At 40.5% G+C, this 213533-nt stretch overlaps 5 protein-coding genes, 2 long non-coding RNA genes and 2 other non-coding genes across 15 annotated transcripts; 4 read left to right on the forward strand and 5 right to left on the reverse strand.

The window, feature by feature from the left end:
* The first annotated feature begins 8214 nt into the window (after positions 1 to 8214).
* On the forward strand, positions 8215 to 38291 carry GPRIN2 (G protein regulated inducer of neurite outgrowth 2). Of its 3 annotated transcripts, none has more exons than XM_072995078.2 (2): positions 8215 to 9587; positions 34895 to 38291. In XM_072995078.2, exon 2 carries the CDS (start codon positions 34909 to 34911, stop codon positions 36664 to 36666), a length of 1758 nt encoding a protein of 585 aa, XP_072851179.2. In that variant the 5' UTR covers positions 8215 to 9587; positions 34895 to 34908; the 3' UTR covers positions 36667 to 38291. The 3 variants fall into 3 exon arrangements, with proteins under 3 accessions (XP_072851179.2, XP_078247142.1, XP_072851178.2); XM_078391016.1 differs by lacking the exon at positions 8215 to 9587 and adding an exon at positions 9808 to 10116; XM_072995077.2 differs by lacking the exon at positions 8215 to 9587 and adding an exon at positions 10123 to 15334.
* Positions 38292 to 39141: 850 nt separating this feature from the next.
* On the forward strand, positions 39142 to 55424 carry LOC110080727 (chymotrypsin-like elastase family member 1). The gene is made up of 6 exons (XM_020796855.3): positions 39142 to 45493; positions 47245 to 47354; positions 50967 to 51061; positions 51934 to 52214; positions 52832 to 52995; positions 55193 to 55424. The coding sequence occupies exons 1-6, from the start codon at positions 45397 to 45399 to the stop codon at positions 55367 to 55369; spliced, it is 924 nt and encodes a 307-aa protein (XP_020652514.3). The 5' UTR covers positions 39142 to 45396; the 3' UTR covers positions 55370 to 55424.
* A 3121-nt stretch (positions 55425 to 58545) lies between these two features.
* Positions 58546 to 75897, forward strand: NCOA4 (nuclear receptor coactivator 4). Of its 5 annotated transcripts, none has more exons than XM_020796852.3 (10): positions 58546 to 58687; positions 68279 to 68430; positions 69461 to 69601; positions 69777 to 69865; positions 70483 to 70591; positions 70991 to 71068; positions 71619 to 71762; positions 71910 to 72896; positions 73102 to 73191; positions 74571 to 75897. In XM_020796852.3, exons 2-10 carry the CDS (start codon positions 68290 to 68292, stop codon positions 74574 to 74576), a joined length of 1785 nt encoding a protein of 594 aa, XP_020652511.2. In that variant the 5' UTR covers positions 58546 to 58687; positions 68279 to 68289; the 3' UTR covers positions 74577 to 75897. The 5 variants fall into 5 exon arrangements, with proteins under 5 accessions (XP_020652511.2, XP_078247141.1, XP_078247140.1 ...); XM_078391015.1 differs by having other exon boundaries at positions 70994 to 71068; XM_078391014.1 differs by lacking the exon at positions 58546 to 58687 and adding an exon at positions 66423 to 66572 and having other exon boundaries at positions 68275 to 68430.
* A 1466-nt stretch (positions 75898 to 77363) lies between these two features.
* LOC110080722 (mitochondrial import inner membrane translocase subunit Tim23) lies at positions 77364 to 100173 on the reverse strand. Its single transcript, XM_020796854.3, has 7 exons — positions 99936 to 100173; positions 98680 to 98738; positions 93140 to 93233; positions 92236 to 92320; positions 85454 to 85512; positions 82182 to 82292; positions 77364 to 78427 (listed from the first exon to the last, which is right to left on the reverse strand). Exons 1-7 carry the CDS (start codon positions 100033 to 100035, stop codon positions 78312 to 78314), a joined length of 624 nt encoding a protein of 207 aa, XP_020652513.1. The 5' UTR covers positions 100036 to 100173; the 3' UTR covers positions 77364 to 78311.
* On the reverse strand, positions 86593 to 86797 carry LOC140706256 (small nucleolar RNA SNORA74). The gene has a single exon (XR_012085896.1). It is a non-coding gene; the product is annotated as a small nucleolar RNA SNORA74 (small nucleolar RNA).
* On the reverse strand, positions 93751 to 93954 carry LOC140706255 (small nucleolar RNA SNORA74). Its single transcript, XR_012085895.2, has one exon. It is a non-coding gene; the product is annotated as a small nucleolar RNA SNORA74 (small nucleolar RNA).
* Positions 100174 to 100271: 98 nt separating the features above from the next.
* PARG (poly(ADP-ribose) glycohydrolase) lies at positions 100272 to 205569 on the forward strand. Its single transcript, XM_020796850.3, has 18 exons — positions 100272 to 100969; positions 106170 to 106236; positions 108379 to 109377; positions 112495 to 112678; positions 113694 to 113816; positions 121169 to 121252; positions 123482 to 123556; positions 148950 to 149042; positions 153006 to 153163; positions 163390 to 163469; positions 165365 to 165425; positions 171356 to 171431; positions 175111 to 175258; positions 191404 to 191482; positions 192949 to 193057; positions 194781 to 194886; positions 197813 to 197941; positions 203563 to 205569. Exons 1-18 carry the CDS (start codon positions 100708 to 100710, stop codon positions 203718 to 203720), a joined length of 2991 nt encoding a protein of 996 aa, XP_020652509.3. The 5' UTR covers positions 100272 to 100707; the 3' UTR covers positions 203721 to 205569.
* On the reverse strand, positions 182127 to 183680 carry LOC144588338 (uncharacterized). The gene is made up of 2 exons (XR_013543851.1): positions 182733 to 183680; positions 182127 to 182264 (listed from the first exon to the last, which is right to left on the reverse strand). It is a non-coding gene; the product is annotated as an uncharacterized LOC144588338 (long non-coding RNA).
* Positions 188315 to 194135, reverse strand: LOC144588339 (uncharacterized). The gene is made up of 2 exons (XR_013543852.1): positions 193986 to 194135; positions 188315 to 192484 (listed from the first exon to the last, which is right to left on the reverse strand). It is a non-coding gene; the product is annotated as an uncharacterized LOC144588339 (long non-coding RNA).
* Positions 205570 to 213533: the final 7964 nt, after the last annotated feature.

Consider the following 213533-nt stretch of genomic DNA (forward strand, 5'->3'; position numbering starts at 1 on the left):
AGACTTTTAAAAAAACCCAGAGGGATAGTTGTATTAAACAATTTCATTGTTCTAAAAATTATATATGGCTATTTTGATCCCCCCTTTTTTACTGAGAGTGGGACATGTCACAGAAGTTTTTAAGTCAATTAAAGCAAACATATGCAATCTGTTGTGTATGTTTTTATTATGTTATTCCCGTTCTGGAATGTTATTGAATTATATGATTGGTTTTAATTGTTGTTAGCTGCCTTGACTGGTGTATACCTACAAGAAGTATAGATTCCAAGTCTGCCCCTGCACTATAATTGGAAGGAAGGAAGGAAGGAAGGAAGGAAGGAAGGAAGGAAGGAAGGAAGGAAGGAAGGAAGGAAGGAAGGAAGGAAGGAAGGAAGGAAGGAAGGAAGGAAGGAAGGAAGGAAGGAAGGAAGGCTGGCTGGCTGGCTGGCTGGCTGGCTGGCTGGCTGGTTGGTTGGTTGGTTGGTTGGTTGGTTGGTTGGTTAACAGGCTCACCCTGTCCACGCCTTTTCCCCATAGGTGGCACTGAAGAAGAAGTGTATGTTGATGCCATCCCAATAAGTGATTCATCCCACGGGTCTTCATTATTACTGTTCACATCCTTATTATAACTGAATTACAAATTTTAAAGTAAAATGAGGGTGCAATCCTAAACATACTACTTGAAAATTAGTGCCATCATCATTAATGTCTTTCCAATAAAAAGAACATCCATGTAGAAGTCTTAATTGAGACATATACAGATTTTCATTTAGAACTCTAACATGAGCAAAGTTCTCCTTAACTTCACTAACAAGACATTAATTTTTCTTCATCCACACAAGGTTTTATCTCCCCTGGTGCCACCACTGCTTTTCACAAACTCCCCTCCTTCTAAAGCTGTCAGGGAGGGAGGCAGCTACAATGCAAGACAAAAATCCATCCTCTGTGTTTTTGTGACTACTGTACATTTATTTCATGCAAAAGGGGTGAAATTTTCAAATATGAAGTGGGAAGCCTTTTTTTTAAAGTTTTCAGAAGGAGAGTTTTACCTCATAGTTTGTTCATATGTGCCATCAAGTTGGAACAGAATTATAGTGACCCTAACTGGACTTTCAAGAGAAGTGAGATCTTTAAGGAGTGGTCATACCAGTTCGACTGCCCCAGTCAGCTTCCATGGCTGAGCAGAGATTTGAACCCAGGCCTCCTGAGACCTAATCCGTCACCCTATCCACTGCACCACACTAGATAGGTATCCAGCTCATAGTTACAAGCTTGGAAAGCCTTTTGAAGGACACCTTCCCAAATCCCTCCCGTAGCCAGCACAGTCAGGGGATTATGGGAGTTGCAGTCCAAAGAAGCAACCTTTACAGTGGGGTCTTGACTTGAGAACTTAATCTGTATTGGAAGGTGGTTCTCAAGTCAAAAAGTCTGTAAGTCAAGTCTCCATTGACCTACAGTGCATTGAAAATCGATTAATCCCGTAACAAGCTGTTTTTGTTACATTTTGGTTTTTTTCTGGTCTGTAAGTCAATTCTCAGGCTGCAAGTCAAACCTAAATTTTGCGGCCAGAGAAGTCTGTAACTCAAAAAGTCTGTAAGTCAAGCCGTCTGTAAGTCAAGGGTCCACTGTACAAGCTCTGGGTGAGACTTATATTAACCTGCCTTTGAACTTATATAAAAAAGGGTGTTGTGGCTGCATCTGGCAGCGTTTTTCTTGGCAAGTGGCCCAAAGGGAACGATGCTACAGCACATGGTCACATCCACCCAAGAGACGTTCTCAGTTTGAACAAAACACTTCAAATCAATACTGAGATCCGCAGGTCCCTCCGCATGTCTCTGGGCTGACTGCAGCTGGGGGGGGGGGGGTGTCAGGGAATGAGAGGAAAGCCTTAACATCTTCCTCTGAAACCTACCGCCCTGAAATATTTCACGAGAGGCTGAGGCTGTGACTACACATGGAGAGAAATGCAAAATAACTCCTTGCAAAGTCGCACCGTTCACTTGCGCAATCAAAGTCCAGATTGCGCAAGTGGGAGAGGAAGAAATTGGCCGGGCAGCCCGCGGGTGTAGCTTTTCTGTAGCCCAGCAGGGGGCGCAGCTGCAAAAGAACTCCATCTCCCCATCTCGTTTCTTTTCCCACGCTGCATTTACACCCCCCCCGCCGCGCCCACCGCTGTGTAGGTGCCCCGTTTCCACAACTGGGGGGGGGGGACGGGGGCGGAGGGGAGGCAAACATCATGAATGGGACAAGCTGACTGTGTACTTCTCGGAAGGATCCGCCTGACAAACTGTGGGGGATTGAGAGGGGGGTGCCACGCTTTCCTGGGAGTGAGCAGCATTGCGTTTTACTTTTGAGTGATCCCTACAAAGAGGAGCAGCAAGAGACCGATCTCGTGCTTTGGTCTCTCTTAAAACAAATCTCTCCTACAGTATTAGGGCAAACTTCTTCTTTTTTCTTTTTTCCTTTGCGGCTCACCTAGATCAATTCTGAAAGGGAAGCATCGGTTCAAGCAATCACACTGCCTGAAATAATGCAAATCGATCTAATGTAATTTTAAAAAAGTAGAAGGCTCTAGATGAAGCTGAGGCAGAAAATGCAGATTGGGAGGTGGGGAGAACTCTGGGCTGACTCCGTTTTCCTTTTATCTCATGTGATCAACGGGGGGGGGGGGAATGAACCAGCCAGTCCCAATCCCCGAGCATATCCCACATTTTTTGCTGATGTGGTCTCAGCTTGAGAAACAAGCGTGTGCTGGAAAGAGATGCTTGAGCGGAGATATGGTAAGATGCCACCTAATGCTGTCAAGTGAGGACTTTAGTCAGGAAAAGTGAGGAGATTTTAGGTCTATATACAAGACGAGGCTGAATTCTGAAACGCTAGCCTGGGCTATTTTGTGTGGTTCCATGGTGGCCACTGGCTGAAGCAAGGAGCACAGGAATGCTCACAGGGAGGGGAGTGACAGACAAATCAGCACCAAAACAGCTTCCTGAAAAGAGGTGGCCTCAGACCCACCCATTTGAGTTTCTCTTCAGTTGCTTGGTTTCAGATGATATGCCAATAGCACCTCCTCCTGCCCTCCTGGAATATCACACAGCATTTTTTCCATCCTTCACATGGAAAGGCTGGCCTCAGCCCACAAACCCTGAGCAGGAGCCATGAAATGCCAGAGAATGTTACAAACACACTGAGCCGGGAGAATGTTGCTTCCCGTAGGACCACAGAGGCGGGCGATCTGTAGCCCCACTGGTGTTGCTGCACTGAAGACTCCATCACTTCTCAACATTGGACATGCCAGCTGGGGCTAATGGCATTTGCAGCTCAACTCTACCTATAGAGCCACCATTTGCCCATTCCTGCCCTAAATGTTCAAAGCCATCTAGGGCTGGTGGGATCTGCAATTCAATTCACATCTGGAGGATCACATAAAAGACCTCCTAAAAGGCCACCAGCCAGCCTGGGTAGTCCATGTAAGGCCATGTTTCTTTGTGTGGAGAGTCCAAGAAGTATCATCCTCCTCTAACACAAAGGCATACCCGTTTTAGCCCCTGTCCCCAAATGATTTTTAACTTCTGGGTTTTCCCTGAAGAAGGAAAAGATCCATGAGGAGGCACATGGGGGGGCAGCTTGGGTATCTGAGATTGTCCACTCCTGCCTTAATGCCACAGATTACTCCCTGGACTACTAGAGGAGAAACAGTAGGACTTTGGCCTTCGTAAGGTCTTTGCACTTGCAGAAGCAGCAACTCCCTTTTCATGAGGGCTGACTCTCCCCACTGTTCTCCCACAATCCTCTATCCCAGACCTGGGCAAAGTGCGACCCTCCAGATGTTGCTGAACTGCAAATCCCAACTCTCCTCACTACTGGCTGTGTGGGCTAGGAATTATGGGGGTTGCAGTTCAACAACATCTGGAGGGCCACATTTTGCCCACCCCTGAAGGGCTGGTAAACTCTGCTTGTTTCTGCTGCACATGGTCCTGCCTACCCTGACCTGCTCTTACTGGACTGAGGCTTGTCTGGCTTTTGAAGGCTTCCAGCGAGTAGGTGTTATTGTTCCCATCTACTTCTCTCGCAAGTTCAGAGCACCTGCCTTCTTCTAATTCATTTCCACCCTAAGGGCTTTAGCGTTGCCAAGCCCTTGCTTTGGTCTGTGGTCAGTTAGACATAGAATTGAAACAGGGGTTCCAGAAATCATTTTGCAGCAACTGCCATGCGCCCATCAGAGGCCTCCTCTAGTGAGGATCAGGCAGAGGAGCGTCTGTCTTCTCCTGGGATTCCACCTACTGTGGGGAGCGAAAGAATCCTGTCTCTGCAGCTCCACTTATCAGCAGGACCAGTCACCCTTATTAGTGCATATGAACCAACACTGTCGTCTATAGCAGAAGTCAAAAGACAAATTCTGTGATGATCTGGCAGCTACAATCAAGAAAATCCCCGAGAAAGAGCCTCTGTTCATTCTCAGAGACTTTAATGTTAGAGTTGGTGCTGACAGAAGGATGCCTACTAAGGCAGTGTGAGAAATGTAGAACCCATCATTTGTAGTGATCATGTACCAGCTGCGATGATACTGCATCTCGACTAGGCCAGCTTCCCAAATGCCATTCAAATGTAAGGGCTGGAGTAGCTTCATTATAAAGTTTGCACTTGTGTTTTGGAGAAAGATGTCCTGGCATGCTTTGCTGGTGAGTGTGATGTTTTGGGGGAGTCAAGTTCAGGGGGGGTCAGGTTTGGGGGGTCAAGTTCAGGGGGTGTCAAGTTCAGGGGGCCAGGTTTGAGCGGGTCATGTTTGGAGAATCAAGTTCAGGGGTCAAGTTCAGGGGGGGTCAAATTCGGGGGAGTGGTAATCAATCATTTTTGACAGGTGCTATGCTACCTTGCTACTTCTATGACCTTATATGCCCCTGATGCACCTGGACTGATTTCACTCTGATCGCCTTTTGACATAGCTTTTGGATTTTAGGTAGGAATGAAACTCCCAACCTTTGCCACCCTGCATCTTGGTAATGATCGCAGCAGACCAGAGGTGGATTTAATGCAAATTCTCCTGTGATGTGATCCCAATCAAAATCACTGTTCCCGTGATTTTTCTGTCAGTGTTATCCTTTTTGAGGGAAGGTAGTTGTTTCTCTTGGACTACTGACCAGACATGAAAGCTTTCTCTGCTCTTTCTTGCTCACAATGCCCCAATCCTAAGGGACCTACACATGGCATGGAAGGTGCAGCTCAGTCCTTTGTCAAAATGAAATCCTATCGCTGTGTTTCTCTCTGTTGGGGCTTGCTGGTGGGTACCTTTTGCTGTACTATGCCCTGCATGTCCACTAAGCGGCAATGTTGTTCTAATAGACTCCAGAGGGATGCTCTTGAAGATATCAAGATACAGTATATAGCATTTTAATACACCAGTGTGCTTTTCAGTTTTAATCAGCCTCATCTTCACATTTGGAAGTACTGAGTTTCGATAACATTTTATACATGAAAAATTGGCACTGAATGGCACTGGATTGGTGCAACATTGGAAAAACATTCAAACCTGCCTTGACTTCATGCAGTGCAAAGGCAGCAGCATTCAGATTTGCAATAACAGGACAGCACAGTTGCTGTCCTCTAAAGATGCCGGCCACAGAGACTGGCGAAATGTTAGGAAAAACCACCTTCAGAACACGGCCAAGAAGCCCGAAAAACTCACAACAACCATTAGATCCTGGCCGTGAAAGCCTTCGCGAATACAATAACAGGACCCTTTGAGTTACATTTAGGTCGTATTTATTCCGGTGGCAGTTTTTTCTAAGCCTTATTTTGTGCCATACAGTAGTGCTAATATGGATGAAGTTTATGGGGTAGGCATTACCAAAAGGTACCTCCAAGATTCCCCCTCCTTTTTCAGTCTAATATTGAATCACGGGAGGAAGGACTGTTCTCATTTGTTCTCTGCTGCCTCACTTTGGCCTTTCTGCCCCTACAGCTGAAGGGAAAGATATGTGATGGGCAGGCAGGACAAGTCTCCTTTTCTTCTGCATTAGTGCTGGGTGTATCGATTCTTTCTTGAGAAACTTTCCAAACTAGGAGTGTAGAACATACAGATAAGCAAAAGTCTACTACGAGCATACATTAGGATACAACTTGAGCCAAAGCCCTCATCGTGACTGTCTTACAAAATATTTTTCTCTAGGTTATTGCATTTCTGTATATTTGGGTATGTATTCAGGGAAATGTTACAAAATATAACAGTGTTGAATTCAAAGATACTGTACCAGGGAGCCTCTTGGTCACAATATGAGGTGATGTTACAGATATTAACTTGAGCAGAATTTCTTGGCAATGACCACTGGTTTCGACTGCAGCCATTTGGACCCAGACTGTCAAATGGGTTTTCCATTTCAAAGCTGAAATGCAAAAGGTTCCCGTGTGTACTGTAGGCCTCAGTTGTCTGATTCGCTGTAGTACATGCATGAAGAAACATTTGAAGTAATGTTAATTTGTATTGAGATGTCCCAGGCTGTGCCAAATACAACACAACCACAATATAACCTTTTAATAATATTAAGACGACCTCCCTTCTTCAATATTGGACCAGTGAGCTTGATTCAAATTCATTCTGGCATAGGGAATTCAAGCAAATGAGCAATGTTGCCCTCAAAATAGCATCTTTTTTCCCTTAAGGCTTCCATTATTTTCATCTCTCGTTGCAGCTTTATGTTATTTTTTCTCTTTTGACCAACTCTGCCTTAAGGCTAACCATTAATGGTAGAGGTGCTCTTCCACTAGCTTAAATGGGGCCAGGTTTGGACACTCGTGCGAAGAGCAGGAGCTTTCCAACACTCTTCAGAATGCACCGCCTGAAGTCATGGTGAGCCAGCACGCAACTCGGCAGGAACCCATGTGACCTTCCTCAGTGATGACTGGATAGTAAACTTTCTCGTTGTGAGGCAAGAAGGTGGAGGATGAAGGCCATTCGGTTCAGTATTCAATAGGGCAGATGAGGTTCTCTTTCCAAGTCAGGCCAAGATGTGGAAGCAATCAGGGGGGGCCTGGGGGAGAAGCCTCACACGTGTCTCTGTCCATGAGGAAAAACTATATGCACACAAAAACAGGTTGGGAAGTAAGATTTCTGGTTTTATATGTATGAGGGTGGTGGTTTGATATGCATAAGGATGTAATGGTAAGTCTTTGCACTGGATTTTTAAAATTATGTGTAGGCAACTGTTGCACAATGGGCAGAAAACTGGGCAACTTTATGCTGGTGTGACATGGACTGGGCACTGAAAACGTTTACTTTAAACTCATGGAAGATTTTCTGTCCCACTCCCCACCCACCCCAGTCTAGATGCTGAGGCTCCCTTTTGCCCTGGGGAAGGCTCTGGGGACCTCAGGATGTAGGAGGAGGGGGAGCCTTACATAGTAAAAATATTGCCGCTGCCAGAATCAGGAGCACCAGCATTGACCTGACAGTGACTTTTTACTATTAAAAGATTTCCACGGATCCCAAGGTTCCCAAAGCTTTCCCCAGGGCAAAAGGGAGCCTTGAAACCTAGAGGGGGGGGGGAGGAAACTTTCCATTAGTTTAAATCAAATGTTTCTGGCTCCCAGTCTGCATTACATCAGGGTAAAGTTACACAACTGGATCTTATGTGTAAGGAAGGCTTTTGTACTCAGACTGTTTGTACTCAGGAGAGCAGTTGATGGTGAGACCCTTGCTGGCAAATCTTATTCAGGAACGCAATCAGCACTTTATTAAGGAACAGCCATTTGCCTGCAAGACTTCCACTATTTCCTTTGCAGAAAGGTAAAATGGTTAATAAAATTCTGGTTAATAATACATAGATTATATTAAAAAGCGGCAGAAACAGGAACATTTAAATCTGAGGGTATGTTAAAAAGTCTTTGCACTTATATTTAAATAAGTGCAAAGACTTTTTAACATACCCTCAGATTTAAATGTTCCTGTTTCTGCTGCTTTCCCCCCCCTGTATGTACCAGTATTTGATCCCCTGCTTGCGTTTTGAGGTGACAGACTCTTGCAGGGGATCTGCTGACAAAGTACTTCAGTTTTAAAAAGAACTATCATGTTATAAGAGTAGCTTCATTATTTTTGTGACTGAATTCTTTGTGCCTGTAATCATGCAGTCCTTTGTTATACTGTTTACCGTTCCTGCTCATTCTATTTTTCCCCCATGAAAGAAAAAAAATTAATTGATATGGAGGGAAGACTATTTAACTCTTTAGTGTTAAACGCACATATAGCCCTAATACCCCTTTTGTGGAATGCACTTAACAACAACCTCAAACTCTGTCCAACAGGGCTGTAACTGGGTACAATGTAAAGCATCATTTATAATTTTCATCCCACTTCTCCGACAGGCTATACCATTAAGTCAATAGGCCTGTCCTCAGGAAAATGTACTATAAGATAATAAACTGAAATGTTCTCTTTCAGTTCAATCCTGCTGTCCACAACCCTAACCCTAACTCTAACCATAAGTTTTAGGCTCAAAATTTTTACTTTGTTCATTTATTTGCTATAAAACTCTCTATGATGGAATACCTTTTTTGTCTGTGAACACTCCTGTAGACATGGCACATTTTCATACTAAGCAATACAGCAAAATTCCAGTGGTCAGGGAATATTCCCAGAAGTCACTTAATTTTATATATTTTTAAAATTATCTCCATGCAGGTAAAATGAAAAGGCAGAATTGTCTAATAACCATTACTGCACTGCTGAAATATCATTTAAATGGGTAACCTTTGAATCCTCCAGAAATTTCATGAGACTCAGCACAAGAGAAACTAGAATGAGGGTCTAGAGAAAAGTTCAGAAATCATCCCGGCTGTTTCAGCCACTTTAACTGTAATCATTTAATCCGAAAATAGTGTGAGTTTGAGGAGTTAGCTTGGGGTGTGCATGAAAGTAAATAACTAACAATGTGTTGCCTTTTCATGACTCCCCCAAATCAGGGGAGCTGACTGTGCTCCCCTGATTTTGGGGGAGCCTGAGCTGACTGTGTAACAGCAGGGCCAGCCTGGGCTGCTCTGTCTCCCCCACCCCAAATTTCTTTCTTTCTTTCTTTCTTTCTTTCTTTCTTTCTTTCTTTCTTTCTTTCTTTCTTTCTTTCTTTCTTTCTTTCTTTCTTTCTTTCTTTCTTTCTTTCTTTCTTTCTTTCTTTCTTTCTTTCTTTCTTTCTTTCTTTCTTTCTTTCTTTCTTTCTCCTCCCCTTGTTTCCCTTGGCTCTGCACAGGCCCAGTTTCTCTAATCAGATGAAGCAGCAGGATTATCTCTGCCCCTGACAGCCAGGCTCCATTTTGATTCCTCTCGGTCTGTCGGGGCAGAGGGAGGAGGCACTCCAGCGGTGAGCGAGAGCGTGTGGGCTCACCTGTAAATGTAAAGGCAAACACCACAGGCTGTTCTGTACCTTTCCTTGCTTTGATGCTGCTTTGGCTTTCTCCCTCAGCCTCTTTCTCTGGTGAGGGCTCCCAGAGGGAGCCTTGAGGGAATTCTCTCATGGCTTTTGGATTTTTCCCTCTTTGATTTCTGAGCATCTTTTGGAAATCCCCTCACGGCACCCCTGGCCTGTGGCAACTTTGGATGTGACATCTCAGTGTGTGGAGGGAAGGTAAGGACTGCAGGGGTTCAACTACTGCTTTTGTTTTTCTTTCCTTTTAACCAGCAATTGATAGGAGAATCTTGTTTTCAGAAGTGTGTCTTTGGGAAATAACAAAGCTGGTCATGTAGCGATTAGAACAGTCACAGAGGCAAACTCGTGAGAGAAAACCCAGTAGCGAAAACTGAATAGTGACTCTGTATGCTTTTTCTCTGAATAAAGAAAGAAAGCAATGCTTTGAAATCCTAGAATATACCGTACATGAGGTTCAGTTCTGATGGAAGATGTCCTGCCAAACATATGTGAGATTTTACAAACGATTTCCCTGTTCCCATCCCCTGTGGAGAATTTTGAAGAGTTTAATCAGTCTTGCATTCGTTTCAACTCTCTTGTCCTAAACTGTGGCCCTCCTGTTTCAACCCAGCAAAGGTGAAATCACATGAGGGAGATTTGGAGGGAAGTCATTTTGTAGGTAATCAGAATCACCGTCTCTTACAATGTTGCACCTAAAAGAAGCATTATCTTCCGTAAAGGAAAAAAAGTAAGCATAAAATATGGGGGTTTGTTTATATCTGGGGACTCTACAGATGATGTTCAGTCCATGTTCTTCCCGGGGCATAGCTGTTATTGTTCAAATTTTAGAGATGCTCTGTTAGGTGTGGTGATGGAATGGCCATCATCTGTTTCTGTCTTGCTCTTACATGGCAAAAGGGAAGAAAGAGCACTGCCTTTCACTTTATTCCATAAGAATGATCTATTAGCTGATTATAAATCATCCCACTGACTGTAATCAATCATGTGCTGTTGCGAACATGTAGGTGCTGTCAATTTTGTTATGTGGTCTTCTTAAAGAACAGTGGTTATGTATATTGTTTTCATCCTTAGCTAGAGTGTGCTGAAGTTTCTGACTCCTGCCTGCCTCAGAAGACAGGCTCCTTCCTGCTTGGTTGATGCCTCCGTCCAGGCATGGATGTTGGTTCTTTTGTTGTTGATAAAATGTAGATTTCAGTGGCAACTCAGGTGAGCTGCTAGAAATATATTTTTAAAGTGATAAATTAAAACAGACTTGTCCATCTATGTAGCTGTATATACGGACAGGTCTGTTTTCATTTATCACTTAAAAAAATCCCAGTTCTGCTCAACAGTGGCACTGCAAAAATATTGGAAGAAGGACTCGAAAAGGGCAGAGGGCATTATGGAGTGGTGAGCATAATGAGGGAGGAAAAAAATTATTTTTTCAAGTAACCACTAGGACCTCTCTGTTGGAGTGGGAGGTTGAGGTACCTCCTGAGGGGTGTGTTTGCTGCCCCTTTGGGACTCCTGTGACACCACTGGCTGGTTGGGGGAATCTGGGAGCTGTTCTTTTATATTTTTGTAAAGGAAGGTTTCCACACTGGGCTATTAACAGCAACCTGCCTTCCAGAGCAGTTTTTCTCAATGTAGAGGTAATACATGAGAGAAAGCTATTCTGGGTTTGTTTTGTTTTGTTTTTGGCATGGAAGACTCCTACTAAAATCACAGGGACACAGCCCATAAAAATGTTGACAAACAGATATATATCTCCTCCCGCTCCCCCACCCTGTAGCTGAGGAATATAAACAACAATAACATTCTGCAATATGTGCTGTAAATTCAAACAATTTTCTTTTTTTTTTAAAAAAAGAAAAGAATGTGATAAATTACGGGGAAACTATTTTGCTAAATGTAGTAATGTTGTGCCTCAGGTAAATGCATGGGACAGTTTCTAGAGAAGGCTGTTAAGATATGCCTGTAGTTAGATATGTACAGAAAGATGGAAGAAAGATAATTTTGTAGTTCAATCATATGGAGGTTCAGAGTTTGCCTCAAATATTTGCCTTCTGAGAAGATGAAGAGGTTTTCTTCTCATTCCGGATCAGGAAAACAATGGAACTGACAGCTGAAACTTCAGCTATGGCAAAAGGGTACCATCCCTCCCTGCCACACACTCAGCAAAGAGAAGCAGGCTAGCTTTACAGGGAACATGCACATCTGTCTTCGAAAATTTTATTTTTACTCTGGCATCCACTACTTGAGACCTATTGCTTATTCAAATGGCAGTATTTGGGAACCCTGGCAAATCAAGGTTCCCATCTACATGGGCAGCTTCCATGAAGAATAATAAAAGCTCTCCTGTTGAGACCCTTTGATCTCCACACATTCACATTGATGGGAAGGACAAGTTAGGGGAGGATATTAGAGCACTCCTTCAGAATACATGGTGAGTAAAATATTGACACCTGAAGTTTTGTCATAAGTTTTTGAGAGGTCAGTGTTCATGACCTGGTTTTTGATCTCCTGAATTATAAGTATTATCTGGATTTTGTTGCATGGTTTTAAAGTTGTTTTCTTGATTGCACTTTGTCTTGAGATTTTCAGATTTAGAGAAGTATAAAAATGGATTAATATATAAACAGCAGTAGGAACAATCCTATGTGCCTTTACTCCATCCCACTGAGATTAACAGGACATACATACAAGCAGTTTTATATAGAACTGCAGCTTTAGTTATTAATGTTCTGAGATCACATACTGAAACAATAGCACAGGTTCCACCTCCTCCACTACACTCTTATTTTTGCATCTCAAAGAACTAAGAACTGTTAAATGCACAGTATATGGGCTCTGTGGGCTGATTAATTTGCATCTGCCCTGGTGTTTCTGCGCTTGCAGTTACAGGAGCCAGATATTGTCCTGTTGAATACCATAGGGCTTTCAACTTGTACAAGGGCTTAGTGAATTCCTTGTTGTGTAGTCTGAACAAAAAAGACACCAGCACATGCAAAAGGCTTTGGCATGCAAGGAAAAAAAATGAACAGGATACTGGCCAATCATATTAACAAATTATCTCCTGAGTTTTTCCCCCCCTTGTTTTCTGGCAGCTCGTTTTATACTGGCCGTGGTAATCAGCATTCAAGTAAGAATTAAGGAAGCCTGGTGCAAAATGGAGGGAGCATTTGAACCTTTAATAATAATAATAATTGCATGCTGAGAAGTCAGTTATAACTTATAGAGGCCCTTTTCATAGCTGTGCAGGACTTCTGCTGCCATAACTTTAATACATGCAGAAGTGAAGTGAGGAAAGCTGTGCTACTGAAATTCCCACTCCCTGCACAACTATTACAGATACAGAAAGCTTTGCATCTGCTCATTATCCTGAGAACTGGAGCTATCACATGGCTTCCCAGGTCTTCCGGCAACAGCTTAGAAATGGAAAGTTCACATTATACTCCATTGCCAGGACTTTGTTGTTAAAGGAACGGACTTAGGTATTTTTTGCGGGTGCTTTTATTTACTCATAAGCAAATCCAGCAATTTCCAATGGTGCTTGTTTGCAAGTTAGTGATCTCTGGTTCAGAGGATCAGGGCCTTCATTTATTCAGAAAGCAACAGCAATCTTCTGAGAATTTATAAAAATTCCATTTGGGAATCTGGCAAGAAGGTGGAGTCTTTATTATAGAGGAATTTGTCCTTTTTTAAAAAACAACTGCACAGACAAGATCAGGAATATTTTTGGGCTGATCCTCATTTTATTAACCTGGTGTGGGGGAAGTCCCTTTTAGAAATTATATTGACTGGGTGTTCAGGGCCACTGGTGACTTTCCAAAAGGGGAGTTGGTTCAGACCTTTTTGAGCTCTCTTTTGTCTGCTTGGGAAGACACTGTGCTCCGTAATTCTAAGGGAATGGCAGTAGAATTGCCGCCTCTCAAGGATCTGGATGAAAGGGAATGGCTATTTGACTCCAGGAGTCCAGAGATGAAAATCTCTTGCAAGAGGGGCTAGAAAAAGAGATTGTTTGATTTTTGGATGTGAGGTGGGTTAAAACCTGGACATCTATCCCAACCCATCCCTAGTTAACTCAGCATGAAGGTGTGTATGTGCACCAAAAAAATCAGCAGCAAGAGGAGGTTAGGGTGTGAATACGTACATGTACTAAGAAATGTGGGGACATTGGGAGTAAGTGCAAAGAGTGCCGTATTTGCCTTGTTGCATAGGCCTGGCAGTAGCAACACAGGGTCTGAGAAAGAAGCTCTCCGGTGGCTGGCTGTGAACTTTTTATGAGCCGTAGCACCAGTGTAGGGTAGAGGTGGCCTATATGTGGCTCTTCTGATACTGTGAGAATTCACCTCCTATAATCCCTCACCATTGATTGCACTTGCTAGAGATGATAGAAGTTGCAGTCCAAATACATCTGGAAAACAGTACATTTCCCACCTGTTTTTCAGAGGAGCTGAAAAAAGTCTCCATGCGCCAAATGTGCTGTGGCAGTAGCCCCTGCAGTTGCTGGGGAGAATTCTGCTGCCTGCCCAAACCACTGAGAATCATCCTTCTCCCCACCACCGTATCAGCCTGGGGCGAGCCTCTTTGCAGCCTCTTCGCTGACCAACGGTTAACTGAAAGCATTTCAAATTCCCCGCCTTCCTCCCCTCCCCCCAAGTCGTATCTCAAAGCACCCATCGCAAGTCAAAGCAAAAATTTGTGACTGGAGCTGGTCGTAACTCAAATTGGTCGCAAGTCAGGACATTCGTAAGTTGAGGCACCACTACTCTTCTCCCCCCCTGAGTTTTTCACCATTGTCTTGTGTATAGCTTGACAATAACACACACACATACCCAAATTCTGGCCTCAGCACAACTAACTCCTTCCTGAGACCATTAGTTACTAAATAAATGGTTTGCTACGGTCACTGTTTAGCTTTTGCATATGATTTCAATATACACATGAAGCAAGAAAAGGCCAAAAATCCTCTACAATGATTTCCAAAAACAATGTTTTAGGAGAAGGAACTAAATATTACTTGTTACGCACCAAAATAACGGTTACTGTAACCATTACATCATTTCCTACAAACTACAATGTTGATAATGTTATTACCTCAAAAGTGATATATTGCATGTAACCATTGGTGCCATGTGGTCCAAGCAAGGAGAGCACTGCAACCCATCCCTGCTTGGAGCACACGCTGCCGCTACAAATAGCATTACGTGCAGCATGTTACTCCTCAGTTTTTTCCTGGGCTACAGTGACAAGTAATATTACCCTACTCAGAGGTAGGGATATTTTCTCCTAGGCACCAGCACCGGGAGAACAGCATCCAGTTGTAATTGCAAGATGCAACAGGAGAACGTAGGTACTCCCGTTCATATATATGTACTCCATTGCTTTTAATCATGTGGAAGAAGAACAACAGACATTTATACATTCAGCAAATTAGACATATATTTCAGCTATTGAAATAGTTGGGGTAATGGAGGATTGAATGGAATTGGTTGCAAGTGGGAAAAGGTATTCATTTCTTTTCATAAGGCACTATTGCTAGTGAATATTGAAGCACCCCATTGAAAGACACATCACTTGGAAAGGAAAAGCACATTTAAAAAGACTGTCTGCATTTATTAATAGGAGCCTTTATTAAATCAGAATTGCACTTTGAAGAATAAAGAGTTGCTAAAGAGAGGTATTCAAAAACTAAATAAATAAATAAAGGAAAACAAAACACCTGTTCATCAAACTGTAATCTCTTTTTGCAGTCTTGTCCGAGTAATCCTTTGTGCAATTAGGAAACTGGAACAGGAACAGGCTGGGTGTAAATTAGATTGACGCTGGCTGCTGTCCAAAGATATTAAGTGGTGCTCCTTAAATACAAGGGAGGCAGCCTTTTAGCAAAGTGATTGTGGCTGCATCTGAACAAAGCTCTCTTCTCACATTCTTGAAGTAGATTAACAATGGTACCTGTCACGGTAGGGTACAATTCAATTAACTTGTTCCTATAGTATTGCTGCATTTTATTATTTGTCTCAAAGAAGCATGTATTTGTGCAAATAGACCAAACCATTTTGTTGAGGTTAAAAGCTGGTTTAAGAGGTGCTGGACTTTGGAGAATTTCAGTTCAATTGACTTGTAAGAACAGGCGCCACTAATTAAGAAATTGGATGGAAATGATCATGGGTTGAGGCTTAAAGAGGAAGACAGCTATGCTACAGGCTTAATCTGCTTTACTAACCATCCTTCTTTCCAGGGAATCTTAGTTCTGGAGAGAGAAGTTAAGTATTCGCAAAAGCTTTCACGGCCGGGATCTAATGGTTGTTGTGGGTTTTTCGGGCTCTTTGGCCATGTTCTGAAGGTTGTTCTTCCTAACGTTTCGCCAATCTCTGTGGCGAAACGTCAGGAAGAACAACCTTCAGAACACGGCCAAAGAGCCCGAAAAACCCACAACTACCAAGAGAAGTTAAGCATTGCTAACAGATGATCATCAGGTATGATTCCTAGTATTCTTGGAGAGGGACGGTGTGTCATGACACTTACAGTTGTATAAAACCCATATGAATATATCCAAAGTGTCTTTATCCTGAAGATCCTGTGTCTGACAGAGACACTGATGGAATGATGAATCCATTGCGATGTTCCTTATACTCTTCTTCACTTCTAATGTTTATTTATAGGAGGGATCAGCAACAATTGCCACCCAGATATTTTTATACTGCAACTCCCAGCAGCGCCAGACAACTTAGGCAATGATGAAGGAACATGGACACTGTAGTCCAATAGAAAGTAGCAGGTGACAGCTACGGTCCACTGATTCAAATGGAATAAGTCATTTCTGAGAAGTGTTCATACCTGAAATGTAAACATTAACTGGTTTAAAGTTTTAAAGAACTAAAGATTAGATATCTATCCAACTAAAGGATGCAGCTTTATTGGCATAGAAAGCAGCAAGACATAATCATAATTCTTTGTTAAGAACCCATATTTACAGAATCCCAAAAGCAAAAATGCAGAAAACATTCAATGGGGAGCAGAACATCACCTCCTAACAATTTATTTAAAAAACTCTGCAACCATACAAAGTATGTTGCTTCAATTTTATTAAAGCTGGAGGGGAAATCTGATCTGGACAAAGTTCGTTTTATGTTACCAGTGGAGGTGATTGATATGAAAAGAGTTGCAAATAAATAATAATCAAGTTTGTGTCAATTCTTGTGGAAAATCTATGATTCACAGAACATTGACATGTTTCTCTGCATTTTTTTCCAACAACTTGCAAATCTTGCAATTTTATATGCAAATTTTTATCTTGTTACAGGCAACATTATCTGAAACTGACAATTAACAAGTTCAGCTTATATAGTGTAGCATAAGAAGCAGTTGATAGTAATTATTATGTGCCATCATGTTGATTCTGCCTTCTGGTGACCATTTCCAGGGATTTCTAGTTATAGACCACTCGTAAGCAGTTTACCATACTCTTCTTCTTGGGATGCTGTTGGATTGTCCAAGGCTGCACAGGCTGGTTCTTCTCCTTGGAGGCAAAGATGTGGAATTGAACTCCCCACCTCCGACTCTGCAGCCAGGTGCCCAATTCACTGAGCTGTCTAGAAATAACTACCTCGGTCTTTTATATTTACAGTATTTTGTATTTACTGGGGGTGGGTTTTTAAAATTAGATATATATACCACATCTTTCTCTCAAAATGGGTACTTAAGACAGCTGACAGTGATGGAACGAATGAAGGCTCATGTTCCCAGGCCCAGAGATTTTCTCTCAGCTTCTGTGTCTTTGTTGCCATATCTTCCAGGAAACAAGCCTTGGAAGCTACCATATTAGGGAGCCCATGGGTCAACGTAAAATAGGAGGGCTTTTCTGGATTTCATGCAGAATTCTTCCTTATCCCTACCTGGAGATCCTCAGTATTTGCTAGTGGTTTGATATCTAAGTACTAAGCAGACCCAACCCTGATTAGCTTCCAGAATCAAATGAGGTAAATATTTTCATGGTGATAATTTAGTATTGAAATACCCATTGCCTCGTTCAAGCAACCTCCATTCAAGGAGACCAATGTTGTGCCTTGTGCTTTGTTGTGGGTGTTCAGACAATGAAGAGGTGTGTTTGTTTTGTACCATGGGCTAGCAAGTTGTAACATTCAGATTTTTAAGTACATTTAATTTTGATTTTAGAAGTACAGTACAGATTTTTTTTTTAAAAAAAAGAATTATTTATTTCTTGGGAACAGGAAATTAAAGAATTAACTTTTTAATAAAAACAGCAATGGTAAAGATAACTGACAACTTTGGAAAAGTTGGGAAAGATAATTGACATTAATTAATTTTTAAAAGTAACCTTGTCAGACTCTGGCTGGATTTTCCAATAGATTCTGAACAGCTGGGAAGTGCAGCTTTTCTTTTCCCCTCTCAAACAAGTAAAAGCAAAATGAAGGACCATTGATCCCAACACCTTCCCTTTGATGGTAGTCATCTCACAACTCCAGGATGTCCTTTTCTGCAAATCACGTGCCAAGACATTTAAAGTTTAACATTTCCTGCTTTCTTGAACATCAACTAACTGTATTGTGGAGGACAGGTTCCAAAGTGACTTCATCCATTTAAATATAGTTTTTAAAATACACGTTTTGATAAGCTGTTGTCTCAAACTGACTTTATGGGCAGAATGAGAATTATATGGTTTACATAACACAAAATAATACTTTTTGTGGAAATATACTGTTTAAATTCTGTGATGTGAGAAAATAAAAATTAAGTGTAATTTTAAAACAAAAAAGCCAGGACACACACACACACACACACACACACACACACACACACACACACACACACACACAGAGAGAGAGAGAGAGAGAGAGAGAGAGAGAGAGAGAGAGAGAGAGAGAGAGAGAGAGAGAGAGAGAAGAGGGGATTATATTCCTCATTCTCATAGATAGAGCTATGTAAACACTTACAATAAGAATAAATAGCCTCCGGTCAACATTTGTGTTCTAAAGCTTCAAGCATAATCTGCCAGGATTAATACTATTGAAATCTGCCATGAAATCAACAAGTGCTGAATAAAGCCATCTTAGTACAGTATATTTAATAGTAATATAAGTGAGAATAGCTGGCTGGATAGTTTGGTGAATAGAACCAGAGGCTGGGAGTTTGACTCCCCCCAATGCCTCTCAGGATGAGACCCGGCCTATGCAGCCTTGGGCAAGTTGCACAGTTCCAGCACACCAAGAGAAGAAGGGAATGGTGAACCTTTTCTGAGTAGTGTATACCTAGAAAACCTTGGAAAGGGTCGCCATAAGTCACAACTGACTTGATAGCACATTAAGAGAACAAAACAAAACCAGGAACATAAGATTGGTTGATCATACATTTCCCACATTTATTCTTCTCAAATAGTAATTTTTAAAAGAATTTTTTTTTTAAATTGTACATAGTACATTATATAAAGAGAAACAGAAAGGGCAGCAGAAAATGAGGCAACAGTTCCTTCTGAACTAATTAGACTTTACCCAAACATCAGATTTATTCAGTAAATTTTTGAAAGAATATAAGCCAAACTCACTAATATGTAGTTATCAGATTACTCTTGTTTTTTCACCTTAAAAAATGTTGTAGACGGAGTGAGGCTTGGGTTTTTTTTGCAGCTCAAGAGGACAGGACCAAAACCACGTATTTAAATTAGAAGAAAGGAAAATTCAACTAAACATTAGGAAGAACTTTCTAAAAGTGAAGGCCTTTCAACAATGGAATCAACTGCTTCAGAGTTTGGTGAACTCTCTTTCACTGGAGATTTTGGATGGCCACCTCTCAGGAATGCTTTAGGTGTGGAATTCCTACACTGGCAGGGAACTGGATTTGATTATCTTTGGGGTCTTTTCCAGCTCTATAATTCTGTAATTCTAATATTCCCCCTTTTTTTAATTGTTGGGGAAGTTTAGAACTCTTTGAAATGTAGGAACACATCAGTGTCAGTATTGGGGAAAGAATATTTGCTTTTGTCCTTGGAGAAACTTGCTGCTAGTAAACCTAATGTAGTAGAGATACAAAATCTGTGCAGCAAAAATATGAAGGAATTTTAATTTAGAAGTTGCAAGCTAAGTTTTGGACCCTCTGTAGAACGTTGCAGATAATGTAGTCTGCCAGGAAGACAAGTAACTTATCAAGCCTGAAATCTCAGTAGAAGCTGAAATAATTAAATTGAGACTATCATACTTTGTGCATATCATGAGAAGATAAGGGCTCAATCATATGTGCGAAAAGAACCTCAGTTATAGTGATTCTTTTCATCTCTCTTGTACCGATATATTTTTCCAGTGACCATGTGGTACATATATTTGCGGAAGCATTCACATTGTTTCGAACTGCATCACTACATTTCTTTTTATTTGAATCATTATAGCAGGCTTCACTGCTCTTTAATTTTGTATCGATTCATTTTCTCTACTCTTTCTTGGGACAATCAGGCCTCCTTTCTCCTTTTTTTTAAACTTGCAAAAGTGATATATCAATAAAGTGGTATGAGCCTTCTCTCCTCCTCCCCTTTTCCCTTCTCTATTTTACTCATTCATCCCTGTTTCCTTATTTCTCTGTAGAGCTCTTCCTCTAAGTTCTTGGCTTTCATTTTTCTTTTGCCTTTTGAACAACATTGGGAGGAGGAAGCAGGTTTTAAAAGACTTGCAAAGTACAGTGGTGCCCCGCATAGCGACGATAATCCGGGCAGCCAAAATTGTTGCTATACGGATTCGTCGCTATGCGAAATAAAAAATCCCATAGGAATTCATTAAAACCCGTTTAATGCGTTCTTATGGGCAAAAAACTCACCTTAATGTGAAAATCCTCCATATGGCCGCCATTTTCGCTGCCCAGTAAGCGAGGAATGGGCGCGAAAACACAGTGGGTGGCCATTTTTTTTACCCATCTGCCATTTTGGAACCGCCGATCAGCTGTTGGGAAAACATCATTATGTGAAAATCGGTAAGCGAAACAAATATTTTGCGAAATGGGATATTTTCCCATTAGAAACATCGTTATGCGATCGCAAAAACAATCGCAAAAAATCGGTCGCTATGCGGATTCGTTATTAAACGAGGCGCCCGTTAAGTGAGGCACCACTGTATTGTGAATAAGAGGGCTTTCTTTTAAAAGAGAGGAGACATGAATTCAGTGCCCCTTTCTTTACAATTCAAAGCAGGAAACATCCCTCTCTGCTCAAGCCCTCTTTCACCCTCAAGGGAGGGAGGGATGATTGTCTGCTTCTGGGAAATGTATTAAAATTGTTTTTGTGATGGCGGCGGCTGCTACTAGCATTTTATAAATATCCATTTAAAATTAAAAAAATTAAAAAGGTACAAGCACAGTGACCATGAAATTATCACAGTGCCCCAAAACCCAACCCCTTTGCAAAGGAAATAAATGAATAGCAATGTTCAAAACACTGAAACAATAAGGAATTAAGCAATACATGATCAGTACATTTTAAAATAACCCTTCCAGCATGAAGGAAATAAACCAGTTGCTGGCAAATGAATCGATGTTAGCTGTGCATCATGTGAATGAAACATTCTGAAACAATCCAAATAACGGCAAAGATGGTATAACAGAAGTTCTTTTGGCAAGTGTGATCTAGGCCTAAGAGTAATTGGAAAATATAATAATACTAAGAAAAGTGGATGGCAGCAGGACAAATGGAAGATCAAACATGACCAGATAAATCCCTAAGGAAACCCACACACTAAGGAGTTGCCATTTAACTTTCTCTAAGAGACACTTGCTGTATACTAAATGGTGCCACTCATAACTCACCCCCTCTATGAACAAGTGTACTGCTCAAAGTTTTTCTGTGAGAAATATATCCCAGGATTAGATGTCTTCCCCCAAAAGCATGTCCTCCCCAAGGGGATTAGGCCACCAGAAAATTCTGCCTCATAATTGTTAAGTGCCGTCAAGTTGGAACTAACTTATAGTGATCCTAACAGGGCTTTCAAAGTAAGTGAGATGTTTAAGGGATGGTTTTAGAAATGGGAGTTCCACACCCCCAGTGAATTTCCATGGTGAGCGGGGATTTGAACCCAATAATTGCCATTCTGCAATTGTTCGCACGGGTAAAAGGCACAAGTGGAAATGCTTTCAGAGCATAGCAGGACTGAGGGTCAGAATTGCAGCATCAGTGAATAGCAGCAACAATAAAGAAACTGCCTAAAACAAACAAAAGCACAATTTTCTACTACCCCCCCCCCCCATTTTTGGAGGCAAGATAACATGGAAATCTGTCATAAACCATAATCATAGAAGCACCATACAAATATTGCTGAGGATGTGGGTGGATTGTGGTCCAGATAGTATGCAATATGTCAACCTTGTGAAACAGCATAGTGTTGTACACAATGGGTAAACTTTGTGTTTCTCCAGTGACTATTACCAGGTTTCAATTCACCTCTTCAGCCGCCACGCACTTTCTGGTTTGCATTTGTTGCCATCAGAATCTTTACAGCTACCTAGTTCTCGGTAGTGCTAGCCTGTTATCAGCATTACTAGGATATAAGGTTTCTATAAGTTAAAAATGTCTTGCATATAGCAATAACAAGTATATTGTGGGACCTTTAACTGTTCAGCTCCATACATTTATGTCTTATGGTTGTGATTTACTGGTAGGTGTGAGCTAGCAAAGGAAGGAAAGAGTTATCTCATTACTAAATGACTTGCAGTGTTGTATAAATTATAAATGGTACTTCACTATCTTCCACACACAAATGATTGGTGAAAGATTATACAAGATAAAAATATTTAACTTTAAATAGATCTACTAAATACCTCTGTCTTTTCTGATATACTCACTCGCAAACACAGACTCTCTCAGCTATCTTTTCCTAACCCTCCTCTTTGACTGCTAAACCCTATTCGTCTCTTTTACCTTCACTCACATGGCACCATTCCAAACCATATTTTCCCTGCTCATTCTCTTTATCATCTGTGACCCTAAACCAAATAGCTGCTCAGACATTCAGACAGACACCATGCTTACTCATAGGGCATATACCACAATTTGTTGAAACATTTGTTGGTTAAAAGAAAGAAAAAGAGTATTCCCTTTTGTACTGCTGCTGCAGATTCAGTGTATGTATATGAGGGCCAGCAGGTGCATACGTACATCTTATAAAGCATTTTGAAAAACACCCAGACAAACAAGGTGATGTGTTTCATTACACAAACCTCACAAATTCCTGTTTTTCACCATTTTGTAATTATTTCATGACCCATCCCAAGGTTTGCTATGTTACTTGGTATTTTGTAACATTATACAGTATATGAAACATATAATTGGTTTTATTTTAAATTGGTTTGTTTCTAATAATATTTTTTCATTATTTCCGTGGAATTTTAAATAGGATGTGATTTGATTGTATTTTACTCTTGTCCTTGCCATGTGTTTACAACCTTATTGGTTTCAACAGTGTAGAAAGAAAGTAGCGATACGAGAACTGGGTGTGTAGGAAACAATAATATTATGGTTTGGCTACCATCTGTGACACCAAGATCATTGCTGAATTTGAAGTTATTTTTTTCCTTCTCATTTGCTTCCAATGAGGGTTGTTTTGATCTGTAGCCTCACAGCTTTGTATGGTGCAGAGGATGCCTTTTGGACTGGCCTTTACCTGCACCGTAGAGCTGGTGCAGTTGTTGCCAGCATTTCATGGTGACTGAATGGTAACTAAAGCAATGGCTGTGGAGATGAGGCTAGCAGAAGGAGGACAGCCTCTGAAGAGTTTGGGAGGGGGGATGCAGCCTCCGTATCCAACAAGGTTATGAAATCATGTGTTAAAGTCACCTCCAAAATACGAGGTAGGGTCATAGAAACATAGAAAAGTGAAGTTGGAAGGGGCCTACAAGGCCATCAAGTCCAACCCCCTGCTCACTGCAGGAATACAATCAAAGCATATCTGCCAGGTGATTATCTTTTCTTGACTGCCTCCAGTGTTGGAGCACTCACCAACTCCCGAGGTAACTGGTTCCACCGTCGTACTGCTCTAACATTAGGAAGCTTTTCCTGATACTCAACCGAAATCTGGCTTCCTTTAACGTGAGCCCATTGTTGGGTGTCCTGCTCTCTGGGATGATGGAGAACAGATCTTGCCCCTCCTCTGTATGACAGCCTTTCAAGTATTTGAAAAGTGCTATCATATCACCCCTCAGTCTTCTTTTCTCAAGGATAAACATGCCCAATTCTTTCAGCCTTTCCTCATAAGGCTTGGTTTCCAGCCCCCTGATCATCCTTGTCACCCTCCTCTGAACTTCTTCCAATTTGTTAGCATCCTTCTTGAAATGTGGCGTCCAGAACTAGACACAATACTCAAGGTGAGGCCCAACTAGTGTTGAATAGAGGGGGCTAGCACCTCATGGGATTTCGAAACTATACTTCTATTAATATAGCCTAAAATAGCATTTGACTTTTTTGTAGCCACATCACACTGTCGGCTCATATTTAGCTTGTGATTCCAGATCCTCCTCACTCGTATTTTTGCTAAGCTAGGTATCCCCCATCTTGTAACTGTGCAATTGGTTTCTTTTTCCAAGGTGCAATACTTTGCACTTATCCCTGTTGAATTTCATTCTTTTGCCTTCAGCCCAGTGCTCCATCCTATCAAGGTCATTTTGAATGTTGCTTCTGTCTTCTAGCTATTCTGCCCAATTTGGTATTATCTGCAAATTTGACAAGCATTCTCTGCACTCCCACATCCAGGTCATTAATAAAAATATTGAAGAGCACTGGGCCCAGGACTGAGCCTTTGGGGTACCCCACCGGTGACCTCCTCCCAGTTACAGAAGGACCCATTAATCATCACCCTCTGAGTATGATTCTGTAGCCAATTGTGTATCCACCTGACACTTGATCTATCCAGCCCACACCTAGTTAGCTTGCTAATCAGGTTATCATGGGGCACTTGGTTAAAAGCTTTGCTGAAGTCAATATATACTACATCTACAGTATTCCCTCTGTCTATCTGGGAGGTGACCTGATCAAAAAACGAGATGAAATTAGTTTGGCAGGATTTGTTCTTGACAAATCCGTGTTGGCTTCTACTTATTACTGCATTGCTTTTTAGGTCCTTGCACAATGACCACTTTAAGGTGTGTTCCAGAATTTTTCCTGAGATTGATGTCAGCCTGACTGGCCTGTAGTTCCCAAGTTCCTCTTTTTTGCCCTTTTTGAAGATAGGGACAACATTGGCCCTCCTCCAATCCTCACCCCGTTTCCCATGGTTTCAAGAAAATGATAGCGATTCTGAGATTTTAACTTGTTCAGTGTGGTAAGGTATTCCTTGACTATTGTTTCCAGCTGCAGTCCTGCCCCCCCCTTGCACTTCCAATTTGTTTGGAAGTTCATAGTCTGTCATATGGGAAAAGACTGAGCTCAAATAGGAATTGAGGACCTCTGCCTTTTCTTTGTCCTCTCTTATCATTTTTCCATCTGCTGAGCCTAGTTCAGGAAAGCATAAAGGTGTGGTGTAGACGTGTTTGGTGAATTTGGTGAGTTTTTCCTGGAGATAGTCAGATGTGACCAAAGCTTTTGTGCTTCTTCAGGTGCTAGGCTATGGCTTTAAAGCCATATGAGCCTCGTGGCGCAGTGGTTAAATCGCTGTACTGCAGCTAAAACTGTGCTCACAACCTGGGGTTCAAATCCCAGGTAGCCGGCTCAAGGTTGACTCAGCCTTCCATCCTTCCGAGGTCGGTAAAATGAGTACCTAGCTTGCTGGGGGGGCAATGTGTAGCCTGTATAATTAAAAATTGTAAACCGCCCGGAGAGTGCTTGTAGTGCTATGGGGCGGTATATAAGTCCAATAAATAAATAAATAAATAAATAAATAAATAAATAAATAAATAAATAAATAAATAAATAAAGCAAGGTATGAGGAAATATGCTTCCTGACCTACATTAAATACTCACAATCTTTAGTTTATTTGCTTGAACAAGATTATTCTGCATGCAGCTAAAGGGAAAAGGAAGGTCAGCCGGAGCATTAAGTAAAACCTGCTGCAGTGATTTGATTAGCTGCAATTTACCATCTGGAAGGAAGGACATTTTAAAGACAATTACTTAAAAAGATACTAGTGATTTAAAGGGGTTGGGAAGGAGAAAATTACCTGTAACAAAAAAGATGTTGACACTTTGGTAATCCATTGAGCTGTACATGTGAAATTCCTGGAATTAGCCACCCAGCCTGACACTTTAGGGAGGAGAAAGGAGAATGTGGTCTGGTTTCCTTCCTTTATGATGTTTGCAATAATATTGATATAACAAACAAAACTCCAAATGGTGTTTTTGTGTGAACTATATTGCCCAAATCTCATTATGAACATGGACAGATTGAATTAGCTTTGTGTCAGCAGCAGGAAGAGAATTTACACATGTTTCCTTTTCTGGTACCTAGCACACCCCAAAGAAGATAGCAGCAGGTTTTTTTTTCTCTGTGTTGCAGTTACGCAAAGAGTCACCAGTCTGTGAAAGAACGTTCGGAGTCAAACAGAAAACAAGGGGCTCAAACCTTTCTTTCTTTCTTTCTTTCTTTCTTTCTTTCTTTCTTTCTTTCTTTCTTTCTTTCTTTCTTTCTTTCTTTCTTTCTTTCTTTCTTTCTTTCTTTCTTTCTTTCTTTCTTTCTTTCTTTCTTTCTTTCTTCTAAGATTAAAATATGGGCTTTTTTCCTAATGTAATCATGCTCTAAGTTTTAACCCAGTGGAGCAGCAGTTAGCTTAAACAAAACAAAATAAGCACTTCCAGTCTTTTCCTTACAGCCATACCATGACGGTATGAATCTTGAAGCACGTGCGTTGTACAGAAATCACTTCAGTAGGCTAGTGACTTTTTTTAAAAATGAGATTGTTAAGACACTCACCTGACAAAGAACTATTTGCTCAAAATGTGTTGAAATTTACACTCTTAGGGCTGATAATTCTGCCTTCTGCACTCACTGAACACTTTATACTTTTGCACAGTTTTGCTCCCACATTCCTGCTTTATAGAACTTCCTTTTCTCTATATATCTTATAGGTTGAAACCAAGTCTTGAAACAGTACATGAGAAGCCATCATTTCTGATCAGTGGTGAAACCGCTGTTAAATCATCAAGCACCATGCTAGAATGTCAGAGGAGTCCTATATGCACAGTTTCCCAGCAGCCTATAGCTTAGTTTAAACCTCAGAGAGCTTTACTCACCGTATTAAAATAAATGCGTAAGAAGGTTCACGAGTTAGAGATTGGCTCATGGATTTGTAGTCTTTCAAAGAGACCTTAGTGAAGTTTATTTGTTTAGCTCTATGCTACATAAATTGTTACAGAATTTTGTAATGTTGCGGTTAATTTTCCTCAGCTGTGCAGCAAAAGTGCAGGGACTCACAGAGCATAATAGCTACTGGTTCCTCAGATAATCCATTCACTTTCTCATTAATTGGAATTTACAGTCTCAATGACTTACTCCGAGACATTAGTAGTATAAAAAATAAAAATGTTCCATTTACTTACACATGTGAATATATCAACAGCAAACTAACAAAGTGACTGTTTTTAACAACTCTGCTTCAGTGTACTTTGACAGACATTTTCTACCAGCTACCATCAATGGACATTAACAGTCTCTGAGAAAAAAAGAACTTTCAGCAGAGAGGCAGGGGGTCTCTTTGAACACAGGAGAAAATATTAGTTAAATCTGGACAGATTGACAGCTACGCTCAGCCTAGAAAGGTCCCTCCGAGTCAAAGAAGTTGGAAGGCAGCATGCAAGGTTATAAAAAATAAAATAAAATCCAATACCATTTGTAGATGAAGTTAAAGGCATTTCCAGAACAGACTTCAAATATAATCTGAAAATCTGGAAGTTCATATGTTGTAGTGTATACAACATGTCATATTATTGCCTTTTTTTCTTTTGTATTTTATGATGCAGACGGCTTTGAACCTTAATGTATGGTAAGGCTATGAAGCCCCCCCCCTTGCCAAACAGCCCCACTTTGGAGTTATTTGGAATGTATACAAATACAAGTTACCTCCCATCCAAAAGGATGCAGGCTGCTCCTCAGTATTTGAACCTACAGGAGCATTTGTGGTTTTATCCGAGCTGGGGGGGAGGAGGTACATCACAAGATTGGCAGATTATTTGCATAATATGCAAATGATGTGGTCCAGATTTGGAGAACTCAAATATGGAATCCTACAAAAGGTCAAAAATATAAATGTGAAAGCTCAAGCCACAAGATTGCAGAAATTTTACTGTTACGAATTATCAATCAACATGAGAAGTAAAAAATTAACCCTGGTTCCCATATAATTTCTTTGACTCTCATTTGTGCTGTCCAAACCAGAACCAGGTATGACTTAGAATATGTGGTGTCACCAGAACACTAATTTCGATTAAGGATTCTGCCTCCATTTTCCTTCCTCTCTGCCTGCCTGAGGGGTAATACAAAAGAATCAGGAACGTGGTTTAATTTTCTGTTCTGGTCCCAGAGATAGGAAATGGCTATGCTTTCATGTCCATCTCTGCAGTGCTTCCTCACCACTTTTCCTGCAAAGATATGAGAAAAAGCCACAGCACCATAAGAAAAGGATATGTATAGAATTCTGAGGTAGTGGGGAAGAGAGAGTTCAGGGTTTCTTGTTGAAATGACCAATCTTGGGAGGTATATCTGCCTGAAAAAAAAAGTTCTTTGCTTCTTGATTCCCTACTTATGATAATTCAGGAGCTGAAAACATGGATTTTCAAATATTTTTCCTTTCTACTCTTCACTAGAGGAAGGCCGGAGAACTTGTAGCCCCGAAGGATTCTATTTAGAATTGTGTTTTTAATATAGTTGTATTTAGTTTTTTTAAAAGCTGTTTTATTATGTACAGTTGTTGTGAGCTGCCTTGGGTCCCCTATGGGGAGAAAGGTAGCATATAAATAAAATAAAATAAAATAATGATGATGATGAGCTTCAACTGCAACTGTCTCTAGTCACCATGATGGGACTTGCTGTCTACTACCTCATGATGGGTCATGGGTTCCCCATCCCTGTGTTGGAGGGCCAATGACTCTCTAAAGAGAACTTTAGGGTAGTTGATTTAGTTAATTAGTAGACTCAAGTGATTCGTGTTTGAACATTCAAGATGCAGATTATAGCACCCCAAGCTAAAAAGGCTGGGAAAGACAAGGCCTAGAAGAGGTGATGGTAGTCGTTGTACACAGCATCATTCTAGCCTAGTCTACTCCAGCGTGAGGTTCTGCCGATGTGTGAGCCACGGGGCTGGAAAAGCTCTGGGTGGATTTTTATGTGTATGTCATAGTTATGTGTCAGTGTAGTCACAGCCTGAAACTATGGTGAAGAAGACCATTTCAAGGGAGCTGGGTATTCCAAGCATTTGCCTTGACTGCATTCCCATTTTCCCAACTGACCTTTGTCCATCGAACAGAGATATTGATAAAAAGGTAGAAATTGCTTGAAGTGGGCAGATGTCGTTAAGGACAGATACAGTGTGTGAAATGGAGCAGCTTTCCTGCCCTCGGTTAGCCAGGGTTCCAGGGAGGCGTCCTGAGCTTGCAACCCACCAGTCTGAAAACTGCTGACTCCCAGAATTGTGAGCTGGATTGGGGAATTGCAAAAACCAGAAACATTTTGCAGTATATGGTGAACCATTATGGACTGTTAATGATCACACTCAGCTGGGAGGGTGGTCCTGGAGATGCTCTGCTAGAGTAAACCTCTAGCTATACTAGCAAGGAAGGTTGTAAGGATGGTGGACAGTGGCTGGCTTTCACGTAAGCTCAGTTTTCTGAGTTATGAGGCTGGAAGCAACCCATCGGCCAACAGAATGACGTTGACTCACTCCCATTGTTGTAATCCATGGGAAGCGGTAACATCTGGAAGTTTTTCAAGCTCCTTGTGGGCTGCCGTTTGTGGCTGCCAGGGATCTTGTACAGCATGGCAATCCCAGGTCAAGTGCCCTTTTGCTGTCTTTAGCCCCAGAGGATCAGGCCTACCTGTTCCCCAACATTTCTAAATCAATATGTTCTCAGCAGAGTGAATGGTAGGGATAGAGGAGGACTGAAAGATATATTGCACTAGAACAAAGTAGGTGGATACCATGTGGTCCACAGATGTTGCTGAGTTACACCTGTCATCACCCCTCACTAGGCTGGGGCTAGTGGGAGTTTCAGCATCCCAACAACACCTGGAAGATTATAGTTTCCCTGCCCCTTCCCCATGATATTAGTTTGTTCTATACAACCATTGGACCTCACCTAGTTAGTTTCAATCCCCAAACCCCTCCAGAGAAAAACAGCAAGAAAGAAATACTTTTGACTTGTAGAGGGAAGGGAACGAAGGTTCTACTCACTTGCTCATCCTGGCCCAGTTGGCAGCTACTGAGCTGCTTCTCTCAGATCAGTGGTTCCCAAGCTTGTTTCCATAGATGTTCTTGGACTACGACTCCTAGAAATCCTGTCCAGCACGGCTGGTGGTGAAGGCTTCTGGAAGTTTTAGTGCAAGAACATCTGGGGACCCAACGTTGGGAACCACTGCCTTAGATCTAGTTTTGACCCAAAATTTCTTGGCCCAGACAAGTGAATTTCTAAGCTTTCATTCTTGGATGCTTCCAAACAAGCCCAGCCCTATTAAGCAGAGTGAGGCAGATCCCTCAGGTAGCAAATTCTGTTTGTGATGAAACGCATATCTTTTTTTATTTTTTAAATTTACAAATCCAAGAGAGGTGCATCTGTATTATTATTTTTTTTGCCTTATGTTCCAACATAGACAGCTGGCTGGATAGTTCAGTGGTTTAGGAATCTGGCTGCAGGAGCCAGAAATTATTAGTTCAATTCTCCACTGTGCCTCTTGTGAGTAGAGACAGCCAGTGTGGCCTTGAGCAAGCTGCAGAGTCCCAGGATGCCCTCAGAAGAAGGGAATGGTAAAACACTTCTGGGTACTCTCTATCTTGAATACTCTGGAAAGGGTTGCCATGAGTCAGAATTGACTTGACAGCACAGGATGATGATGATGATGAATAGTTTGGCTTGCTTCGGGACCTATGCATCATGTGTCTGTGTGTGGTAGGGAGCTATTTGTAGTTCTATCACAGGAACCAAAATATCTTGGATCAGCTGTGATTGGGAGTGAGCTTGGCTGTGAAAAAAAATAGTTGAAGAACCGGACTTCATGGGTTGAGAGATTTTCATCATTACTGTACACATCCTTTTTGTCATTTGTATTTTAGTCCTGCATGACACACAAATAGGGTAGAAACTGACCTGAGCAGAAAGATATGGTTTGCCAATATTTTGCACGCCTGGAGTCTATGAGCTAGGTGCAGAGTCATTTGGCATCCTCACATGGTTTCAGCAAACAACAAATGAGAGGCTTTTCCGAAGCAGTATTTCCGGGAAGTTAACTAGTTGTAATCATGGTATCTGTAATTAGCTTATGAGGAGATAAGAGCCTAGATATAGAAGCCTTCTATTGGAGTCAATCTTATAAGTAAATTAAAATAAACTGCCCTTCTTGGTATGAAACATATATATGCAGACCTCAGTGTATTAAAGTGGAGCTCCTTGCCCTCAACCCCCAGTTGGCTGTACATAGGCCTATATCTCAGGAAAATGTTCCTAATCTACCTAATGGCTCTGGCTGAAAGGATGGCCAAGGAAGGAATTTTCTACGAGTGCTCAGCAAAAGTTGCTGACCTTGAACGGATGTTCCCTGCTTTTGTTTACATCCTCAGACTGGTAAAAATATTTGATTATTTAGTGCACGGGAATAAATGGCCTGAGGATTTTGGCAGTCAGCTCACACGCTGGAGGAACAGGTGGCTAGCAACCTCCAATTACAGTATTTGAAATTCTGAGGATTCCTTTCTTCCCCACCTCTCTTCAGGATAACGTACTCTGTGCTCTCAGGATCCATTAGACGGGAGTCCGGGCATTCAAGAGGGTTGCATGCTATTTACAAAATACTCGTATAATTATTTGAAGACTGACAAGGAAGCAGTGGTAGATGGACCATTTCTGGATCTAAATTGACTTCTATTATAGAAGATGATGTGGTTGTCATAAGTACCAAAGTTTCCATAGGGAAATGATGGACAAGTCCCACAGTGCCATTACCCCAATCTTCAAGACAACTGCATGAGGCTGCTAATCTTCATCCCTACCCCATGATGCAGATTAGCAGCCTCATGCAGTTGTCTTGAAGATCAACACAGAACAACACAGTATTTTTGACTGGATCGCATGAATCAGCTTGCTTGGCTCTAACTTAACAACACAAGAAGAGCCCTACTGGATCAGACCAAAGGGCTACATAGCTCAGGATATAGCTTAATGATGTCTGTGGAAACTCTGCAAGCAGGACATGAACCCAACACCTTCACTGCTGTTTCCCAGTGACTGATTTACAGAGGCATACATGCCCTGATAGTGGAGCCATTCTGACTCACAGCCACTAATATCCTCATCACCCCATCCTTCATTCATGCCTCTCCTTTCCCTTTAAATCCTTCCAAGATGGTTGCCATCACAATATATTGTGGCAGTGAATCCCACAGTTTAATGGGGGCAATATATGAAGAAGTCCTGATGTCTGCCATAACAAAGGCCATCTCTCTCCAAAAGCCAGCCCTGGGCTTGTTCATGAAACATAACAGTGGCAGGTTGGAGAAGCTACAACAGCAAGTAGGATGAGTATGAAACTGAGAGATGGAGAGGAGGTGGAGAGGGGCCACTTGAACTGTGGAGTGGCCGATGCAAGGCAGAAGTATAGAAGGTGACAATGACGAAAAGGCAGTGAGAGGCACAGAAGGGGTAGAATCCCTCTGTCCTCCATATTCACCAGCAATACCCACACTTATACCCACACCCTTTCTTCAAGAAGGTCATAGCAGCATACAGAGACTTCCTCCTCCTTATAATAACCCTTTGAGGGAGGTTAGGTTGAAAAGGAGTGACCCGTTGAAGACCACCCAGCTATAGAGGCTTCCCTGTATTCTGTCTGTCTGAGGGATTTTTGCACAATTGTCCGGGAGTTTAAAATTTAAATTGACATATGTCAAGTTTGTGAGGTAGGCAAGCTGGGTCTTTATTTATAGTTTAAAGTCATAGTTTCATCCTTTAAAGATAAATTTGGCCATCGTTGCTCATATACCAGAGATTTCTACTGGCCTTCCTCATTCTATAAGTTTTGAAAACCATCTCACAGTTCTTTGTGACTTTTATTTGAATTTCCTCTGTGTTCTCTCCCTCTCCATACACTTAAAACTGCAAAGGTGATTGCCAGTTCCATTAATCTCCTTTCACATCCACAAGGACTCTCAAAACATAACATCCATTATTGTTCAGGTGCTAAATTTTCTACTGTGTTAAGTAGGTCACTGCTTTAATCATAACTCAGGGAAAACACACATACATACTTGTTGGTTTCAAGCAAAGCAGTTCAGCGGAATTAGCAAAAGCATCCCAGATCCCCTTCTGAAGCTAAGCCAGAAATAGTGGATGTTAATTCCATTTCTATCCTAATCCTTCCTCTGCTTGTCTAACTGTTTTGTACTCATAAGTCATAACATATCCACTTCCAATGTCATGTTTTCTTGTTTGCTGTGCCCGAATGCACAATCGGCTATAGACTTCGAAATGCAAACACAGTTTAAGAAACAACGTTAACGTTAATGCTAATCTTACCAAATGCTGGTAAACACTGGAACTTAACTGTAGCCCCTCCCTGCCCTGTATTGCATTGCATGGAGGGGTCGATGAGGCTTGGAGAGTGAGTAGGAGCCAACAGAAAGAGAAATGTGAGATCACGGGAAGTTTTACCGTAATTGACAAGAATTAAGAATAAAGGGTAGAGAAATCTCTGGAAGAGGGGATAAAAATAATTTGGGACATTTGTTCTTGAATACATTCTGGGTTACATTATTCTCTTCTTGCAAGCAACAGGATTTATTATAAGATCATTTGACTGAATTGGTACACAAACTTCATATGTTTTCATACTGTAACACATGGGTGGACAAAGTTTAGCCTGAGGGATGTATGCAGTCCCCCAGGGGCCCAAATGAAGGCCTCATTTTAAAAAGAAATCTTAAAAATGCCCCCAAAATGTTTGGCCCCATGAGTAAAAGTAAGTAATAAATATTGTCATTGTAAAGAAAAACAGAAGGCAAGAGGAGAAGGGGACGACAGAGGATGAGATGGTTGGACAGTGTCATTGAAGTTACCAACATGAATTTGACACAACTCCGGGAGGCAGTGGAAGACAGGAGGGCCTGGCGTGCTCTGGTCCATGGGGTCACGAAGAGTCGGACACAACTAAGCGACTAAACAATGACGATGAAAGAAAAACAACAACAGTATTACCAGTCATCATATCACTTTCAATAGGAATGTTTTTCATTCCTTGTTATGTGAAAGCATTACCTCCAAACACTCCATTTCCCCATTTTTCTGTATTGATTAAATCTTGAAAATGATCTCAAACTCTGCATAGATGTTGTTAATAAATCTGTTAACGTAGCAGAGTTAGGTCTATTTCCCTAGCAAACCTTTACAAAAAGAGGTTTACAGCACCTTTCTTTTCCAGTGCCGAAAGAAGAGGAAATGGAGGATGGGGTATAAGGAGTCAATGTATAATTAAACCACAGTACCAGGATACAGCATGCCCCTATAGAGCAGGAAGTTCCTACAAAGAAAACAGCAGCACAATTGGTGAAGGGCAAGGTTAGGATTTATCTCACAGTGGTACCACCTTCTCAGTTTCCAAGGAGTGCCTTGAAAATCTGCCTCGTGTGGTTGCTGAGTAGGCAAGCTATCTTCCACATGTTTTGGAGTGTTTTTCTTATAGACTGGCCATTTAAATTATTTTGTTAACTGATTATTGCAATGATTTGAATAGTTATGTTAATTTATTTATTTTTAGTCAGGTTTATTTGCAATGCTGAGTGCTTGGCTTTTTAAACAAAAAGACAGGATTAAAGTAGAATCACTCAATCTCTGTCAACTTCAGCATGGCCAGTGGTCATGTGTAGTGGGCAATGTAGTCAAAACATCTGGAAGGCACCAAGTAGTTTTCCTCAATTTTGGCCCTGAATTCTGACATCTTGACATACCTGTCAAATTTACATTGTCTTTCCGACAAATTACTGTTTAAAAGTACAGTTTAACCCCCCCCCCATGATAACTTTATTAGAAAACAAAGTCAACCGCAGTAACAGAAGGCAGTGGAGTAAAACCAGCAAAAAACACATTTGAGAAGAAGATTTTTAAAAAACCACCAGACTATAATCTGAAATACTCAATGCATTAAGAAAAAGAAATGAAGGACCTCACTTAGCACCTAAATGCTAGATCCTCTTGCAGAGTAGCAGTCTTTTCTAGATAAAATGGCCTAAGACCATTTTAGATAAAACTGGCCTAGGACATAATGCAATCATGAGTACTGATTTCACAATCATAACCCAGCTTTGAAACATTTGAACTGTTGTTAATTGCCTGTCATTTTCTCCCACAGGACTCTTGCTTGCCATGGAAACTAACAGTCACCAGTTCCATGCCCATTCTCATCAGGAAACCTTAAACTCAGTCTCTCGCAATACTCTGGGTTTAAATTACCAGCCTCTCTCTAAGAGCTCCTCCAGTCTGGCAAGCATTGGTCGAATGGGCTCTCGGGAAGAACAGAACAGCAAATATGAACTCCGGAAAAGCCTCAGTAGTTCTGCCTGTAAAGCCCAGGCAAGGGAGAGTGATGTTGGAAGCACCCCTAGTTTTGGATCGTCTTCAACTCATTCAGAAATTGCCTCTACAATCCGAACTGTGAGCAGCTTGTCACCAACACAGAGTACTTCCAAAAGCACTAACCACTTCCTGTACATGGACCAGTCCCCGGCAGAAGGGACGGGCGCTAGAACGCCTGTCAAGAGCAGCACCACTGAGAATGTGTCTTCAGCCTTTGGGGCTGATCTGAAACATGGGAGCACAAGAGAAGAACTGGAAGCCGCAGTTCAGAGAAGCCTTTCTGATCTGACATGTAGCTGTAAGCAACACAGTTCTGCTTCTCATTTGGAGACAAGTGCCACATACTCTCCTATGAGTTCCAACAGTGGTTATGGCACTTCTACAGGCAATATAATTTTTCCAAGAATGAGATATGGATCAGACTCCTGTGAAAATGACCTGGATTTTCCAAGCCATGTGAGTCAAATCCCAAGTTCACCTAGAGACCCAAATGTGCCCACTAATGTTTTTAATGATGGTACTTTAGCACACAATGTTACCGTTTTTACAGATCCTGGGGTATATCAGCCAACTGTTCTTGCATCCCATATGCCTGGGAATAATTTCTCACATAGGGCTATGTATGCTCAAGGTGGAATTGTGTACAGTAACATGTCACATGCCATGTATCCATCTGGCATTATGGCTGTTCATAACAATACTGCCTTCCCTTACAACATGAGGCACCAGTCTCCTATGAAGGCAGAAGGCACCATTCCAGCTTACTGCCATTCCTTGCCAATACCTTCTGTCCAGTTCATCCCAAGGTTGCTGTGCTCAGTTAGTGAATCAGGGAAAGTACAAGTCCATCCTGAGTATTGTCCATCTTTGCCTTCTACAGAAACAGTAGCCCTTCCAAAGCTGGTGTCTTCTGTGAGTGAGTCAGGTCTGGATGCAAAACACATAATGAGATGCTGCAATGTACGTGGTGGACACATGTTGCATGCTCACCCATATGTACAAACAAGAAGGGCTGAAGATGAAATGAAGACCACATACCCGGTCATGAATAGGCACCAAGATGGCATTCATACTGTCATGAAGACTAAGGACACATGGACTATGACCTCCATGAATGACATCACTCAGGGACTGCCGCCTCTGTTTGAGTGCAAAGACGCAGAGGTACAAACCCTTCCAACAAAAGAGTATAAGTCTGCAGCCACAAGCCCTTTTGTTGTGGCAGAAGGCCACCCTCATGTCTTTCCAGAGGTTAATCTGGAACCAGAAGCAGAAGGTGAAAAGTCTCCAATACGGGAGGTGAGGTGGGATGATGAAGGCATGACATGGGAAGTCTATGGTGCCGCTGTTGATCCTGAGGTTCTTGGGATGGCCATTCAGAAGCATCTTGAGATCCAGATAGAACAGTTCCAGGCGGAACCAGGAGAGACCGCCAGAAAAAGTCCAGATGAACTGTCAGCTAAACAGGGAAGGAAAACATATTTTAGAACAATGATGCACTGTCTACATCCAAGCTGTTGTGCCCGTTCTAGCACAGCAATGGAATAAACTGTCCCAGGAGACGCCAGGGCCCACTGGAAAAAACATAAACAAACTCCCAAAGAGCTGCATATAAACACTACACCTTAGAGGTGGTACAGGAGATGGAGTCCCTTTGGGACTTAATTGGAGATTTTGAGCAGGTCTAAAACAGAGCTCTACATGGTACGGACTCTAGGGAGGACCTTGATACCTATCTCAGAGCTGACCTACATACTGCTGAGAATTAGGTGGTCAAATTCTGGATCATTTCACTTCACATGCTGGATGGGATGGGGACCTTTCTCTATCTTTAATAATATAATGGCTATCCACATACAGATCTCCCCACATGAAATAAAGTAGCACATGACAGGAAGACTGGTGCTAAGCTTTCTATTTAACATGGAAAATCACTACATTTAGGAAGCGTGTGTATTTTTAGTGTTGTTAGTGGGAGGGAATTCATTATACATCACCTTCCTCTAGGGATGAAATGATTGTTTCCCTACCTACCAGCATAGTTAGTTGGCCTTCAGGAAGTGTTATAAGGTACACCTGTTCCATCTGGCTTTTAGATCGTCTGGTTGATTTTTGTAGGATTCTTTTTGGTTCTGCTAGACTGCTATTCATATTGTCAGTATTTTACTGTACGAATTTTAATTATTATATACATAATTTTGAACTGTGGGAAGGCAGCTAACTAATAAACAAAATGTATTTGTTATAACCAACAAAATAAACAGACAGAATACTATTCTGCCCAAATAAATAGTTCAGAATTGTATAAATTCTCCACTTAGCCTCGCCTGGAGCAGTCTAAAATTGCACCACTACCTCAGTTTGAGTAACATGTAGACTTGATCTCAGAAAGCAAGGATGATAACTTAAAAACTAAACTAAATTAAAGCACGGTAGTATTCTAACCTTGTTGTCTAGCTTTGAATAATAAATACTTCCAGAAAAGTTTTATTTTATTTTATTTTTTAAACCAAGGGCTTGGGGCATATCATTGCCCTCTATATGTTTATAGATTATAAAAAACCCTGTTATTAAAAATAGAAAAATGGATTAATTTATCTTCTCGTGTTAAGTTTTGGTCCAAGATTTTGTTCCACTCTTAGGTTCCTTATGTAGTTTTAAATATTAGAGTCTAATTGCATATTATACTTTCACACAGAAACAAATGTGATTTATGAAAAAAGCATAATATGAAAATACATTCCTTATTACTAGATAATTTGTTGAATTATCCTGCTGTGTACTATAAATCTCTCTTTCCTCTAGACCAGATGCATTGCAAATCATTATGTGCTTTTATGAACATGGCATTTTTGGCAAAATATTGCCAGCAGGTTTTTTTTTCCGCCATGAGGAATTACATTCAGAATTCTCTGAGGGAGTTGTTTATGCTGTTGCCAAGACACAAATATATAGTGTTACTGGAGATGCTTACATGAGCCATGAATGCCTGTTTTTGACTATGAATGTTTAATCTTGGGCTAGTTTACCATTCTGCTATACAGCAATTACTGGGGACATTTGTTTTTTGAACTAATGTGAACTACACAAAAATAAGCAAAAATGGTGAGGAGTGGCATTAAGACAAGTTCAGTGTCTTTCTAAGAACAATAAAAACAGATTGCTTTTGGAAATGGATTAAAGCTTAGTGAATTTTAAGATGGGAGTCCTTCAATGCATATTGGCTGGTTTTGCATGGAATGCTAAACTGGGGTGGGCAGATGAGGGGATGGGGCCTGCTGCCCTTTTGATATTGTCAGATTCTAACCCCCATTAGCTCTAGGTGGCATGGGCAGTGGTTTGAGCCCAGCAAAATCTGGATATTTGGTCTCGTAAAGATGTGAGGGAAATATCTGGGAACTTTTTTTATAAAAACACATACACTTTTGACAAACAAAATGGTGTTTACTATTAATTATGGTTTACTCAAAACAATCCACTTTAAATAATGAGTTATTAAACTAATTTGTTTTAGCTAATCATAATAATAACGAATCATGGTTTATAACCCAGACATGATGCTAAACAGTGGTTAATCAAAACTGAGCTGGAACAGGAAGCTGGGGGAGAGGAGCCCAAAGCTCAGACAGGATCAACCAGCTTGCCGCATATGAGGCAATGCAGTGATTAACCAAACTAACATATGCTGGCTTTAAAACAACCGTGAGCCTGGAAGTAAAGGGGAAAGACTGTTTCTTTGGTATTTAAAAATGCTAACGATGGCCTTTAAAAAGGGAATTAGAAAAGATCCTCAAGTGCAAGGACATGACACTAGAAAGCAAGGCAAAGATAATCCGACATTAGTTTACTTGCAATCACTGTGTGTGGATGTGAAAGCTGGATAGTGAAGAAAGCGGGCGGGGGGGCGGCGGGAGAATTCATTTGAAATGTAGCATTGTAGGAGAGCTTTGCAGATACCGTGGGCCGCCAGAAAGACAAATAAGTGGGTGCTTGATCAAATCCAGACTAAACTTTCTGTAGAAAGAAAAAAAAACATTTAAACTGAGGCTATCATACTTTGGGCACATCATGAGAAGACAAGATGGAAAAAAAAAAACCAATAATGCTGGGAAAAGTTGAAGGTAGCAGGAACAGAGGAGGACCAAAAGTGGGATTGATTCAATAAAGAAGCCATGACCTTGAGTTTGCAAGGCCTGAGTGAATGACAGGATCTTTTCAAGGTCACTAATTCATAGGGTCACCATAAATTGCAAGCAACCTGAAGGCATGCAGCAACAACACAGGGTATTCTCCGAGGCAGAGTCTTCCATGTATAATTTTATACATCTCTACCCCTCTTGTCTGCCTTTCTCCTAAGCTAAAAAGAACCAACCACTGCCATGTTTCCTCAGAAGGAAATATATTAAGTCCCTGTGAGCATTTTGTCCTAGAGTACAGTTGATGCATCAATAGGTAAGTGCCACTACCAGTGTTGGATTCCAACTAGATGGATAGCATGGAGGCCGATGGGTAAGTAGTGAGGTGAAGAGCAAGATGGAGTAGAAATGTATTCGCGAAGGCTTTCGCGGCCGAGTTCTAATGGTTGTTGTGGGTTTTTCGGGCTCTTTGGCCAGAGTGCTGTCCTCTGAAGATGCCGGCCACAGAAACGTTAGGAAGAACAACCTTCAGAACACGGCCAAAGAGCCCAGAAAACCCACAACAACCAATGGAGTAGGACGTTATGGGATTAGTGGCAGAAACTGGTGTAACGAGGGCTATTAGGTTGGCAGCTTTCCACTCCCTGAGATTTTAGGAAACAAAACAACTGGGACCAAGGGTAGACCCTTGTTATGTCACACAAGGTGTCACTTTTATAACAACTGCAAAATAGTAGATGGGATCCTGTTTAGTATAGTAAGTCACAACTAGAGTAGGCCCATTGAATTGGCAACTTACAGAGGAACTGATTCACTCAATCGCCACTCATTGAAAGGGCTTATTCAATTTATTTCAATTTATTACAATTTGCAATAGGATTTCAGCCAGTGTTTCAGTGTGAGAGACAATCAGTGTGGATTTCCTGTTGTACACAGAAACGGACACGTTCACATTCAGCCAGTGAGCCTAGATATGAGTAGGAATGAGATGGGAACCCAGCCATTAAAGCCACTGCAAAAATTAAAGTCGGATTTTCTCCTCCTTCAGCACTATTCATCTGAGGTTTAACAAAATTAAAGGGGGAAAAGCGGGGATGCAAAAGGCAGTTTTGTGGCACTTTAACAGATTTGTTTCAATGTGAGCTTTAATGGATCAGAAGGCCTAAGGGGTGCAAAGATGATGTCCTTTTACATGTATACATATTCTCATGGCTCCTTAACACAAAAATGGGACTATCGAAATGTTAATTGCTTGGGACTACAGCTCCTCGCAAGGTGATAAAGTGTCTGCCAGGCAGATCTGGTTGCCACAGAAATGCTAACTGTTGTTTTTGGAACAGAGGTCAGAGTCTGTCAAGGGACACAACTATTTGGTACCTCTATTACAGAAAGCTTGGTTATTTATATATGAAGTTAAGTAAGAAGCCTTGACCTCTACACAAACCCTTAGAAATGAATGGAACTTATTTATGTAACCAGGTTTTGCCGGCTCCCTCTTGATTCTCCTTTGTGATTCTGTTTTTCTATAACAGCCACTTGGAAATACTGAACTGAATGTCCTAGGAGGTTGATGTGTTCTGAAATGGGCTTCTCTGTGTTGCTATTCCTGTTCAACAGATTTGTGCCTATTTGTTGTTTGTGGTAGAGCTTGTCTTGTTTAGCCTATGTAGAAAGGAGAGGTGCACAGCGGGCAGAAAATGGCACAAATCACTTTAGAGGCTGAACAGGTAAATGAGCCCCCGATGGTATGGCTGACATTTATAGGACCCTTGATGGTGCTGCCAGTGTAGATATTGGGGTGTAACTGGCATTTATGTTTGAGTATGAATAAATGGTTTTTCATCCATGAAAACCAACACTATAATCAACTGGTGCCACAAAATTTTGCCTTCATTCTCTTTTCTTTCCTTTTCCACCTTTAGAGTTGCCAACATGCTGAAATGGTCTAACTCAGGTACTTCTTTGGAAATAACCTAAGATTGTCTCCTTACCTAAAGTCCCAGGGAAACGCTACTCTTCCTTAAGATTTTATGCAGCTAGTTCCTTCACAGCTAACTGGATAGCTTTGTGCTTTAGGTTTGTATCTGGCTGTGGAGCTGGAGGTTTGGAGTTCAATTCCTCATGGTGTCTCCAAGGAGCAGAGCCAGCTTGTGTGGCCTTGGGCAAGTTGCACAGTCCCAGGGCACCACCCCCGCCCCCCAGAAGAAGGGGATGATAAATCAATTCCGAGTATTCTCAACCTGGAAAACCCTGAAAAGGTTTGCCAAAAGTCAGAATTGACTTGCTGTCATATGATTATAAGACATATCAATCTGGGATGTGGCAGCTTCCTTACCTGCTAGGATTGATCCTGGACCCTAAGTACTATTTCAGCAGATGCTGACTCTTCTAAATCATTATGGTGGGGGGTTTTTTGGTTTTTTTTTTTTCCAGAGGCAGGGAAGTATTACCATCAAGCATCGGATTTCTTCATAGTCCGCCAGCCAGACACAATTTATACAGATGGGTTGCCCTGCAGGCTAGGGGATTCTGGAAGCTGTAATCCAAAAGTAACTCCTCCAAGCAGTATCAACCCTCATCTGTGTTTTATCTGACTTCCTCGGTGGGAAGGGCAGCATACAAATATGAGAGCTGGCTAATGTGATAACTAGCTATTAGGATACATGTGTACTGTTACTTGGGTGAATATGTGTGTGCAGGCAAAGCACTGACTACAGAGGATATGAGGATTTGTACATCGAGATATGCTGTGTGCTGTGGTGGTTGATTCTAAACCTTCTGGCATCAGGGAAGGATTTCCTCCCATTGCAACATTGCACCTACCATTGTTCCCTACAGGACTGAATGCTAATATGTGTGTTCCAGTGTATTTATAAAGGGCAGCTTATATCCATTGCAGCTGTGCTCCAGCTTATACTACAGAACCTTTTCAAAACTGTCTGAGCATACCCTACTCCTTCCTCTGCAAATCCCAGCCGATTTCTTGGTTGTGACAGCATATGACTAAGAATGTTCACTTTTATCAAAGGTTATCAAGTAAAGTGAAAGCTTTGATACACAGATCATTGAATAAATCTGATATGGCAGAGAAACCACACAATCCTTTCCACAACATGCCTCCATCTGCTGCACTGGTCGAGTATGAGGGGGCAAGAGATGACTCTTGCCAGATATGTGATTAGCTATGAATGATTTTTGAAACGGGGTGGTAGTCAGGTACAGAACTAGAACTCCAGGTGGACTCCTCAACTCCATGATAAAGAGAGAGACTTTCTATTATACTATCTAGATACTTTGGTTCTATTTCTCAAAATCCACGTAGAGAAGGATCAGTGCAATGAAGCATTACAATCCTGAGCTGCAGCTTGTGAGTCTTCAGATGTATTAATCCTGTCTAATATGTGACCTAACCAGATGTCACCTTTGTGCTTATCGGGCTCCCGGCAGATGACACCGTATACTTCACCTTAAAGCATCCCGGAAGAAAATCTGACACTCAAGGGTAGAAATGAGGAAACCATTCCAGTGGATTTGATCACAGACAATTCCACAGGAATGAAAGAAAAAGATGGCCCTGTGACCAACTTAGGTTTACTTGGGTGGCAGCCTGTTCAGAGGCATCATGAAGCTGACATGTGCTCCACACACACCTCCAAAACAGTGTAATTTAATGAATCTGGGTCAAGAGCAGTCAGCGAATTAAACTGCCTTTGCTACTTTTTTTCCATGGAGAAGCTACTTCATGCCACCTAGTGTTTGCCGGGCGAATGGTTCAACATGAATATTCCCTAATCCACCAAAGCAGGTGTTAGTATTGTTCTATTAGAGCAAAATCCATGAGAAAAACAAGTAACACATTCTTTAAGACCAATCAGTCTTCACAATGCAATGTACAGCTTTTTAAGTTAAACTAAAATTCTCTCCTAGGCTGCATGGTAAAACAAGTCCATTAAGATCATAAGAGAAAATGCTCTATTAGTCTAAAACCTGTGGAACAGGACCAGGGATTATGCAGAACCTTACACAGACATTCTCCCAATTTGAAGAGACCCTTGTCCAGCAGGCCGAGGCAAAGAGGAAGTCATAAAAGCAGCAAAATCAGGGAGCTGGACAGGGGACAGATTGGATTTGTCTTCAGTGTGGAAGGGATTGTCACTCTCGAGTCGGCCTCCTCAGCCACATTGGACGCTGTTCCAGGTCCTCCATACAGAGTACATTACCATAGTCTTTCGAGACTGAAGGATGCGTAATGAACGCAGACATATGCTTGAATTGGTGAGCACATGAATGGCATCACTGTGAAAATACAAAAAATTGTACTTAGGTGGGTTTTCTAGGAGCCTCGTGGCACAGTGGTTAAACCACTGTACTGCAGCCAAAACTGTGCTCACGACCTGGGGTTCAGTCCCAGGTAGCTGGCTCAAGGTTGACTCGGCCTTCTATCCTTCCGAGGTCGGTGAAATGAGTACCCAGCTCGTTGGGGGGGGGCAGTGTGTAGCCTGCATAATTAACTTGTGAACCGCCCAGAGAGTGCTTGAAGCATTATGGGGCGGTATATAAGCAGCACACTTTGCTTTTTCATCTCGCTGAAAACTGAAATACTAGAGGAAAACATGGCAGTCATACCTGAACAGCTACTTATAATGTCTTTTAAAATTTTTGAAAATCTGCCTGAGACAGAGATGACAGAAATCAAAAAGGCAGGCATTACTTCCTGTAGCTGGAATTCTCGCTTTTCCCCCCTCCATACATCACCGTTAATCTTGGCCAGTTAGGCTTATGTAACCGTAATATCATTTATCAAATGCATTTTCATGCCACTTTTCATTCTCTTCAGAATTTCACATCAGAAATTTCACAACGTTTTGCTTTCTTATTCTGTGCAATACTTTTGGAAAGCACCACTGAGGAAGTATAGACTAGTTATTTTGCATGAAGTAAAATAAAGACATTGGCAGAAATCCTGTTGGGCATTACGCAAAAGATGTACCTTTTGGAAGCAAATTGCCACAAGTTAAGAAATTTATAGAGGTATATTTTTGTTGTACACTGAGTTGCAAAACTCTGCATGTTACAGATTGTGGCTATGAAGATTTCTTAATTTATGGCAATTCACTTCCAAAGTTATGCCTTTGGCATATATGTTTAAAAGAATTTCAGATATTGTTTTTAAAATAGAAAAATTCCTGTCTGCATGTAGGGTTAGAAATACTGCATTTTGCAAGATCCTGTGTATGTGCAACCAGTGGGTATATAGGCTCTGCTCTGCCTTGCACAGGTGTTCTGGGCACACAGTTAACTTCCTGCCCTTTTTCAAGGTAGGAAAAAGGCCATTTCCCTTACTTTAAGTGGTGGAACGTGCTGATACTGTATTTACAATAATCATCCCCCTGTGCCTTTTACCTGTGGACATTTTAAAGGTTTTTTTAAAGGCTGTGGAGAAGCCCTGTCTATCTAGAGTTACTTTTAACTCTGCTCCCACAACAACCCAATTTGTAGATATAAACAATATAACTTTCCCTTTTTTCCCCTTTTTCTTTCCTTTTCAGGCTACTTATAGAAGCAAGCCTGTAAGAGAAAGGCTACAGAAGAAAGTAGCAAACTCACTTTCATTTGTGGGAACCAAAGTTGGGACTGGACAGGGTTTTTTTATTGGTCCATTGGCAACATTTCTTTGATATGCCCCGGACATACAACCAGAGCCTGGGGACTTTCCTTTCCTTTTTTTAAAACACTACAACTTCCCAAATCCCCTAGCCAGCATGCGTGTGCTCGCTGGGACTTCTGGGTGTTGTAGTATGAAAAAAGCAACTTTGATAAGCTGTGTGTGCAACCATGTCTTGCTGCAGCATCTCCATGACTCATTTGGGGGGTTTCCATGTAAAATTGCTGATTAGAACAGTCCTCCTGCAGCCAATCAAAAAGAAAAGGAGTGCTCATCACCGGCAGAAGCATCTAGGCCTGGCTGTTTTGATCCTCTGTGCTTTGTGCTTTCTAAACAGTGAAATAAAAAACAAGCTAGAGCTATGGTCTCTTCCTCTCTAGTGGATTTAGCAGTGACGTTCAAGGTCAACACAAAACTTCAGTTTCCCTTTGCACATTCACTGGATCAATTCCGCCCCCCCAACGGTAGTGGGGGGCAATGATTTTGGATCGCTTATTTGTTTTGTTTTTGGCGCTCCTTTTCACAAAGGTCTCCTTGCCTCGAGTGGTATTCCCTCCTAGAGCTCTGGATTTAGGTAAGTGGTGATCAAAATCTCTTTGTGGTGGTGTGGCTTGATGTATGGGCATTAAGATTACGATGGCCGTTCCTCCCCTTTTCCCTCCCTCCCTCCCCCCATGCTGTTCCTGTGCCAGGAGCACTATCTCACATCCATAAATGAAACAAAGGCCAGAATCCTGTGGGAGTCACCAAGCACAGAAGGCCATTCACAGAAATGGTGTGCTGTGTCTTGTGGGCTGTTCATCCTGCACTCACTTGTGTCCTGGTTGCACAATGAGGTAAGAATGGCAATCCTCTGTGATGGAACTGAGGTGACCGAAGTTCAAATCCCCATTAAGCCATGAGGTTTGCTTCCATAACCTGAGAACATTCACTTCCTGGCAGCCTAACCTACCTACAGGGTTGGTGAGAGGAGCAGAGGGTAAGGCAAGAGCGATGTGCCCTGCCTTGAGCTTCTTGGAAAAATGACAGAATGAACATGTTGGAGAAGAAGTAAATTCAGTGTGACGTATTGCCAATACATGTGCACTCTAATACAGTACATGATTGTGTTGGAAGATGCTTATCAAGCCGATGTGCATTAAATATGTTGCTTTAGTGTTTAATTTGTCGGGTAGTCCCAGCTTCAGGGCATAAACAAGCATCTATGTTTTTCACCAACAGTGTGGTTCTTAACCTTTGTTACTCGGATGTTTTTGAACTGCAACTCCCAGAAACCCCAGCCAGCACAGTTGGTGGTGAAGGCTTCTGGGAGTTGCAGTCCAAAACTGCTGAGTAACCCAAGGTTAAGAACCAGTGGACATTGCCACTTTACAGGTGGGTAAAGAAAAGAGAGAGGGAATTCCCAGTGCTGACTCTAGCACGTGTTGCTCTGTATGTCCTTCACTGCAGTGGCTCTCTCAGGTCTAACGTTCCTTTTTTAGGGTGCAGAAAAATCATCATTATAGCACTACACTTCTTTGTGATGATGACTTTCATTGTATCATTTGTCAGCACCAAACCTGGAAGATTTTCCAAATGCACCTTCAGAGTTTAAAATGAACCATTTATTCAGAGATGATTCTCTCAAAAGCAAGGTACAGCCAATAGCCACAGAACTAGAGTCTTGGAAGGCTCGCTCTTCCCATTGAATATATTCGAGAGTAATTCCTTGTATTTATATCTTTGGCCTGCTTAGTTGAGCATTTAAGGAAAACTGTACAACCAGAACACTACTCAGTATTTCAATAACCTGTAAAACTGCTCTTGGCTTCTAGGACTCAGGCTAATCAGAGTAACTAAAAAAACTGGCAGGCTCTTGCCATTTTATTTTTCATTGTTTCACATTCTAATTTTATTTTATTGAACTGTAAATATATCAACGTTAAGTGCAATGGGTTATCCTTTTTGCTTTTGGCTCCTTGTTGATGTAGGACCACTCCTGTAACCCCTAGTTCTCTAGGACTATACTGTAAATCTGCTGTTTATAGATGTTGATGTTATCAAAGCCTGTGCTTCATCCCAGTTCTTCCACTCTCTGAAATGATATACTATATGGTGGGGTGTTAATGGGATTATGCTGTAGTATTCACTTTGGTGGAAGTTAAGGTGCAAGAGGAATGCATCAATGTGCCCATATTTGAGTGAGCACAAGGCACTTTGATCTGCATGTTTTGTACTACAACATTTTGCTTTAAATTAAAAGTCCCCCCCCCTTCGAAGAATACATTACTAGTTCAAAATTTACTTACATTTCCAATGCTTTTTATTTTCTCCTTTTCCTTTTAGACTGGCCTCAAAACTGTGGCGTTGCATATTTCCAACCAAGCATATATGCAAAAGTTGTTGCAGGCACTGAAGCAAGGCCTCATTCTTGGCCCTGGCAAGTTTCTTTACAGGTATGAAGGTTTCGAGCAGAGATTGGCAAACTAGGCATGTACAAAGTTCTGTGGAAGCGGGATTCAGAGACAGATGTCTCAAAAACATCTGCAGACAATTAACTTCCTCTTCTGAGGTTCAGCTCAGCCCATTTTATTACTTCCCTACTCAGTCCAGAACACAGATTACTGATTAAATGTATATTATTTAGGCAGCTTTTGTTCCTAGGGTGGAGACCTAGAGATAATTAATTTACTGAAAAGGAATTCTCTCTCTCTCTCTCTCTCTCTCACACACACACACACACACAGAGAGAGAGAGAGAGAGAGAGAGAGAGAGAACTTTTTTATTTTCATCATAGTAAAATAGTACTATTTCATTATGATGAAAATGCAAAATATATAAAGAAACTGGTCATTTAAATTAAAACACACATTTGCAACACTCCTTCACTAAAACAGGAATGCTATTGTTATCCCCCAAGATCTCAGCAGGATTATGTTGCAATCACTGATGCCTGAGACATAGGCTTATTATGAGTTGTGATGGTGGACACTGGGCATGAAGGTGTAATCATGTTACTTTCCATGCATTTAAGTGTATGTACAGAACACTTTTGTGTGGATTCATAATAATAATACAAAAACATAGCTTGGGAAAAGTAACTTTTCCAAACTTGGGGGGAAAAGGAGAGGTCAGAGAGGATGTGAATTCAGAGCAAAAGGTTGGTATGGAAATGCCAAGGAGGGTCGGAACATCCACAGCTGATAGCGAGGCCAGAATTTTTGCATGGCAATTGGCAATAATAACGCACCAGTGCTGCACTTTATTTTTATGTTTTGGAGCAAATGGTTGCCATTTACTGGTACAGAACCATGTTAGTGTTGGCACCCAATCCTCGGAGGCCCTTAGAACAAGAAGATTCCCTCAGAAGTCACATTTCTTCCTCCTCAGTGGTGCAGCTGCCAGCTAGGTTGCTCTCCCCTCTGGGTCCAAAATTCCAAACGAACCCTCAGGGAAAGATGAAAAAGTAAGGAGAGGCACAGCTCACTGACCAAGATGTGGGAAATACAACAAGAGCATGAGGAAAGAGGAGGATCAGGAAGGCTGGGTTGGTTCTTGCTGTTGGTGGTTGCCATTAGGCCCTGCCAGGCAGCTCGTCCTTAGGTGCGATATGATTTTATAAGGACAATTCAGCCTTAGCAACATCAAAGAAGGGCTTCTGTCAGACCTGGCAAAACTGATGAAATCTGAAAATGTCCTCCCCTAGCAGTGGAGAACTGTTTTTAAAAAAAATAAAGGAAAATCTTGAATAATCTCTTACTCCTAAACTGGGCCTGTTCCCATCATAGGCCTTGATTCCTTAATACTGTAGTCACAGTAACATTGGTAGTTTTGCCTTTTCATTTTGCTTCTTCTTACCACACAGCTGCTATAGCTTGTTGTTCTCGTTGTTATGTTTTAATCTTTCCTCAACCACATATCTTGCAGAAAGAAAAGGGGCTGCTGAGGGCCTGATAAGGGGAATAGGATACAAAATTCAAACTCCTGCTTGTTCTTGCTTATAAGCTGCTGTTAGGCAGTGCATGTTTATAGTGAGCATGTGCATACCTTATTGTTGCCAGCATGGCCTACAATGAGATGAAAAGCTGCATTTTAAATGAAAACTAGAAACATGTCCCACGAGTACTGGGACAAAGATAAATGGTAGTCGTAGTTAAGGGTTTGACATTGCTTAATGTTCACATACACACGTTTCCCAAAGGACACATCAACTGAAATCCAGAAGTCACAACTAGTGTAAGCTCATGGAATCAGTGGGGATTTGGTGAGTTAATACTTATGTAAGTAAAGGGTACCTGGACCAATTCCTAGTATTTATTGCCTGTCTCTAACACATTAATCAATCAGCCAGAGACAGAGAGATCCAATAAGTATTTGTTTTTTTTTCAGCTGAAAGAAAGCAAATAAGGCAAACCCCACTCACAAGAAAAGCATGAGAGAAGGCGCCCCACATACCAAAGTACAGTGGTGCCTTGCAAGACAAATGCCTCGCAGGACAAAAAACTCGCAAGACAAATGGTTTCGGCAATGGGGGTTGATGACTCGCAAGACAAATGTTCCTATGGCCGTGCTTCGCAAAAAGAATGTTTTCCATTTTTTGTTCCTGCCTCATGTTTGCTGATTTTTAAATGTTTTTCTATGATGTTAAAAAAGTTATTTTTTTTATTTAAATTTTTGAAATCATCTGCACAATATGTATGGCTTTAAAGAGCACTTAATAAACCATTTGTAAACCAAATTTGACTTTCTTCTGACTTTTTTTTTTGCCCATAGGAGCACATTAATTAGATTTCAATGCATTCCTATGGGAAAACACGTTTCGCAAGACGAATTTTTCGCAAGACAACATTAACCGCGGAACGAATTAAATTCATCTTGCGAGGCACCACTGTATACATTTTTATAAGTTCAACATGAAAGGAAGGAGGCAAAGAGGTGTGGAGGAGGAGGGAAAGGAAGGCTACAAGTGCCTAGGCAATGGGCCATAACTCATCCTTCCTGGGTCCCGTACCAGACACCCATCTCTTATCAGTCCAAGGACAAACTCTTCATTAGACCAGTTACTTACAAGCAATGGAATGCAGGTGGCCATTCTCATTTACGTTTCTGTCTAGTAAGCAGAAACTTAATCATGCAGCATAGCAGTTACAGAAAGCAAAAATGGTTACGGTTAGGCTAAGCTATATTTTATATGTATTAACTGGACCCCTTCATCAGTTCCACTGATTCAGTGGGTCTACTCCAGTTGTGACTTATTTATTACTGGATTTCTGCCACTACAAAGCTGGGCCAACACAGCTTTTAGCCCCAACAATTCTTCTAGGGGGGGAAACCCCTGACAATAACCGTTGAAGTGCTGGAAGTCGCCAGATTTTAAAATGCTGTAATTACAATGTTTCTTAACCTTTCTAATTTCAAAACATGAAAGATAATACTCAAGTCCACCATCTTACATAGCCAGCCAGCAGAGCTGTCCAGCAACTTGTCTCTTGTCATTATCTCATTATTAACACAAATCTCTAAATGTGGCCATATAATTATAGTTGACTTACCTCTCCAAGGGCTGGTCCTCATGTAGACAAAGCAACACTATCCATGTACAAGAGGAAGGTGTCAGCAAGTTTTGAGGAACCTTAAGATTGGTAGTAATTTTTAAAAAGGCCTAAATCCAGTTATTAGTCCTAACTGGAGAGAGAGATGGAGTGTGTGGGTGTGCCGTCAAATCAGAACTGACCCTAAAAGGAATTTCAAGGCAAGTGAGATATTTAAGGAGTTTTATCAGTTCCACACCCTCAGTGAATTTTCATGGCCGAACAGAAAACAGCAGGAAAGGAAATAGAATACGTATAAGGTACTGTATTTCGTCCAGAATCACTATCTGTCTATACTGCAATGTTCTATTGCAGATCTCAGCTGTATATATGTAACAGAAAAAATAATGCATTTTAAAAAATACAACAACCTTGAGCCTTCTGATTACCGCATTGTTATAGAGCTTACTTTTTACCTTATATCTTTTTCTTTTTCAATGACCTGTATGCATTTTTGTTTTTGTTTTTCCTTCCAAGGTACGCTCTACATCAGGTGATAAGTTTGTTCACGTCTGTGGTGGCACCCTCATTCACAAACGTTGGGTTCTCACAGCTGCCCACTGCTTCCAGAAGTAAGCTCTGCACTAGATGGGGATTGGTAGAGTCAGACAAGTGGAGAATAGTTACCTATCATGGACCACTCCAGCACAATCTTAGAACATTCTCCTTCTTAGTATATTGGAGGAGAAGGATGGAGAAGGAGCGTGGGTCCACCCTTTCACCACACTTCCTTTTGCCAGGATATAGTCTCCCTTCTGGTCATAAAATCTGACTAGAGGAAAAGAAGCTGAAGGAGGAGAGCTTAGGAGAGTAAGATGCAGGGGAAAGGCTAAGCACCTCCTTCTTTCTTCTCTTCAAATGGCCTCCCCAACATTTGGCACAAACAAAGAGGGAGACCTGCCTGTTGCCAGTATAATTTGTCAGGTGTAAATTGGAAATAGGAAATAGATGATTTGTATTAACCTGCCCCTGAGGAAGAGCTCCAGTTGAATTATATGGGGAAACTTTTGGGTGAATAACTGTTTCAGAGTACCTGTGGCTTTGCTAGTCTGTGGTCAGTGATTTTATGATGAAAAATTATGGTCAAGCTAGACTTTGAGAGAAATGTTTATTTCCTCTAATTAACTTGTTTTGGCTCTGACAAGGGAATTGCTTCAGAAATGTGTTTTTAGCAACCAGATTAGCAATTAGACTTGCAAATTAAGCTCATATTTGCTTACCAATGACCAATAACAAAGCAAAGACGCTACGTATATGCAAGATACAAAAGTGAGGAAAAGTATTTACTATAACAAACAGATTTCTTCACTATTTGAAGATCACCTCTTCTAAATATACAAATGTATTTTCTAGTTTTATCCTCAGATATAGGAAAGGAAGAGAAAAAAGTATACTGGATATCGCATTGTACTACACACCTCGTCCTACGTTATTTCATTTTCAGGGGACAGGCAGAAGATGTCACAAACTGGAGAATTATTTTGGGCAAGCATAATCTGAATCATCTTGAGCCTGCACAGAGAAGCTACCAAGTGAAGCGCATCTATCAGCACGAACATTTCAATTACCCTCAGATAAATGACTTGGAGTATGACATTGCTTTGGTGAAGCCTGTGGGAGACATTATGGCCAACAGGTTTATCCATTATGCATGCCTGCCAAAGAGAGACAGCTTTCTTCATCCAGGATACTCCTGCTGGGTGACTGGCTGGGGGGGCACAAGAGGTATTTCATGGTACCTCTGCCTACACTGTTTCAGTGAAGCCATAGACAAACACATTACCATTAGTATGGCAATACATTTCTATCCCATTGCTTCGAGAATCCTTTTGTCTTTTTAATGATGTAAGCTGCCTTGGGGCCTTTTTAAAGGAGAAAGACAGGGTAAAAAAACCTCTCATTCACTCACTCAATCACTACATTGGTATCTCTCCTCATTTTATCTTTGAAACAATCTTTTGTGTCATGTTAAAATACACCCAAAAAAAAAAAAAAAAGCCAAAATGCCTCCCCAACCTTTACTGGGCACAAAATGACATTTCTCAACCATCTTTAAACACTTTTTAGGGGTGCACTTGAAAGCTGTAGGTCCCCATGGGTGCTGTGGTGGTTGAAATGGCATGAAGGGGAATATCTAGTCTGTGGGTTGTGTGTAGCCTGCACTAAATATAGAGGATGGAGAATTACAAGTATTCCAGACCTCCACTGTAGGTCTGTTTCTGTTTTGTTTGCTGCACTTAAAAAAAAGGAAAAGAAAAATGAAATGTTTTCATTTAAATGTAATAACTCAGGTAGAAATGTTCTTTAAAATGTTTTTTGTTCTTGTATTTTACATATTGAAGGTGGGAAAGAAAACTTTACTCTGTCTGAGGTTCTGAACCAGGCCAACTTACCAGTCATAGATTTCAACACGTGCCATCTTAAGAAATTCTGGGGAAACAAAGTTCAGTCTTCAATGCTCTGTGCAGGATATGAAGATACTGCATATTCTCCTGCTGCCTGCCAGGTACAGATATCAGCTGTTATTCAGAGACTTTTTATGTTATCTGTTGTAGGTGCAATCAGTGGACAACTACCCTTCAGAACTATCCTTCATAAGTGTGTTCACAATAGACATTTAATGTGAAATTAGTATTGTCATACGTCATTCATGCACATTTCCCAAGGTAGCCAGTCTATAACATCACCAAGTCACTGTCATCCTTTATTTCCCCCTGGCTCTTCCATCATTTCTTGGGCCCCAGAATATTGAAGATTTTAAAATAAAACAAAAGAGTAGCTCAGTCTTCACAGGTCTACATCCCCATAGCATTATTGCAGTGGTTCCCAACCTTGGGTAACTCAGCTTTTTTTGCAGTACAATTCCCAGAAGCCAGGGTTTCTGGGAGTTGTAGTCGAAGAACATCTGGGTTACCCGAGGTTGGGTACCTTGTGTTACTGTGTCTTTTTGAAAGGGAGGATTTTGACATAAACAATATTGTCATACTAACAGGCTAAATGGAACATAGCGTTATGAACAAGCAAAAAAAAGCACTCTCAGTAGTATGGAAAAGCAGATACATTTCTACTTCAAAGTTGCAGAAGAAGAGGAATGATTATTAGAGCTATGAGTCACCCCTCCATCTGGAAGCGTCCCACATCACAGTAGGCTGGAAATGGCAGCTTAAATTTCCCACTTGTATGCTTGTACGTACTATGCAACCCTTAAGATAATTTGGTTTGACTCTGAATTAGATGGTGCAGTACAAAAAGTTATAAACATGGGGATGGAAAATCACTGACTAGCAATCCTCTACCATTAACAGTCCTCTGCCATTCTATCTTTGGCATTCATCCTTCTCTTTAAAAAAAAGAGACACCAAGAAGAAATACAGGAGGACTCTTATCCACTGGGAAGTAGTTCCACGTCCCTTATAGATACTGAAATCTGTGGATAATAGTGAATGCTGGTGTGTGTGTGTGTGTGTGTGTGTGTGTGTGTGTGTGTGTGTGTGTATGTGGAGAGCGTGTGTATGTGTGATATATATATATATATATATATATAGAGAGAGAGAGAGAGAGAGCATGATAAAAGGGCAAAACACTGAAAAAAAATATTTTCGCATGCATTACCACAAGTGGCCACTAGAGGGCGATAGAGACCATGTAAAGTATTCTACACCAGTGGTTCTTAACCTTTGTTATTCAGGTGTTTTTGAACTGCAACTCCCAGAAACCCCAGCCAGCAGAGCTGATGATGAAGGCTTCTGGGAGTTGCAGTCCAAAAACATCTGAGTAACAAAGGTTAAGAACCAGTGTACACTAACAAGTATTCATAGTATGGTCTCTGGCTCCTTCTAGTGGCCAGTTCTGATAATATCTGTGAAAATATATATATTTTAATGTTTTTCTTTTAGAAATATTTTTTCTTTAATATTTTCAGACCATGAATAAGTGAATCAGTGGATAATGATCATGGATAAGGGGTCCTATTGTACAAAACACACACACACACACACACCAAAAATCAGTACCTCTGAGCAAACGTTTCCTGCTGCATAGTAAGCAACTACAAGCGGTACCTATGCACTTAAAACCTCTTCGTGGGACAGACAGCTGTGTTCATTTATGGGTTTAACTGCTGCCATTTCCTTCTTCAGAAACTAATATCTTCTATCCTCCAAAAACATCAGAAGTACATCACCCACTTTTTTTGAATGGGTTGAATTACAAGATTAATTGTGCTACTATTGCTAAGCTCTATGCTTGTACTTTATACATTAATGTGCTTTCTAAGAATCAGCAGGATATGATCCAAATGTAAATTCTCTCACTATTGCTTGGGGGAATGTCGTTGTCAGTGGCATAGCATGGGGGGGGGCGATGGGGCAGTCATCCTGGGCAGAAAATTTTAAGGGGCCACCCTTTCGTGCCCCTCATGCTCTGTCTTGGCCCAGGGCTGACCCAGGTGCCCCCATCCATCCATCATCTCTTCTTACACTTTCTTCTTCCCTCCCTCTGTGTGTGTGTGTGTGTGTGTGTGTGTGTGTGTGTGTGTGTGTGTGTGTGTGTGTGTGTGTGTGTGTGTGTGTGTGTGAGAGAGAGAGAGAGAGAGAGAGAGAGAGAGAGAGAGAGAGAGAGAAACATACTATTCACTAACTCATCATACCTAGGCCGATACTGTCTTCTATATTTCAACACTTGAACATTTTCCCTTCTTTCAGGGAGATTCAGGTGGCCCACTTCTTTGCCAAGTTCGAAGAGATATATGGGAAGTCCATGGGGTTGTTAGCTTTGGACCAGTTGGATGCCAAGTACAGAACAAACCAACAGTTTTTACTAGGACATCTGCATATATTCCCTGGATTGAAGCAATCAGGATTCGGGACTTTTTTTTGTAAAGACGGAAGAGACAAGGAGAGTGCAGAAACACCAATAAAATGCTTTGTAAAAGGAGGAGTATGTGCTTATTTTCATAATAATTAAATTTGGGAAAGGGAGGTTTGAGCCCAGATGTTTGGATCCAATCCTCACAATCCCAGCGGTAAAGTACAGTACAGTGCTTGTTTGGCTATCCAAACTCATTGCAGAGAATTCTGGCCTGTTTGTTGTGCGTGGGTCAGGTAGCTACTGCATGCCAACTGATTAGAGTGAGTGGCTAAGTAACAAACCATGGATATTTGTCCATAATTTATCATTTTGTGTGAAATAAAACTATTTATGCTTTCCTAAGGGAAGACATTGGAGAAGCTTGGGGCTTAATAAGGTTGGATGTCATACTAGACAAAGCGCAAATAGAAGGTCTGTGGGTTGTTTGGCTACTTCTGATCATGAGAAATGCAATGAGACAACACACAAAAAAACCCAAATCATCCTTGCTTACTGTGATGTCTAGCCTGAGTCCTTATCTAAAGACAAGATAAACAAGGATGCATCCCTATAAACAGGCCCTTTGAAACAAGCTCCATGAAAAACATCTATGGAGAATACAAAGCAAATGGCATGAAAGAAAACTTTGAAGCTGTGTAACAAAAAGCTTGGCTTTGATTTTTAAAACATACTTGAGATTTGTTTTAAGGTTGCAGGGTGGTAAAACCAACATTCTGGATGTTAGGTGATTAAACTCTCCTTTCCACACAATTAAAGACTATCAAGTTTTCATCCATGTCTGCTTATGTGGAGATGAATGTTTCAGTTTTAGCTTACATGTCTTGAGCATGGACAGAGATGGCACTATGGTAAAACAAAAACAATGAATTGCATTGTAGTTTAAGGACAAATAGATTTATCATGGCATTCGGTCTCATGCACTTGAGTCCATTTTATCAGGTACATGAAGCTTTATTCTCAGCTGGCAGTTACATATACATGTAGGTGTAGCAGAAGGATGTAAGCAGTGAAATTGGAGAGAAATTAAATAAGAAAAATACAGACTTCCACAATTATGTCAGAGCTCTTTCACTGATCAAAAAGCCTACAGTTTTCACACAGGATGGAGACAGTTCTGAGTTTATAATTAATAATTATGTGCTTTCACATTGATTCGGACTTATAGTGACTCTTTCCAGGGTTCCCTAGAAATGAAATATTGGTTTACCATTCCATTCTTCTGGTTGTACTTTAGAACTCTTCTCCCAAGAGGAATGAGACTCCTGATGCCTGGTTCCACAGCCAAGGACCTAACTCGCTACATTATAGCTGGATTTTGTGTTTTAAAAGAGAAGGATCAAACTTCCCTGTGTTCCTTGGTCCCAATATGTCAAAGGCCTGCTCCACTTGAAAAGGAAATCCTCATACCATTTGACTTGAGTTTAATTAGAATGTTTGTAAGCCCTTCCATAAAATGTAGAAGCACCACACCCACAACATGATTTCCATATCAAGTCATCCTGAAAAGATCTGGAGATCTTAAATGCTTGCAGACATTTTGTGTCCCTTTGGCTATCTTACTAGGGATATTGCCCTAATATAGGTTATACCTCAAAGTGCATAAATTAAGCAAGGCAATGCCTCCGTGATGTTCTTTTTCATTTCAGTCAGAATGCATTGGTACTTCTGGAGTGGAAGCACTTCCCATGTCTTCCACCTGTCTTGTGTTGATGGAAAGACTAATATTTTGAGAACAACATTCGGGGGCTAGCAGTGTTAATTTGTCGCACCAAGAGCAACAAAGACTCTCTTTGTTGTTCTCATGCGTCACTTTCAACTTACAGCCACCCTATGGATGAGCGATCTCCAAAATGTCCGCTCCTCAACAGCCCTGCTCAGCACCTGCAGACTCAAGCCTGTGGTTCCTTTAGTGAGTCAGTCCATCTCACGTTTGGTCTTCTTTTTTTCCTGCTATCTTCAACCTTCCCCAGCATTATCTTTTCCTGAGAATGCTGACTAATAAAATTTCTATCCCAATAACAAACTGAACTTCCAAGGAATTCAAGGAGACCTAGATGGCTGTATTTTCTATTTCTCTGCACAACAACCCAGGGTTGAAAGTGTAGTTACCTAAAGTTACCCAGTGAGTTACATGGCCATAGGGTAACTTTGAATCCAGGTGTGCCAAGCCCCAATACACCATTATGTCACACGTTTTCTAAAGCTCAAGACTTGCAAATTTTACACATCGCAGGCTTCATAAACTGCAGCCTGTTCCATCAGATGGCGAAGGACTGCACTGCACTAACATGTAAACAAAATAAAATTAAACAAAGGTATCATCCTACTCCTCGTCGTCATTGTTGTTTAGTCGTTTAGTCGTGTCCGACTCTTCGTGACCCCATGGACCAGAGCACGCCAGGCCCTCCTGTCTTCCACTGCCTCCCGGAGTTGGGTTATATTCATTTTGGTCGCTTCACTGTCCAACCATCTCGTCCTCTGACATCCCCTTCTCCTCTTGCCTTCAATCTTTCCCAACATCAGGGTCTTTTCCAGGGAGTCTTCTCTTCTCATGAGATGGCCAAAGTATTGGAGCCTCAGCTTCAGGATCTGTCCTTCCAGTGAGCACTCGGGGTTGACTTCCTTCAGAATGGATAGGTTTGTTCTCCTTGCAGTCCAGGGGACTCTCTAGAGCCTCCTCCAGCACCACAATTCAAAAGCATCAATTCTTCGGCGGTCAGCTTTCTTAATGGTCCAGCTCTCACTTCCATACATCACGACAGGGAAAACCATAGCTTTGACTGTGCAGACTTTTGTTGGCAAGGAGATGTCTCTGTTGGCAAGGTGATCCTACTCCTGCATCTGGGCAAATAAAACGGGTTAATCTTTAAGTTGCCACATGACTCTTCGTTGATTTGTCTCGGCAGGGGTAAATAAAGCCAGTTTTATAATGGCATTCTCTGACCCGTACAACGCACGTCGACCGCCTTGAAGTAAACACCTGTCTCGCTTTTGGAAACCTCCTGAAAGCAGCCCCAACCAATGAGAGAAGGGCGAAGCCACAAGCACGGCCTCCCCTGGCCCGGTAGATGTCTAGGGGAGCGTCTGCGCATGCCTGTCGCTTCCGCTTCCGCAGCCTTAACATGGTTAAGGCGATGCCACTACTCCACCAGAGGGGGCAGCCGAGGGCTGTCCCCCTGACATTCTCGGGGGGGGGCGGGCTTTGCAGTCTCGCGAGAAGGCGCGTCCGCTCTTCCCTTTTCCGGTCTCGGGCTCCGGAGGCGGTCCTTCTCGTTGCCTTTGCAACCGGGGGAACTTCGGTGTTTTTTTTTTTGCCCGCGGATCCACCGGTGAGTCAGAACAGGGGCCCGGCGGAGGCGGGGGAGGCCGAAGCCGGGGAGGCCGGACGGGCGGGCGGTCCGTCCTCTCCGGCTTCGTGAGGGGGCTCGCTGGGTTGGAACGAGCCCGGCTCGCCTTGACGTGTCCCTTCGGGTCGCCGCCGGCTGTCAGGCTTGCTCGCCTGCGGGAGTCTGAGAGTCCGTTGCTGGTTATGTAATGGCATGTCTGAAGAGGCGACACGCGTCGACCTCACGGGGAGTCGCTTCCTCGTTAAGGCCCTGCGTGTGCCTCCCTCCTTCCCTCCCTCTCCCTGTATATTTTTACGCCCTTATATAAGAGTTGCAAATGGAAACCTTGGACATTGGCGTGGGAGTGTGGCTCTCTTTCGCTCTCCTGGAGGGCCTGCGCCCTAAACGGCTAAGGAAAGCTCGTTTTCGGGCGCTGCTTAATTGACAGGAAACACCGCTCCCCCCCCCCCCCCCAAATGTCCCCATCACCGTCCAGTCACCAGTACCCAAGTTTTAAATAAATTCCAAAACTTTTTTTCCTGAGGCTAGATTGCCACCAAATGGGAATGATAGTGGGGTGTTTTGTTCTGTTTTTTTGGTTATATGGGATTAAAAGGAAGGGCAGGTACATGTCTTTGGACTTGAATGCATAAATATGAACACAAAGTATGATCAAGCCGAAAGAAAGTATTTTTAAATTTTATTGATTGGGCTTGGGAGAAAGGTAAATGTCTATTTAATGCTATGCTTTAATTTAAATCAATGGCAAGTAGAAGTTTGGATGGATTATTGTCGCTTTGTTTTATTTGGGATAATTTTAAAGAAAAACTTTCAATTATGGAATTCAGTGGAAATATAGTGACTTCAGTTTCCCAGTGTTTTTTTAAATCTGAACTATATGTCATTTTAATATATTTAGCTCTTTGCACACTGATTAAGATCCAGTAAAGATGATTTATTGCACCTATGTGAATCCTTCTGTAGCTTTGTGGTGTGTGTTCAACTTGTGCCACCAAACTGACAACATCTGGAAGACCACACATTCCCTGTGCCTTTTCTACATGTGTGTACACAGACACATATATAACACCCTTTGGTGCAGGAGGTAGTCTAGGTGTCATGGTATAGTGGTTATATTAAGGTTGGAGAAGATCAGGTTCTTGATCCACAGCGTTTCCAGCTAACCCTGGGCCAGTTGCTATTGCTTTGCCTAAAAGGTCTTGCTGGTTGTAAGGGGAAAGTGGTGGGTGGGCACTATAGATGCTCATTTGAAAGGGGGAATAAAATGTAACTGAGATTACTTTTTCAGAAGCATGGTTTGTAGTTTTAGTGTCTCTTTGTACAGGTGCTTAGAGACAGCTACCTTGCCAATATGGTCAAGTTGCCTTAGAATGGATTAGGTGGAGTTTTCTGCCCAAAAGCAACTTAACTGGCAGGTACATTCACACATTTTAGTTCCTTCTGTGATCTGATTGTGGTACATATCTCTGTGGATTGAATTTTTTACCTAAGTGTTGAGGTTTCATTGACTGGTGTGATTGTATCTTTTTTGTTTGTTTGTTTTTTGTAAACTGCTCTTTCAACATTCTCCAAAATTGTCAGTGATTGTTTACAACTGGGATTGTGAGGTTGGAGAAAACGTCCTGTCCCTCCTTAGGAGATAGGCTGCTGGAACACAACAGCATGGAAGCAAAGGGCCTTTAATTTGAGAAAGCTGTTAGTAAAAGTACTAATGAAAGGTAGTGAAAAGATGGGGTACCATAAAATAATAGTTCGGTCTTTGCATAGGGAGAAAAAAATGTGTGTTTATCCTGACATTATATTGTCTTACTTAAGTTCCTCTGATACTAGAATCAAATTAGAGGAGCTTAAGTAAGACAATTGATGAAATCTTACTTCCATAGAATAAGGATGTAAAATAAAATCTGGACCACAGGAGATTACGGATTTCATGTAGTAAAATTGAGCTTTTTATATCCCCAAGATTGTCCAGAGAGGTCCAAATGCACCACAGACTTCGAGAATACTTCCTTTTGGCTTCATCCTTTTGTGATATCTGATGTCCTCTGAAGCCTGCAGTTGAAAGCAGTCTGCATCTCATTGTATGAAGCTATGCTTCAGAAAATGAAAAAAACTCTGGAATGATTATTAATACATGTTAAATGCACCTAAGGTCATTAGATAATGGTCATAATGTTCTGTCCAGGTATATCAGAGGAGATGTCATAAAATAAATGCCCCAGCAGACTTTGTTTCCATTATGAAAGGGAAATATCTCTATTATTTTTGTGTCTATTGTACTTCCTCTTTCTCAGATTCTACTTAGACACCAAAGGGAGAAACTAAGCACAGGGATAAATGTTTACTGCATATGGTGTTGTGTTTTGAAATATTGGCAAATGTGACTTTTGCTGAAGCCTTGGGGTTCTTAGATTTAATTCCTGGGACTCTGTATGGCATGTTTAATGTGCTTATTTTGATATTTCTGATTAAGAATAAACAAAACAAAGTTGTTGTTTTTTCCTTGATCTCTTAGCGGAAACACACAGATAATGGAAAATTGGTAGTGGTAAAGTAGGTGGCCTTACGTTGCTTGGCAGATCTAATCTTATGTTTCTGAGTGTACAAAGAATGTGGTAAAGATGACACTTAAGCACCACATGTTTTGAAGGTGTTGTGGGATTTGCAGTGTCTCTAAAAATATTTAAAGACTCATGCAGAGGATTAGACTTCTTTTAAAATAAGCCTTTACCAAAAACAAGATATGATATTCTTCTTTTAGAAAACACCTTTGCATAACATACTCAGTATAGGAGAGCTTATTACACCCCCTCATCCCCAACTTTGCTGTTCACCATATTAGTGAGGAACTGTTTATGCTTTAATTAATGCAGTGGCCCTCTCCCCTCCAGTGTGCTAATGAAAGGGCAATAATTGCTTGCTTCCTTAGACTGTTCTAGTGAGGTGTGCTGATTGTGACACTCTAGAGTCTAGACCAGGGTGGGCAACGTGTGGCTCTCCACCTGTTACTGAACTACTGCTCCCATGATTGCTCACCATTATCTTTGTTTCCTAGGATTCCTTAGAGTTGCAGTCTGATAATAGGTGGAGGGTTGTGAGTTGCCTACCCTCACTCTAGAAAGGGTTACCTGCCATAATGTATGACAAGTAGAAGGGAATGTTTCTAACATAGCATAAATGAAAGACAAAGCATTATTAAATTGTACATATTCTCACTGCTATGTGAATTGCTACTGTAGGACATTGATCAGAATGACATTCCTTGGAACTTTTGTCATAAAATACATGGAGTAGACCATGTTAAATGGTGTATAGAAGAGATAAATAGGCCTGGTTTTAGTATACTGGTATTCCTAAAATGTATATGATGGAATTCCACCTGCTCCCCGTATGTGCAAAAGCAGTTCATCAGTGTGTGAGTTGACTTGGATTGTAGATCTGACAAAAGCTTTGGAAATTTCTTTGAAGCCAATTGCTTATATATTTTCTGTCAGGCTGCTATAATTTTCTGAAAAGTATATACAGAAGAGTAATATGAGAAAAAGTACTTGGGTCTAGTCTAATGAAATACTGTAGATTAGACTTTATTCAGGAAACTGTGTCACTGCTGTTATGTGATATGGAACTACTTCAGCTACTTGGATAAAAGGAGAGTTAGGGATACAGCTGTATCCTGTGTTCACATCACACAGTTCCAAAACAGGAGAAAATACAGAATATTGCTTTTTCACCTTTTAAAGTACATTTCTTGAGAAATAGGAATATGATGTTGCAAGTGTTTCATTTCCTCTTGTGCAGCCATGAACTTCAGATATATAATGCCATCTGGAAAACAGTTGTCTGTAGAAAGAATGTTTAAAAATACTTACAGCTGACTTTGTATTCTAGAATCTCTGACTCACATTTAAAATGCATAGTTTAAAAGGAAAACAAACCAACAACATAAAAAGCATTTTCTGTATTACTGTATATTAATGCATGTTGCTACTGGTGTCTTAATCCATACGGCCTGCAAAGGTAATTAATTGCTTTTTGCAGTGCCTAGTCCTGGCCCGTCCCTTTATACTTTTGCTGGTGTTTAATGTAGCTTTTAGGGAATTATTTACATATTGGTTACTTTAATTAGCAAGATACACTCCTAGGTGCTTTGGAAAAAGTACTTGCTTTACTCCAAGACCAAGCTCTTAGGGCAATTCATGCACTTCCCCCTGTTTGCTTAAGGAGTAACAGACAATCATTTACTTAGGCGTAACCTTCCTGATTGATGTTGAATTTATTAGGACGAAGGACATTGGGAAGAAATGGAATAAGTCTTAGTTAGAATATATTCCATTGCACAGTAAGGGAGTGCCATGTGCTTTATGGTGAAATTTATTTATTTATTTGATTTATATCCCGCCCATCTGGTCTGGTCTGGTCGACCACTCTGGGACTAGTATCTTCCTGAGCATCTGTAGAGCAGGAAATCCTGCCAGCACTGTAACATGTGACTGCATTCCTTGCATAAGGCTTGCCATTGGCAAATAAGGATACCCATAAAGAGAACCCAAGTTCAAAGAGGCAGAACTTGTGCAGTGGCACCATTACATGCTACTACATTGGTGGCACTTTCCACTTATCAGAAGCTCAGTAGGATATGGGCCCATAAGTGGGAAGCATCTTGGAAGGGAGAAAACTGGGGACAGCTAACTGGGAATGAGATGTCCACTTTCTTATCTCATTAACTTTTCTGCCATTGAAAAATGCATGTCTGTAATTTCAACATTCACTTGTATGTGAGCCACTGGAGGTCTGGCACCACAGTTCTTCCATATTTCTTTACATATTCCAAACAAAGTATTTTTCAGTACTCAGTTCATACACTCAGGTGCCAGAATGTATTCAAGTGATACATATGCATATGTGAAGCAGCCTAGGGCCTCTTCTCTGAGCCATGCTGCTCCATTACGCCTGCAGTTCTATGTCAGCATCAGAGGAAACCCCACTGCACACTTAACATTGGATGAAGTATTTATATAGGTGTCTGAACATATTTTTAATCAACATATTTAAGAAGAAACAAATTTCATATTCAAAGTGATCACATCAAAAAAGATGTCCAGAATTTAGTTAGAAAGCCAAAAACAAACAAACAAACAAACAAAAACAGCCTATGGAATCAATCAAATGCAACCTTGTAATAGATCTTTCCCAGGGCTGCTTGACATATGCATACATATCACTTGCTTACACTTCTATTTAAAATTCGGAAGTACTGTAGTGCTAGGCCTCTAATGGCTCACATACAAATAGACATCAGAGTTGAAGAGGAAATGTATAGCTTGATATGAGGCGGCTGCAAAGATTTGGGGCGATATCTGAGAAGACCAATGACTTAGTGATCTTGCAGAGTGCGGGCGGCATACAAGCCAAATAAATAAATAAATAAATAATGATGGGGTACTCTGGCAGGACCCCAAGGTAGATCTTAAAGTAGAGATAGAATTAGATTATGCATGAGTGATTTAATTTAAAAAAACACCACACAACAGGTATCTCTATGGTAAACATTTTACATTGGAACATCTAATATCCAAAATGTCACAAAAACATATGTGCCTCTTGTTTTTCGAGTAGTATGAAATGAGCAGAAAATATTTGGGTAGTTTGAATTAAGCAAGGTGATTGTATGAGATCTGGTGGGATGTATTGCAACATCTTGTGGTCTTAAACTGGTAGATGGGTGTGAGCATGATTCTTTGGGCAAAACAAACTAAACTTGGAATGCACCAACTGAACACCTGCATTAAGTGGGAGGCTTGCCATCTTGTCAGCATTTTCTAGGCATTGCTGGTTAATATGGGCTTTGCCATGTGCTTTATAATAATCTACATAGTGCAAAAGGTAAATAGTTTCTAAGTTTGATTAAAAAGATATAGTGGATATAGCACAATGGTTTAGTTTTCTGGCTGCAGAGTCAGAGATTAAGAGTTCAATTCCCCACTGTGCCTCCTTGGCAGGGACTGATGATCCATTTGGTCCCTTCCATATCTGCAGTTCTAAGGTTATTATTATTGATTCCTAGTGTGGTGTAATAGATAGAGTAATGGACTAGGACTCTGCAAAACAGGGTTTCAATCTCTGCTCAGCCATGGAAACTCACTAGAGGAGTGGAACCCTCAAAACTACGTATTTCACATACCTTGAAAGCCCTATTAGGGTCGCTGTAAGTCAGTTCCGACTTGACGGTTGAGAACACAAACATAGCATAATAATTTTCAAGTTGAGAAGCTTGTTTAATTTTATCATTCAGGAATATAATTAATGGAAGATTATCTTGTTTAAATTGTTGCACCAGAAGGAAAAAAAAAGGTAAGAGCAAGAGATACACTGTGCTTAGCATGGATATGACCAGGACTGACTGGTTACATGCAAACTGTGTTTTGTGTGTACAAATTGTATTTATTGAGAGAAATAGGATGGAGAAGTGCTCTGGCCGGCATCCCTGTGGTGAGGGTTCGATATCTCTGCAGTTTTCAGCATCCGCGGCAGGAGGGGCCTTGGACCCAATCCCCTTGGACCCAATCACTGCACTGATCACTTTAAGAACAAGTCAGCCCATACTGTATACTGGCAGGAGAGCTTGATGAGGTTACCCATGTTCACATGTGTACTCAACAAGAAAGCTTACTGTGTAGTTGTGTGCCATTTATGCGCCTCACCAAATTTACCTCATAGGGTTGTTGTGAGGAGCAATCACTGGCAAGGTAGGCAGATATGTTGCCTTCATTCAGTTCTTTGAAGTACTGTAGAAGTTGGGCATCCATGGGCTTTATTGTAACAAAGTAATGCAGTGTCTTTAATGTTGGCAGATTTGTAGCATCACATTTCTTCCACATAAAGTCCACTTATGAGCATGACGAAATCTTATGCTATAATAAATGTGTGCCACTTGACTCTAGTTTTAGTGTTTGCAGACAAACTTTATTGCATGTTTTCTGAGAACATTGGACCTTCCTTGTACTAGTTTGGATGATAGGTTGCCTGGTTAGTCCTAGCTGCTCTGACAGCAGCTCTCCAGATTCCCAGGCAGAAATACTTCCCCTCCTCTCTATCTGAGATTCCTTCAACAGGAAATATCAAGGGCTGAACCCTTGCAAACATCTGGTCTGCCAAAGAACTGTAAGGAAGCGACTTTCAGGAACTGTCTGAAACCCAATAATGTCAGTTAGAGTACTCCCATTTGAATCAGTAGAACTTACATAGGTGTTGACACCCCCAATCTCTAGTGATTCAATGGGCCTACTCTAGTTGCAACCTACTGCTGGATTTCAGTCACTGATTTGCACGAACATCTCAAATTACATAGGCGGCCTGGTGTCTGTATTTTAGCATAAACGTTATTATCAGAAATGGCTATAAGAGGATCGCCTGTATTTGCATTTGTCTTTTATTTTGTATTGACCACATGGCTTAACTATCAGACAGAGAGAGAGAGAGAGGCATGCGCATAAGGGCAGTTGGTGATATCTCCGCTGAATCCCCCCCCCAGCTGATCAAGGTTAAGGGCCCATCTTGAACCAGCCTCCTCGCCTGCCTTGAGTTCCGCCTCCCCCCTCCCCGGGCTGAGCGATCGCAGAGCGCCGCCTCCCTCTCCCGGGCGTTGCTGGGCAGTTTTCCGCCTCCTCCTCCTCCTCCTCGTCCGGGCGACGTGCGAGACCGTGTCCCGGCTGTGGCGGCTCCCTCCTGGCCACGTGGGCTGCGGGGAGGCGGGGCCCGGGCCGAGTCCCAGCAGGCCAGCCCGTTTAAAGCAGCCTGGCCTTGGCTGATAAACCTGTCTCGGTCGGGGAGCGGAATTGGCGGTCGGTCCTCCTGCGAAGGCAGCCAGCCAGTCAGGTATGTAGGACAAGGGAGTAACGCCGGGAGGTGGAAAGAGGCTCTTCCCCCCCCCCCCCGGTTACTTTCGCCCGACGTTCCAGTCCCACGTAGGGTTGGAACACTCCGTCGAACTCGGTGCCATTGACTCCTTCAAGTGCTTCGATCTGAAAACTGAAACCCTGTGCATAGGATTGCAGGTTATCCTGGTCTCGATTGGGTTTGCCTGGAATAAAGCGGATTATCCCCAGCTGCTGCTTAGTTCCATTCTGCTGTGGTAGAAACACTTTGCTGTTTTTCCGCTCGAAGCCTCTTTTGAAATTTTGAAACTCCACCAGAGAGTAAGAGGTGTGCATGGCCCGAAAATCTGGTTTCTTTACAGGCATTGGATGTACAATTCAGCATGTTGGAAACCAAGGTGCAAATTTCTGGGAAAAGAATAGGGTAGGGTCTGGGTCGTTTAAAGGACAAAAGCAAGGCTGAAGTGGTTGTCACAGAGATGGAACAATACATTACTGTATGAGGGAGGCATGCAACATATCTTGCTGTGTGTGTAAAAAAATAAGAACTGAACAATATCAAGTTTGTTATTCAAGTCCAGCTCCGGGCAATATCGTTTTTTTATTAAAGCTATAGGAAACCTGGCTTTGGATTCTAGCCATTGAACTTCTGGATCCTGGCTTCTGCCAGTGAGTTGGCCCCTTCCTTTTGTTTTGTTTTTTTCTCTTTTACTTTTGACTTTTTATTTCCTATAACTAAACCTAGTAGTAAATTATGGACAGCAGCATTTCCAGATACTATAGATACATATTACAGTGTATTAGAACACCTATCTAGGGTACATATGAGTAGAGCCTTTCTTTGCAACATGCTAGTCTAAAATACAGAAGAAGTTGCTTTAGTATAAAGAAAATCCTCAATGCTTTATATACAGTATTTTCCAGGGCTACCATCTGAGAAGGTACAGTCATTACAAACATACATTAATCTGCTGATCATGTAGTTTGGAAGGTTCAAGATATATGAAAGAATTAATGTAGGAAATTGTAGGTTTTATTTTTTCATTTGTAGGGGAACATCAATTTGATCCATGTAAGGATGTGTATTTAGAGCATAACTGTGGGCCTCAAACACATGCTTGCAAAGATTACTTAAATGTTGTAGGCAAGACAGGAGTGCACAGAGATGATAAAGGTCAGAATGCTTGTAACTTTAGCAGGAATCTAATGTGATTTCTGGCATGTGGCTGTTTATTAGTAAGCATTGTACATTACTTGGGGCAAAGTTGACTAGTCTCTGCTTAGCTTATCTGTGCTGCTGCTTTGCTGTTCTTACCAAGTGAACACAGAATTTGTAGGATCCTTGTAACCTTTGGCACTAGCTATACGGTGTCAAAGTGTTTCTCCAAACCTACTGCAATCCAGGTCTTCTGAGCCTTTGTGCTTGGCCTCAAAATCTGTCTTCCGTGCTAAGAGCACCTCTATTGGGGTGTCCAGAGGTAATGCTGGAAGTGATGATGGCTGGTCCAGTAGATAGAGGTTGGTCCATAATAAAAAAGAAAAAGAGGTGTTGCTGGCACATTGAAGGCAGGCTTGGGTTAGCAGTGTAGTGGAGCCTGAAAATAGTTGGTGTATAATAGTAGAAAGACCACTATTTATTGCCAGTTCTCTTTATGTTTTTCAGGGTATATGACAGACTTTGTTTTCTTTGTCCTTTCAGAATTGTGAAGGATGAGCCTGGTTCAGGAGAGAAGTGGGAGCTCTGGCAGCAAAGAGCCACTTGACAAATGTCTTCAAGCCAAGAAGGACCTGGAGACAGCAATCAGTGGAATAGTCAAGGCTGAACAACAAGTGAAAGACAATTGGAGAGAGGTATGAGGCAGTAGGTTGAAAAACATAGCAGTGCTTAAAATGTTATAGAAGCTGTTTTGATGCTTTCCCATTTGTAGTGGACCTTATCACAGGGCTAATTGTGTCTTGCAGGTCCTGAATATTTTATCCTTTTAAATCATTTCATGTAGAATAAAGTGGATATCAAGAAAGTCTGCTAATTTTCCTAAAATACATTGTGTGGCAGAATGCTTTTACATTAGTCTAGGAAGATTTTTTTTAAGCTTGAGGAGTCAGTGTTGTCAAAACCTGTGGTTATAAAAATAAAATATGTCAGTTAAAATTGCAAGATAAATGCTACCATTGTGTAGTATCACATGTGGAAGTCTGAGGATTGGTGAGGACTGTTTTCAGTTCATTTGTATTACAACTTTGTTTACTGCATCTTAGTTGCCATATGCAGCTGTCTTTTTGGTTTAATTACTGGGGAATAGATGATACCTATATAGTGTGGATCTAGTGCTCTGCGGTGTGTTGGATTATATGGTAATTTTTAATGTAGATATCTGAGGAAGTGGATTATAATCTGTGAAAGATGACACCGAGATGAACCTTTTAATTCTAAAAATGCCACAATATTCTTGCTACATGTGAATTCAGTTGAGCTTCATCCCATTCTCAATTTCTAAGCACATGATGCCTAATCACACATTGGAATTAAAAGGATATTTCAGACCCTTGAACGCATATTTTTCTGAACTCAACCCCTTCCCACATCCCATTGATATAAGGCAATAAATGCATATTTGGTCCCAAATTCCAGCCTGGATCACTGAGGCTCCTGCCAGTGAAGATTCACTGCATCCATGTCTTGGGTGATGGCGTTTGTTTCAGGATACTGTTTCATCCTGGATCTTTACCCTGTTGTGGTGGAGGCTCACCCTTGCATTATTTGCTGAAAGGTGGTAATATTTCTAAAGAAGAGGCTTCAGTGAATTGCTATAAGACATATATCAGTTAAGCTCCCAGCCTGGCTGACAGCCAGTGATTGGATGTGGCATCTGTCTTGCAGGTAAAAGCTCAGATTCACAGCTGCATCAGCCGCCACCTAGAATGCTTGCGCAGTCGTGAAGTCTGGCTGCTTGAACAGGTGGATCTCATTCAGCAGTTGAAGGAGGAGGCCTTACAGCAACAAGCACAGCAACTCTGTTGGGTAAGCTTATACAAGTCCCACTTACAGGTTCCGAACCAGAGTAGCATAGCTTTGAGCTTGTGTTGCTTGTCCTTGACATAAGAACATCATTCCATTTATCTAAGCCTTACTGATGCTAGCTCATGCTGTTCTCCATAAAATAACATAATTGTCACTCCCTCCCCCCATCCTACAGTTGCTGGGACAATTCAATTGCCTTATCCATCAACTGGAGCAGCCTCACAGTGATGACCTTGCGAATCAGATTTCCCTCTGCTTGGATAGGTAAGCAATTTTAGAGAGTTTTGCACAATTATTCAGCTTAATGTTGGATTTAGAATTACTTCAGTGGCAAACACTGTCCATTTCATTGTGCATTATGAAGTATCACATGGCACACTATATGTCTTTCTAAAAGGGAATTGGATCTAATGGCTTTCACTTTTTGAATTAAACTTTAGCTCAGAATACTGTGATACTTGGTGCCACCCCCCATCTCTTTGTCAAAACCAGAAGTGGACTTTTGATCACTACCTTTCTCATCTTCCATGTGTTTTTCACACCTTTTGTGGCCTTTCTTGCCCTGAATGATATGGAATGCATGTATGTTGAAATCTGCTTCTAGACCCACAAAAATTGCTTGCCCTGATGTAAAAATTATAAGCCTCTTCGACAGTGCTTTACCACCAAGATATACCTGTTTGTGGATTAAAATATGGAGATTACAGTATTTGTGTTTTTTTAAAAACTGAGAGATGCCCAGTAGCCCTTGGTACAGATCAGTACAGTGAGTCATAAAGTTCTGGACGTTGGCTCTTTGCAGCTTGGTCACTTCATTATGAACAAGAGCTCTATGAGGTGTATCATTTGAATTGGCATTCCCTCCTTTTTTGCCCGTGCAGACTCGGCAATTTAACTCTCCAGCCAGAAGAAACATCCATCTTGAACTTTGAGGCTGATGTCCCATACCTTCGCCAGGCTATTACAACATTTGGCTCAATCAAGACAATGGTGAGTTGGAGTTTTTTTGTGTGGGTGACATTGGAAAGCCTGTAATTAGTAGGGATTTTTTGACTGGTAGCTAGCACTTCACCTTGACTGCTGTTTCCCCCTTTGTTTCAAGACCACCTTGCAGTGTGATGTGACCAAATTTTAAGGGGTGGGGGGGACAATGGAAATTGGTCTTTAGTTCATAGAACTAATTGCAGGCTTCTGATGCTTAGTCAATGACCTTTTCTGTGTATTATTTTAAAAACCACCACCCAACCTATTATTGTTTGATATAACACTTGATAGTACTTGTTTGAATTAACTTAAAATTTGAAAGCACAGCAGTTAGCTTACACTGTTATTTTAAACCTTCATTGAGCAATATTTAATAGACTATAAAATTCTGTGGGTTTTTTTCAGCAGCAAACCGCTGACAAAGAAGACTGTGGCCCTTGGATTTACGTACAGAACTGTCCTGTGACAGCCAAACAGGAGCAGGTAGTTTAAGATTTATCTACTGCAAATCTGATTGGGTAATGACAACCAGATATTTGTTTCTTGAGGTCTTTTAATTTCAGAGTAATATTTGTGAGGGGGAAAAAAATCAGGATCTGACACACTGTAAAAGGGTAAGAAAGGATAATAAATAGAGGTGAAGGGGGATTGTGGGTGAGTGTAAGACAGAGGGAGTGGTGGGCCTCTATAAGACACAGGGAGGAGTACCAGCAGGTTTCAGGCATGTGTACTTGTCACTGTGTGGCTTTCTGTCACATTTGGCTCTTGTGGGCAAAAAAGTTTGCCTACCCCTGTTCTAGATTCACCATGCTGGGCACTGCTGAAAATTCAGTAAAGACAGAATAGTACTTCACATTCCAAATATATTTCTTTGTACAAATGATAGAATTCTATTTATAAATAAGCTGTTATATCCTTCAGAAAAATATGAATTCCCCACATCATGGACTAATGACCAGATAGGCGGGATATAAAATAAATAAATAAATAAATAAATGGGATGTAAATGTGCTGACAAATTTTTATTTTGCAGAAACCTGTACTTGGTACCCTGGGCTGCCCACTCTCTGACTGGCTTCTTGGAAGCAAACCTGATAGTGCCTGTTATACTCCTTATGTTCCCAGCAACAACTGCAAGGACTGGCTTTTAAACCCACATGCACAGGAGACCAACCAGGTACTGTATACTTGGGAAGTTGTTTTAGAATTTTCAGTACTGATGGGGTGGAAGTATTTCACTGTTTATTATGAAGGAGCATAATCTTGTAACTTTTGGGAAGTTTTCTTAATGATGTTAAATTATTCGTGGTGCTTTCCTTGTTAGGATGTAAAATCTTCCGACGTGTGTTACTTGGAACAAGCTTGGGGAAATCTGAAAAATTTGGAGAACTGGCTCCTGCAGAACCAACAACCAGATGTTCCTGAAAAAGTTGATTTCTACCGACGTAAGAGTTCCACCTCCACCATTGACTCCACCTTTTCCATTGAGAAAATAGATGAACTGGAGGTCACAGGACAAGAAGAGATTAATATTTCTGACTGGCTACTTACTCCACCTATATCAGACAAGAATAATTTGGAAGAAAAGTGGAAACATGTATTTAAGCCATTCAGGGAAGAATACAGTATCAGTGATTGGCTTCCCAAATCTGATGCCTGCAATAATTGTTGTGGCAGTCAGGCGAAGGGTATAGAGATAGAAAATCTTGGAAACCTTAAGTGCCTCAGTGAGCACCTTGAAGGAAAGAAGTTGCCCACCACTGATTCCTGGTTACAGCCACCCCCTTTGAAAGTAGAAGATGTTTGTAGAGCAAATGAACCATGTTCCAGTTTTTCAGAGTGTATGTGTGATGAAAACTGTGAGAAGGAAGCTCTATGCAAGTGGCTCCTTAGGAAAGAAGGCAAGGATAAAAATGGCATGCCAGTAGGGCAGACCCCTAGCTCAACCACTCCGCTTGAGATACCCAAACCTGCTTTGAATATCTGGCTTCATCCTTCCCAACAGTCAGTGGAAGAACAGGCGTTACTTACAACAGAACAACAAAGCCCTGATGTAGTAGAACCACTGAAGGCATTGCTTGATACTCCTTTATCAGCCTGGCTAGTCAAATCAGAAGTCAAAGCATCAAACACAGAAGAGAAGGCAAGCACAGAGAAGGCAGAGATGAGTTGTAAGAGTTCACTTCTGGATTTTTTGGAACCATTTCACCTCCCCCTTAATGTCAACAGTTGGGTGTTGTCTTCAAAGAACATAGAAGCATCCAGCCAGCTTCCAATAGAAGATAAATGGCTTCTACGCAAACAGGCACATGTATGTATCACAACTAATAGACAAAAAACATTGAAGATGATAGCACTGCATGTTTGTCTAATATTTAGATGTTTGTCTAATATTTAGTATTTCTTCAAAAATGTTTGTGATTTCTAGTGTATCTGTTAACTGTTCAGAGATACAGGCTACAAAATAGCAATTCTTCTAGATTGACTTGAATAGTAAGAAAATCTGTTTCTTTTAGGATTGCGGTCTTCCTACAGTTTGTGATCTCTTTGCTTGTATGAAACTGAATGGAGATAGAGAAAAGTGGCTCTATCGGACTCCTTTACAGGTAATCATAAATGGTCTCCTATTTTCTATTCTAGATTTGAGATGGAAATTTAATGTGTTTGCTCAGCTGCAAACACGGAAACCTACCTTGTTTTAAAAGTGCAACCTATATGCCACTGCCATGTTTTGTCAGTAAGTACTGCAGAGCACTGGGTTGCATGATGTTTACTCTTTGTTTGCCGAGTGCATAATTAAGGATGACAGCTGTTCTGTGAACTGGCTCTAGGCCAAAATAATAGGACATTTCAGGAATAAAATGGGTATTTCTCATAAGCACTGGGAGGGATTTGTTGGTTTCAGCTGTCCTTACAGTGGTGCCCCACTTGACAATTCCCCATTAGATGACGAAATCGCTTGATATAGCGATCGCAAAACAATGTTTGTATGGTATTTTTTCGCTTCACAACAATCGGTTCCCTGCTTCAGGAACCGATTTTTCACTTAAAGACGATTTAAAACAGCTGATCGGCGGCTCTCAAAATGGCTCCCTGCTGTTTTGCTGACCTCATTTCGCAAGATAGGGAGCAGAAAATGGCCGCCCTATGGAGGATCTTCGCTGCACGATCAGGTATTTCGCTCATTGGAACGCATTGATTGGTTTTCAATGCATTTCAATGGGGTTTTTTTTCGCTTGATGATGATTTTGCTTAACAGTGATTTTGCTGCAACACATTATCATCGTCAAGCGGGGCACTACTGTATATAGGAATAGGCATGACACTTGGGCATTTTTAGGAGTTCCCCAGTCCTGGGATTTGCCCAGCCGCACTGTCCCAAGGATCTCTGCGACTTGCAAAAGTGCATGTGTGATAGCCTCCGGTGGAACTATCTCTATACAGTCCACTGGGGCTCCCCCTCTTATGCACCTTTGTGAGTTGTAGAGATTCTTAGCACTCTCGCAGTTCAGCATACAGTTTTCTTGCTGTTTGACAGAGCAGAGCGTGGGAGGTAGGAGGAGCTGGTCTAACCATTCTGGTTTGAAGGCTTTCACTTCCATAATTCTGCCTGGGGGTAGAGTGGTGGTTCTGGGAAAATTCTGGAAGTCCTAAAAATGCAAAAGTCCCATATAGACTTTGCTACATTCTTCAGACTCAAAAAGGAGTTTGTCAAAAGTGAAGCCATAATGTTGTCTTGGAGACTGCCTTTGAACATTTTGGCTAAGCAGGGTTTTTGTTTCTCTAGTGAAGATTAAGAGCAGTGAGTTTCCTAAAGACCTAGGATCTTATGCCAATGCCTTTGATCATTCAGAACACCACACACATGGCTGCACAATCTGAGCAGTACTTAAAATATTCCCAGTAGCTGAATCAAATGTTTTTCCAGAATTTACCATCTCCTGCTTTGTCTTCTGTTCACTGTGTTAATTCTTTCTTTTTCCAGATGTGAAAAACCCGAACCATTTCAAACACGCCATCTTTCTGCTGATCACCGCACATTTGTACTGAGTGCTGCTTTTAAACTTTGTGTCCGACATCTGCCTCTTCTAAACTTTAAAAGCTACATCTAGCTGAATTGTTGCCGCAAAGTTGATTTATACAACATGTAAGCAACAGTGTCTTTGTATGTATCCTACGGGCTAAGATGCCAAGATCTTTTTTAGACATGTCATCTCGAGACTTTGCAGTTGTTGAAGTCAGCTTTGAAATATTTTCCTGATTTGGGGACTATACCCATTGTACATTGGCTCTTGCTTCCTGATCACTGAGAATATGGGAGTGTGTGATAACAGGATTCAGAAATCATTTCAAATACTGGGGAGGGAAAACCGGTTTAGCAGAAATTTTTAGTGAAGAGCAGCTCTTGATCTCTCTTTCCATCAGTTCTTGTTGTAAATATATTTAATTGTTACTTAAGGCCATGTCTGATGACATGGCTCTTACACAACAATTAGGTGCTCCAGACCTGTATGAACTATGTGGCTGAAATGTTCTATATATTTTTTTAAATTGATTTTAAGAAACACATCTTAAAAAAGACTTTATGCAAAGCAGATGAATAAGGGCTCCCAGTTACTTTGATGTCATCTTAATTAAGGTAACAAGTATGAGGAGTAGATGAAAGTTGCATTGTTTAAAGCACATTGCTGAATTCAGAGCATTTTTGTATTGAATAGCAAGGTTATCTAACCCCAGTTTATGTTAACTTTATAAAAAATGATAGCATCTTGACATGTTTTAAGATGAAAGCAACTTTATGCATTCAGAGCAAAGAAAATGTTGATTTAAAAATGAACTTTATAAGACATGTTTTGAGGCAGAGCATACAGAAGTAGTTCTGATAGACTCTGGTGTTCAGTTAATCCTGCTTCAGTCTAAAAGCTATCCAGGCTTAGGCTATCAACAGCACAGAGTGTTACTGGTTGAAATCAGTAATAAATTACAAATAGAGTAAGCCTGTTCAATCAGTAGAACTTACAAAGGAGTGGACGCATCAAATCCCCACTAATTCAGTGGGCCTACTCTAGTTGAGACTTACTGCTGGGTGTTAGCCACTCTCGCTGCCCATCTCTCCTTAGCCAGTTATATTTTGAGCCATTTACTAAAATGTATTCTAAATGTTTGTACTGCTCAGGTTAGTAGGATGGAATCACTAATGAAAATGGAAGAACCCTGGTATGTGGAAAATAAGTCCTTTCTGTCTTTCCCATTAACTCAGTATTTGTTGATACAAATAAAGTCCTTCCATTAAACCACTGCTGTGAATAAAAGTGCCTCGTCTTGCAAGATTTGTATTATTCATATGGTTAATATTCCATGCTATAATTACCACAACAACTTGATAGTAATATCTTGCTTCCTTTTACAGTTTGTGTGCTCATCCTGGATATATGTGAGACTATATTCAGCGGTGCACCTAGCTCTAGAGCCAAAGCTATTTTCTCCTTTAGATTGAATTTCTTTGGGGGAAAAAATCTAATTTTCTGAGCCCTTGGTACTAATTTCTGCAGTAAAGCTGATTCATGGTACTACATATAAATTAGGAATTTTCACTGTTTACTGAGGCACCTGTTAATGGACTGGTATTTTCTAAACCTGCTAGGAACATAATAGGATAGCTCTTACATTCTATTATGAACAGAATACTTGAGTAGGCAAAAGGTATAGTGGCTAGGGGCTAAATCAGCAGTATCCTCACTAACATCTAATGAGTTCTCATTGCTCACAGTTCAGAGATGAACATGGTGAATTTAAGGGACTTGCTGCTTACACTTGGCTTATGTCTAAAGTTGAAAGCCCTCATAGACATATAACGCATCTACTCACATGACCTGTCAAAAACTACTGAAACACAGACCTTTTAGAAAATGCATATATCAAGTGAATTGTAAGAAAAGCTGCTGCAGCTTGCAGGTACTAAATTGAAACAAAGACCACTTGCCCTGCTATAGTGGATCTCACTTCATGGAATCTATCTTAAAAAACACAACACCTTAGAATAATACAAACCACTCAAAAGAATTTAAGCACCGCAACTTGTGTGCTACAGAACAGTCTCAAGTCCTTTTAGTAATGGATCTACACCAGGTTTCCTTCAGTTTAACAGCAAATTGCTGCTATCAAACAACTGCAAGTCTGAAATCTTTGCTATTTCAACAGAGGGCTGTGGCTTCTGCCTTTTTCTTACCTTCTGGCTTCCTTTTGCATTTGACACTTCTCATCCTCAAGACAATGGCAAACATAAAAAGTCAGAAGACTGAATGTTATTTAGTATTAAGAACTGAGGTCACACAATTTACTGTTCTGTATTTGTAGTTTTACTTAAAAATTCCCACCAGATGTACTACATTTTTAGCAGCTTCCACAAATATATTTGGAGCTAGATACCCATTTAAAGCTAGCGGTCTGAAGAGCTGAGCACTGCTTGTCTGCTGCAGCAAGAAAAGTAAAGCCTTGCAAAAACTCCAAGCATGTGCTCTTTATGTAGTTTCTCCAGATTCAGCGTTCACAATATTCAGGTAGGACTCTGCCTAAAACTGAAGAGCTGCTACCAGTCAGTAGCAGTAATCCTGGTCTGAGACAGTACAGGGCTCTTAACACATTTATCATGGAGCAGTCTTTTGTGAATTACAATGTCCTTCAACTCATGCACAAAATATCCTGTAACTTGTAGGTGTTATAAGATGGAGGTGAGAACTGTAAACAGTAATGTCAGAGACAAAACTCAAAGTACAGCTGGTGATAACTGCCTTAGCAGTGGTTTATTCACAAAACTGCAGAGTAGTAACAGACATAAACTTAATAGCAGTAATGTCAAAATTAAAAACTAGGGGAGGAACTTAGCCATCTAGGACACAGGGAAAACCCTTCTTACATATTTCAAGATGGAATATCTTTAATGGATTCACTATATGTGACTTAAACAGGAAGGCTTATTTTACTTTACTGTGGGTGAACTTCAGCCTATGATTTGTTACTCACCAATGCATAATATTTTGTGAATTGCTACTGTTAAGTGGTTTTCTGCATTTCAGTTCTCAGGTGTCAAGTTTAAAAACTCCTTCCCAATTATGTATTTATGCCTCTGTGACAGGGCAGTACTTCATGTATCTGATGATATAAAGGGTAATTATGAAAGCTGATGCCATCCTAAATGTCTTAGCTTCTCAAAACACCATAAGACTGTTTTTAAAGCATGTGCTTGTTTTTTCCATTTTCAATATATTTTCTACCACCTCACCTTAATGTACCTTTGAGTTATTGGTCCATTGGTGGCTCACCATGGCCATAGGTACCTTTACCACCAGCTATTACTGAGTTAGGGCCCATCTTTTAAGAGAAAGGAATTGGAATAGGGACTTAAACTTTATTACAATGAAATCAAGCAATGGTACTAGTACACAAACCTGGCTACACAGATGATTATATAACCCAAGTTAAAATACAGTAATTCTGGCCTGAGCAAAAGTGAACAGAACATGCTGTGGAGGTAAGATCTTCACCCTTGCAGAAAAAGTAGCACATCTCACCACCTGTCCGTTGAAAGGATGGGGCACTCTTCATAACAATGTCATCACAATGAGATTCTCTAGTCTATTATACTCCATTCAGTTCTGTGCTGCGTTGAAGGGATTCAAGTCTGATTGCATTACTTAAGTATATACTCAGTTCTCTACAGTCATGCTCAAAGTGACTGCCTTTGCAATGAGCCCTTCATATGTTCCCAATTGTTATAGAGAGCATAGAGGCTGGTAAGCATCAGTCCTGTAATGCCTCCTCTGGCTATCCCACGCAGTCCACCTGCAGGAGGGCAAAAAAGGAAGAAATTCCAGGTTAAAAATCAGCTCAACAAGTATATCAAAGGTTTGGTTATGTGGACTTCAAAATATTAAAGTTCATATAAAAAACAAACAGCAGCGGATATAGTATATCATATAGCAGTGCTACTTTGTTGAAACATACATAGTAAGAATGCTGATCAACTTAAGAGTAGCAAGAAAAGAGATTTTCAACATCTGCCTCAAGCAACTGGTTCAGCATATCCTTCCCTATGTCCTTATCCTGTTTCAGGTAATAACAGGGAAGCTAGTTTTGAAGAGGATCCCTTGCATAATACAGCATCAAGACAAAGGTCCATATGTAACTTAAAATACAGACCCTCCAAAAATAAAATACTCAGGTGTGTGAGAACACACCTGTATATACTGAACTGAAATGGGCAATATAACAGGCCATTTTTTCAAAACAGAATATAGGAGACTTACACAAGGAGGGCATTACCCAATCAATGCTCAGCTCTTTTAAAAGTCATTTTCAACCAGTATGGGAGGAACATAATATAATCGGGGCTTAATGGCACACACAAGATGTTTGTCCAGGTGGAATGAATCATCTCTATAAAAGATTGGAAATGGTTTTCTAATACACTGCTCAGAAAAATGCAGATACACCTCCAATGAGAGACTGTAATAAATTATTTAGTAAGTCACTGTTAAGTAAGTTAGCATCCCTCATTTATCTTTTAAAAAAACTGGGCAGCATCAGATTTCTTGGTTGCAATGCAGTGTGTTGCCCAATTTACAAAGACTTGAAAGGAAGAATGAAGGACCAAATTTTGCAATTCAGTACAGGGCCTTATACTTCATTTGCCATACACTTAGTACTGCTGCCTGAATCAGTTACTAGAGATGTGCCATTCGTTTTTGTTTTAACTCCAACTCCCAAATTCTGTGAGTTCCAGCCCACAGATCCATACCTACATTTCTCTCATGTGGATCACGGCCTATCTAGAGTCTTGCTTCCTGTTGGTAATGAACAAAAATTAGAAGCTGCTGCTGTGATTCTAGTGAAGCACAGTCTTGCTGCCCTTCCATCTCCCAAAGAACTACATCCGCAAGAAGCACTGAAACAACTTCCTTTTTTCATACATGACCAACAGAAAGCACACCTGAGTTAATACTCGGGCTGGAATTTCCAGAATTCTACCTGGAAAATTCTGATAGCTGGAGTCAACCACACAAACAGAAAAAACTCAACAACAACCATAAATTGTGTATACCTAGAAGACATTTGAATATAAAATTGAAAACAAGTAACATTTGGCAAAACAAACCTGAGTTGCTGGGTATGAAAGTTTCATGTATGCCTAACTCAACAACCTACTCCTTCCACTTCTGCTCACTTAGTGATAGGCAGAAACGTTTCTCCTCCCCTGCAATCACAATTCTGCTACTCTCAGATAGCAGTCTGACTTCAACAAGGCTCGGAAATGAGCATCTGTCATTATCTGTCACACGTATACAATATATGAAAGTGGCCTATATTAGCTTGTTGCAGTGTTAAAAAGCAGTCCTTTAGAAAGCTTGCCAACATCACATGAGTAAGCATTACTGGATACCAGTTCTATACGTTGCTCGACACTTAACAGAGGAATTGGGTATAGGTTACGACCCTCAAAGAAAAAACAGGCTGAGTGCCCCATAACATTTTACTTTCTGATGTTAGGTCAGTGATAACATATAGCTACTAGTAAACACAGCCTGCATTCTCCAAACATCAGTAAGTTCCTGCCTGCCACTCAATTCTCCTTCACTAAATTAGTGAACTACTGAAAGACAGCATGAAGTTGAACACGGCTTCATTTCTCAGGACTTCAGCCAGCATGTTGAAAAGTAAATCCCATTGGTTTTACTAAGGCATACACTTTACGTTCTATCCTTTTCATTGTGTAAGGGGAGTCACTTAACACAGTAACTTAACACTATTACCTGCACAGTGCATCAATGTGGTCTATTGACCCATTCACTTACGTTAGCTGCCCTCAAATTTAAAGCATTTCTCCAATTGATAGAAAACTAAACTTTATACCTACAGTCGCTACATAGACATTAGACACAGCACAACTCGACACACAAAACCATTCTATCTAAAATGGAGAATAATCATTAGCATTCGCTTTCCCTATGGCATGCCTCATTCTAATCAGTGAAAAACTATACAGTTCAATGTCCTGGGCTCAAACCTAATACAAACTCAAATTGTGCAAAAAGAACATTTTGCTATAAAAAGCACATTTATACAAATCCAGAAGTCTTATCATAATCAAGATGCTGAATGAATGTTACATATAATCTTAGCATTAAAGTAAAGCATTGATTTAGATTTGAATATCTTTCATTCTTTATAAAAACTGCTAACCTTTGGCATTCAAGAGGTTACAGGATATTGTCCTATGTCTGGTGCATCAGTTTACTAATTTATCACTGATTCCAATTAGTTTTCAGATGCTACAGCAATATTTAAACTAAGAGTATGTCTCTAGTACAATAATACCAGTATTGCAATGGCATATGTTATTGTGAGGCCAAGTTAAACACACCTATAATTTAAAATCAATTAAGAGGAGGGGGGCAGGTCAACTAATCTTCAAACAAGTAGAACAAATTGTTTTACTGCTTTTGACAATGCCTGACTAGGCTAAATCTGGAGAGTGGCCTATTGCAGTTATACTAGGTAGAAAAATTAAGGAAAAAATACTTGACTGTACAAGATGGCCAGACTTAAATAATCAAGATGGACAGACTTTTATAATCGCTTCCTACTTACTGCCTTCCAAGTGTTATAATCTGCAGTGAAAACAAGCTCTGGATTCTTCTGCTCCTTTACTGTTACTGCTTTCATTTACTCAGTGTTTAGAGCTGAACTGCTTGATTATCTCACCAGTTTTTTCTCTAAACACAAAGTCCTCTCATCAATTTTTGATTCTATTTGACTTAAGGACAAATCTTTGTGTTGGGTTCTGAGGCTTAAAACCTGCATGTGTGTAATACTTCCTGGATTTCTGCTGGAGACTTTTTTTTCTTAAGACATCATTACTAACGATGCTCTCCAGTTATAACCATAGCCAACTATATTATAACACTTCAAAATTAAAGTTTAATTTGCTCTATATATATGCATTTGATTTATTGCTACTGCAGTATCTAAGGAACGAACTGCAGATACATTTTGGATTTTCATTATAAGTGCACATGCTTGTCCAGGCTGTAGTATAGCATAACTTTATTACTCTGGTATCTTGCAGCTACAACAGGATACCTGAAGATAAGGAAATCAGTATTTTCAATATTTTTCTCATTTCAATTTTTCTTTCTTTTGGTATTTCCTGAAGAAAAAATAGCACATGTCACTAACCTAATCAATCAACAGCAAAGTGCCTGTGAATCTCATGATATGTATCAGATAAATATGATGCTTTATGTCCCATTTTTATTCTAGGAAATGTTCTCCTTGCAGTTACCGACTTTTACACTTGTCTATATTTATTTCACCATTAATCAAAAGATACAAACTGCTTAGAAAAATTGAAAAATACTCAGTATGTATAGTTGCTACAGTACAACAGCATACCATCATATAAGTGAATATATAAAGAACCACAGAAAGCACTGAGTAGGAATAAAGCTCTCTATAGTCAATACTTCCAACCAGGTACTACTTTTCATCCATGTTCTATTCAAGGCCAAGATAAATAAAGGTTATTTTGACAACATACCTGTACTTTTATACAACATGCCTGTCATAGTTCCAGCAGCAATTGTATTCAGATCATCTTCTGCACCACGTGTTTTTTCTATAACAACTCCAAATGCACTATACAGCAATGCTGGAATGGAATTCAAAGTTACAGTCAAACAAATGCAACCCAACCAAACAGATTATCCAACACTGGACCAGTAACACCCCCTCTTCAAATTCTAATTACAATATCCTTTTCTCTCCTCTGACTATATCAGTCTTAGAGAAGAAAAGCTACTGATGGAACTGAATAGCTCAGTGGCTTAAACTCAAACTCCCAACCCTACTGAGGTTGGGAGTTAGAGTCCCCACTGCGCCTTGAGAGGGGCTGCACTCAATGAGCCATAAAGTCCCTTCCAGCTATGCAGTTCTAAGGTTATTACCATGTTTCCCTGAAAATAAGATAGGAACTTATATTATTTTTTGCTCCAAAAATGCATTAGGGCTTATTTTCAGGGGATGTTTTATTTTTTTAATGTACAACAATCTACGTTTATTCAAATACAGTCATGTCATCTTCTGGTGGCTGCACAATGATGGAGGGTGGGTTTTCACTTAACTAGGGCTTATTTTCGGGTTAGGTCTTAATTTTGGGGAAACAGGGTATTATTATTTCATTGCCTATAGAGAATAACAATTTCATCCAAATGTTCTACTTCAAGTAATAAAGATGCATAACACTTTCTTTGCTTCTTACAGGCCAATGACTGACATGGCTATCAAGGCAGGCAGGCTAATAGCTTTTTTGAATTATTTTGCAAGGCTGAATGAGGTTAGCAAGTTGGTCAGATTTCAGCCATATGTGTCTTCTGGCACAGGTTAAATACTGAAAGTAGGGACAAGTTTACCTAGAATGCTAGGCATCACAATTGCGCCCCCGCCCCAATTTTTAAAACTACAGCAGCAGTTCAACGCTAGTACTTATAAGGCAAAGACAGAGCACTGCACATCCCACACTATATCTGCAAACCTATTGTCTAACAATGTTTATTTAAAACAACCATTATCTAATAAAAGGCACAAATATTTTAGTTCTAGGTACAGGAATGTGCAGAACTCTCTCCAGTGTTTACTTTCACAAAAACTCCAGCAGGCTTTTAAATGAAAGACTTCTACATTCCTAACTGCAAATAGTTCTTCCATAACTGCTACTAACTGTAAAAGAGCCAAATTTAACAGCTGACAACTCGGGTGTTGTGCAACAGTATGAAACATCAATGGTTAGCCTGAGAACTTTGATTCCAAAGTGATGTAACTAAAAGAAATCTATGTATGCTTCCTAAATTCATTCTACCCTTGGAGCTGTTGGGTTCCACTCAGGTTGCTCAGAAGCCCAATCCCTGGCATCTGGAAATTCTGGAGGTTATTGGGGTGGTGGTGGTGGAAGGGGCAAGAGGAAAAGAAACTTCCTTTCTACAAATTTCTTTCGATTAACTTATCTTGCGGTATGGATAATGCAATTGCTAGGAATTTAGATTGTTATAATAAAACAATTACGTAGGCCAAATTTGGGTAACCCAGGTGTTCTGGGGCTGTAATTCTCAGAAGCCTTCACCACCAACTCTGCTCTCTGGAGTTTCTGGGTGCTGCAGTCCCAAAACACTTGGGTTACTCAAGTTTGGGAACCACTGACTTAGGACATCACAAACAGGATAGTTGAAGGTGGGATAGAGGAATTCAAGTTTTTTTAAAAAAGAAACCTCATGCTGATGTGCAGGTCTGACAGCACCAGTGCGCCTTCTGATATGGACTGAGGCACTTCCTCAATAGCAGAGGAAACAGCAACACTTCTTTCTCCTGCAAATCCTTCTAACCTTCCACTTTACAATTTAATTAATGGAACAACACTTGGCTGTCTTTAGAGAAAGCACCTAACGATAGTTTGAGAAACTCTATTTGGCCTTGGTGGCAGTCTGGTTTCAGAGCCATGGGTATCAAATCTAGCCCAATGTTTTGACTATTTGTCTTGAACTCCTCTCCACCCCATTTTATACCTCTTTGCCTAATGAAGAGTTATGGAGAATTTGAAAATTTGTGACTTTACAATAAACTAACACTTATACAGACATGAAAAAGAGCTTTAAATTTTCAAAAAGGAGGCAAAACTCCTTTAGAGGACGTAAATGAATGTTGTTCAAAAGAACTTAGAAATGTCTTTTTTATTTTTACCAACATTTGCTTGTTCTGTCTGCAGAAAAGGGAAAATGTAGTTTTCTAGTTTTAAGATGTTACCTCATGAGTGGGGGACTAATGAGTAACATGCAGTAACCCATGAGCTTCCTACTTTATCTGGACCTAATTTGAATTTCAGGAAGCTAAAATGAGAAGTCAATCCTTTAACGAAAGCCGTTGACTTATTTGAATGGAATGTGTTGTGCTGTTCTTAAGGTATAGATATCATACAATTTTACACTAAGAATTCTTAAGAGAAAAATATTAATATCAAGCCACCTCCCTGACAGACCTCAAATTCCATGGCATATACAAAAATAATGGTTGCATAAATGGGAGAAGATAGCCTTAAGTTTATGGATAAGCAGCAGTAATATTGCTGAATTGTTCAAGATCACAATACTAAACTGCTGACAATACTGAACAGAAGAGGAACAGATGTTGAAATAGCTAGCTTGGTCAGATGCCTGTTTCCTATAACCTGCCTAACTGTTTTTGAAGCAATACTTGAGAAGGAAATGGCTTAAATATCCTATAAAACCATTTCTTATTTTCATGCTGTAAAGAAAGAGCGGCAATTTAGTTCAACGGGCCTCTCAGAGACTGGACACTCTCCACCACCACACTGTTTTCCTGCATAATCCTTGCTGGTAAAAAGAAACTCTTCAAAGAACTGAAATCAATATTTGCAGACGTGCTGCTAAAGACAGGTCAGGAAAGTGGACCCGGCAAAAGAACTATTACTCAAGAAAACAAACACAGCTGTAAAGCATCTGTTAATGTATCACTCGCAGTGCTGGAATCTCGAACTTAGTCACCTTGGAGTCCAAGTGGCAATTTTCCATTAATATAATCTATGGTGTCTTTGCTGACAGCAGAAAAATCCTGAACAGGTTTGAGGGCTTAGTGATAAAAAAAAGCAATCTTTTAAGCTACCAGATCTCCACCCTGCATGCTGTAATGCAGTGCAGTGGACTTCAAAAATGAAATGGCTTGGCTCTTGGATGAGCCTATATACAATCAAATACAAGGTTAAACTACATTCTTCATGTGGATTTTATTGACAAATTTACTCACCTACAGATCCAAGAGTATTGGCCCATAATGCTCCTTGCTTTGTCACCATATTTAAAATCCTGTAAGTAATGAGATAGATAAGCTGAAGTATACTACTACTACTAAAACAATCTGCAGGACTAAAAGGCACTGTAAATCAAGTTTCAAGTTACTGCACATTCTTCCCTTTTACTTGAATCTTGAGATCCACAATGCAGGGGCGGGTGCAAAAGGTACAGAACTGTATCAGAATTTAACTGCACCAAGTCCTACAGTATAGGAAATATCCTGCTAGACATAATGGTGGAACCTAACAAGGCCTATTCTTCAATCAACTAATTAATTTGCTGATAATTTTTTAAAAGTAAATATTTCGGGTAGCTCTCACATTTTCCTTAGCTAGCCACTGTATCAGCTTCATGAAGAATATTCCTGTTATCTTTGATCTAAGATCAGAAGACATGGACATCCATTCTCATGTTTGCTGTAAGACTTTAATTAGACATGTGAGATTAGTCTTCGTCTCCCAATCTCACTGGCATAGGCAGCCTGCCCAATAAACACCAACCACCGTAACCTGCTGGTCCCACTTAACCTCATGGCCCGCACAGCCAGCATCATTGACAGCGTGCCAATCGCAGCAGTAGCCCAGCTGGTGCTGCCCCACCACCCTGCTTTGATGGCCACTCCGGCAAGGGACAGGATGATAAGTCTCCCCACTTGGCCACTGAGTGGCTATCTGAGCAGGGAGGCAGGGCAGCACCAGCTGTGCTACTGCTGCAATTGGCACACTGTCAATGCTGGCTGTGCGGGCCACGAAGTTAAATGAACAAGAAGTTAACAAGAAGAGTACAGTAATGCTCACCTTATACAATTCTAGCCAGCTGGGTAGCTCAATGAACAGAGCACCTAGTTATAGTCAGAGGCTGGGAGCTCAATTCCCCACCATGCCTCCTGGCAAGAACCTACCTGTAGACACAGTCCCAGAGTACCCCCAGCAGAGAAATAGTAAACCACTTGAGCTTTTTATGCTTCAAATAAAAAAAGTGTCCCTAAATCAGAACTGATTTGACAGTAGGCAATTATTACAAACTGCGACCTGACAAACTTGTTCCTTAAAAGTCACTTTAATACAGAAATTTTACTGCATACTGAGTAAGCATGTATGCTTCCAGACTAGCACTCAGCAGGATTTTATCTGCTCAGCACACTCTCAAGAGAAGCACAGCACTGCCTCACACTGTTGCCAGCTGCCTCCAAAACACAGACAGTGACAAGCAGCTAAAGTAGACAGTACTTTTATCTTCCAGCAGTGTAACACTGTCACAAACATGGTATTGTCAAGAACAGCTGACTACTGCTGGAAATTAGGAAGAAATAAAAAGGTAGACCTGTTTAGCACATGGAAGGTGTCCTCTAGTTAGAGTTGTTTGAAATTAATTCTTTACTGCTTTGACACACACACAAACACACACACACACACACAAAATTAAGTCCAGTGATTGTGCAATCTTTTTAATAGACAAAAGCAAATAAATGCTAGGGAATTCTAGCAAAGCAATGCAGTATTTTATTAGCTAATGTTGCAATTTCTGAACTTTTCAGTATGAAAACTGTTTTGATTTTGAGAAACCCTTTATCTCCTCCATTACCCTTTACTATCATCCAACATCCTTTCAAAAAAAATATCTCTTTTAAAATAAAAATACATAAAATTATTTCATAGTAAAAATAATAATCATGTACCATCAGTTAATTCGGACTTACAGCAGGTTTTCTAAGTAAAAAAAAAATACTCAGAAGTGGTTTACCATTTCCTTCTTCTGGGGGCATTCTGGGACTGTGTAGCTTGCCCAGAGTCACACAGGTTAGCTCTATTCGCAGGAGGCATAGCAGGGAATTAAACTCTCAACCTCTGGCTCCACAGCTAGATATCTAAACCACTGAGTAATCTAGTCAGCAAAATAAAAATACTGGCATCTACTTCAGAAATGTGTTTAAGTCCACACCCCACTTAAATTTTTTTTGTGCCTCATATTTGGGTACCAAAGGCCAAGATGTACATGCAAACATTTGATGAACAGCATTGCAGTAGTTCTTTCTTACACTTCTTTCAGGCCAACTCAGCATAAACAGAATAATGGGCAACCATGCTAACATTTCATCCTAATTTGTAAATTCCATGTATTCATTATACCTCAAATATTCCTGGGCTGAAAGCATAAAAAACATCAAGTAAAATATACATTTATCTTTGGTGGAAGATAAATGTCTATAGGGAAGACAGCAGCAGTGCCATCCCTGCCTCCCACTGTTCCAGGGGAATGCGCTCTCCATCCCTTTGGAGTGGATTTTCAAAAGGCACAAGTAGCTGCAGGAGAAATTAGAAGCAGTTGCTTCCTTTGTTTGTGCTGCAGGAAGTATTCCCCCTGCACAGAACTCAAGCTACAAGCACTCTCCTGCCAGGAGGAACAGAGTCGGAATTTGCATTGTTTTATCCCAGTGCAATATATGGTGAAATCTGGTTAAATGGTAAAAAGAAATTCTAACACCTATCTCACAAAATTATTTAATGTACCTCTTTAATGTACCATATCAAATACTGTTAAGATTTCACCTTTAGGCAGCTTACAATTAAATCATATTATAAGTCACATTTTGTATTCCATTTTTTGTTTTCTACTCCCAAGTGATTTCTTTTGCAAACTATTACGGAATGAAGTGATTTGAAGACCCAGCATTTTCTTGAAGACCTAATATGACACATAGATTAACCTAAATCTTGCTGCCACCTACTGGTAACATGACAAATTGTTCATATGAAGTGATATTTTAAGTGAAACACCAGTGGCTTCCCTTGTATCACTATCATATTCAAATCCAGATGTTTTATTTCTTCCAGCCTATTCTAGAGAAAATAGAAGCTTAAAGTGTTTATTGCTAATAAATATGCTGCTAGCATCTACCCTTTGATGTCCAACTATAACAACACTTTATGCCTTTGCCAGAAGGATCATGTGACTCTTTTATACACCTAAAATCTTTGACAGGAAATTGTTGCCCCACTATCCTCCTTGAATAGACTAGAATGTGGAATGCTGACAATGTCTTTCCAGGTTACCACATTTTTTATTCAGAAATAGATAGGGTGGCCAGGGCTAGCTTTACCTATTTGGCCCTTTTACAGAATTCTGATATACGGAAATCAATAAATATATTTTTACATGGTACAAAGTAATACCACTGGCTCACAACATGTCAATGTTATATTGAAACAGCAGGAACCAGTGAATTTAAGTCCCACGATGGTTTAGGCAAAGTTGATCTTTCTGCTTTTCAAGTCCTTCATCTATAAATTTGTCTTATTTCTCTTGATATGTGATCCAAGCTTAGAACCCCTGGCTTGCTCTATTTCGCAAAACTGTGATACATATCTGATTCTGTAGAACTTGCTATTTTACTCAGTCTCTTAGAATACTCTTAGAACCACAAACATGGGATTCTAAAATGATATATTACGGTTTATTTCTGAAACTCAGCCCTCTATTCAAGCAATGAAGACAACCAATACTTTGAGATATTTGTCTAGCTATCTACAAATTTATCGAAGACAGAACTGATACCAAAAGGGGCTAAAATATCACAGTCTAGATCTGCTGACTCAGAAGGCTCAGACTGATATCAGTAGAATTTAGATATTCCCTTTCTGCTGCTCAGGCACCAATTCACATCAGGCAGTGTGGAGGAAAGATGCTATGTTGCTTTCAGGCTAGCCACTGCATTCTGGATTTTCCCCCTTTTGAATTTTAATCTGCCCATATCTTTGCATTAAGGCTGTGTGTGTCAGAGTGAAGGTAGATGAATGAATAGGCTTGTTCTTCTGCTACTTTGTCTGGGTAGGTCACAATAGTGCTGGGGCATATTCCCTTCCCTTCCTTATGGGTGCTTTGCAAATAAATGCTGATTTCTGCCGTTCTTATAATGTGCTGCCAGAAGTATGTCTCAATTCAAACCAGCCTTTTCATTCATGTTAGACCTTTGGTGCATTTGGCCATTACCAGGAATGAAATCCGTGTGACAGGTTGCCTGGATTTATTTCTGAAAGCCAGGGTACTGACTGGGAGAATTAACGACATAGCACAGCTGTCACTGGATTTAGCATTTAGAGCGGCCTGACAGGTCATTTATTTCCTGGTGTCTGGGGTGATGATCTCCATTCCTGAACAAAATCCACACCTATCTGAAAGGAGAGCAAACCATATCTTTAAGATACACCACATTCCCAAAACTGAGAACACTGCATAGTGCCACTCTATTCTAGATCATAATCCCTTGTTTTTCCCATTCAGTTAAAAAAAACTTTAAATGAACATTATATCTTTGGTAAAATATGTCTTTCAGAGACCTTCTTTCTATCTACTTAGCAAACATTTAAATAAAATCAGTATTCCCCCCCCCAAGAAATGTATATAATTATCTTGGAACTATAGAGGAGGAAGGGGCCATATGGATCTTTGACTCCAGCCTCTGTCAGAAATGAACTCCCAACCTCTGATTCCACAGTCAGATACCTAAACCACTGTAGGGTGTCTAAGGACCATAAATTTATTTGACAAAAACTCCATTTGATGAGGGGATTTGACTTACTCATAGTCCATACCAGTGGTTCTCAATCCTGGGTAACTCAGGTATTCTTGGATTGCAATTCCCAGAAGTTTTCACCACCAGCTATGCTGGCTGGGGTTTCTGAGAGTTGCAGGTCAAGAACATCAAGGTTACCAAAATTTGGCAACCACTGAGCTATACAAATAACCCTTCTTGTTGGCATCTGTTAACTGAAGGGATATTTCTGCTTTGTTGAATTCTGTCCTAGATCACTTTGGAATCTGCCAACCTATGGCCCATTTCCAAGTAGACAGTATTGGATCTAAACATGTCAGAGCAGGTTTTAGTCCTCTTGTGCTGCTCATAGTGAGGGATCTTTGGTGTATAATAACAATCAAAATTTGAATACTAGGAAACTTTCAATTCACTTAAATTAAGTACAGTGGTGCCCCGCATAGCGACGTTAATCCGTTTCAGGATTAACGTCGCTATACGAAAACATCGCTAAACGGAAAGAAAATCCCCATAGGAACAAATTAAACCGTTTAATTCGTTCCTAGGGGCAAAAACTCACCGTTCAGCGAGGATCCTCCATAGGGGCGGCCATTTTCCCTGCCTCGGTAAGTGAGGAATCCGTCCAGAAAACAGGGGGCGCCATTTTGGAACCGCCGATCAGCTGGCATTTCCCCCCCCAGGAAAAGGAGGAAGAGGAGGAGGTGAAGCGGGAGACGGGGAGTCAGGCGCCCGGCCCTTTCCCTTCCCCTGCCGCCGCCGCCCTGGGAGGAACAAGCCGGCCGGGTGCCGGCTTGAAGAAGAAGAGGAGGTGAAGGGTGAGGCGGACCCAGGCACCCGGCCGGCTTGTGGCTTGTTCCTTCCCGGGGCCGTGCAGGGGGAAGAGGGAAGCCTCTTCCCCCTGCACACCCCCGGGAAGGAACAAGCCACAAGCCGGCCGGGTGCCAGCTTGAAGAAAAAGAGGAGGAGGTGAAGGGGGAGGCGGAGCCAGGCACCCAGCCCAGGGCTCTTTCTCTTCCCTCTTCCCCCTGCACGGCCCGGGAGGAGCGAGCCAGCCGAAGCGCCGCTCGCCGCCGGCTTTCGGATGAGCGGCCGCCACCGCCTCCTCAGAGGAAGAGGGCTCCCCCGCGGTCTATCTCAAGCTCCCACCTGCATTTTCCCCCAGCTGACCGGCGAGCTTGAGAAGGACCGTGGGAGAGCCCTCCCCGCCGGTCCTTCCGATGCCCCCGCCGGTCAGCTGGGGGAATATGGGGCCTATGGGGAAAAATCGCAAAGCGATTTTTCCCCATAGGCAACATCGCAATGCGATCGCAAAATCCGCATCGGTATGCGGATTTGTCGTTAAACAGGGCACCCGTTAAGCGAGGCACCACTGTATTATGTGTGCCAGATAATGACATCATCTGACTGGTACTATGCAACATTATGCAAGACAATTTTGCTCATTATGTGCTGACGGTACTGTCAAGTAATGTGACTTAATAATAATGATAATTTATTGTCATTGTAAGTATATACACAGTATACCCATACAACGAAATTCACTTAGGTTATGGGGATGGCAATAAGGATAAAAAGGAGACCTCTTAGTCCTTTTAACTTAGAACACATTTTCTTCTCTAATTTTCTTTCTTATGTGTGATTATTTCTTCCTTCCACTTTTATACCACCTGATTAGTGCACACTCACATCATAAGCTCAAATTCAAGACTTCTTACAGCAAAGAGTAAGAGAATCTAACTTTGTACCTTAACCCATTTCACTGTACAGTACAGACCAATACAGTATCCCATTGCTCAGTGTAATAAGTTGCACTAAAACAGGCCCACCAAATCAGTGGGAATTTGGTGTGTCAACTCCTTCATAAATCCCACTGATTCAAATAGGCCTACTCTAGAGTACTATTTGAATCAAAGGAACCTACAGAGGAGGAAACCTACTACAGAAAGCAACAGGATTTCATTCACCAAACCCTTCTCTTGGAGATCATCCAAAAATGTTTTAGTTTCACACCAGCTACAATGTGGGCTAAGTTCAGTTGGTATGTCCAGCAAATCAAACCACAAGGAAAAGAACTGGCAGCAAATTATCTCACAAAGGATGAACTTAGATAGTTATAAAGTCCTTGGAAAATAGGACAGAAAGAATCAATTAGACAGCTGAAATATATGGAATTAAGAACTTACTGTACGTTTCTAGGTTTAGACCAAGCCATGCTTTGTGTCTCCTTCAAGCCCAGTCTCAGGCCATTCAGTGCACCAAATGCAGCTCCTATTAGAGAAGGACATCGGGATTCATTAGCTTCAACAAATAAGAACTTAATGCAGAGTGTAGAAACAAAAATGCAGTTTACAGAAAAAGATTCTACTAGCTTGCACGTTTCTACTGAACATATAAGAAATTCACTTTATTGCTAGTTTACTATTACAGTGGTGCCTCGCAAGACGAATGCCTCGCGGGACAAAAACCCGCAAGACAATTGGTTTTTGCGATCGCTATGGTGCCTCGCAAGACAGTCTCTTCTATGGCCATGCTTCGCAAGACTTTTTTTAGACCGATGCCTTGCAAGACGAATAAATTCAATGTAATTCTGTAAGCCATGGTACCAAAGTCAGAAGCTGACTAACACTGGGAGTTAAGGACAAAATATAGATTCAATGCTCCTTCCCAAAGTATCAAGCAGATTCTTCCTTTTTTGCTCATAGGAATAAGATTCTTGTGTTCATTATAGTACAGAAGTTATTCCAGAACATCCTTCAAAGCGTGTTGTGGATATCACTCCACAACTGTAGCATAAGCTCTTGTGGTCCCTCTAGCACCATAGCACTCTGTTTTTTTAATTTGGCAACAGAGTACTGTAATATGCAACTTTCTAGCATCTGCCAGCATACTGCATGCAGATTCACATAGTTTTCATAACAGAAGTTATCTTCTCCCACAAACCGGTTACTTTGTCTGTTATAAATGAAGTATAAAAATAACTCTTTGGCAAACAAAGATATAAATTTTATTTGTATGATGTTCAGATGCACATAGATTTATGTATTTCAAATATTTAACAAAATGATACGATTGAAAGTGATCCCATACCTGTTATGCAACATCCTCCAATTGTAAAGAAGGCCAGCTCAAATCTACCCCTAGTTTTACTAGCTCCAGTGGGTAAGATGAATTCATCTGTGTCCTGAAACAGACATATATGTCTCCATTAATATCTACTATCTTTTAGTTCAGTGGTTCTTAACCTTAGGTTACTCAGGTGTTTTTGGACTGCAACTCCCAGAAGCCTTCACCACCAACTGTGCTGGCTGGGGTTTCGGGGAATTGCAGTTCAAAAACACCTGAGTAACCCAAGGTTAAGAACCACTGTTTTAGTTCATCCCCTGATAAGATGATTAACTGAAAAAAGATTAGTTAGTAAGACTGGAAAGGAAACAATTACAAGGAACCTAAATAACACATTCCAAATCAAATGAGAATCTAGAGCAGCTAAAAACAATTTTAACACAGCATTACAATAAGCCATAAACAAGTTGAGATGTGTGTATACAGTTCTTATAGTTGTAAAATGCAGTACTCTGCTGACAACACTTCAGTTGCCAAATGTTCTTAAAATAAAACAAATCACAGTGATGTATTTTGAATGCTTTTTGGAGACTAATACTCTATTACATATAATAAAAATAATGCATAATGAACATTATGTATGCTTCCAGACTAGTGCTGAACAGGCTATTAACTGCACAGCACACTCTCAGAGAAGCATAGTATTGTCCCATGTTGGTGTCAGCTGCTTCCAGAACGGAGACAATGACACACAACAAAAATAGACAGTACCTTTATCTCCCAATGGTGTAACACTGTCACAGACATGGTAGTGGCACAGACAGCTGACCACCACTGGATTTTAACAAAAACATCCTCAGAATCACCAGTTGCCATATAAGGACTAGTTCATAGTTAATTTCATAAGAAAGCATCCTGTCTGCCTGTGCTAGCCTATGGAAGAGAGTGCTAGAGGCTGTTGGGATTGTGTATGAGTGCATATCATGACATGCTAACATAAATCAGAAACATTCCAAGATAGAAACTTTTTTTTACAAACTTGTATAGCTGGGTGGGCGACTGAGCTACATGTGGTGGTGTCTCATTATGAGGCTAACCTATGAATGGTTGTTGTGGGTTTTTCGGGCTCTTTGGCCGTGTTCTGCAGGTTGTTCTTCCTAACGTTTCGCCAGTCTCTGTGGCCGGCATCTTCAGAGGACAGCACTCTGAACTTCCCCTGTGTTTCACTAAGTTACAGTAAACAGTTAATTCAGTACAGCCAGGATACCCTTTGAAATCTGCTTAACTGGTAGAGAAATCTTTCAAATGTTAACAGCTATCTAAAGAATAGAAAGGGACACACCTTTAAGGACGACTCAGGATTTCCTTTGCATACAAGATAAACTCATGAGGAGTGCAAACATACTAATCCCACTCTTTCTGTTCTTACTTATATTAAGTCTCTCATGCTTGAAGGGCAAGGAATCTGAAGGGGAGGGACTCTTGTGAGGCCCACATAAATCAGAACTTTGAAAAATCAGAGTTCTAATTAATGTTGAAAGACCGGCAGATACCTAACACTCTCCTCATCCCCAGGAGACAACAGAACTGGGGATAGAGCTACGTTCGTTCGTTCGTTTAGTAGTGTCCGACTCTTCGTGACCCCATGAACCAGAGCACGCCAGGCCCTCCTATCTTCCACTGCCTCCCGGAGTTGTGTCAGATTCATGTTGGTTGCTTCGGTGACACTGTCCAACCATCTCATCCTCTGTCGTCCTCTTCTCCTCTTGCCTTCACACTTTCCCAACATTAAGGTCTTTTCCAGGGAGTCCTCTCTTCTCATGAGATGGCCAAAGTATTGGAGCCTCAGCTTCAGGATCTGTCCTTCCAGTGAGCACTCAGGGTTGATTTCCTTTAGAATTGATAGGTGTGTTCTCCTTGCAGTCCAGGGGACTCTCAAGAGCCTCCTCCAGCACCACAATTCAAAGGCATCAATTCTTCGGCGGTCTGCTTTCTTTATGGTCCAGCTCTCACTTCCATACATCACGACAGGAAAAACCATAGCTTTGACTATTCGGACTTTTGTTGGCAAGGTGATATCTCTGCTTTTTAAGATGCTGTCAAGATTTGTCATCGCTTTCCTCCCAAGAAGCAGGCGTCTTTTAATTTTGTGACTGCTGTCTCCATCTGCAGTGATTATGGAGCCCAAGAAGGTAAAATCTGTCACTGCCTCCATATCTTCCCCTTCTATTTGCCAGGATGAGATGGGACCAGTGGCCATGATCTTAGTTTTTTTGATGTTGAGTTTAAGACCGTTTTTTGCACTCTCCTCTTTCAACCTCATTACAAGGTTCTTTAGTTCCTCCTCGCTTTCTGCCATCAGAGTGGTATCATCTGCATATTGGAGGTTGTTGATATTTCTTCCGGCAATCTTAATTCCGGCTTGGGATTCCTCCAGTCCAGCCTTCCGCATGATGTATTCTGCATATAAGTTAAATAAGCAGGGAGACAATATACAGCCTTGTCATACTCGTTTCCCAATTTTGAACCAATCAGTTGTTCCATATCCAGTTCTAACTGTTGCTTCCTGTCCCACCTATAGGTTTCTCAGGAGATAGATAAGGTGCTCAGGCACGCCCATTTCTTTAAGGACTTGCCATAGTTTGCTGTGGTCCACACAGTCAAAGGCTTTTGCATAGTCAATGAAGCAGAAGTAGATGTTTTTCTGGAACTCTCTGGCTTTCTCCATAATCCAGCGCATGTTGGCAATTTGGTCTCGAGTTCCTCTGCCCCTTCGGAATCCCGCTTGTACATCTGGGAGTTATCGGTCCACATATTGCTGAAGCCTACCTTGTAGTATTTTGAGCATAACCTTGCTAGCGTGTGAAATGAGTGCAATTGTGCGGTAGTTGGAGCATTCTTTGGCACTTCCCTTCTTTGGTATTGGGATGTAGACTGATCTTTTCCAGTCCTCTGGCCACTGTTGACTTTTCCAAACTTGCTGGCATATTGAATGTAGCACCTTAACAGCATCATCTTTTAAGATTTTAAATAGTTCAGCTGGAATGCCATCACCTCCACTGGCCTTGTTGTTAGCCAGGCTTTCTAAGGCCCACTTGACTTCACTCTCCAAGATGTCTGGCTCTAGGTCAGCAACTACATTGCCTGGGTTGTCTGGGATATCCAAATCTTTCTGATATAATTCCTCTGTGTATTCTTGCCACCTCTTCTTGATGTCTTCTGCTTCTGTGAGGTCCCTTCCATTTTTGTCCTTTATCATGTCCATCCTTGCACCAAAGGTTCCTCTGATATCTCCAATTTTCCTGAACAGATCTCTGGTTTTTCCTTTTCTGTTATTTTCCTCTATTTCTTTGCATTGTTCATTTAAGAAGGCTCTCTTGTCTCTCCTTGCTATTCTTTGGAAGTCTGCATTCAATTTTCTGTAACTTTCCGTATCTCCCCTGCATTTTGTTTCCTTTCTCCTCTCTGCTATTTGTAAGGCTTCCTTGGACAGCCACTTTGCTTTCTTGCATTTCCTTTTTTTTGGGATGGTTTTTGTTGCTGCCTCCTGTACAATGTTACGAGCCTCTGTCCAAAGTTTTTCAGGCACTCTGTCCACCAAATCGAGTTCCTTAAATTTGTTCTTCACTTCCACTGTGTATTCATGAGGGATTTGATTTAGATTATACCTGAGTAGCCCAGTGGTTTTTCCTACTTTCTTCAGTTTAAGCTTGAATTTTGCTATGAGAAGCTGATGATCAGAGCCACAATCAGCTCCAGGTCTTGTTTTTGCTGACTGTATAGAGCTTCTCCATCTTTGGCTGCAGAGAATATAATCAATCTGATTTCGATATTGCCCATCTGGTGATTTCCATGTGTAGAGTCGCCTCTTGTGTTGTTGGAAAAGAGTGTTTGTGATGACCAGCTTGTTCTCTTGGCAAAACTCTATTAGCCTTTGCCCTGCTTCATTTTGAACTCCAAGGCCAAACTTCCCTGTTGTTCCTTTTATCTCTTGACTCCCTACTTTGGCATTCCAGTCCCCCAGAATGAGCAGAACATCCTTCTTCGGTGTCAGTTCTAGAAGGTGTTGTAAATCTTCATAAAATTGTTCAGTTTCAGTCTCCTCAGCAATGGAGGTTGGTGCATAAACTTGGATTATTGTGATGTTGAAAGGTCTGCCTTGGATACGTATTGACATCATTCTATCATTTTTGAGATTATATCCCATTACGGCTTTTCCCACCCTTTTGTTGACTATGAGGGCTACTCCATTCTTTCTATGGGATTCGTGCCCACAATAGTAGACATGATAATCATCTGAGTTGAATTCACCCATTCCTGTCCATTTTAGTTCACTGACAGTGATCCTTATTCTTCTCATATTTAATCCACACAGTTCTACTGTCTAATAGGGCCTTGAAAGAAACAGTATACAGTGGTCCCTTGCTTTACGACTGCCCCGTTTAATGACGAAACCACATTACGATGAACTTTTTGCGATTGCAAAATGATGTTTCCTATAGGGGAATTTCGCTTTGCAATGATCGGTTCCCTGCTTCGGGAAACCGATTCTTCGCAAAACAACAATTTTCCAACAGCTGATTGGCAGTTTCAAAATGGCCACCGGGTAAGCAAAATGCCCCCCCGCTGTTTTCTGGGACGGATTCCTCGCTGCACAGGCAGCGAAAATAGCCGCCCTATGGAGGATCTTCGCTGGACAGTGAGTTTACAGCCCTCTGGAACGCATTAAACGGGTTTTAATGTGTTTCAATTGGTTTTTTCTTTTCGCATTACGAAGTTTTCATTCTACAGTGATTTCGCTGGAATGAATTAACATCGTAATGCGAGGCACCACTGTAGCTTGAAATCAATGTATCGTAACTGCGTGACAAATGCATTTTATGTGATTTGCTTAACTTCCAGAAGATGGCCCCATTCATCCTTGCCCTTTTCCCCATTCGTAGATAATCTCATTTTTTTACATTTTATAGCTCTAATTATGCATGGTTCTACTGTATTCTCCTTTTAACAAATAGTTTATTCATAGCTTATACTCCAAGACATTAACTAATTTATCTAATAATCAGAACAAGGCTCCTCTGATCCAACATCCTTCTATCTGTTTCGAGCAGCAAGTCACAAGTTTACCAGAAGCTTACAAGCAGAGTTCTAACCAGAAGAGATTGACTGAAATCATCAGGATTTATATTAGCGCTGATTAATAAGCCCCATTTATTGTAACTAGTATTAAAATCAAATTTAGCCCATAATATTTACATACAAGCTGAAATCCTGTTCATAGCAGAAACCCAAGTGTAACTATCCATCTATTCCTCCCTGGCAAACAAACCACTGCTGCTGCAATTCTCCGGGGGGGGGGGGGAGATGCACCTGCTGCCCCCACTCTGAGAATCATTGCAATAGCAGCTTGCTTATCAAGAAGGAAACGACAGAAAGTTATACTTAGTCTTACACTACGAACAGTATTTCAGCCACATATTCACAAGTGTTACAAAATTTTCGAGCAACTTAGTCATCAAGTACAAGTGTACATCAAACGATTAGAATAATGTTGGAAATCTCACCTGTATAAGATATTTAGGGTCCACATTTAAATATGGAGACAAAGGGTTCATTCCAGTCACTACAACGAGAAAGAGTTTTAAGACAAAAATAAATTTCTCCATCTAGGCCTGGAGACATGAAAGTCAACAACAGTTCAATACCGAGAAGAATGTAAACAAACAGGAAGTTAAACAAAATGTATCTTAACTTTGTGATGGGAATAGCTTAGTTTTTCTGTAGCAAAAAAGGAAACTTATTTTCCAAAACAGGCATATGGGTGATGGGAGGGATACACTTAGGGACTACCTCCTCTATTAGTAGGTGAGTGGAATATTCCAAACATGTGGTACCCAGGGAAGCACTCTAACCTCACCTCAAGAACTATGCCTGGCAGACTTTTCTGTCATGAAATTTTGGGACATTCACTTGTAATTCTACCACACTCTCCACAAGACTTTGATGCATGCCTTAAGAAGTGCTTTTTTAAAAAAACCACAAAAGCTAGTGCTGATTGTTCGATTTTAATAGATTAATAACGTTTTTAAAAAGTTACCTTACATATGAATATAATACATCTGTCAAGCAATACCTACTTAAGAGTGATATACACCATTTGAACCATGTAATTTGGAACAAATTTGGCCAATATTAAAGAAAATTCCCATATTATAGGCACTTCAATCTAGACTGACCCAAGCCCAGATTTTTTAAAAAATATACTTTTACATTTGCTGTTTAAATGCTCTATATTTTTTTTAAGAAAAAGTTTTACACAATTATAATTTTAATTTAGAAAGAACTGTAACCCAAACAACTCATTACAGAACATGGATTCCAAATTTGGTTTCTATGTAATGAGATAATGCAATCGCATGACCTACAGTATTTACAAAATTTTTTCTAAATAAGGTCTAATCATCCCGAGAGTGGGGCCTCTATAGTTTTCTGTATCGACTATTACGGCTTATCTTTCTTCCCAAAGAATTCTTTTTTTAAAATTAACGATTCTCAAATGGAGTTCTCAAATACACTTTTTATTAGCAGCCACTAGAGACCGCGTGACGAGGGTTTTTTTCCACTAAGCTCCCAACCAGCCATGACCTTGGAAATCCTCCTGGAAAAAGAGTCGGGCCATCCCAACAGGAGTCTCTCACGACGGCCAGCCGTTTGTTTTACCTGCCAACTTGGAAGAGGAAAAGGGGGAAAGAGAAGCACACGAGTGAAGAAGGCCTGAAAGAGAGAGAGACACCGAGAGCTCCCGGCGCCTCGTACTCACAAGGGACGCCCGCGAGGTCTGCGTGGGAATATCCCGGCCCTCCGGCGCCGAAGAGGCCTCCCAGGCCGGAGCTCTTCGTGTTCCCGGCGCCCCCCTCCATAGAGGCCAACCTCTAAGGGGGGGAGGCTTCTCCCCCTCAGCCGCACGAGCTGTCCTTGCCTCGCTCTCGCCTACCTCGAGGCCAGAACGGAAAAGGCGCAACCGACGACCTCTTGCCGTAAAGCAACGGCCCTCCCACCACGCGGGGCCTCTAGGAAGCGGCACGTCGGCCTCTTTCCCCTCCTCCTCCTCCTCCCCGCCCCTCTTGTTCCGCTTTACGACGGAAGCCGCCGCCGGTTCGCCACCGCCTCGCTTTCCGGCCTGGCAGGGAAACGAGGATGAGGGAGAAGGGGGCGGGGGTGGTGGCAAAGTCTGGCCCGGGCGGTTTGTTCGGGAGGTTGCGGGGTTGAGGGAGAGGCTGTGTCGCGTCACCGGCGGCGGCTGCTCCCTCTACGCGGGCGGGTCTCGGCCCCGTCGCCACACCTTCTCCGGAGCGGTCGCGTTTCCCCCGTAGGGTGAAGGCGCAGGGCCAGGGCCGTTCTCTTCCGCAGGAGGATGTGGAAGGGAAGGTTTCCCGCCCCCTTTTCTTCTTGGGGAGCCCTTTCGGGTCGTGTTTTCCCCGGGTGGTGACCCGGGCCTACGCTACCTGCTTCGCTCACCCAAGGCAGCGGAGGGTGGTTGGGTGAGGCAAGGACGAAGCGGGAGGGAGGGCCTGGCGGGGTTTCTCACCAGCATGAATGCGGGGTCTGAGTGTGAAACCTCCAGGAAAAGAATTAGGCTGGACAGTTTCTTCCCTCCCTCCTCAAAGATTGAGACAGTCAACAATAGTAGTAGTAGTAGTAGCAGCTCTGAGGAAGGACAGGCCCCTTCCTGGAAGAGAAAAGTGACGCTGCAAGAACAGCCGCCCCCTCTTTCTGCTCCCCACGACAGGGAGCAAGAGTCCAGAAGCAGCAGCAGCAGCAAAGGCAGCCCTCCTGTCACGGTGGGGAACAAAGGTGCGTGCCCACACCCTTCTCCCTTCAGCTTTCTCTGAAACATGAATAATGTCCTTCCTTGGCTTGGGTTTTTTGGGTGTTTTCTACTTCTGCCTTCTTTGTTACTGGGAGGATGTCACCTTGCCCTTATGCTTCATCAAAATCATGAGTATTAAATTTTTTTGTTCCTGCATGCTGTTAGAGAGTATTGTGATTCACTCACTGTGGGTATTTGGTCAGTTTTTAACATTTGCAGGCGGTGGCTTCTATAGAAGTTCGAATAAGAAATTTTCGAGTAAAGAGGGAGGGGTAGGATTGGGTTGTGGAATGGACAGCGCCAGGATGACTGCTGTTATTGGTGTGCTGTAAATGTAACCATTTGTTGAAACTGGAACATTTTGTGGTGAGATAATAAAGTTTGAATCTTTTTATCATGCTGCCTTGATAGAAATTGGAGAACAATTTATCTGTCTTTGCAAAATTATTGTTTTTATGATAGGGGGATTCTGTGTAGGGGGAAATGGTGACAGAAACTGCCAGTTCTTCATTGCAAGACATCATGATATGCCTAAAGGGAAAGTCAAGGCATGCAGGAAAATTGTTGTTGTTGTTTAGTCGTTAAGTCGTGTCTGACTCTTCGTGACCCCATGGACCAGAGCACACCAGGCCCTCCTGACTTCCACTGCCTCCCGGAATTTGGTCAAAGGAATATTTTTGGTGTCATGTATATTTGACAACATCTACCTGGAGACCAATTGATAATGTTGGATCAGTCACTTGATTAATGCTACATTTTGGGTACTGACTATAGTTTACAGGACTTAATACTGTGTTAATGGATTTACTTTGACCAGAACCTGAAATCCAGTTCTGAAGATATAAATATGTATATGCAAATGCTATCTGTTTTGATTCATTCTTAATTTGTTACAAATCACACTCATTTGCTTCAAGCCATTTTATAGTCTGTCCAATTCAATTAGTACTTGGATATTGTGAATTATTTATATGTATGTATATTTGTTCAAATAATGAAAATCGGGAAAGTAAAAGTCTCTCACCTGGGATGTGGATCCAACACTCATTGCTATCAACTATTGCTTGACCTCCAGTGTAGAAGCAAAGCTACTACTAGTTTCCTTTTTTCCTCCCTCTGTCCTGCCTTCCTTCCTCTCCCTTCCCTGCCAATTAGATTTTCTTAATTTACTTAACAAAAACATTTGCTGGAGAGAGAAGGAATGCTCCTCTCCTGTAACTGCTGTTCCATTGAGGAAAGTACCAGATCACTGCCTTGTGTGTCATATTTGCATTCACCCTGTTTGGAACATAGGCAGTGTGGCGTTGACCCTCCTGCCCCTTGCTTGACCGTTATGCCTCACAGTACACGAAAGCAAACCATCCCCTCTTTTCACTGCTGCCACCAGGTGATTATTAAATCACCATTACCACAGAAAGATTCAGGTCCACACTTCAAGGTCTTTTAAATTGAACTTAGGTTTATTGATTATAGAGATTGATTTATGAATGTCTTCAGTAGCTAATCACACCTCAGAAAAATTCCCCAAACTCCACCCTCTATCTACTTCTCCCTCTTCTCATTGTTCACTCTCTGCTACTCTCACTCTTACTAACTCTATCTGACTCTTGCTCTCTTATAGCATCTCTCTCGGCTCGGCCTCTCAGCAACATAAATATGCATGAACCATTACCTTACATAACAAACATGAACCATTACATAAATATGAACCATAGACCTAATAAATGGGGAATGCTACAGGCAGGTACAGAAAAAGGAAAAGACAAGAGTGCTGCTAAAGTAAAAGCAAGTAGCTGGAATTTTAAAAAGTGAACAAAATGGTGGCCGTAGATAGCTTAGGTTCTGTTTCTTTTGCTACTGTGACCTCCCCCTCTCAAAGCACGCACAAGAAACCCAAGACAACCATGGGACATTCACACACACAGGTACTTGGTTGATTGGATTCTAAAGTGTATTGCAGAACAAGATCTGCAGGTACTTAAAAGAAAGGATAACAATTCTTCAATGCAGATCTATTCTACTGAAAATAAAAATGAAATATATAATAGTCTCTAGCAGACTAACACCTTTTCTTTGTAACTATGGTATGGGGACAGGGGGATTTATCCGGTTGAACTGAGCCCTTTCAGGGGGGCTGTGATTTTCATTTCCAGGGGACCTTGGACTTTTCATAAATGCTTGAATGAAATTTCTGCTTTAGGTTTCCTGGTTCTGTTAAAATACTGCTTTTATTTTAGAAATGAGATTGGCTGGCGCCAAAGTTTTTGAAGAAAAATATTTAGTTTTTTAAACCTCCAAAGCACTGGAGCAATATTCAGTGCTTTGGAGAGCCAGGATTCAATTTGAGATCTGCTTCAGGCTTCCTTAATTTGCTTCCAATGGGTTAAAAAATGGACAAGTATCTCCATGTTCTTTGTTCTCCATATAAATTTGGAAGCCAAAGCACATCCCTAGTAATTATGTAAATGCTGGGTAGACTAAAATTTGTTAAAAGATAATTGTTTGATCAATTACTGATGAAAAGACCAGTTAAATAATACCATATTAATTAAAATTATAAATGCATATTTTCAGTGTAAGAGCAGAGGCAAAAGCAACATTTTGCTTACAAAATAAGATAAAGTCTGTTTTGCAGCACAAGGTAAAGTCTGTTTTATAGCAGAAGGGGAAGAATGCTCACTGAGAAATAAACTGTCCTGATTTCACTAGGGCATAGATCAGGGAACAGGGGTAAATTACCCCAAATGGGGTAAAAGTGAAAATCCTGGGGGTAATGAGCAGGGTGCTACCCTCCTCCCTCCCACCCACCCTCACCCTCTGCAGCCAAACCTCATATTGTAAGCCACCTCTCCCTGTTATCTTCCTTGGTTGCAACAGGGCACTTGTAAATCCTCCATTAGTTCAGAGATCGGAGATAAGCCTGCTTGATTGGTTACAGCTGTGGATTAGCCCCAGGCAATCAATCAATCAATCCGGGTCGTCTGAATGACTGCTTCCTCTGGAAATGACTGTAAAGAAGCAGGAGGAGGGAAAGAATCAAGGAGCAAGCAAGGGAAGGAGGGAAGAAAGGTGTGAGAAACCGAGGACTTCATCAAGCTTATTTAAATGTATATAGAAAAATGGAGGGAGGGAGGAAATGGAGGGAGGGTGGGTGGATGTATGTGTGTGTATGTGAGGGAGTGAGAGAGAGAGAGTGAGAGAGAGAGAGAGACTGACTCAAAACTATGAAAAAGAACAGGCAAGAAAAAAACCTTTAATTAAGGTGGGGGGGGGAAGGGTGGCTTTTTAAGGTGCTGTCTAGGTTTATCATTGCTTCCCTCCCAAGAAGCAGGCATCTTTGAATTTCATGGCTGCTGTCACCCTCTGCAGTGATCATGGAGCCCAAGAAAGTAAAATCTGTCACTGCCTCCATATCTGCCCCTTCTATTTGCCAGGAGGTGATGACACCAGTGGCCGTGATCTTAGTTTTTTTGATGTTGAGCTTCAGACCATTTTTTGCATTCTCCTCTTTCACCCTCATTAAGAGGTTCTTTAATTCCTCCTCACTTTCTGCCATGCTTTTGCATAGTCAATGAAGCAGAAGTAGATGTTTTTCTGGAACTCTCTGGCTTTCTCCATAATCCAGTGCATGTTAGCAATTTGGTCTCTAGTTCCTCTGCCCCTTTGAATTCAAATACTGTATCATTTCCTTCCTTTCAATTCAAGGGGGTAATGTTGGCTTATATAAATTTTTTATGGGGTAAAAGGTAAAAAAGTTCCCTGACCCCTGCACTAGGATGACTCCTGGATGGTTATCCGTTGGATAACAGCCTTGAAATTTTTATTACTTTAGAATTGTATTAATTTGCTTGATGTGTGCCCTATATATTATGGTTCCCAGTGTGGTGAAGTGGATAGAGTGATGGGCTAGGACTCTGGAGAACAGGGATCAAATCCCCATGTAGCCATGGAAACTGACTGGGGGACTGGAACTAGTAAAACCACTCCTTAAATATTTAATGTACCTTGAAAACACCGTTAGGGTCAGTGTAAATTGGTTCCAAACTGACAGCACATAACAATTCTAGTACAACAGTTTCTTAAGGGACATTGTTATAAATTTCTATTTTTTATTTGAAATCTTTCTATTAGCTAATTTTCTTGCTGATAAATTTAGTGTAGACAATTTCCTTTTATGGCATTATAGGTAACATTTGTTTCATAGTACAGTGGTGCCTCGCACAACGGGTGCCTCACACAATGATACATTCACACAACAATGCCTTTTTCTGTTAAATTTGCGGCTTCACACAGCGATGTTTCCTATGGGGGATTTTCACACAACGATGTCTCTTTTTCGTTCCTGTAAAAGTGTCTTACAATGTTTGGAAGCCGTTTTAAATGCTTGCAATGGTTAGCCCACCTCCTGAAACCGATGCAAACATTGTAAGACACTTTTACAGGAGCGAAAAAGGACTTCGCAAAGCCATTGAAATGTATTGAGTCGGCTTCAATACATTCCAATGGAGCAAACATTGTTTCACACAGCGATGTTTCCTATGGGGATTTTCGCTCAAGGACGGCAATCCGTTCCAATTGGAACGGATTAACCGGTTTTCAGTGCATTCCTATGGGAAATGGTGTTTCACAGAACAATGTTTCACACAACGTTGATTTTTTTGGAATCAATTAACATCGTTGTGTGAGGCACCACTGTAGTTTGTAAGTTGTATCAAAATCCTGAATTTGTGTTCTTTTCATGAATGATTGTCTTAGATTGGAGAGGTGATGGCCTAAGAAATAACATTTTAAATGATGTCTATGTTCCATTGAGTAATTTTGATGGTATTGGTAATTTCAGGTATCTGATATGTGAGAATACACTTGTCAGGAAGCTGGCATTGGTGGCAGCTTTACTTTGAACATGCCTCTGGTAAACCTGGGTTTACGTTTGCATAATATGTCAAATGATCTTTAGTTAGAATACCCCTACAGTGATTTTTCAAGTTTGTAGAGAGTTCAGCTGCCCAAACTGTTCAGTATGGTGTATGATAGGTGGTTCAGACATATTCATGCTTAGAGTAGACCCACAGAAATTCATTAATGTCTGTAGCTAAATTTCAAATCACCTTTACATTTCTTATGATTTTTAACTTGTCAGAGTTTCTTATTGTAATAAAATCCACTGTGATTTTTCCCCTTCAGTTTACCGACAAAGGAGGATTACCTCTTGGATGGAGAATAAAGGACCCAGAACACTGGAGTCAGCAAGGTAAACAAGACAGCACACTAAAATTGATCATTTTATTATGAGGGATGCTGATAAGTATTGAGCCTTTCCCAAAAAAATTGAGCTAGGAAGCTATAAATTTCAGGGTGTGTTTGCCAATTGGCCTATATTCAATGGTGGAAAAATCAACTACCTATGATTTTTTCATGTTCAGTTCCAAATTGAACATGGCAGCACCTCCAGAAAAGTTCAGTGTGGAAGAGCATATGACCATAATCAAGTTCCTGTTTCTCCAAGGGAAAGGTACAAAACAGATCCATGATGAAATGTCACAAACTATGGGTGACAGTGGCCCTTCATATGCAACAGTTAAACGTTGGGTTGTCAATTTTAAAACTGTCCATTTCGGTGTTGAAAGTGAGAAACCCAATGGAAGTCCTGTTTCTGTCTCTGTGCCTGCAGATGTGAATGCCATCCATGACATGGTCATGGAGAATGGCCGAATATCAGCCAAAAGTATTGCTATATATCTGATAATATCACCTTAGAGACTTGGTGCCATTATCCACAACGACTTGGAAATGAGAAAGCTGACAGCAAAGTGGATCCCCAAACATTTGACAACCGAACAAAAGAAGAAACGTGTGGAGTCATCGGTGGTTGTTTTGGAACATTTTGCAAGAAATGAGTCAGATTTCCTGGGCAAACTGGTAACTGGTGATGAGACATGGATCTATTGTTATGATCCTGAGACAAAGGAACAGCCTAAGGAATGGAGGCGCAGTGGTTCCCCCAGGCCAAAGAAGTTCCAAGTGCAAAGGTCAGTGCAGAAGCAAATGGCAACAGTTTTTTGGGATAAGAAGGGAGTTCTGCTGGTGGACTACCTCCAACAGGGTTCAACCATCAATGCAAAATATTACTGTGCTTCATTGACAAAGTTGAGGCAAAATATCAAGGAAAAACATAGAGGAAAGCTCTCCAAAGGTGTCATCCTATTGCATGACAATGCCTCGTCACACACTACAGGTGAAACAATGGCAAAACTGACGTCCTTAGGCTTTCAAGTGATGCACCATCCACCGTATTCTCCCAGCCTGGCTCCTTCTGACTATTATCTGTTCCCCAGAGTCAAAAAACGCCTAAGGGGACAACGATTTGGGAGTGTTCTAGAGACAACTAATGCTGCAAATGAGTGGTTACACCAGAAGTGGGAAGATTTTTATTTGCAGGGACTTAAGAAGCTGCAGGACAGATGTCACAAGTGCATTGACTTTCTGGGGGAATATGTAGAATAGTGTGGCAGTTACAGCTTCCTAGCTCAATTTTTTTCCTGGGAAAGGCTCAATACTTATCAGCACCCCCTCATATTTCTAACAACAAGGTACATATGATGGAAACTGACTATGAATGAATAAGTTTATTGAGGTATAAAACCGTAGGAATACAACTAGCATAGTTACAGGATAATACCCTGATAACATACGTGAATATCTACAGAGAATTCAAAATTCAAAGTTTAAAATTTAATTTAGAATTTGAACCTTCTAATTAACTATAATCATAGCCGATTTACAGTCCTATTTATGCCTTGTTTCAGAGTGGAATTGTACCTCATAAGGAATTGAACTTCCACCCTCTGGCTCTTAAGCTCAAACTCACTGAGCTATCCAGCCAGCTCCCTCTTGGAGTTGTATCAATGATCATTTGAAATCAGTGGGACTTGCTAAGTAACATTTTTGGAACCAAACTGTAATAATATTAACATTTTTGAAAACAAATATTTGCAGTTTTACGATATTCTTTTATGCCCTAATCGTACATAATCAGTGTGCTATATTTAATTGCATCTCATCTGACAATTTTAAGCACAGCTCTGGAGTAATTTAAAATTCAGAAGAATTCCAATTGATTAACAAGAAAAACCGTGATCGTAATTTAGAAATGTTTTTAAATGAATTTGATTTAAAAAAACATTGATTTTTATCCATCCTGTTTTAAATAGATAATTTGGGAATAGGGTCTAGCGGTGCCTAGTGTGGAAGATAAAAAGGAAAATTATGTTGCAAGTTGAGTTTTTGCATCTTCTAAATTTAATTTATAAAAAATATGCACATCATTTTCAGCCCTTAAGTTTATGAAACAAATTTCATTTATAGTAGTTTTCCTTTTATTTTTCTTTCACAGTTTACAAAATAAAACAAGTACCACAGAACTGGGGCCGAAAATGGCATTTGTTAAGAAAGATAATATTGTTCAACATGATGTGAAAAAAATTGACGATGTTCTTGAGCAGTGCTGCTCAAAATTATCTGTGGAAATGAGCACCAAACATGTGGCCTTGTCTCAGACTGATACCCTTCATGGGGATATGTGTAAAGATCAGTTTTCAGAAGCAGAGTCAGTAAAAGGAACTCAGACTGGAGACCAGTTTAAAAATGAGAATGTTACTCAGGTGCACAAAATTGGGAGTCAGGCTTATCAGGGTTGCAATGAATATCAAGAAAAATGTTCTCATAAGAAGCTTTCATCAGCCAGCCCTGTGAAAATATCAGATGTAAAACATCCTTTGAAGGACTTCAGCATAGAAAAGCAAGTGTCTGTGCGAAATCAACAACCATTTAAGAACCACAAATCTGAGCATGCATCCTGTGTAAATGCTGTGCCGGACGAGCTGGATGTAGTGCCTGAGAGCCCACTTTCAGATGCAGGCTGTGATGCCTGTTCATTTGATTTGTATAGCTCCCAGAAGAGAGGTCAAGAAGGGTGTGTGGGAGAGTCTCCCTCTTTTGAGAAAGAGAGTGAGCCAGAATCACCAATGGATGTAGATACTTCTAAAAATAGCTGTCAGGGCTCAGAGGCTGATGAAGAAACCAGTCCACTTCTTGAGGACCAAGAGGATATTGATATGTCTAAAACACCAAGTAAATCTTCACGGTTTCGAAGGGCAGATACTCAGTTGGAATCAAGAAAGTTGCCATCAGCTTCTCAGAGAGGTGAAGCTGCTCAGTTTAGCTTCCACTTGGAACGGGTGGATAATCCCCTGATAGGGGATGAAACACACAATGAGCCATCTTGGATCTCACCTGTTGCGTCTTCGGAATGCAGAGGCACCAAACATTGTGGGAAGAAGGATTCTAAAATTACTGCCCACTTCATGAGGGTTCCCAGGACAGAGGAGAAAAGGTAATCTTGCACTTTTTGTTAATTCTTTTCTTACTATTATATTCAAAAGGTATTGTAATTAGTATTTTGATTCTGCCTGTGGTGCAAGTAAGCAAGCCTAAATGTTGTGACAGCAAACATTTTATGTAAAGAAGTATCATTCCGCATGATCTTCCGCTTTCAAGTAAGCTGTATGGCCTGGTGTGTAGTGGAACTTCTTCCAGAAGAGGGACAGAGACAATTCAGCCCTCCTGATTTTCCTGGAACTTTCAAAAGGCTTTTAGTGTTATCAGCTGCTTTATCTTTCTGGGTTGGAGTTCCCATTTTATATTTCTTCATGTATAATGATTTCTGGAAGGGCAGTGTTGAGAGACGTCTGCTCAATCCTAATATTGTGTTAATGAAGCTTGCAGAATTCCATCTTGTCCCACATGTTGTTCAGCATATATGGTGGGATAGGCAGTTGAGGAGCATTTGTTGGCCACAGCTGTCCTCTTATCTACGACTGGTTTATTGTTAGTTTTATTTTATTTCTTGGCTTCCTTTCTCTCCCAGTGATGGAAAAAAATATTTCCATCTCCTAAGTTTGACTTAAAGTTATTTTTTGCCCCAAGAGGTGTGAATATGTGTGAAAGAATAAGCATAAAATGGAGAATAGCAGCTGTTGTACACTTGTGGCGATTCTTCATTTTTAGGCTGAAACCCTTTTAGTAGTGGTGACCTGGAGGTTGGACTGGGGCTGCATATTGTCTATAGGACATACAATTCTGATCCTACATGGAACTGTTCAAGCAGATTATCTAGAGATCTGCAATGAAATTGCTATCAATATACTGACGGTACCATCAGTATATTGTGCACATGCATGCACACAGATCTATCTGTCTGTGTAAACACACACACATACACACCTTAATTCAGATAGGTCATTGGAAGTGCTGTATCAGTGTTTGTGATCAGCTGTGAATAGACTGAGCAGCAATAAGTTGAAACAAAAATCTGCAAGTTGCATGTGTTGTGAGGATTTATCTTACCAAAGAAGTAGTGTTCAGCCTATTCTCAATGGGATTGTGCATCAGATTTTCACATCAGCTTTGGAGTTTAAAGGTGCTTATTGAACCAGTTTTTCATTGGAGACCCAAGTAGTTTCCCTGGCATGTAGTGCCTTCTCTCAGTTAAGGCTGATGCCACCTGTGACCCCAGCCAGCCAGAAATAGCTTTCCTCTAGTAACATGAACAGCACCTTGAAGAACTGAGAACCTCCACATGTATGTTGGACTCTTTTCTTTCCTGGCATATAAAAGCAGCCAGGTGGGACTGGTCAGATGGGTAGGAAGAATGCCAAATATCTTCTTGCAACAGGGCAGGATCCTAGCATGTTTAAAGGAGCCTGCCTTGGTTTTAATATAATTGGGGTGGCCTTTCTCTTGATCTCACCATCACCATAGGTGTGTTTGGTGAGGACACAAGAAGGGCTCTTCTCTGTTACTATTCCTTCCTACAGAAGGCCAGGTGGGCCCCCTCTTTGCTGTCCTATAAGCAAGCTAACTCTTCATGCAGACGTCCACTCGGTAGATGGCTGCTTGAGAGACATCCAAAAAATGGGTCTGCTGCTTTAAAAAAAACAGTATTGTTTGGTTTAATACTGTAAGCTGCCTTGTATCCTCTTGAGAAGAAAAGAGGATATTAATATTTTGGATAAATAAATAAATAGCATGCAAGTTAAGCTGCCATGAAGCATTTCACATGGAATGCTTTCATAATCAGAAAATGTAGACTTTTGTGAGGTGCTACTTGGGGCCAATTTCAAGTCTCATGTTCCCCAGTTTTTAAAATCTTCTGGCTTGTGATCCATTTTGTAGCACAAATCATACGATTGTTGCTTCACTTTAATGAACTATCCTTTTAATAAAGAAATATCCTTTGCTTCCTGCTGTAACATACATTATAACTGAGAATGCTCACGAATGTATTAGAAATGCACCATTTTAGAACAACAAACATGTAAGAACTCTATTCTGTTACCCACTGCTTCACAGTAAGTTCTTTCCAATAACAACTGAAGGTCTGAATTTGTCTTTTCCAGAGTAGAACACTTTGTAGTTTTCTGACTGAAAATACCCTATTTCAGACAACTTTAGTTCACTAACGTCAAGCACTGCAGTGTTGATACATTCCATTTCATGCTTTGCAGTTTCCAATTTACCTTGAGTCAAATTTTTTACATTCCATGTTCCAGTTGTTTGTGATGTGCAGCATCTGAAATCCCTTTCACTTCTGTGCACATCAGCCAGTAGACTTCATTTCAGCTTTAATCTAATTGCATCATTAGTGACAGTGTTATTCATACTTGTCCCTTGCTCTTCCCCAGTAGCTGATTGAGTGCTTACTTATCTGGAAGTCTCCTCTTCCAGCACTATCTCTTGTTTCTCTTCAGACTATCTCATCATAGGGGGTTCATGGTAAGGAAAGTTCAGCAGAGGTTTACCATTGCCACCTTCTGTGCTGTACTAGCAAAAGTTAACTTGAATGTCACCACCATTGCCTCCTCTGCCAGTGTCACCTTCAGCTACTGCTGCTGCCCAGTAGCTGTGTTAAAGAGGGTGGATACATCTTACTCTGCACTGATACTCCTTTATCCTCAGCAGGGACTCCTCCACCTTCTCTTCTTCTGGGGCTGCCCGGCTCCTTCATGGGGCTTGGTTCACAGTTTCAGCTGAGCAAGGAGGGCTCCTCCCAGGCCATCTTGCTGCTTGCTGCCTTCTGCTCACTACATCTCTGGCTCTGGTTGCTGCTGCTCAAGCCAGCTGACCGAGGGTGGGTGGGGGGACTTTTCTCACTTTTCCAGAAAGTATGAGGATTTTCATAAGGGTGGCAGGTACTCCTGAAGTGCTTCTGAAATAATATGTTCAGTCTCCCTGTCTTGTTGTGCTCCATAACATTTGGTGGAAATGAATTGGTTTGTGATAGATAACTGAACAAACCACTTTTCTTTATATTATGTTAATAGAATACTGTTTTTTTGAATGTTATCAAAAAGGAACCTAGAAAAAAAGACACCTCTTCATAATTGAAAAGCTTTAGTCAATCAGAAAAAAGTGCTTAAAATATTAATTCTGTTTTTATTTTTATCTGTAGGAGCGAACCATGTGAATTAAAGACAAATCGGCCAAGAAGAAGGATTCCTAAATATACTCCTCCTCCACTTCCAACTAATAAAAAGTGGTTTGGAACACCTATTGAAGAGATGAGAAGAATGCCAATGTGTGGGACTCGACTTCCTCACTTGAGATCTTCTGCCAATCATACAGTGACAATCAGAGTATGAAAGTTGACTGACCAACAAAACTTTCGCTTGTAAATTGACACTGGACAGATATTATTATTTCCCTCTTGATTTAAATTTTGGAGGTTCATTTGGGTGTGAAGATCTTTTAGTTGGCCCTAGAATTTAAAAGAGTAACAATTGAGTAACATATTGCACGCAGATTTAAATGGAGCCCTAAAGTTGTTTCTGTTACCCACCCAACCCATTTCCACATGTGTTACTCAAGCACTTGTTTTTATTCTCTCTTTTGTCTACCTTTTGTCTCCTCCAAAATCTCTGCCCCTTATAATTTTATCCACACTCAGAGTTTCATATGTGTGTGTTCTTCTGTTTTTAAAATCTAATTGTAGGGATGGGGAGAGTCACTGGGAGGATAGTTGGAGCAGTAAAATGACATATGAGGAAATGGTTGAGATTCCCCTCTTCTCTGATATGAGTTGAACCCCTCATGTCTCATGTTATTGACTCACTTCCCAGTGGCTTAGTCTGATCTTGTACAAGTGTTCTTACAAGTGTTCAGAATTCAGTTGGGATTTTACTCTGAAGTAAACAAAATCATGTAAACTGTACTGCTAAATTATAGCTAATTAGCAAGGTGCCAGTTGCCTGCCTGGTCATATGATTGATACACAACCAAACATGCAGCTAACACCTTGTTAATTAGGTATAACTTGCCTCTTCAGCTTACACAATTTCACTTACCCCAGAATAAAATCTCAATAGGATTCTGAACACTTAGTTCCTCTGAGTCCAGTCAGATGAATTTTTAGGTATAGCTGCAGTGCAGCATTAGCTGAGATGAACCTATTTAGCATTGTATTGTACAATGCTTGTTTCAGTGTGACATAAATCCCCACAGACTATTGACTGGAGTGTTATCATTCTATGCTTTTTGTATATATTTGGAGAGATTTTAAAACTATTGCATTTCAAGATATAGTTCTTAAATAATCTCCATCTCTTTGTATAAAGTTTTGTAATAATTGCTTACCTATTATCTTTGTTGCAGGTAGATCTTTTGAAAGAAGGAGAGGCGCCTAAACCTTTCCCAACCCATTATAAAGATACATGGGACAATAAGCATGTTAAAATGCCTTGTTCAGAACAAAATTTATACCCTGTTGAAGATGAGGTAAGGCAAATAATTAAGTACTTGAAGTATACTATTTTGTCTCACTCAGACTAACCTTGTATTAGATTCACCAAGATGGTTCAGTGTGCACTTAATTTGCATTTGTAATTGTTTTTAGTTAATTATTGCAATAGGTGTATTACATTGGCTTCTGAAACCAATTTAGTGAATGAATCTAGAGAAATGCTTATTTTTCTGCCTGTCCTCTAAATCAAACACATAGTTAAGCCTGCTACATCTACTGGAAGCTTTAAAAAGCTTTCTGCTTTTGTTGTGTCAGTCAAAGGTTTCATACTACCATATCTTAGCAGGGCAACAAATGAACACACATTGAGACATGTAATTAAATTTTAATTTGAGAATGATAGACATGCTAGAACAGTTATTTGAGGTGGGATTATTAGTTGGCATAACTTGAACTTATTTTTGTAGTTTTGTTTCAATGTATAATTGTACTTATGTTCAGGGCACTTTATTGTGCTATATGGTTTAAGAAGAATTTTCGGAGCTGCACAGTTAAGTTAGGAACTGTTCTGTGAATGATTCTGAAAGCGCATAAAGATTGCTTTCTGGGTTGAATTAAAGCCTGTGTACTTAGGCTAATATTCTTTTTATGCTAGTAATCAGCCAGTTGTCTTTGAGAAGCTCATAGCAGGATATGAAAATTTGACTTTTCCATTTTTGTCTCTGGCTTCTAATATTTACATAAGTGATAGTTGTTTATGAACCTATACTCCAGCTAATCTTTTTCTAGTTATGCTCGCAAATCTTTGTAGTTGGTGGTGATCATCACATTTTTATTGAGCACCAGATTTCTGTTATATATCACGTGAAAAAGTATTTCGTTTGTTATTTCTGATTCTACTACACCCTAGCGTCTCTAGGTGTTATTTGTATTCATGCTTCATAATGCCGATTTCAGGTAGTATGAACTAAATAAACTAAAGAGTGAAGTTGTTCAATCACGCTTATGGTCCATATGGTAAAACATTAGGATGGTTTATAGTCTGCTAACATCTTCGGTGAAATGTTAGCATGGCTTATTTTCCTATAGTCCAAAATAGTGTCTATAAAGAAATAGTAACTTTAGTAAACCAGTAAATACTGAGCTGTCTATTTGGTGTCCACTTCACATAAAAAGTCACCCTATCCTATTTTGTACACCTTTCAGAATAACTAACAAAGAAGTAGCTGTCTTAGTCTGTGTCACCAGAAACAGAACAGGAGACCTGTGGAACATTAAATTGAATACATTTATTGTACCATAAATTTTATGGCCTGCAGCACTGCTGGGAGAAATTATCCAGAGGCCTGTGTTGAGTTACACACTTCCTGTATCTTATTTTCTCACTCACAGATCCCAAGGAGTTTGTGGAATGTTTTGACAGGTGCCTGGGAGGAGTATTGAAATATATCAAGAGGAGCAAATTGAAATTTAGTTTAGGTGGTCTGCTAGTCTACATCGAATTCTTAATTTTGTCCTGGATGTGGTGGCACTCCCTCTGAAAGATCAGATATGCAGCCTAAGGATGCTATTGAGCTTGTCCTGCTTTGGGGAACCACTGGTAACAGCAGTGGCTAGCACTGTTGTTTGTTTCTCTGTATTAGTTATAGGCCACCTTTCTCTCAATAAGGGGACCGAAGGCAGCTCATTATATTAAAAAGATAGAATTAAAAACATAGTAAGTTAAACAATTAAACGATATGCTAATTAAAATAAAATTGAATAATTAAAAGCAAATAAACATTAAAAACTATCTTAACTCTAAGAAGACATTCAGGAATTCAATCATAATTTTTAAAATCCTGCCTGAAAAGATGGGTCTTGAGCTGTCAGCAGAAGGATAGAAAGGGAAGGGGGCCAGCCTAATCTTCTAAGGCAGAGCATTCCATAAAATGGGAACTGCCAGAAAGAAGGCCCTCTCTCATCTCTCCATCGGCCATGCCTGCTCTGGCATTGAGACTGAGAGGAGGGCCTCTTTGGACTATCTTAAAAGCAAAGAAGGCTCATATGGGGAGATATGGTCCTTCAGGTAGCCTGGATCAAAGCTGCATAGGGCTTTATACGTAATGACCAGCACTTGGAACTGGACCTAGAAACAGATTGGTAGCCAATGCAGTTGATGTAACAGAACATTATATGCTCCCTATAACTGGCCCCAGTTAGTAGTCTGGCCTGCTGCATTTTGCATGAGCTGAAGTTTCTGAACTGTCTTCAAAATTAGCTCCACGTAGAGTGTGTTATAATAATCCAAGCAGGATTTAACTAAGACATATGTCATTATAGCGAAATTATAAATCTCAAGGAATGGGTGCAGCTGGTGCACCAGTTTTAACTGTGCAAAAGCATTCTTGGTCATTGCTGAAGTCTGAGCATCCCGATTCAAAGATGAATCCAGGAGTACACCTAGGCTGCACACCTGAGTTTTCAGGGGGAGTGTAGCACCATCCAGAAGGTTGTATCTCTATTTCTTGATCTGCTTTCTTATTGACCAGGAGCACCTCTTTCTTGTCTGGATTAAGTTTGTTTGCCCTCAACCAGCCTTTACTGATGCCGGGCACTGGTTTAGAACCAAGAAAGCTTCCTTGGATTTAGATGGGAAGGAGAGATAGAGTTGGATGTCATCTGTGTACTGGTGACACCAAAACCCAGAGCTCTGGAAAACCTCTCCCAGTGGTTTCATGTAGATGTTAAAAAGCATAAAGGACAAAGCAGAATCCTGAGAGACACCACAAACCTACTAGTTTAGTAGAGTTGGGTCTCTCTGGAGAGCACCTGACCTTAGTTGTTCACACACTAATTGTCTACTGATTGGATTAATATAATGCATTATACATGGAGTTGCATCTAAAAATGGTTCAGAAACTTAAATTGATGGAAAATTAGCTTTCTCTGGTGCACATGTACATCAGAAAGTCTGAATACAAACTCCTAGCTTTCTGCTATTTGTGCTGGTATAAGTATACAGTATATCACAGAGGTGAGTACACCCCTCACATTTCATAAATATATTAGTATATATTTTCATGTAACAACACGGAAGAAATGACACTTGGCTACAGTGTAAAGCAGTGAGTATACAGCTTGTATAACAGTGTAAATGTGCTGTCCCCTCAAAATAATGCAACACACAGCCATTAATGTCTAAACTGTTGGCAACAAAAGTGAGTACATCCCTAAGTGACAATATCCACATTGGGCACAAAGTGTCAATATTTTGTGTGGCCACCATTATTTTCCAGCACTGTATTAACCTTCTTGAGCGTAGAGTTCACCGGAGCTTCACAGGTTGCCACTGGAGTCCTCTTCCACTCCTCCATGATGACATCACAGAGCTGGTGGATGTTAGAGACTTTGTGCACCTACACCTTTCATTTCAGGATGCACCACAGATGCTCAGTAGGGTTTAGATCTGGAGACATGCTTGGCCAGTCCATCACCTTTACCCTCAGCTTCTTTGGCAAGGCAGTAGTTGTTTTGGAGGTGTGTTCGGGGTCATTATCATGTTGGAATACTGCCCTGTGGCCCAGTCTCCAAAGGGAAGGGATCATGCTCTGCTTCAGTATGTCACAGTACATGTTGGCATTCATGGTTCCCTCAATGAACTGTAGCTCCTCAGTGCTGGCAGCACTCACGCAGCCCGAGACCATGACACTTCCATCACCATGCTTGACTGTAGGCATGACACACTTGTCTTTGGACTCCTCACCAGGTTGCCGCCACACACACTTGATAACATCTGAACCAAATAAGTTTATCTTGGTCTCACTGGACCACAGGACATGGTTCCAGAAATCCATGTCCTTAGTCTGCTTGTCTGTAGCAAACCATATGCGGGCTTTCTTGTGCTTCGTCTTTAGAACAGGCTTCCTTCTGAGATGACAGCCCTGGAGACCAATTTGATGCAGTATGTGGCATATGGTCTGAGCACTGACAGGCTGACCCCACCACCACCACCACTTCAACCTCTGCAGCAATGCTGGCAGCACTCATACGTCTATTTCCCAAAGCCAACCTCTGGATATGACGTTGAGCACAGGCACTCAGCTTCTTTGATCGACCATGGCGAGGCCCGTTCTGAGTGGAACCTGTCCTGTTAAACTGCTGTATGGACTTGGCCACTGTGCTGCAGCTCAGTTTCAGGGTTTTGGCAATCTTCTTATAGCCTAGGCCATCTTTATGTAGAGCAACAATTTTTTTTCAGATCCTTAGATAGTTCATTATCATGAGGTGTGATGTGGAGCTTCTAGTGACCAGTCTGGAGAGGGTGAGAGTGAGAACACCTGCTCCCCCTTCACACCTGAGACTTGTGACACTAACGGGTTTCATGACGCCAGGGAGGGAATATGGCTACTTGGGCCCAGTGTGGACATTGTCACTTAGGGGTGTACTCACTTTTGTTGCCAGTGGTTTAGACATTGATGACTGTGTTACATTATTTTGAGGGGATAGCACATTTATACTGCTATACAAGCTGTATACTCACTGCTTTACATTGTAGCCAAGTGTCATTTCTTCAGTGTCATCACATGAAAAGATATACTAAAATATTTAGGAAATGTGAGGGGGTGTACTCACTTCTGTGATACAATAGTACCTCAGTTTACGAAATTAATGCATTCTCCGGGACATTAACTAAAGCAAAAAATTCATAAACCGAAATGTGGATTGCCATAGAAATGGGGGCAATGCTACAAACCTCTAGGCACAATGCATCCTGTGGAAACTTTCTTTGTACTCCGAAAAAACCCAGAAAAAACACGTAAACTGAGGCATTATTTTCAACGGATTTCTGTTCGTAAACTGAAAATTACATTAACCAAGGTGTTCATAAACCAAGTTACCACTGTATACTGTGTATCCAGCTGCAATTCGGAGTACAGTGATGCCTCACAAGACTTTAATTCGTTCCATGGTTAATGTTGTCTTGCGAAAAATTCATCTTGCGAAACGCATTTTCCCATAGGAATGCATTGAAATCTAATTAATGCGTTCCTGTGGGCAAAAAAAGTCAGAACAAAGTCAAATTTAGTTTACAAAGGGTTTATTAAGTGCTCTTTAAAGCCATATGTATTGTGCAGATGATTTCAAAATTTTCAGTCAAAAAACTTTAACTTTTTAAACATTATAGGAAAGCATTCAAAAACATGAGGCAGGAACATCTGCCTTCACTGAAACTGAACAGAAACAGTCACTAACAGTCCTTGGATTGTGCAAAACTCTTCAGAAAGTGCATTTTCAAGGCATGTAAACATACAGAAACCAACAGTACAGAAACTTTAGATTTCACATTTTAAAGTGAACAAGTGAGGCTGAAGTCTTCTAACAGAAAACATTCGTCTTGCAAAGCACGGCTATAGGTATATTCGTCTTGCTAGTCATCAACCCCATCACCAAAACCATTCGTCTTGCGAGTTTTTCATCCCCGAGGCATTCGTCTTGCGAGGCACCACTGTATTGGTTTTTAGTGTAAATGTCTTAAATTACAGATGGGAAAATTGTGGTTCTCTGTCTATTAAGTATTCTGCCTTGGCTGGTGGAAGTTACAGTCCTGCTTTATCTGATGCACCACAGATTCCTCATCTCTGTCCTCAGTTATTTAGGACTGAATTACATGGAGGATCATATTATCATTGCTTCTGATTTGTCCCAATGATCTAAGATGTCCATTGAATGCCCTATTTGTGTGCCTGTAGGTAAACTTGGTTAGACAGGTAGGCACAAGAGCAAGGACTACCTTGGGGATGGTACCAGTGTTGTAGAACTTCCTCCTAGTTAAGATCTGCTTGGTTCCTTCAGAACAGGCCTTTAAGAGGACCTGAACTCGTACAATTTTATTACAGCATTTCCTCAGAAGAATTGATGGCAGTATGATCTGAAGCAGTTTTCTTACACATTGATTTCCTCTCTCTGATCTGCTTAATAGCCAAAATCCTGTTGCTTAGCATGGCATAATAAATCACACTAGAGTAGGCCTACTGAATCCATAGAATTTCATAAGTTCCATTGATTCAAATGGGCCTACTGTGGCTCACTTTAGCATTGTAAGTTGCATTTAGAGCAGGCCCATTTGAATCACTGAAACTTACTAAAGAGTTCCATTGAATCAAGTGCCTGTTGATTTAATGGATCTATTCTAGTGTGATGATGATAATCATAATAATTAAATTTTTATACCACCCATCTAACCGAATGGTTACTCTGGAGGTTAACATCAATTATAAGAGCATTAAAAAAACATAATCTGTGACAACATAAAATAAAAATTTAATTAAATAATAAAACAATTAAGACATTTATAATATGATGATGATGACAATAATGTTGATGATGATGGTAATAATGATGATGATGTATTATTATTGCAGTGTTAACAGGATTTTGGGTAGTGTCTCATTGATAATTTTATATACAGTATATCCTCTTGTGAAGGCCTATCCTTTAAAAAAACTGCTTATAGAGTATGGATTAAATAAGTAAACCTAACATTGAATTTCTTGGGAAGTGAGTCTGTGTTCTCTGATTAGGTGTAGTACACTAGAAAGAACTGTACTTAATTTCTGGGTTAGGAATCATGCAAGAATGTTTTAATTCTGAGTGGGGGAAAATAAAGTAAGTAGTGTACAGTGGTGCCTCGCTTAACGGGCGCCCCGTTTAACGACGAAATCGCATAGGGATTAACTTTTTGCGATCGCTTTGCGATGGTCTGAATGGGCTTTTTTTGCTTTGCGATGATCAGTTCCCTGTTTCGCTTACCGATCATTGCAAAGTGATGATTTTCCCCCAGCTGATTGGCGGTTCCAAAATGGCTACTGGGTAAAAAAAATGGCTGCCCGCTGTGTTTAGGGACGGATTCCTCGCTTACCGGGCAGCGAAAATGGCCGCCGTATGGAGGATTTTCACCTAAAGATAAGTTTTTAGCCCATAGGAATGCATTGAAGGGGTTTCAATGTATTCCTATGGGCTTTTTAAAATCGCATGGCAATGAAATCGCTTAGCAGCGATTTTTGCTGCACCAATTATCATCGCTATGCGAGGCACCACTGTATACCAGAGTGGTGTAGTAGATAAAGTGACAGACATGGATTCAGTATGCCTGGGTTTGAATTTGCTCAGCCATGGAAGCTCACTGGGGGAGTGAAACTGATAAAACCACTCCATGAATAGCTTACTTACCTTGAAAACCCTGTTGGAGGCATTATTAGTTGGTTTTGACTTGATGGCACATAACATAGCACGTATAATTTATATTTTCATTTTAAATTGCTGTATTATTGGTAGTGAGGCTGAAAATAGTTTGATTATCTGAATTCATTTTGTCATAAGTATAGATATTTGTTTATATTTAAAGAATGGTGAAAGGACTGCTGGCAGCCGGTGGGAATTAATTCAGACTTCACTGCTTAAGAAATTCACCAGCTCCCGTGATTTGAAGGTAAGGCAATTAAGCTGAAGACTGTAGTCTTCTATCATTAACATTTCTTTCCATATATAGCTTTTGCAGAGGTGTGTGACAGAGTGATGCACTGAATGTCATTATTAATTTATACAAGGTGTTACTAAAATGCATGAGACATTACCATGAAAATTAGCGTATTTTTTGCTCCATAAGACACACTTTTTTCCCTCCAAAATGTGGGGAGGAATGTCCGTGCGTCTTATGGACCGAAGGCAGTAATTTCGTCGCCGCTGGCCCCGTGGGGGGGAGCATCGCAAGGGTCCGGGTGAGCCTTCCAGGACCCTTGCGAGGCTCCCCCATCCCCCCATGGGGCCAGCGCTGGCGAAATCGCCAGCTTCCAGGTGGGGGGAATGTCGCAAGGGTCCTGGAAGCTCACTCAGACCCTTGTGACACTCCTCCCACCCCCGCACGAGCCAGCACTGGCAAAATCGCCAGTTTCTGGGGAGTGTTTTGAGGCTTCCCAAGCCTCAAAACACTCCCAGAAGCTGGCGATTTTACCCCCTGGCCCCATGTGGGGGTGGGGGGAGCGTCGCAAGGGTCCGAGGGAGCTTCCCAGGACCCTTGCCACGCTCCCCCCACCCCCCCACGGGGCCAGCCCTGGCGAAATCGCCAGGTTCTGGGAGTGTTTGGAAGCTTGATAAGCCTCTAAACACTCTCAGAAGCTGGCGATTCTACCCCCCTGGCCCCGTGGGGGGGGTGGGGGGAGCATGGCAAGGGTCCAAGGGAGCCTCACAGGACCCTTGCCACGCTCCCCCCACCCCCCCACGGGGCCAGCCCTGGCGAAATCGCCTGGTTCTGGGAGTGTTTGGAAGCTTGGGAAGCCTCTGAAGAGTGCCAGAAGGTGGCGATTTTGCCCCCTCTGACCCCCGAGGGGGGCAGGGTGATTCTCTAAAGCATCCTGAAACACACCCTAGGACCCTTTGGAGGCTCACCCTGCCCCCTCCCGCTGGGCCAGAGGGGGGGAAATCACCAGCTTCTGGGACTCTTCTGAAGCTTCCCAAGCCTCAAGTCCCAGAAGCTGGCGATTTCGCCCCCTCTGACCCCCGGGGGGAGCAGGGCGAGCCTCCAAAGGGTCCTAGGATGTGTTCCATAAGATGGACCTCTCCATAAGGCTCACCAATTTTTAGGAGGAAAAAAAATTATTTTTTTCCTGTTTTCTTCTAAAAATTTGGTGCGTCTTGTGGAAAGGTGCGTCTTACGGAGCGAAAAATACGGTATATTAGTAATTTGCAAAAATCCTTATGCTTTGAGGAATGTGGTACAAGACTCGTTTGCAAGAGTGAGATATCAGGTTTTGGGGTGGAATATACAGACTTAACATCTCCGTGATTTATGAACTCAACTTACTGGAGGGCCTTGGGAAAGTTATGCAGCCTCAGCCTAAATTTAGAGGACTGTTTTAAAATACTTTTCAAATGCATGTGCCCGTGAGCAGTAAACTGTCTTGAACCAATAGATTTCAGATCAAGGGCTAGAATAGCAATCTCTCTTAGTAACACATTGCCAAGTTTCTAAGAGTAAAAAATTGGGAGACTATCTAACAGGTGGTGTCACGTAATTGATATTGTGTTAATATCCAGATCAGGAGACTTCTGTGTCATAGGTCATGCCTATGCTTGAACTATTTGTAGTTCCAGACTCCAGGCAATATTCACAGTAGCACAGGAAAGTGTGCCGGATTCGTAATTCTCCATGTTGGAAGTCATTGCAGAAAGGGAGAATAAAAGTAAATAAAACAGAAGTCAGTATATAGTTTTATCATTCTATTAATGCAGGTGTGATAGCACTAATAGAATCCTAATTATAAACTATGTGTAAGTAGAGACTGTCACCATTTTTTATATTTGTTTAGCCTCAGAATCTTTTTGGTTTTCTGTGTGCATGTAAGCAAAAAAGTAGAAATTGTGGTGGCTCATTGAAGCTGATTAATAGGGTGTTAGTTGTTACAACAAGCAAGAGACTGATGATTGGATTAGCATCTGACAAGAATGCATTAAATATGTGAAATTTTGCCCTGGGTAGGAAATATTCAACTGAATGGGTCTCTTCCAACTCCTGTGTGTATTGAAAACTGAACCCCTCTTTTCCTGTGAAGAAACAATTTTCAAAAGCATTGTTGTAAAATTATCTTGTACCAGCAGAGGATGCTGTTTATTTAGAAACCAGGTTTTCTCACTGCTCAGATTTTTTCTTTTTCTTTTATAGGAGGCTATTCTCAGATATAATGTTGCATATGCCAAGAAATGGGACTTTGCAGCTCTTACTGACTTCTGTGATAAGGTAACAAAAGCTTACTTGTTTAACCACCTGCATCTTGCCATTATATAATATGTCTTTTTCATTACTTTGCCTTTAAACATACTTTTAGCTATGAGGTTAGCTGAATATGCATAGTGTTGGATTGAGAGTACAGTAGTAGTAAATATAGCTAGAAGAACCAAAACAGTGTGGGTCATTTCCAATATAATGATAAGCTTACCAAGAAGAAGCTAGAATGCTAATGTGCCTCTGAATCATTCAAGTTTGCCTCTTCCTTTCACTGGAGCGGCTAACCCTATAGGAGCTTCCTGGTTTGTGGTTTGTTCCATTTTGCATTGGTTTAGTATTATATTGGATCTGGGATGCCTGAGTTCCTTTCCAGGGTGGATTTGATTTAAATCACCACTCAGAAACACTTGATATAATCATGTGATCCCACCCCCCACCCCCCGGTGCACTCTTGGGTGTTGTAAACGTAACACATTTTTTACGGTACATATATTTCACAGTCTCTATGCTCAGAATGAATCTGCTTTCAATAATCCACTATTTGTTGACAGTTTTCATTAAATGGTTGCTCTGAAGGTATCTGAAGGTTACTGCACTGAGGAAACAGGAATTAATTTAAGAAACTGAATGTTGAAACAGTGGAAGAGAGATGCAGACATGCTTCTTTACAACATGGTTTGCCCGTTTGTATACTTAATGTTTTAAACATTGATATAATGTCCAGGTTCATTGTACATCTCATTCGTTTTGTGAGATTTGTCATTGACATGGATAGTTGACTATATAGGGAAAAACAATAAACTGATAAAAGATCTTCCAGTGAGCTTCTGATTCTATATCTGTACTAAGAAAAAGATATAATTATGCTTTTGCTCCCTTCTCTGATGGTGCTTACATTCTTTAAAATGTACAATTTTGATATATATGAAATTAATATGGAGCACCTACAGAAAATAAGTTACAAGCTGTACAAAACAAACTTTCAGGAGCACAAAATCTTCAGGATTAGATGGAAAAGGTGAGCCAGAGAGATCATATAATGTTTGTAACATTTAAGGAGGAGTATGGTAATGGGGAAGTAAATGGAAAAGTAGATTGTAAAGAGGACTTCTGATTTATTGGAATAATACATTATTTGCTGTTCTTCAAAATTTGGTGAATAAAGTCCATTACATAGAATTGAGCATTGAACAGATGGTCTCCACCATAAGCACTGCCAGAAAAGTACCAGAATATTTGTTTATGCTGGCTGGATAACTCAGTGGTTTAAGTTTCTGGCTGTGGAATCACAGGTTGGAAGTTCAATTTCTTACTGTGCATTCTGGGAGAAGAACCAGTCTGTGTGGCCTTGGGCAAGCTGCACAGCCCCCACTTGCCCCACCAGTAGATGGGAGTGGTAAACCACTTCTGAGTGTTCTCTACCGGGGAAAGGTTGCCATAAGTCAGAATTGACTTCATGACACCCTATTATTATATTTATATGACATTATTTGAATGTTTAAAAATAAAGGACAACAATTGTGGAGTGACCTATTTATTCATCTTTGTGGGCATGCAAATACGTATGATCTTCCCCCAGTACCTACTGTACTTTTGTCTAAAATTTTTAGACTAAAAATTGAGGTTTGTCTTATACATGGAAGTAAGCTGAGGAGAGTACAAAAACAAGTGGAGGGGAAAGCAGGGATCAAATTGTTCCTGCAGGCCTTTGATCCCTGCTTTCCCCTCCACTTGCTAATCCTTAGCAAAAGGAAAACAGGGATCAAAGCGCTGCAGCATCGCTTTGATCCCTGCTTTCCCCTCTGCTTGCTAAGTCCCATGGGGCTTAAGAAAAGGAAGGGGGAAGAATCAAAGCAAATCCGTGGCTGTTTAAGGGGGGAAGGGATCAAAACGATTGTGCAGTCGCGGGATTGCTTTGATCGCTTTCCCTCTCCTTTTGCTAAGCCCCGCGGGCTTAGCAGCTGTTTGATCCCTTTCCCCCTACACTTGCTAAGCCCCACTTAGATTTCTTAATTTTGGGTTAGAAAAGTGGGGAGGCGTCTTATACATGGGGGTGTCTTATACACAGAAAAATACAGTAGATTTCTAGTATGTTGCAGAATAAAAGTCATTAGTAGTAATGAGCATCTCTGGAAAACCTTTTCTTTAATTAGGTTTTCATTCCTACAGATAATCTAGTAGTCGATAAATGAAAGATGAGTTGATGAAATTATGCCTTTTCCTTTCCAATCCACATTGCATCTCATTAAGCGAATACTGTTTTATTTTTTAAAAGTAGTTCTCATTGCATTGGGTGATTACGTGTTGTTCCTCTGAGAGCTGTGATAATTAATTTTGTTTGCATTCTTTCTCCATACTTTCTGATGGCGTACACGGTCTTACCTTGATTATCTTAGGTCATGGATGAGAAATGGAAAAACCTTTGACCTGCAGCCTATTAGAATCCCAGTTCTTTTTTAATTCTGGTCTTAAAATGTCATTCCTGTAGCAACCATTAGCGAGATATGCAAGGATTTGTTGTTGATTTGTTTCATACCCCCGGGAGAAGTCAAGAATAGCCTCCCCAAGGTGCAGAGTTAATTTTGGGGGAGCAGGAAAAAGAAGATTAAGGTTATATACAGTTCTACACTGTGGCTTTGTCCCACCACCTAGGTGCCAAGTTCATAATTTTGTTCCTGCCTCCCAAAAAGATACATTTGTTAGATCACCAAAATGCTTGATTTGTTTGGTTTTCTTGGTGTTGCTTGAGATTAAATAATGCAAAAGCTTTGAAGTATTCTTTTAATTACCAAAGCAGCTGTTTGAAAGCTTTGTGGCTCTAGAGAGCATGCTATCTGTTGAATAGAAATGGAGATTCCTTGGAGGCTAAATGGAGATGATTGCCAATTAACCTGAGCATGCCAGCTGGAGTGGAATGCAGCATTTCATCCAGCTGACACTGTGCTGACATAACTTCAGTGGTAGCTGAAGCTATGACTTGTTTGGCTTTTCCACTGATTAAGACAAGATGTTCATGTAGCATTCGTTTTCTTTTGCTGAGAACTACAGTTCTTCAAATACTGTACTGTAGAAGTGGCTAGAAAGGGGGAAAACTTGGTAGTGCTGTATATATTTATTTTTGAAAAAAAAACTGATTATTTTAAGCAATTTGCAATAAAAATAGTTTGGATGGAAAAGAACAAAAGAGAAAAAAAACGCTATGATACGTTTTGTTTCAGACCACGCTGTAGTGGAACATGACCTTGAATTTCAGATTCTGTGGCAGCTTCTACTTTATGAATATAGATAATCTGGTGGATTTATTTTGTCTTTTACTAGAAGAACAGGCAATGTCTCTGGCTCTTACGACTGAACTTCTAAATACACAGATTCTTTTATGTTTGTTTATATACATACATGCATTATATATGTATATATGTTACCGTACTTTAGCCTTGAATTATGTCCACCTCGCACTTTGATTACAACCAATATAAAATAACCAGTAATGCCATTAAACCAGTGCAATAAACAGGAGCACAACAGATGATGGTAAAGTCACGTGCACTAGATCCAGATGAAAATTTAATGCTGAAAAAAACATAAAAGTGGAAGAATTAGATTAGTCTAGCTGGGGAGGACTTGTTAAAAATTGAGCCCTCTCCCCAGTGAGTACCCTAGTGGACAGCTTACTGTTCAGAATGAAAAGCTTAGACTGTGTGGGATTTCCAGGAGATACAGCATTTGCTTACTTTCCGTCTCTGTTTTTCAACATTTTTGTTACTTTTTAAATAGGTGTTTTGTATTTACATTTTGAGATGGTAGGTGGTAGTCATCTAATTTTAATATTTATATACACTTGTCTGTTTAATTGTTAACAATTTATTTATTCTGTTTTATACAATTGTTTTTAAACGCTGCAGACCACCTGGGGTCCCTTATATAGGGAGATGGGCACTGTATAAATATAGGCGGGCAAACTGAGAAGTGCAGAACTTTATTCTTTATTTTACACATAGCAAAATGCTGAAAAACTGTAGAACTTTTGACATTAAACTCCTGGTATTCAGAATGGTGACAATTTGCCATAGCAAAAAAAAAAAAAACACAAACAAACAAAACTAATGTATCAATTTACGAGTAGTTAGAGGTAAAGGCAGAAAATCAGATTTCTGTGAAACATGGCATAACTTCATTTTTAAAATACAGATCCAAAAAGTACCCAACGTATGTCTACGTCTTTCCTCAGATTATCGAAAAGAATGAAATGCAAGCTGTAAAATAAATAATGGTACAGAAACTCTCTACCACAGAGGTCCCCAACCCCCAGTCCGCAGCCCAGTGCCGGTCCATGGCCTGAGCCCGACTGGGCTGCAGAGAGAGAACTTTCCCCCCACCCCTGCACACAGTCCCCCAGCCTTTTTGTGCCTGTGTGCGAGCGCACAAGTGCCAGCACGAGCGCTGCTCTGCCCTTTGCGTACAAGTGCACATGCGCACGAGTGCTGTGCCGCCCTTTGTGCATGCATGCTGCGTCTTCACCCATTTGCACAAGCGCAGGAAGGGCTAAAAAGCAGGGCTAAAAAGGTTGGGGACCGCTGGTCTACAAGATTGGTGAATTCTTAAATTTATAATGGCATGAAATTGAAAAAGGTATTAAATATTGAACCTTCTGCCAATAATTGGGTTTCAAATTCATGTTAGTGTTGCCCTTTTTTGTTCATCATTTAAAAGGTTTCCCTGTTTTTGCTTCCTTTGGTTATAGTTTTTTGTTTGAAAATGTAATAAAATTATTTTTAAAGGATTTTTTTTTGCCTAATGGTAGATGAATAGCAAGGAGGATGCCAAACTGTCCTCTTGAAGGAGGACATTCCATAGTCTGGGAGCAGCTACTGAAAAAGCACCCTCTTATATCCTCACCAGGTGAATCTGAAGATGGTAGGACTGGGAGAAAGGCCTCCGCTGATGATCTTAACACTCCTGGTGGAGACGTGATCTTTCAGATAGCCTGGCCCCAGACCTCTTGGTCTTTTTAGGTCAAAATCTGCATGTTGAATTTGGTGTGGAAACAAACTGGTAACCAGTGTAGTTGTAACAGGGAAGTTACTTGCAGCCCCAGTTAGGAGTCTGGTTATAGCATTTTTCAACAATTACTATTGCTGAATCATCTTCAGAAGTGGCCCCACACAGAATGAGTTTCAGTAATCCAAACAAGATGTAACTAATGCATATGCCACTGTAGCCTGATCAAGCATAATCAGGAACTGGCACAAGCTTTTAACTGTGCAGATGGGCTCCTGGCTACACTGAACTCTGTACATTCAGACTCGGGGTTGAATCGGGAAAACACCTAAACTGTGGATCTCTGTTTATCTGTGTAAGATGTGTGCGCGCGAATTTCCTGTGTGTCACTATTTATTTCATGCAAAGCGTTAAGCAGCAGGACTTCTTTTGTGTTGTGCTGTCTCTTGCCTTAATGGAGAATGTGTTTATGCTGGCAATGTGTTTATGCAAGGATAGGTGAATATATTGACTCCAAATTGTATTTTAAAAATGTTCTTGTAATTTTAGGGTAAAAAAGGAAGTAATTCTTTGATGAAGCTGCAAGTATATCAGTTTTTAGGAATCTGCTTGAGTATGTGTTCCTTGCATTCATTTTTTAATACTGGAATAAATGGCCTGTGTATTATAGTTTATACATCTTATATTATAGTAAGTCAACTCCCAACCACTTACTAATAGTTTATATTCCTTTGACATAGCAGGGTTTTTTTTTAAAGTAATGGTATATAGATTTCTAGTATGTTGCAGATTAAAAGTCATTAGTAATAATGAGCATCTCTGGAAAACCTTTTCTTTAATTAAGTTTTCATTCCTACAGATAATCTAGTAGTAGATAAATGAAAAGTGAGTTGATGAAATTATGCCTTTTCCTTTCCAATCCACATTGCATCTCGTTAAGAGAATACTGTTTTATTTTTAAAAATTAGTTCTCATTGCATTGGGTGATTACATGTTCTTCTGAGAGCTGTGATAATTAATTTTGTCTGCATTCTCTCTCCATACTTTCCGATGGTGTACACAGTCTTACCTTGATTATCTTAGGTCATGGATGAGAAATGGAAGAACCCTTGACCTGCAGCCTATTAGAATCCCAGTTCTTTTTTAATTCTGGTCTTAAAATGTCATTCTTGTAGCAACCATTAGTGAAATATATAAGGATTTGTTGTCAATTTGTTTCATACCCCCGGGAGAAGTCAAGAATAGCCTCCCCAAGGTGCAGAGTTAATTTTGGGGGAGCAGGAAAAAGAAGATTAAGGTTATATACAGTTCTACACTGTGGCTTTGTCCCACCACCTAGGTGCCAAGTTCATAATTTTGTTCCTGCCTCACAAAAATATACATTTGTTAGATCACCAAAGTGGTTGGTTTGTTTGGTTTTCTTGGTATCTTTGGTTTGATCAATCATTAGTAAAAGCCATCATTATCGGGTTAGGCCCAAGAGCACAACTGGGCTGAATATTCAGGCTCTTTGATGATTTTTAAATGAACTTGGGGACCATGATCTTTGAGTCCCTCTCCTTTTTTCTTATATGTTTCAGAAAGGGGTGCCATGTTTGAATGGATTAATTTGATCAAACTTGTTTTGAGATAAGAATATTGAGCTTGATTTAAAGAGAGATATGATCTGTGTTTAGTTTTTTTGCTTGTTTGTTTAATTGACATGTAGTTGGGGAAAAGGTGATATTTGGCCTTCATATTTGCACCTGACATTTGTGTCTGCAAGGATGGTTGACTTCATTTAGATGCATTAAGATTAGAAGAATAAAAATGCTGACTAACCAACATTACATGAAAATGTTAGATGAAATAAAAATATTTCTCAGGTTCATACGTCTTCTAAATATGCAAATTTAAATGTGTAAATCTGTAATAGCAGTGCTTAAATGTTCTTTAGGCTAATTTCCTTTTATTAAAGCTGAAACATTTAACATCTGGCATGGTGCAGCTGGGGTATTATGACCATCTGGAAAAGACAGTAGATAGGAATTCTTTGCAATATGCCAACAACACACATTTCTGTCATGCTGTTAACAGTGATCGTTAAGTCCAGCATGGTATTACTGTCTTTAGTTGTTGCTGAACCATTTTCATTATATATCATACAGCAGCTGACACACATTCTGTAAATTTTCTATTTATAGTCAAAGTGTGAAACTGGGGTTTACATACCAGAAACATATAAACTATGCATATATACCCTTTTTTCCGAGTATAAGACAATACTTTTGTCTAAAATATTTAGACTAAAAATTGAGGGTCATCTTATACACGGAAGTAAGCTGAGGAGAAAACAAAAACAAGTGGAGGGGGAAAGCGATCAAAGCGATCCTGCAGCGCTTTGATCCCTTTCCTCCAGTTTAGCAAGTGGAGGGGAAAGCAAGGATCAAAGCACTGCAGGATCACTTTGATCTCTGCTTTCCCCTCCATTTGCTAAGCCCCACAGGGCTTAGTAAAAGGAGGGGGGGAGATCAAAGCAATCCCGCAGCTACACGAGGGGGAAACGGATCAAAGTTATTGTGCAGCACACGGGGCTTAGCATGAAGGGATCAACATGATCCTGCAGCCTTTTGATCCCTTTCCCCCTCCACTTGCTAAGCTCCACTTAGAATTCCTATTTTTGGGTTAGAAAAGTGGTGGGGGTCTTATACATGGGGGCATCTTATACACAGAAAAATATGGTACTTTTTGATTATCTGCAAATTAGAAACTGAACTGCATCCTGTTCTGTTTGCTGATAAAACACTTGAAAGGATAATATAAATGATATTATTTTCATGTCACTGTGGGAGTCATCCTTCAGTTTCTTACATGTGCTATTTGTGCATCTGTCCCCCCAAATGAGTTTTGTGTGGTTTGATATTTAGATCACTCTAAATGACTGTGTTTATAACAAATGTCTGAACACTTGTGATATGCTTCCGATAATACTTGCATGCATTTTAATGTAACCAATCCTACTGAAATACCAACTTAATTAATTAATTAATTAATTAATTAATTAATTAATTAATTAATTAATTCGATTTTTACCCTGCCCCTCTAGACAGCGTCTACTCGGGGCGGCTTACATAGGTTAATTTAATTTGATTGAGAATGGTATATGTAACAAAAGCTCTTAGATGGCTTTGGGCTTCTCTTGAGGTGCCATTTTCCAGAGGCATAAAAAGCATTTTGAAGTTTAATCAAATTCCCAACAAAATCCATACACCATTTCTGAAATTAGATGTCTTTTTTTCACTATCATTATACAATGCTACATTTGTAACTAAAGATATATTGCCACAAAAATTGTTAACATACCCTGTACACTTCTAAACATAGTCATCATTTTATCTTTGAAATGAAGCTTTGTCAAAAGTTCATTACTGTTGCTCCTCAGTCTCCAGATTAGTGAAGGGTTCTTCGTGATATGATTACCAAAGATATAGACTGTTCCCTTGTAACAGTAAACCAGAATTTGGGAGAATCCTGGCTTATTGTTCATATACCCATGTGCTATAGTACAGAGTCTGGTCACTTCTAATTGTTTCCTTCCACCAGTGGAAACATCTGAGTCAACTAAAAACAACCAAGAGGCAGACAGTTAGCACTGTATCCAAACTAAAGCTCCACATTTATTGCTGCCCTGACAAACCAGAATCCAATAACAGGGTTTGAAGTTGGTTTTCCAGGTCTTGACCTGTTTGGGATTAGTAAGCTAGGAGTCAGGTTTGGATATGATGCAACTCTTTTCCTTGACAGTTAGTTTTCACCTTGTTTAGTGGGAGTGATAGGGCGATGTGCAGCAGTACTCAAAAATAATAGGCCATAATTAATGGAATTCTGGCTTGTGTGTGAACAAGACTGTAGAGCAGGGGTCTCAAACTCAGTTTACTTGGGGGCTAGTCTGGGTGAGGCTGGGCTGCATCAGATTTTCCGCCAAGCGGAGCAAGAACCTGAGGAAGCCATCCAGGAGTTTCCTTAGCCCAGCTGAGGCTCCGAGGAGGAGGACGGGCATGCGAGCCCTCGTCGCCAGCCATGACCCCCTCCGGCTCTTTCTTCACTGCCACCAGCAACAGCAGCAGCAGGACGAAGAAGCAGAGAAAGAAGGGAGTGCCGGCCACTGCCTAGCCGGGGGGAGGAGGGCATGGCATAAAATAAAATAAAAACCTCACAGAATTCACCTTGCCAAAGGAGAAAAGCCCCGACCGGTACCCGTGAAATTAAACAGAACGCGCCCCCCACAGGTGCACGTACGCATGCACACAAATACACACACGGAGGACTGACAACCTTCCTCTGAGCCCCCCCCCCTCAAAAAAGGCGCAGTCAGCAGCAGCAGCTACCCCCACCACGACAGAGGAACAAATTTTGCAAGGCAAGCCCAGGCAGCCCCTAGAGCCGAGGCAGCTGAAGCAGGAAGAAGAGGAGGAGGAGGAAGCACCACCAGATGCCCAGGTGGCCGCTGGCTGGTCTGGTGCTGGGGGTGCTGAGAGAGAAAGAGAGCCAGAGAGCCGCTTCCCTGGAAGAGGTGGCGGCAGCAGCAGCTGTTGGCAGCTTGGAGGCGCTCTTTGAGGAGGGGCTGGGAGCGAGCTCTGCTCTCAGGCATTGCTTGGTGGCGGCTCGGACGCTCGGGGAAAAGGGTCGGCAGCACGCCTCGCTGGGGAGCTCTCCCCCAAGACAGCGCCTCTTGCACCTTCCATCCAGAACTGCAGCCATGCCGCCGGCAGACAGGCATGCTGGTTGGCAGGCTGCAGTTCCGGATGGAGGGTGCAAGAGGCGCTGTCTTGGGAGAGAGCTGGCAAACGAGGCAAGGGGTTTTTTGACAGCAGAGGACGCGTGGGCACTTCAGGGGGGGACAGGCAAGGCGGGGGCTACAAACTATCATCCCGTGAACCACATGTATGAGACCCCTGCTGTAGAGTGAGTTCCTTGGAGATAAGGGCCTCCATTCATCGATTTGTTTTGTATTTTAAAACTGTATAAAATGGCCCCCCAAGCGTCTAGAGACACCAAAACTACAGAGAGGCTTCCCTTGACTCCCCTCTACAAGCCCTCCAAATTTGGTGAAGTTTAGCCTTTGGCTTTCCAAGTTGTACACACAGAAGGAGCCCCCCCCCGGAAAGTTCCCCCAGGCACCTACCATGTTCCTCTGAAAACAAGACAGGGTCTTATATTAATTTTTGCTCCAAAAAACATTAGGACTTATTTTCAGGGGATGTTTTTTTCATGTACAACAACCTACATTTATTTAAATACAGTCATATAATCTTCTGGTTGCTGCACAGTGGTGGAGGGCGGGGTTACATTTTAAGTGGGGCTTATTTTGGGGGTAGGGCTTATAATATTAGCATCCTGAAAAATCATACAAGGGCTTATTTTCAGGTTAGGTCTTATTTTCGAGGAAACAGGATAGAGACACCAAAATTGCAGAGAAGCTTCTACTGACCATCCTCTACAATCCCACCACGTTTGGTGAAGATTAGGTTTCAGACATCCAGGTTATAAACCCTCAAAGTTAATCATCCCAGAAACGTGCCCCTTAGCAGCTGGCTCTGACCTTAACAACAAAATCACTAGATAACCCTGAAGATTTGGACTTATGGTGACCTTTTCCAGGATTTTCTAGGCGCATGCACAAAGGGTGCTCAGTTCTCAGGGCAGTCGTGTGCACACGCTAAGGGGTGGTGGAGCGCTCATGTGGGGAGGTTGTGCAGGGGGAGTGCGGGCGGGAAGGTGTGACTCTGGGGGTTGGGGGGCCTCTGGTGTATAGTGCCATAGAATTTGAAGATTTGGGGGGAATGCACTAATTATTTAAAATGTGGTTACTTTTAGTTAAAATATCCAGTTTACTGTCTGTTTTGAAACATACAGTATGTTTCCAGAGGCATGCCAAGTACTTAACTACAATTAACAGTAATACATCAAATAAAATACAGTGGTGCCTCGTATAACGAGCGCCCCGTTTAATGACAAATCCGCATAGCGATGGCTTTTTTGCCATTGCTTTTGCGATCTCATTGCGATGTTGCCTATGGGGAAAAATTGCTTTGTGATTTTTCCCCATAGGCCCCATTTTCCCCCAGCTGAGCGGCAGGAGCCTCCGAAGGACCGCTCCCGCCGCTCAGTTGGGGGAAAATGCCACCGCAGGCATTCCCCTTCGGACGGGGCATTTTCCCCGAGCTGAGCGGGAGCCCCGCCGCTTAGCTGGGGGAAAAAGTCAGCGGTGGGCAGCGGCCTCGGAAGGACCCCGAAGCCACTGCCGACTGCCAACATTTTCCTTCCGAGCTCTCAAAGGGCCCCCCTCCGACATTGGAGAAAGCCCTTTGAGAGCTCGGAAGGCTCTCGGTGGCGGCGGGGGCAGGGTATGGTGGATCTGGATGGCTTTCAGGCAAAGCACTGGAAGCCTTCCGGACCCCCCCTGCCGCCGCCGCTTGAAGCCGCCCTGCGTCGCCTATCCCAGCCATGCTCAGACTCCCGGGAGTCCTACCATGGCTGAGGTAGCCAGGCGCGGCGCGGATCCCGGCGGCGGGGGTAGGGGGTGGGAGGGATCCGGATGCCTGCTGATCGGCAGTTCCAAAATGGCCGCTGGCTGTGTTGCCTCGCTTTAGAGGCACCGAAAATGGCCGCCCCAGGGAGGATTTCCACTTAGCAGTGAGTTTCCCCACCATAGGAACGCATTAAACAGGGTTTAATGTGTTCCTGTGGGGTTTTTTGCCCCATATAGCGACAAATCCTGATAGCGACGATTTATCCGGAACGGATTATCGTTGCTATGCGGGGCACACCTGTAACTTTGTTTTTATTCTGTTGTTGCCTGATACAGTATGTTAAATTTGCTGTATCAAGTTAGTTTAATAACAGACAGGTGATGATTTGGGGGGTGGGTGGGTTATAGCACTTCGTACTATTGAATATAGTACTAAATTTTATTTTCACTTCAGATGAATTAGTTACATACAAAGTACTTCCCCTCCCCCATAAAAAGATTTACAGAAGGGGAGCCCTTGCATTGCCTGAATGAGTTTTTTCAAATACATATGGCTAGGAATGATAATTCCTGTTTTCACTCATAGGAGATGGACAACTTTATTTTCATAATGCTGGCAAAAGGAAAATTGAGTGGTGTCCAAAACAACCTGTTATAAGACAGACCAACCTGTTATAAGAAAGAATGACAGAACAGCATTAGTATTTAATTTATTTAAAATATGTTTACCCTACCTTTCTCCTTAAACAGATGGCTTATATAATTGAAATACCATATTTAAAGCTGAAAACAATGAGTAATCCCCTAATGTTCCCAGTTCTGACCAGTCAGACATGTCATCAGTGACCTGCAGCCTATTCTGGCTGATAATACATCCCTCTTCCACATTGTAGACACTCATCCCTTAATTACCCACAGGCAATTCCAAACCTTAAGCAACTGCTGATACACAAGAGATGAGAATGGAGACAGGAACAGGAACAAGATCCTGTCAAAAACCTAGATGTCAAAAACCTAGATGCTCTGCATTTACGTTGGCAGCAACCACAACACTGGGGACTCATTTATTTGTCTGTCATCTGACAACAGTGCTCCCCTGCCTTCTTTTTAGGACAAATTGGACAATCTCTGCACGAAAGACTGAAATCCAGCATCAGAAGTGACAACACATAGAAACCAAATTTCAGAATACTTCAGCCTATCAGGATCTCAACATGACCATTGTAGAAAAAATAAATTACAAGGATAAATTGACTACATAAACCTACTCCAGTGCCTCTCTAAAGACCTTTTTGTTGTTTAGTCGTTAAGTCGTGTCCGACTCCGTGACCTCATGGACCAGAGCATGCCAGGCCCTTCTGTCTTCCACTGCCTCCCAGAATTTGGTCAAATTCATGTTGGTAGCTTTGATGACACTGTCCAACCATCTTGTTCTCTGTTGTCCCCTTCTCCTCTTGCCTTCACACTTTCCCAATATCAGGGTCTTTTCCGGGGAGTCTTCTCATGAGATGGCCAAAGTATTGGAGCCTCAACTTCAGGATCTGTCCCTCCAGTGAGCACTCAGGGTTGATTTCCTTCAGAATGGATAGGTTTGTTCTCTTTGCAGTCCAGGGGACTCTCAAGAGTCTCCTCCAGCACCACAATTCAAAGGCATCAGTTCTTCGGTGGTCAGCCTTCTTTATAGTTCAGCTCTCACTTCCATAGATCGCTACAGGAAAAACCATAGCTTTGACTATGCGGACCTTTGTCGTCAAGGTGATGTCTCTGCGTTTCAAGATGCTGTCTAGGTTTGTCATCGCTTTCCTCCCAAGAAACAGGTGTCTTAATTTCGTGGCTGCTGTCGCCATCTGCAGTGATCATGGAGCCACACAGTCAAAGGCTTTTGCGTAGTCAATGAAGCAATGAAGTGCGCGTTTGACAGCTGTCAAACTTCGGTTCAATGCATTTCAATGGGGGGAAAAGTCACCAAAAATTAACGAAGACTCAGAACAAAGCCAAATTAAGTTTGCACACGTTTTACAAGGTTCTCTAATGAATCCAAGCATTTAAAACAGTTTCTGAGTCTTCGTTAAGTTTTGGTGAATTTTTTTCTCCCCCATTGGAATGCATTGAAGTGCCCATTTGACAGCTCTCAAACTTGGGTTCAATGCATTTCAATGGGGGGAAAAATTCACCAAAAATTAACGAAGAGTCAGAACAAAGCCAAATTAAGTTTGTGCACGTTTTAGAAGGTGCACCAACGATTCCAAGCATTTAAAACAGTTTTTGAACATTTTAAGACACTTTTAAAATTGCAAAAATGGACATCATTAAGCGAAACAGGGGACCCAAAATGCATTCGCTATGCGAAGCATGGTCCCGAAATCGCTAAGCAAAAATCGCCCATAGGAAACAGTTAAATGATGTGGAAAATTCTTTAAAAAAACCCCATTGTTAAGCGAATACATCGTTAAACGAAGCAATCGCTAAGCGAGGCACCACTGTACAAGTAAAATAGCAGAAGAGGATGGTAAGAAATCACACATATTGTGCTCAAAAATAGTTGTTTGTGGCCTAAATTCGTTTGCTAATACTAACCAGAGTAGATCCATTGAGCCAGTGAAGTTTATATAAATGCAAATTTTCCAGTCAGCAGTTAATTCAGTGGGTCAGCTTCAGTTGATGCTAAGAGTTGGATTTATACTTTTTTTTTAAAAAAAAATGACAAATATGTGTTCTTATTACATATTCTCTTAAAACATTTGAATTTCATTTAAAATTATGGAAATCATTAAAATGAAGCATGTCAGGTAGGATTCACCTGAGAGATCATTGCCATCTTGGATTGGCAGGAAACATGTTTTAGTTTTCATAGGAAATTTTTAAAAAGCCAAATTAACCTCTCTTTTTTGGTAAGCTGTCTCCTCTCTTCTTTTCCAAGTGTCAGTTTGTGATTTTGATGAATGTCAAATGTTCCCTTTTCCCTTCCTCAAATAAGGTTCTTTTCTGAATAATCCAATGTGATATTTTAACTTACTTCCTCCAAAGATTACCTTGTTCATTCTTTTTAGGGTTTTTTCCCTCTCATCAGAGAACCGTTCAAAGATAGTGAATGTACTTGACAGCTGTTATCCTGGTGGACTAGATACAATAACTGAAGAATGGAATGGGCATAGTTTACTGTTCTCCTGTCCGCTCTCCTTGCAATGTTCTTAATTCATTTTAACAAGTTGTAAGAATAAAAAAATAAAGTGTAAGTGCTTCATGCATTGAGCTTGGTGCTAATGTGTTTAGAGAATCATTTTGACTTGTATTTATAGTCTCAAACATTTCATCACCTTCAAATGTTAGGCACTGACAGCAGCTGTGTGAATCACCAGCTGAAACTGTTGAGCAATGATAAGTTCATAGAACTTTCCATCTAATTTACTCCTACTCCACTTCCACTGAACCACCTCCTACCATACATCCATAACCTTTTGTGAGCCCCCCTCTACAATTTTTTAGGACAGGATTTGGGGAATAGGGACCAGGGAATTCTACTTGAATTCTCATTGGTTGCAATCCTATTTACACTTCATTTGGGAGTCTGGAATCATGTTATGTACATTTTAAAGGCATTTGATTTGTGGTACTCTCTTATGTCAAGAGATAATTCCATTGTGAAATATTCTTTACTCTGTGGTCCCTGCTAATGCCTATCCACATAGATAGGGCTTAAAAATTTGCAAATAACTAGTTATTAGTAATATAGGTGCCTGTATCTCATTACTTTGGTATAATAGGTAGTAATTCATGTTTCCCCGAAAATAAGACAGGGTCTTATATTAATTATTCCTCCCCAAAATGCATTAGGGCTTATTTTCAGGGGATTTTTTCCCCATGTACAACAATCTACACACAAGTGCATTAAGTATGTCCGTTACAACACAATGTGGAAGGGCAGTTGGCCAAGGGGATGCGACAAAGAAAAGGATGATGATGATGATGGAGGAGGAGGCAAGCTGGCAGCAAGAAGCAATCCAAGAAGGAAAAGAGTGAGAAGACGGTGATGGTTGTAGCACAGGATGGGGGAGGGAGGCGAGGAAGAGAGGCAGAAAGGGCACTCACTGTGGGTCAGTCACGCAGTGGGCACCGCACAAGGTGCTAACGCAGCTGTGACTGATGGCTGCTTGTGCGGAAGGGGAAGCTGGCTGGCCTCTTCTTCCTCGTTGGGAGGGGTGCCGTTCGGGTGCTGTGGCACTCACTCGGCGGCAGACATAGCAAGCTCCACTCAGCAGAGCCACACATTCCCTTTTTCTTTCTCTCTCCCCGCCTGGCCAAGTCCTCTTTTCAATCCACAGGAGTGCGCATGAGATCAAGCGTGTCTTTCCTGTCCTCCCCTCCTCCCATATTGCTGGATGTTTGGCTTCTTTTTAACTCTTTCTCAAGCCCTCCCTTCCTGTTCTCCTTCCCCTTCTTTAAATGTACCTGGAGCCACTTCTTCCAGAGGTGCCGCCGCTGTCAGGAAGTGCCACAGTGAGGCTTGGGTTCCTCCAGTGGTGGTGCCTGGACTGAGGCTCCCATTGGGGCTCACAGGCGTTGGGTTTGTTTTGTAGAAAACAGTGTTGGTGTTGGTGGGTGTGATCGTGGCAGTGGAGGGGCAGCATTGGTTTGGAGGGCGGTGGGGGCCTGAAGTCGGTGAGCCCAGTTGAGGAGAGGGTGGTGGCAGCAGCGGCTTCAACAGGGTATACAGTATTTTAATATGAGCTTTTGTGGACAAGCCCACTTCCTCAGACTTGAGTGAACTTGTCCACGAAAGCTCACATTAAAATATAGCAGTTAGTCTTTAAGGTGCCACAACATTTTTGTCTTCTTTATATTTTTATTTTATTTTTACCTGATATGCTGGCGCAGACTAACACAGCTACTTTTCTAAAGATGCTATTGTGTCACGTACATGGTGTGAGTCTTATTGAGCTGTTGAACCACACTAAATTGTTCCCTATTAAGATGGCCATTCTTACAGCACTTTGCCTTCCAGTTACAACATGCACAGTTGAATGATCCTTTAGTGCTCTATAGAATGAAGATATTGTTACACTCAACAGTGAGTGAAGGTTGATTGTCTTCATTGCATGTGTTGATTGTCAGTAGAAAAAAGTTAAATATCTATTTCAAAGAAGAATGTATTAAAAAATTACCCTTTTGGCCTCAACTCCAAATTTTGTGCAAAAATGATCTCCTTTGTGCTATATATTTGTGTGATACTTGTGCTTCGACAGCAAAGTCATATTCTATGTAAAAAGCATGGAACACAAACTTAGGAACATGGGTTTAACTTGGTTTAGAATCCTGCAGTCTTCAGTTAATAGGCAGCTGAAAGTTGTGTATCTGCCTAGTGGCTTCCCCTATTGTTGTATGGAAAAATAAAAGCACTTTGTTAAAGGTTAATTCTGAAATGCAATCTTGTGCTACTGTTTTTCCTTCTTTAGCACCACATTCTCATGGGTAGTGGATGGAACGTGTTGCCAACAACATAAAAACTACATCCGATCAACAACCCATAGGTATCATAATTGACTTTGCTCCCTCCCCATTTCTGCAGATGCCTTTACTCGTGTGTATTCTGCTTGTGCAAACTCTTGTTAAAATGAATGGGGCTCTTGCTGATAAAGATCTTTGGAGCTTAGAGGAAAAACCTGCTCTCATGTAACCAATCATTCATATCCTAACCTTGGTGAAATTTACCCAAGTAATTTCGTCGGTGAGTGGCACACAGTCTTGTGTAAACAAGCTACTTTTTCCTGAGATATAAAATTTGTTTTAAAATGGGACCTTTAAAAAAATGGGATCTGTCAGTATCCTGTCATCTTTAAAATGGCAAGATAGATACAGTCTAGGCTTTATATCATCACACTACTTTGTTTCAAGTATAGTGGTTCAGAACATGAAGCAAGCAATATAATGTTTTATTAAGCTAGGAACAAAACAATAACTTTTGTTATTGATGAGAAATTAGTTTTATATATCAAGAAAAAGTAACCAGCAGACCTTATTTCAAAAACATGCACTGTCAAAAGAAGAATGAGTTCATATTCTTGTTTTCTGTGTTTCCTGGTTAAATCCTAAAGGTGGAACTTCAGCAAACTATTGTTATCAGTACAGCGGTGCCTCATTTGACGAGGATGATTTGTTCCATTCAAATTGCTGTTAAACGAAATCCTCATCAAGTGAAAGGAAAAAGCCCATTGAAATGCTTTGAAATGCGTTCCAATGGGCGAAATACCTCAGTGTCCAGCGAAGATCCTCCATAGGGCAGCCATTTTCCGGTGCCTGTAATGCGAGGAATCCATCCTAAAGCACAGCGGGGAGCCATTTTGCACAGTGGGTGGCCATTTTGAAACCCACCAATCAGCTGTTTTTGATTGTCGTTAAGGGAAAAATCGGTTCCCGAAGCAGGGAACTGATCAATGTTAAGTGAAAAAAGCCCATTCAGTCATCGTTTAGCGATCGCAATAGCAATTGGAAAAAACTAATCGTCAAGCGATTTCCTCATCTAACGAGGTAATCGTCAAGCGAGGCACCACTGTACAAGGAAAAGAAAAGCGAATTCAAGCTATCTAAAAGACAGCATCTCTCTCTATGAGCCTGCCTGGGCATTAAGATAATCAGGGGAGTCCTTTCTCTCAGTCCCACCACACTCAAAGGCGTGTTTGGTGCGGACACGGGAGAGAGCCTTCTCTGTTGCTGGTCCCAGGTTCTGAAACTCTCCCATGGGAAGCCAGGCTGGCTCCATCTTTGCTGTACAGTGGTGCCTTGATTTATGAACTTAATCCGTATTGGACTGTCATTCGTAAGTCAAAATGTTCGTAAGTCAAAGCACCATTTCCCATAGGAATGCATTGAAAACCAATTAATCCATTCCGGCCGAAGAAAAAAATAACAAAAAAAATTAAAAATTAAAAATAAAACACTTTTAAAGTCCCATGCTGGGACTGCAAAAAACAAAACAAAACAAAACAAAAAACCACCAAAAAACAACACAGAAGCATACACCCCCAGCCCAAACTTACCCTCCAAAACCCACCCAGAACAACTTTTTTAAAAGAAAAAAAGCAGCAGCTTACTGGTCCGAAGCCTCTTGGGGGTCCCCTGCCACCGCCAATTGCTGCCTTCGGAGGCATCCCCAGGCTTCCCCGCCACCATGGGAGACCTCCTGGGGGTCCCCCGCCGCCACTGATCATCGCCTTCAGGCTTTCCTGGGGGGTAGACCGTGCCTACCATGGGAATCCTGGCGATCGGCGGCAGCGGGGGACCCCCGGGAGATCTCCTATGGCGGCGGGGAAGCCCTGGAAGGCCTCCAAAGGCAGCGATCGGCAGTGGTGGGGAACCCCCAGGAGGTCTCCCATGGCAGCAGGGAAGCCCGGGAGACCTCCAATGGCGTCAATCAGTGGTGGCAGGAGAACCCTGGGAGGTCTCCGATGGCGAAGCAGCCTCTTCGCCACCAGTGGTTAGTTCTTTTGAATTTCCCGCCTTTCCCCCCGCCCTTTTTTGTTGTTGTTGTTCATTAGCTCTGGCCGCAAGTCAAAGCAAAATTTTGCGGCCGGAGCTGTTCGTAAGTCAAATTGTTTGTAGGTCAGGGTGTTCGTAAGTCAAGGCACCACTGTACTTCCACAATCAGGCAAAGACCTTTCTCTTCAGGCAGGTTTTTCCTTAGTGACTGGCAATCTGAGAGGAGTTTTATGCTCTGTTGCCTTTAAATATGTATTGATTTTATTTACCATTTTAATATGATACTTATTTAATTCTCTTTTAATATTTGCACATTTACTGTTTTTAACTTTTGTATACAGTATTATCCTTTTAATGATGTGAGCTGCCTTAGGTCCTTTTCAGAAGAAAGGCAGGGTAAAAATGTTATGGATGGATGGATGGATGTTTCATTACAGAGAGCAATCAGGTTTGCTATCAGCCTATTTGGTAATAAGCCATGTTTTATACATACAGGAACAAGTTAAGAGTTGTTCTCAGATTTGTGCTTGATCCTCTGTACAAGAAGGAGATTTAGAAGCTTTCATTTCTGTTTTGAACTCAGCTTAGTTAAACATGGTATCCAGCCCAGATGAAGTTCCTTTAGTCTCAGCCTAGGGAGTAGTTCAAAGAAGTTAACTTTAAACTGTTGTTTCTTAAGCTAGCTTGTTTTTGTCAGCTGATATTATTTTGAATTTCAGGCTAGTGCCTAAGCATTCCAAATTCTATTCCTTGCTGAGCCATGAAACACACCGAGTGACCTTGGACTGGACATCTTCTCAGCCAGAATTGACAGGGCTCCTGTGAGGAGAAAATGAAGAGAAAGTCATGTACACCGCCCTGAACATGTTGGAAGAAAGACAGGGTACAAATATATGTAATCAAAGCAAACAGATTAATAGTTAGCATAGTTTAGCATGTTATTCAAACTCTACATGATAGTTACTTTAAAATAAAAGTGGAAGCTTTTGATTTCCTTGCAGCTGCTCTACAGGAATTGGGGGAGGGGGGAGGTTGGATTGAGTTTAAGGCTTTTCCCCATCACAGTATCATGCCACTGAATTAGAGAAAAAGAACAGTTTCTAGTTGCTTCATTCAGGAACTGATGCAAGTGTTTCAAAATACCTGTTTGTTGCATTGAGTGACAGTCTACCTGAACAGTTGGCAACCTCTTCCAGTCCAATTACCGAATTTAGATTCAAATAAGTTCTAGGGTGCTGCATTTCAGTAGTGGTCAGGGCCAAATATAGAAGGGTGAAGCCATAAATATGAGCATATGTTAGCTTAAAGGTGTCAAAGATTGAAACCTTTGAAGATGTAGGATTTCTGGATTTTACAGCTGAAGAATTTTATGCACATGGAACATAGAAGCAATGTAGCCTGTAACTGCTTGTGTTGCTGTTAGAGCCACCCTATTTCTTCTGAACTGGTGATTTCCAGAATAAAATAATCTAATTATCTGATTGAAAATTTCCTATTTTAGTTCACTTTTCTTGTTTTACAATTTTGACATTCCCTTGATCCACACGGGAATGTAACATTTTAAATTCCAATCATGTATGTTGTATACCTGTTGACCTTTTTGCATCAGCACAACAGTTGAACACCCTTTTGGCTTCAGTCCAACTACCTCATTCAGATCAGAACAGAGCTGCTTGTATTTATTCCTACCTGTTATCCAATAGGTGACTGACTGCATTCTGATCTGGGAGTCTCATCTTTTAGTATTAGCTCTTTCTATATTTTGGATTATCTCATAGGGTTTTTACAATATAAAGCATTCAGAAGTGGCTTGAGTGTCGTCACTGTGATCCTCTGGCAATTTAACTTTTCAGTACTTCTGCTGCCCAGTAACTGTCCCTTAGGAATTTCTGCACCTCATCACCATTGAAACTACCAGTTCTCTTTTGTTGATGCAGTTGTTTGAAAGAGACAGATGCACTGTGGTGTGGTGTCCCAACGTTGGCCATCCTGCTTTGAATAGTCCTGTTAGGAGTCTAGGGGAGCCTATCCCCCTGATGGTATTGCTCTCAAGTTTCCTTCTCAAGAGTAAAAGTGTTTATTCAAGAGGAAGATTGATATGTTAAGAGACCCAGTACAGACCCCTTCTCTAGTCAGCTAGAACTCCACTTTTATAATGCATGGTATCATGTATAGTAGAAGGGAGCTGGCTTTGAAATATGTGATTCAAATGTTATGTATAATGTCTGAAACATCTTTTCATGTGAGATCTCAGTAACATTCCCTGCTCAGCATATTTGTCTAAGAAAGAAGTTTCAATAGTGATCTCTGGAGATATGCTTATTCATAACTGCCCTTTTATTTATTATTACCTAAATGCATTTATTCCTTTGCCCAAGAGTTTCCTAGTTTATAAGCACATTTGTCACAGTAAATGGAAGAGGACTCACCTAATGAAGGTAGGATGAAACATCCACCATTTTAAATGATTATTGTAGAAGTATATAGCAGGTGCAGTTGTCCTCCCTGCCTCCTAACCTGAGCTCTGAGGTAGTTGGTTGCTATTCTCTTGCAAGAGTCCTGTAGTTTTACTGCATTTACTGTACTTCCAGACTGTTTAAGGGGAAGGGTAAAGTGCTGGCAGCTTTAACAAACTCCAGTGTCATAATGTGTCACTAGAGGAGTGAGACAATAAAGTTTGTGGCAGTCAGCAAGGCATGCCAGCCACTATTCATGTGTCAGTTTTGAAAGACAGGAGGTGCTTGCCCCAAGGAGGAGGAGTATCAAAAACTGACAGTCTTCTAGACATTTAAGGTTAAAAGTCTTCCTTTGAATTGTATTTATATGTGTCTGTTCTATATTGCATCTTGAAATTCAAATTTAACCTTTAACTTTCTTGTTGGTTATTTCTTAGAGATGTATATGCTGTGTCAGAAAAATTCCACAGTTTTGATGCTTTCTCTACCATTAAACTACTAACATTGAGCTATTATTTTACTATGTAAGCATTCTTATTTTAAAGCATTTTGTGCAATAAAGAAATCTGTTATAAGCCCTACATCAGTGGTCCCCAAACCTTTCCCAACCGTGGACTGGTTGGGGGGCGTGGTGCACCAGCAGGGAGGCGGAGCTCGCTTGCATGCATGCACACGTCACGCTCAGGGCCCTTGCTCTTGCACAAGTGCACTCACGGGCAGAATGTGCTAATGCGCATGTGCACAGGGGCACTCGCAGTGTGAGCGCGGGGGCTGAACATGCTTGCACGCATGCATGCAATGGCGCTTGCAGGAGGGGAGATCTGTGTCCATGGCCCAGTTCTGGATAGGCCGCATACCAGGGTGGTGGGGACATCTGCCCTAGGTAATTATATAAACATGTAGGTCACATATAGTAAAATACAGTGGTGCCTCACACAACGATGTTAATTGGTTCCAAAAAAATCAGCGTTGTGTGAAACATCGTTCTGTGAAACACCATTTCCCATAGGAATGCATTGAAAACCGGTTAATCCGTTCCAATTGGAACAGATTGCCATCGCTGAGTGAAAATCCCCATAGGAAACATCGCTGTGTGAAACAATGTTTCCTTCATTGGAATGTATTGAAGCTGACTCAATACATTTCAATGGCTTTGCGAAGTCCTTTTTCGCTCCTGTAAAAGTGTCTTACAATGTTTGGAAGCTGTTTTAAATGATTGCAATGGTTAGCCCACCTCCTGAAACCTAAGCAAACTGATTTTGGTGTTGTTCTGACACTTCGTTAATTTATGGTAATTTTTTGTTTTCTCCATTGAAAACCATTGGATGGTCTGTCTAATGGTTTCCAATGGAGAAAACAAAAAATCATCATAAATTAACGAAGTGTCAGAACAACACCAAAATCAGTTTGCATAGGGTTCAGGAGGTGGGCTAACCATTGCAAGCATTTAAAACAGCTTCCAAACATTGTAAGACACTTTTACAGGAGCGAAAAGGGAGATCGTTGTGTGAAAATCCCCCATAGGAAACATCGCTGTGTGAGGCGGCAAATTTAACAGAAAAAGGCATCGTTGTGTGAATTCATCGTTGTGTGAGGCACCCGTTGTGCGAGGCACCACTGTACTGCAAGAACAGCTTTACTTAATATACATATTATTCATTTTTGTGGAAGTAAAAGTTGCCCATTGAAAATAATGAATAAAGTCAGGATTGTTTTTAAAAATTGCAGCAGTGATTGGGCAGCAGAAAGTACACAGGTAAGAACTTGGAAGTTCACTCCTCAAAAAATGAGATGAGTTACTTTAGAATTTTCACTGTCTTTTACTTGCCATAGTATTGATAACTCATGGAGCCATAATTATTCGCAAAAGCGGCCAGAAATATTCAAGATAATTTTCTGAAAGCCATTGCGATCAGTTATGTGGGAGATTCCCAGATATGAAGGGTCTCTTATTATTTTATATGTCTTTATCTTGATTTTATTTGACCATATCTGTATTTTAAACAATTGTGACGCCGTTTATCTAATACAATAAACTTGAACTGAACTGAATTAGTTTTTTTTTAAATCTTTAAATTTATATACATCTGTGGAATTTTCAGAGCATGTAGAAATCACTAGTTGTTTGTGGATGTCTGAGTTGGCTAATATTTAACTGAGTTGGCACATGTAGTCTTGTGTTTGAAGTAGGGTTCAGGAACTTTTGACCCTGTAATTATGAGGATATGATGCTACCAGTGACCATGATCAGAACCAAACCTGGGGGTGTATGTTGATTGCATGCATATATGCTGCTACACACAAATTGGCAGTGGGGATGGAATGTGTGCAGATGGAACTGTGTTCTGATTGGCTCTCTTGACTGTGGAGATGCTGTTATATAAAACAGAGGTCGTTAACCCCTGGTCTGCAGCCCAGCGCTGGTCCCTGGCCTGAGCCCGACCGGGCCGCAAAGACCTCCTGCCCAACCTCCACATGCACTCACCCCTGCAAAGGCTATTTGCGCCTGCGCACTCGCTCAGGCGCATGCACGAATGGCGACACGGTGCTTGTGCAGGCACACACACACATGCACGAACGGTGGCACTGCTATTCACGCATGCACACAAGTGCGCATGTGTACGCACAAGCCCCGTGCTGCCATTCATGCATTTGCACGGGGCATGTGCATGAGTGCACTCTTTCACACATGCGCACAAGCGCAGGGGTGCCCCGCCTTCCCCAGCCAGTCCGCGGACTGAAAAAGGTTGGGGACTGCTGATATAAAATGTGTGTTTGTGAGAGAGAGCATTTAGGTTGGTTACATAAGAGGTAGTCAGTTTTGTGCTGGTTTAGAGTGAACTCTGAGTCCAGAAGTTAGAGCTGTGAAGAGGGGTGCCTGTTTTTTGAAAGAAGCTGTGGAAAATACAGTGTGTTTTCATGAAACTTGTGTAAAAGCAGATATCCCTCTGTATAGTCATTTACAAAGAACTCTGTATAAGTTACAAAAAAGAGAAATAAAGGAAAAGATTTTAGCTTTGTGATTAAAAACTTAACAGCTTGTATATTGAACTTTCTTATTCCTTTGCCCTACATTTTAAATAAACTTTTTTTTACTTTATAAATTGTGTTTATAAACTTTTTTTGCTAAACATTTCTGTTATATCACACATAGGACTGGCTAACTCTGTGACACAGGCAAAATTCTGTCGCCAAAAGCATTCTTATTCTTTTTAAAATGGCAGTGTTAATTCATAATTCTATGGCAGTGTTTAAGCAGTAGTGGAAAAGGAACACTCGCTTGTGATGAAAAGGATATTCCAGTAGAAGGGGGTCTCTATTCCATATTAAATAATAATCCCAATCTTAGTGGGTTTGGAGGTGGTGGTCATTCGGTGGAGCAGCTACTGGTTAGATGAAAATGGGATGAGCATTGCAGGTAAAGTTATAAATGTGACTCTTTAACCATCATGCATAAGGAGGAAAGGGTGTTTTCCTCCACCCTTTTTTCAGTTTTTGCACAGCTCTGTGTTTAGGGAACAGAGTGGGATGGAGTAAATACTGGCTAAAATTCTGTTGCTTAGCTGTATCTGTGGAAGGCAAGCAATGACTGAAGTCCTGTAGCTGGAGCTGTGCTGTGCAACAAGGATGATGTCATCAGCCATGGCCATGCTGCAGCCATTTTTGGGGCACTAAAAACTTCCTACAGGTCCCCAGAATTCAGGAATCCCCTGAAGCATTTTAGTCCATAGATTTTTTTTGTCAAGAGAGTTTTTCACAATGTAATCTTTAAGATCTGACTGTCAGTGCGGAAGATACCTAAGAATAGGAGCTGAAATTTCAGAGTTCTGTTAACCTCTGCCATTTATTATATTTGTCCCAGGAAATAATGTTGTTCTGGAAAATCCAGCTGTTCCACAAAGTACAGGATTTGGCTATCTGTATTGCTAACACTATGTTCAAATGCATTATTATGTTTGCTCTCTAGGTGCTTGAAGATGCAGAAGCACAGCATCTCTTTCAATCCATTTTGCCTGATATGGTGAAGCTTGCACTCTCTCTGCCTAGCATCTGCACCCAGGTTAGGCATGCATCTTAACTGCATTTTCTGTATCAGATTAATTTGTATACTGAAATGAATTATTGAGGTTGGCGTGCCAAGGCTGTGTGTTACATGGTTCTGGCCTTGGTGAGCTCAGTCCTAGTGAATAGTGAGGACAACACAGATCTATAATGATATAAAAAGAGATTAAAAACTCCTGTCCGATTTTGAAACTTGATTTCAACTATATATAAAAATGTTGATAGATGTGTCACAACAGCCATTTAACATTTTCAGCAGGTTTCTTTTTTCCTGGTCTGGAGTGAAAAGAGAATTGTGAAGTCACTTCTGACTTGAAGGTTAATTCTTGTTATGACTTTTCCCCTTTAAGGGAAAATGCTTAATTTATCACTTTATGAATAGAATTTGGATGTATTGTGATGGTGGTATTTACCCACCATGTGCTTTTTTCATGAAAAAGTCTTAATATTTAAAGTTTTTTTGGTTACATTAAACTATTATTCCCATTGAAACTGGTAGGTTTGCTCAACATAATAACAGATTTTTTTTAGTTTTGGCTGGCTGTTTTTTGGAAAGTGATGCATAACTTTATGCTGAACGTAATTTTTAAAAAGAAACCAAGTCACTTTGTATTTAACCTTTTACAAGACCTTTTTCACATCTGAGATAATTTTTAAATGTATGCAAAAACATTTTACCTGAATTTGAGGTGAACGGTGCGTATCTAACATAAATTTGTTGTGATGGGTCCTCCTGTAGTGACTTGAGAATGGTACAAAAAAGCAAAATACTTGCCTTTGAACCACTGTTGGCTTTTGGCAGAGCTGAGCTTAAAATACCTCAGTGGTACTAGTTTAAATCTGAATGCATAATTGGAAAGATAGTTATCTTATGAAGAAGGATTTGAGGCAAGGTTACTTAAAACTTTTTCACTTAATTTGTGACAGAATCAATTAGCATTATAAAGCCATAGTTCAATAGCTCAAACTCATAAATTGGACTTTTGCAGAAAAAAAATTCTAAGTTAATATGTGGCAGTGACCTGGTTGAGTTGTAACAGTGTTTTATGAGCAAGCAATGTTTTGTTCTTGTCAGGGCACTCTCATGTGCGAGCTTGAGGAGACCTGCTGGTGTGTTAAATTTCTTTTTTACACAGTGGCCTAAATCAGTAAAAAGAAGTTTAAGCAATGGAAACAATTCTGGCTTTCAAACCAGAATCAAACTTTAATTTGCTCTCCTGGTTTGGCAATGCTTTAATCAAAGATATCTAATTTATTTGTCATGGGAAATGATGGTTTTTTTAAGCAGGTCTTTTCAAGATGGATTCATGGGAGAAGAACAATAAGGTGAATTTGGGCTTATTGCTGGTGAACTCTTACCACGGCATGATGTCAGAAGCAAAATGTCACCCTCCTGATTCAGGGTTGTGGCTTATTTACAGTGGCCACATTCTAAGATTCTCTCTTCTTTGTCATCCTATGGATGCTGTTTATATGGACTCATAAATCAGCTCAGTCATTGAAAGTTTGTCACTGTACTCATAATTTGTGTAGAATCTAAACTGCAGAGAGTCCGATTCATATTAAGAGTGAACATAATTGACAGAGTGCATTGATTGGAAGTAATTTTTGCAAACGTGACAGAGCCTTTTATCCCAGGTGTCAACAAAGTTGAGCTCATTGCTTCATGTGCGCTATATCAATTTTTGCAGTTCCTACCATGCTGCTAAATTGTAGCAGTGGCAAAACAAAACAAACAAAAGCAACAACAACAAAAACACACGCCATTTCAACTTTAAAACAATATATGTGGGAAGTTATGTAAGGATTTGTTTTAAAGGAAAACTGTAGAAATGTGGATGCAAATATTGGCAGTGAATTATTACAAATTAAGACGTTGGTATGGGTGTTTGCTGTTCTTCATTGCCTCTGTGTGTTCACATGAATGGGATTCACTGTGCTTGCTGAGAATATTTCTAAATTTTCCTGGTTGTGCCCTAATATTTTGGGGATAGATCTGCCCCCTCCCCTGTGCATGTCCAGTCCCTTTCCCTCCACTTTCCCTCAGTTCCTTTTCATCAGTTTCTGTAGCAACAATACTCTGGAGCCTTCCTCTTTCATAGTTCTTCACTGAAATTCTTTCTCCAGTTGTTACTGTCTGGTTTGTTGTAGCTGGTAGGACAAGCTTGCGTGTAGGATAATTTAAACAACAACAACTGAAGACTGCTGTTATGTTTGTCATACACACCCTCCAGCCCATTAAGAGCTCACCTGAGCCCTTCAGGGCATCTCATCCACTTTGTAATAATGCCCAGTCTGTGTACCAAAATGTGAGAGTTGTGAAGATTTTTTTATGTTGTTAACAATATCTGATTGCAATTATATACAGTTCCTAAAATTCCTCCTTTTTAACCCTATTAGATATAATTCTTTCTTTAAAGGTCACAACTGCAAAGATATACAATAAGTACTCCTATCAAGATTTTAGCAGGAATAGGGCCATAAACATGGGCGGTAATGAACCAGTTAGATGCCACTTAGGTTTACTTTGAGCAAACATCCCAAGCAAAGTTTGGTTAGCCAGACAAAACCAACCTGAGCAAGTTTTGGTTAGTCAGACAAAACCAACATGTGAGGGCTCAATTGTAAGTCCCACTTATAATTCAGTTTTAAATCTTTTGGCGGCTGCAGTGGTGTGCTTTCCTTCTTGTCCTCACTTTTTAGTAGAGGAGGTGAGGTATATCATTCATCTATAAGGGACTTAATACTTCTTAGTTTTCAGTCTCTCCTTCTGGTCTTTGAGACCTTTGAATTTCTGAATTTGCCTTCCAATTGGTTGAATAGCTTGTAATATTAGATCTAATATTCACTTCATCTTTCTGTAAGCTGAATGTAAGCAGCTTGTGCAGACATACTACGTTCTGCAATCCTGTGTATAATGGCAAATGCATATATTGACTTCTCAACTTGTGGTACTTTGTTGCTGATATTGGAAGTGGACATGATGAGTAGGATTTTGGCTTATGTGTCCCTTACCCCCTTTATTTGGATGTATCACATTGGCTGAACAACTTGTATGATAGTGTGAGCTAAATCAGGCATAAACTGTTTTCTTGAAATAGCGTAGTATTCATTCAAAATTATCCCCAGTGCCAGTTTGTGGAGGCAGAGTGTTGTGTTTGTGTCATGTTCAGAGTGTAAGCTGCATATTTTTCACAGATTAGAAAAGCTCATACTTAACTAAGAATATATTTGTCAAATCTGCAGAAACCCTTCAATATTTTTTCCACCTGTTAAGACATTATCATTTAAAACTGCTAGTTGTCTTATATACTGTGCCTATTTTATGTAGATAAGGGCCATTAATTAATCTGGGACATAACAAGCTAGTTTGCAAAATAACCATATAGGATTAATGCCATTTGAATGAAGCTTTGTAAAGTTTTCCATGAAGCTTGAACAATCTTTGCTCTCATTTGTACAAGGAAATCAAAGGAAGGTATACATACTTCAGTTCCCCTTTCATAGTTGGCTTGTTTTGTGTATCATCATGCCATCTTGTTTTGCAGCTGTTGAGATGTGATTGCTGTAATTGCCCATTTTCTTTAACCCATTTGACAGTGAGACTGCAAAATACAGCTGTTGGCAATCTCTTGATGTTTTACTTTTCTTTTACTGATGCTCATATTTCATCTGTTCCTCCTACAGAACACTTTATTTTCTGTAGGCTAGTGATGCTTTGTTTGTCATTTCTTCTTTCCAATTGATTAAAAATCTACAATTTGTCTTGTTCCAATCATCTTGGATAAACAGCTCTTGACTTTAATGGTGCTGCTGATTTAAGGACTCACCATTTTCCGTAAATTACTTGTACTCCAAATTAGTAAATGCAATTTGTTCTCCTGTGTTCTTGTTGATGGGTGGTGTGTTTGTTTTTTGAATTGCTAACCTGATTATGTTCATTTTTCTGCCCTTTTGTTAGCCAATACCTCTACTGAAACAAAAAATGAACCATTCCATCACAATGTCACAGGAGCAGACTGCTAGTTTGCTAGCAAATGCCTTCTTCTGCACATTTCCCCGGCGAAATGCTAAGATGAAATCAGAGTATTCAAGCTATCCAGATATTAACTTCAACAGGTATGGTGACCGTTTTAGAAGATGACATTTTCAGGGGTGCCTCAATTTAGAGGAGTAGTCTCCCTGTCTGTACTGTAGACGTGAAAGATTCCCCAACACATACAATTAAGAACAATAAATGATATGGTCACTTTACCTGAGAGAGATCTGTTAGTGAAATTTGAAAAATGTAAGCAATCAGATTTAAGACCATGCTCATAGATGATTTTACAAACACAAAATAAAAACAAAGGCATAAATATTTGGTGAATGCGGCCTTTATTATTGTTCCTCCATGTGCGCTTGCTTCCATTCAATCATGGTACAACCTATTCACTTTTACAAGAAGTCTTTACTTTAAAATATTATTTCCTCAGTTTGTTCCCATTTAGAGCATAAGAATGGTTTTGATAGATCAGAACAGTGGACAATGTTATTCAGCATCTTGTTTTCAGAAAAATCTCAGTCATAATTTTTTAGGAAGCCAAGAGCAAAGCATAAAGGTAACAGCCTTTCTTGCTGTTTGCCGCACAGGAGTTGATGTAGAAAATGAGGGCAATATCCAGCGAAAGTTGAATGTATTTCAGTTCCATTGATTTTAATGGCTGGATCAAGAATGGGCCCAACTCACATCCTCTTAGATTTTTCAGAGGGATGGAATCAAAAATACTTCTGTGCATAATAGTTTTGGGGAGTGGGTGCAGTCCTCTGAGGTCCAGTGATGGATCTGTGTTGCCCACTCTGATCTACCTTGATAGGTTGTCCTTTTGTTTCCCTCTGTTAATGGCGGAAGGATACTGCTGAGCAACAAAAGTTATAAGAATAGGTTATAAATGTGTATTCCTGCTTGCAGGGATACATCAAAAACAATGAAGATTTATACCTTTCTTGACCTGTATCTGTCCAGAGGACACTTCAAAGATTCATCTCAGGGTTGTAACAAATTTGCCATCGAGAAACATGCCACACAAAAATGTACTTTAAAAAGGAGAATGCTGAAACTTGCTTTGAGATATATGTTCTCAAAAAAACATTTTCTATTCTTTGTAAATATTGGGCAATTTAAGTAATAATGAAATGTCATGTTTAATATGTATGTATTAGCTAGAAAACTGTTTTTGCTCACTTGAGATCTGACAGGTCCATCAATATGTTCAATCAAAACAAAAGACACTTGGTTCAGAAGGTTAAGAAAGTTATGTTTTGTTTCCCTTAACCTTTCTGCAGTACACCATTGCTTGGTAGTCTTACATGCTGATGGCAGCAAGTACTTAAAAGTTCAGTTTTTAAAAAAAACACAAGAAACTAACAACTTCCAGATGGCAGTACTACTGGGAAATCTTACATATACAGAACTGCAATATCTGTTATTGTGTTTGTGGCTAGAAAACAATTATTATTGTGTTGCATCCAGAAAACAACTTCTCTTTTGATGGAATAGAAATACTGAAAGTGCGAAGAGATATCAGGCATTCTGGTTTAACATGCTTGACTCTTGCGAAATGGCTTTATCTGGAGATTCCCTTAGGTGAGAGATGGGCACCCTCTAGAAGTCTTCTCCCCCCCAAAAAAACTGTGAGTGGACCTTGGATGGCTGTTCTCACAGCCCCCTCCCCCCATTATTTTTTTACTTACTGAAAAATGGTTTTAACTTTAAAAGACCCCTTGTACCTTCTAGTGACAGAAAAAAAATGTGAACATTTGAGACAATATTTGGAGATAGGAGGACCCAGAGTGCTGGGGATTACTCAGAACATGGCAGTATTTCCTCTTCACTCCCCAGAAAACACAAAGGAAAATTCTGAACCATTAAAAAAACCTTAATAATTTTGTGGAGTGTTGGGAAGGCTGTTGTGGTCTGCAGGCCACATTTTGTGCAATCATGCTGAAGACTGCTATGGAAACATATTTAGAAGTAAACCCCACAGTTCTATATATGTTTACCTCTGTGTATACATGTATAGGACCTGGCTTTTTGTGTGAGGGATGATTCCACCTTTTCTTCTCTCTCTGGCTTTTGGTGAGGGACAATCCCAGTTAGATGTCTTTAAAAAATATGTGGCAAAGTAAGTAAGCCTGCTAATAAATTACCTCACATCTCAATCGGGAGGGACAAAATAAGGAGAAAAAACTCACTGACCATTTGCCCTTATTATCATGCTGAAGGTAGCACAGATGCCTCCCCCCCCCGCCCCTGTCTGCTTTTCCTCTCTTGCATATATGCAGTTTCCATATGAAGTTCCTGGGGCTGGGATGAGACAAGGTAGATGAAAATTCTAAGCTCTGATAACAGATACAGAGTTTCTTTACAAATCAGTGACTTCTTTAAAAAAGTCCTGGATTAATTTTTGGAATAATGAATTATTTCTAGATTTGTGGATGGAATGCTGTAGATTTAATGTAGTGTTTTAGAGATTTAGACCAGTTCGTGAGTGCTCATTTAAAAACACTAAAACGGTATGTGCGCTTCGCATAGTGAATTTTGAGAGAAAGTTTCTGACTGGGAAATTGTGATGGATAGAGAAGGGGCTTTCAGTGGGACCATTAGTGAAGAATAATCACCACCCTTCCTGCTGTTGTCCCAGTCCCCTGAGGCTGATGAGTTGTGATTGTACTATTGAAAACAAAACAGCAACAAACCAGACACACATGCTTAGTGTCATGTCTGGCCTGGTTCATCGAAGAGCTGCTAAAGATGAGCTTAGAGGGTGAGTTGTTTGTACATGGAGAGACACATTCAATATCTGAGAAGGTATTTCTGGGTAAGAAACAGAATCTTAACTGAGCCTTGAAGTGCCAGTGTACTTCTCTCATGATTAATTAAATCTGATCAAGAAGAAAGAAGTGCCCACGTCTTTATGAATGTGAGAAAGAAGGTACTTATTCAGTGGGCAATATGGTTCTTAGACTAAGAAATACTCAGTTGTACTACTGAATATCCCACTAGTTAAGATATATGTCCCTTTACAGTTTTAGGAACAGAAATAATTGTGCTGCATATTGTGTTTGTACAGTGAAATGTAAATCTGATTCAGCTGTAATGCAATTCTGTTACCGTAAACATTAGTTTGATAGCACTAATGAGTTTTCTCTGCAGAATAATGTTTTTCATCTACTCGGACTAATATGATTGGGAATAGGACTTGTTATATTTATGAAAACTATCTATGGTTACCTCCTACACATTAGTTTCCAACACCTGAAAGTTTCAAGGAGGCACTGTGGTCTAGTCTAGTGGATAGGCCTAACCCTGCTTTAAACATCTGTTCCTCATTTATACTATGAGTCAGTCACATTTTGAAAATAAAATGGAATCATGGCTTTTAATAAACACTTATTATAGCTGTCTGTGAAAGCATAGTACACTGTATGCCAGAAAAGTTTCTGGGATTGGTTTTGAAGGTGCTACAGAATGATAGTACTTTTATCTGTGTTGCTAATGCAGGGTTTTCTTCTGACTGGGTGGAGAGCTTCTAGAGTTCTGAAAGAGATCTAAGGGATTGCCAAAATGTAGCCTATGTCCAGAGGCAGATTTAGGTCCTGCAGGGTTTGAAATGACTGTCAGGGATAGAAGTAGAGATGGACGTGAACCACAGTTCAGGAGTTCATGTTAGTTCATATGCCATGGTTCCCTTCTGCCTACCTGCCTGGAACTCCCCCCCCCCCCAAAAAAAAGCTGGCACACACTCCTCTCCTCCTCTTCAGCTATTTGTGTGGTCTCTGGTAGGAGTACAGACTTCTATGCCCCACCTCCTTGGCTGATTGCCCACTCAGACAAGGAGGCAGCACAAGCAACCCCATGCTCCTCCTGAGTACTGATTGAATAGCCAGAGAGGAGAAGAGGAGTGCACTCTGACTGGTGAGTAGGTAATTGGCCAAGAAGGTGGGGGAAAGGAACACATATATACGAACTGGCATGAAGCTGCGAACCAAGGTTTGTGCTCATCTCTAGATAGGAGACATTCCCTTAGCAGAAGTCATCAGATTGTGACATTATATGGCCTCTATGGCAGGGATGTGGTGGCGCTGCGGGTTAAACCGCAGAAGCCTCTGTGCTGCAATGTCAGAAGACCAGCAGTCATAAGATCGAATCCATGTGACAAAGTGAGCTCCCGTTGCTTGTCCCAGCTCCTGCCAACCTAGCAGTTCGAAAGCATGTAAATATGAGTAGAAAAATACAGTGGTGCCTTGCATTACGAGCGCTCTGTTTGACGATGAAATCACTTTATGTCGATGTTTTTGCAATCGCAAAAGTGATCGCAAAACGATATCCCCTGTTTCGCTAACCGATTATCGCAAAGCGATGATTTTCGGCCAGCTGATCGGCTGTTTCAAAATGGCCACCGGGTAAAATAAATGGACACCCGCTGTTTTCTGGCACGGATTCCTCACTGCACGGGCAGTGAAAATGGCCGTGCTATGTAGGATCTTCGCTGGACGGTGAGTTTGAAGCCCATAGGAATGCATTAATCGGGTTTTAATGCGTTTCTATGGGCTTTTTAAAATCGCATGACGTTTTCGTTTTACAGCGATTTTCACGGAACGAATTAACATCATGCAGGGCACCGCTGTAGCTACCACCTCGTTGGGAAGGTAATGGTGTTCCATGTCTAGTCGCGCCGGCCACATGACCACAGAAACTGTCTATGGACAAATGCTGGCTCTAAGGCTTGGAGACATGGATGGGCACCACACCCTAGAGTCGGACATGACTCTACTAAATGTCAAGGGAAGCTTTACCTTTACCTATGGCCTCTACAGTTTAGAAATTTTACTTTTTGGATTAAAATTCCCAGAGCCCCACAGCCAACATAGTTACTGGCTGTAATGGTTGGAGGATTCTGGGAAATGTCAGTCACAATGTGACCCTTCCAGGTTTAGGGTATAGCTACTGCTCCTCAGTTATGGCTTCCTACCTTTCAGAACGTCAAGGAATCTGTAGCAGAGCAAGCCCTAACTATCAGCTGTGAAATGGCAGGATTTTGAAAGGAGAGTTATCTCTGGCTGTGAAGCCTTATATTCCAGCAACACTTAGTAGCTCCCATGTGTACTTTATAATAAGGCACACACATAAAGAATCACCTTGAATGAAACAATACTGTTTTTGTTGCTTGGAGATGATCTTACACTTGACATTTGGTTAACTGGAATAAATATAAAAAGTTATTGCCCGTGAGGTTAAATGGTTGAGGTGTGTTCTTTAAACTTCAAGCCAAGGGAATCTAAAATCTCTGAGCTACTTTCTATGTAAATAGAGAAACTGAAGCTCATTTACTTAATTAACTTGAAGAGAATTGCAGCCATAGTCAAGGATTTGTTTTCCACAGTGTCGTGTGTGTTATCATTTGAAGCTGCTTTGAGGCTTTCTCATTAGAAAGCATAATATCTGATTTGGGAGTGGAAAAGTCTCATGTCTGTTAATTTTGTAAAAAATAGTTAAATTGAGAATGTCCATTTTACGCTCAGTTAACTGCCTAATTCCCTACTGAATGTTAAGGGAGTGGTTAAATGTCATTTGAGAAAAGACAAAATGCTACTACTGTGCAGTTAAAAAAATGACTACCAAATTTCATCCTCTGTTACTGATATGGAAAATACATATATAAGCTCTGTTTCTATTCCAGTAAAGGAAATGCATATATGCCAACATTCTGCTTCAACAGCAAAAGAAAAGAAATAAGGTGGTAACAGTGGAGGTAGAGGAGTCAAAATTTTAAAAACGGGCTTTTTGGAAAATATTTTCAGACATTTGTGAAATCTTTAGTGACTTTGTTTTATTTAAGTAGTTTGTTGTTTAGTCGTTAAGTCGTGTCTGACTCTTCGTGACCCCGTGGATCAGAGCACACCAGGCCCTCCTGTCTTCCACTGCCTCCCGGAGCTTGGTCAAATTCATGTTGGTAGCTTCGGTGACACTGTCCAATCCTCTGTCATCCCCTTCTCCTCTTTCCTTCACATTTTCCTAACATCAGGGAATGTACTTAAGTACTTATATTTGAGCAATCCCCCAATAATACACACTGCACACTTTAAATAGTCTTGGAGGTTCATGGATAAAAAATCTTACTAGTATAACAGTGATTTGAAGCAGTAGATACTTTATCTGTATATGTTGAACATCTTGAGGTTGAAGAGGAAATTATTCCTTTTATAGGGGAGAATAAGTTAATTCTTAAAGGAGAATTGTAAGAATTACAGGTGTAGGGTTAGTTCTCAACTAATTAGCAAAATGTGTATGTAATTATGCTATTAAGGCCATAATTAGAATATTAGAAACTTTAGCTGGAAGGAGTGGCAGGTTGTTTTACATATATAACCTTATATGAGGAGGTTATTAAAAGCTGGAAGGTCAAAGAAGATGGTGCTTTACAGCAACACAGCCCTGTGTTGAACGTGTATGTGTGTGTATTAAGCCATTTATATACTGTCTGATTTAGTACAGAGCACTATTCTAGGCAGTTGATAATCACATAAATAACCCCCAAACTCATCATCCCCATCAAATCATCCCGCTTTCCCAGTCAACCCTAGCAACCCTAATTGTGGTGCCTCGCATAACGATGTTAATCGGTGCGGCAAAAATCGCCCCTAACCGAAAACATCGCTATGTGATTTTAAAGACCCCATTGAAACGCATTGAAACCCCTTCAATGTGTTCCATTGGGGGAAAAACTTACCTTTAAGCGAAAATCCTCCATATGGCAGTCATTTTTGCTGCCCGGTAAGTGAGGAATCCGTCCCAAACAAGAGCGGGTGGCCATTTTTTCCAGTGGCCATTTTGGAACCGCAGATCAGCTGTTGGAAAAAAATCACTATGCAAAAATTGGTAAGCGAAACAGCTTACCGATCATCGCAAAGCGATTTTTATCATTCAAAACATCGTTATGCGATTGCTTTTGCGATCGCAAAAACCTAATCACTATGCGGATTCGTCATTAAATGGGGTGCTCATTAAGCGAGGCACCACTGTAATCCCAAAACAATCCAAATATTGTATACTCAAACACATAGATGGATGACAGAAGAGCCATGCTCCTAGTTAATGTGGGAGAAGAATCTTTCTAAAGGCTTCCTCAAAGTTTCACATTTTTCCTTACGGTCCCCCAAGTTGTAATAGCTACGAAACAGTTTGACAGAGCATCTCTTGCTAGACAAAAGTGGTGTACAGAATGAAAGCATGAAAACACACGTGATTTATCAATTCATATAATTTAAAACTGGTCTTGTTGATCTTTGTCTTTACTTACATTGCTTTATAATGAGATGGATTCTATTTAAAAAACTAGTTTTTCTTCTTGACTCTTGCATTGGTAAATTGATCACTTAAATTCTAATTAGGGAATTACTTTTCAGTTGGACTGAGGTATGGTCTTAAGAAAATGGAATAAAACATGTACACTTTCTTGTCATTCAGGTATCTCAAAGAGAGAGAAAAACAGTTCAACCCATTTGAAGCTACTATGACTCATTCCTTTTGAATTTTGTGCAGAATTTAAACCAGTGTGTGGTGCTAACAGATCTGTTGAAAATTTTAGGATGCTTGCTTTGCCATCAGTTGTACAGTACAGTCCTACAACTCAGTATGTAACGTATAATGTTTACAGTGATTTCTTAACTTAGGCCAATTAACTTCCAAAAACTAAGCCATTTTGCTACAGCAGAGTAAACTAGGTAAGAAGATATGAGCCAATATTTATATACAGTGAAAACATTGAAAAACTGATAAAAATAATACTAAAATTTAAATGGAAAAAATCTTAATCCCAAATCTGCCATTTTCTCTTTGCATTTCTCAAACAGAATATACTTGTAATTCTGTGGAGTTCATTATATGGATGATGTGACAAGCTCCAGGCTATTAGAAAGATAGGACAGAGCTGTACTCACTTTTTTTTTGTATCTGGTTGTCTTGTTTGCTGATCAGGCTATCATATCCACAGAGTTCTTTGTTTTGGTGGAAAGGAGGAGAGTCTTCATAATTTTTAGTCTTTATTGCAATCCAGATATCAGTGATAGCTTGTGGTTAATATTTATTTGTTTTAAGATTATATCATGCTTTTCTTTATCAGATCAATACAGAGCCATTTACAATAGGTGTAAATAATAATTGTTTCCCCTAAAAGTTCTGTATAGTTATTTTAAAGGTTATCTACTATGAGGTATCATTTTTTTACTTTTAGCTAGCATCTTGATCAAATGTTTTTAGTATTTTTTAAAAAATTAATGTAGTGTTAGTGTTAGTAGCCTTGCTGAAGCAAGAAAAAATTAATACACATCAGTGTGGAAAACTGACTTTACCCAGAAGTACTTTTCTATATAAAAGCTGATGTGTTTTTCTACCAAATGGAATTAACTGGGTGGTGTTACATCACTGCCACTTAACATTTCAGTATTTCAAAAAACCTTTTAAGAAAGGAGAATATATACCCAAAGGTCTTTCACAATATATGGCTTATTTTAGTGAACATGCTACCTTAGGCCTTATCTTCTGAAATCTCCGCAGATTTCCCCTTCAGGGATATTGCATTATGTGACCCATAAGGATGATTTTCATTTTATATAAAATCAAATTAAGCAATGTAAGTGCAGGTTTCTGATAGGTAGATGTCACAGAAAAGTGTTATATAAACATATGTAGTCCTAGCTAAAAATAGAGAATGTCTATTATGCTGACTCTCATAAAAGGGTTTCTTTTAAGAAACACCAAATAATATGAGAGCACTTTCCCCCCAAAAGCTTTAAAATGCAATGTAGAAAAGGAGTGGTTTGCATGAAGGAAAATGTCTGAAGCAATCTGTTTCCTCTCTAACAGTAGCTATTGAAATATAAGTCAATAAAAGGAATGTTTGTCTTGAGGGGATGTAGATGGCTTTTGAGATACTCATGAATTAGATTGCAAGACATTTACCACTGAAACCAATGTAGATGTCACTATAACTGGATAAGCACACATACTGTTGCTGACCCAAGCCGTTTGCTCACATGAACATTTATCTAAAGTACTGATGCTGTAAGACCATGCCCCCTATTTCCTAAACAGAAGGCTTACATCTCTTTCTTGATTATGGAAGGTGAAGAAGTCCCACTGATTGATTCTTACTACGTCTAAGAAAATAGCAGGACAAATAAAGCAATAAGCATTTGGCTATTGCTTAAACGGCTATGAGAAGTACCTTCATGCTCCTAATATATTTCCGGTTTGTGACAATATGTTCATGAAGAAAGTATGTCATGAGCCGTTTCTGGCTTGTGAAACTTATGAGAAGCTTAGTTTCTTCTGTTTGTGCACGTAGCTGATTTGTTCTGTAATACCCTGTTTCCCCGAAAATAAGACCTAATCCCGCTGTCTAAGGAAATCACGTAGCATCCTGAGAGACTCTTCCCATCCTGCTTATAACTTTTTTGAACTGTTACCATCTGGCAGAAGATATAGAACAATTAAGACTCGGACCACACATTTTCTCAATAGTTTTTATCCCAGAGCTATAATTGCAATTAATAATGAGCTTAAAGACCACCAGTAGTGAATAATTAGTTGGACTGTGTTACTTGGCCTGCGGTGTAGATGTTTGTATTTTTAGTGGGGGACTTTTAGTGGGTGGGGAGTGTTTGGGGAATTTTATGTGTGTGCATGTGTCTGGTCTCTGGGTGTCTGTGAATTTCGTTGTATGTGTATATACTTACAATGACAATAAATTATAATTATAATTATAATTATAATAATTATAATAATAATAATAATAATAATAATAATAATTATTATTATTATTATTATTATTATTATTATTATTATTATTATTATTATTATTATTATTATTATTATTATTATTATTATTATTATTATTATTATTATTATTAAATAAGCCCTAGTATGGTTTTTCAGGATGCTCTTAATATAAGCCCTACTCCAAAAATAAGCCCCAGTTAAGTGAAACCCCACCCTCCACTATTATGCAGCATTGTGCAGCAACCAGAAGAAGGTGACATGACTATTTGAATAAATGTGGATTGTTGTACATGAAAAAAAAATCCCCTGAAAATAAGCCCCAATGTATTTTTGGAGCAAAAATTAATATAAGGCCCTGTCTTATTCCTGGAGAAACACAGTAATACTGGACAGTCCATAACACATTAACTCAAATTTGCTGTGTAGTTGAGTTCTTGTTGCAGGTAAATTAAGTTATTGTGCTATTTCTTGTTTCCTTTTAGTTTTTGATTGTAAAATAATAATAAATTTTTATTTTTCTTAGGTTGTTTGAAGGACGTTCACCTAGGAAGCCTGAGAAGCTGAAAACCCTTTTCTGCTACTTCAGAAGAGTCACAGAGAAAAGTAAAAGCATCTTGTCTACCTTCTAATCCTTCTATTTAATGTACTGTGTACCTCTAGCTTAGCTGATGAAACTATATATGTGTGTATGTGTGTGACTTATAAAGCTTACTAGACATATAATAATAAAATATCAGTGTATATGCCATATACACTAACTTAGAAGCCTGTATAATAGAATGTATGAGAACAGGTTGAAACTTAAAGGAGTTGCCTGTTGAGATACTAAGGACCCCCAAGATTCTATCCAGGGTGGGAGATAATTCTACAGTACTGCACAATCTGTTGAGTTCTCCAGAATTCTTCATTAGGCTAGGTGGCAAAGTAAAATAAAATACAGCAAAATATTATGGAATTATACTTGGTGCTTAAGATACTGCTCTCTGCGATGGATTTTGTAGTTTATTTTGCGCTATTTCTATTTTTATTATTAGGACCAACTCAAATGGCTCAAAAGAGAGAACACACTTCTAAGTTCCTTATGTTGTTGTTGTTGTTTTTGTCAGATTCTAGATTGGGGTCTGCTGTTTTGGACTCCCAGAATTCTCCAGTGATTCCCCAGGCAGAATTCTGGGAGCTGACAAAAACACACCTACAAACATTTACATTGTGTTCATCTGGAGAAGGGACTATTTCTGAGGTTGCGTTATCTTTTCCAGCCTTTGCTTCCTGTTGTTAATGTGTGTTTTTTTAAAAAAGGAAGATGCCATAGTGATTCCAGGGAATCATAATCTCACTGTTCAATAGGCTCGATAGGTGGTGTTGTGAAGATATGTGGGGATGCCAGAGATGTAATAAAGCATCAGAGATGTCATCAAAAAGTCACACCTTTTGAGAAAAGTTTTCTGGTAAAGATCCCTTGACCCACATTTCAAAGGTCTCAGTTTTGCAGGGCTGCCTTGATTTAATCCGATTCCAGATGCCTCACTGCTCTCGGCCCATGTACCAGGATGATTTTGTCCTCAGGACATGTGCAAAATGCATTCTGATTAGAAGGTTGGTGGCAGCTTTATGAAAAATTCAGAGTGAAATAAGCCTTGAGGTTGGGATTGGAAAGAAGCTGCTGGATTACCTTCTCCCCAGCTGTAACAGCCAAGATCCCAGACCCCCAAAATTTACAGGTACCTTGTGAAGAAGTTCACTCCCAGTCTCTTTCAGGAAATGTGTTTGTTGACAAGAGCAACCAAAGCCAGTTCTGAATCCATATTGAAATGGATCTAGATAATCCATCTCATCCAGGAACTTTTGGGACTGAGATACCACTACACATTCTGGCACCAGGCATACGAGCAGGGTGTTGGGGTGCTAGCTTTCCATTATGGCAGGAATCAAGGATGGGTTTTCTAACCATGTCTCATTGTCACTCCCTTTAAACATTCTGGAAGCCTGACTTGCTGTAAGCAGACATTCAAATGTCTTCCAATTAGCTCCAGCCCATGCTTGGTTGAATCTATCCCAGATTTTCCACCATTGTTGTTCTAGTCTGTCCCACTACTTTTATCACCTCCAGCTCTTTTGTAAACTGGAGGCTAATTTGGCTTTACTCTGTGAAAGGGGACACTTAGGAGTAATCATGTCCACAGCTCTGGTCATTTTCACATTCCACAGGTCAACCATGACCTTAACAGGGTCACCTGCTGGGGTAACTGGAAACTCATCAGCAGCCATCAAGAAAACATTTGGATCCATAAGCCTTCTGGGGTGGATAATTTTAATTGGTCTCTGGCCTCTCCAGTGGTTCAGACTTGAAGTGATTCCAAACCCCACCAGGTAGTGAATGATTACTTTGGAAATGTTCCCATTTCTCCATAAGTGCACAATAGAAATACATGTATTGTAAGCTTATGACATTTTTGATAAATAATGATACATACTTATTTGGATTTGTTTTCTTGCAGAACCTATTGGACTGGTTACATTTACAAGACAGTGTCTACAGGAATTTCCAGATTGGGAAAGGTAGGTAGAAACAAAAGTCTCTCTGGAAATGTCTTCATTTTGATTTTGACAATTTTACTGAAGTGCAAATGACGGTATGGGTTCAGTTTCTGTTCTTGCCTTGATTTTAGCAAATCTCTGAAATCCAAGTATTATATATTAATCTCCTTAGGAAGGAGTATTTTATGATAGTTTGTTTTAAAAAAAGAAATATATGAAATATACAGGAAAAATAATTTAATAAATAACATGAATAATGATTGAAGTTATATTTTTTAGATTATGAACATGATGTTTATGCTAATTAAGGTAAATGCCAGATATTTGGTTAGGTCCTGAAAGCTTTGGGTTCAGATTTATTTACTTGATAAAATCTGTACCACCTTTTGACATGAAGCCTCTCCAAGATAGAACATAAAGATTTTAGCAAGTACAAATAGAATCATAGGTATAGGTAGCCCTTCATTAGCCTGGTGCCCATCTATATGAGGCTTTAAAGGTAATCATAATTGACTGCCACTTCAGATTGGAAGTACACTGACAACCAGTACAGCTCATACAGATTTAAGTGTTGCTTGTTCTGTTTGCCCAGCCTTTGTAAACAGCTGGGTATGCACAATACAGTGGTGCCTCGCATAGCGAGGTTAATCCGTTCCGGATTAACCTTCGCTATAGCAAAACATCGCTGAACGGGGCAGGGAAAGCCATTGGAACACATTAAACATCGTTTAATGCGTTCCAAAAGGCTCCTTTACTCACCGTTCAGCGAGGTTTCCTATGGCCGGCCCTAACAACTTGTCTCTCATAACAAATCAGACAGTCATGTTTCTTGGCTTTGTTGGTTGGCTGTTTTTACCCACATGCCCACAAGGGCTGCGGTTAGAGGGAAAGCAGTGGGAATTCTCCCTTCCAGCCCCCCATTTGGGAGTCAATGATGTAAGTGTACATTGTGTGGACATGGTGAAGACTACATGAACATGCAAACTGTAACTGGAATGAATCACTAATAGCAGTTTCATTGGTTAGAACTGGCTTTGGGAAAATTTAAAGTTGCTCTATCAGGTTTTGCTTTAGAACGCTGGTTCTTAACCTTGGGTTACTCAGGAGTTTTGGACTGCAACTCCCAGAAGCCTTCACCATCAGCTGTCCTGACTGGGGTTTCTGGGAGTTGCAGTTCAAAAGCATCCTAGTAACAAAAGTTAAGAACCACTGCTTTAGAACATTGATTGCATTCTGAGTCTGACCTATATGCCTCATCCATATTTTTCCTAGAATAACTCTGAAAATCTGTGGTATTTTTTTTTTTGCTACATGTTTTTAATTAGTTGCACTTACATAAAACTTTTGTGAACTAAAGGTTAAGCCCATGTGTACATGCTTGGATGTGCACATGTATACAGACAGTGCAGCTCAGTGTTTGTTTAGTTGTTCCATAGTTGTTAAGTCGTGTCCAACTCTTCATGACTCTATAGACCAGAGCATGCCAAGCCCTCCTGTCTTCCACTGCCTCCTGGAGTTTGGTCAAATTCATGTTGGTAGCTTTGGTGACACTGTCCAACCATCTCATCCTCTGTCGTCCCCTTCTCCTCTTGCCTTCACACTTTCCCAACATCAGGGTCTTTTCCAGGGAGTCTTCTCTTCTCACGAGATGGCCAAAGTATTGGAGCCTCAGCTTCAAGATCTATCCTTCCAGTGAGCGCTCAGGGTTGATTTCCTCTAGAATGGATAGGTTTGTTCTCTTTGCAGTCCAGGGGGCTCTCAAGAGCACCACAATTCAAACGCATCAATTCTTCGGCAGTCAACCTTCTTCGTGGTCCACTTTTCACTTCCGTACATAGCTGCTGGAAAAACCTTAGCTTTGACTATGCGGACCTCGTCAAGGTGATGTCTCTGCTTTTTAAGATGCTGCCTAGGTTTGTCATCGCTTTCCTCCAAAGAAGCAGGTGTCTTTTAATTTCGTGGCTGCTGTCAACCTCTGCAGTGATCATGGAGCCCAAGAAAGTAAAATCTGACACTGCCTCCATATCTTCCCCTTCTATTTGCCAGGAGGTGATGGGACCAGTGGCAATGATCTTAGTTTTTTTAATGTTGAGTTTCAGACCGTTTTTGGCACTCTCCTCTTTCACCCTCATTAAGAGGTTCTTTAATTCCTCCTCACTTTCTGCCATCTGAGTGGTATCATCTGCATATCTGAGGTTGTTGATATTTCTTCCGGCAGTCTTAATTCCGGCTTGGGATTCCTCCAGTCAGGCCTTTCGCATTCTGTATTCTACATATAAGTTAAATAAGCAGGGAGACAATATACAGCCTTGTCATACTCCTTTCCCAATTTTGAACCAATCAGTTGTTCCATATCCAGTTCTAACTGTTGCTTCCTGTCCCACATATACATTACTCAGGAGATAGGTAAGGTGGTCAGGCACTCCCATTTCTTTAAGGACTTGCCATAGTTTGCTGTGGTTGACACAATCAAAGGCTTTTGTTGACTATGAGGGCTACTCCATTTCTTCTACAAGATTCTTGCTCATAATAGTAGATATGATAATCATCTGAATTGAATTTGCCCATTCCCGTCCATTTTAGTTCACTGACACCCAGGATGTCAGTGTTTATTTTTGCCATCCTGTTTGAGCACATCCAGTTTACCAAAGTTCATAGGTCTTACATTCCAGGTTCCTACGCAGTTTTTTCTTTGCGGCATCAAACTTTCCTTTCACTTCCAGGCGCATCCGCAGCTGAGCGTCCTTTTGGCTTTGGCCCAACCACTTCATTAGCTCTGGAGCTATTTGCACTTGTCCTCCGGTCTTCCTCAGTAACATGTTGGACACCTTCTGACCTGAGGGTCCCATCTTCCAGCATCATATCATTTAGCCTTTTGTTTCTGTTCATGGGATTTTCTTGGCAAAGATACTGGAGTGACTTGCCAGTTCCAGCTCCAGGTGTGGGGGGGGGGTTGTCTGTTACAATAGTCTTATTTTGATATCTGCATTATGTTTTTATTTACTTGTCCCCTGCTTTCTTAAAATGACAAATGTATGTTTGTTAGCAAACAAGCAGAGGAAAAATGTGCCATATTTGTAAATGGCATAAAATAAATTTCTCAGTCCTGCTATTTCTCAATTGCGGTCTAGTTAGTGCATGATAAATATATCACCAACCCTTAAGGGCATATAGGAGATGCCATTTCAGAGGCCATTTTTTAAGTGAAAATAGTTACTCAGGAGGGGAATTGACTGTGAATTCCCTTGTTGCTCGTTGCTTGAGTAATCTTGTCCTGCCTCTTATGAAGAGATGGGTATCTGGGAAAAATGATGTCACAGTCAATTTACGAGAGCTATTTTTTCCCTAAGAAAACATTCTACTTGTAGCACAACGGTAGAGGTACTGTATTTTTCCGTGTATAAGACTGTACTTTTCTCTAAAATCTTTTGATTAAAAATTGAGGGTCATCTTATACACGGAAGTAGGCTGAGAAGATGGGAAAGCAGGCATCAAAGCGATCTTGTAGCACTTCGATCTCTTTCCTCCTACACTTACTAAACCCCACTTATTTTTCTTAATTTGGATTAGGAAAGTGGGGGGGGCATTTTATACACGGATACAGTAATACCTAATATGTAGCATATTGAGAGGTTTGTTCTTATAATTGATTAGAGTTGAATGTGATTTAGATGTCTGAAATTTATTCTGAAATAGATTTTTTAAAAAACAAAAAGCTTATTTTAATTATATGGAGTCAAGTTTCATTGCTGAGCTTTTGCAAGCTTTCAGAGTGAAAGCTTCCTGAAAGAAAATGAAAAAGCTGATGGCAACTTGGTTTTACCTTCGTTGTTTTTCCATATGCATGTTTTCAGAAAAGTATTTTCAGTCTGTTGGAACAGCAGTTCTAAATCCTGGTTGGGCCAATAAGGTATATAATTTTAGTTGTTATATACATTTCATTATGTAAAGATATCCTGTGTTAAAATGAAATATATCCTGTTATTTTACAACAAAGCAGACATAAGTTTAAATGGTTTTCTTCCTGAGCCCATACTTGTTTTTTTCAATGAAATTTGAAACTATTGTTGCACAATATTGTTCATCTTTATGTACAATCTCATATTGCTCCATTTTGCTCCGTTTTGTTTCCATTGTCATGTTTTTCAGTGAAGATGTGGCTATTTAATGAGAGACTTAGGTTTGATTCACACGGGTATCTAGTATGCCTATTAGTGTGTGGACTTTGCTAAGCACATAATCAGTGCACACATTGTGTCTCACTGTACACACACACACACACACACACACACACACACACACACACACACACACACATCATGTATGCATGAAAATCCTAATAGTGGACTGGGTTTTTCTCAGTTCTTATTTCTTAATGATGTGGTATTTCTACCTGTGTGTAATATCTAATAGCTTAACTCTGCAATAAGCAACTTAGTGCCCACTAGTTAATTTCTGACTGCATTTCACGTAATTGAGTTAGCCAAATCAGTCAGTTGCTTTTACAGTGAGGAAGTAACCATGCCTTTTATATTTTTATTTCCTACAAGTGTCTAATAGAAGGTTTAGTTAATGCTGTTTCCATACAAAAGCAAAGTTATGGAAACCATTTACAGTGGTACCTCGCTAGACTATGACCTCGCAAAACGACGAATCCCCATGACGATGAGGTTTTGCGATCGCTATAGTGATTCGCAAAATAGTGATTCCAATGGGTGATTTTCTCTGGACAATGATTTGGTGCATGCTTCGCGGACCGTTTTTTGCAAGACAATGATTTTTACAGCTGATCGGCGGCTTCGCAAAATGGCTTTCCTATGTTTTTGGGATGGATGCTTCGCAGGACAGCCATTTTAACAGCTGATCAGCGCTTCGCAAAATGGCTGCCCTATTGGCGATCTTCACAAAACAATGACGATTTTCCCCATTGGAACGCATTGAACGGGTTTCAGTGCATTCCAATGGGGAAACAGTTTTCGCAAGACGATGACTTCGCTAAATAACGATTTCAATGGGACGGATTATTGTTTTTATGCGGGGCACCACTGTAGTCCTTCTGTTTTCATTTAGATCATTTTCAAGTGTAGGCCAAATGGTTTTCTTGAGCAGAAAACAAAATGCTACCTTCTTTTACCATTTGGACCATTTTCAGATAAGGATTTTTCAGGAGCATTAAGTCAATATCTGGATGGTGTTAACACTGCTTAATTCAAATCTGTCTTTAAATTTCACCTACAGAATTATAAAATATGTGAATGTATCATTTTGTGCAGAGTAAGAAATTTAGAAAGAAAGTATTTCTGGATGTAAGATTTATACTCAGTTAAAGGGTTAATGCTATTAGTGTAAGAAAATAAAATAGAATTTTTTTTTTAACTTTAGAGCGACATTTATTTAGTTATTTTAAATAAGCCAAAACAGACCTTGTTAGGAGGAAAACCCTAAAGGCTTTAAATGTAAAGGCCTGTCTCATCAGAAGTAAAATAGATATCCAGATTTTAAACTTTATGTATTTGAAATACCAGTTGTTCATACCTCATTCAGAATTCTGAACAAGGACATCCTTGAAGTGGCTGTTTTGAATGGTCCAGCCAGTAGGTATCCATAGAGCTTCATCTGAGTACATAAATGGCAAAAGAAAAGAAAATCCAGTGTTTCTCTGAGAGACAGTGTGGTCCAGACTGTTAAGACTGACTTGGGTACAAACTTCAGACTCATTGTGCTGGTGTGAATCAGACATCAGTGCAGCCCATTCTTTTGTGCTTATTTTATGATGTGACAACTCATGACTCTGGGCTGCAAATTACTATGACTTTGTGTAGATTGATTGACAGATTGGCATTTTTATTTATTAGTGTGAAGCATGTTATAGTTGACTTTTAAACATTAGCTTCCTCTTTTCCAAATATAACTAATTTTTTTCTTTTCTCTGTGTTTGCGTTTCATTACAGGAGTCAGACAAAAATGTCCAGGTTGCACATCACATATGAAGGTACTATTGAGAGCAATGGCCATGGAATGTTACAGGTAAGAGTACAATCACACACATGCTTGTACTAAACTTTGGTCTGTTGGACACTTCAGCAGAATAATTTGCTTTTGCTCTAGGTTGTGCAGAAGTGGCAAAACATCTTGAAATATAAGAGACAAAGCAGAGTGACTGTTCTGATAGGATTAACATTATCTGTTGTCCCCAGCTCACCTTGTTTTCCAGATATGTGCCCTGATGAAAAACCTTTTGATTGACAGTCATAAGATATGGATGACTCCAGGTTGTTCAGGTCAGACAGAGACTGAAGAACGACAGGAGCAGGGCTTTCAGGGAACAAAGATGACAGGCTGCCAGTTTTCTACTTGTGTTTTCCCTTTCAGAAATGATGTGGCCTGTGCCCCAGCTGGTGACCAGTTCAGCAGTTCAGGAAGCTTTGTCTCTGCTAGTGGAATTGTTTTGATCTAAGAGTCACTCATCTAAAACAGATGGATAAAGAATTTGTCTGTTCTGTATTCACACCATTCAACCCTCCCCCAAAACCCACTAAGATGGAGTTAGATTTGGAAATGTAATCTAAAGTATTATAAATTAACAAAACAAAATTTTGTATAATACCTGTTGTCTTTAATGGTCTGAAAGCCCAGAATGCAAGCTCGTGGTGTGATGAATAGACTTAAATTAATCTGGTTGTCTGGGCACACCCTTCTGGAATAAACACTCTTTTGCAGAAGCTCTCATTGAAGCATATGGACATGCAACAGACCATTGCTGTATTCATAGGTGGCTTCCCTTTGTTGTAATAAGACTCTCCTAGAGTTGGGTTAACTATAACTAAATACAGATAAGGAGCCAGGAACCTGATCCATTCTGGCAAATCTTTTGTCTTGCTTTTCTGGAAGCATAAAGCTGTTTTCCAGTGTTATGAATATTTTCTCTTGAAACATGCATTAAAACCAAGATGCATTTTAAAACTACAAAGCAATATTTTTTTCCCTCACAAACCAGTCAAAACTGCAGTCCTGGAGGGAGAGAGAATGTTTATAATGCATTTGTTGTACTGTATAAATTTGCATTCCATGCACCCAGAACAGTCACCCAAGAGATGTGATTGTCAGTCCCATTTCACCTGCTTTCTGGTCTTGCATAAACAGAACAAATCCCTATACTTGGGCTAACTCAGATTAAATATTAAAAAGAGCTTTCTCTTGAGTTTTGCACATATTTTACTTCAACCATGAATGCCTCCCAGCATTTTTATGCTTGTTAATAAATTAATAGATGTATATCCCATCCTTTAATACATTTTTTCAGGATAGTTTATTCCAAATTAAAATAGCATAATAAAATATAGAAATGAAATGCAACAAAAATAAAGCACAATAGAAAGAAGCTAAAATTGTGTCTGATTCTAAGGTAATATATTGTCTTGGGGGAAAAGAAAAAAAGAAAGTCCAGAAAATTAAAGGGGTCTTTGACTGGTGCCAGAAAAGATGGCAGTGTCCACTTGAGGCCAACTTCCTTTGCGAGAGCGTTTTTAAGGCAGGGAGCCATGATGAAAAAGACACTCCATTAGGTCATCACGCATTGTACTTTATTTGGTGAGGGCACCCTTAGAAAAGCCATGGATGTTGGCCTTTATCTACAGGCAGTCTAATGTGCTCTTTTAATGAGTCTGATATTCTAGAGACTAATAAAATAGTCACAGCATTACTGGAAACAGGTAACAAGGCATTGTTTATATGCTTATCTACATACTGTTTGGTTCAAAAAGCAAAGACTAAACAGCTTGTCATTGCCTAAAATTTGTTGCGCTGAGGGTAAACACTAGTTCTTTTCTGGGTGCCTCCAGTCATATCTTTGTAGCAATCTCTATAGATTAAAGAGTGCTAATAGAGTTTTATTAACTTGCTGAGTTCGCTAGAGTTGGCTACTAATGGCTAGATATACAGAGTACCAAAGATAGTGATGGGGGAGAAATATGCTCATTTCAGATTTTAACATGAACCTACCAAATTTGAGTTCCCAAACTAACATGGAAACTAAAATGCAGCTATCCTTTGGCAGTTCTCCAGGCAGAAAATTCAGGTTAAGAGGAATTTCCTGTTGTCTGTACCAAATCAGATTAACAGACATGGAGAGAATGTTAATCTTTTACTTCTGAGAGGTGGTCTACTCAATTTCTTGTTGATGAAATATCTAATTATTTTGGAATAGCTGATTTGGAAGGGGTCTATAAGGCTATTGAGTCCAACCAGCTACTCAATGCAGAAATCCAAAACAAAGTAAATCTAACAGGTGGTTGTCCAGTTTTCTCTTGAATGCCTTCAACGTTGGAGCACTCACCACCTCCTGAGATAATTGGTTTCGTTGTCATACTGCTCTAACAGTTAAGAGGTTTTTCCTGATATCCGGCCTAAATTTGGCTTCCTGTAACTTGAGCCTATTATTATGTGTCCTGCACTCTGGGATGGTCGAGAACAGATCCTGTCCTATGACTATCATTCAAGTATTTGAAAAATGCTATGATATCTCCCCTCAGTCTTCTTTTTTCAAGGCTAAACATGCCCATTTCCTTCAATCTTTCCTTATAGGGCTTGGTTTGCAGTCCCCTGATGATACTTGTTGCCCTCCTGTGAGCTTGTTCCATTAGGTTTGCATCCTTCTTAAAGTCCATTGTCCAGAACTAGACACGACATTGAAGATGAGAATTAATCAGTACTGAATAGGTGGAAGCTAGTACTTCATGGGATTTGGGGACTATGCCTCTGTTAATGCAGCCTAAAATAGCACCGGCCTTTTTTTGCAGCCACATCCCACTATATGACAACAAGCTACCGATTTGGCATATGTTTTCATGGACTGTGGTGCAGTTCATTAGATGTATGTGTGACTTACATGGTCCTGAAAAGCTTACAGCAACCAAAACACGTTAAATTTTAATTTAGTCACAAGACTTTTCATTGGCTTTGCTGTGACATGGATACTCAACAGAAGTCTATGGATGTAGTGGTTAACAACAAGCCTATGTCAGAGGATTTACAGTCCACACAGAAATAGCTAAGGAAAAGGAAGCTTGCTGAAATATTTACAATAACTATAGGTAAATCATTGGATAATTTACTAATGATTAGGTAAATCATCCAAAGGTTTTACAGAACAGTGTAAAGAATTTGTCTGTAAAAGTATTTACAGATTCTGGAGGGAGAGGAGGAGAATGATTGGGCAGCCATTAACCTAGCAGATGAAATGGAGTAGGGCATTGAGAGTTGTGTGTGTGTGGTGCCTTTTTGAAAGACATTCAGTGAATCAAATGAGTCTGTCTAATTTTGCTCACTTCCAAAATGAAGTTTGGCCCTTTGAAACAGGAAACTAGTAATGTGGGTTTAAGACCAGTCCTGTGTGTATTGGCCAGATTCAACATAATCTTCCTCCACACTCCAATTATTAAAGTTTTCAGTACTTAAAATATGTAACTCTATAATTTTGAACTCAATATTACAAAATAAAAAAATTGATAACAGGATTTCAATATAGTATAAACAGCCTTACATGTTTACATTGCTTAATGGTTTGTGGTCAAAACCAAAACAATTACAGCTGATCTTCGTAAATGAGTATGTGCAACAGATGTTTACTTTCCTGAAAGTGAAGGGGAGGTTGGGGTGAGAAAGTGAATGCCCAGTAACCACACACACAAAAATATGTTTCTGTCAGGTTGATTTTGCTAATCGCTTCGTTGGAGGTGGTGTCACTGGTGCAGGACTGGTACAAGAAGAAATTCGCTTCTTAATCAATCCGGAGCTGATTGTATCTCGTCTCATTACTGAAGTCCTGGATCACAATGAATGTCTAATTATCACAGGTTAGTTTTTCTAAGCCTCATATTTCAAAGGAAATTTGTACCAAAAGTCACTGTTGTTTGCAGTAGCACATGTCTGATGCATGTTCACCGTAATGTTTGTTGGATTAAGACTAGAGGTGTTTTGGTTCAAATTCCTATTTAGCCATCACACTCAAAGAAGTTTGTCTAGGCCAGGGATGCACCACGTGCAGCCCATCAAGCCCCTCGCTATCTCCTGTAAGTAAAGAAAAGTTGCTTTGTCCTGAAATGACCAATTAAACCTCTGGAGGGTGTTACTGCTCATTTTGGACCAGTTTTGAAGAAAAAGTTGCGATGAAGCTTTGTGGGGGTGCAATATGTATGTATGTATGTATGTATGTATGTATGTATGTATGTATGTATGTATGTATGTATGTATGTATGTATTTATTTATTTATTTATTTATTTATTTATTTATTTATTTATTTATTTATTTATTTATTTATTTATTTATTTAATATCCCACCTATCTAGTCTGTTAGGACCACTCTAGGCGGCTTACAAAAGTCAACTGGCAATATATATAAGAGCAATAATACGAAGATAGAGAGCTTACAACAAAATAGAACAAAGAGTGAGAGAGGAGAGGAAAGAGGGTCAAGGGTTGGTTGTGGGGAAGGCCTGCCGAAATATTAATGTTTTTAGTTGCTTTTTAAAAATACCCAGCGAGGGAGCCGCGCGAATATCAGGAGGTAAGTTATTCCAGAGGCGAGGAGCCACCGCCGAGAAGGCCCGGTTTCTTGTCCTTTCCTTCCAGGCCTCCCTCGGCGTTAGGCTCCTCAGCCTCACCTCCTGGCTTGCGCGAGTGACACGGGTAGATCTTGGTGGGAGTAGGTGTTCCACCAAGTATCGAGGCCCTAAACCGTTTAGGGCTTTATATGTAAGCATCAACACTTGATGCGGAAACGGATGGGCAGCCAATACAATGCGGCCAGAGTGGGTGAAATATGTTGGTAATTTTTCACACCACTGAGGAGTCTGGCCGCCGCATTCTGCACCACCTGAAGTTTCCGCAGCAGCCTCAAAGGCAGCCCCACGTAAAGCGCATTACAGTAGTCTAATCTTGAGATTACGAGCACATGCACCAAGGTAGTGAGCGCCCCCACATCGAGGATAGCTGGGCTATCCGCCTGAGATGGTAAAAGGCGGTTCGGACCACCAACGCCACCTGGGTTTCCATAGTGAGCGCCGGCTCCAGATGGATCCCCAAGCTGCGAACCCCGTCCTTGGCATGGAGGGTCACCCCCCTGAAAGAGAGGGAGTTTCCCAAACCCCCAGCTGTGGGAGCACCCACCCTCAGTACCTCCGTCTTGCCCGGGTTCAGCCTCAGCCCGTTCTGCATCCATTTCAGTATGGCCTCCAAGCAGTGCTGGAGGGACAGCACGGCATCTCCTGCGGTAGGTGGAAAGGAGATGTAGAGCTGAGTATCATCAGCGTACTGATGACACCAGGCTCCACACCCCCTGATGACCGCACCCAGCGGCTTCATATGGATGTTAAACAGCATTGGGGAGATGATCAACCCCTGTGGAACCCCACAATTGAGGTTCCACGGGGCTGAGACGCTCTCCCCAAGCTGTACTCTCTGGGGACGGTCCTCCAAGAAGGAGCGGAGCAAGGCCACCGATTCCCAACTCGGAGAGCCTCCCCAGGAGGATACCGTGGTCAATGGTATCAAAGGCCGCTGAGATGTCGAGGAGTACCAGCAGGGACACTTTGTCCCCGTCGGCCTCCCTCAATAGGTCATCACACAGGGCGACCAATGCCGTCTCTGTACCATGGCGCGGCCTGAAGCCCCACGTAAAGCGAGATTTGCTTCAAAGTCTGAGGGAGTGAACACAAACCATGGCCTCTGAAAACTGCACACCCTGGTTCTAGCCACTGTCCTTTAGCACAACCTGTCTCACAGACTGAATATATGACCAGCTTCAGGCTCTTTTGGATGAAACCAATGCGCTGGATCCATTCTGGTTGGGCTTCAGGCTCCGCCACAGTATGGAAACGGCATTGGTCGCCCTGTTTGATGACCTGTTGAGGGAGCCCGACAGGGGCAAAATGTCTTTGTTTGTCCTCCTCGATATCTCAGCCGCCTTCAATACCATTGACCACGTTATCCTCCTGGGGAGGCTCTCCAAGCTGGGAATCAGTGGTTTGGCGCTTGCCTGGCTCCAATTATTCTTGGAGGACCATCCTCAGAGAGTACAGCTTGGGGAGAGTCTTTCGGCCTTGTGGAGACTCAATTGTGGGGTTCCGCAGGGCTGGATTATCTCCCCAATGCTGTTTGGGGCTGCTGGGTGGGGTCATCGGGGGGTGTGGGGCTTCATGCCATCAGTATGCTGATGATGCCCAGCTCTACATCTCCTTTTCTGCAACCACAGTGGATGCCATTCTGTCCCTTCAGCACTGCCTGGAAGCTGTACTGCAATGGTTATAGGAGAATGAACTGAGGCTGAACCTGGACAAGATGGAAATCCTGAGGGTGGGCGGCCCCTCCATTGGTAGTTTCGGAAACTTCCTCTCTTTTGGGGCAGTGACTCTCACCGCGAAGAGTGAGGTTTGCAGCTTGAGGGTCCATCTGGATCCGGTGCTCACCATGGAAACCCAGGTGGCGTCAGTGGTCCACTCTGCCTATTTCCATCGCTGGCGGATTGCCCACCTGCCTCCCTATCTTGATGTTGGGGTGCTCACCACTGTGGTTCATGCACTTGTAGTCTCGAGCTTAGACTACTGTAATGCGCTCTACGTGGGGCTACCTTTGAGATTGATGAAGCTTCAAATGGTTCAGAATGCGGTGGCCAGACTCCTCAGTGGGACGAAAAAATATTAGCATATTTTCCTCACTCTGGCTGCCTTGCATTGGCTGCCTGATCGTTTCCGCATTGATTACAAAGTGTTAATGATGACATATAAAGCCCTAAACAGTTTAGGACGTCAATATCTAGCGGAATGCCTCCTCCCACCTAGATCTACCCGAATCACTCGTTCTAGCCAGGAAGGGTGGCTGAGGGGCCTAACGCTGAGGGAAGCCTGGAATGAAAGAATAAGAAACTGGGCCTTCTTGGCAATGGCCCCTTGCCTTTGGAACAGTCTGCCCCCAGAGAAACTTAAGACCTGGCTCTTTAGGCAGGCTTTCCCTCCTGTCATCACTTCAATATTTTTTCCCATCTTCAACTATATTACTACTGTTTTTTATTTTATTTTTTATTATATTGTTTTATTTTATCTATTGTTGTTAGCCGCCCAGAGTAGACTTCGGTCTAGATGGGTGGAGTATAAATTTAATAAATAAATAAATACATAAAACGTAAATATATGAGGACGGGGGGAGGAGATGTTCCACCATGAGCTCTCTATAAGAAAAACATAACTAAATATAGTAAATAACATTTTTAAAAAATTCTTGGATAAAACCTGTGGCTGTTCAGATGCTTTTTTGCGTGGGAATTTGAGAGTTCCCCACTCCATAAGAGATGGCTATATAAATGCAGATGCAGCATTTGAACTATATAGCAGCATCAGTATACATGGCACTCGCAGAGTAGCATCAACAGGAAGACAAAGTCCAGATCCTGGTAAGGGTTTCAGGAAAGACGTTGTGTAAAGACGAAAGTTTGATTTTTAAAGGTAAAATCTAATAGGACAGTTGTGGATTGCGCAGGTCTTCCTACAGCTTTGTATCATTAGCAAGCTTATGTTTGTGACTTTTTAGGGGTCTCGTAATAAAAGTATCACCCTCCCTTTCAGATTTTGTACAAAGACTACATGCCCCCCCTTTTTATTGTTATCCATTCCTTTGCAAGTTTATTGTAAAGCGAGTCATTTTGAATTTGTTTGGCCTTGGTAGAAGTGCATAGGATTACAGCCTTGGGCCTCTGTAAAAGCAAGAATATTTGCAAGTATACCTATAATATTCGTGAAGGCTTTCATGGCCAGGATCTAATGAAGATGCTGACCACAGAGACTGGCGAAACGTCAGGAAGAACAACCTTCAGAACACGGCCAAAGAGCCCGAAAATCCCAGAACAACCAATACTTATAATATATTTACAACATATATTTGCAACATGGAGTGATACTGCTTGGGGTTCCAAGCAGCTAATGATGCTATATTCCAGGACTTTCTATTCTAGCTTTTATATAAATCCCATCCATTCTTAAGCCTACTATTCTTTAGCCATCCATGTTTAGTTTCCATTGGAATGTTTTCAGTGAAGAGTGGATTATATTTTTTTGCAAACCACACGTTCCTCCAAACTAGCCAATACTTTGCTCTTTTGTGGGGATATTGGCTTGAACTTGAGCCTTAATATGTGTTCCCATTTCCCACATATAACTAGGGAACGTGTATGCCTAGAAGTCAATGATATAGTATGGCTTTTGCACTTATGCTTGATTTGGCTAGCAGGTGATCTGAGAGAGCATTTTAACTAAATTGGCAATCTGAGAGGTATTGGAGATATCTAGAAATCCAAACCAGTTTCTGTTACTACTGGTTTACAGCAGTAACAGAAAGTTCCATGACATAACTGAATTTAAGCTACTGTCTCTTCAGTGCAACCTTCCAATTTGCATTGTGGCTATAATAGTGAACTGTATATTACAGGGTTATGGTATACAAATATAGCATAGCCATGTGGTGTATACATATGGTGTGATGTGGTGGTGTGTGTGTGTGTGTGTGTTGTACCTCACCTTTCCATTAAAAGATAGCACTCAAAGTGGCTATATTGTTTTCTCATCTGAGCTTGTAGTCTTGAAATAATAAGCAGTGCAGAGCTATTACACATAGATGTGTAATACAGTGGTGCCTCGCATAACGATTTTAATTGGTTCCAAAAAAAACGTTATGTGAAACATCGTTATGTGAAACACCATTTCCCATAGGAATGCATTGGAAACCGGTTAATCCGTTCCAATAGGCACGGATTGCCGTCCTTAAGCGAAAAAACCCACAGGAAACATCGTTAAACGATACAATGTTTCCTCCATTGGAATGTATTGAAGCTGACTCAATGCATTTCAATAGCTTTGCGAAGTCAATTTTTGCAAATTTGCAAAAATTGTCATAAAAGGGTCAAAAATGGTTTTAAATGCTTGGATTAGCTTCTGCACCCTCTAAAATGGATGCAAAAGTTAATTTGGCTTTGATCTGACTTTTCGTTAATTTATGGTGAATTTTTCCCCCCAACTTTTGACAGCTGTCAAAATCTGACAGCTCCATTGGTTCCTATGGGGGAAGAAAAAATTCACAAAAAATTAACGAAGACTCAGCAACTGTTCTAAATGCTTGGATTCGTTAGAGGACCCCCTAAGTCGTGTGCAAACCTGATTTGGCTTTGATCTGACTTTTCGTTAATTTATGGTGATTTTTTTTCGGCCCATAGGAACCAATGGAGCTGTCAGATTTTGACAGCTCCATTGGTTCCTATGGGCCAAAAAAAAAAATTCACCATAAATTAACGAAAAGTCAGATCAAAGCCAAATCAGGTTTGCACACGACTTAGGGGGTCCTCTAACGAGTCCAAGTATTTAGAACCGTTTTTGACCCTTCTAAGACACTTTTTAAATTGAAAAAAGAAACATCGTTAAGTGAAGCAGGGGACCTAAAATCACATTCGTTATGCGAAGCATGGTCCCAAACTTCGCTAAGCGAAAATCGCCCATAGGAAACATCGTTATACGGTGCATATTATTTTCTAAAAAAAACACATCGGTATGCGAATTCATCGCTAAATGAGGCACTCGTTAAGCGAGGCACCACTGTATCTGTGGTCAGTCCTCCAGAGTTCTGTAAGCCACTCACAATTTGTTGTGCATTATTCAGTGTGAACTACTCTGCAGGGATATCATAAGCCATGCTGTCCCAGCTACAATACCTTCAGACATGCAAAATAGAAGTCAGAATCCCATTGGTGATTTAGGCCTATGTAAGGGAAATAGTGGAAGTCTTGGCAGCAGATTACTGCTTGTTAAGAAAGTAATGGTTGTGTTCCTGGGTTCACACCTGATTTAAATTCTGTATATATTTACAATGTAAACTGGGGAATAACTTATGCTATAATAAAAGTCATAGAAAGTGGGTCTTTCTATGACTTTTATTTATGTGCTTTTCCCCACCCACTCCATTTGGCTGCATTCCCACCTCCCTTCACCCAGCATTTACTCAGTAATCACTCAGCATTCTATGGCTACTCTCTGGACATAGCATCTTGCTCCATGGTTGAGTGGGCTAGATGTGTTCTGCAGTGTGGATGGGCAGTTTTCAGTCTCAGAACTGCTGACTCTCTCTCTCTCTCTCTCTCTCTCTCTCTCTCTCTCTCTCTCTCTCTCTCTCTCTGCCCCACCCCCTTTTTTAAAACTTTTTTTGGTGTTTGGTTTGGTTTCCCACTTCTCTCCTTTTATCTGTCTTTTTTCAGCTCCAGGGACATACTTGATTAGTAATATAATTCAGTTTAAATTGTACAGGGAATGCTTAGTGGTCATTGATAGCATCTGGTTGCCTGAATGTGAGCAATTTAAGGTAGAGGTCTGGAGGAGAAACTGATAAATCACTAACACCAAACTTGCAATTTGAGTAACTCGTTCAACCTCCTGTGCTGCTCTCAGATCAGGAGATGAACATGGAAGCAGAGGCACCCTTTGTTGGTAATTACAAGGGCAGCTGCTGGTTGTTTTAAGGATTCAAGGAGCTAGAGAAATTGGTTGTATTCTTTGTTCAGATGGACATTGCATAGGTATGAGGAATCAGTGGGAAATTCCAGTAAGTTAATCCTTGTAGCTTTTTTGTAGTGTAATGCCTGGAATGATTCAGTTGTGAGTATTGATATAAAACTAGAGTGTCATTTAGAAATCCTTAACGTATCTTTCTAGTCTTAAGAAAATTTGCTCAGTATATCTGTGGAGACTGCCCCTATTGAACAACAACAAGAACAACAACAACAACAAAAACAACAACAAACAACAACAAACAACAACAACAACAAAGACCTGGGGTTTTAAAAGAGGCTTTATTTCACTGTTGGGACAAAACCCAGACACCTAGAGTGCCAGTAGTTCTCCAAAATATCTGTGCAACTGTAAACATATACAGTTTCCAAGAACAAAGGAGCTCTAAAACAGAATATTTACAGGAAGCTTTCAGGAGATCATAGAAATGCTTACAAACAAACCATCTCCAACAACAACAACAACAACAACCAATCAGGTATGACTTCCTTAGGAAATGGTTGTTGTGGGTTTTTCCGACTCTGAAGATGCCAGCCACAGAGACTAGCAAAACGTTAGGAAGAACAACCTTCAGAACACGGCCAAAGAGCCCAAAAAACCCACAACAACCATTAGATCCCAGCCATGAAAGCCTTCGCGAATTCCTTGGGAAACTTTATTGTTTTACTCCCCTTCAGATACTGAACACTTTTGTCAAGCTAGATGACTGCACAAGATGCAGTTAACTACCCTGTTTCCCCAAAAATAATACCTAACCTCAAAATAAGCCCTAGTATGATTTTTCAGGATGCTCATAATATAAACCCTACCCCCAAAATAAGCCCCAGTTAAGTGAAACCCTGCCCTCCACCATTTTGCAGCAACCAGAAGAAGATAGCATGACTGTATTTGAATACATGTAGTGTGTTGTACATGAAAAAAATTAATCATCCCCTGAAAATAAGCCCTAATTAGTTTTTGGAGCAAAATTTAATATAAGACCTTGTCTTATTTTCGTGGAAGCACGGTACTTATCAGTAGAACGTGTGATCCTCCTGATTTGAATTAATGGTACATGCCCAGAACACATTTCTAATCTGCACCAAAGCACAGTTGGAATAGGATGCTTACCATATTTTTCCGTGTATAAATGACACTTTTTCCTTAAATAGACAAAAAAATGAGGGTCGTTTTATACACGGAAGGCAGCCGCTTTCCCTGCCTTTTGCGAAGCCACGGGCTTAGGTAAAGCAGCCATGAAAGGGCTGCACGATCACATCCCTTTGATCCTAAAACAGCCATAAAAGGGCTTCAGGATCAAAGGGGTGCGATCATACAGCTTTTACCCGAAGGGAGCTTTCCCTTCCTTTTTTGCTAAACTTCGTGGCTTCACAAAAGGCAAGGAAAAGCGGCGGTCAAAGGGAGCCCTTTAATCCCTGCTTTTCCCTTCCTTTGGCTAAGATCCGTGGCTTAGCCAAAGGAAGCGAAAAGCAGGGATCAGATTTTCTAATTTGGGGTTAGAAAAGGGGGGGTCATTTTATATGTTGGATTGTTTTATAAACCAAAAAATATGGCATATTTTGGTTCAAGCATATATCATTAATTTAAATTTGTTTTCATATCCCAGTACTCTTCTCTGAACAATCTGCTCAACAGATGTAAATTTTTATTAGAACACAGATCTCCATAGAGGCTGATGAGGTGGTGCACGGTCGAGCGGGCTCAGCGGCGCGGGGCAGCGGGCTCTGGCCACTCAGGCATGGCTGGCTTTGCTTCCCTCCGGACTGACCGCCTGCCTGCCTGCCCGCCTTCCTCCCGGCATCACTTATTCAGTGGCAGCGGCACCTCCTTCCTGGCCCAAATGAAATGCACCCGACGTACAAGATGACCCCCCCCCCACTTGGAGGCATATTTTGGGGGCCAAAAAAGTCATCTTGTACACCGGCAAATATGGTAGCTGATCTTACCATTCATAATGGAAAGGTGAGTTCCAACCAAAACATGTGGCTTCAAACATTTCAGATTGAAATTCTATGCAAGCAAATTCCCATATGCGTGAGTTACACAAATGGCCACTTTGGAAGCGGGGTGTGTGTGTCACATTTACAGGTGTGGAGACTGCCCTTCCTTTTGAAGGCAGGAAACAGAAGATTAAAAATCATTAGCAGGTGAGAGTTGTCCATAATATATCAGTTTCAATCTGCTATAAAGCTAATACTTTAAACATAACTAAGGTGGGGTATTGTTACAGGTTCTGCAAAATGATTATTGTCTCAGTGTGATGCAAAACATTTAGCATTAATCTGCCGGAATCAACTTTTCAAACTTTAAAATCTGTTTTTGCCCCTGCCAAAACTGGGAATTAGTAAAGAATGATCTGGGTCACACGGACTGCTTGCTACATGGGTTGATTGCTGTGTGCTGAATTAAGATGTAAAAGAATAGTTTAAAAACCAGACAGATAAGCTGTTTTAAAGATAAAGCTGCATCAAAAATTCATGGTTTTCTTTCTGAGGGAACAGGCAAACAATGGTGGTATTCTTTCTTATTTTCCCCCAGTGTGCTTTCCTTTATTATAGTGCTTTCTAATTAATATCTGTGATGCAGTGCTCTCCTTCCTTAATGGAAACAGCCATTTCATCATCCACATTTGATCTTTGGCTTTTTTCCATTTCAGTGCTTAGGCAAGTCTGTGCTGTGTGCAGATATCTGCCTGATAAATCACAATCCTTCGATGATACATCTTGACTCATTGGCCTAATGGGATGTAACTGTGCTGCTGAAATTTGTAGACGAGGCTGAGAAATTGGAAAGAAATTAGATTTGCTGAAATTGGCTGGCATCTGCTTGAGATCATCACAGTAACGAGTATGAAACTGGTCATGCAACAAGCACAGGCAGAGGATTTTCCCAGCCTACCGATTAGTCAAAGGGAATGTTAGGGATCAGAGTTATATTTTGATGTTTGGCTTTGATACCTGCTATGTAATTATGAGAAAATGTACCTTCCGCCTGAGAGCTAGAATTAGACTATAAAATAAAAACCAGCATAATTTATGTGTGTTCTGTAAGGGGGATCAAACTGTTATTTCATGAGCATGTTGCATGTATTCTACAGTATTCTCAAAAAGTTTTGTCTCCCAAATTCAGGGGAGGATGGCATGAAACAGCTAAAATTGCCTTGGGTTTTGCACTTCTTTAACCTGCCACCTTCATTGAAGATTCCCCCCCATCATTATTTTCTCAGCAATTGTTTACGGAGTTAATTATAACTTTTACATTCACATCAGAGAAGGCAACTTGTGGCCTTCCAAATACAGTGGTGCCTCGCAAGATGAATGTAATTCGTTCCGCGAGTAGTGCTGTCTTGCGAAATTTTCATCTTGCGAAGAGCAGTTTCCCATAGGAATGCATTGCAACGCATTCCTATGGGAACCTCGCAAGACGAAAATAATTTATTCATCTTGTGAGGCATCGGTCTTGCGAAAAACATTCGTCTTGCGAAGCACGGCCATAGAAGAAGCCATCTTGTAAGGCACCACAGCAATCACAAAAACCATTCGTCTTGCGGGTTTTTCGTCCCACAAGGCACCGCTGTATTGTTGAACTGCAACTTCCACCAGCATTAGCCAGCAGTGATGGATGATGGAATTTGCAGTGCAACAACATCTGGATGGCCACAGCATACCCCTCCCTGGTTTGAATTGTAAACTCTTCCAAACAGGAACCACCTTCTTTTGTTTTTTATAATCAACAATATATATGCAAATATATGGTAATACTAACTGTTTTAAATATAATATGAATAGATGGGTAAACAAAAAGTGACAGTGCAGTCTCTTTATTTCTAGAGCTATCCTTTGTATGGGATAGCTTACCTGGAGGCATCAGCATTATCACCAGAGATTATCACAGTTGTATGCAATGATTTCTTTCTCTCCTTATTTATATTCTACATGTAACCTACATTTCTTTTTCGTGGCCTCTGTGAATGCACACATATGGGTATTGTCTGCGTCTGCGCTGACTCTCTCAGAAGATTCTAGAGTTAAAAGTAACAATTTTATGGTGTGATCCTCCACGAGGTATATGCTCCTCCCACCATCTTCCCCAGTTCCTTTTTTCCGCCAAGCTGAATGGTTCTCAGGAAAGATTGAGCGCTTAGCTATTTGCCTTCTGGCTATTTTTCTAGGCTCCTTTGAGCTTTTGTTTGTTTATCTTTACTTTAAACTACCTACTTAGTGATCCTCCGCGTCTTTTGTTTGCCTAATCGGCTTCCCGCGGTCTTTTTATTCCCTTCCCTTTCCCCTCCCCCCAGTCCTTTGCTTATGGTCTCACCGTCTCCTTTTAAAAGGTGTACGACCTGTACGAATAAAATCGCACTTTCGGACGGTCATAATCAGTGCCTTTTTTGTTTGGGTGAGGAACACCCTACCCATTCGTGTCCTGCTTGTAAAAATTTAACCAAGCCGGCACTTAAACAGAGGCTCCAAAGACTTCGGTCTTACCTTTGGCAAACAGCCATGAATCCTCCTACTGCGTCTTCGGAAGCGGCTAGATTTCCTGCCCTTTCAGCTGATAGACTTCCAGCGGGCCAGTCTACCTCTGATTCTACCTCTGTGGTTGAGAAAGCAAAATCGTCTGGTAAGCACAAGTTGCCCTCCTCTCAGAAGTCTCGAGCGCACGATCCAAGCTCAAAGAAAAAGCCCAAAGAGGCCTAGAAAGGACAAAGTTCCCTGAGTGGAGCCCCCTCAGCCTTCTCTGCCTTCCCCTATCCTCGAGGAATCATCCAGAGAAGCCCCTGACTTGGCCTCGGATCAGGATGAAGCCCATGATGTTGCGGGCCCCCCCACGATGCTGCTCGAACCCCGAGCATTGGCCTCAACGCAGCTATGCCACAGTCCAGCCCGGCCTCAGCCCATTCCAACCACGACTCGGGGCAGGCACCTGAAAGCTCGGCATCCAATCTGGAGGTTCCCCCTTCACCTTCATGGAAGAGAAAGGAGAAACGAAAGCACCTCTCCCCACCGAGGTCCATGCCGTCCCAAGGTGATTTTTGCCCTTTTCCAATGGTACCATACCATTTCGACCCCTTCATCTGGCAAACCCTGTACGAATGGTACCAGCCTGAACAGGCTAAACGGCCCCGAATGACACCAGAACTTCCCCATGCCGTCCCTTTTGTGGACCCAAATCGCCTCCTCGTGACCACTTTGGCCCCGACGGCTTCAGCTCCGCCTGTATGCCCTCCTGCCCCATCTAAGCCAATGCCTCTAACCCGAGTTCGAGACAGAGCTCATGAGGCCATACCCCTACGTCCAGCACCATCCATGCCGGACCCGATACCATCTCAAGGCCCCTTTGAAGGCATGCCAATCCAACGACACCAAGCTCCTCTGACAGAGGACTTTGGTCCATCAGGCTCCAGGCTCCCCTGCATCTTCGGAGGCACAACACTCTGAGTCCTCCCATGAGCCTGAGCTTCCCCCTCCAGTCCCAGATACGAGGAGCAGCCATGCTTCGTCCTCCTCAGATGATTTCTCCTCCAATTCTACGCTTATTTTTCAAATGGCACAAGCCCTGAATCTCGACACCGAACAGCCCTCATCCACAGATGCCAACCTGGTGTTCGATGACATCAACCAGGAGTGTCCCGTTCCGTTGAAGTTAAGAGAGAAGTTAAGTTGAGAAGTTAAGAGATAAGGTCAACCTACTATTCTGGAACTTCTCTGAAATCTCTTTTAAATAAGAGAGAATACCTGCTCACAGTACTAGGTATGGCACACTTCAGTCTGCTGCCCCCTCTTCTTGCCTTTTTCATTCTCCCAACTTCTGCTCTGAGATTGTGCTCACTCACTCGACTATGCTGTGCCCCTTGCTGTTGGCACAATTCCCACCCACCACAGGCTACCTGCTGCTGCAATCTGCCTGCCAGTGCTTCCTAGGGTATTTGCCCACTCCCCAGTCTGAACTGCCCTCTGCTTCCTGAGTGCTGCTGGCGTATCCATTGTTTAGAGTTCAGTCTGTATGCCCACTACAGTTTATTTCCTAATACCTGGGCACTGTTGGGTGTTGGTGTGCACTCTTTTGTTTGGCACAATCCACTGGGAAGGTATCAAAGGACACAGGCAAATCCTTTTAGAATTTTTTGCCTGTTTGTGCGTGTGTGTTTTAAAAGGGGAGGGAATAATGATTACATGGTATTCACATTGACTGTAATGGAGTTCCAGATATCCGGAAATTCTGAATTTTTAAAATTCCAAAATTGTATCCAAATTTTGGTGCTACTGCACATCCCTAGTGATAACTTTCCAACATTCTTTTAGGACATGTTTTTTTCTTTTATTGATTCTTTTTTCTTTTAATACTTGAATAAAAGTTTTTATATTTTCCTGTCCCTTCCCAGTGTGATTGTTTGGGGCTTTCATGTTTTGCAGAAGACATTGGCAACACACAGGTAATTGAGCAAAAACCAACAAAGGTGATTTTAAAAAAGGGAACTTAGCTATGAAATAGTCCTTGCAGTTGGTTTTAAAGTAGTTCTCACAGTTTTATTGTTGATTTAGTTTCCTGGACATGTCAGGTGAGAGTACTGCCTTTTACGTAGCAAACATTTTGGAATACAGTGGTGCCCCGCATAGCGAGGTTAATCCGTTCCGGATTAACCTTCGCTATGGGAAAACATTGTAAAACGGATCAAAAACCCCAAATGGGCCCAAAACTCACCGTTCTCCGATGTTTTCCCTTGTTCCGGCAGCCATCTTGGGTGTATAGTGGCCATTTTTTTTGTTCTGGCGGCCATCTTGGGTGTTCCGGCGGCCATTTTTTGTTCCAGCAGCCATCTTGGGTGTACCAGCGGCCATTTTTTTGTTCTGGCGGCCATCTTGGGTGTACCGGCACCCATTTTTTGTGTGCCGGCAGCCATTTTGGAGCCGCAGAACAGATGTTCCCCCATCGTAATGCGAGCGTGCCCTCGCATTAGCGATGGGGAAATCCGCATCGCAATGCGGATTCATCGTTCAACGGTGCACTCGTTATATGAGGCACCACTGTATTTTAGGCTTTCCTTTATGAATATCAGTGACTTTCTTCAATACTCATTTTGAAGGATTCTAGCTTTTTGATGCTGTTTCTTTTATTTTAAAAAAGGATTATAAAGAATCAAATCAAATGAAAATTTAGTATGTAAAACTGCCAGATTCAGCACAGAAAACAAGATGTGTTTGTGCAACAAAATCTGTGATGTGCTGAATTTGCACCTCTCTGATAATGAAGAATGGTTGGACTTTACCATGTTATCCAATTAAATGGCTCTCATGTCAACCATAACCATTTGTGTCAAGTGCTTAGAACACTTGGAAATACCATGAAAATTCTAAATAGCAGTATTGTTTCTGGCACAGTGATTGAGGGGTTATCTAAATGTATCACATGTTAACATCACATGTTAGTCTACTTCTAGTATGGAATTTTGGTAAGAGTGAATCGAAAAACGTTGACACATATAACTTCCATATTAATGAATTACATTTCTTGACGGAGTGCTTGAAAAGCAGCTCTGTATAGAAAGATAAGTACAGCTGGGATGAGTGGTCATATAGATTTTGACCTTGAAAATGACAACCATTTATGAATCCAATTTCTTAAGACATAGATAAACATGTGTACTTAAGATTAAGCTTCCCAAAATCAATCTGTTGGCCACTTGAGGCTGAAAGCTGACATATTTGTACATATACTAGGTGGATTATTGGATTTTTGTCTCTTGCATTCTCGCTCCGTTCCCAGCTGAGCTCTGTGGAGCTTTCATTAAGAAATAAGAATTTGGGCTCTGGTGAGGGACCGGAACTTTGGAGAAGGAATGGTATCTGCAGTATCAGAGCTAGTGGATAAGTATCAGGGAGGGAGAAATTACAGTCATATTAATTAAATAGAGAGAGTATATTGTGTGGCCTGGAAGGGTGTTGCATCTTTGTGTTATGTGCTGTCACATCCCTTCTGGCTTACAGTGACCCTTAATGGTTTTCAGGGTATATGAGGTGTTCATTGCCATCCTTCAATGAGTTTCCATGGTAGAGTGGGGATTTGAATTCAGGTTTCCTGAGTCTTAATGTGACATTCTAGACATTACACCAGACTGGCTCCCCAAGGGGGAGTTGTGATTCTGCCAAAAGCCAAATAGTAAAAGTCACAGTAGCCTACCTTGTAAAGCCTTTTTCTCCTTTGGACTTGGAAATAAACTTTAAGCTATGCCATATGTGCTCTCTCTCTCTCTTTCTGTTTTCCTCTCTCCTCCTGCACCTCTATCAATATAACTTTTCCTACCCCTTGTTTTTCCTTCAGAAAATGATGGATCAATATGTATAAAGCATATTCTGAGTGCTGCTGTAATTTCTCATGTTACATTACTTTAACAAGAAGCAATGTGCACGTTTATTTTCAATCCTATACAATCTTTGATGTTGCTAACAGAGAGATGGGCTTTAGAGGTCTGAAAGGTATCAATGAAATATTTTAATTAATTAAATAATATATTGTTCTGTGAAGACACATCAGTGTGACCCAACAGAATCTGTTTAACTCAAACCTACAGAACCTAGTTGCAGATCTCTTGAGCTATGAATGTGGAGGAATGGTAGATTTTTAGCTGCGCTCTTGCTATTTTAACTTAAAAACAAATATTAATAATTACCTCCCAGAGCATGTTGGTATTTATCACAGAAAAACAGGTGACATATGGATAGGTGTATATCTCCTGGGGTATGTAGTAATTGGTAGTAACTATATGTATTTATTTGCAAAACCACCGCGATTTGGTTTCGATGAACTTTCTGACCCATGTTTTAGAAATCTCTACATTATTTTTTCAGTCAACGGCAGACTTGCTTTTTTGTCTGTGTTGTATGAGGGAATCGCTGCTTATTCTGAGCCCATTGCAGAGTTCCCAGCCCTGAGACAGTGCAACCTTTCCTGGCCTTTTATTCCAATCAAGCATGACAACCTTCCCTTGTTTCAACAAGACAGTAAATTACAATAATGCTAACCAAACACTTTTTTCACATTTCCTAGCCTTCATGCCTATACTATTCAATTATTCAAACATGTTTTGCCTCTTGACAAGCTCATTTCCCATGTGTAAGGCATGCAGACTTTATTTTTGATGTACCTTCACAATAGCAGCAGCCGTAATTTTTTAAAGAGGACTTATAGGAATGTAGTGGATAGCAGACTATAACAGCTTTGTTCAACAAACAGGACTGACATTCTTATTCATATGGCGTTTAACTTTTTTTCCTCCTGCCCACCCCTGCACCTCATGGTATAGCCATCCTGTTAACATTATGAAAGATAAGGATATCTTTACAGAGGAAAGGGAAACAGTCAACTAAAATGGGTTGTGTAATTCAACAATTTATTTCAGGTACAGAACAATATAGTGAATATACTGGATATGCAGAAACCTATCTTTGGGCCAGGAGTCATGAAGATGAAACACCCAGGTAATGTTCTTGCAGATAAACAACTATTGACATTTTCACCTATGACACCAGATATTCAGTGCCTTCATATTGTTACAAGCTGACTTCAGATAACTGAGACAGATGTTAGTGTAATAGGAGTGTGACAGGTAACAAACTATTGAAATGCACTACAGCCTTTTTCCTAAAATGAGTATTCTTGTTTCAGCCATTAATTCCATTTAAACAAGACATTTGCACTCACTATCCCCAACTCCACACTGGCTTTTCCATGTTTCATTTCTCTTTCCCTCTGTCATTCCACAGCCTGCAGCTACTGAGCATGCTCCATCTTCATTAGGTTGCTTTACATGTGGAGATTGTCCCCTCCCTCTTTTTTGGATGTTAAACTTCAGCAAACCTTGGATTCCCATCAGTCTGCGGATGATTCCGTCCTCTTGTCTATCAGTAGCCATGTTCAGCTATCATCCTGTCAGCACTCACCAGCTAAATTAGCTATTAGAAAGAGCAACTTATAGGAGTCTGTCATTTTTTCCCATACTTTATACTTTTGACCTTATTCTCAGGGACTTGTTATAAAGAATTTGGGTTGCTGAGAATCATGATTCCACCTCTGATTTAGAAAGATTCTCTGGGGCTTTTGAAGCACATCTGATGTGTACCTGGAGAGAATAAAAATACATTTGCCCCATCGCTGAGAGAAAAGTAACATATGAAGAAAGAATGTAGTGTTAACTATTTTTTTCTCATAGTCAAAGGGAGTTTATTATCAGGGTGGTGTTTTCTTGGATGTGATTCACGAGGGTTGCCATGTTTTCAAAGGCAAGATGTGTAAATAACCTTCACTGGTGTAATTCAGTTTTCTTGCTCTGCAATCATCCTTTTTCTAATTTCGTAAAGGATTCTTAACTCCCATGTCAACTGGTTCCATGATTCTGCCATATTTCTCCAACTGCAGTGCCAAAAAGGGAACTTGTAAGCTGCTTTTGCAGAGGAGAGGGTTCACCAGGGTCAGCACTGTCCCTAAGATTATATAAAGTTAAAAATGATGAAAGTGTTGAGAGAGCTCCAGGGTTAATAACAGTTCTGAAAACATATATGCTGTATTCATGTTACTGAAGTAGTACAGAAAACAAAAAAATGTAACATTTTTCTTGCTTACCCAGGGAATCTGTACAAATCTTTAAAAATTATGGACCTCACATCTTACCCATTATTTAACATTTGGGCTGCAGTCGTCACAGTGTATAATTAATGTATTTCTAAATCTACGGGGAAACGTCATGCCTCCTCCCCCATCCTCTTTCCCCCATTTGATGAAGTCCAGTCTTGATCTATTACCACAATGCCTCTCGCTGACATTATGTCTGTGTTTTTCACCACTGGTAAAGCCCCTGAGAGATGAACTCATTTTCAATCTTGTTTATATGACCAATATTATCACAGTTAATTTTACTGTCCATCTTTCTTTCCCCCTCCCCATGCAGGGATGAATGGCAGAGACGCTGCACAGAAATTGTTGCCATAGATGCATTTCATTTCAGACGTTTCCTTGATCAGTTTGCTCCTGAGAAAATTAGAAGAGAGCTCAACAAGGCCAGTAACTCCTTAATCCATCCTGCAGTCTAACGCCCAGCATTTATTTGCAGCCATTTCATTAGCGTTTGAGTTTTGCTGTCCAATAATTTTTGCAGTGTCAACAACTCCTTCAAGGGAGACCTCTTCCTTAATTGCAGTGTCAGTTCACACAGGGTGTTATTCATATTTTCAGTGGTAAGATTAAAATCGAAGCTTGCCAGTTTAAATCTATCTGGTAGGTGATTCTGTCTTAATATATATACCTTGCTATATTTTTCTGTGATTGTTAAATAAATAGTCGAAAGCACCCGTCCAAAGTACAATTTCTGTGGACTATCGGACTGGGCTTCAAAAAGCAGAATGGTGAGTTCATTTTTCTAGATGAAAAATATGAAGCCCAGTCTGATAGTCCACAAAAATTGTACTTTGGATGGGTGCTTTAGACTATTTATTTAACAATCATAGAAAATATAGCAAGGTATATTTGAGATGGTCTTGAAATGTAACTGGGATATAATCTTGCATTAAATGACTTCAAAGATCCTTTCTTATTTCGTAGAAGTAGAGTGTCATTCTAAAGTTTGGATATGTTTCAAATAAATAATACATGTTAAAAGAGCATTTCTAAGATTTATTCTTAAACCAGTTTACAGAGCTTTTAATCATATGCAACATATTAAATGCCTGCAAAATGTTAAACTAAAGTTCTCACTCTCGTTAGCCATTAAGTTCTTCAGGGCAGCTGCAGCAGAGAGGTGAGTGGGGAGCACAGAAGCATACCAGTTTTCTGCCATTTGTAATATATATTCATTGTTGCCATATGAATATGGCTAATAATCCAGGGACAGTTGAATAATCTGATCCTACCATATATGTTAAGGCTCTTCAATATAGTATGACATGCATTTTTTTAAAAAATAACATTTTCTATCTAAGACATACATACCTTTCAGTATTAGACTTCAGGCACAGGACAATTAAGATTAACTGTGCTTTCAAAAATCGAAAGAAAAGCTAGTACTTCATGTTGAATGTCACTTCAGATCCCATCACAGATAGTAATAAAATAAATTGCAAGAAACAGTAAATAAAATTAGTAAACTTCACTGACAGCTTAATTGGAAAACTAAATCACCTATTCTAGGCATCTGACATCAACATTTGTATATTCAATCACATTGAGATGGAAGATGCAAATCATATATTAGCATAGACTTTTTTTACATTTTTCTGCTGCATCGACCCTGCGCATGTGGATTGTGGTGGGCTCTAAATGGCAGACTGCACTTTAGACAAGTGACATTTACATTTCATTAGCTAACATAAACTTAAATTTATGGGGAAACTGTAAACTGTATCACTGCCAAGTAAGAATTCCAGGGCATATTGCTATTAGGATGTTGCTAGTATGTAGGTGCTTGCAGTTTTGTCTAACATATATAAAAATTTAACACAGAATTTGTTTGGATAAACATTAGCTTAGTCACTTTCCAAAAATGGGCACAACTTGTCCTTGCTGCCTCTCTTGCCTTATCCTGACTGTCACTCTTTGTAGACTGTAAGGGCATTTGTGGTAACCATGTGACATACTTCAGTAAAGTGCATGTGAAGGATTTCATTGGCATACACGATGTGCATGCAGGGATTGATTAACTGATGTTCTTTGTGATCTTGATAACAGTACACATTTGCTTGACAAGTCTAAGTGGCAAACTGATGTGAGCTTCTTTTCTGTTTGCAGGCGTATTGTGGTTTCTCTCGATCTGGTGTCCCATCACATCACCTTTCAGCAGTAGCTACAGGAAACTGGGGATGTGGTGCCTTTGGAGGTGATGCAAGACTGAAAGGTAATGTTACTCTGTTTATGGATGAAGTTTGTAAAATACAAGGTGTAAAGCAAACAAGTTGCTTTCCGCTGCTCGCTTTTCTTCTCTTAATCATTTGCTGCCTCTCCCTGATTTTTCATATGTGGGATAGAGCAGCAGATAGCAGACAAGCAAAGAGAGGAAGTGAAATACGCCCTTGTTCTATGTTGGAAGATACATGGGGGTGCTGGCAAATTAGTAAGGAACTGGCAGTGATAAATTTTCTGTTACAATGCCATGGTGTTATAGCATTGTTCCCTAACCATTTTACTGTCCGTTCCATAAGCAAATCTTTTCTTTTTCACCAGACATAGTTGCTGCTAAATTTTTCTAAATTCTTCTGCACACCTCATGTTCCCTGATGAATTAGGTGCTTCCATAAACACTAAGTTCCTAAGCTTTCCAAAGATTGCTTGGTAGACTGATTAAATCACAAGCTCTTAAAGGAGATTGATTTGATATGTCATGGGGGCAGTTAGTAATTCACTTGTGAGTTTCCAAGACTACCTTGATTAAATATGATGTTTTCTCACACCAGTGTGTTTAAATTGTCCCTTTATGTGGTTAATACTTGAATCAACAAAAACAGTATTGCAATTTCAAAGTCACTCCTGAAATAAAAGATACCCCTTTAAAAAAGACAGTTCAACAATCAGCGGTCACACCACAGAAAAGATATAAAACATCTATAGGTGTATGTCATATCAGAAAAAACAATAGTAATAAACGTTTCCACAGTGTTTCATATATTTTCTAGTCAAAGCATTACCAACATTAGCTGAAATCCTATGTATTTAAAATTTACAAGGCAACTTGTTATTTCGATGAATTTTATCTGAAACTAAGGGGGAAAGGCTAATTTAATATATTCCTTGTTCAAGGATAAAGATAGAGCACCTAACAGAAAAAGACAGTTAGAGCAGTAGTGAGTGGGAAAGTGCAGAAATCCCTTAGCTAATTTTCTCACAATGTTGGGTGCAAAATAAGTTGTTTGTGTTATTTCAATTGTGTTTCAGTCCATAAACCAGGTTGGGAAATCATACCTATCCAGATGTTTGGGGACAGAATTTCTTATAATTCTTCATAATTGGCTATGCTGGCTAGGACCTATGAGAATTATAGGCCAAAAAAATCTGGCCATAATTGCCCCCTGTACTAACCATCTGCATTGCTGCAGGAGGATAAGGAATTAAATTCAACTTTGCAGAATAGAAGTTGTCCATTCATCCTTGCTTAAGGAAGACACTAAACTGTTCTTGGAAAATATTGGAGTAACTTTGTTCCTATTATTTTACCCCAGATGCACAATGTGTACCATCCATTCCCTATCCAAACAGGCTCTTTTGTTTAAAATTGCTGATTAAGTCTATATTCTTTTAAATTATATCCTGTTAAAGTTAATTGCCCTATTATAGACTTTGTCTTTATCATAATCTATGTAGAGAGTAGGATATATTTTGCATTGCAAATACACAGATTAGATAGTGTTGCATTCATTGGCTGCTTGATTGGTTCATTCACATTATAACAATTCTCAAATGCCATATGACTTACTTACTTACTTACTTACTTACTTACTTACTTTTACTTACTTACTTACTTACTTACTTACTTACTTACTTACTTACTTACTTACTTACTTAGACTTATATACAGTGGGGTCTTGACTTAAGAACTTAATCCATATTGGAAGGTGGTTCATAGGTCGAATCTGCATTTCCCATAGGAATGCATTGAAAACCATTTAATCCGTATCTGCTCTTTTCCGTCCATAGAAACTAATGGGAAGCTGCTATTCTGCCTTCGACCACTAGAGGGGGATATTTTTTTCTTTTTTCTTTTCCTTAGGCAGGGAACAGTTTGCAAAGCACTTTAGAAATCTTTTTTTTAACGAAGCCAATTTTAAATCATGTTTTAAAGCATGTTGTGCTGATTTTTTCAGCACAAAGACACACAGGCAGGCTTTTTAGGTGCTGAGCAAGCCTCCCCAAGCCTCTTCAGAGCCAGCCTATCAGCTGATAGGCGGGGAGAGGAGGGTGCAGGAGCGGGGGGGGGGAATCACAAAATGGCTGCCAGGCTCCCTTCTGGTGTGGGCTTTTAGCTGTTTCCTGCTCTTTTTCCTGCTGTTTGGGGGCTACCAAGGCCTGGTAAGTGACTTTCTTTTATTTATTTTTAAGTTTCTGGCCCTTTTCCCCCCTCCAGAAGCCTCTAAGGGGAAGGAGGGGGCACTTTTTTTCCTGTTCGTAACTCGAGGGAAGTTCGTATGTCGAGTCCTTATTTCCCCTATAGGGCTGGGTTGTAAGTTGAATTGTTTGCAAGTAGGGTCGTTCGTAAGTCGAGACCCCACTGTACCGCCCGTCTAGAACGTGTCTACTCTGGGCATCACGGTAATCAAGGGTGTGTCTCGTTTAAAAAACTGAACGGTGAACTGTGCAGAAGGCTATGGGAGCATTCCAAATGACAAATTGGTATCTAGATGAGTCTGGGCATCTTTTATAGATAATATCAAATAAACTTGTTGTTGTTATATGCCATCAAGTCAGAACTGACTTATAGTAACCCTAATAGGGTTTTCAACGTAACTGGGGTATTTAAGGAGTGGTTTTATCAGTTCTTCCCTCAACCCCAGTGAGTTTCCATGCCAGAGCCAGGGAATTGAACTGAGGTCCCCTGAGTCCTAAGTCCATTATCCACTACATCACACTGGGTACCTCAGTAAATCTAGCCAATGTCAAATACCCATGGCAGCAACTTCTTTATAGTTAGAACTTCAGTTTGCTCCTCAGGACATATGAGGTAATGAGAGCAAATAAAGATGTTTTTGTTAGCCTTTTCTGAAACAGTTCTGAGAACAACAGTTGAAAATTGGAGTTGCCCTTTTCCCCCTCCTTGCCTGAATTTCTTTCAGCATTAATACAAATGATGGCAGCTGCAGAAGCTGGACGAGATGTTGTTTATTTCACCTTTGGAGATGCTGAGCTGATGAGAGACATTTACAGTATGCACACTTTCCTAATTGAGAAAGGACAGACTGTTGGTAAGCATTAACAAATCTCTTTCCCTTGTGATGATAAACAAGGTAGGGTCATGACTGCCATTATAATGTAGACCTAAATCAAGGAAAACATCCGGAGCAAATCAAGAAGCTAAGCTGTTCTGTTTGCAATTCATGCTTCAACAAACACTTTTTTAAAAAGGTGTTTTAATATTTTTTTCATAATACATTGTTTCACACATAAAGTAAAATCTATGCAGCAATTACTTTGTGCTGTGTGGTGGAGGAGGGGCAGATCTGTCATAGTAACAAAGTTTCTCTAACAATAAAAGCTGAAAGTTGCTAGCTATAAACCATGAAGTTTGGCCTGCTTTCTGTTAACTTTGCCTGAATTGTTCAGTGCCACTTAATTATAGAAAAAGCATTTTAGATTAGCTGTTGGTCAAGGGAGTTGGGGATGAAGGAGTTTGTGGTGCACCACTTCTAGAGTATACAAGATTGTGGAAGGCTGATGTAGGGCACTGGAGAGCTAAATTTTTGCCAGCACTTCATTTGGTTTCTAAGATTCACCTGACATAGTCTGTGTTCCTTAATGAATAATTGCCACAGTCACAATGGGTAGAAAATTGCTCATTTTGGCAGTTTATGTATATAAAGATTCTGTTTGCTCTCTTTTTACATTAAAAATAGATTTCTGGGATGAAATGTGTTCTGCTTACTTATATATGCAGTGTAATGTTAGTGAAACAATATTTTCTTGCCTGCATGTATTGTAAAATGTCAGTACCAATGGTTTTCTAAGGTTTATTAATGTATATAAGTACAAAATAAACACGTTGGTGTCCATATAATTAGATTGCTCAACAACTCAAGCAAATGTAGGTACCTGCTTTCATGGTTAGGAAGATGGTAACATCTGTCAGAATGTCACCCCATAATCTCTGCCATTTGCAGACATATCCCACTTCTTTTGAGGGATTCTGTCAAGTGATTAAGCTTCAGTTAGTTATGTCACATTTACCAAATGGGATCAGGGAGGAACATAACCTGTTGGTGAAGTGTTTCTATACTATAAATGTTTTACATGAAAACCAGTGTCTGTCTCTCTTGAAAGTAGAATTCTTTGTGGTCTCTTTGAGAGAGTGCAGAATTGCCCGAAAAATCCACAACAACCATTGTTCTTCTGCTCTTGTGGAAACATCATCAGAATTGTCTAGAACCTAAAAGCTGTTAGTCCCACCTTCTCTCATAACACATGCTCCTCCAGCTATCGGTTATTATCCAGTTCCATTGTGATTGCTGCTGAAGCAATACCTCAGTGATCATCTGGAGCCTAACCTATATGGAAAATTGTAAATAGTTACAAACTCATACCTTTTTCTTTGAGTTTTCCTCCTCAGTTAATCCTATTTCATCATCTGAAAGAAAAAGGTTATATATTCATTGTCTGTCTTCACTTCCACTGTTTGTGGCCTCTGTGGCCCTGTTTAAGAGGTGCATCACTTGTAAGAAAAAAATCCCTCTTACAAATGGACACTTGAAGTGTCTTTACAATTTAGGAGGCTTAAATTATATCTTTGGGAGAAATCTCTACAGGGAGTTGATACCATTTCAAAACAGAGTTCAACATTGACATTGGTATTTGCAATTTGTAAAATGCCTTCAAAAGAGGTACTTGTGGGATCCATCCAGAATCCGTCCAGACTGATGTCACAGAAATCCTTCAGGAGGAATTGGTTCTGCAAGTATTGGAGACATCCCATCGAAAGGACCTACTTTGATACTGTCCGCTTTGAAACTGACATAATCACTATTAAAGAAACAGAAGAGACCTCACTCTGACCAGCCACAGATTAAGAAGTCTAAGATCAAATCCAAACAGTTGTCATCCCTGGCAGTTCAGTCTATGGCCCCGCAGCCAACTACATGAGAAGACAAAGAAAAGGATGAACTGGTTTGTGTGGAATTGGTGTCAGAGGAAGATGAGGTTCCATGTCTTTCCCATAGCTATTCCCCAGCTTTTAGTCACTCACTGACACGGAGCAACCTTAATACTGAGAGTGAAAAGAACCCATAAAAACTGCAGACTTGATGCCTTCAGTTCCAGGTCTCCAACGCTGAATTCGAATCTTTTTCTCAAGGTCCTCACAGTTTGAGATTAAAATAAAAATCCCGCCATCAATATCAACCTGTTGAGTCTGACCATAAGGTTTTAGAAAAAAAGAGGAAGCAACTTAAATAAAAAATGCCTAAAGTATTCTGGATTCACTTACCTTTGGTACATCCCTAGATCCTGATACTCAGATCACATCCATGGATAAAATCAAACCTTTTGACAGGGAAGGTGTTTTCACCGAAAAAGCAAACAGTGTGATGGACAACCTGTTCAAAAAGAGAAACACTACTAAATGGATGGGTTTCTCCTTTCAATATCAATGTGAACAAGAAAGACAATACAAACCTTTTTGCAAAATATGTTATTAAAATCCTTTGAGCTGATCATTCTCAGGAAGGAAGAGAACACCCAAAACTGCAGTAGCCCAGCCCTGCAGTCTTCAAAGCAAACTAAACTCCACTCCTCAGGTGAATCAGAAAGAGCAGAGAAGAAAACTAAAAAGCTGTTTTTAACTTTCCTGATATTCAGACCTACACTTTAGTAGACCCTTGCCGTCAATAACTAACAGTGACATTAGCACCACATGTCAACACTTGGCGCACCATCGCCTCCAACAACTGAATGTTATCCATCATAGCCCAGGGCTATGCAATAATTTTTTTTACTCACTCACCAGTAGGGCATTACAGAACAAAAACACCATCTTAGATTTTGGAGGAAGAAATATTTAAAGGCACATTTAAAATCAACAAGAGTGATTCAGTACATAGGTACTGTTTTGAATTCAAAAACAGCAAGAGCATACTTTCTGCTTTAGAAACTAGCTTTAGTAGTAAAGTTCCAAGCAGATGTGCTAATAATGACACACATGGCTTAAAGCTGAGGTACATGGTGGCCACCACAGCTGTTATCATCCATGCCAAACTAAAGATGAGGTCCTTGCAAGTATGGTTTCTGCCGTTCTTGATAATCATGAGAGAGAGAGCAATCAAAAGAAGCTCCAGATAACTTCAGAGTTAGCAGAGCAACTTATTTGGTGGTTGAATGCAGAAAGCCTGTTGATGAGAAAACATTCAATCACAAAACTCTTGGTTCTTATAACAGTAAACACCATCCCATCAGGATGGGGTGGCCACTGCCAGGATAAGCAGATTACTTTATGGACCCAGAAAGAAAAGAACTTGCAGATCAACATACTAGAGATGCTGACAGTTGCGAAAGCTTTCAGAGTTTTTGACCCAATACTTCTGGCCAGGGTGGTGCAGGGAAATACAGACAGTTCCACTACAATGTTTTCTAAACAAATAAGGGGACACCCACTCCATGACTCTTCTATATTTAACAGTTCTTCTCTGGGAGTGGCACACTCAAAGGCACATCTATCCAATTTCTGTCCAGGAGAGGACAACCACATAGCAGACTGATTGAGCCAGCAGAGATTACAGTTGCAACAGTGGGAGTTATTCCCTCTTGTTTCCAGGACATAAAGAATTGATGGAGCTGGCCTCAAATAGACCTGTTTGTGATGGTAAAGAACAAACAATACAGTATCTAAAATATTGTTCTTGGGCAGGTGACAAGAAGAAATTGCTCAGGGACTGTTTTACTATTCCATGCACAAACGAGTAGTCTGTCTTTTCCCACCCTTTCCAATGATCCATAGGATGATTTTGAAACTATAGCAGAAGAAAGCCATTTATATTGTTATTGTATTTTATTGTTGTTAGCCGCCTAGAGTGGTCCTCACCGACCAGATAGGCGGGGTATAAATTAATTAAATAAAATAAAATAAAATAAATAAATACCACAACAAACTAAAGCTGACAGCTTGTAGGGTTTACCTTTGATTAAAAGAATACTTGTTGAGGGCAGAAAGCCACCAACAAGAAAAGCAGACATGTATTAATGGAACAGGCTTATTTCATTTGCAGTGGGAGAAGATTACTATTACTCTCCATCATCACATAAAGTTCTTTATTTTCTCCTGCATTTCAAAGAGAAGGGACTCTCACATTCCTCTTTAAAAGTCTACCTTTCTACCATAGTGGCAAATCGGAAATAAGATTCATTTGCTTTTCAGTATTTCAAGGATGAAACACTAAAAAGATTTGTGAAAGATTTAAGAAATTTATACTTAAAGTCAAAGGACCCGTACCTCAATTATCACTATCCTTGATGTGACAGACAGGTCAGTAACCACTCCTGTCCATCACAATGGAACCCTGATTCAGGAGCCAATGGCTGTACAGAAAAGGCGGGACTAGGGATATATAAGAGAATGGATGACAGTTAAAGAGCAGTTAGAGTCTGAGTTTGAAGCAGTTAGGGAAGAAGTAGGGATGAGTTAGGGACTGGTGTTGGAGAAATGCAGTTTAGGCAGTTAGGACCAGTCTTGTGTTAGTGAAGAGTAATAGAGAGATAGGGAATGAGAAAAGAAATGAATAAATACCTTGATTAAAATGATTCTATCTAAGCAAACATAAATGTTACCGAAGCACAGTTGATTGAATGAATAAAATAAGACCATCCATGATTTACTTTACATGATTTACTTGTGAACACTTTAATAAATATTGTTTAATTGAATAGCACTGATTGAAGAGTCCTATTTGATATAGTGAGGAATATCTCCTCTGGTGGCAGCAGAAAAGGATTAAAAAATAAATGTCACACTCGAAAGTGAACCTGGGTTGTGTGGAGAAACAAACAGGGGAATGGGTGCATGACACTTTGTTTTCCAACAAATGATGAAGCCACCTTTTGAACTAATGGATCTTCTCAAAGAATATCCAAGAGGCTAGTAAATGCTATTAGTTTGTCTTATCAGTTGACAAGGAAGCCATTACCTGAATTTTTAAAGGGACATTCTTCTAGGGCACAGACTGCCTGCACAGCTATTTTGAAAGGCATTCAGACGAAAGAAATTTAGACGGCAGCTACTTGGTCCCAGTCTGTGAGGTTTGTTAAGCATTACAAATTAGACATCGGGGTGAAGCTTGATGCATTGGTCAGTCAGTGAGATCTTCAGTGTTGGCTTGTAATCTCACCAGCTGGTAAGTGAGGTTACTAGTCACCCATTAGTGTGAATCCCAGAGACCATGAAGGAGGATAGGTTACTTACCTGTAACTGTGATGCTTTAAGTGGTTATCTGTGAATTCACATAACCCACCCAACCTCCCCTCTATCTGCCACACATTGTGTTGTAATCAGCAGTAGATATGGGAGCTGGAGAATGACCATTGGGTGGAGGAGCACATTCTCTGTGTTAGGGTGGGGCTAACAGCTTTTAGGAGGAGGAGGATTCTGGGGATTTCTCTGCAGGTGCAGAAGAACCCATGAGCATGAATTAATAGATAACCAGTTGAAGAACTTCAGTTACAGGTGAGCAACCTGTCCTCCTATTTGTGAAACTAGTTTTCCTTATGAGCAATAGACTCAGTTGCCATCAAGTGCAGATAGTGGGCTCTTTGTGTTCATGCTTGTAAACCTTGCTGAAGCTTCTATTTTAAAATGACTGACTTCTGTTTTTGTTTTTCTGTTTTCAAGGGGATGTTTACAGACTGTTGCTCAGATACTACAATGAGGAATGCAGGTGTTGCTCTACTCCAAGACCAGAAGTCAAACTCTACACTTTCATATACAGTACAGTAGAATCCTATGCAGATTCCACTGATGATGAGAGAGGATTATGTTTTGATGATTAGAGTGAAAATATACAGAGTGAATATCCTCCTTCTCTTCCTCCAAGGAATTGGAATTGCTGGATGTAACATATAGAGTAGCATAATCTCTCTCTCTGTGTACACATACACAAACATATGTTTATACATGTTTGTGTCTGTGTGCATGTGCACACATGTACAAAATTAGGTTATGTGAAGATCAGTCTTGAAAAGAAAGATATTTTCTTTCTGGTGCAGAATGTAAACTTTAATCATTGCACAAGGAAGAAACTGTATGGTAAACACATTCATTTCTCCTGCTTCATGTTCAGGGTTGAACTTTTGATTTATGGGCTTATTTGAAAATGCCAGATTTATATATACCGATTTTTATTTCAATTTTTATAGAGATAATCCTAAATATATTTTGGAAGAGAGAGGGGGAGGGTGATTGAGAGAAAGAGAAATTCCTATGTAAACCACTTCCTTAGGACATTCCACAGCTATATGAGACTGTTATGAGGATGGGGAGAGATTTTCCTATTGAAGTTGCTATGGCTCCTTCAATCTTTTAGTGTTAGGTTTGCAGTGCCTCCCTCCCCTTCAGGTTCTTGTTTGAGCATGCAGAAAAGCAAAGATAGCAAAGATGCCCTAGGGACAGTAATAAAGGGAGAATCAAGAGCATGTCTCCTTTTAGGTGGGGCTAAAGTGGGGGACAAAGCATGAGTAGCACTACAGAAAGCTTTTTTTGAAAAGCCAAGATAAAATATAGAGAAGGCAATGGGGGAACTTTTATCTTATTCTTACATTGTAGAAACCTATAGCAAGGGCCTTATATTTATGAAATGGTTAAACAGCTTTTAAAAATGATTTTGTATTGCACAGGTTTTGTGGTGATGCTGGGATACATACAGAGAAATACATCTATGTTGTTTCGTCAGAATATTGCATATAATTTCATACTTTGCTATAACATACATGTAAGGCATGCATTAATATGTATGGGTAATTTTGTCAAAACTCAGATTTCATAAAATCTTAAGAATGAAGGCCCAGTACAGGAGAAGGGTCTTCAGAGAACCAAATGGGACTTGTGCAAGGCTACCACTACAGTTTCTCTCAACTCTGTATTATTTCAGTGGGATATGGGAAATGTTCTTGCAGCAATTGGTCCTTCATATGAGAAGATATTCTGAGAAAAGGAAGAAAATGAAAATTTAATTGACTTACTTGCCGTTAGCTTCGCAAGATATGACAAAATCAGATTATTTGGGGAGGGACATGTTAGAACATTTATTGTAACAATTTCCTTGCTTAATGGTTGAATGGAGCCAGATGCTGTGTTGAGTACTTCTTTGGCTGTAAAACAAAGTCATATAACGTGAATAGGTTAATAAGAAGCTGCATGGTCCCAGCAGTCTCATAATTTAAGAGAAAACTAAATGGTCCAAGATACTGCTCCACAGCCAAAAGGAATAATTTTATGTCAATTCAGTATTTCCCCTTTGTCCTGATTTCTTTTTCAAGCACTCAATATCTTCCTTTCCAACTATGTGGTGTTCTCTGCTTTTACTAAGAGAACTTTCTGGTGTTGCCGTCTAAATAATGAACAGATGGGTCAGTTCTCCATTAGATGAGTGAGTTCCACTTCAGTTACCTACATGGTAGAGTGCTTTTATCTCTTTCTTACAATTCCTCAGTGACAAAACATGCAATTATAGTCGCCTGTGTCTGTATATAATAATTTATAAAAGGGTGAAGTATATCATTAATTCAGTAAAGTTGCAAGTTGTGCATTTGTTATATTTTTTGATTGGAACAGTAAAGGACTGATATGCTATGTACACAATTTTTTGGTAATAAAAATATAACAAATAAACATTTTTCTCCATGTTTGTCTTTCACTGCATTCATTTAAAGAATTTTGATACAGGCTTTTGATTAGGAATTTGGTGTCCTATTACTTACCTACAACAACAATAACAGTGTCTCCTGTTGTGAACATAGGCTTGGCTTATACAATACAATTCAACAGTCAGCACAAGTTTCCAAAAAGTTGAAATATGTATATCTATGTTACGCAAATTAAGCATTCTTTTATTATAGATACATTACTATACAATAATTTATTAAGAAACATGTTTGACTTTTTCCGAATTTATTCTGGGTGAACTACAGTAGTTGTGAGATGTTGTAGAAAAGGTTGTGAATGTTAGGCTGGATTCAGACTTTAGAAATAAACTGACTTTAGAAATAAACATCTGAAAGCACATTAATGTTGTTGTTTTGAGTTATATACTGCTTCATAGTGCTAAAGCTCTGGGTGATTTACAGCATAATTATGGAAACCCTTTTTTTTATTAAGAATAGTTTTCAAAGTTTTTTTTTAAGAGGGGTCCAAAGAAAGTACATGCTTATTTCTCTAGATTTTTTGCTGTTCTTGCAAAGAGGTGATTCAGGCAGTTTCTGCATTTGTGAAATTGGATGTCAAATAAATTCCATGCTTGAACGTCAGGAACAATTTCCAGATGAAGCAAACTAATTTGCATAATTCCAGAGTTGAGAAAAGCTTGTGCCATGATTCACATTAAAATTTTAAATTTTTCAATATTTTCCACCTTCCACTTATGATCTGTAACTACTATCTCTTTCTAGCCTCAGTGAGGCACATTTTTGACTTCTGAGGTTTGAGGAACAGATGAAACATGACATCCCAAGGGCCTTAACTGGATCTCTTGCAATGATTTCAAAAAGGTAAATGGAGCTTTGCTGGGATTCCACATCAGAATTGCCTCCTAACTGCTCTTTGCCCTACAGCAAGATCAAGAAGGGCAGTTTGAATTCTGGGACAAATAACAGCTTGAGAATGGCAGTTTGAATTCTGAAAACACCTCTGTGAGAAAGGGTTATGAATAGTTGCCTCCCCAATACTGTGGTTGAAAATACAGAAAATCCTATAGTTGCATTTTCTAATTGCCCCAGTCCTCCTGCACTTGGGAACCAGCCACAGAGTTCCTGAGGTCCCAAGATCTGGCACGGCTGTAGCAAGACAGAGAGAGTGAGAGTGTGTGTGTTTGCTTTGATTAAATAATTTGAGGGTTATGATGCTCCTGATACCAGTTCAAAATACATATGCATTGATAGGAAAAAGTCAGAATAGCTATAGTACACAACAAAAGATAAGACTAAATTTAAATTAGTATGCTTGGTTAGGAGAAACATTAGAGGTAATTTTCTGAGTTCTTATTGGTACATTTTGCATTGCCCTGTCTCAGATTTCTTTTAGTTTCCTGAATTTTGATCCAGTTAATGCCTCAATTCTTTTCCTTTAACAACCTTTTTCAGAACAACCCTCTTACTGCAGGCCCCTTTGTGACCTTCTGTGACCTTGTTCCCATCTGTGCTACTGATTGCCAGTTCCTGATTTTTCTCTGACGTAAACCTGTAATTGTTCATTGCATACTTCAGGAACAAAACACTTTTACCTGTAGTACTTACAGTCAATTCTTGTTCATTATTTTCTGTACTTATTTTCACAAACAAGTGATTTTCAAATACCAAATTATCCAGATAGGAACTAGAACATCATTTACATTCATGGAAACCTAAATATGAAAGTTAACCAAAATTTAGGCAGTAAAGGGTAATCTAGAATTATAAACCTGAGTTTTAAAATATTACTAATTTATCTGGCAGCCATTCCAACTGTGGCTTTAAAATAGCTATGATTTTCATCCACATGATTTTCATCCACATTTATTCTGTATTGCTTACTGTATCGGGAATGTATCACTGCAGAATCCAGGTGGCATCATATGTGAAGGAATGCTTCATACAAAATAATACAAAGTAAAACTTTTATAGAGAATTAGATGTCCGTTCATGCAGAATTCATACCATTTGTTCATAATACTCAAATCTGAAAAACTGATCTGCCCATTAGAAATATGCAGCTCTTGGAAGTATCTTGTGTGTTCATGGTTATTGTTACATCTTGTAATTATGGAGATTATTCGCAGGCTCCTTTCCCACTCTGCAGTTCTAAGATGATGATTATTCAATTAGTTAATTATATGTTGATTTTGTGTTGTCTTTCCTGAACTACTATGAGTACAGTTACATTTCATATCCCATACAGGATATACAGTCTCTTCTAAAATCTCTGCTGTTCTACTGTCAGTTGGTTGCAAAAAATACAAGAATCTCTCTACATCCCAAATAGTCTATTATTTATCTTACCTTTATTTCAGTATATATTTAAATGTATAGTAGCCTTTATAGCTTTATCTTTGAGGATCAACAGAGCGGAAATCACAAAATTCAATACAGAACATTTAAAAAAACAGAGACTTATAGCATGATCCTATTAAGAGTGGAAAGAAGGGAGCATACTAGTGAGTCTGGCTTGACTCAAATTAAGGCAGAGCAAACAAAAATGAGCAGATGACAGATGATCATTTAAATGAATGCCAACTATTTCTGTGTGTCCTGTATTCAGCTTCATGAATGTATCTTCCTTTATTGAATCTATGAATATTCATGCAGACTTCTTTTCAGACCATGGATAACATGAGAGACAGGTTGGGGGGCTGCCTCCCAGTGCAGCTCATGCAACAGCAGGATATTGCTGTCCTGCTGCCCCCCATATCTTTCTTTGTTTGTGACCTTTTAAAATCTCTCTTCCCCCCAAGATCGGTGAATGTCAGTTCCTGAAACAATACACTGAGTAGAACTTGGAAAATGCATCCTTTAGAGGGTTTTTTAAATTATTAAAATAAGCATCTGTTCTTTAGAAATGAAAACCATTTGTAGTTTAAGTGTTTGCTGGTGGGAAGGTTGCATGGCAGTAAGAGGCTATGCTTGCTTTACATGTGATATAAAAAACTCAAGATTTCTGGATATGTCTCAGATAATCCAGCCATTCACACAGTGTTCCTATTAGATCTTGCTTCACTCATACATTTTTGGGAACATAAGATCATGATCATCAAAGAAGATGTGCACAATTTTGTCATAATTCATACCATATAGAATAGTAAAAAACATGAATAAAAAGCACATTAACAGTATTATTGAACTGTAATCACAAGCAGATAATGCTCATATATATATTACAATTACATATAGGTACATGTATGTAGGTATATATAAAGTTCAGTTCTTATCAAGAAAGTGTAGCACATTTTTCTTGTGCTTTTCTTTTTGTCAAAAGTGATCTGTTGCTTCTGTGCTATACAAGTTTGAATAAAGTATCCAGAAGTTTGGATAATCCCTCAACAGTTTCACCAGCTTGAGTCTCTTGTTTCATTATCTTTATACAGGGAGGATGTGTTGCTATTTTATAACTACTATGTCCTTCAAAGCTGCTACATGGAAAGCTTCATCTAAACATGAATAAATATTGTTTTATACCAGGATCTTATACATTATTTTCTTGCAAATAAAGTGAAATGGAAACTCACCTACACCTTCAGACCTGTTGTATAAAATACTTCACATTGTTCCACTGTTCCTATGAAGCTAAAGCTCTATTACAGTGCTTCCTTTAATAAGGAACTTGTGATTACTACCAGGGGCAGAGCCTTAAAGTGACCTGTGTGTCCTAGTATCTGCATACTTTGTAGCCTGGCTTTTCATCAGAAACGGCTATCTCCAGAAATTTCCAATTGTATACTATTATAAAGGGCTTATTATTCACCATCTTTGATTCCTGTGAGTAACCACCATACTAGAGGGACTGTTTTTGCAGGGAAAAAGATAAAATGCATATGTAAAATAATATTCACCCAAATGTATTTAGCATGCTTGGCTAGATAGACAAGATTTATAAAATTATGTGAAGTACCAGTTGCTTTCTGGCGTTTGCTCAAGCACTATCTCTTTAGAGCCTTGTTATGTGCCTAGCCTATTCTCTGCTAATTTATCATTGCTTAAGTGACTGCAACCTATGAACTATTTCTGAGGGATCTTTTACTTACAGTTCCATTACAGGAGTACCATCAATTTCTGACAAACTAGAAACTGTCTCCCTGTGTTACACTCTTATTTGTAATTCTGAGTGAAGTGACCCTGGGAATATGGATAAAAGGGATCCTGTATGTTCCAGGTATTCTTGATAGACATTAATTATACCATAAGCAGTCACCATGTATTATTATGGTACAAGTTAGCAGCAAGAAGTATGAATAATCCCAGTGCAGCAGTTTCCCCGTAGCTCTTAGAAAATTATACTGGTAAATTCATGTATATAATGTCTCACAGATTGGGCATGGATATAAAATGCCTAAAGGAAGTCCTGGAAATTTAATGAGTGTGTGTGAAAGAAAGCGAGGGAAAGAAAGAGAAACTCTGTCTGTCAAATATGGTTTGAGCTTTGCTCAATGGAGGAAATCAAATGTACTTCCACTGCAAATAGAAAGTTGTTAACACATTCATTTCAGGATATGAAATGCAATCTTTTTTTAAAAAAACCCTGAAAAATGGAATCTTTGGATCCTGCCCTTTAAACTTGGGACATGAAGTGCTGCCTCTTAACATGGCCAAGATGACAGCCTGACCCCTTGAGACCCTCAGAGATTTAGAACAAACCTGTGGTTCATGGCTTTCCCTGCAGCATCTTGGCTGTACCACTTCTACTGCCTCTTGTGGGGAGATGGAATGACTCCTGCTCTGTCTTCGCAGACCAGACTTGCTCAGAAAGTAGAACACGGGGCTAGAAGACCATCCCTTATATTATTCTGAACATTAAAATTGTTATTCTGTAACTTACCACCACTACCATATGTGTGATAAATGCAGAGAGTGGAGGATGCTAAGCAGGGCCTCTTGAGGTACTTCCTCCTTTACAGCTCACATTGCCATTATTATTGCGGTTCTTTGTTATCACACTGTTTGAATTTATAGTTGCAATTAACAGAGAACATCTTATGGTTCACATGAAAATTTCTGGTAGTGATAGAGCAGTGGCTCCCAACCTTAAGTAACCTAGGTGTTCTTGGACTGCAACTCCCAGACGCCTTCACTAGATGTGCTGGCCAAAGTTTCTAGTAGTTGTAGTCCAAGATTGGGAACCACTGAGAGAGAATTAACCTTTGCTCTTAACTCCTGTCGGGGGAGGGCAGGATGGTTCCTACCGTTGAAGAAAAGAAATTTGAAAAAGTGGTTCCCTTCCTGTCTACCCGCTCTGGATTACTTGTCACTTTGGCAGTTCAGAAATACCTTCTAGGAGTCTGAGAGAAGAGGAGGGGCTGTAGCTCAGTAGTGGAACATATGCTTTATATGCAAAAAACTCTAGGTGCAACCCCAGCCATCTCCAGGTAGAGCTAGAAAATCTCCCGCCTGAAATCCGTGAGAGCTGCTGTCAGTCAACAATCTTCCAGTGTCATTCCTACAAACAACACGTCCTTATCCCTACTATAGTATATTTTGTGTCTTCTGCCCCTATTTGCTGTAGCTTCTGGTGGTCCAGGTGACCTTAGCAGTCGCTTTACCTAATGGCTTACAGAACAAGGATTCTTGTCAAAATGCTAGGCTCCAGAAGATTCCAAAGTGGAGCACTGAGGGGATGCAGAACCACATATGCAGCCACAGTTACACAGGAATAACCTCTCTTTTTCCTGCTTTTCTCCTTCACATATTTGAACTAGATGGGAAAGGGGGAAAACATTCAGAATGCCATTTGTTGTATGATAGATTGAATTATTGCAAAATAAACAAATAAATAATATGCTGTCAAGTCAATTCTGACTTATGGTAGCCTTTACAGGGTTTTCCAGGTAGAGAATACTTAGAATTTTAACTCTTAACCCTTACCGTTCCTTTCTTTTGGTGGTGGGGGTGCCCTGGGACTGTTTTAAATTGTAAGTCCATATGACATGAGAGTAGAGATGGAGGGTATTCATATACAAATATCCCTGTGCAGCCAGAGTTAACGAGGGTCTGGCCCCTGGGGCGGGACTGTCCACTTATGTGTCCGGTGGCAGCAACAGCCCCTCTCTTCCTTCCAATTGCTCTGGAGTGCCGCTCAGCTGGCCACTAAGCAGCCTTTCAGGGAATCTCGTCCTCCCTCCCTCTGCCAGGAGTGGCTAGATGACCAGGAAGAGAATGGCGCTTGGGAACGATTGAAAGGAAGAGTGGGGGCGATGGTGGCAGTGGATGGCATACAGAAATTTTTTTCTAATTATGTAAATTATGTTATATATATATATATTTGTTTTTATTGTATGTTGTAAGCCGCCTAGAGTGGTCGCAATGACCAGATAGGCGGGGTATAAATGGAATGAATGAATGAATGAATGAATGAACGAATAAGTAAATAAATAAGTAAGTAAGTAAGTAAGTAAGTAAGTAAGTAAATAAATAAATAAATAAATAAATAAATAAATAAATAAATAAATAAATAAATAAATAAATAAATAAATAAATAAATAAATGCAGGTGGCAGGGGCCAGACCCTCGTTAACTCCAGCTGTGCAGGGATATTTATTTGTATACAGATATCCTCATCTCTACTTGGCAGTAAGCAAGTTAAATACAGGAAAGATCTAATGTCTGGTTTTTTCTATATGTTGATCACCCTTTCTCATACTTCTAATGCCTCATCAACACTTTGGGGTTATCTTAATGTATTGTCACTTCAGAATTTATTGGGATCTACTGGATTAATTGGATGTTGAGTTTTTTAAATGAAGTATTGACATTGTATTATAGTTATGATGTTTTAACTTAATTGGTTTATCAGAGGTGCACAGCAGTGCATGTCTGATATTGTGTGACCAGTCAAAACAGTGTTCTGCAAGCCATTATTGATACGAGAGAGCACTCCAAATGAAAAGTTATAACTTTATAATAGATACTTGACAGATTGGATAGCATTGGCTTGCGACATGTCAAATTAGAAGAAGGTTGGACAAATACTTCTGATGTCCTGATTTCTGTTTTGTTTTGTTTTTATTCTCACCCCAATCTTATTCTGCTACCATTTTCCCGGCCATTTTTCAAATGTCTGCCACTGCTTTCTAAAACGGAAATGATGCCTGCTACATGCTTTTTAAAATACGAAATTGATCCATCCTGTCATTTGAAAGATACAGGATCTTAAAGACTAAATGCCTTTGATTAGTTTTGAGATGTACCTTATTACAGGCTTATTAAACATCTCTTTGATTGCTTTATATGTATTGCTAAAAAGGAAAAGAGAGCTATAAATATTAAATTAAAAGAAAAAAGAAATGAATTATGTTTTCTGAGGATGCATTGTCTATTTGGTTTGCTAGTGGTAGCTAATAATGTTTAGGGGCAATCTGATCTTATTTGCAGACCTCTGGCTTTCCTGTAAAAAGATGTTGATACACAGAGCTTTATGTGGTTCTATTAACCTGTAATACTGTGCTCTTTCTTAAATTTTTGTTCTTTTGGATCTTATTTTAGAGCCTTTTTTTGTTGCTGGGGAGCCTCAGGGTTCTTCTGAAAGATCTATAGTGGTGAACACGGCTTCCTAAAAAATAGCTTATTTACAAATCTTTCTCGGGAGCACACAATCATAGAAGATACAGTAGTTAGATGTAGTCAAGTGAACATGCCCTTGAAGAAATCTCAGGATTCATTGAAAAATAGAGGTAACATGGCAGAGGCTGTTTGGCAGGCAAAGGAATGTCAAAAGGGCTTCTTCGAATGAAGAAATAAGAGAACTACTGCCATAGGTGAGTGACTCCAATAAGATCAGATTGCCCCTAAACATGCCAATCCTCCACCACTAAAGCTCAATACACTAAGAACAGGGTATTTCAGACTTTCTAGTTTCTCAGCCATGTTGCTGCACATCTGTCATTGATCTCCCCACCATCTGTACGCTAC

This window comes from Pogona vitticeps, chromosome 3, assembly GCF_051106095.1.
Source record: "Pogona vitticeps strain Pit_001003342236 chromosome 3, PviZW2.1, whole genome shotgun sequence".
Taxonomy (NCBI): domain Eukaryota; kingdom Metazoa; phylum Chordata; class Lepidosauria; order Squamata; family Agamidae; genus Pogona; species Pogona vitticeps.

Bases quoted from the DNA above. Each gene is read 5' to 3' on its own strand.
- PARG (XM_020796850.3), top strand. From the start codon at position 100,708: ATGAATGCGGGGTCTGAGTGTGAAACCTCCAGGAAAAGAATTAGGCTG. The intron at 165,426-171,355 runs GTAGGTAGAAAC...GTTTCATTACAG, and splicing joins GAATTTCCAGATTGGGAAAG to GAGTCAGACAAAAATGTCCA. The intron at 175,259-191,403 runs GTTAGTTTTTCT...AATTTATTTCAG, and splicing joins TGAATGTCTAATTATCACAG to GTACAGAACAATATAGTGAA.
- GPRIN2 (XM_072995078.2), top strand. From the start codon at position 34,909: ATGGAAACTAACAGTCACCAGTTCCATGCCCATTCTCATCAGGAAACC.
- LOC110080722 (XM_020796854.3), bottom strand. From the start codon at position 100,035: ATGGAGGGGGGCGCCGGGAACACGAAGAGCTCCGGCCTGGGAGGCCTC. The intron at 85,513-92,235 runs GTAAGTTCTTAA...CATTACTTACAG, and splicing joins TCTAAACCTAGAAACGTACA to GATTTTAAATATGGTGACAA. The intron at 78,428-82,181 runs GTATGTTGTCAA...GCCCTCCTGCAG, and splicing joins CATGTTGTATAAAAGTACAG to GTGGACTGCGTGGGATAGCC.
- NCOA4 (XM_020796852.3), top strand. From the start codon at position 68,290: ATGAGCCTGGTTCAGGAGAGAAGTGGGAGCTCTGGCAGCAAAGAGCCA. The intron at 69,602-69,776 runs GTAAGCTTATAC...CCCATCCTACAG, and splicing joins AAGCACAGCAACTCTGTTGG to TTGCTGGGACAATTCAATTG. The intron at 71,069-71,618 runs GTAGTTTAAGAT...TTTATTTTGCAG, and splicing joins TGACAGCCAAACAGGAGCAG to AAACCTGTACTTGGTACCCT.
- LOC110080727 (XM_020796855.3), top strand. From the start codon at position 45,397: ATGATTTTGGATCGCTTATTTGTTTTGTTTTTGGCGCTCCTTTTCACA. The intron at 47,355-50,966 runs GTATGAAGGTTT...TTTCCTTCCAAG, and splicing joins CCTGGCAAGTTTCTTTACAG to GTACGCTCTACATCAGGTGA. The intron at 52,215-52,831 runs GTATTTCATGGT...TACATATTGAAG, and splicing joins TGGCTGGGGGGGCACAAGAG to GTGGGAAAGAAAACTTTACT.